The sequence below is a fragment of the Megalops cyprinoides genome, chromosome 10, assembly GCF_013368585.1.
Source record: "Megalops cyprinoides isolate fMegCyp1 chromosome 10, fMegCyp1.pri, whole genome shotgun sequence".
Taxonomy (NCBI): Eukaryota; Metazoa; Chordata; class Actinopteri; order Elopiformes; family Megalopidae; genus Megalops; species Megalops cyprinoides.
Window position 1 is genome coordinate 10,811,712 of NC_050592.1, and position 287,264 is coordinate 11,098,975.

Sequence of the window (287,264 nt, forward strand, 5' to 3'; positions counted from 1 at the left end):
CGAAAAACACACACTGTTGACTGTAACATACAGTTTTCAAAGCTCCTTCAACGACACATCTCTGTGGCGCGTGTTTCCATGTCTGAAAGACAGGACTGACAGGAGTGAGGAGGAGAATGAGCCGGAGACAAAGCCAGAAGGAAATAGGGAGTGAGGGATATCGTGTTAGAGGTGAAAGAGACAGAGAGAAAAAGAAGACAAGTGGAAAAGAGACCAAACAGAAGGGAAGAGCAAGAGAGCCGTCAAAGAGAATGGATGCTGAGAGTGAGTGAGAGAATTAGGGATGGTGAAGGGAGGTCAGAGGGAACCAGAACGAGTTGGTGAAAACAGGAATAAATGGAAAGATTTAGAGCAAGGGAGTGTAAGAAAGAGAGAAATAAAAAAAGGCAAGTAAACAGATGGCGAAATGGAAAGAACAGGAGACGCATAAACAGATGTAAACAGAGCAAGAGAGAGAGAGAGAGATAGGTGGGGCAACGGCTGTGTACCCCCAAGCAATTCCTACATGACAGAGCGAGATGTGCTATCTTCTCCCATCTCTCCCCCTTTTGTCTCTCTCCTCGTCTGCACAACCCCCCCTACAGCCTCCTGTCTCCAGCTCTTTCTTCATTCGCCATCCTTGTCTTTCTCTCCCTATCCCTCCCTCACATCAATATTTAGGGCAAACACATTCCAAAACAGGTCTTGTTTGAACGCTGACACGAAAAATAGTACAACGAGAGAACAGCAGTTGAAGTAAAGTTAAGACAGAAAACTTTCATATCTGCTTTCTGACTATAAAGAAAAGCTTAGTAAAAAAAATCAAATCAGTAATGGAATGGCACTCAGTCTTCATGGAATGTGGTTTCAGCACAGGACAACAATTACACAATAGGGATTCACAATGATTATTAGTACTTATTATTTATAGTTAATATGTCAATTATCGGTATGTCAAATAGCATTCTGACAAATCCAATAATTACTATAGTGGTCATACCAAGTATGTTTTGTGTTTGACTTGCAGTGCATTTCATGTAAGCAAAGAACTGTAAAACTCAAAATGTCGCCTGAAAGCTGACGGGGATTAGGTCTATAGGCATCTGTAGTGCAAATAACAATGTGGCATGACATTTCTTTTTAATGTCAGTGAGAATTGGAAATGTTATTCTGACCAGAGTCAATAAGAACTGTCAACAAACACAACAAAACAGACATTCCTATATAAGTATATGTGTGGTCCACTCCCTGCCAAAGATGTGCAAAAAGCCATGATATGAAATGAGGTAATTCAATTTAACTTTATAACACCCCCATCTCCTTCTTGCCTACCCTAAAAAGAACAAAGGGTGAAAAATCCATTTAATAGCCCATGTCCCTCCCTCTCTTATGGCGACACACTCTGACAAGCTGCTCCCTCTCAATGGGAGCACAAATGGGTCCCCATTCATTAACATGTAGGCGGACCTCCACTGTCAAACTGTACGGCACACTTCTGCACAATAGTGACCATGTTTCCAGTGTACAGGCAGGGGGGTGGGCTAAAATGCGGGGTAAATTAACTGATTGCCCCTTTGGGACATTCACCAATCTCTTGATTTTTTGCTCAGTCCAGTCCAGTAGAAAAAAATGCTCTCACCCAAATTTTCTCATTTACCTCTGACCTCTCTTTCTTCCTCTGTAATATATCCCTGTACCTTTTCATCCACTCCTCTGCCTCTCTTCTTTACTTCCTTTCTTTTATTCTTCCATCAAATTCACATGACCCTCATTCCTTTCTATTTCTCAATTCTATTCAATTTACTGCCATGGCAAACATACATTGATTTGCCTCAGCATGTATATGGTCAACAACTGGGAAAGTGTTAATACAATAGCAAACAAATATAAGAACTACTGCTCCCAGTTATGAGGCATCAGGCATAAAGTAATCATAATAAAGCAGAAAATGAAATAGATTGGATGAATCTCTATGGGGACTGAGGCTCACTGGATTGCTTTTGTGCCCCTCTCCTTCTCTCTCCTTCTCTTCAGGTTATCTCTCCCTGTCCCTCTCTCCCCCTCTTTTCAGGTTATCTCTCCAGCTCCCTTCCCCTCTCTCCCTCACCCTCTACCTCTCTCCCCCTCTCTTCACGCTATCTCTCGTCCTGCCTTCTCTGTGGCCCAGATGCCTAGAGCAGATAGCACAACACCCTGAAAGAAAAAATAATTTATCCCTCTCCCCCTCCCTACGTCCCTCTCTCCTTGTGTCTGTCGCCCCAGCACTCTATTCATTAACATCTTAATGAGCCCAGATGGGCTGACATTTACTTTACAGAGGCAAAGTGTGTCATGCCAGAGTGCATGTGTGTGGGTGTGTGCGTGTATGTGGATAGTGTGCGCGCGGATGAGTGCTTACGCGTAAGATTCAGTGTGTATGTATATATTCATCCGTGGATGATTGTATCAGCATTTGTGTGTGTGTGTGTGTGTGTGTGTGTGTATGTGTGTGTGTGTGTGAGTGTGTCCCTCTTCTACCACCACACGCCTATATGGGAAACCATGTGATACAACCACTCTTTAAAAAAGCAAAATGGTACATTGTTTCAAAAACCGAATCTGCCAAATGTGCTTACGCTTTGAAGACTCGTCTCACCCCGCATGCACTGTCATTCAGCTGGAGCCAGGAGCATGGAATTAAAGTGTCATGGGAGGGAAGTTCCCGCAAAGGAGGTCGGACGAATATGTTGAGTGTGTAAGCTTTTCCAACCCCAAAACCCCAATGCACAGGCCCCGACACACTCGCTCCCTTTAGCCACAAGACTGATGCCTCATCGTCTCATTGAGGGCAGAGTAGAGGTGGAGATATCTGTGGAACAGGTGGTGTGGGAGAGGGGCGACCGAGGTGGCCTGTGGGGTCATCCTCCGTGATGAAATGTGCCTATTGTGTAGAAGCGGAGACACGCGGTGACTCACTCACACACAGACGCAGACGCAAATTCACTGAGGATGTGATGGCTCTGTTTGTTGTCTCTCTGGGAAGGTGTGCATGTGGAAAAAGATGACCCTGGAACTGACTTACTCTTAGAACAATGACGGCCAGCTTTGCCTGTTGGCAAGCCCTTTCATTATTAAAGAGGCGTGCAGCTGGGCCAGTCTGTGGAGCAGTGGCGTGGACATACATCTCACAGCCAGGGGGTTGTGGGTTTGAGCCCTGGGTGGGGCCCTGCTGTTGCACGCTTGGGCAAAGCCGAAACTCGGCATTACAGCTGAGTACATATATGGAAGCAGGGCATGGCAGGCAAAAACAACATATCATTTTACACATATATTCTTTCTTTAGTTTAAAATTTAATAACTCCAGCCACACACAGCAACACACATGACCAACTCTGAACACACAGCCCAACAGCTACAAACAAATGCAAACACACACTACATTACATTATTGTCACACACACACACACACACACACACACACACACACACACACACACACACAGCACATGCATGCAAACTTTGGCCAAGTAAGTTCTCATCATCAGCATGTGCAGATAAGTATATGTGTGTGATTGTGAGAGTGCCCTCATTGCCTCCACCACAGAGTGGAGTTGGTAGAGGGAGAGCAGCCAATGTGTGTCAGTGTGGTCAGGTCAGGGGCTACCTCTTTCTCTTTCTCTCATTCCCATTCACACAATCATTCTCTCCTCCCCCTCTCTGTCTGCCTCTCCGTCTGGCTAGTCTCCTGTCTTTCGATCCTTCTAACCTCAATCTGTTTCTTCCACTCTGAGCGACAAATTTAAGCAGTCTACTTGTCTAACAGCAATGTTTTATCATTATTATTTTTCAGTAGCAGAAAATTATATGTTTGACAACATTATGAGTTTGTCAATTATTCAAATTAGTGACAAATGCTGAATGAGGATCAAATAAATATGATAGTTGCTTAATGTTAAAGAAATAATTAGACTGAGTCTGGAAGCTGGATTTTCAAGTCTGTCGCCATTCTTTTTTACCCCGGTTTATAAAGGTACAGGCATGGCCATGTCAGCATCTCTGTCTGCCCCCATATTCTCACCACATGTCTATGCAAGTCATCTCTCACACACGCACACACAAGCTCATACTCACATATACACATGCACTGACACACGTACGCACACGCACACACATTTACACGCACGCACGTGCACGGACATGCACACACACACACACACACACAGCGCACACACACAAAGACACACCACACACCCACAACCACACGCAGCTGCAGTCAGCTCTGCTCACCGCCCAGCACTAGACAAATGGACTTCATAATACATTTGGCTTGACAAATATTGTGCACAGAGCTGTTCTTTTATTGCACCTCTGGGAGCCAGCGGCGCGCTGATTTAAGCAGTAGAAAAAAAAAGAAGTGACAAAATTCCAGCTGTCCATTGTTCAGTGAAGGGGGAGTGTGTACACTTACAGACATACCCTAGATATACCCTACTAAATTCTAGTCCCACTAAATCTTACCTTATCAACGTTGCCCTTTAATCAGACTTGATGACGCAGATCAGTGGTTGTGAAACATTGGTTGTAAAACACTTTAAACAATACATATAATTAACAATTAGTCATCAACACCTTAGCATAGAATGTGTCACTTTATACTCTATCAAAAGTAGTAAATGCCCAATTAAAAGGTGTCGGGTCAGACCAGGCCAAAAACTCAGTCACAAGATGGCTGGGATCACAAAGAATACAGATCATTTGAGACGGATGCAGGCATTCAGGAACAAAGGGTACACATAAGTGAAGTTTCCGCAGAAATAAATAGGACTGCCGTCCAAGAACTTACACTATACTTATCTGTCGCTGGTGTCTCTGCAGAACCCTTGTTTTCAGCCAAGAGCAACTCGCAGAGATCCCAGTGGCGTAAACATGGCCAGAACAGACACTGCAGCAGAGGTCTAGAGACCTTGGCCCGCCGCTCACGTTCACATTGGTGGGAATTACATGGAAAGTCAAGGAAGATTAACTCAGTTCAGGCTAATGACAATCAGAGCGGTTGTCTCTGTCATTGAATTCTACAGCTACACATGACATGTAGTAAAATGCTGTTCAAAACTGTATCACTGTACGTGAAATATAAGTAATATAGCATATTATATGTATACAACAAATATTACAGGCTGGGAATCCCTATGCTGAATATTTGCAACCCCACAGTTTTTCCTTAATTTATACAAGAATCAGCTATTCACCCGTAATACTGTGACACATGGCCAGTGCCACTATGGGAAATGCTAATTGATCCAATTAAGTAATTACAGAGCCAGGGGACTTCACACATGAAGAAAGCCATGTTGCTGTAGGACAAATAGAGCAACATACCTTATATTTTTCACAGTAAAGAATCTCAGATGTTCCAGTTTTTTGATGGAAGCCATTAGATCAGTTTACATAATCTTTTTTTTAATTGTGCTCAACAGACAATATCTTTCAGGTTTTTGTGGGGGAAGAAACAAAAAAACAGATATATAACCACACATATATATATATATATATAATCTGACAATGTGCATAATAAATTAAATTCACATATATGCACATGGTCAAGATATATATATACAAAGACATAAATACGTCATTGAACAATCTCTTCTTGTAGGTAGTTTTGTACATGTTTATACAGTGTGTGGATGTATCTTGAGAGTTATATGGTACATATGGTTGTGTCCTGTGTGTAAGTGAACTTATTTGTCTGCCTCATGTCTTTGCGCATGTATGTTTCAATGGTATACACAAGTGTGCAATTTGCATTTAGCTCGAGTACATCTGTATGTTTTTTGTGTGTGTCCCAGCATGTGTTGTTGTTGTGCGTGTTGCGTGCTGTTAACAATGTTATGGGATTTTTCATCCTTTCCCCTCGTTTTCTGGCTATTCTGGGAGAATCTTAATTACAGTCTTTCTGTGTGTGGTTGGGCCGTGTGGTTCAGGGTTGTACTTAACCTACCTCACTCTCTGCGCCTCTCCTTCTCGTTCTCCTGCATGCCCTCCCCTGGCTGTTTTTATTTCTGTCTTTCCCTGTCTCTCTCTGCCTCCACATCTCTTTCACTCAGAAAACACATCCTTTCTGTCTGCGCCAATTCATTTCTCATTTGTTCCTTTCCTCCTCCCACTACCTCCGTTGGTCTACCTGCCTCTGTGCCTTAGCCTGTGTGGCCCATTCAGAACTCTCTCTCTCTCTCTACACTCTCTCTCACCCATCTGTTCAGCTCTGCTCAGTGACACAGTGCTCGTTTCTAAGTGCACAAAAATAAATTTGGTTTTATTAGAGCTTGGGGATCAAATTACGTCTTCCCTTTCTCTCTTTTTTTCCCCCTCCCTCCCTCTTTCTCTCTCTCTCTTCCTTTCCTTTGCTCAACCTCTCCGCACCATAAAACGAAATACATAATTAAGGTAATTTAATCGTAATTGGCCCACTCCATGTGACATCCATCATCGGGCCATTTGAACTTCCCGATTTTACATGTGATGTTAATTTCGGCGCTGACGGCGACAGTGTAAATGAAAATCCACAGGCTCCGGCAAAAGAATGGAGCATTCTCACAGTCGCAAACAGCTCCCTTCTGATGGAGACCCTGGGTGGCTTAACACACTGCCCGGGGACTGGGCTGAATGAACTCTGATTATAATTATACCGTTGGGTTCTGACCTATCAGCCTGGCTCTGACTAGGCGCTTCACCTTGCTGTCCTTATGCTCCTTTCACAATAAAATCTGAAAGGTGAAAGAAACGACATCTGCTTCGCAGGTGAATGAAGAGAGTGACAGATGCCAGTGACCATATCATCAGGTACAGGCATCAGTATCAGTACCAGGCCCGCCTCTATAGGGGTGCATTGCACCTCCTAATGGACCTCGGTGCACCCCCAATTGTCTCCTTGTATACTGATGTCTACACTGTATTTATGATTTTTTTGTGCACCCCCTGTGGATTGCAATTGCACACCTCTGTATTTTCTCCTGGTGCCAAGCCTGATCAGTACCAGTACAGTATCTAGCACAACACAGTGTCCATTCTAAAGTGTTGTGGTCAAGATCTGATTCCTTCCTGTGTTGCCTCTGTGCTCCACAGCCCAGCCCAGCCCTGGTGCTGTCTCTCCAGGTCATCGCTGATGATATGGGATCGGGAGGGTTGGATGGGGGCCTCTCCCGCAAGGCGAGGCCTGGCCGACATGTGCACTTCCCGGCCACTGGGTCAGGCTGACTGCAGATCCTCAGTGCAGACCAGCATATGTGCAGAAGCTTAATCAACGCTAAGTGAGTGAAGCGAGGCCATTCGACGCAAACTGACCCAGTTCAAATGTCCGGAGATCCAGACACGCTAAGCCCTGCTTAGGGGGCCTGGTCAGACAGCTCAGAAGATGATGGTGACTTACAAACGACTCCCCAAGTGCATGCTCTTGGGCAGCAGCGATTATAAAAAAAAATCAATAACACGATGACAAGGTCTGGGAATGGCTGACTAGGAGAGGACAGGGGTTAATTAGAGCAGGGGTTCTGAGTGATAATTAAGTTCAGCTCCTATCAAAGGGTCCTATCAATCTAGATTGCAGTGAAAACTAAAGGGACAGCTGGGTTACATAACCGGACGCACTGGATTTTTTGATACATATAAAAACTAAAAAAACATATTTGTGTGTGTGTGTGTGTGTGTGTGTATGCGTGTGTGCGTGTGTGTGTGTGCATGCGTGCGTGCGTGCGCGTGTGTGTGTGCGTGCGTGCGTGTGTGTGTGTGTGTATGTGTGCGTGTGTGTGTGTATGTGTGCGTGTGTGTGTGTGTGTTTATGTGTGCGTGTGTGTGTGTGTATGTGTGTGTGTGTGTGTGTATGTGTGTGTGTGTGTGTGTGTGTGTGTGTGTGTGTATGCGTGTGTGTGTGTGTGTATGTGTGTGTGTGTGTGTGTGTGTGTGTGTGTGTGTGTGTATGCATGTGTGTGTGTGTATGTGTGTGTGTGTGTGTTTGTGTGTGTGTGTGTGTATGGTGCTTGGGTTTTATGACATGCAGCAAGTGTACTGTGTTGGTGTCTGCTCACGTGCGTGAGTGTGTACGTGTGTGTGTTTGCCTACATGTGTGAGTGTGTACGTGTGTCTGTTTGCCTGCGTGCGTGAGTGTGTACGCGTGTCTGTTTGCCTGTGTGTGTGAGTGCGTACGTGTGTGTGTTTGCCTACGTGTGTGAGTGTGTACGTGCTTCGTTGTTGTGCGGTCGTGAAGGAGTGCATGTACAGTGCAGTTGTAAAGATAAGATTTGCAGTGTGAAAAATATATTTTCCTCATTGTTATCAAGCTCTGTATCTTGAGTGTGTTGGCCGAAGTTCACTTCAGTGCAAACAGGATGGACTTCGAAACGCAAAGAGCTGATGTTTATCGTATTTAATATTGAATAGATGATATCCTGAATGAGGCAGATTTGCAGCCCTGTGCTGGCCATTTTCTCTACATCCCTTTTTTCCCTCTGTTACTCATTACTTGCCACGTTTATGTCAATGGTTGGCAAGACATTACGATCATAAACATTTATGGCTTTTTAATGCATTGGAAAAAAAAGACTGTGAGCCAGACCGGGGAAGAATGGAATGGAATGGAAGAATGGGGAAGAAGAAAACTTGGACTTTTTAAGTGTATCCCTTTGGAAATATCAATTTTGGAAATAAAAGGGGGTCATTTGAATTGATTTTGTTGGTAAAAAGAGAACCAAAGAAAAACACAATTCCGGCTTGAGTCAAGTTTATTTTTGCTATGTCCATAAGAATGAAAAAAGTCATTTGCTGACAGAATGAAAACACATTGATTGCGAATGACAGGAATTACCACAACAATGACAGTAGTGTTATTCTAAGGGACTGATCTTTTATAAGATTCAGCCTCTGTAATAATGATCTGTTAGTTAGTATTTGTACATTTGTGCCTATGTGCCACAAAAAGGCACAAAACAGTGACCACACACACACACACACACACACACACACACACACACACACACAGTCACCCCTTCACTCTCTCTCTCTCAATCATTCTTGCTCCATCCCCCTCTTCTCCGTCTCTCCATCTCTCTCTCTCTCTCTCTCTCTCTCGCTCTCCCTGTTTCCCACACTCCCCTGTCTCTTCCTCTTCTCTTTCTCTTCTCCTCTTCTCCCAGTCTCAAAGGACGCTTTATTGGCATGGCCAGATTACACAATTCTTATGAAAGCGTGAACAATAAGCACATCAGAACAGTGCGGTGCACACGAATTGAGTACAATGGGACGTTACCCCCGGTGTGGCTCGCTTCGCGCTGCAGGGTTATCCAAGCTCCATTGTTCCTCTCATCTGCTCACTGCCCCTATTGTAAGAGAGGCATTGCGTGTCAGTGTCTGTGCGAGAGACTCTGTGAGGCACCCGCTGTGTGTACATTTTGTATGAGCGTATGCCCAAGATCGCGCGCATGTTTTTGACAGGTATTTGTCTCTGTACACATGTGGGCACTCCGTGTGTGTGTGTTCCTGTGCGTGAATGACTGGCACTATGTAAGTAAGTGCGTGTCTGTTTCTTCACGCTCAGAATGTGTTTGTGTGTCTCTGTCCTCAACAAGTGTGTGTGTGTGTGTGTGTGTGTGTGCATTCTTTGTATGTATCAATCTGTGTGTGCATGTATGTGTATGCATGAGTGTGCTCAGGTATGTGTATGTGTGAATAGTAAGTTTGTGTGCATTAACTACATCCCTCTTTTCCCCTCCCAGCCCCTCCCACCGAAACCATATAATCTCAAACAATAGGATTTAGACATAAAGTCTTTTTAAAAAAATCAATACAAACACCAACAAATACCAATGGGTGCCATTAAAAACCACCTCAGCAAACAAAGTGACAGACAGAGACAGAGACAGAGAGGGAGGGAGGGAGGGGCTGAGCGGGGACTGTCAGTGGCACAGCAAACAGACAGACACGCTGCAGTGACAGAGAGAAGGGGGGGGCCACTGGTGTCACTGCTTTTAATTATCAGAGAGGGGAAGAGAAACAGAGACGTGTCAGGCGGCCAATGGCGCCATATGGAAGTGAAGTGTGAGGCCCACTTAGTCTAACTAGATGACACGGCGCGGCAGACACACCCGACGGAGACCCAGCGTGCCGAGCGCCGCGCGGCAAATCAGCGGCACGGAGGGGAGCTGTCAGGAAGCGAGAGAGAGAGAGAGGGAGAGAGAGAGATCGGAGGGGAGCGGGTTAGCACCGCGCACGCAGAGAGGAACTGACAGGCCATAAGAGACGAGTGAGAGAGAGTGAGAGAGAGAGAGAGAGAGCGTTCCTTGGGTCCCTCACCTGTGCAGACAGACAGTGCTGTGTCCCATCTGCACCCGCTGACAAGCTGCGCAGGGGCTGCACACAGGCTGGGGTGCGGGGAGGGGGGCGGGGGCCTCGGGGAAATCAGTCACTCCTCGCTCGACTGGCGCGTCTGGACTGGCGGCCCGGATCCTCCGGGGCCCTGAGCCGCGGCGCTCCGACGAGCCGGGGCAGGAACCAGGGACTCCTGGCGCCGCACAGACCTCACACTTCAGGAAGGTACTCCAACCTGCAGAGTCAAAGGCCACAGGCCTCCTGCAATACGTCTTTCTCCCTCACTGGTGATGTCATCCATACTGGGCTCTTTTCTGCTTAAGCCCTGCTGTGCCTGTTACTCACATGATCACTGCATACATTTCCTTCTCTGGTTCCCTTGTCTTTGCATTATGCATTTACTTCAAATTGTAGCCATGAACACAGCCAGGCATGGTACAAGGTTTCTGTATGCTGCAGTGGTGCCGATTACAGAGTCCAAGCCAAAACCGCCAGTCTCAAGTCAAATATACATCACTGCTCCACGCTACTGTCTCCTTCAAATCACTGCTCCACATTTGGCTTTTGAACCCCCCCCCCCCCCCCCCCCCCCCGCCACCACCACCACCACCACCACCACGGTTAACAGGTCATGTAGTGAAGCTCTGGGTGTACACGAGTTTGTTACAGACAGTGACGACACCACTAGAGTCATGATACAAGCTTTTTTATTCCCATGCCAGAAACTTGGGTCTTCAGCGGAGTGAGCTAACTGTCTCGCTAATTGGAGGGTTGTGCTTCATGTTTTGCAAAGTTTGCAGGTTCAGTATGCACTCAGACCACACTTGTGATAGTCACACAGCTGAACTTGTTCTACCACTCAACGGCTAGTTTTTGCCTTCCATCTATCGTACTGTTAAAGACACATGTCTTCTATTCTCAAAGAACATTTTTCTACAGTTTTTGACAGTACAAGGCTAACTTGTTTTGAGTAACATGCAAATACTTTGCCAGAATTTTTTCCCCTATATGTTCCCCTACAGCCAAGAAAGAGGCGTGAGAAATAATGGGCTGTTTTATAAAGTGCAAGCAAATGAAACAGTCCCATATTCCCATATTCTGTCTTTATCAAATTTATCAAACCAGCTGTCTTATTTCATTCTTTTATTCAAAACCTAATAATAAGATATATTATTCTCTCAAAAGTGTATTTGCTGCTGTTGTACCGTTATGCATGGAGCTCTGCCGTAATTTTTCCAGTAAAAGTCCATCTGAAGAGAAGGAGAAAAGAGAAGCCCTGGTGGGGCACCATAGACAGAGGCACCTGCGAAGTAAATTAGTAATGACAGTAATAACAACTAAAACCGTTACAATGATAAGAGAGGAAAATGAGATGAAAGACAAGGTCTTGAGAAAAAAAAATCTATTTTTTCCAAAGAGACAAGGTTTTTCTACTGTAAAGACATGTCTGGAAGATATCTGGGGGGGGGGGGGGGGGGGGCGGGGATGTCAAATGTCTAATGCACTCCTTGGCAGAAAAAAAGTCTAGAAATCCATGTTTGTAGTTTACTGCCGGTTTTGGATGTGAAGTTGATTGGCTCTGTCTGTCTGCTGTCTTCTTGCTGTTCTCGCATCTGTTCTATTAACCAATGGAATTGGAATGGAATGGATTGCCATACTGTACCATGTGGAGGGTTTATGATTTAACCAATAAAGCTGCACTAAAAAAATGCCTCTCGGAGAGGCCAGGTTGGTTGTGCACTGGTGCATAATGTCAGTCTGTATACAGGCTGATCCAGATGTTGTCAGATTACAGTCCCTCCTCCCCCTCCCCCCGCACCCCCTCCTCTCTGTGCCCCAGTGACTGACTGCTTTTAATATAAATCCCAAATCCCAGGCTGACTTTTTTTATCTGTTTCTGTCTCTTTTCAGATGTAATCTCTTCTTTAGAAAAGATGGTATTTTTGGCCCAAATAGATATAGTATGTGTGTATTTATAAACAAAACTAAATTTGAACATATTTAGTAACATGTGTGTTAATATGTGGATCAGTCAGATAACGTTATAAAGAATGAGACAGAATTTATGCCCTTAAAACAGAGTTAATTCCGTTATTAAAAAAAAGCCAGGTTAGGACATCTCTTTTCGCCAATGGAATCTCTTCTTGGTATTTCAGACTAAATTTGTACGCAATGTGTGTTTGAGTGTGTGTGTGCGTGTGGCAATACTTACAGACACACAGCTTATATCGAACACAGGGGTAAGATGAAGAACATTCCCTCATAAAATCTGACTTTCCTAACAAAAATCCCAAGAAGGCACAGATGTTTCAGTGTGTATATATGATGAAAGCTCCTCTTTGTAGAGTCAGGATTGCTTTCCAAAGTTCATACGAGTGAATAACCACCCACTCACCAGCATTTAAGAATGATTGTGTGCATGCACATGCTTATTTGACCTTACACAAAGTCATAAAGGGCTCAAACCCTGTGGTAAGATGGTTAAATTGTACAGTACACTGACTCCTGCATTATGACTGTTTTGCAAGGGTGGACAGGAATTTTATGAATTCAGGACAATCTTTCTGTCCATCCCAATGGAGGAGGTTGCCATATATGCAATATATGTTGTATATGTGGTCTAGTGTATGATTAACTGACATTTATATTACTTGGCTTTTGGGCCAGAATTTGTGTCTTAAAGAAAGGAAAGCCTTCACAAAGTTGAACTTGCCCTCATAGGACTATTCTTCAGACACACCGGCAAAGTAAGGACAGATATGTAAGTCTTCCTTTGTGAATAAACCTTTCTTCATAGACTCAGTATTACTGATCAGGTGTGTACTTACCATGCACCATTGTGAAAGCAGGCAGTAACATTTGAACCTGTCACAGGACTGGTTGCTCCATACTAAAATGCCATGTAGGGACACTGGCATTTCGAAGACTTTAATTTAACTGGACTTGGAAGCTTAGGGCATTTCCAATATAAAAGGGCTTGATAGGAGGATTTGGAATGAATTTTATGTTTTTTTGTTTTTTATCTGTGTAAACCATTTGTTTGCTGGAGTTTTATCCATCCCTGCGGCACTACCCAGAGGGCCAGAGGCACAGCCAGTATCCACGGAGCGAGGATCAATCCTCGGCAAGTCACAGTGAGGCCACCAGATGCAACGCGTGTCCAGAAAAGGGCACCCTCACCCTGATCCAACTCTGTAATGCTGAAAGCCAGGTAGAGAAGCAGGAGGTACAACCTGCAGGTTTTCAGCGAAGCTCTCTGCAGGATGATAAAACCCACGATCACTGTTAAGGTAGACACTCAAAACAGACAACAGCGTAGAAAGTCATGACAAGGTCACTGGAATGGCTTCACAGCTGGATGGAGGGGTCTCTTTATATCTGCAGCCGCTAGAGGAGGGAGGAAGAAGAGGAGTCAGGAAGTGTTTTATCTCGCCACTCAGAGAATAACTTCATGCAGCTGTGCTCTTCAGGGTTCGGGAACTAAAGTGAAACTTCAGGGTGCAGCACTGGTGGCATTGGTGCACTGTGTCAGCTGCATCAGTGTTTGTGACTCTGCATGTGTTCCAGCATGCTTTGATTCACTGTGAGTCTTGAGCATGGCTCTGTGTCGATTACTCGTTTGTTCGGGCAAGTGGATATGTCTGTTCAATGCAGACATGTCAAACGGAGCAAGAGTGTAGTCTGGGTTTTGTTGCAGCCAATCCCCAGTGACTTAACGGGCCTAATTATTCAATTAGCCGAATACCTTTAAGACCCATCTTGACCCCAATATGCACAGAGTGGATACATTCCTTAAGTTAAGGTCCTGTCTGAAATTCCTTCTGAAAGGTTACTAGAGTACTGCTCTGGGGAATCAGAGCCCAGACAATTGGTCAGATGTACTAAGCATTTATAGATCTGTCGGTCACACGCCAAGTATTGGTGCTGTCAGCCAGCTCTGTTTAAAGCAATATTTCAAGTATATTAATATGTTAGGCAGAAGGATCAGGAACATCAGTTAGTGACAGCAACCAGGACTGGGAGAATATCATCTGACATGCAAGATCTTTATTCTGAGGAATTTAAAAAAATAAAATAAAAAAATTATTTTTATGTGTGGGTTATTATCTGCATAAACTAGGCTTTCAAGGTCAGTCAGTGGGTCTAACCATGTGTTTCTCAATTCCTGACACAGAGTACAGACTTTACAGTATATACTATATCTGTGTGCATTTTGTGCATGTGTGTGTGTGTGACATTTTATTTTACCAGTGTATTTGTTTTAGTATTTTTTATTTGTGTCTGTTTGCATTTCATAGTGTTAGAGTGTGTTATCAGCGTGTCTCCGCCCCTATGTGTATGCGTGTGCGTGTTTAAATATAACCTCCATCTGTTGGGTGCTGTACAGATGCAGCCACAGAAATAGAGGATTAGGGCTAAACAGGCTGGGTGGGGGTAGGGAGAGCAGGCCAGATCAAGACTGCAGAGCCAGGGTCCAATTCACCGAAAAACACACAAATGAGGGGGGGGGGGGGGGTGGATTGGATGGAGCGGAAAGGAGAGAAAATGTGAAAATGCCTGGAGAAACAGTGAGACAAAATCATGGAAAGTGATGGACCGCTAGGGCAAGGAAAGCTGAACAGAGAAGGGGGGGCAAAGACAGAAGCAGGGACCGTGGGGCCTATAAAGAGAATGAGTGTGATGTACAGAAATAGTCAGACGGGAAAAGAGGAGTGGAGGGAGTGATGTTAGCACCCAGAAATAAAATAAACAGAGCTGCAAATTAATCGGATTCATTCATCGCTTTTTCATTTCATTAGAGGTGGATTACACCGTGGGGGGTGTCAAAATGGGGTTGTTTTGCAGGCACACTCTTGGCAGCGGCGGCCTGCAGAATTTCCAATCTGGGCTGTTTACTATGCCACGCTTTTTTAAACTTAAAAAGAAAAAATGTTTCTTTTGATAGGTCCAACGGGAATATGAAAGATTGAGACAGATGGAGATATATCTTCACAATAGGTGTTTGTGTGATGCAATGCTTAAGCAGTTAGAAAGTCCCTATTAACAATATGCTTCCTATTCTTTTCTGACAGAATAAATTACTGCCATATTTTACTTTAAGTTCCATAACAAAACATCTTTAACACATCCAAAAGCTCATTTCAGGCTTTTAAACGCCACATAATCTCACTCGCTAATGGTATTTTAATGCCTTTCTGAAATTTGTTGTGTTCACAAAAAAAAAAAAAATACTGGTGATATATGCTGTCGGTGAATACTTCATGAATAGGTCCCGTGGGTCTATGGGAGTGCGTTCACATACCAAATCCTCTCCTTCAATTTTCTGTAGCTTAAGAAAAATGCTTCTCCTTTTAAATCCCTGATTTCATGCAGTAATTCAGCATCATCCCACTTTTCTCAAATATGTATAGCAATAAATATTCAACAATGCATCATTATTTACAGTAAACCTTACCCTGTCGGTTCAACTCAATTGCAAACATTGAAAACGCTAATTAACTTGAATAAATGCTGGTTTATGCCAGCAAAAATTAGCCCACACAAGTAGCGTGGCAACACAATAGAGAAATTCTGACTTTCTCATACGGATAATATCATGATTTAACGCAAACCACTATTATCTAACATGTAACCCTTAAATCATATACAGCTTCATTTTTTGAACGTACTGTATCTGTTTGGTTGGACTGCGTTTTAGGCTAGGAATGGTTATAACCATTGTGCCAATGCATCTGACTCAGTGACTGAACAGCGACACAGAATGGGTGGGATTGGAAGTGCGGATATTTACATTGAGTTCAATTTTACAGTAGACAACCTGGCTCTCTCGTTTTTAATGAGGCACATTAACACCAGTGTTGTGTTTCCAGTGTTGCGAGTTCGTAGTAATTGCAGCCTTCCCAGTGGATTTCGGGTTAGATAACACCGTGATGAAAAGTGCAACTTTGCAGGCCTTGGAAAGGTAATTAAATCACCTCTTTCGCCTTCTTTTGAAATTATGTTGTAGGATTCATTGCAAGTGAATCATTGCATCATCCCTATGCTTGTTACATGACTTCACAAGATTCGCTAATTTGAGAGGAGCTCATGATCTCAGGTAAATCGAGTAGCCTATGCATTTAGGAAATAGCCTCTATAAAGTCAGACTCCTGTCGTAAAATGCATGCCACACGGCGACCGAGTATTGAATTTCAATAAAACAATTAAATCTCGATTTGTTGGACGGCGGGGCAGGCCCAGTAGTTTCTCTGTCCCCCTCTCGCGCTGGAAAATATTAGTCATTAACGATATTGTTTAATTTAACGAGCTGTCTGATTCTAAGCGGGTGAAGTCAGCGTCTGCCACAGTGCCTACACCAGACGGCTGAGGGTGTCTGGGGATATCTATCGCAGCGATTGTTCGTGTCTGATCACAGACAGCTTACTCACAGCTAATGACACAGAAAATGATAAATGGGCCGCAAGAGTAATTAACAGTGAATTATGTCATCTTCTTTCACTGCATGTACATCTTTCTCTGCCGCAACTCTTATTTTAGACATGAGTGATGAAGTTATGCTAGTCATATGCAACAATGCAACCTTTTAAGATTGCGAATCAGTGATTGACACAGGCGTACCGGTCTGTAATATGGTTTTTGACTAGCCTGTGGTCTTCCACTATACAACTTTATGTAATAACTTAATCTTAAAATGTATTTAGTTGGGGTAATATTTTTGAATCCTGCCCTATTTTCACAGTATCTCAGTTCTTGCAGATGTGAAGATGTGGATAGGATTGGGCTATTACTGCACTGAAATTATAAAATAATATCACTACATAAAAACCACTCAATGGTTATGCCGTTTCAAACAGTAAAGCGGTCCAGTGGGTGAAATGTGAGAAATTGTTACATTTTTTCAAAGCCAACCTTGGCAAGACAGTGTTACTGAGTTTGACCTTTTTTCCCTATCAAGAGAGATTTCATGAAAAATCCAGTGCTGCCATTCATCTGATATGAACTTGTCTACATTCGATATGAGAATCTCTCATCTCCATTCTCTTCCTTTGTGTTGTGTGTGTTAGCCAGAGAGATTAGCAAAAGACCGATAAAGCAGCTGAAAGAGACTCAGACGCATAGACTGACAAGGTGAGAGAGCAAGAGACGTGAGGAGACATGAATCGCTTGCAGGTGTTTGTGAGACAGAGAGAGAGAGGGAGGACGCCTGCCATTTTCTTAACTTTGTCATTACGTTTTATGACTACACTATTTTGCTTTAATGGTGCTTCTTAAATACTGTACCGACATGAGTTTTCATGCAGTAAAGGTTGTTTTCAGTCCCAACTTTTTCTGTGTGTGTGTGAGCACATATATGTACAGTGCAGTGTTGTAAGCAGTGAAAAAATAGCAGAAATCAGATATGTGTGAAGGAGAAATAAAAGCATTGAAGTCTTGAGATGAGTCAAAAATCCCAGACACAACTGTCTGTTAGTGAGAAGGCAGAGAAAGGGCCAACTCTTTTACCTGTATTTTGTGCCATTATTGTTGCTGATCCAAGAATTTTGCTTTTGCAGTGATGAGTACCAGTATTTTCTCAACAAAACGGGACGCAAAAAATACACACACCACTTTGGTTAAAAGTATGATTCTTAAGCTTATTATTATTTAGTTGTCATTATTATTATAACCTTTGTCATTGTTGGTTCATTTTACAGTTTATATTCAAGTTCTTTTTATTCATTCCAGTCGAAGGTAAACATGATTGTAATTGTTGTTTCCAACACTAATAAATGCTTTAGTTTTTTCCATTCAGTACATTCACTCTCTCTTTGACAAATACGCACACATGCACAAACACAAGCACTCACACACACCCTCCACACCCACACCCAAACACCCTGGCAACACCCATGCAAACACACGCACACACACGTAAGCATACACACACGTACTGACAGAGACAGGCTAATACATACTGCCAAACATTCACACATGCATTCGAAATGTGAACAAAGGTCAGTGCATGCACTTGCATGCATGCACACGACACAAACAAACAATGTCTCTCACACACACACACACACACACATACACACACACTCACACTCACACACACACACTCACACTCACATTCAGGGCTTTGAGAAATGCATATAAACATACACATCAACTCTAAAACATACGCACACTCTCTCTTACTCTCGTGTCTAAGTTTTTAAGTGCAACATTTGAAGAGTGATTCTTTTTTTTCCTGATCAACTCTTCATCGGTTCCCCTCCCAGGCAGGGCCCAGTTCCTTGGTTCCCAGCCCATCACCTCACCCCAATACAGAGCCAGAAAATAATACAAAAAACAACAACTAAATTCATATTCAAGTTTGTAAAAATGCTTAGATCAGGTTTCATTTCAGAGCATTCAAGTCTTAAGAACTCCTTTCTTTGTTCTCAATGTAAAAGTTCTACAACAGCCATGACATACTGCAATATATAGCTACTGTGGTTCTGTATAGAAGGGTCAGTTCTAGTATGGAGAAATATATACCAGTTTTACTCATACCACTACCATCATACACTATATGCTATAAGAAAGCACTGTTAATGCGCAGGTTTATCAATATTGTATACCATTACAATTTGCGGGAAGGTGGTATTACCGTGGTCAATAAGGTGCTAATTGCTATGTAACAGTAATTGAAGAACCATGGTAAGATGTTAGTACTTTTACACCTTTTCCAATCCCCACCTGAAAACATTTCTTAGTTCTCCAAACCATAAGCACTTTGCATTTACTACTTATAACAATGCTTTATTTCACTATTGTATATGTGTATATATTTACATATACATTTTGCAATCATGTAAAAGTATGAAATATTTTATTATTTTTTAGCCATATTCAAATATGCCTCATCTCTTGTTTGCATTGTGAATTTGAACTGATGGCACACATACACATATGTCACATGTTCTAACTGTTCATGAGAAAGTAAACCAGCGAAGAAATAGAAAAAAAAAGTTTGGCATAGGAGCCCTGGTAAACTAGTCTCATGTGTCCTTTGTCCCAATCCCAGTTTTGTTCAAGAGAAAAAAAAAACCTTGCAGCACAATCCAAAATGTATATAAATATATATACATAGTTATATTTATACTTAAATACATCTCCTCACAGTCTTGGAGTTTCCCTCTGAAGGATCCCAGAGACTCCACTATGTGAACCAGATGGGCCTGGTTACTGATGTACGGAGAGGGACTGGGATTGGATGTGATGTTCCTATTTACAGTTGTGATCGAAAATATTCCTTTGCAAAATGAAGGCGAGATTCACCCATTGATATCTGTATTGCTAAACTACATGTGATCACTTTTATCTTAGAGATCGCGAAGCACTGGTTTTGGTAGAGCGAAAGTAAGGATGAGGATCCAGGACAGCGCTCAAACAGGTGGCCGAGAGAATGTTTGTTTGGCTACCCTGTATGTAAAAGCTAGGCAACACTCACTAGTTCCCCCTGGTGGCATCTAAATGTAATTATTCTGGGGCAAGGAAATAAATCCTGAATGTACTGAGTAAAGCACCTGTTTAAACATGTAGTCTATAGACAATACTATGGTGCATTACTGGTATTGAATGCAGTCCTGTAATATACAATAGAGAACTGCTGTTAACTTGTACATATACTAAACCTTACAGATCACTGTTGAAAACTGTGCTAAAGAATGTTGGACCGTGGTCACTCTTGTATCAGTACTGACTGTAAGAGTTGAATGGAGTCTTCTCCATGGTACAAAAAAGTACAGTACGGTAAGCCATGTTAAACTCAGGGAAACTTTAGCCAAGCACGCTTTGTCCTGTCAAACTTCATAATACTCTTCCCCCTCTCATCTGTGTCACACTCCACACACACACCAAGTTTCAAGGGCTCCACCTCAGTGATAACATTTTCATTATTTAGTCATTTTCATACATTTTGCTTCCTCTTATTTCACATCAAGGTCCTGTAAAATGACAAAACATTCCGGTCAGAACTGGTATAACCCGGTACAGCCCAGCTCAGACAGGAACAATACCGTATTCATTTTCACATTCACAGCCAGCTCTGATTTGATCCAGCTGAGAGAAACAGAAGGCAAGGATCCAGTCCCTTAGGCAGAACTGGGAAATGATCCCACAGAAGGAGTCAGCCAATCAGTTTCCAGAAGGAGCCTTGTGTGTCCAATCATATCCAAGCAGGCACCTCAAATGTTGATTGCGCGTTTCCAACAGGTTCTGACAGCAATCCGGTATGTTCATTTTTCAGCATTATGTCCACCTTCCCCAACATACATGTCGTGGGCTGTATACATGTTTCAACTCTCATAGTACGTTGATACATGTATACAACTTGTATGTACATCTACACATGCATGTCATAAGTTGCACATGCATCTCAACATGCGTGTCGAATACAAATCTCAGCACTCGCGTAAGCAATAACACGCATGTACCGATGTGCGCTGCATGTAGCGTGTTACTCATGCGACCTGTTCGATCACGCATGATTCGTTTTCTGCCTCTCTCGCGTCCTCTCAATCTGTCTGCTTCCCCTCATCCCGTCGTCCATTATTGAACACCAAATGCTGCTTTACATGTCAGTGATAAATCAACAACAACGCTTGGCTGTTTCACATTACGCAGCCGCCTCTTCCTTCTGTTTCGTTCGGTCGTTTTTGATTCTCTCTTCTGATTTGTCCCGCATGTGTGCTGCCCCACACCCCCCCCCCCCCCCCCCCCCTCCCCCCCACGTCTCCTTTCTCCGTGTCCATGTGTATGTCTCTGCTCCGCCCACGGGCCACCCCGAGCGCGCGGTGCCAGGGCTTGCTGGTGCGACGCGGCTGAGGAGACAGGGGTGCTAGGAGATGGACAGGGCGGCGAGGAAGAGCGTCGCCACGGTGAGCAGCAGGCGGTCGCGGGATGGACTGCTGCCGCTGATGCTCTTCTCCAGCTTGGGGATTTCAGGGTTAAATTCATCTAAGGAGCGGGGAGGGGGGGGGGGAGAGAAAGGAGACAGTGGTTCATTCTCACTGCCATGCTCACACTCACTGGTCTGGGAGTGTTGTGAGCCTGGTCTGACACTGTTGCTCATTTTAAACTGAATGGATACACTTATGTTCTGCTGTGATGGAAGTCGCTCTGAATAAGGGTGTCTGCTAAAGGCATGTAATGTAATGTAAAGTGAGAAGGAAGGAAGCTAAAAAAATAATGTCCAGTCAACACAGTGGCTGGTGTACTTGCTTTGAGCAGTGCCAGGCTGGATGCATGGACACGGTAATACACTGACGCTGCACTAAGAGAGAGAGAGAGAGAGAGGAGGGAAGGTCACTGAAACACAGGATGGCTGCCTGGTCATTATGGAGCATTAGCACTGAGACAGAAGGGAAGTGCAGCTCAGCACCATGGAGACATGTATCGACAGACACTGTGCTGTGGCACATTTAAACAGCACTCAGAGCGAGTGAGGGAGAGTGAGGGAGAGAGAAGGGGAGAGGGACAAATTACACCAGCTCATGTCTCCAGGATGGCAGCACTGGAGTCCAAAGCATTCTGAGACACACACAGGTATCTGACAGGAGAACAGGGTCTGGTCGAGCCATCTGAGGAATTTTGTTTTGTCTAGCTGTCAGAGAGAAAATCCAACGTAACCGGTCTGGCAGGGGCGACCGTTCCCCAACCTCAAGGCTGGGGCCACACAAACACATTCTTCTGACTTGCTGAGTGCTGAGTATATGTGTGTGTGTGTGTGTGTGTGTGTGTGTGTGTGTGATGCAGACACTCCCATTTACACACACTTGTCCCCCTGATGGCAGGGTGTGTGCCTTCAGCCTCATGATATCCCTCAGCAGAAGTGGGTTCAGCCCCTGGCGTCCCAATGTGACAGTGTCCCAATGTCCCCCAATGTGACATTGCCAGTAACTGAGGGGGAAGAGTGGAGTGCCCATTGTTAGCTGTTCTGTTAATATGTACCAGGATCTCCCCTGAGATCTGTAGGACTTGGCATATGGCCTTGGTGTGATTGGCAGGAACCCTGGGAAACATGCAAGTCATGTGACTTCCTAGAACACAGAGAGCAACAGGATGTACATGCTTAGATGTCACACAGTTGTCTGCGGGTTTTTTTGTGTGGTAAATTCTCATGTCACCTAGAGTTCATATTAAGTCATTGAGACTGTTCTACTTCACAGATTATGTTATGTTGCTTGGCAGGAGTGTACTCCACTCCAGGTGTTTTATGTATTTGAACACAAAGTTCCATTGTGTACAATACCAGGGATGTCATTTCTTGTGTATTTCAGTAGTTTTTGATCTACAACTATTTTGTGTAATAGAAGTAAGACATTTTCCCCCAGACAAAGTTACAGTACAAATGCAGTGGTTCACAAGCAATGTGGACAGGTAATAGTGCCTGTCATTTCTATTACTGCATAGTACCACATTTGTGTGGCAAGCTGTGTTTGACCCATTACTGGCCCAGACCAGCTTGGTTCTGCTACTGAAGCACAAACTTCAACAGCTGAAATCTCTCCCATGCAGTCCCAAAGGACAGATGTTTCAAAACTACAGCATCACCACTGATGGAAACACCAGAATCAATTTGTTGGATAAAAACAATAAAAATTGTATACAACTGACTGTGGATTTAGAACAAAACATTTAGTACCAAGGATTTTCACTGAGCCCAGCCTGAAAAGTCTTAATGATCCTGACGTGTATCCGGGGTTTGGACAGAGATTAATTGGGTGCTGCAGCCATTTAATGGAACTGTTGTGGAGCAGAGTGTCTCAGTTTAACAAAGCAGTCAGCTGCTGCTCTCAGTGCAATATCAGCTAAAGGGCACAGGAGTGAAAGCGGGGGATGTTCTCTTTTGAACTACCATCAAAATTGTGTCACACGTTCATCCTGAGCCGTCTCAAAACGGCTCGTGTGACCAAAACTACACCGCCATGGCCTGAAATCAAAATGAATCAATGAGTCTTGCTCACTTCTTCCTCCATCAATTTCCTGGCTCTTGAAACAGAATGGTGGCGACGGCATGCGCCTCTGTGGAAAGCAGGGGGCAGCAGACCACAGAGGGCTGTGTCACTCTTCATTAGCCAGCTGGGATGCTCATCCACCAACGGTGTATGAGTTGCTCTTTCCATTAGATGGGGACTTTGCTTTTAGTCCCATCATTGTGAACCACAAAACTGTTTACAAGAGCCATAAGCCTTCCAAGAAAGTATGGGATCAATGTGGCCTCTGTGTGTGTGTGTGTGTGTGTATGCGTGTGTGTATGTGTGTTAGTGGTGGTGGTGGTGATGGTGGTGGGGGGGGGGGGGGGGGGGGTTTCTATGATGATTAATTTGTGACTCGTCGCTAATATGCACTGTGCTCTCTCTCTAATGGGTTCCTCCGCTCCGCTGAGAAAGCTCTGTCAACATCGTTGCCCTCCTGTCATGCCATTAAAGCTGGGTGGAAATTGAATTTGAATTTGAGAGAGCAAGAAAGAAGGGGGGGGTGCATGATTCGATACAGACACTGATTCGACACAGCAGTGCCTTGACATTGCACTGTGAGACAGAGAGAGAGAGAGAGAGAGAGAGAGGGACGGTGAAAAAGAGACACAGCCTTGTACAGTGTTATGCCTTGCTGAACCTCATGTCATGCTAATCAAACAGACCTGAATTGAGCTGAGAGAGGGATAGAGGGCTCCACTGGCCTGTGTTAAAAAATCATTATGATAATGTTCCTTATTACCAATGTGCTGTGTAATGGAAAAAATGCCCCGGCTTGTGCTGAACGGTTAATGGGCTCCGTCACTCACGCCAGAGGAGCTCCTCAGGAGAGGAGAGGAGACAGAGGGGCACAGAGGGCGGCACAGACAGGTGAGCAGGCCCCACACAGCCTGCTGTACAGCGCTGGGTGACCGCTGGTTGTCCAACGGATAAAAAGGGAGGCATAATGCCAGACTGATTTCCCTGGTAACTTCTGTGAGGAGTTCAGAGATGACATGCTCCTCAGTTTATGACAAGGCGGCTGTGATGAGGACATGCTATCTCAGGATGGGCTTTGTTGCGGTGGCCATCCGACGCCTTAACCTTCACCGTGCAAGTCTGGCCACTGAAAATAACCCTGTAGTCCTGTACCTTTAATTTAATTCAGACTTTTGTTCCTCTCAGCTGAAGGCCTGTACTGTTCATTGTTTGTGTGCCTATACTTCCACGCAAGTAATGGCTATTGATCTTTCTCTTAGAAGGACAATAAAGCGAAATCTGAATCTGAAAAACACCATAGAGCTTTATGAGCTGGCTAAAGATCAGTATTTTGTGTTGTGCTAAAGGGATGGGGGGGATGGGGAGGATAAACACTACACAACTGGAACATTTTGTAACATGCAGTACATTTAACACTACTGCTTTGGCAGTTGTTTGCCATGGCAACGGGTTAGCATTGTCATGTCAGTGAAATTTTTTCCTGACTTTGAGGGAGGGGCTCAAAAGAAAAGAAAGAAAATAAGACAGAGGGACTCAGGAGGGGGCAAAAAAATAGGGAGAAGAAGGAGAAAAAGACAAGGGGTTGATGTGTGTTAGACACTCACCAATGTCATGGATTTTGATGTTGGGTCTGAGAGTGTAGTCTGGCTGGGTCGGTTGGGACTCCTCATCTGTGTCAGAGGCTGAGAATAAAGAAACAGGTTATAACACACACAGAATACCATACATTAATGCTACTGAGACAGACAAGTAATACAAAGTACAGGACATACGGTACAAGTAACACTACTGAGAGAAGTACTGCTTCACAACTCTGCAGGAGGTTAAATCTGTTTATAAAAACCTGTCAGTGAAACCGAGACATACAGCAAGTAGAGCAAGGGTTAAAATAATACAATACTGCACTCGCTAGCAAGCTGACTGGACAATACAGTATATCCGCTCTGACAGACAGAGAAAAGGGGGTTAAAAAAACACTAGCACTATGAGACTGAGTGGACACTAAAGTAGATTAAAACTGACATGGAGAGAGGGGTTAACACAATATATACCCACAGCAACGGAGCAACTGGACTCTGGGATAGATTAACAGTGACAGAGGGAGAGGGAGACGTGGGGATGTGAGCTTTCATCTCCAGGCCTGGTAAAAGTGCTCTGGTGGGGGAGTGGGGGGGGGGGGGGGGTGTAGGGGACGCTTCTGTGGTAAAAATAGCTCAGCATGTTAGCAGGACCACTGGTCCAGGGTTGTGCTAACCTCTACAGATCTCTACGGATGACCTAGCGCTCCACCACCCCCTCCGCCCGCACTGGCAGAGAGCTCCACACTGATGCCAGTCAGGAGAGGGAGGAGCCAAGAGACTAGAGAGGACAAGGGGTGTATCAGGGGAGGCGAGCAGAGGCTCGGTGTGCCCGACGCCGACGGTGGACAGGGAGACTCACTGGTGGAGCAGCAGACGTACACCTTCAGCCTCAGGCAGCTGCGGCCGTGGTGGTGGGTCGGCGTGGCTGCAACGACATGCAGACAAGTCAGCTGCGCGTGGATGCTAAATATACACCGAACGCGCAACACCTACGGGCCAGTACAATGAAATAAACAAGGAGCAGTGACACTGCACTAGGGCAAAGGGCAAACCATTGTGATCTGAACTGACTCACTCATACATAATAATTGTGACTCAAACACCCCTGGTGAAAGCAAGGTGAATTCAAAGGTGTGGTAGTGCTGTGCTAACATGAGGTGACAGGAACATTATAACTGATGTGATATAATGAAGAAAAAAAACAAAGTGTTCTATTAGATACAGACATAACATCTGTACCTAACAGGTAAACATGTGGCTTAATACAGTATAATGTAAAAACATGTTGCAATGTTTAACTGACATTTTCAATTGCTGGAACGCCAGGTATAGAATTGTACCACAGTAAAGGAAGTGAATATTATATATGTCATTGTGTAAAAGGATAAAAACACTGCAAATACTAATGCATGTGTAGAAACACATAACAACCAAATTAAACATGCTGTAACTACAAAGAAATCAGACATACCACTGCGCCAGAGGAAAGACAAAACATTGTACCATGTTATAATATAAACATGTTAGTAAGTAAAACCCAGGAAAATCGATATGTTAGTATACGAACTAGTGAAAGCCTAGTCAAACTCACAGATGTAGCTGTGCACATGAGTGAAAACACGGCGCTACTCACAGATGTAGTAGTACTCGTGGCCCACGTGGAACTCGTAGCCCAGGGAGAAGGCGCTATACCGCTGAAACTTCTCTGAGAACTTGATGGGCGCGTGGGGGGCGTGCGGGCGGTTGCACTCCCAGCGCTTGAAGCCCAGCTGCGGGTCGCATGTTCGGTAGCCCCGGTAGTTGACCATGTAGAGGATGTACTGCTCGCCGACCCCACGCTGGCTGTCGTTGTAGTGCGGGCAGTAGATGTCCAGGTAGTCGTTCACGTTCACCTGCACCGTGTAGCCCTCTCTGCGCAGACTGCAGGAGACAAAGAGTGGAGTTCTGTCAGCCTCAGCACGCTGCCGAACAGAACGCTACGGCGGAAAGCCATGTCAGAAAAACAGCACTATGAGCGGAATTATATTACATGAATGAGCCGAAGACCAACAGACAAAGGAATCTCACTTCACAGGAAAATAAAGAAATCATGAATAAATACCACAGAGATCCTAGATAAGAGTCTCAGAGGTGGAGAGCGAGGAGCAAGTCTTGTTTTCCTGTTCCTCTGACAGAAAAAAAAAAAAACACCAGAAATCCACACGCTCAGCGAGAGTATGGGGGGGGGGGGGGGGGGGGTTAAAGTCAGTCCCCATTCTGGCATCAATTAGCTGCCTATCCTACTGGGAGAGGAGAAACAGACAGCAGCCTCAGCTACTGAGACAGTGAGCAGATTCTGAACAGAAGCGCATCCCCCCTGCCCAGGGACAGCAAATCTGGCAAATGTAGCCTAATTTGTGAGTCCTGTTGAAAATATGAAGGACTGGATATGAGCGGTAACAATGGGAGTTGGATGCCTGAATCTGGGCATTGCATTGTGCCACAATGGAAAAGGTGGAAAGCTGCAGAGGAGAGGAAGGTCAAGGCCTCATCCTTGCTATCTAATCCTCCTGGCTGGCACGTATTTCAACCAACACGGTAAGGTCATAATATGATGCCATTTTAAAGTAAAGGCAATTAGTTAGTAGAAAGCGATAACATTGATATTGGCTGCTCGGGGATGGTTAACTGTGCCAGGCTGAACACGACGGGATGAAGGAAGGTATGAAAGTTTCTATCCTGTCACGTCACAGTCCTGACTGTACCGCATCGTATCCCGCTGCTGGTTTGTTTTAATAAGCCCCAGCAGTCACAAACCACTCCTGTCACACACACATTGCAACACGCAACGGGTACAGATGAGAGAATGCAGAGCGCTCTGATTCAGATTGATTTAGAGGCGGCGCGTCTCAGATAACTTAAAATGTTCAGCAGCTTGAGCACAGCCTGGAGACTGTCAGTGGAGAAATAGAGGCGCGCGCCCTGGAGCTTTACACTTAGACTGAGTGCGTCAAAACAAATCACACACCATTGTCCCCTCTCCCCACCGCTCGTACATCACTGTCGTTCCAAAAAAGCTGCTTCTGACAGAGAGAGATGGAGTTTTCCCGGCATCAATAACTTTTATTTTCTTTATGCTCAAAAACGGGATCGCATCTCTTAAGAAACAGTGCAGCCAAATTCAGAGCAGCATATGAAGCACCTCAGTGGCTGCAATGACACACAGGAGGCAGAGGGTGTCAGTAGTGTGATATTCCACAGAGCTGTACTCTCGCTCTCTCTCTCTCTCTCCCTCTCTCTCTCTCTCTCAGTTCTAGGTCACTTCTCCAGGGAGATTATTATTCAATTATTAAATGAAAATCGAAAATGCTGCTACATCTTTCTCCTTACCTGCCTCTATTTCCCCTCATTCTCTCTTTCTCAACACCTTGCTCTCTCCCATTTTCTCCTTCTTGTACGCCTGCCTCTCCCTTTAAATCTTCCCCCCTTTTTTCTCTCTTATCCACACATGGAGGATGTGATGGATGTGCACAGTATTTCTCTCCCAACGCTTGTCGCCGCATCCATCACCCCACCCTCTTCCTCATGACCCCGCCCATCAGAAATCAGATGAAGGATTTTTTTTTTTTTTTTTTTTTGCAGCTTTGCGAGGAAAAAAAAAATGAGACGCTTCAAGGGAACTATATTTTTATGTATATATATAAAGAGAGAGTAAGGCAGATGGGGAGAGGGAGGAAAAGGGGGAGGGATAGTAAGAGAGAGAGAGAGAGAGAGAGGGAGAGAGAGATGCCGGGAGAGTAACAGATGCAAATGGCGAGAATATGCAGAGGGAGAAAAGGGTTAGGGGGCCTCAGAGAGAAAAAGGAGAATGCAGAGCCGGGGGTAGTACAGGATGAGGGGGGAAGGAATGGTGGGCAAAAATGCCACGGTAGTAACCTGAGAAAGGATACCTTTTCCTACCATACCATATATTCCCATTCTATTAATTCCGTAAATAAAAATACATGTTTGCATATTTTACGGATTTTTTAAAAGCTCTGGCATCACTGGGGCACTCCTGTTAAAGATACAAGGCTTTTTTTTAATTAAAATCGAGGAGGACGGGAAAAAACTATATATGTTTTTATTTTTTTCTGAGACATGGAAAAGGGGTGTAAATGTTGAGAGGAAAGGGGGGGCAGTGTGACTTTAGAGGGAGGGAGTGGGATTTTAAAATCAAAAAGAGCGAAAGGGGACATGGGGATAGGGGATGAGAGGAAAACATATGTATACAGAGGAAAAAACAGAGGAGATAGAAAAAAATGACAGAACAAGAGAGTGAGCATGACTATTTTTAAACCCAACAAGGGAGAGAGCAAGAGAGAGAGAGAGAGAGAGAGAGAGAGAGAAAGAGGGAGAGAGAAGGAGAGAGCAAGAGAGAGAGCAAGGCAGAAAGAAGGAAAGAGGGAGAGAGAGAGAAAGAAAGAGCAAGGGAGAAAGGGAGAGGGGGGGAGAGAAAGAGAGAGAGAGAGAGAGAGTATAGCAGTCTTCCCGGGGGATGTACTGAAGTGGAAAATAAATGAAGTGATGTGTTGCACTCTCTCTCTCTCCTTCTCTCTCTCTCCCTCTCTCTCTCTTTTGTTGTCTCATCACCAATTTCCTTTTTAGTGAAGGATGCTGAGCTAGTTAGTAAAGACAGCAGGATCTGATGAAAGAGGGGAGAGGAGGCAGAGAGAAAGCAGAAGAGGGAAAAGGGTGCTGCAGTACAAACTTCCATCAACAGAGGCTGCTAAAAATACTATACATCACAATACTGTACAAAAACTAACATCAAACGCAGGAACATCAGAGGCACTATGTGCTAAATGAGAGACTACTGAGATTTCCATTAGTAAAAGCAGCCAATGCTCCTCGCTCCTTTTTCAAAGACTGCTCTCTCCTTTCTCTCTTTCCTCCCTTCCTCCACATCTTTTCTTCTTTTTTCCTCCCCACCCCCCTCTCTCTCTCCCCCTCTCCCAAAAACATTGTGTTTTTTCTCTAAATTTCCCTCCCCTCAACCTTCTCGTCTGTAAATAATACTGGATTATCATCCATCTAAGCACGTTTGTATTGTCATTATAAGGTGGCAGTCAGGACTGTAAACAGGGAAGGACACCAGGAGCTCAGTGAAAGAGATGCTGAATCAGGCTGAGAATAAGGGGGTAATGGCAGCTAAGGCAGGATCAAAGAGGGGGTTTGGGATCATTGTGTCACTGTGTTACAACAGTCCCCTCAATTAAAGAGACACCAAATCGGGGGAGACTGCACAATCAACGCACAAAGGGAAACTGAAACCTCTGTTAATGAACACCTTCCTCAGGTTTAATGAAGGCATCTGCCCAAAAGAGAAGAGCGCATAGCCATGTAAAAAAAGCCCCTGAAAACCAAACGCTCCAAATCAGCATAAATATCTTATCTGACAGGACTCTCACAATGAAAGTGAGCTTTTAAAATGACTTAGATAACATTCAACTGCAATTCAAAGCAGCTGCACATGAAAAAAACAGTTTTTTTGCTTGTGCCTTTCCCCCTCTCTCTCTCTCTCTTTAACACAAATAGGCTTTATTGGCATGAAAAAGACACTGCATTGCCAAAGCGTTTAGAAAGCATAAATGCTAATGTCTGACAACTAAGCCTCATATATAAAATAGCACTATTTTTCCCAGCCATTCTGTCCTTTCATTTATTCTAACCTGAAACAAAGCCACATTCTCTGATGAATAGAAATGATGTCCTTTATCCTTCTGATGATACAGGACTGCCCCAGCTTCCCTCTGGAACTCCGAACACCATTTAACGCCCTCAGTGTGGGCACGCCCTTTAAACTCCCCTATTCCCCACCTCACTCTCCTGCTCACACACCCACTCCCACTCACCCTGCTTCCCCCCTCCCTCCCTCCATCTCTCAGCAGAGACAGTGGTGAATTATTGAAAGGTTATTAAATTCAGAAACATCACTCGGCCGCAGGCTTTTACACTGACTCAACATGTACTCACACACACACACGTATACACACACGCGTACATATACACACACACACACAAACACACGCATGTACGTACACACACACACACACACACACACACAGACCATGGCACACTGAGTGTCACACAAAGCTGAGGAAACACTAAGGCCTCCTTAATATTTTGCATAGAGGACCACACAGTACATGTGCATACTCAAGTACACACACGCACACATGAACACCCCTTTTGAGTGAGACAGTGACTCTAACACACCTTATTCCTTCAGCTAATCCTTCAGCATGGAAAGCTGTATTCATTTTCAGTGTTTAGTCTATGGAGGTTTCAACCACCTGGTATCACGTGCAAAAAACACTAGAATGAGATCCAGTACATCACTTAGGCTCAAACCATGAGTGTTTTCCATGGAAGCTGAATGGCAAACATTATCAGAAACACACACCATAAACTTCAAATAAAATATAGCTCGAATATGAATAAATGAATATTTAATCAAACCTTAAAACACACTTCCTCCCGAAAATCTCTCAACTTAAGCAGTAAAAGGACTGCACTATCATGAAAGCAGTGTAATGACATAATTTGCATTTTGCAGTGGCATGCAAACAGTATATGGCGTCATGTATGCTATAATTGGACAGATATATTGGCACCAGATGAAAATAACTTGTTCAAGGGCAAGTCAATAAGACAAAGAAATGCTATGTTTTTCTTTAAATAAATGACTGATTTTACCACATTGTGCTTGATTGCAGGCTAAGGACATTTTCCTAAGTTTTAAACAATAACTTGTCAGCCATTAAAAAAGAACACGGTTCAACATTCTTAAATGAATACAGCATGATGAGAGTGAGAACCGAAACACAAACATTATTTTCTCTTTCCTGTAAATGGTAACCAGTTCAACGGCCCTGCTGATTCCACAGTTTGCGATTGCACTCTGGGACGCTCTCGACACGCAGTAAGTAGACTGTCTCTGAGCGATGACAGTACTTTTTCCCCCCGCTGAAAGCTGTAGTTTTCGAAGTGCACCACTTGTCTCTTTTTTTCTGAGGTTCCTCACTGGTGAGAGTGCAGAAAAGCGCACGCCACGACGAGGTGGCGGTCAACTCGAGCTGCCCTGACAAGGGTCATGCGCGTGGGCGGGGCATCGGACCTGTGGTGGGCGGAGCTCCAGGCAGGGCGGACGAAGTCAGAGGTGCGTGGGTGTAGAAAAGCATGACAGCGTGCGGGGAGGTTAACACAAGTGACCACGCATCCACTGCAGTGTTTTGAAATGCGCCCCGTGGATTGGACTGAACCTGCTCCCATGCACACTCCGCCGGGCACACGCAGTGCACCGCTGCTTTAGACCACCACGATTCTCTGTGTCCTGGGATGATTTAACCTTGAGGGCAGCAGGTATTTACAATAGGAGGGAGCAGCAAGTAATCTGTTCCCTGTTATTGTGAACACGGTGCATCTATTAGCCTTGGCCTGGAGGTGCCTGAATGCTGCCTCAGCCCAGAGACCTCACTGTTGAGATTTCAGGTGGTGGAGATTGGATTTATCACAGCGCAAACTGTAAATAAAATGGATTTATGTGCAGTTTTAAAGTCTGTTCATCCCATCTTTAGAGTATGATAATAAAAAACACACGCACCAGCATACGGTCACACACATACGCTATACAATCAGCACTAGAGATGCAACGCAGACTCTCACACTGACACAATGAAAAAGGGGTAGAAGGAGAGATGGAGTGAAAGACAACATAATACAGAGACAGACACAGTGAGGGTAAAAATGGCATGAAAAGATGTGGGGCATACACACACACACACACATGCACATGTGCCCACACTTTTCAGAGACATCATTTCAGAACCCTCACAATCTATTGTGGGCTGCTCCATCACCTCACATCTTTGCCTGGCTCACAGGGAAAGCATGTTTCACTGAGAAGCTTTGAAGAAGACTGAACAAAGCCCACCTCTTCTTTGTGGCAACATCTATGACGTTGCCAGACTCCCGCTTTTTAACATTGAGTTGTCCAAAACACGCATGGTGCTGCGTGAAACCACTGCTAACTCCTCAAAACTTCACCGGCACGAGAACGCCCGCAATCCTTCAGAATTCCAAGATTCCAATGTTCACCTCAACGGAAGCAACCGGTAGAACGCTCTCACGAATCTCCGCACCGCAAAAGCCGCACAACGAGGCAGGAAGAAAGTATGACCACCCCGCGAATAATTCATTTGCACGTTCTATTCATGCTGTAAAGGTCTGTGCCACACAAAGCAACACAGCAAACGGAGTCCACACAGCGCTGTCTCATACGCAATTATCGAGGGCAGCAGCTGATGTACAAAACACTGATACACATCAACATAAAACTGCTGCATAGACCGCTTTTGAAGAAGTGCTCACACTAGCAGAACACAACACAGGCACACTATTGCGCCGTCATCACTTGCTAAGGAGAGGGCAGTGACAGTGTTGCTCCTCGGAGCTGGAGGGGGGTGACACCATTTCCACCGGCCTGTGACCCAAACCGGATCATCGAAACGCTAAAAATAATATAGGCAATATTGGAGGACAGACATCGATTCGCACGGGACTTCATTGTTTTGTTTGCCCTCTTTAACCATGGAGAGCCTTGTGCACTCACAAGAGTAAATACCTGCCCTAAGGATCCAGACTATGACAAATAAGATGCTTAATTCAAATGTCAGTGCATGGCATATAATGGAAGGCCCGATATGCCGCTTGAGCATTGCGCACCATTGTCGGGGTTCAGTATAGAAATGTAGCGCTGTGTTTACACCTGCCCAAGTGCTAATGTAAACCCAGTATCAGGCATTTTTATTGTGGTGTTCTGAAAAGAGGAATCGGGATGTTCACATGCTGTGCTACACGTTCCCATAAATAAAGAGCTCAGGAAAGAAAGGCCTTTGTTTTGAAATATTTACAGACTACGAGAAACAAAGCAAAAAAGGGGAAAGGTATAGAATATTAATTTGATAAAAGCTGCTTTTATTACGTCAGGTTTTTTGCACTGTGCTGGATGAGGCTTCCCCAACCCCCCCTGAGAACGCACAGAGCTCCTTAATAACCCGCCGCACCCGCATGGGTGGAGGTGCCAGCTAGGGTGATCCTCCGCGGGCGTCGTTGAGTGTGGCGCCACTGAACTCCCAGCAAGGTCAGCAAGGTACATTCTCACACGGTCGGCGGGGGAAACCTCATTTATTGAAGTATTGATGTAGCTAATTACCTAACACCAAACCCTTAATTTCCTGAAATGCGCAGGTTTAAACACATTCAAAAATTATATATATATATATATATATATATATATATATATATATATATATAATTGTTGAACTACACCTGAGTTCTTATTGCTGTGCTTTCAATTTCATTACTGCCAAAACCCAGCTAGAATTCTGGTATGGTCAGAGTAATCAGTGGAGACGAAGCACCAGTCAAAATGATGTAGAGGAGCAGCGTAATCACTTCATCACTAGTCCCAATCAGTTTCCATGTTTCCTACACTTTCGAGCTAAGCTTCCACTCACACTGTAAATAGCATGCCCTGACAAAAAAAAATGTCTGAAATTTGCAACTACTTTGACACGTTGTATTACAAGCTGGCACATAGGGGTAGATTACCTCTGACACCGCTGGCATGTATCAGAGATCAGATACACCTGCAAAAATTCAATAAAGACCCAAACAACTACTTTCATCAGCTCCAAGACAGTGTTCTGGGCGAGGGACACTTAAAAGTGCCCAGAGAGACCACAGAATAAGTAAAGTAACTGTGATGAAGAACTCAATGCAGTTAACAATGAGAGAGAGAGAGAGATGGAAAGAGAGAAATATGAGAGACAGAGAGAGAGAGAGAGCGAGACAGAGAGAGGGAGTCAGACTGAGGGAAAGACATACAGAGAGGGGGTGGAGAGACAGAAGGAGGGAGAGGAACAACAGGAACAGCCAACAGAAAATTGTGTGACCCCTAAATCTAAATCATCACACCCCCACAGCTGCGTGGCCCCGCTCACCATTCCCCACACACACCAAAAGAGAAAAATCTCGTTAAGGGAGCCATTTTAATTAGTGTTAATTACTGCAGACACTCGCTTCGCTGTCAGATTGTGTCCTGACTGTCGCTCTCTTTTAACTGATATCAGAAGCAAGGAGAGAAGGAGAGAGAGAGAGAGAGAAGAGGGAGGCTCAAAACGCTTGTAAAAATGCAATTACATGTAAAAAAAGTATAAATAGAGATCCATATCCAATGACTTCCAGTTTGATGTTTTTTATCTTGTTTTTACACATGGGCCTATTATTTTTTATTTTGTAGCCCATATGGCTAGGTGTTGGCAGGAGTTTGGGGCATGCCATACCAAGACAGCCTATTTAGAATTTCAATTGGGATAGGAAAGGTGGGAGGGAGAGAGAGATAGAATGAGGAAACCAGAAGGAGGGACCAGATGAGAAGGAGAGAGATAGAGGAAGAGGGAGAAAGAGAAGGAAGGAGGGAGAGATGAAGGCAGCGATCCAAAGAGATAAGGAGGGAAGGAAATGAGAAATTCTTTGCAAAAAAAAAACAGATTAAGATATTTTGCATAGAGTTAGATGACAGGGAGGAAGAGATGGGGGGAGGGAGAGGAGAGGAAAGTAGGAGATAATTGCAGAGATCAGGAAGAAAGAAATGACATGTACACATTAACAGCGAGAGAGAGGACTCGTGCGTCCAAGGAGAGAGGGAGTAGACTGGCAGCGTGAAAAAGAGAATGAAGAAAGAGGGAGAGGGAGTGAGAAGGGGGGTGAGAAAGAGAGAGAGAGAGAGAGAGAGAGTGACAGGGTGGGGGGCTGGATGAGCTAGAGGCCTTCACACCAGCTTGTGATCCTTCCAGTCGCTGTTGTTTCTGCCATTTGAGAGCTTTGCTAACACAATGTCCTTGTCACACCTATAAAGTCAGTCTGAATAAGAATCGGTTAGACGCCTTTCTTCCTCCAGAATCCATTCCCTCTTCTTACTCTCCCCTCCTTCTTCTCACTCCCTCTCTTTCTTTCGCTCTGATCCATTTTTGGGTCTTTTACCTCCATCACTTTTGACATCTCTCCCTCATTCTTCTTCCCTCCCTCGGCCTCCCTCATTCTTTCCACTCCGCTTTCATCTGTTCCCACTCCCATTTCTCATTCGTTTCCCCTGCAATCTGTTCTCCTCCCCTCCACTTCTGCTCATTCCTCCTCTTCCTCTCTCCATTTCCATCACGTTCATTACTCCATCTCTCTCGCCCGTCCCTCTTCCTCCATCCTTTCCTCCTCTTTAACCCTCCCTGCCACCCCCAAACCTATCCAACACACACACACATACACACACACACGCTGATATTAAATTTTCATTCCCTGCAGCTCAGGGAGAAAAAGGCTGACAGCTGACAGGGGGGAGGTAAGGAAAATAAACAGAGAGAGAGAGAGAGAGAGAGAGAGAGACAGAGGAAGCGGGTGTGTGTTTGTGTGTATGTGCAGAGTGCATGAATGAAGTGTTCCAGGGAGTGTAAGATGGACAGGGAAGCAGGCACATGCGTGCCGTGATGCGTGTGCATCGATACAACAGGCACTGTAAGTCTTTGAGTCTTTGCAGTGTTTGTGTGCGGGGGGGGGCTGTCGGGGGTGTACACTGTGATCCTGCTGTAGAGCTGTGCGTGTAGTGCAGGTGAAGTTACAGCCACACGCTGCACTGTGCGGCACGAGTGTGAGGATTACAAGCACAGACAGCAGTCAAAATGAAAGTGATGTAATAGGCAGTGTGAATATAACACCACGGATAGAGATATGGACAGGAAATATGCTGTTGTTAATGAAGTGTGCATTGCATATAACGCCTGTTGTGAGTATAGCCTCTGCTGTGATGGTTCATGAAACATTTTCCTTCTGCTGACGCGGCACGATTATTAGTGTAGACACTGTTATTTACGCACACGTTGCCAAAGGAGCACCCGACACCTCCACATTCACCATACAAGCTTTACACACACACACACACACACACACACACAATACATGGCAGCACTTTCTTCCGCCTAACACCCCAACACACACAGGCACACTGTGACAGTGACTGAGTGATTGACAGCTGTCGCCATCATCTGGGGAGGCATATTGACTTGGCATGGCAACCGCAATCATGAGCGGGAGAGATGGAGAGAGAGCGAGAGTGACAGAGGGTGGAAGACAGGGAGAAAGATGTGTCACGGGAGAAAGTGAACTTGAAATGAAAAACTGAAACAGAGACAGATGGAAGGACACAGATAAGGAAAGAGAGACAGATGAGGAAACTAAGGGTGGAGAGAGAGGGAGAGAGAGGGGGAGGGAGGGAGTGAAAGTGGAGAAGAGAGTGTTCCACTGACTGGCTGTCTGCTCTGACAAAGTCTCCTCATGTTTGTTGGGTGAGAGAGCCGACCACAAGATAAAATATTAACGTGGAGCTCCCCTCTCTCTTTGTATGAGCCTGTGTAACATAAGACATCTGGGAACACACACAGGACACAGGGTTAATGGACACACATACATATACGCTAACTTAGACACAGACACAGTGTAAATCTGTGTGCAAGTTTCCGATTGACACCCGCCACATTGCCACCCTGTGTTGCCGCTTTCAAATGTGCCATTAAGAAAGGTATACCTCACAAAGGCATGCCGAGGCGCATCGTATTAACACACACACATACACTGACCTGAGTACTAGAGTGTGTGACCTCCATACCACGATCTTAAGCATATTAAAGTAAAGTATCGCAAGAAGACGAGCTAACTCACAGATGGGATGCATACCCATAAACCTTCTGACACAGGGCTCACAGGCACTCTATAATGCCCACCATCACCCATAGACCGACACCAACTCCATACACTAAACCCAAAACTTGATCAAACTTTGAATCTGAAATCTTGTCCAACGGTTACCTTAAAATAAATGCTGGCTCAAATACGACATAATCATCTGGCTTCAAATGCAAAAGAAAAACCTGCTACTAAATGAACCACCTGTGATGGCATGAAAAGCAGAGACCCCTTAATGCCTGTGTGATTCCAGTGAGGCAGCCAGTCAGATTGGATTTGGGAGGAATCTTTTGACTGATGAGGGGGCCACAGGGTCACATCTAACTGGTGGTGGACTCAGGTAGTCTTAGGTAAGGACCGTGGGGCTGGCCGTTTCCATCGCAGGCTGGTAAAAACGTGGGACAGAAGGATTCAGGTAGACGCAACAGGAACTCGAGGGATACATCTATCTATCTATATCTCTCTCTGTATATTTATAGACTATGCAGGTTTGCAGCTGTAAGGATAAGACAGAAAGCGACAGAGAAAAAGAGGGAGAGAGAGACAGAGCCATTCAACGATGAAGAAGCATTAACCCCCACCAAGACACACAGCTATCCCCCCTCGGGAGCCAAGCACAAACGAGTAAAATGGAGGGATGACAGACAGGAAGAGGCAGGGGCATTTTCCCCAGAGAGAGCTGGCGCAATCATTCGCACTGATCCTAAAACAACAACATCCTTTCCGTCTCTCTCTTTCTCTCACTCTCTCTCTCCTGAGCTCTCTCCCATCCTCCACCCCTCCTTCCTCCTCTTTCTTCTGCCTTTCTAAGTCACTCTCTCTCTCTCTCTCTCTCTCCCTCTCTCTCTCTCTCTCTTTCCCTCTCTCTCTAGGGTGATGTGTACTATGACAGGATTCATTTTTGCTGTGCCACAGTCCAAAGAAGAGGAGAGAAAGCGATGCTCACTGATCAATTTCATATTCGGCCAATCAAAACTGGCAATCTTACAATCGCACACGGAGGGCCAACAGTGTTACACTGGTGCCAGTCCAACATTAAGTGCAGCCAGAGCACACCTGGAACTGGCTTTTTATAAGCGGACAAACAACATTAAAAAGGCTTATAAAAAATGATTAGTGAAAGGTGTTATTTGTGATATTGGCTGAAGGGGTGTTTTTACTGATATGATGGAATTTAAAAAAGGCTATGTATATTAAAATGTCTTGAAATGATTGGTTAAAGGTTTAACTTCATTTTTCACATTTCGCATTGGGTTGTCGTCACATTGCGTACTTGTAAATAATGATATGTAAACAAGCCTGCTTGTTATATACAGTTTAAATAAAATGGCTTTTCAACTCTCTGTCTCCTTCTCTATAACTTCCTCTCTCTCTCTCTCTCTTTCTCTCTCCATATCTGAGGATTCTGTGTCTTTTTGTGTTCAGTTTCCCTCTCCTCAGGTGTTGTTAGGTCTGACCTACAGCTTTCATATTGCAATTTCTTTCATTTTTGACAATCCATCCCTCCTTTCTTCCTGACTGAGACTCAAGAACAAATGGGTGAATAAGATAAATATTCAATTTTCTCTTACGTGTTTCATTTTTGGTATGAAGCACAAGAAAGAGAAAATAATATCCGTGTATGTTAATGCTAATATCATTTTTGGAGTAACAATACATAAATCAAACAAGGCTTACCAAGACGGACATGTAGTCATGAATACTGTTTCTGTTCTGTAGACAATGATAATTTCCAGACTGAAATTGGGACATTTTATAAAATGACTTGAAAGAATCCAAATTTGAATGGGCCATAACTTATGTACTTATTAATACCATATTGATGAGGAAAAAACTCATCAAACATACTATTTTCAGAAATGCTGCCGGAATTAATGAAATATAATGATTAAGATTGTCATGATGTGTTTGTGTTTTTTGAAAATGAGTATTTATTTGTTTTTTCAGATTTTTTAAATGGCTCTTTTTAATTATGTTAAAGAGCCTTTTAAAAGTCAGTCCATTCTTCTTTCTCTCTCTCTATCCATCCACCCATCTCTCTTTCATCTTCTGTCTCTGGACTCCATTCTTTTCACATCTCTCTCTCTCTCCCCACACGCCCCCCCCCCCTTCCCAACCCAAATTTAATTCATGACACGAGTGCTCCAGGGTTGCCAAAAGCTTTTAAAGCTGCACACCTTTGAAATGGAACACAGCATATTCTCCCTTGCCTCCCTCTTTCCAATTCAAATTCAAATTGAAAGCGGTCTTTACCGGCGTGACAGGAGTGCATGTTGCTGCCGGATTTCAACAGACTTAGAACAACCGTCCATTAAGGCGACAAATCTCCATCTCCGCGCACCCATAAAACCCATCTCGGTTTAACAAATGAGGGAGAGAATAAGAGGAACACCGGTGCTGACGTCAGTACCATTATTGGGAAATCTCACTTTCAACTATTTCTCACTGTATACCTCCCTCCTTGCCTCTCTCTCTCTCTCTCTCTCTCTCTCTCTCTCTCCCTCCTCCATCCCCCCTTCCTTACTCTTTCTCTCTGTTTCCGTTCCAGACACACATTAACCCCCCCCCATTCACAGCCCAGCAGGGAGTCATGTTCTTTAGAGTCACTTCACTGAACATTACTGACACACTGAGAGAGAGGGAAAAGGGGGGGGGGGGGGGTGAGGAGAACCAAGACAAACCAAAACAGTACATTATAAACAAAGGCAATTATTTTCCCTGTGTATTTTCCTTAACCGCACCGCTCCTGCTGCATTCTCATCTGAGTATTGTCTCATTCAGACAGCCTTCCGCGCACTTTAATTCTGTACCTCTGTCACACCCATGCAGAGAGAGATGGAGGAGAGGTGAGAGAGGAATGGGAATTCAGACAGACGGGGGGAAAAAGGGGGGGACGAGGCCACGAGACAGGGAGTCAGGAAGAAACGAGAAGGGGAACGAGGGATGAGATTAAGGGAGGGTGAGAAAAATAAGCTGGGGTTCCGGGACGCTGGTTTCTGCACAGCACTGTGCGTCCCCACATATTCAGCTGGCTGGCATTCAGACAGCGGTACAAGAATTAGAAATACCATACGGCCGAAGTGTCTCACAACCAAACACAATAAAAAGACACATAAGCGTTCTGCAAATGCAACACCGACATGTACAGTAACACACACAAAAACACACTCAAAAACCACCCACCCGGCCTCCCACAAAGGCAGGATGAAGCCAGAGAGTACGCGAGAGTGTTTCTCTGCATCAAAGCATCAGCGCATGTTTATTAGTCAGATTAGAGCAGTTCAAAAGGCTAATGCACACTAATAGATCCATGCTGTTTTAACACTGCCTGACACTACAGTCAATAGACAGCCGAGGAGCGGGAGAGGAGGCAGAGGAGCTGTGGAGACGGGAGGGGTGGAGAGCGAGGTGGGTGTGGATGGAGGTGACAAGAAACGGATAAAGAGCAAGTAAAAGAGCGAGAGGAAGGTGAGGGCAATTAGATGCTGCGCGTTTACCGAAGCAGACAGGAAGGGGAAGTGTGCCACACGCATGCTCTTCGACAAGAGGAAACAACGCCAAACGGCCTGCTACCGCCACCGCTGGAGATGTTGTTAAAGTTAACGCCATGATCAATTAACAATCATGTCTGCCCAGACTGTGTTGAGCACAGCCCCGGCCTTGGGGAAACTGTAACGATTCCAGCTGGTTGGACAGAGCCAGGACAGATATCGATTGCTCTGAAAATTTAAAGTCTGCAGGCCCCCGAGCTCAATCAGCCGCTATCTTGACAGTTTTCTCTAGGCCCAAATCAGCGTTTCACAAAGTCTGGGCGGATAACATCGAGAAGTAAGTGCGGGCCGCTATCAAGGCGACCTGTAACGGGCCTGTGAAAGAGCGAATGGCATTTCTTACTATGAAGCGCGAGTACTGAGATCAGCTGCTCTGCATGGGCTGGAATTATGCCTCTTTGGCGCAACAGCCCCCCCCATCGCTCCCCTTTTTCTCCTCCTCTCTCTGGCTCTCTGAGCATCGCATTCCATTGCATTGTCTAGGAGGCCCCAAATCCCCCTCTCATTGTGTCTGTTGGAGTCCTGAGAACACAGGAGGCAGAGGCTGGGGGGGGGGGGGCTGCAGGGAAGCAAGAGAAGAATGGCAGAGAGAAGGGTATGAAAGCCACAAAAGACGAGTCAGGGAGACAGAGGAAGGAGGACCGAGAGGGAGCACAGAGTGGGGGGTGGGGGGGTGGGTCCAGAGTGATTGAGAGATGGCAAGTGGAGGCCAAAGAGATAGAAGATGAGGAATAAGAGATGGAAGGGAGGGAGAGTGGGGGAGAGAGTCAGCAAAGGAGGGAGAAGTAACATTAGTCATTGTGATTGTGTTATTAGAGCCTGTTTGTCTCTGACCATTTTGACAAAGTGAGATAGTTTGTGCATTCCTCTCCTTCCCCTCCCTCTCTCTGTCTCGGGCGCAGAAATTCCACTCCCTCCCGCTCCCTCACTGTGCTATATCAAATTCAAATTTCAAATGGCCTTTATTGGCATGACAGGAGTGCCCTCGGGTTCCAAGAGCTTTTTGAAAACCATAGCTGTGATAATTCAATTCATTTCTAATCACTCCCACCGTTAAAAGAGAAAAGACTGAGGCATATAATCAGGGCTAGGACATAAAATACATCACGATCTCGTAACGCCCCCCCCCACACACACACACCCACCTTTTTCTACCCCCACATCTACCACCTCAGTCCTCCCTATCAGTATCACTCGTATTCCATCAGGCTGTAGTACCATTTATCACTCACTCATCACATGCTCTTACCCGCGGCCTGTGTGTGAGCAGTTTAACATTTTACACTGTAAACTCCATGCACCGCCGGATTTGTACCAGAGCAATTAAGGCTAATTACCTTGCTCCAGGGCTCAAATGTAGAGGGGTAACACCCACCTGGGATCTGACACCGTGATCCTCAGGTGCCAAGTCCCTCGACCGCCAGACCAACCTCTGCGGCAAATGAGGCCTGCTGGAGTTACAACCTTAACCCTTTCACTCTCTCGGCACGTCTCACCCCTCCTTTACACCTCTCCCGTGACTCCACCTCCGCCTCTCCCTCCCCTCCCGCTCTCCTTCTTTCCAGCGACTCCTTCCCTCTGTCTTCCACACATCATTTAGCGTCACTCTTTCACTCCAGGGGTTCCCTCAGTCACAGAACGCCACTGTGGCGCGGGCCGTCACAAAAGGATTTGCCGCCGTTGCGGGGGAGGAAAAAAAAAAAAAACGCTATACGATTAACTGGATGAAGAAGATTATCACAAAATAAGGTTTCGATTTTGCATCTCAAAAGTTTGATTTTATGTCCATAAGCTCAGAAAATTGGATTTGATTTGAAACCCCAACCCTCCCCGCCACCTGCTTCAAATCCTAACCACTGTCAGCTAACAAACAAAGAAAAATGGAGACTAACACAAAATCTCTCCCACTCCTCCTTCCCACTCATGGTGCAGAAGGATGACCATGGCCATTACTGCACTGTCACATGTAATTGATATTACTGATTACACTGCTGTATTGCTTGTTAATGTCATGCTTAATATTTCACAATTTGATGAGTGTGCAATCCACTGGAGGATTGCCTTGATGGACGACAGTGACAATTACAATATTGGTGTTCATATCGCTGTGCTGATTACCTTTTAATGTAATTGGCTCGGAATTTGCTCAGCAGTGCCTTGCTAGGAGATGGCGAGGCAAGGAACCCCGGCCAAACTTAATCATCTGAAATTGTGTTTTCTTTCATTTTGATACTTTTATATTGCGGAGCTAAGATCATTTAAAAAGCAATCTTTCCTTATGTATTCAATTTATTTGTTTTATTTCTTCATTACTCCATGTTGCGTTCACATAACTGGACAGACAATTTTGAAATAGCTATGAAGTTATAATGGTGCTCCAATAGCACAACAGATTGAATACCAAATGCACATTCATGGTTTCAGATGAAATTTCAGGTAGAAAAGATATTGGAATTGTAACACATTAATCATTCCTGTTGTTCATGCAACAATTGAAAATCATCTAAAATGTACCATGGATTAGTCATAAATATATTTAAGTTATAATTCATGTTTAAACATACATCATTTACAGTTTTGCAACTGACAAAGGCAATCGTAGTCAAGTTCTGTCTCGGGATTCATTTCAATATTTCAAGCTGTTGTTGAGAATGGAGAGAGGACAGAGGATGAAGCAGGTGGAGAGCATGCAAGGCATGGCTTGTTCCTGACCTATTCTACTGTCCCGTCCTGGGAATACAGAAAGATTTTCTATGAATTTATTCATCTTCATATAATACAGCACATTCTGTACTACACAGCTCAGAGACTTCAGGCTGCTGTTCATCACCAGTGTATCAGAAAACATCTGATGCTGTAAATCACCAGTAATTCTTTCAAAGCTTTACAAACGTAAATACTTGTCTGTGTGAGAGAGAGTGTGTGTATGTGTGTGTGTGTGTGTGTGTGTGTGTGTGTGTGTGTGTGTGTGTGTGTGTGTGTCTGTGTGTGTGTGTGTGTGTGTGTGTGTGTGTGTGTGTGTGTGTGTGTGTGTGTGTGTGCACGCACGTGTGTGTTTCTCTTGTACACGAGTGCACAATTCGTACATATACTGAATCAAATGGGAAAAGGTATGGCTGAAGTTAATTTGCATTGCACAGATGAATTCACATGCAAACATCCAGTCTGCCCCTCCGTTAATTTCATGATAATTAATCTTGGCTGTCAGAAAAGCCACAGTATTTTCTGGCTTAACTTCCACTATCAGAGAAAAGCCACTGCAATTAGTTGGTCATCTGAAACTGTACCTCCACAGAGATCCACACTCTCTCCAAGCCCCAACATTGTTACCCCTTTGCATTCTGGCTGTGGTCACACCTTCAGCAAGTCTGAACTTGTCTTTTGACCTTCCCCTCAGCCAGTTTGTCATTGCAGCACTGCTCTCACCCTCCGACAATGGGTCGTTGTCGAACACATTACTTTATTTTCTCGGGGCAGCATTTATTCGAAGAAAACCACGAAAAAAAAACGTGCTCTCTCTTAATGCTCTGTGACAGACAGTTGCATGAGAAAGTTTTACCTCCCGTTACACTGATCAGTTTTCTCACCGCGCCACATAAATCAAGATTTACAAAGTTACCACTTCTGTATTTCGGAGAATATGTGAGCAATTACTTCTTGTTTGCTCACATTTCATGCAATATATGCATTTAATGAAAATGGACATGAGGTATTGTCTGTTGGCAAACAGAACAGGGCAGTCTCTTCAAGAGTTATATAGAAAAATGTATGCTCCATACCCGACTTTGTTAAATGTTAAAATTGAATAGCCCGTAGAAAGGAAAACGAACGCATTTTAACTCAAGAGTGATCCCTTTTGTTGATCTGACAGAAAATGGCAGACCTTGGCATGAAAATAGCTTCCACACCCCATTACATTGACCGCTTAACCCATAATGCGGAGGAGCGTGAAGATTTACACGCTCCTGTCACATCTGGCTCTGAGAATCTCTACACTCCCTGAACTTTTTTTTTTATTTCATGCGATAATTGTGTAGGGTTCAGACAAACAAGCTGCCTCCCACCACCCAAGAAGCAGGGCCCAGATGAAATCTACACTCTGGCCCGATCACAGATGGCACATCGCATCCCCTAAATGGACTGGTCCCCTCTGCAATAGCAGCACCAGCACCCCCCCCCCCGCCAAGTGCAAAGGCCCACATCAGTGCCCAGTTTGTAATTTGCGATTAGCGGGAGGGTAAAAGTTTCAATTTAATCCCGGCCTGGGGAACAAACACATTTACATGCAAATGAATACAATTTCCCATTGTTCCAGATGCAAATGCCAATGAGAAGCATTCATGCTACAATTAAATACAAATGCACATATCCCACTAAGCTCTTCAAATACAGCCACATAAATGCTCTAAAGTTGGGGAAAAAAAGCATTTTCACTTTTCCAGGCCAGCAAAAAAAATAAATAAATAAACAGCACCACTACACTGCGTGCATGGATTCCGCCAGCATTACAAATTTCAGTATCAGAGCTGTTGAATATGTTAGCATTTGAAATTCCAATACCGACCTACAAGTTCCAGCCACTGTGCAACCAACAGCCATTTGCCTTAATCAGGCATGACCATGTTCCCCTCAGAACATCAAAGGTGACACGCCACCTCAAGTACTGACAGATGCAAGCACAAAAAAATGCATTTCCCGTAACAGAAAAGCTGTTACAGAAAAACGTGATCACCCTCCTGCTCTGGACTGAAATATATGATAATCATAGACTCCATGACAACCTGGTGTGCTTTTCCCAGGGGTTATACATCTCTTAGACGCAATCCACCTGTTTTCTGCCATTAAACCAAGGGTAAAGTTCTTTTTTTATCATCACGCCATCTAATATGAATAAAAAATAGATGTTTGCAATAACTCATTTCCATAAATCCCAATATTTTCGCATCTAAAAAAGCCTACCCCACTATCTTTCAGAGAAATTCTTAAATATTTATTCATTTAGTTAAGTGTCTGTCAAGTGGCAATGCATTTTCCACAGATAATTCAAAAGAGATGTGTGCACCATTGGGGATTTAACCAAAATCCCCTACAATCTAAAAAGACGACTCCTCTTAACACCTGCTTTTAAAACACTTGATAAGCTATTTTGATTTCGACTTAATTTCATCTCGCGCCTGGTATATTCTTGACACAATGCATAATTAGAAAGCCAAATCAGATCAAGAATTTGACCCACTGGCCTCCATCCAGGAGGCCTCTGACAGATGGACAATACCGCCGTCACCACTGGGCCCATTTGCGGCGACCACGTGGGATGAAATTCAGAATTTATTTCATATTCAGTCTTTGGGCCAGGCTAAATTAAAATGTAAATGAATCAAACCAGAGCCTTGACAGGGGCGTTCCCTCTAGCGCTGACCTGACAGCCTTTTGACAAGCGAACCAAAAATGCCACAGGAAATAAAAGCTGGAAATAAACCTGAACCATGCCCTGCGTCGCGAATGACCAACCTGGCACCAAAGTTTTAACTTGTCAGGGCACGGCTTATTCAATCCCCGCGGCGTGCGCCGACAGCAGCGGGGTTTTTCATCTTTGGAGAGCGAGGTTAATGTTTTCATTTAATTGTGTCAAAATGCCAATGTCAAGAAACAGTTACTCTACCGGGTGCCGTCCATTCATCATACCGCAACGACTCTTCACTTCTCAACACCTTCACTCAGCGAACGCAGTCAAGAGAGGCTCGGCACCCGATAAACACCAAACGAATGTCAGGAATTCCTCTCTGCCGGTCGCCTTTATTAAAAGTGGCCATTATTATGACATCTGGAGCCGTGAATGTCAGAAAGCGGAGTAATTAGTACAGCCTAGGTGCTATCAGGATATATAACCTTGAGGTTGACTAAAATAATCCTTGTAAATTATTGAGCAGAAACAGCTCTGAATGAAAATATAATATTAATGCAGATGAAAATGCTTCTGTATACCAAACTGGGCATTTAAATGCAAATGTATTTAAATCTGATCCCAAACCTCCACTGCGCTCAACAAAAATGATCTTCATTACCTAAAAGTACCTAATCTCTCTAGCATTTCACATTCACTAGTTTTTTATATCCTAAGACAGCCAACCATTACCCTAGGCTGTCCAATCACCGCACTGAAAAATTCTCTCCACATCATGGAGCGCACATGCTTCATTCAGAACCAAATGTAACAGTCCATTTCAATTACAACTGACAAACATTTAAATTGCAACTGATTGGCGGAATGTCCTGCCTACCTCTGGCTCCCTCCCTCCCTCCATTTCTCCACTGCCCTCACATTCATTCCTATTCGTATTCAAATAGACCTTATTGGCATGACAGGAGAGTCTCAGTTTCACCACAGCTTAAAAAAAAAAAAATACAACAATGGCCCTCTTTACCATATCCAAACATCTGGACCAAAAGCAAGGTACAATAGTTTCCCTCCATTCATGAACACAACTGCTACAACACATCTGCAGTGCCGCTAGTTGCATCATACCAGTAGTGGATGGGAAGCACTCTATCAAAGGTACTGATCTCATATGTTCAGCATAAATATATATTACCTATTTTCAATTTTGCAATATGTTGTAGTTGATTTTTCCAGGCAGGCATTACTAAATTATTATTGTGTTTGTACTCCACCTTGTATCTGTAAGTACTGCAGCTATCAAAAAAAGCAGCTGAACAGCTTAATTCTGTTCTGCATGCCTTCCTGTAATCCCGAATGATTAGCAGTGGATTTCTGTTTATCGGACGCAGTGAAACATTTCTTTTTCGCCTGACTTGAATACTGTGGCAGTAAATAGAAAGCTGGAAAGAGCATTTGATTCCTTTTGCATATTTACAGGCCCCACTGCCATCCCAACCTCCTAATTTCTGTGCAATTGAAATAAAACATTTTCTACATTTGTAACTGTGAAGGAGAGCCTTCACCTCCCCACATTAACACTTCAAAAATAATGTAACAACAAACTGCATGTGTGCCAGCAGATGAATTATGATCGTTTTTACCTGCCTGTTACATGAATTACCCAGTTTAATCCAAATGCAATGATAGTACAGGGTCTAGTTCATCGTTCATCTAGTCATAATTCATCTCAATCGTGTGGGCATGTTCGGGAGATTGTGTGTCTTCCCCCAAAACTGCATAGCTCCCAGCACTCATTTGGAGAACCGAGTATTGAAACGGTTGGGAAACCAGGAAGAAGCTTCATATGAAAGATTAGCATTAACTATGAATCTTACCCAATTTTTTGTGCATGAATCAGCAAACATTCAATGCAAGGCAGCAGTGTGTAACAAAAGACTGGTGAAAAGGTTTGCTCTGAATGATTAATGTTTTGTCTGTTGACATATTACAGTACAAATAGCGTACCACTGTGAAAGAGCCCGCACCCCAAGTCACTCCACAATGTGTTTTTTGTTTTTGCTCTCTGCTCTGAGTAAAGTCATCTTAGAAATCATGTACTTTTTTATGTTTTTCTCTTTACATAACCCTTTTTGATTTGCCAATTATACATTAGGCTCATCTGAGCCAAAACAACCACTGCATGCAGTCATGCAGGAGCACTGAAGCCAGCTGAATGTAAACCTTCAATGCACTTGCACGCAAGCCAATGGCTATTTTTCGCACTACAAGTCCCATAGTGCACCAGGTGGGCCCCGATTGGAGGATAGTAGCGACGCTACTGACATCATGCAAGCGACTCACACGCACGTTACAACTTGCACAGTGCCTGAGAGCGGAGAGATGAGCAGACTCTGACTGACCTGTACACCCCAATCCCCTGACACCCTGGCACAAAAGCGCTTTTCCATCGGAACCATTTAGGAACCTCTTTCGAGTCATAGTTCAAGTGATGTAATAAAGACGGCTAGTACACATAGTGTACAGATGATATTAAGAAGGGAGCTCAATGCTGTAGGGAAAACAAACAAAAAGGCATAATACATCTAATTTTGAGTTAGGGCAGCCGAGACTGAGTCATGCTAGCTAAACCTGTACTGCCATTTACTGAAAATAACGACGCAGAGGAATCATTATTATTCCTTGTGTTATTGTATTATAGCAGCCTTGAACTCAACCAACCCCCTCTACTCCACAGTACTGTAATACATTATGCAGAACACTAACCATAAACATTTCACAGAACTTCCATTCTACCCATTAAGGGCTGCTGGGCAGAATATACGAGGTATACCGGCCCTTCATCCCTTCCCTCTCCCTCTCTTTTACAGTGACAGCAGCGTGGAGTGTTGTCACTCGGCTGTCGTCGCTAGGCCCAGATAAGACCCAATCTGGTAACAACACTCCAGTCAACAGCATGGCATTCCTCTCTCCCTCTCCCCCTCTCTCTCTCCCTCCCTCTCCCTCTCTAATGAACACAATCTCAACCTCTCTCCTGCGTCTCCCCCCCTCTTTCTCTCAATTATATTTAATTCATGACAGGTGCTGGCAATATTTCCAAAAGCAGTGACATGGCGATACATCTTCCTGCGTGCGCGCCGTGATATCGTTGTGTCTGAGTGGGCTGTTCTGTAAAGCGTGTGGGCGTCTTAATGCGTCTGTGTACAGTGTCAATGTGTAAGTGCAGGCTTGTGCCACTGGCTTTTGTGTAAGTGGACAGTTATAGAAATAAATATGGAAAAATGGCCACATGTAATCCCTCAAAGATAAAATTCTACAATCCACTACTTAGCATGAAAGGGGTGAGTTAGTGCAGTTACTGTTTACCTTTGTAAACCATTTAGTGTATGTGTGTGTGTGTGTGTGTGTGTGTGTGTGTGTGTGTGCGCGGAGGGGGGAAGAGGTACTGTCATGTGAGGAAAACCAAGTCTCCTCCATAACTTGACATTAATATTCCTCTCCCTCACTCCCTCCCCCTCTCTCCCTCTATATCCTCTTTTCCATCTCTAGCTTTATTAATATCCCCCTCCGTCTTTCTCAGTCTCTCTTTCTTTTTGCTTGCCTTCCCTCTTTCTCTCTCCCCCCTTTCTCTCTCGGGAAGTGACACAGAATTCTTTAAACTGCTGTAAAAATACATTTATTATCATAACCCCGCAACTCATACAGTCTCACATTTCCAGACTGCGCGTGCACACACACACTTACACACATACCAACACACACACATGCATACACATAGTGCACTCCCCCCTTCCCATTACACACACACACACACACACACACACACACACACACACACAAACACACACTCACTGCAGAGGCACCCACTTTAAAAACGATGTGCACTCACGCACACTAACAAAAATGCTCTCGGTGTGGCAGAACTAGTAACAGCAGAGCAGAAAACGGAGGCAGTAGCACAGCAGCATACACACTCCCACACACAGCAAAGCAACCCAGCACGTCACTGGCTGTCTTTGTAGGGACTTCCCATTGACTCCGCACAGGGTGGAAATAGACGAGGAACAGAGGGGAAAAAATACATCAAACACAGCGGCATTTACACAGGGAAAGTTCCTTTCAAAGTCGGAACACCCCTACACCTCCTCAGACTCTACATACAGAGCAAAAGACAGGCATTAGCAGGTAGAAGAGAGGGAGCAGAGGACATTGATATTCTGCACACCCACACACACATATCCTACACACACACAAACACACACAGAGTTACGCTGGAGAAGCAGGAGAGCATTGATATTCAGCACACCCACACACAGACTGGTGAGGTTCTGGAGCCGAGCGTTGCTCTCCATATGTTTCTCCAGTAACACGTTACACTGCACCACTGTGCCATACCATCCACAAACCCATGTACATTACATACAAACAGCACACACTCGCACACACATACGCAATCAGACAAACACTCTCACACACACCTGTACATACACACATGCACACACACGGGTACACACGAACACACACACACACACACAAACACACACACATACACAAACACACATGCACGCACACATACACACATGCACGCGTATACACGCACACACAGTAGGAAACTCAAGATAAGATTGTCAACATAAGACCAGATAAGCATGTACGCGCATAGGCCTTCACGCCATGAAAGGTATGCTATGTGCGTTGTTATTGTGTACCACACTGGTAGACCGTGACTGGATGTAGCCTATGTGCTGGTGCCTTTCTTAAACAGCACTGATAGGTGATCCACACTGACACCCGAGGAGATTAAAAAGACGAGGAGCAGAAATCCAGGTTTTCGTCAGTTTGAGATATAAAATGATTCTGAATCATGGATGGAGAGAACGGCAGATAGGGTGAGAATGAGGGTGAGGAATCAATACTCTGCAGACATAAATAGATAGACAGGGACAGAGAGAGATAAAAGACGACACAGCAGATGGGTAGCTGAGCCAGACACACTGATTGACAGTCAGACGCATTGACAGAAACTCACCATTCCCTCAGCATACACTGGTCAGCTCAGACCAATCAAAGGGGATTATGGCCAGATGGGGAGATTTATACATTAATTATATATATGCAACATACACGGCTGACAGACACACACAACACAGAAAGGGGAAATGGGATTATTCAATTAAATAATATAATTCAGAGAGGAGTGGTGGAGAAACAAAGAATTTAGTGCTTATTACCATGATCACTGGCATACAAAGAAGCACATTTGAGTTCAAGTCTGCTGTTAGCTGATAAAAATGCTGTAAAAACAAGGTCAGTACTGATTCTGTTGTTTTATGTTCATTACTGTAAAGCACCGTAGAGAATCCAAATTTCCCTTTTAATTTTCTAATTGCAGAGATGATTGCAGCTAAAAGGTTTCAGATTTGATTTTCTAATGCAAGCTTTCAGTAAATTCCCAATTAAAAGTGAATAATTTTACACTGCACAAATGTTTCCAAATGGAATTACCAGAGACAAGTAAACACATAACTGTTGTGTAGTATTGTATAGAGTTCATATCTGTACCTTGTTAGGGCACTTTCAGACGAAGACTTTGTTGTAAGCGCTAATCTCAGTTCAGTTTGTTATTAGCTCTGATGGAAAAAAAAAAGTAACTCAACTTTTTGTATTCTCACTGCAGGATATTCATTCTTGTGTGATGTCTCAGACCTTATGGTAAAGGTACTTCAGTAATACTATAATCTCAATTCATTTTGCACTGGTTTTGAATGAAGGGGCTCAAGTCCACGGGAAAAAATTTCATCCAACATTTTTTTTGAATATTCACTTTTATCAGAGCGGACATTAATCAAAGCAAAAAAAATGCAACCATTATAAAATGGTTTACTGGCTTGAAAAAGAACAGACAGGGCTCATAAATCTATCTTGGTTTCGACTGAGTTCTATTACTCAATACACCTTTTGCCATAGCATGTAATCTGTGTTATTAGATCCTGTTCAATGCAAGTCGAAGCCAGATAAATGTGCACAATATTTCTATGTCTGATTAAGCAAAAGTGCTCTTTAATACATGCACCGTTTATTATATCTAATGCAAGCAGCAGTAGGTTTGCACGGTGCTTTGACTCTGTCTGTGTTCTGTAAAACCACTGGTGTCACTCCTGGCAAGAGTACCCAGACAAGTGGAAGCACAGTTTGTACCAATTTTCCTTTCAGACGTTGATCAATATGAAATGCATACAAATATTTACCAAATTTTACAGATGGTGATGATGTAAAATAACATGTAATCACATAAAAACAGAGCAACGACCTGTGTGCTCCTCAATCAGTAAAACCCACCAAAAACATTTATTTATTTTAATTTATATGATTTTCATCAGGTTGGACCATCAGAGGAATTGCTTTCACAGCATGCTAACCAACACTATACTAATCTGGGAACAGTTTTGGAAGATTAATTCCATTCAATTCAGCCAGACTCTGAAGGTGAGTTCTTTCGAGTATTCACTTCACACAAAAAATGAAAAGAACTGTGCTCAGTTCTGGGGGGGAAATTCAACTAACAATAACCAAGTGTGAAACTTGTGGCCATTACTATGAAACACCCCTGAAGAGTATGACAGCCAGGTGAAAGTACAACAGAGCAGAAGACTTTGGCTAAGTATTATGCAAATCGGCTATTATCGAAGTCACTCGCCCTCATGGGGAAAAAACACATTGAGAAAGCGGGTATTAATGTGACTCAGTGTGAATGAACTCTAACACTTCTATTCCTTTGGGTTACAACTTGAATCTGTATGCCTAGAATAAAGATCTATTATGTCTCCAAGGTTGGACTCTTAAATAAAAAAGAAAACCCACCTCGGTGACTTACTCACTTTGTGGAAATTTGGTTTTACATCGGTCGCATTGTTTCCCCAGGCCAAAATGATTTGTGATACTTATCCATATTTCTGTGTACACATGAGGAGAAAGCTTTCGACAGAACTGTCTTTCATCGGTGTATTTGCATTCCAATCATGGTGTCTGAAATTGGTTTCACCTGTCTGCTGAAAGCCTGGAGAAAAAGGGAGGCTCGGGAATATCTGCTCAGGGTTTAAGTTAAGTGCAGATGCAATACCATGCAATAGGTGGAATAAGAACAGCTTTGATGAAACAGTCCAAAGCCTTTATTTCCTTGTTTATTCATTAAGATGAAGTAGATTTCGCAATGAAGAGCTCAGAAACAATCATTTGCTGCAGTCCTGAAAGTTAAGGACCCAATTCCTGTAAGAATTACAACCGCTGCTCTTGTTGAGGGGAGAAAATATTTTTTTTTAATCAATCAAAACGTTACAACCTAATTTTCCAGGTTTCTTTGTTTCTAAACAAGTACAATGTGGCAAAAAGTGAGTCACATCATTTATGCAGGGAGTTTTTTTGCAACAAATAAAAAAGTTAAAAAACTGGGGTACTGTAGCCCTATAAAGAAAGTTGCACAATTGTGAAATGTCCTGAGCAGTTGATTGATGTGACCAGCTTTATGTGTCAGAGCAACTTTACAACTAAAATCGCTCAAACTAACAGAGGCATAATATAAGAATTGCACGTTTTGGCTTTGAATAATGTACACAAAGTCAGAAAAGGAAAGCATTCTCCCTTAGTAGTTATTTATGGCGGGGTAATGCATACATGCTACTGTTAGGGGTGTATTCAAGCCAAGACAGGAAGCAGACACTCTCTACTTTGTCTAACTCTCATGAGTTATCACCCCTAGAAATCATAGAGACCAACCCCGAGAGACCATTTTCATTTCTATTTTTCTGAGAAATTTGAATAATTTCAGTACGGTTCAGAAGTACAATGGAGGCCATTTTCAGAAGACTAATGATCCAAAGAACAAATAAAATCCCTTTCCTTGCATGTGCATAACGCTTAGCCACTTATACAACTATTCTATGTTCCTCTTTTCCCATTTTCATTACACGGGGTATCTCACTGTGGAGGGCGTGAAGTTCCAGGCAAATCAAATGATCCAAGCTCAGATTTATTCTCCTATTTTATTTTAAATCTGTCTTTATCAAAACATTAATTTCACTTGTAATTAATGGACATTAAATTAATGTCAGCCGAATAACACGCTCGCACAAAGGCACTGAAGAATGAAATGCATTTAGAAATATATGACAATAGTTAAGACTGCCTTGAATCAAGGTAAGCTGTTACGTACTGTCTCCGCTCATAATGGTACAGAGCGTGACATACAGAGGCTCAGTGTGTTTACTGTAAGCTCCCGTAGTGCATGTAAAATCCATAAAAATGTCAGTTGATTGTTGAAGCCTTATTGTTATGCCTCTTTGAAAATTCTCCAGTAATGTCTCTGTCTTAAATATAAGGGCCCAGAGCAGCTCCTGCAATGTATCATTTTTACACTAAAATTCCGAAAGCTGTAGTCTCCACCATGCTCTGTCGCCACTGACCCTACAAAAAAAATGAGAAGACACGGCAGACTACCACCCACCCCCGCATTGCCCGCCCAACCCTTTTTATTTCTAGAGGAGTTGCAACTGACCCTCAGAGCATTTCATTAAAATATGTCCACATTATCCATTACAGTATTATGACAATAATCATATATTAAAATACACAAATCTAATTGTGTTGATAAGTGATCTCATTTCGCATAAATAAGTCATTTATCAGCGGAAGCCATGTGTTTCCACTCAGTGTTATTAATTCCATGATTTCCAAGCCAACACATTATTTACCACTCTAAAAAATAGAAAATTATTCAAACTAGAATTTGCTATTTGATATTGTCTATTGCAGAGCAGTTTTCTGATAACAGCCGATTTTAAAAAAAATCAGTGGGAGATTGGTTTTAGGGTCCTCATAAACGCGATTTGAATTTGCATAAACGGTGCTCAAACAGAAGTGGGTGATAGACTTGAATGTAATCAGCCGCTAAAGCTGTTTGTCTTTTATGCATCAGCGTGTCTGTGTCTTTGCACCAGTCCATACATATAATCCCCTGCCTGATTCGCCATTGGTCACTACACTTGAATATTAGCCTTCCAGGAACAACAGCTGCCAGCTCCCTGAAATCCTTCCAAAAAATGCAAAGCTTTAATTTCCATGTGCCACCCCCCCACCACCCACTCTTCCCTTAATTTCTGATTTACAGAAAGCATCAAATCCTGTGCCATAATGCGATAGGGAGGTTCTTTACATCTAAACTACACTTTTTTTCCTTGGTCCACAATGCACGCAGCCTGTTTACAACTAATGAGCTGGTTGAATAAAACATGGTTCTCCTCTGCGTTGATCAGGGTAGCCGTGCTTGTCATTTTCAGGAGAAACTTTGTGCAAAAGTGATCATTTGTTTTGTAACAGCTGTGCCGGGGTGATGCGGCATCGGACCCCTGCGTGTATCTATTCGGTCAGGCTTCTTAATTATGCATCTGACAGGCCCCGAATTTCTGGTTTTAAAAATCAATGGATCAGGAAAGCTAGCGCCGCTTCATTCACAGCAGCTGACTGCATGGATGTTGCTACGCAGCGATGCCGCAGAGCAATTCTGAAAAATCTCTTGACGTGGCTGTAAACTTTCCTTAAGGCGTGAAGGCCTGCAGATGTTAAAATGGCTCTCTTAATTGCCAGGTGGCCTCCGATAAGGAGCGATTTAATGGACCGATGGCTTTGTTTTGTTTCAGTCAGCCATCAGCGAGCAGCGGCCTCTGAAATAAACAGACTGTAGTTACGGCTCTGAGCAGGGAGCTAAGAGCAAAGCTTTTCCAAGAGGTTGTGTAGATTTTCGGCATTACCACTGCATGCATCAACACAATACATTTTTTCCTACAACTGTCAAATGGTCTAAAAGAAATGATTTCACAAGATGATTGCTCTGTGTTTATTTTAGCCGGTCACCCACAGGGGTTTTTAGCTGAAATGCAACATAAAGTGCAGGCGCTTGCTGTGAAAACTACACAACGCTTGTTAAGGTATAAGCTCCAATTACAACACTTGAGCTATTTTTGGTCCTCTAAGTGTCAAGTGGCTGCTGAAATTCTTTCCAAATTTAGCACGGAGTGTGCTTTAACATCCACGGTCGCAAAACAATTAACAATGCGAAAGTGTACTGGGAGCACCCTGCTAGAAAATTAAGGTCATTGCCATGACTCTATTATCCAAACAAAAGCTCCACGAAAGCAAACTTTCTGAAGTTCCCAACACATGGCAGGCAGGAAACCGGAGCAAGGACAGGAGTTTAAAGAAACTCTCTGTTGCCAATGCCGGTCCCTACATACAAGACCAACTGTCATAAAACTTCTGACCAGCAATGTAGAAACCAACCAATACACAAGCACTTTTCTCCAGGCATACTTCTCAAAGTAGGCCAACGGTCTGAGGTACCAGGATGTCTTCGAAGTGCTCTAAAACTGTAAGTGAGGAACAGGCAAATGAAGTCCAGAGAGAGACGTGCTGTTTTAATTAAAGACACCGTTTGAACAAAGGGAGGCTGGCTGTAATTCCTCAGTTTTGCCAGGCTGTCGCTCATTTCTGAAAACGACAATTTCGTATGGCATACACATAAAACACGGATTACCTCAGAATTTGTGGAATTTATGAGAGACGGGTCAGAATTTTGACAGCAGCGACTTTAATGAGATGCCTCCAATATATTTTTGCATCTTAAAGCCAGCTGCTGGAAATCCTTTTTGATCAGCACTTCATGTTACAGTATCTGAATTTTGCACTTACTTATCAATTGTACTTTCAACTTCAGACAATCAGTGCTGCAGCAGTATGCACAGTACCATGACCACATTTAAACCAAATGTCACTTTTTGTCTAAAAACATATGTATATATAAATATATATATATATATATATACAAATATTAGGGAATGCGAAAGAGATTTGAATTTGAGTGCAATTTGACTGCTTTTATTTATTTATTTTTGTCCTTGTAAAAATAATTCCAATTCACCAGTTATTTCAGTTCATAGATCATGCAGTTTTTTGCTTGTTTGTAAATATATACCTGCTTGTGTTTCACCATCTGAAATTCAAACAAATGGTTAGAGGGAAGTGTGTCACAGAAACATCCCGTAGCAAGGCTGTGTAGGTAGTCATTGGCAGATCAGCTGGGTAAAGTGTTTTTTAGCCAAAAATTAGATACAAATTCTGCATCGATTTAGATAAAATGAAAAACAACTATATGTGTTGGTGTGTGCATTTCATATTAAAAAGCTTGATGGGCTTACTCAAACAATACTAATGGAGCAATGTAAAAATGGTGATACTTGACTGACTGTAAATTTCTACAGCCCAACTGTGGTTTGCACTCTGTCTCAAATACAGAGATTCATCTGATTTATAATGGTGTGTTTACAATTTGCTTTTGATTACAATTTGCGGGCCACTCGGAATTGAGTAATAAAGTATGTTCTCAAGTGCATTGCTGTTGTTTAATACAATGCGTGGCTTTGAACCTGCACCATGATTAAATTGTGTGTGTAGGGTATAGTGCTTGTGTTGTTTGGTGAAGCAGGACAGCAGTGAGCACTCCCCCAGTGAGTGCTGTAGAACAATGCACTGAGCTCAAATACTTGGGTGTGGTGTGGTGTGCTCCACTGTATTGTCATTCAAACTGAAGCCCATCAGTATTCCAGTCATCGCCCATGAATTGAGTGTGGGTTAGTCTGCTACCTGCAAACTAGGTCGATCTCTGCATTATTTCATAGATTTCAGATTTTATCAGCAAGAAGGAGAGGAGGAGTGATACGCGCAAACACATACAGGGACAAACAAAGACGCAGGGCTGTTGCATCCATTTAGTGTTTGACAGACAAGCCTACAAGCCTAGGCTAAAATCATAACCAGCAGCCATGTATCTATGAGTGTGTGTATAGGGGGCACTATACAGACAGCATATCTGTATGAATGTGTGTTTTAGTCCATACAGCATGGCTGTGTGTGGTTATTTAAGGTGCTCACTGACTGCATCCATGCATGTTAACATGACGGAATATAAATGTGACGCTAATGAAGGTTCTTGGTCTGAAGTGAATTGAGGCACAGGACAAAGATGAACAGATTGGGGTCAGGGACAAAGAGAGATGAGACGTGGAGAAGGGAGAGAGAGAGGGATGGGAGACAAGGGGAACCAGAGATAAATGGGCGCAGAGGGCAAAAGAGAATGGAGAAGGATAGAAAGGAAGGATATGAGAAAAAAGGAAAGTAACTTAGAGTGAGAGACACGGGGTCGAAGTTGTGAGACAAACGGTATAGAGGGATGAGGTCAGTTCAGAGGATGAAAATAGAGTGAGGGAAAGGGGCAGGGAGAGGGGGAAGGAGAAAAAAGGACAGGAGGGAGATTGAACGGTGACATGTGACAAACACAACGGGGCCACAGAGCAAACCTGGTCTTACTTCTATCAAACAGAATCAGGCAGACAGGCAATGACGGCAGAGGGAGGATGAGATGGAGACAAGGGTGTGCAACGCTGGGACCCGAGACCAGGTACTAGTGGGACAGAAGGACAGAGTGTCAAGCATGGGGACAAAGATGGGAGAAGAGAAATTGAGGGGTGGAGAGGGGTCAAGATAGGAGCAGAGGGAGGAGGAGAAAAGAACGAAAAGAAGATTTTTTTTTCTGCCGTTCTAAATGTTTGTCTAAGTCATGCTCTAACACACAAAAAATAACTTACACAGCTCCAAAAGTTTACCATTACCTGCTACTGTGCATAGCGAGCCAAAGCACTGAGTCTTGTTTGACATTATACACCTAATCATAGCATGCGCACTACAGCACGACAAAATGAGATAAAATGCACTAGATTGTAGTGTTTAAAATGTATTTGGTTTCAAGACCCAAATGTAACTATTAATTGAACCAAACGTAGAATTAAGTAAACAACAACGATTTAAATTTAAATATGCCCATGAAGTAGCTAATAATGGCCAACAAGTGTAAATACGAATGCACTTTCTTAAATCTGCTATTTTTACGCGTCCGCTTAAAAGCACTTGCGGCCTCAGAGAAAGTAGTATACTAAAAAAGACACAGACGCGGAAATAGAGCGTTGACATTGCTAGTGGGCTGCATTCTGCAATTATTTGATGTTAAACGCATTGTAAAATTGAAATGAGGACAAAAAATTGTTCAGCGTTTAAACACATTCGCATTTTACGTGTTGTCATAGAAAATAATGTAATCTAAAACGAGACCAGCCGCAGACTCTGCAATAAAATGAAATGTGCAATTAGCCCTTGTGCAATTATATGGAGTAGACAGTGGTCATGTAGCTACAGGACAGTATCCGACGAAAAGGATGACACAGCAGGGCTAAAAAAAAAAGGAGAGCTGCAACATTAGCTGTCGTATTTAGAAGAGCAAATGCTCACATCAGTATGTGTAGTCTTTAATGGAAGTTCCCCACACAACTGTCGCTTCCAATTTTGATTCAAAAATTAATTGCGGAGAAATGTATTTTCTGGATACCGAGCCCTGACACTGCAATCCACACACGTGCGCGCGCGCGCACACACAAAGCTCATAAAATTCCAGCACTGTATTTCCTTTAAGGTGTGATACACTAAATGATTTAGATGGATGTGTGAAGGTGTATAACAGATTTTCGTATTTTACAGCATAATAGCTTGGACCTTACATATATAATGTTCCTTGGCTACCTGTTAAAAGTTCAGCCGAGTTAGCATTGCACGTAAAAGTACTTTGATCTTTGCAGAACAAACCGCGGAGTGTGAAGGTTTTCTGTTGTTGATGTGTAAATAATGCCTCACTGGCTAACATTGATTCACTCGGTGCTGTAAAGTCGAAGAAACATCACAATTCAACACAACCTTGAACAATCCTGAGAAAGAGAACACGCAATGTAACACTGTTCATACTTACTGAATATTCGAGCTGTTCCAATGCACTGCATGTCGGTTGGCATTCACCAGGTAGAAGTTCGTACAGGTGAGCGTTATGAGACAGAGAGATAACGCTGCGAGAGCCATAATCCTTCGATATCTCTCTTTCCCTTTCCCTTGCTCTCTCCCTTCCTCAGCCTCAGTCCCTCTATCCCACGCAGCTGTGCGTTGAAAACATTCCAGTAAGAAAAAATAATAAAAACATATAGTCGCGTACTGTTGTTTAGAATGTGTTCTATTAAAGGTAAGCTATTTAGCTAGCTATGTGTAGTAAAACTCCGATTCCATTGCGACACCCCCCTCCCCCCAGCCCCGCCACCTCTCACCCCCAAAATCCTATTGGTGCGCTGCAGAAGCCCCACTACCACCTATCTGTCCCCCTAAAATAATATTACTTTATTCCTCTGACGCCGCAAAGGTTAAGTATAAAACAGTAAAAAAAAAAAAATGAACAGGGGAATGGTGTGGGGGTAACAGCCCCCCAAATGTTAAAAAAAACTAGCTTGCTAGATTTTAGTACGTTAAGGTAAGTCGAGAATCCTTGCAGCGCTAGATAAAACGCGTGTAACAATGGAGGGACAGGGGGCAAGCTTCTTCCACTTCCTCTGATGTATTCTTCAAATTATCATCATTATGTTCCTGGTTTAAAAAAATAAATAAATAAGACGCTTAAATTATCCTCGCGTGGTAATTTCCTTGCCACGCTTGGGAAATCCGTTACTACGGAATGTTTGACCATCTAAAAACTGTTACAAACATTCCATTCGCGAGTTTTGTGGTCTTTTTCTTCCTCTTTTTCCTTTCCATCCAGCACCCCTCGCATCCACGCACGCACTCACCCCCTTTCGCTTTGGCGTTTTTCTCCCCCTTTCTCTCTCTCTCTCTCCTATTTGGTAGGCTGAGCGTGTTCAATCGGTGACTCCACCCCCCGCTTCTGACAAAAGCGCGCCTCCTGTATACTCACATTCTTTCTGGCGAGCTCAAGTCACCCCCATTGCCACTTGTCTATGGGAGACGCGCGAGTGGGGTGTACTTAACCATTTATTTTCCGAGGAGTTGAGACTTAGGAGAAACACAAATGCCGGCATGTTTATATACTGCAAACCTGTCTTAACCCATATCTCTCTGCTTTTTTCTCATCATCTCCTTTCAGCATCCCGAGGAGGTTGGTTCCTGATCATCCCCTCTGCTTGATCAAACGGCATTCTGCCTTTCTCACCTATATTATTTGTCCCCCTCCACCTCCCTTTCCAGCGACCAGACACTGTAAGCCAGTCTTGACTAATACTATATTACCATCTTAAATCCTCTCAGCCAGACAAATTGATTTGCTCCTTACTTTCAGCCCTTTCGGTTGTATTCTATTCTGTTCCGTTTTATTTTATTCTATTCTTCTCTACTCTCTCTCTCTCTCTCTCTCTATGTGTGTAAGTTAATGTACCACTGTATCAGTGTTCCTTAAGATCCTAAAGTCTATAAAGTACTTTAGCTTCTCTATCCCATCTCTAGTGCATGTTAAGTGATCATTTACCACAGTATCCAGTCAATAAAGATTCATGTACGATCTTAATATCATATTATGCACCCCCCCCCCCCCCTTTTTTTTTCTTTTTCTCCGTGATGGCGTCTCACTTGCGTCCCCTCCAGGCGTGTTACCGTGGTGATTGAGAAGACACGAGTGAGAGGGAAATGGAGAGAGGAAGAGAGATTGTTAAGGTTTTCTTCTCGTCTGCTGGGAGTGGGTTGGTTAAGGGGAAGTCAAAAATGATTTATTGGGGGAAAGAGAGAGAGAGAGAGAGAGAGAGAGAAAAAGAGAAGTATCATTGGGGCATCCCTCTCTATCTCTGTTTCCAGTTCTACAAACTCTCTTTAGGCATCTGTTTCTTTCTCTCCCTGGCTCTCCATCTTCATCCATCTCTTTCCTCCCCCCTTAAACCTTTACTAATATTCTCCCTCCTTGTCCCTGTTTTTGCCTGCTCGCATTATGTCAAACTTCGCTCTTGTTTTCTAGGGCTGTTTCTGTCATCCCTTTGTTAGCTCTGTCTCCCATGACATATCTGTCATCTCATTCTGTTTCCGTGCCTCACTCTCTCTGTTTTTCAACTCTAAATGTGAATTATAACCACACCACAGGTGAAAAACTTACTTAATTCACCTGTATATGCATCTGAGTTGGGCAAAGTTTGAGATGTGGGTGTAATAAATGTGAGTTATGTTATGTATTCAGTTGCTCCAGCTCTTGCAGCAATTACATTTACTTTGATTGAAAAAACCAAAAACATAATTCCTCTTGTAACACAATATTAACCCAAAAGTCACCAAAGTCCTCTGTAGCTCTGGAATCAGCCGGCCTTCTGATTTCACTCATATCATTCATTTAAAAATAAAATTAAATCGAAGAAAATATTTAGATTTACAAATTATATATACAGGAATACTATACAATACTGTACCATTCTACACTATATATATGAGAAGCTAGTGGTAGGCAACATGACTCGTGAAACATTTCCAGTTAAACACAACAAATCTCAAGCCTGTCGGACAAGCAATATTAATATGTTATGGTTAAAAAAGAAATAAGAAAACCTAAGTGTGAGAATGACATATATTTAAACAATGCTCACACTTTATTTCAAGAGGCTCATACTAGAAATTAGAATGAATTCATTGTAAATAGGAAATAAATTTTCTTCATGCAACTCTCAGTATTCCCTGCACAATACTGTACATTTTAATGTTGCACTCACTGCAGAATAAATTCAAAACAAGAAATCTGAATGTAAGAGACATACAACTTTAAAACAATCCACAAATACTGTCAAGCTGGTAATTTGACAATTCATTAGTTATTTATTACCTGCTCACCATCTGTTTAAACAACACTTTCTGAAAGCGGCCATGCTTAAGACATTTATTATTAGCCATTTTCTAACCATACAGGCAGACCTTTAAAAGTGTGAACTGTACAACACATTATTTTTTCTGATATAAATAATTATCAAAGCTCATTAGAAATAAGTTTTATTACGTATGCATAACATTTCATTTGGAAAGGCCAGAGGATATTTTTTGTATTGGTCTGACTGTAAATATCTAAACTTCTATTTATGTTTTCAGTAAAAGAATAACTAATAGTACATTATAAAATCTTTACACTTGAGGAACTTATAAGATAAAGTATCTTTGAATGCAATTAAAAATATATTGTGTCTCTCTCTCCCTCTCCTTCTCTCTCTCTCTCTCTCTAGATGTTCAGTGTTGTGTTAGTAAACTGTACTGACACTACCCCCTCCCTGTCTCTCCCTCCCTGTCTCTCTTTCTCTCCCTCTCTCCCTCTTCCTCTCTCACCCCCCTGACTGACATGAATTTTCAATTTCTCTGTTTACCTTCCACCGCTGTGCCTAAAACAACACAGGCAAAGATAGAGAGCAAGAAAGAAAAAGGGAGAGCAAGAGGCAGGGTGGAATGTAAGCGAGGAGGAGAGGTGGGGGCACAGGGAAATGGACAGTTAAGGAAGGACTGACTGCAGCTATGAATGCGGGAGAGAGAAAGAGAGAACGAATAAGGAAAGCGCAGGAAGCGAAAGATAAAACAGACCTCTTATTGGGGGATTGAAATACTGGGTTTGATAAAAGCAAAAAAAATAAAAAAAATAAGATGGAGGAAAAAAAAATGGAGTAAAAAAGGAACAGAGAGGAAGTTACAGGCGGCAGAATAAGACAAACCAGCTGACTGGACATCCCTGCACTGAGCAGTGAAAAGATGTAGAAAAGGAGAGCAAATGGAAATAAAAAAAGTAGGGAGAGGAAGAGAAAGTGTGATGGGGTACACAACATTATGAGTGCAATGGGAGAGAGCAAAAGAAAGGGCGAGATTTATAGAGATGAAGGGAGAGGATGAGGCAGAAAGAGTGATGCAGAAGGAAAATGATTTTTTTTTTGAAGACAGGGAGGGGTATGGGGGGGGGGGGGGGGGGGGTGGAGAGCAAGCCTAGAATAGCTACGCTCTCAACAGCATGAAATATTGAACGGGGGAGCTTGAAAACAAGGGAGGGGAGAGGAAAATGGAAAGACTGATAAAGATAAATACAATCGTTATTTGTGTGTGCACTGTTAGGAGGGGTGAGATGAGAGGGGGAGAGAATGAGGGAGAAAGAAAGATGAGGGGAAGGGGCCAGTGTTAGAGAGCAGGATGTGCGCTGTGACTGAGGGAGAGAGAGTAGGGGACGGCGCACAGAAAAACTCTTTGCATGGGGTGGATTCAATATTATCTGTGGTCAAATCGATGAACACTCAGTGGTATTAACTACAACTTTATTGAAAACATGCTATCCACCCTACCTCTCCCGTCTTCCCCAAGTTTTCCTTGTTCTGTGTAGTCTTTATATCAGAGTCTTTCACTTGATTTTCTAATACAGAAGACAGTGTGTTTTCTGTAATGTATGTAATGTATGTTACTCTGCTGACAGGATGCAAAACTATTTTGCCATGGTGTGTTGGACTAGTGGTAATTCACAATGATATGCTTAACCAAATCATATTTACAACTGTGGCTATTCACAGCCTGGCTTCCACAATCCAACAGAGCTGGTTTGGAAAACAAACCAGTTTCAATAATTCACCTAAATCACCAATATCTACAGACCTGGAGGAGAAGGATGTTCATAATCAATCAAGGAAGCAAGTTTCTGGTTCAATGAATGGACAGACTCGTATTTTTATTTTTCCACACCATGACTGTCTAATGTCAGATGCCGTCAACGGGTCCAAATGAGATTCTCGTTGTTTTCTCCGGCCTTTATTGTGGAAATGATGAAACAATGCACAGGAGAATTTAGTTTGCCCCATCAGGATTTCTGCTAAGAATGTGCACAACACCAGCTGAGTTATTCATCTCCCTGACAAAGCAGTGATCAGTGATCAATTGAAGATGCCTGGACTGCATTGACCGAAGGCCCATTCACTTATATTGCCTTTTTTGCCAACAGTCTGACATAAATCAGTGACACAGAGAGCCAGGCTAGATTGGAGGGACTCTTGGAATATCCTTACTATGGTAGTTTTAAAAAGGATGGAAGATAATAACAGTGAATGGTTGCACTTCATCAAACGGACCTCGTCGTGCTCAACCAATGGGACTATGGTACTCAGAATTTGAACAAATCAGGATCAAGCATTTTGCTCGTGTCAGGTCCTCATCAGCCAACAGTGCAAAGCTGGGAGAGCCAAGGTCCCGTCTCTCCTCCATCCATATTATAGATCTTTTTAAATGTCTTCTGTAAGCTTTAGGTCAAAAGTTCACAGAGATACAGTAGTACATGCGAAGTACGTGCAGAGGAGCCATTGTGCTCCAGCATAGTCGCCGAATTTTGGAGACGGGGAGAATCTAAGAGCCTTGGGGAAGAGCGTAAATGTCACAACTGGCTTCAGAGTGATGCTTCACACGGGGCATTAACCTGTTCATCTGCTGCTTAAAGAGGAACAACACCATTAAGTTGTCTCACATTGAAAAAAACCTACAGCAGGAGTGTGAATTCCATGTCCTGAGGGCACACAGCACCACAGGGTTTTATAGGTCTCTCCAGATCCAGTTTCTATTTCAAACAACTGATTACTCAAATTAAATAGTTTAGCTGGGATGAAAAACAGGCATCTCCAGGACCAGAAGCTGTGTACCTCTGTAAACGCGTAATAGCATAAATGTTCTGCAGACTGTGAGATTAGCTGACACTTATACTGCAGGATTTACAAGACTTAAAAGCAATGAACGTCGGCTCTTGTCAAAATAACATTTTGACTTAGTAGATGGTAAAAAACTTTACAGTTTATTGTCCTAGAGTATTGGGAAAATTTGCACTTGAAATAGGGGTTTTTAAGTATTTTGTGAAATTGTGTTCACATGCTGATTAAGTAAACAACTGTAGGACACCGCTTTGAGGAAATGCATATCTCTGACAAGCACAAGCATCCTGTCTGATCAGACATTAGTGCAGAGGCCATGAATGTGTCTACAGCTCAGTTAGCATTGCACATTGATGCCCTTATGACTACACCGTAAATCCAAGGAACAAATACAGTTGTGTCTTTGTGCAATGAAAACTGAAAATACTGTGATTGGTTGATGTTTGAATGAATTAATAGTGCTAATAATGAGTAATGGTGCTATCAGTTCAGTCTTAGAAAATCTGTCTTAGAAGAACTGGTAAATGATTATTGTATTGCTCACCCCAATGATGAGGCTATTGACTAATGGAGTGAGGACAGTTCGAACAGTGAAAAGATCAGTAATGATTCAGCTGCACTACTGCATAAAGACACAGTTCTGAGCTTGGAACAGTGTGGACATTTCACAAAATACTTAAAGTTAAAAAAAAGCTCATTTTCACAATGTAAAGAGCAACCAATTCACATTTGACCGTGATAGCAGCTGAATGGGTTTTTGACCAGTCTCAGGCTTCTAAAACCTTTTATGTGATGGGAGAGCCAGTCAGCCACAAAGGAAATGTCTTATTTTAACACTTTTGCTCTATCTTCTGCTCATCACCACCCAGCTGGTTATTCAGTTAAATTGGTGATGTCTGGCTGTACGGCTGATTGACTGACCAATGCCACCAATGGTGACTGCTGTTATCTCATAGTTTAATCAATCAATCTAAACAAGCGCCCCAGGAGACACTGATTTTGTGCTGAGGTGCCCTGCGTTTTATGATAGCTATGGTCACCTGTTGGTCACCAACCTCTTTGTAATATTACATGGTTTTTGGAGCACTGTGTTGCTGCATTAGGCTGTTAGTCATTTCCAAAGTCTTTCATTATAAACAGAACCCTATTCCAAATATTTGTGAAAAGCATAACAGCCTAACATCTGCTGTGGTCTGCTCAGGCTCTTATATAATGTTAAAATGGTCTTTATGTACTCCTGTACACAAGGAGCTGTTAGGCATTTGGTTGCAGGTCTGAATGAATATGAAAGTCTGAAGGATATTACTTTCACCAGATTCCTGATTGAGGTTGCAGTCAATGACTGCTAAAGGCTTTGCAGATTTTCTTGATAGGAATACTTCACTTCATAGCTATTTGGGTATAGGTATTAGGTATAAGTGAGCCGTGCGCTTTTGCCAAAGATGTAACTGTGCATGACAACATGTCAAGTTACTTCTGGAGGTCGTTGGACAGTGTATACTTTGAGACTTTCAAATTATTTACTAAGAAATACTTGTTTTGGAAATGGAAATGCTGTAAGTTGTGAATTTTGCCAAAACCGGTTCCACAGTGTGCAGTGCATGTGCAGCGGGGCTCCAAACCCATGCACACGCAAAGATACACCGAGCGGTGCACTTCACCTGAATTGCTCCATCGGAAACACAGCTGAGCAAATTGCCCACAGAATACTTTGAGATGTGGCTTGAAGACACTGAAAATTGCAGCACTGTGCCCAAGTGGACAAGGGCTACAGGAGGGCCTGAGACGACAGCACTCCCTCACGCCTCCAAACCATCATCTCCCCCACCTATCTCTGCCCACATCCTTGACTCCTACTACTGTACGTGTAGCTCTATATTTCAGGGCCTTATGACAAGGGCTCATTCACATCCGGGCTCTAAGTGGTCTAAAACAGCACTTTCATGTAAACTGGTCAGTGAATGGCCTGGACTATTTTATTTAGCTTTCAGATAGTGCAGGTAGTGCTTCACTGGTAGTGTTCACAGGTAGTTATTCACTGTGTGAAAGGTACAGCATGTCATGTATACATGTAAATGAACATGTTATTTTTTTATCTCTAATGTTTTTATGCATGGTATTTTTATCTTTTTATATTTACCGAAGCTCTGTATATGCTCCTGGATGTGGATAGCTGTAAAAAAAAAAAACAAAGAATGAATGAAAAAACCATTAATTATTCATTATTATAATTATTTTTATTATGTTCTAAACATACCAGTACCTGGGTGTCTGTTCAGCCACAACTACTACCATGTGCTGTACAGGGACCATGGTCAGTTCCCTCCGGGATTAGAAGCCCATCCTTACGGACTGTGTTTCTCAGGAAACCATCACAGCTGACATTTCAATAAGGTGATGAAGTCAGAGTGCCACAAATGGGAAAGGTCACCAGCAGACATTTATGGATGGAGCTTTATTCATCAAAGCCTGCATGACACGCACACAGGCCCATTCACAACCTGAATGATTACTCTGGCCGTGACGTTAAGAGGTCCATTCTGCCCCCATCGCAGTCACAGAGTGCCATCGCTGCACCTGGGTCTGTGCGCATATCTGACTGTTGTGGACTCAAGCAAATGCGGTCGGAATTGTTCTGTCATGGCTGGAAGGATGCGTGAAAGATTAAACGCAATTTTCCAGCGGTGTGGGATTTAGGTTCAGATTGCAAGGCCTCTTCGGTGGGCATTTCCAATAGACCAGGGCTGTGCTGAAATGGATGAGTTAGCTAAGCTTGGTGATCTGCAGGGTTCCTCAGAGACTGTTTAGGGACAGCAGGACTTCCTTTCATACAGCGGCTTTAACTGGGGACTGAGGGAAATAGGGAGGCCCTCATATCTCAAAGAACCACTGAGTCACACTTATTAAGCAGCTTGCTAATACTTCTATTAAAGACTTTATAAGCATGTTGTCTATGTCTGTAATAATGAGGTAACAGAGTATTTATGAGACAGTATGACTATCAAATAGGTCTACCGGTGCGTGTTTTCACCCTGATACAAAATAGAACTTAAACCATTCTTTGTGTACATATATTTACGCTTAGAAGAGCACTTTGTTATTATGTAAAAAAAAATGGGTGTGGTCTCTCTAGGATTTGGAGAACACCAAAAGAGACATTCACAGATCTGAAGACTAACACACACACCCACTCAGAGAGAAAGAAAGGGAGGGAGGGCGAGAGTGAAAGGGGGTATATATATAAAAGCAGGTCTAGTCCAGGTGGGGCTCAGTCAGTCAGTGTGTTATTTTAGGAGGGCAGAGGGAGAGGGAGGGATGGAGGGAGGGGAAGATGAATGGAGTTAATTAAGACGAGCAGGCGGCGGAGACAGTGTGGAATTACACAAACACTAATTAGAGTCTTCGTTAGGGGGCACAAAACCAGAGCATGGCATCCATCATCTGAGCTCAAGCCTCATCTTTTCCTTTCTCTCTCTCTCTGTCTGTAGCTTCTTTCTTTTTCTCAGCAACTATGTTTGTGCCTGCACCCCCCTTCTGTCATCTTTCTTGTTTCCGTCTCTCACACTTAACCGTTTCGCTTGCCCCCTTTTCACCATCAATCCGAGATTCAGCTTCTTAACGGCAACAATGTGCATTTGAAATGGTACTGTCCATTCGAGCACCTCACCGTCACTCTCATCCCCTCACTCTATTTTGGCTTTTTTGCCATAATAGCATGTCTATGACTTCCCCTTCCTTATCAGTTCTGGGAGGTGATTTCATTTCCTTTCTCTCTCCCTCTATTAAGACTCAGTGTAAGTGCTCACACAGTGTCAGCATTATTTTTATTGTCTCAACATAACTGTCTCACTCCCCCATTTTCTCATGCTGTATTATTCCCCCCTACCAGTTTTTCCCAACATGCCTCTGACACCACTCTTTATTTTCGAATGCAAACAAAGAAACTGTTTGCACTCACAGCCGTTGCTTTTTTTTTCTCGATTTTACTCTTAAATATGTAGCAAAATTAAGGGAACCATTCAAATTCTAAGTCTGTGAATGGATTTGGGGGATTGGTCTATTTTCTACTAGAGTTGTAAACAGATGTTTTGCCAAAGGGTATGCACAGAAATCCCATAAAACCTGGAATGATGCCATTAGCATTCATATAATTCCAGAAGAAACAAGGATCCTTCTTCGTTGCTACTCACAGAAAGGAAATGTTGACAAATTCAGAGCACAATGGTGATATGGTCACGTTGCATTTATCTTCAATCTATCATTTCCTCATACACTCTCTCTTGTCCCCAGAGATCAGCATCTGCCAGTAGACACATTCATCTCTTCGTTCCTCCTTTTGTTAAATACCATGCTTTCTTCTTCTCTATTGTCTACCTCCCAAGTGGTTAAGCGAACTGCCTGCCAACATGAGAACTGTGCTGTGTCTTATTACCTTATTTGCGTCCCATTGATACACCTCTTTAACCAATGCCTTCACATTTCCCCAACTTCTCCCACTGTTTTTTTCCAATACAGGGCTCACTTAATGCCATACATTTACTTTGCTTTTGTGTACTTTCAATAACCCATAATTTTTTAAACTCTAATGTGTTGCTCGCCATCATGTTTTTAATCATAGCTATATTAAATTGTGGGCAGCAGTGTAGCGTAGTGGTAAGGAGCAGGGCTTGTACCTGCAAGGTTGCTGGGTTGATTCCCTGCTGGAGCACTGCTACTGTGCCCTTGGACAAGGTACTTAACCCAGAGCAACCTCAGTAAATATCCAGCTCTTTAAAGGGATAACATGTAAAAAATTGTAACCCATCTATGTTCCTCTGGATACGAGTGTCTGCTAAATGACAGTAATATAAGGAAATGCATATATCAGTCTCACTGCCTTGCAATAACAGTTTAGATAAGCTAAACAGGGTTCAAATGTTGGATGAGCAGTATACTACTAGAGGTCATGTGATGACAGTAGCGTATGTAGCTGCCAGTTGCAGATAAAGATGTTTACTGTTTCGGACACCAACAAATATTGAATATACTGTCTTTCAAACATATTCATATTTCCGTTTTAACCCATCTGATGTGTTTTAGGTGGATTTAGATATATTATGTTTGTAATTATAACTTTATTAGACATTATATTTATTGTCACTGTCATATGCATTATAAGTTGCACACACGCGCACACACACACACACACACATACTTATTTGAATTGCATGCAAGGGACCGCTATTATATTTTGATTTATTACCTGACCTAATTCACTGCAAATAATATTCTGTAGAAATTGCTGTAAATCAACAGTAAATACATGGCTCTGGCTGCGGTGGAGCAAATAACAAGGTAGTGCAATGCTAGAGATCACCAGTCGATACCATCTGGAAATGACAAATATTTGTGTCCGTGCTGGGAATTAAGTGCAAATTTGTTACATGCTTCCTGTATGGTGCCGGTTCCAGCGTGCATGATGTTCGCGTTGTCTCGGATGCACATCAAAAGTGATGACAAATTGCCGAAAATGTCTGTGCATTCACGCATGCTGGTTTATCAGAAAGAGTTCCATCTAAAGCATAGTTTACGACGAAAATTCTGCACTTTTTCTGAGCACACCTGCTGGGAAACCATTTTTAAAGATTGCTGTGATCCAAAGCGGCTCAGGAACCGGAGTGGTAATCCGTGCAGAGGTGTAACCCAGCAAAATGCCCACATTAACAAGGCAGAGCCTTCCATTTGAAAGGGTCTTACGGCGTGCAGAGCCGTGTGTTTCAAAGAAACAGACGAACATGTTGCAATCAGTACAAACATTCATTATTGTAGTGCTCACCTACAGCTTTCATGTTTTCGTCACTGAAGTGGGTGTCAATGATTTATGAATTAAGAAAGCCCTTGAAACGAGTCCCCCTTGATAATGGCAGCACACAACGCATGCAATCGGTTGCCCTGCCCAGCACTGTTGATGGTATGGCTACTTGATAACATTACACTGACAGTGCCTGATTGTCTGGTGCATGATTGTCTACGGTCTTAGCTGTCAAAATTGGCATGCAGGGTCCCCTTAACATATAACACATAATCTGGCAAACACTGAAATATTTTGTAGCTTTCACCTAAATTTATGAGATTTAATTTGTTACTTTTTGTTACAGGCGAGTCAAAAGATTGGTGGCTGAGCTGCTTTCCCATCACCTTCTCATCAGGAGTTACTGTCCTCTGGGATTGTTCCCTGACTCTTTTCCCTCAGCCTAATGTAAGAATGGTGAAATCCACATAGGACAGATGGAGACTCAGACACTGAAGGTTCGATGGGGAGGGAGAGGGAGAGACTGTTAGCCTTTATCACTCCATCTCTCTTTCACGCTCTCTGATTCTCCCCATTTTCCCACAATGACTCCTCATCTCCTACCAGGACTGTGAGAGGGGACAAGGGGATGGAGAGAAAACAAAATACTATATTGCACATTAATAAAACCCTTGCTCACAGATTTTCTACATATCATACACAGAAGTCGATACATACACATACACATACACACACACACACACGCTCCCACACACACACACACACACACACGCTTTTTGTACTGTACCAACCATACAGAGGTCTGTGCGACATTCCAGCCTTCACTAATTACAGAAAACGATACAATGCTGTGTGCTTCTCTGCCTGCTGTCTGTGTACACCGTTTTTTCTATGTGTTTCTATGTGTGTGGTGTGTGTATGCATGTGGGTGTGTGTGTCTTGATTGATGTCTTTCTCTCTGTCTCTGGCAGTAAAAGACAAATGAGAGAGAGAGGCTGGGAGAGAAGGAAGTCGAAGAGCGAGATTAACAGAGACAGCCATTTAGGTGAGGACTAAACCGTTTAACCATTTAACCTAACCGTTTTCTCTCTGTCTTCCCTGTCTGCCATTTATGTGTCCATTTGTGAGTGTTTCTTTCCATTTCATATTATCTCTCATTCTCACTTTTTCTTCTCCAAATCTGTCTACTTGTGTCTGTCTCATGCAGTCTACTGCGAAGGTGCGTCTCATTATGTGTGAGCGTGCGTTTGTAAGAATAGCATTCATTTGACACAACACTGAATGCTCTAGCAAATTATAGAACAGTACCAGTCTACCTCTCCTTCTCTACTGTCCCACCCCACGGACCTCAGAGGATCTCCCAGCACTTGGAGCCCTGAGTACGTCTAAACCTCCTGCCTCAGCACAGCATGGACCATTGCATCTTCCCATTGTGAGCGTGATCTATAGAACACACAACGCTAAGGGAATGAGGTCTCCGCGTGTTACATCCTTTTGAGAGAGAACACAGAGGTTTACGGCTTCCAGTTTGTCAATCTACTTGGTGAGAACTCAAAATCGCACCACATTGTGCACTAACAAGACACTCGCTCCGCCGCTGAGGCAGACAGCAGCATGAGGGATGGACAGGGAGGGTCGGATGAGAGTAGGTGAAGAGGGGGGCGTAAGGGGGCGTGTTCGTATCACGGAGGAGTCCGCTTGCCCCTATTTATCTTCCTCTTTTGTGTTCCTCACTACTCCCTTTCCTTTTTCCCTCTTCCCCACACCTTCTGTTCTCTGTATCTGCCTCCCTCTCCTTTCCCCCTTTCCCCCTCTCTCTCTCTCTCTCTCACTGAAAACATAGCGTGATTTATTGCTTCATGTTGGAAAGGTTGGCGTTTTAATAACTCAAGTTCTGCTCTCCAGAACAAGAACGAAAGAGCGAAAGAGCATAAAAAAATGTCCGTAAGCACAAAATAAACACGTGTAGAGAGGTGGGAGATTTCTCCCCGCGCTCTCATCTGTGGTTTTTCTCTTCTTTTAAAGTCTTTTGAATTTTTTTTTTCTCTTTCTTTCTCTCATAATCCTGGTTGTAAATCTGTTGAAAGCACCAGCACCATTAAAGAAATGTGTGTGATGGGGGGGAGGTCGTGATGGGAAAGGGAGACTTGAAAAGGTAAGAGATGGACAGAAAACAGAGATGAGGAAAGAGGGGTGTCTGCAATGGAGTGGCTAAATGTACAGTAAGAAGGGGAGGAGAGAGAGATAGACACAGAGAGGGGAAAAACACTGATACAGAGAGAGATTTTCCTACACTAAATGAAACCTTTATTTAGACTACAATTATTCACGCCGGTCATTAGAGAAAGATATCACTTTTCCTCATTTACTGAAAAGAGAGCGAGAGGGTGGGGGAGGAGAAGAAAGGGTAATCATTAGAAAGATATCACTTTTCCCTATGTCGTTAATGAGACCCAAAGAGAGATGTTGAGAGGGAGAACAGACAGAGATATGGACATTATGACAATCACACACCGATAAATAACAAGACGAATATTATTACAGTGTATCACAGCATGCTATGTGTGTCATTGGTTAATGTTCACAAATATGGTTGTGCAGCACCAAAACAATTGTTTTGGATAAAAGTATATGCGTTAACAAGGACTTACTAGTACACCAAGTCTGCTTACATTTCAGAGTGTGTCTGCTGGAATGTATTATGTTTAGCAGTCTACTACAGTTTCAACATAATGTCGGCTTTATTTACATATTTGCAACCAATTAATAAAGTAAGCGGAGACAGGCTTAATTAAAGAACATAAACAAGGATTAACGGAAAACATGGCACATTTTCATTTTAATTAAACTTATTTATTATTTAATTTCACAGAAATAGTCTGGGGAGCATGCGGGTAAAAAAACACCACATTGCTATCTAATGCCGTGGTAATAACTCATTAAAAAATCATTGGCCGAAAGAAATCATTGACAGAAAAAAATCTGCATTTTCATCACTATCCCATAATCCTTACAGTGGTCCATCAGCATTTGATGCCCCTCCAGGGAACAATTACCTAACTTTTAGTTCCTAGCTACCTAACCCTCAGTCCCCCAATCCAATGCACACACACACACACAGACACACATACACACACACAAATGCACACATTCCTATTCTCTCTCCATCAGTTGTCACTTCTGTACCGGAATCTGCTTCCTTCCCCTAAATCAATAGACGTGGATATATTTCCTTTTTCAGGAGAAAAGAATTATATTGAAAGAGAGGGTAGAAAATGGCCAGAGCGAGAGGTCAATAAGGTGAAATAGTTGAAAAGCTGTTAGCAGGGTTTTGTCTGGAAAAGAAGAAGGCACAAATACACTAAGAATGGCAGAAGGACAGAAGTGGAGTGGTACAGCATGCATTATGTCATCGCTGTCATGGTGCTATATTGCATTGTCTGTCTATTGTACTGTTTGAACAGCCCTGGCAACAGTGGAGCCTTCCTGTCATGTCAATAAAGCCCATTTGAATTTGAATTTGAGAGGGAGAGACACATGGAGACACAGAAAGGCAACAGAAGGAGATATGAATATTTACAGCAGCCCTCATGTTGACTCTGTTGTTCCGAGCAGCAGAACAATCAGCGAACACTAATCGTCAAAGTGTGTTGAGAGAGAGAGAGAGAGAGGGAGAGAGGGAGAGAGGGAGACGGGAGGAGGGAACAAGGCTAAGAAGGACAGCAGAATGGGAAAACTTGGGAGGAGACGGGGTGAACGGTGAAGGCAGCAGACAATGTAAGCAAACAAAAGAAGAGGAGGAGAGGCGTAAAGGAAAAGCCTGATCTTACTCCGACTGTTTCAAAGGTAGACATTAGCATTCAATATACTGATGACATGTCCAGTATGCATTGTAAATTAAGTTACAATCCTTTATAAAAAGTAGCCTACATTACCACTTCCAATTTCAATGTTGGAAACTGCATAAACCTGGTTATACAATCACACTATTTACAAGAGTCTGTGATGCACAAGTAAACCAAAGGACCATCTTTAAAAAAAAACAAAAAAACATTTGAAACATATCATTTAGGAGAACAAGAATTTTTTCCAAATGAGTTGCACTCAAAATGCAGGATAAGATATGGTTTTGGACTCCAGAGAGATGGAAAGATGTAGCAGCACAATGACCGGGAAGAACTAGGAAAAGAGCAGGCAGCAGACAGAAGGAGAGAGAGCATGTCAGACAGGCCAGATCGAGGCTCAAAACTGAGGGAAAAGAATGAGGGAGAGAGAGGGGGCAGTGGGAGAGGTATAACAAAAGGCAAATGCATTTTATAAACATGTCTCTATAGTAACCAATGGGTAATTTGCTTGGTGGGAGAGGGAGAAAAATTGGGAGCAAAACAGAGAAGCGTTTACAATCGCTGCTTGAGTCCAGCACTGTAATTATGGAACAGAGAGGGAGGGAGGGAGGCATAGAGGGAGGTACTTCTATATGAAAATATACTGAAAACTGGGAGAAAAAAATGGCAGGAGGGGTCCTGTTTCTGTCTGTGTGGGTGTTAACATAGAGTAAAGATAGGTAAAATGGTCTTGCAAAAGCTTGTTCATTTTTAATTTTAGATGCGTATATTAATGCACACTTGTCCATTTTGCCTGTCCCATTGGCATGGGCTCCAACTGAACAGGAGGTTCCACCAATCTGCACTGCTGTCGAGCTTGTGACACACATTCGAATTCCAATCTGAATTTGACCCATTTCATCGTGCGCGTGAAATGCAGCAAGGGGTGCAACACAGAGAGATGGACAGACAGAATGGGTACGCCAAAAACCAAAAAAGTCTGAGTTGCCGAGCGACACCGGGACGAAAAGGGCAAGCAGAGGAAATCGGCAACAAACAAAAATGGAGGGAGGGAGAGCGATGAGGGGAGCGAGGGATGCGGTGTGGGGGAAAAGTGAATGGCAGACAAAGGAAGAGAGAGGTGGAAGGCGGAGGTGGAGGTGGAGAGGAGTGAAGGCGTGGGCTGGAGGGAGGGTTGGGATGGAGGGAGATGGAAAAAGGAAGGAGAGCAAAAGCGAGAGAGCACAGGAGAGCAAGCGCGAGCGTATGTACACAGGGTAGTTGATTATAGTGCAGTGAGTGGCTTGGTGTCGGCCTGTGTCTGTGGAGATAACAGGATTAGCGTTCCCCTGACATACACTGTACAACAGGGACAGAAGGAGAGGGAGAGCGAGGGAGAAATGGGGAGAGAGCGGGACATAAGTGACACTGATAGGGTTGAGGGATTTGTGAAGAGAGAGATGGGAGAGGGAGGGGGGCATAATAAGTTAGGTTTTGATTCACTTAAACCATGTTGTAGTTTACAAGAGGTCTTTGTCTGTCTGTCTGTCTGGCTGGCTGGCTGAACGAACCCGTCTGTCAGGTCTTCCCACTGATCCTCAGCTATACCGCTATTTACTGACAACTCTGGGAGAATGGATAAGCTTTTAAAAACGTCAAACGGAAAAACTAATAGTATTCTGGGCAAATGACAGACTGACATCGGATGGATTTACCCTGCAACAGTCCCTGAAGGTACAGAAAGGTGCCTAATTCCCATTGAGCTTGAGCTCTTAATTATCAGTGCTCATTGCTCTCATTTGTATTTGATTGGGCGAGTGCCACCCATTTCTTACACATGTCTCTTAAGAAGCTAAAGGTGCACAAAGACCTGCGAACCCTGTCTCCCTGAGGTTTTTGGAGAATGTGGTTTTCTGTAACGTCATGCCATAAACCTGAAGTAACCCACAGAATGGCTCTTGGTTACTGTGCTGTTGTCATTGTATTAACCCACAGAGTGGTTGTAGGTTACTGTACAGTTGTCTTTGAAGAAACCCACAGAATAGCTTTAGTTACTGGACTGTAGTTCAGCAATACAGTTCTGTTTCATTTTTAATAATGAGAACCACAAGAGGACTGGCTTTTTGACTTTTAATGTGATTATATCCCCTGCCATTGAAGACACATCCTTAGAGGACGGTTTGATTGAATTGCTGAAACTCCGGTGAGGAAAATTAAAGGAAAGTCCGCAATGAATGGAAGAATTTATTAAAATACGGCAAAGTAGAGAACAGGAATAATAAAGTGTGATGTCAGAGAGAGGAACAGAATCCTCCAGGAGGGGAATGAATGCAACACATCGCCGTGGCTAATAATGCTAACGGTGTAATACTGTTAAAATGAGTGATTGTGTCCCTGCATTAGGAGAGTTACCTCCCACTTTCTTCACATCACCCTCTTCTAATCTAACGCACACGCAGATAATAACACGGGACCCCCTACTGCTCTCGCCCATGGTGGTAACAGTGATTACTGCCACTACCAAGTCCCACGAGGCCCTCTGTCTACAACGAGGTAAATTAATTCACGCGCACAAACGTGTGCACTCAGGGCACACACGCATGCGCTCATTACATAGGATGCGCGTAATTGATTTTAATGTTCTTGCAATAAGGATAAGCGGGGCAAAAGAAACTGAATCGGACAACGGGCGACAAAACAGGGGAATATCATTACATGAAGATAAAGAAACAGAAATGAAACAGTGAAAAAAAAATCAGAAGCCTAAAACACTAGTGAGAATCAATATTCAAAATATTACATTACGGTATATTATGACATTTTTGTACTGTACATAATTCTTGTTGGAAAAAAAACTGGGTCGCATATTAGTCAAACCATTGAGAGCTCATCATTCCATGCACACAAATATTTAATGTTGATTTTTATAGACAGCAATATGAACCTGTTTCCTGGTTGTTTGAGATGACTGACAGTCAAGACAGTGCTGCGAAGTCAGCACATCGCAAAACGAGTAAAACATTCTCCTAACCGTGATTGAATGCGTTGATGAAAAAGCGTAACAAATAGGAATTTAATTTCCATTGTTTGCTTTAGCTCTGACAGTACGCAGTTTATTGCGTGTTACTTGGCAAAAAGAAAGTCTGGGCCTGATAATGATTCGGATATAAGCCTTACAAGTGTACGCTACATAAATAATTTTATCCATGAACGAAACAAACTTATTAAGACGTAGTACTCTCATATTCCCCTGGACATAACAACTCTTGAATTAGACCCTTTATCTAATTATATGGCCATACAGACAGCAAAGTAGAAAAATATCTACATAAAAACAAATTATTTTGAGTCCACTGTATCAATCCGAGCAGTGAACAGTGCAAGACTCTGTTCCAGTTCAAATGAGAACTAAATTATTACAATTTATTCTGTGGACGTAGCAGTAGTGCGATCTTTAACATACAACACGTCCATTTGCGCTCACAAAAACAACAATCTCTCCAACAGACGCCCAGCACACCTAGCAAACTATGGAATGTTAACACCGCCCATCTTTGTTGCTGATTCGTTTAAAGTTTTCGTGGCCCCTCCCCTTTCTCCTTACTACTCTCTCGACTTGTACTCCAGCCTACAAATTTAGTAGCTTCACTTCTACTTGCGTTGTTCGTTGTATTGCGTATTAAACCAAAGTGGTGTAAAAAGGTATTTACAGGCCAACATTCAACGGGTGCTTCAGATGAACTGATTTTTAAGCAGCTACCGAAAAACGCGTGTACGGTATTGTTTCTTCACCTAAAGAGAAAACGTGGAATTGTTTTAGTTTTCCTAAGTTCTTAGCTGCACGGAAATGCGATGGAATACCTCTAACAAACGTGGGGAGAGAAGTGGATTTGAAGGAATCAAGCCGGCATACATAAATCAATCAAACATACTTTGATGTGCTTTATTTTGACTATTTTACGTATTGTAAGTAAAACATGATGCGGGCAAGGGCAGCACATACAAGATAGTATATATTGAACTCACTGAAGAAAAAAATTACCTTCGTAAATAACGTAATTAACTTTGGTAGTGATTGCACGGAGTAGCCTACTCATCCTCTTCAAATTCGTTCAACAGTTTACCTTACCTGTCTTAAAATTCACCCAACCCCCCCACTAAGCTCCCACCAAAGCACCTCCTTATAATCGACACGGAGACAAGCATCGTCCGGCGGTCGTTATGGGTTGGCGTTGGTCACTTGGAGTTTCCACGGTTTGGAGGACGACTGTTTTCATGCTCCATGTAGTCTCGACTGCACTGGCGAAGAGGCACGTTGTCTTCTGGAACAGTACAAACGCAAGGTAAGCCCGGGCCCGAGCTGTTAAAAGTATGTGAGAGTAAAGAACTTTATAATTTAAGGCAGCGGATAGGGGTGCACCTCACATTAGACAAGAGGTTTTTTTAACTCATGTTTTTGGTTCCCATTGATGGCCTGTTGCAGTTCTTACACTTTAACATAAACTCGAGTGCTTTGCTCAGGTACAAGAGGCAGTGCAGCGGTGTTCTCCTTAAAGGTGCTGGATACGCGTGAGTCAGTGCAAGAGGAGAAAGCGCCGTTTGTACTGCACGAACTCTGATTATATTTTCCCCTCATGCACAGCACATTACCACAGCGCTACACGTTTTATGTTTGTCATTCATGTCAAGGCCTGACAGGCTAACCTAACATTTCTTCCAAGGCGGCTGACAGAGGAGCCTGTCAGAACCGTTGGGGTTCACATTATTTGACAGTTTTTAGAGCCCCGAGTAGTAAAGCGGGTCATATTCCTGAGCGTTTTGACGTGGGTGTGGGCTTTCCTTAACAAACACTGAGTCTTGAGTAGCACTGCACTTAAGGGTTTGGCACCATTAGCGTTCCACTTGGGCTTGCAGCCTGCGGAGACTTCTGCAACGTCCCTGCAGCACCGGTCGCAAATGCAGCATTTGGTGTCCTTCAGTTTAGGTCATGTTGGACTAAAAGGTTTCTGGCTCGTTGTTGTACTTTTTTGTCATCATTACTTAGTTAAATCAACTGGGTGCCTGATTGGGTATAAGTCCTGACATTTTCCTTTCTCTTGAACTGCCTGCTGGCAGGAGAGCTATAAAACCTGCTGGTTTGCAGCCCAGCTGGGTGCAGCATTGAGGAACACTTTTTCCACCACCAGGAAATGGGCAATTCTGGCACTTGAAGGCAGGCATTGCTGTTTTTCATCGACCTTTACATCAGCAACTAAAGAATGCAGAGAATCGTATGTGATTTGACTTACAATTCAGACGAGGACTGCAATCAATAATAATTATGATCAGAGATTGTACAGAAAGCAGAATCGTTGCAGTCCTCGTGGATCGGAATTGCCCGCCACGCAGCACAGCGCTGTGCGTTTCGCTGTGGTGAGGTTTAGCACAGCAACGCGTTGCAGGTGGGTGTGTTTGTTCCCCTTAATTGTGGCAATCTTTCTCCCAGCCAGAACCTGCCTCATGTCTCTGTCCTCCTGCTGTAGCCCTTTTCTTTCTCTCTCTCCCCATTGCTTTGCACCCTTCTCCCCTGTCTTACATCTCCACAGTCAAAACCAGGGTGAGCTGAGCCTGTTGCTACACTTCTGTCACAAGCTAGATGCTAATGGCATGACAAAGAGCTTTGTCTCCAAAGCTCTTAAGCATAAGTAGCATTTGGATAAATCAATGCCGGCAACATAAAATTAAATTCTCACTCAAACTGCGAAAGCAGTTAGATTTTTTTCCTCTCTCGTTATTTATTTTTTTTCCTTTCAAAATATGAAATGTTCTTTTCTAAACAATACAGTGAAGATGGCTTTTAAGTCCCTTTCTTTCTCTCCCTCTCTTGCTCTCTACTTGTAGTGTGCATGTGACCAACTCAACAAGTTGGGGCACATTTCTCATGGGCAGCAAATGTCATTTGTTGAAATAATATGCGGCTCTTCCACTCGCTTGCTTAAGTCTGTGTTACCTTTTTCGTAGTCACTGTCTCAGTAGCCTTCACCTTCACCCCTGCTCTCCTTCCTTCTCAAAAACACACACCTGTCAGTAGTGCTTCATTAGGGTGGGGTTTTTTTTTTGCCTGTGATGATTTCAGTGCCATTTCTACTTCCATGCACATATTTTTATCAGTGTGAATAAAAGAAGAATGGAACGCTTGAGGAGCTATAAGACAGTTGTGTTCGGAAAGGAAGGATTTCGCCATTTTGTTTGCCTTTGTTATATTTCTGGGTACTGTCAGGATTATTATGGCCTCACACGAAATCAGTCACACACACACACACACACACACACACAAACACACGAACAAACACACCCATTCTACCCGTTCGACAAGTCAGCCGTGCAGACACAGATTTACCCAGGCACATGGATATTCAAATTGACAGCTAAAACCCTCTAATTTTGCTCCATCAGAGAAGCTGTGATTGCACCTCTAAATGCATCTCACATTTTGGGTGGACTTTCATAATTTGTTCAAAGTCTTCCTTAATCTTGTCCTTCCTTCTGCAAATAATTAACTTAGGAAACCTGTGAACTGTAATCAAGATATCCAGAGTGAGATAATTACGTTGTTTTTTTTTTTTTGGTTTTATTTTGTTGCCTTCCTGGTAACAAATAGAAATCTCAAACAATCACTCCTTTGTTCTCCCTCTGCTTCACTGTCTTTCTCTCTTTCGCATCTTATTGTCTGTTCTGCGGAGTGTTAAACCTTCATATTTCTAACAGTATCATTTCCATTACAGCATTGTGCTGTGCTGTGTGAATTATGTAGCATTCTCCTTCGGTCTGTATACAGCTTTATTTCCCCTTCCTTGGAAAACAATGTGTTTCAGTGACTGGATAGGAATCAATGTTTCTCACTGCTGAATGGCACTGTATCCGTTTCTGTGAAACAATGATGCAGTCAGGAGAATGCGGTGAATACTGCAGTTCATTGAGCTGGCTCAAAACAGACGTGCATTAGCGTGCGCGCATCCTTTTCCATTTTTGACATGAAAGTTTTTGTTTTTTTATCCCATCTGATCAATCAGGTGTAATTTCCTCAGTTTATTAGAATATATGAGAATTATAAATACAAAAAGGCCATTCTGTACAAGATGAATGGCAATGGAGTGCCTCTTAACAAAAAAATCCATGAAGATTTATCTGTAATTGCAGTGGTTACTGTGCAAATTATGCACCAAAATGTCCACCCATGCAAGTGAACAACGTTTACCCTCAAACCAACACAAGATGGTAATCTGGGAGTAAATAATCCTGTAACTGCATTGAAACATTAGACACAAACTGCATTTAAAAAGTATATGTGCTTTATCCTTGACTTCTGTATCCAGATGGCCCTCTTAGGATCTCTCAAACTGACGTAAGAACATATCTGTCCCTGACTGGAACAGGTTTTAAAGTTACTAATCTGGGTTTTGAAGTATCGGAGAATTGCATGAAAAAAATGTTTTAACTTTGACGTCATTGTAATCGAAATGTAAAACAGTTGATTTTTATTCATAAGTTTTCCATACGTTGCAACCAGTTGTGTTGTGTGCATCCTCTGGAAATTCTCTGGTAATGATGTCTGGCATCATTTTAGGCAGACATGCATGCTAAGTGTTCAGTGAGCCCTGCAAGTAAAATGTTTCCACCATATTCTGTAGAGGAATAATCACACTTGCTTGATCTTGCCACTATGTGGCTTAGATTAAGAAATTTTCAAATCAAAGATTTTTAATTATCATTAATTCATGGTCACAGAACTTGAAATAAATTATGTACAAATCTGAAAAATATCATATTTGCTCAAATTTGACATTCAAAGTTGAATCAGAAGACAATATCTATTGAATAGAAAGACCCTTTTTTTACTCTATTAAGTATATCTTTTGCTAAATGTTTGATAAATTTATATTCATCAGGTCGCTGTGATCCCAGATGAGTGCATTCTTATTTAGATTGAACCTGAGGATGAATAGAGGTGGAAGAGTTTTGTGCATATTGGTGATATTGGCTTTAGTTCATATGCTGTTGATGCATTACACTTAGTTAAATTATTTTTATACCTGGAGCGTATTATTTTTGGGTTTTTCGATTGCGGATATGAACTGGTGTGAAAGTGCAGTGTCTGATGTACATGCTGAAAGGTCTGTCACATCACTGAGATCTTGTATTTTCCCAACCGCTGTTGAGTGCCTCCGCCGGACCAGTAGCCCCCTAAGGAGCATTAGATGAGATTTGCACATGAGGCTTGTGCATATTTCAGTCACCTGGCAGCATTTTGCCAGCGACTGCCCTCTGAAATGGATATTGTTCATCAGAGTGAATGAGCCGGTGGAAAGACCTCACCCAGTGAAGGGTTGTGCTTTTCAGGAGCTGCTGGCTGGCGCTCTGGGGACCCTGTGCAGCTCTCCGGCATGCTCCTGCTGTCTCTATGATGCTGTCTCTGCAAGCACGCTCTCGCCTGTCCTTCACTGTCTGGCACTGAGCTCTTAGGCTCTAACCCCACTTCAGCCGGCTGTTTGAGTTGGGCTTTCCTCTCTCTTCACTTATTGGAATTCTTGTGTGCTCATGTTAGGAGCCCCTGGGCTTTGCAGGACAACAATGACAAATAAAGAGCAGCAGATTCCACACTGACAGGGCAGCACTGTACATGATGCTGGACTAAAGCAGAACATCTGCCAGATGAATGGGTAGTACCGTGCAGACTTATTTTCAGGGTATAGAGACGCACGGTACAGCTCAATGCAGTACAGTGTGCAGTGGAGTTAAGGTAGCATGGAACTCTTCTTTTAGTGTTGTTCAGTGGGGCACATTACTCTACACAGCACTACTTAGCTGTGTGTGTGTGTGTGTGTGTGTGTGTGTGTGTGTGTGTGTGTGTGTGTGTGTGTGCGTGCGTGCGTGCTTTCAGAGAGGGGCATAGTGTGCAAGTTTGTTTGCTTCTGTGTGTGTGTTTGAGGTGGATGTCTGAGAGCGTGTTGATTTGTGTGAGTGCACGTCAGTCTGAAGTTCAGCTTCTTATCTCTGTGTCAATATGGCACCGTGATTTAGAAGGAGGGTGATGTGGAGGTAAAAAGGATACAGACACAGAAAGGGGAGAGAAGGAGGCCAGGACAATGAGGTTGGCAAGCCTGAGTGTGAATCACGGTCTGCTGTCTCTCCCCTTTAATTTAAAAGGGCTTCATCCATTAATTTAATTTCTCTCCATTACCTACCAGTGCTCCAAATTAATTGCACATGCATTTTTTTTCTGGGAAAGCCTGCCATTGCCATTCTGTGATAGGAGGGAGGGGGGGTGTTCTGCCCACTGTTCCATTCCCTTTAACGCAAAAGCCATTACTCCGGCGGTGGATAAAGAGAGGGATGGAAAACGCATTATGAAGGGATGATAGGGAGGGAGTCAAAAGATTTCAACTCCCAAAACAGCAAGCAAACCCCAGAGGGAAGGGAGAGAAGGTGAGAGAGGGAGAGGGTGAGGGAGAGAGAGAAAAAAAGGTGTCAGAAGGTATTACTATCAATGTCAGGACACATTTTGAGAAAATGCCCTCTCCCAATGCTTGTAAGTCGCAGGAGAAAGACATGGAGGGAATGCTCCCTATCTGAAAATGTCACGTTTTACTGTTGACCGTGTAAGTTGTCTAATTTGCACAGTCAAAGGATGAGGGGGGAGGGGGGGGGGTGTTCTGACCCCAAAAGTTCATGGAATGTTGAATAAGATAAATTTGGAGGTCTCCAATGAGGTTCTTTCACAACCATGTGTGTCTCATGTGTGAAGTTCTATTCGCATGAGTGTGGGTCTACATGTGCCATTGAACACACAGTTGAGCCGGGGTGCGTTCTTTCAGTTGCTTTGGCAGTAACTTGAAACGCATGAATTTCAGGTTGGTTGTGAATCTGATGTGCTCCTTCTCTGTTTAGATTCCCTCCAATCTGTCATGCACCATCAGTCAAAGTGGCCCATTGAAATGTGGTTAAGTTTGTGCTAGCTCATTTTATTCCTCTTCTTTCGGGGTCTCTTCTCCGTGAATCAGAAACATCTCATGGTGGTATTTTTAAGTGATAGCTTTTGTAACTGAAGAAAATCCCCTTTAAATTAAAAAAAAAAAAAAAAATGGAATGTGGAAAAGAAGGCACAAACCATTTAATTTTGATTGTAGAATTAGGCTAAGTCCTTAGAACTGATGTCATATTTATTACTGATTAAATGGATTGGAAGTGATTTTCTTGCATATTCAATTCAGTGATATATCTAACGTGTACATTCCACAAAATCGTCTTTTATGAAGGCTAAAAACCAAAGGCTCTATTGCACCGTGAAACAGACCTACTCTCTGCATATTCGGATTCTTTCCATCAGAAATTGTTCCATGTCCTTTTCTATTTATATAAATTGAATGTAAATAGAAACCATTGCTGGGCTCTCCATATATAAATAATTATTAAGTGATTAATTCAATCCAGGGTATGAAATCATTTGACATTGTTTTTACAGTTCTCCAGAAAAACCTGAAACACACTTACATACATACATACATACATACATACATACATACATACAACTGAATACAAATTTTACAAATTATTTTACAAATGTCAGCTCAGGTACAACTACAGATTCTGTCATTCTTACAAATGTCAACCAGATTAATCTTGAAATCATTACAGGCCACACCCCTGAGAAGTAAGTGTATTGCTTGATGAAAGTGGATTAGTGAGTTTGATAATCTTAGTTAGTTTGCTGTTACCCCTGGCTGAGAGTCCACTCTGCCTCCCCCACAGCGTCTTTCTTCTGCCCTGCCTGCTATGGGCAGACTGCTCATTAAATATTGTGTTTAATTTTTTTTTTTATTAACATTAGAAAAAATTCTGCTCCTGGTGGATTTCTTTCTCAGGGCTATGGACCTTCAGCCTTACACAGATAGGACAGATAACAATGAAGTTTTTTTTTAAAAAAGGGGTGACAACACAAAATGGAAACAGTAATGGCCAATTACCAAAGATTCAGTACTGCACAATTCATCAGGAATCCAGTACAAATTAACAGAAGTAATTAAGTAAGAAATACAGCTTTAAAATTGCTAGCAAGAATATATAAGTTATGATCATTTGTCAAAGCAATGTAACTGCATCTGTCCGTTGGGTAAAATAAAAGAAAAAGTGTGTTCATTTGCAGCAACTGCACATTGGCATTCGTTAATTTGTTTTTTGTGCTAGTGTTTCCAGATCGGTAACAATTGATGATAAAATTAAAATCGTTGAATCAGTTTCAGTGAGTAATTAGGTGCGCAGCCTGTGTTTCCAAACACTCAGTGAGTGACTCGTGACATCATTAAGGTGAAAAATTATATTGAAGCTTGCAGTTTCTTTTCCTTTCAGGACAAAGGATTAAAACAGAAGAAATGTGTTCACGGGTTGGCGAGGCATATTCAGTATTTCCTTAAGCCATCCCATCAATACATCTCTCCATTTTCCCTCCTTTTCTCAGCAAACTTGTCGATTGACTCCCTTGCCAAGTGACTGCTGCGTAAATACAGTTGGTTCATTGGCCTTTCAATGTTTAAGCTAATAACACAATAGTAATAGTGTTTTTCATTGCTGTAACTACGTACCATGTTTTTGGAAGTGTCATTATGTTAAGGGGATATAGTTATTTTGTAATATCATGAGGAAAGAATTAAATGTGATTCTGTGCACTGTGGTGCACAGTGTTGACACTGGCTTCATATTAAATAAATGACTTCCAGTTCACGTATGTCATGCTTTCCTATTTCACAACCATAATGCTCAAATCCAAGTAGAATTCATTTGTGGATTTCAGTTTTATGCGGAAAATGTGATTTATTTGGCCTAGAAGGCTCAAGAGTGCTAGTACCATAGCCGCTTTAAAGGGATGCCATAAACCCTCAATTGGTTAAAAAAAAAAGTGCATCTCTGAGTTCTACAGGACTGGAAGAGTGAGACAAAAGAAGAGAGAATGTGTTAAAGCAGGTGATAAAGAACGTGATAGATGAACAGGTACATGTAGGTATGTAAGACATGCAGTTAACAGTGATGGTGATGATGAGGTGATGATTGTTGTTATATTTTTTGATATGTTTAAAATAATCGTCATTTTTGCATTAGTGTGCAAGCATTGGGCACCTCTGTACCCTGCTGATATCAAAGCCTTCTGCTGTAGAGGGGTGGCTCTTTTGTGCCATAGCAATGAAGCACGTTTGAATTTGAATTTGAAAATTTATGATGGAGAAAGTTGGAGAGAGGGAGGCAGGGACATAGAGGATAACAGAGAGAGAGAGGAAGAGAGAAAAAGGGCAGTTTTGTCCCATGAGATTACAATGCAGTGACCGTGAAAGTGCTTAAATAAACACTGAGAGAGTAGAGGAGGGAGGGAGGGGTGGGGGGGGGGGCAAGAGAGACGGAGCGGAATGTGACAGGGAGAGGAAGAGAAACAGGGAGAGGAGGGATGTGGAGAAAGAGAAGGCAAAGGAGGGGGGCAGCCTTCCAAATCGGGCGGAGAGACAGCGGCGGCCGGCCTCCTCCTCGAGGAGGCCCCTCTTAAATTATTCAGCCCCTTCCTGTGCGCTGAATCCTGTTTTCCTGACATCTCTAAACGAGGGCTCGCAACCCCAATGCACAGGGCTGCAGGCCGCTCAGACACTAACAACCCCAGAGGCGTCAGTGGCGGCACACACCTGGGGAAGGCGCGGGCCGGCGGTGCGGCTGGCGTGCGGAAACTGACCTCACGGCGAGAGAGAAAGAGAGTTCCAACAACATCAAAACCGTGACCCACTTTCTCATGATGAATTCCGAACTCAGGACTGATTTATTATTATTACCTATTTGCTTAGCAGGCGCCCTTTTCCAGCCAGGCGCACACGTTTTACTGTCTTCCTCACATTCTCCCTAACCCATTTATACAGCTGGCTTTTCATCGGAGGGAGCCGGGTCGAGAACAATGAGGGCGCGTCGCGAGACAACAGAGGCTGTTCCACCTGAGGTTTGGAACCCGCAAGCCTCAAATTTGGAGTCCAGGCAGCCTAACTACTGTTCTGCTCTGCCGTGCCAAATGAGACAGTTTGGACTGTCAAAAATTCTGCCAAAATACAAATCGGTTAACCCCCCCGATACACACACACACACACACACACACACACACACACACACACACACACATACATACACACACACAAACACACACACATACACACCTACATATCCACACACACATAGATACACTCATGCTATCTCTCTGCCACCTTGAAGCAGATGACAAGCTCTGGGCTTGTCCCCATATGACAGGTTGAGACTTAAAGCCGCCAATTTAGGTTTGGAAGTTGTGATCAATGGGTGGCGTAAGGGCTTGGATTTAATCCCAGTTAGGGGTTGGCTGTCTCCCAGACCACTGCACCTCTGACCCTGTTTACTCCCTGCACACCCTTGTTAAATGAGCATGCTCAATGCACAAATAAGGGACCATTTCTGGCGTGTTCGATAGGTCTCGGAAGAGCCCTTTGCTTCGTTTAGCCTCCAGTTCTTTCGCTTTGACTTCCTCCGAGCGTTTGCTAGGGGGCGAAGTGTTTGGGTTCTGAAGTCGGTTGAAGCAACGCGAAGAGTGTGAAAGCTGGCACGGTTCGGTCTTGGAACACGGCGAGGCAGGGCCCGCAGTCTCAACATCAGTGTCACTGGATTAGGCTGCTGAGACCGCGGGCCCTGGCCACGTTCCACGCACCACAAAGAAAAAACCGAAAACTCCCGCTCCCTGCAGATGGCCTGGTCGCACCGACTCCCACGGAACAGGGGCAGGATTAACCAGCCGAAACGCGAGCCAGAGGTACCTCCGTCCCAGGCAGCCCCACGTCAGAGCGCAGCGCCAGTCACGGCTGTCTAGCTGTAGGACGTACGCGTTTGAAGCAAAGGCTCGCAAATTTGTCTTGCGCCAGAAAAAAATGGACACCAAAGGGCCCGGCTAATTTCTTTGTGGAATACTTAAAAACGCTCCTGCAGGTTCTCAGGAGTGCAGCCAGCAACTCCAGCAGAGATGAACCAGGCCGTCTCGCTTAAATCTCCACAGAGACAGGAGCGCTTAACCAGGCCCGCTAACAGCAGGCTGACCCACAGTGCCACACACAGACACACGCGTGCGCACACACACATTCAAACACATCCACACACTAATAAATTTGCCTGCACATGCACATACACTAAGACACCGATGCACAAACACCCATGCTGCTTTACACACTCACACTGTTTAGCTCACGTGTAACACGCGTATAAACGTGTGCACACGCCCACGCTTTCTCTCACAGATACACACTTATGCATTTGCCTGCACATGCGCAAACATGCGCACACACACACACACTCACGCAGCTAGACACACTCACACTCCTTCACGTGTAACACACATACATACACAAACTTTCAAACTCTGACCAGCGTATGCCGAGGCAGGGCTGCATTCACACAGCCCCCATAATAGAATCCCTGCAAAAACGCCGTTTGAGCTAAGTTTACTGAGCCAAACACCAGAGAGCTGAGCAGTGAGTCCAAAAAAAAAAAAAAGCGCCAGCAGCTAAATAAAACGGATCAATTCAGACACACAAAACCTCTATGAATCCCACTGGAACAATAAAGTAAAATAGCAGAGTACGCGATAATGCTGTTGGGCCCTTGAAAACCTCTTCCTGACAGGATGTGTACCAAGGGTCAGGCGCAAACAGGCCAGAAAAAGTCCGACCTGGCCTGGCCGTGTACAGATTCAGCGACCACAGCCTGGCCGCTGAAACTGGCTCACAAAAAGGTTATTGGAGGTAAAAAAGAAAAAAAAAAATCTTTGCTCTAATCTGGGAAGGGTTGAGACCAAGATTCCATCCCTATCGTCCAACAGATATGCAAAAAAAAAAGCACTTTTTTCCTGTGAAACATTTCCCTTCGTTTGGGAGAGGGAGAACAGATGGCCAGCCTTGCTGCTGAATACGTGTTCATCTGCGACTGCCTGATAGGTCACTTAGACACAACAGAGCATTCGTTTCTCGCAGCTTTTTCCCCCCTGCATCTCCACTCTATTTCGACAGCAAGAGGGGGAAGTAAATGCTATATGGATTGCGGTGTTCTAATGTACGCGCTGTCCTTGTTTTTCTGTTCATTGGAGGGGTTGATACGGTGTTGAGTACATGGAGTGAATGTTAATTGTGGAAGTGTCGCTGTACCTGCATTATGCAGGCTCCACCATGTCACATCCATGTACTGTACAGCAGTGCTTTGACAACACCCACAGCGTTCCTTTTGAGGGGGACGGAGCCAAGGTTGACGGCGGACAGAAAGGTGACCGAGGCGCAGGCATGAAAGGACTCATGCAAATCGCGAGGAGATGGACAGATCGGGACAGCGAAAGTGAAGGAGAGGAGGATGGAGCTCCCTCCATCAGCTCCTATTGATCTGCGGCGGTCCCTTTCCCTCCCCTCTCTCCGTCGGCCCGGGCCGCTGCGGTGCTGCTGTCTGTTCCCCTCTTTCGTTCCGTGATGGAGGGATGGCCTATGGAGCGAAAGGGCACTGAAGCGATGGGACCCTTTGGGAAAGAATGTTCTTTCTGTTTTGTTTTTTTTTCCACCCTCCCTCTCCCACTCAGTGCTCTTCCATGCCCCCCGTTGATTCTGACCCCTCTTTCTCTTTCTGCTCTTTTGCCTCTATATCTCTCCTCCTCTCCATGCGCCATATACCTGGATACTGTTCACAGGCTTTAGTGAGTGCTTCTGTAATCATTTCTGGGAAGTCAGTTTCCACTTGTCCATTTCTTTCCTGGATTGGCCAAAATAACCATTGGACACGTAGTAGAATTGACCAATTAAGGCCAGTGATTTGGTTCATTCGGCAATTAAGACTTGAGATGGCCATTGTCCAGAGAGCACTGTGGCAGAAGAACTGCTCTGTTCTATATTCTTAGGAAACTATCCTGGAATTTGCCATCCAATTCATTACCCGCTCACGCAAGGTCACTGTGTCATAATTCCTCTCGATTTGTTTGCGTGTGTGTGTGTGTGTGTGTGTGTGTGTGTGTGTGTGTGTGTGTGTGTGTGTGTGTGCGTGTACATGTACACGCACACACACATAATAGAGCTGAGAAACGCCATTTCATAGTGTGCACTGCCTGCGATTCTGAAAGACGGGGAGAGCCTCATGGAAAATGGAGAACACAGAAGCAGAACTGCAAGGCACCTGTGAGTGAGGTGGCAATTGTCACACCAAGTCTGGGGTCAAATGGTGACTACAGCAGTATTGAAGCAATAAAGTGGCAATTATCAGGCACTCAAATAATTAATGCAAGCCAAATCATTTTATGTTTGAAAGAATTTTGTTAAGGATATTGACTTCATCGTGGAATTGTAGTCTATACAGCGTCAGCAATCCACACAAATTAACGTGTCATATGATTTTTTTTTTTTTTTTAATGAGTGAATAAAAAGTCTTCATTCAGTTATATTCTTTTGCATGCTTCATTAACTTTACATTTCACAATTAAATAATAGAAAAACCTTGCCTAACCGTATGTCCATTTCATCCATTCATTTGTAATTCCAATTTAGCACTCAACTACCTAAAAAAAATTCAAATGGTCCTGTGAATAGGTGTCCACTACATACATAACATTTATTGTGGAGCATTTTTGGAGCGCATATTTTTATTGATGCACAACACATATTAACTAAAACATCTTCACCCTACTCTATCCTACCACAGTTCAGTGAACCAAAAAACCCTGGATGTTGTACAAATGCAAGTGGGTGTGTTTATATACTGTAATATCAGCATTATTATAGATGTATGCCATGGGGCATAATGTGAATTTATCTGCATCTCAAAAACTGCTCACATGAAAAAGTACACTGTATTTATCGTGCACTATCCTATAAATTTCATTCCGGAGAATTACACACAACCTTAAATATACCTCCTGTAACTTCACATGCTGTGCTGTATTAAATCATTTCTCTTTTATGGTATGGTATTTTATGCTCATAATGGTCAGATCTGGTGTGAAATGTGTTGTGCGCTGTAGCATCTTAACCTCTGGAGCATGTAGGGTCTCTGTTTGATCTTTTCTGAGGTTCTGTTTGGCAAAACTAGAGGCTTTTAGGAATAATTAGGGTGTACCTGTCTCAGTGAGGAAAGGAGAGTGGCAGAGCGACAGGACACTGACGGTGGACATCTTTCTCAGAAAGGCTCACATCCTTTCTGTAATTACCCGTGAATGTTTAGTCAAGGGGGACATGGAAAAAGAGAGACAGAGGCTCTATGAAAAGAAAATGGTGGAAAATACAGGCAACATGGTGTCAAAGAAAGACAAGGGGGACACAGAGAAATGCTTTATCACTCTAATGAAAGATTTTAAAGACTTGGCTGATATAGCATATGCTTGGTGTAAATTGAGGTGGGCGTGGTCCACGGTTATCCACATCTCTCCCTTTTTTTCCAACCTCTTCACTTAGTGTCTGTTTTCTTTTGGTCAGATTTCTGGTTCGGGAAAATGGTCATCAACTTATATATTTACTTAGATATTTCTGAGTGGGAGTAGTTTTTGCATTTGCCGGTGTATGTGCTTCAGGTCAGTACATGTAGAGAGCTCAGAATCAAAGGTCTCTAAGCAATAAATTTCAACTCAGAAATCAGTGTGAATGTTCTGTCTGTATATTAGCAAATTCTTTTTTTCTGTGCACATACCATTTAGAATTTAAAATGGATTTAGAATGAGAACATCCTGTCTACATCTTTACCCTCAGAATACAACACTCACGTGAAAGATCCTTGAGAAATGCTCATGTTTAATTTCATGTAACGTTGTACATTCGCAGGTGAACAATTGACTAATGTATTAGAACATAGTGCCAAGGTGTAGCTTATGAAAATTTAAGAACTCAAAACTATAATTTTCTAGTATTACTGTCAATAACAAAAAAGATAAAATTGCAAATTGACCTCCTTTTCAAAAGAAATCCTAACAGATACTAAAATGAAACTGAAGGGTTTATTTTTTATTCAACAATATTTTCAGGCTGTGGTGCCAGAGGTTGCCTCCGTGCTCAACTCACATTAAAATTTTGAAGTTAAAAGGTTGTGCCCACGACTGACCCCTCCCCCTCCTAAAAACTTCCATGTGAGCGGGTGTTATGTCCTTGAAATTATGCATTCATTGTAACTTCTACATGAACTCACAGGACAATAATGGGTAATTATGTTACAAAACAATGCAGTACATTTCAAATGTCTAGGCTTTTAGATAAACATCTCTAATTGTGAGGTCTGGATTCGTATTCATGTTACAGCGGCTGCGTTCCAAGGTATCATTAATTGAGATATGCTGTTATTCTGGGGTGTTGCACACAGACACTGTATTGATCCCATTGGCTTGTTTAAGTCACATTTGAGTGATCTGGATCAATTCTGTCCCGTCAGGCTGATTGATCACCAATATTCTGCGACTAGTATTGATTATGTTGCTGGTTAATGTAATGCTGTTGTGGTCATGAAGTGGGATCCAAGGGAGCTCAGAACTGAACTGTTTTGTTTTTTCCTTTTTCGTTCCTTCTCCCTGCATCAGCCATTTTGGGTTTAAAGGGTTTTTTTAAGCTTCCTCATTTTGGTTGTGTTACTCCAATGTTTAACTTTTTTCAGTTCTTTTTTTACATCCAATTATGTCTTATATTTTCTTTCCCTCTCTCTCAGGTGCTTTTTTTTCTCCTGACTCTTTCACTATGAACATCCATCCAGAGTCTCCAACTTTGGCACCTTAACTCTGTCACTGCTTTCCTGCTCTTTTCCCCTTCGCTGACTCCCACGCTCCTCTCCCTCTTCCTCCCTCGCTCTGTCGCTCTCCTATAAAGACCCCCGGTGACAGACCTGAACTTGCAGCCCCGGCCTCACATCCTGTCTTCTCTTCCGCTCTCTTTACCCCCCCCCCCAATCCCTCTCTCCTGTTCTCTGTGTGGAGCAAGACCAATTAAAATACATCTTGTCTTCTCGCTGTCTCTTACAAGGCGCTCTCTAGGGCCACTAATTATAACAGAACCCCCTCTTCTCTTTCTCTTCCTCTGCCTGCCCCTCCCTTCCACCATCTTCACCTCTCTCCCTTCCTCGCCCCCTCCCTCTCTCTGTATCTGTCAGGGTTAGGAGCGGGGGGCGATCCTCCTGGTGAAATGGTGCACATGGTCCACAGGCTTCAGTAGTCGCTGTGGAAATGAGTGTCAAAATGAGGCTGGTTATAAATTCACCAAGGCCTTCCTAATGATATTGTCTAGTCATGCGTTTTTTGCTCAAAATCAGAGACTCTTTGCTTAGGGCTTTGGTGGGTGCGTGCATATGCTCGGCGGCTGTAATTCTTTCCTTAATTTTTGTCGTTTCTCTCCAGCGTTCTTGCTGCTCGTTTATGCTTATTTGCAAATTCGGTGCTTGAAAGTGTGATCAACAATGGGAAGCGTTTGACCTTGTTACACGCGTGCTGTGCTCTTGCATTGTAACCCAATCAATCAAATCGATTCTCATGATGTGTATTTGTACTTGACAGATGAGTGGCGCGGGTATGCGTGTCTAGTGAACTGCCATGTTGCTGGCTTAGGAAATTAAAAAAAAAAAAAAAACAATGCATCAATTCTCAGACTGAGGTCCATGGGCCATTGTAGAGATAATTAAAAAATGAAACCTCATAGGGGAACTCCGGTTAAAATCCATAATGTGAAATGCAGTATAATATGCTGTGTAATATGTATTGAACACTACATTGATGGCTGGGAGTGATGTTTTCATAATGCCGTCGGCCAGACCGCTCTCCCAACTTCCGATGACGTGGCTGGAGCAGAGACAGCTCAGAGCTGTTGCTGTTTGTCAGTGGGAGGAAGCTGGACGTTACCGGCGGAAACAAATATTTTGTAACAACAAAATATGCGCCATGCGCAAAGCGCACATCTGCACGCTCTGACGAAGTCTATCTACAGTCTGTTTGGTGGCTTTAAGCATTCAGAGACCTACGCACAGAGAAAACAGATTTCTGGCAATAACTTCCTGCTTCCTCCCACGGACATACAGCAACAGCTCTGAGCTGCCTTGGTTCCAGTTATGTCATCTGGGGGGATCGGGGAGAGGGTTGGCTCTGGGCTAACTACACTATGCAAGCATTGTTCTCAGCCATCAAGGTAATATTTCATGCTGTGCGTATTATACAATAGCTGATATATTTTAACATGAGTGCTGCTGTAACTCCTCAGCCATTAGTGAACGGTTAGTGTAAACACATCTTGACGTGGTCTAAAAGTATAAAAGCCTTTCATTTTAGTCTGTTCAGTTGTAATGCATTATTTATTTGTTCATCAGCTTCCCATAATTTACACGTTTACTGCCAAGCGCAAGTTTGATGACCGCTGCATTACTGAACGTAGTAATGTTCTGCCTATTTATCCTTTCCATCATTCCCTGTACTCCCTCTCTTAGGCTGGCTCAAGGAGGTCTGTCCATCCAGGTCAACCTTAGCGACTACCTGGACATCTACTGCCCCCACTACCCTGCCGGGATGCCCACCTCCACTCCCCCCGAAACCCTGGCGCTCTACCTGGTGGCGGAGGGGCAGTTCCGGGGCTGCGTGGAGACGAGGGGGGCGATTAAGCGCTGGGAGTGCAACAGCCCCCACGCCCCCTTCGGACCCGTGCGCTTCTCGGAGAAGATCCAGAGGTTCACGCCCTTCTCCCTGGGCTTTGAGTTCCTGCCAGGGCACCACTACTATTACAGCTGTGAGTCATGCCAGGAGTTCTGTGTGCTTCTGTGTCTTTGTGCGTGCGTGTGTGCGTGTGTGTACTTTTCCTGAGTGGTGTATTTACTACATCTCCGTGTCCTTTGCCCTCGCCCTCGTTTCCTCTTCCCCTGTTATTTCAAAGCGCTTCCAAGTTGCAAAGATGGATCGCTGGTGTGAAAATGGACAGCGTTTCCGGTCTTTCGGTGCCCTCGGTTTCACTGCTAATCTCTCGTTTCTCTCTGTCAGGATTGAAAGAGAAGATGACTAACAGAGAAAGGGGTGGGGGGGGGGGACAAAGAAACTGAACGTGGTTAGAGAAGGAGAAAACCACTTGTTCAGAAAGAGGGAGACAAATACAGGGAGAGTGACTCGTAGGAAGAAAGGAGAGAAAACAAATGGGGCAAGAGAAGCGTGGAATGACAGAAAGGACAAAGGACAGGAGATGGGCAGGGGCTGATGGACTGCGGGGTGGCCAGAGAAAGGGGAGAGCAAGAGAATGGAAGAGGGACAAAGAGGGGAGAGAACTGGGGAGACGGACGGAGAATCTTTGCATAAATTACTACTCGGGTCCTCTGGACAATGGTGTATTGTCGGGCCATGAGACAGTTTACACACAACGGTGCAAACCCTATTGTGTCGCCCCCAGCTCTTGTGAACTTAACAATGGCCTCCCCTAGATAGTCTGAGCACAATATGGGCTCAGACATTTCTGTGCGCATTGTTAACATAAAAAGACGGTCCACAATGTTCCTGTATACATTTTTGTCATTGTGTAATATGCCAGGCTTGGGGCAAAGAAGTCGGGACAGTAAGCACGTATTGTAGTTCAGTGTTAATGCCGGTCAGGGAGCAAATGAGCAATAATGGCAAACAAGATCTTAATTTCCCTGAGGCATTGTTGGTGTTTTTTTTTTTTTTGCTTTGCAATTTCATCATTCTTATGGATTCTACTGTACTGGACGTTTAAGACCCAAGTGTTCTACCGGAATTCTCTAACTGCTTCTTGGTCAGTTTACAGTAGCCAAATGAAATGTAACACAGGACAGAACAGCTTTATGTTGCATAGTGCGCACTTAGATTGGATATTGAAGCCTTTTATTCCTAATGGTAGGGTCAAATTACTGATTCGATGCTCTACCCAAGAGTGAATGGATTTGTGTCCTTGTTGATGTTATTTACTTTTCTGTGTGAAAATGCGGAAAAAAGCCTCCAAGACCTATAGATTTATTAGGGAGGGGCAGGCCTGTCAATGTTTAATTAAAGCTGCCGTTTAATTTAATGAGAGGATTTTTGTTCTTCTTTGGGAAGACAAGGCCTCTTCCCTCTCCGTGTTGACTCAGTGAATGTCAGCGGCCTTGCACAGTTTGCATTTCTCTCTCTTTCATCCTCTGTTACCCCCTCTCCCCTCCACGTTGGCACGGTGTTGTTGCCCTGTGTGTGTGTGTGTGTGTGTGTGAGAGGGAGAGAGAGAGGGAGAACTCCCTCCCTTTCTTACAGACAAGGGCATTACTGCGAAGGTCTAGATTATGATTTGAAAGCCGGGATGGGCATAGACTAATAGACCAAGTGGAATGTAAGACAGGCTGGGGTATATTAAAAACACACTACCTGATGTAATTGAAATTCAAAAATTAAATATGTAGCCTTTTGCCGGAGTCTGTTTGCAATAGGGTGATATATATAATATATTATATATTATTTATATATATATATATAAGTTCACCAGGCCATTGCCTTTTCATTATTTTCAGAGTGCTTGGTTCTGCTCTTGATGCTAGCGTCAGGCGTTTGTGCTGGCATTTTGCTGTCTTGCTTTAGTGATTATTGAATGGCTCTCTGTCTCACTTCCCCAGCTCTGCCCACAGAGGAGGGACCCCCTCTGACCTGTCTGAAACTCAGAGTCACAGTGTGCTGTGAATCCAGTGAGTACACTCCTCTTTTCATCCCTTTATCCTTCCCGCTCTCCCCCGCCACCCCCTCGCCCTTCTCCGTCCCCTCTCTCCGCTCCCGGGTCAGTCTGCTGTGAGGGAGCAGTGAGTTTGCGTGCCCCTTTCCTCCTCCCCCCTCCCTTTCTCCCTCCACCCTCTCGCACTGTGCTGTGAATCCAGGAGGCACACCTGTCTTTTCATCCCAATCCATCCATTCATCCCTCCGTTCCTGTCACAGACCTCCCCCTCCCTCCCTGGGCCCCGTGAACAGTAAACACTCTGAGCACAGTCTTTCTTCACCACTCCTTTCTTTCTTCACCTTTATCCTACTCTCACTTTCTCTTCGTCCTCTCTGTTTCCACACGGTCGCATTGGGGGTTGTGGAAATATGGAAAGTGCTCCTTTTCTTTCGCTTCCCACTTCCCTTCTTTCTCTCTCTCTCTCCTTCTTTCTCTGTGCGCTGACTGCTGTGTTTGCGATGTGTATGTTCCCCTTTCCCTCCCTCCTTCCTTCTACACTAGCAGCTCAAATTCAAGCCTCCGTCGCAGCTGAAATCGGCATGAGCGGCATGATAGCTCGCACATTGGTGGCCAGAGTCATTACAGCACCACCACAAGTGCGACCCTCAGTAAAGGCGTGCAGCTCTATTGTAGAGATTCCCCACCTTTTATTTGAGACGATGGTGCACATTGGGCTTTTAGTTCGACACAAATTGCTCACTAAGCTGTGTTTGCGAATCAATGCCATCTCCTCAGAGTTGATTTAGCACTGAGAAAGCCTGCAGAAATGTTGACCTTCCGGCTGAATGAGCTGACATCAGATGGGAATGCTGGTCAGTTAGTGTAGGAGTAGCTGTCAAGAGCGTTCCATACAACCCTTGTCTGAACTCCGCTCAATCCATTCAGTCTCGGATAGTTCTCAGACTCCTCTGTGCTTGACTAGTCGAGAAATTAATGAAATGTGTTTCGCAGTATTTACCAAGTGAATGAATGAATGAACAAATTATTCCAAATGACGTGATGAAAGAATTTGCTCTGTAATTTGTATTATGTGCAATTATGTGTTGGCATCCCAGCTTTAATAGGTCATTTGTACTAATCCTTGTGTATTTTAATTAAAAAATACCATAGATTGTTTCTGAAAGAAAAAGCTGTCTTTTGTGCTTTTGCAAAAAAAACTGCACCTCGAGGAATAGAATAGATTTAAAACATTTGAATAATGTGTAAAAATATTCAACAATCTAAAGTAATTGGTAAAAACATGCATTAATCATCAGTATATTTAGGAGAAAGCTGAAGTATGTTGCGATACAGTTCCAGAACTGACCGTTGCACAATTCTCCATCTGCAGTTCTCATCAGATTGATGTATTTCACTATTCGCCGTCTCTAAGGAAGGGCAAGGTGTGAAAAATGCACATGGAAAGCTGCAAGGCCTCTTTGCATCTCCCTGGTGTCTATGTAAATTTTTCTCTCCCCGTTTTGCGCGCACTCTGCCCTTTTAAACAGCGATCACCCATCTCCTCTGGCCTCTCCTCTCCCTCTGTCCTCCTATCCCCTGTTCCTTGAGCGAAACTAATCCTGACTAAACTCTAGGATTCCCCTCCTCTCCGTCTGGGCCCCCCCCCCCGCCCCATCTCTTTCTAGTGTTCTGTCGTTCTTCAAGTGGCACTAATCTTCCCCTCTCTCTGTTTCTTCTCCTCTTTCCTCCCTCCCTTGTTTTTATGATCTGTCGTCAGCGGAGCAAAACTAATCTCCTCTCTATCCACTGCAGTTCTCTGCTTCCCGCTCGCCTTCCATCTCTCTCTCCCTCTCTCTCTCCCCCTCTCCCCCTCTCACATCTTTCTTGTCCTCTCTCTCTCTCTCCCTTTCCACCTCATGCCATCTCTTTCTCCCCCCTCAGCATCTTTCTCCTCTCCTGCCTTCATCTTCTGTCACTCTCCTTCATCTCTCTCTCTCTTTCTAAATGTATACAGTCCTGCGATAATGTTCTAATAACCCGGCTGAAGTGAGTGTTTAAGGTGTGAGCAGCTGCACACTGTCCAGTAGGGACGTTTAGCGCTGCTGCACCTCTGTTCGTGCCCGGTTATGATGGCTTTAAAGATTCCCTTTCATCTGACAGGCAACATAAGGCGGGTGTTTCTGTAAACCACTGAGTGTCAGCTCTGGTCCTGTGGTACCACAGAGTCTGCTGTTATCCTTTTCAGCTACTTTATTAAAGCGTCACCTGAGCTGTCCTCTGTTTTTCAGTAGCTAACGGCAGATTAAAAGAGTCCAATTAAGTAATTATAGTGAAAGTAATTTTCCTGTAATGTCACTGGGGTGCAGTGGGTAAAAACAGTAGGCAGTACTAAAAATTAGACATCATGTAACTGCAAGGCCATGGCCGCAACTACTATACTGTGGAGCGTGTGTACTTGTGTGTGTGTGTGTGTGTGTGTGTGTGTGTATTGGGGCCAGATTTTTTTTTGTTTGTTTTTTATTTTGCTTTCTGCCTCCCTCCATCTCCTCTCCCTGGGTCCCTCTTTCCCCCTTATTTTGTCCAGTTGAAAACTCTCCCATTTTGTAACAGTAATCCCTCCAGCTTTGCTATCTGTCACTCATGTGTCCAGTCTCCCACAGGTGTTAGGCAGGTTTTTAGCATAAATTAACAAACTCGCTCTAGCGCCAGCGGTTAAGCCCCTGAATCATAAAGACTCGCCTCAGACACAAAGACCTGGGGAGTGTCTCTGTGGGGAGTACACTGTGGGGAGGACTGAGGGAATTGGGGGGGGGGGTGGGGGGGTGGGGGTGCTGTGCTGTGTGTGAATTACAGTACTGTGCAATTCTGTGTTAATTATAGCACCGTTAGGCTACCATTGTAGTTTTTGATATGTGTGTTTGCCAATATTTGCCTTCTTAAAAGTATTAATGTCACCAGCAATAATTTGCGCTTGATAAGAGCCAAACGACCTAATAATATATTGACACAACACTGGCTTGCCAGGGCACTTTTAAGTCCCTCCCTGCACAACCTTGCTACACGGTGACAGCGATGTCCCGCAGAAGAAATGTCTCTCTTGCAATTTCTTCATCAGTGCCCTCTCGCTCCTCTCCCCTTCTCTCACTGTTTTCCGAAGGCATCTTGTCGAAACATTAATTCTGCTGTTGTTTTTCCTGCTCTCTTTCACTCCCCCTCTCCCCTGCTGTGAAAAGCCATTACAGCCATTTCTACTTTCTTTCTAATTGATCCCCCCTTTTCTCTCCTTCTCTTCTTTCTCCGTCTCTCTCTCTCACTCCTGCTGTGAGTACACTATCATGGTCATTTTTGGTTGCAGTCCCTCTCCCCCTCTCCTTTTTTGTTTTTTTTTTCCCCCCTTCAGAAATCTCTCCATCTGTACTTCATACCCCTCCCGCTACCTTTCCCTTCTCCCTCTCCTTCCTGGTCTTACTTTGCCTCCTTCGTTTATCGTTGGTGTAATGTAAAGTCTATTTTTTTTTTTTTTACGAATTAGTGTGGATTTTTTTTTTTTATTTCCGCGTTCGTTAATGCCATTTGTGGTACGAAATGAACAGAGGACCGCGGTCGCTCAGTTTAATATTGTGGCGGGTCTGTCTAAAATGGCGGCGTGGAAAAGTAGACGTTGTGCAGTGAGGCAGCGTTGTCGTTTTTTTCCGAGCGACACAGCAACGCGGTCTCCATGACGGATAGGACCCCCATGACATGACTGCGGGACGTTGAGTAGTGTAGTTAACCCTGGAATAACATGATTGTCTGTCATAGAGAAATGTTGTTTCACCTGGCATGGGATTTGATTGATGCAGAATTATACAGCACAACTTGATACATGATATGACTGCAATTTTAGAGCGAAGTTTAAGCCGCTGTGTGACCTCATGCGATTAGTACTGCTGTGCAGTGTACCCTGTGGTGTGATGGAAAGCTGTGCAGTTGGCAGGGGTGTAATTTATCCAGGTGAGTGTTGTGATGCAGTTGTGCTGTATAGTTTTGATCGTTAATGGTATAGCATATGGTATAGCAGCGCACTTTAACCTTGGTGTTCGATGTGTTTTAATGGTGGCGTGTGGTACAGGCTTGTCCTTCGCGGTATGGTGTATAGTACAGGGGTGTAGTTTAGCCTTGATGTATGACATGAAACATTATATACAATTATTCTATAAGCAGTTCTGTGAAGGTATATTACATAGGACAGGGAAGTACTGTGGCCTTGTGATGTGTTGCAGTATTGGTGTATACTGTGAAGTGGTCTGTGATGGTATATAGTATGGTCTGTGTATCTGTTATGGTACTAGGCTGCAACTGTGACTATTTACTTCTGAAAATTAGTTTGAAGTTGTACATTTTATTGATGTTTTATAGTACTTCAGGCTGTTTTCCTTTCAAGGTGATTGTTTCTGGTTTTTTCATTTGTTGTTTATTTACATGAACAAAGTACCTGATAAAGCCTAAAGCCATTCTTTGTTTTGAATTATAATCAATGAAAAAAATACTGAAGTTATGTATTTAAGTATGACCCATTTGCATCTTGATTGCTCAGAGGTTTATGGGTTATATGGTTTTCTGTGAGTAACCATCTTGTGGCCATGGCCTTTTTGTGTGCCAAACCTTTGTTAAACCTCTCTCTTCACAAATCTCTCAGTAAGGCCATTGCCTCTGATTTTAACCGTAATATTTATTTCTGAAAAAAATTAGCAATTTTCACATTACCATATAAGTCGGCCTTTTAAAATTTGGGCGAAAATACCACAAGTAATGGTATATGCATATTTCATATCCAGTGCCGAGAGCTCTGAGGAAATGAAATAGGTCTGTGACATGGTCACTGAATTTAATCTAAACTGAAACACAAACCAAAATTTGTCATGATGCTGTTTGAGTATTTTAAGTATATGCAAGCATGTTAAGTTGAAAAATACTGGAGCTCTCACACATTACATTGCCAGATAATACAGCGGTTATTGTTATTAATGTTATTGCCTTGCTGCAGATACAGTTTGTGAGTTGTCTTTATCCAATTAGGCTCATTCAATACTGATATACTGTTGAGATTTTTTCAGGGATTTAGTCAAAGTCATCAAGTCGAATGTACATGAAATTGAATTAAATTGAAGCAGAATTTTAAAAATTAATTTTCTGTGAAGGATCCATTCCCATTTTAATTGCAGTTTTCTGTCTCTCGTATTTAATTCAAATTCAAAATCCAATTTCAATGTATTAATATGTTTTTTTATTCTATTCAGGATTGACCCTACCTCTGATATGTGCAACTGAAAACTCATCCCATTCAAAATTGTATTGTGTCCTGTACTTTATGTGGTTTGCATTTGTGTTTGTGTGTGCATGTTTGGCATGTGTGTGTGTGTTAATACATGAACATATGCTTATGTTTAGTATTAGACAGTGTTCTGGTTATTTATTTAACTTGAAACATATTGTTCATCAAACTACACCTATTGATTTCTGATATCACTCCGGGGCACGTTGGAGACTGATCTAGCCAAGGTAGGCTGTCAGTCAATCCAGCTGACCTGGAGACTTAACACAGAATTTCAAAAGAAATCAATGTAGCAGTCCATAGGTCCTGTTTGGCCATGGCTCAAACTGTGAAATCTCCAGTCCTCTTCAGACTGGATCAATACTGTGACACTCTGACAAAGCACCATTCATCAATAAGTGTAGTCTAGTATTCATAAACAGAAACCTCGCTTAAAATAAAAAGCAAAAAAACACTTTGAACCGCTGAGGAGAAATATTAGATGAAACAAGGATGCAACATTTTGCAGTTTTGCCATCTCTCTCGTCCTCTCTCACTCTTTCACCCCTCCCTCATTCTCTCTCTCCCTCCATTATTTCCTTTTAGTCGACCCCCTGCTGAGCAAATGACACCCAGACACAAACACCCTCCCTTCCCCATTTCTCTCTCCCTCTCCATCTGACCTTCTTTCAGGTTCTCCTCTTGCTGCCTTTCTCTCTCTGTTTTTCTCACACTTCTTTTCCTCTCCTTCTCCCTCTCACTTTCTTTCTTCTGTCCCTTCCTCTGTTTCGCTCTGTCACTCTGTCTTCGTCTCTTTGTGCCGCCCCTCCTTCTCTCCCTCTCTTACTTTCTCCCCTTTTCTTTTTTTAAAACCTGCCCTCTTTCCTTTCTCTCCTTTTGGAACCCTCTTTTCTCTTCTCTCCGTTGCTCAATATTATATTCCCCTTACCTCTCATTCTGTTCTCTTTTGCATTTGACCTTTAAAAAAATCTGCATTTGTGATGTATTTTTGGGTTGTGCAGCCGTTAGTCGTTTTTCATGGTATTTGCGCTTCTGTAATAGTAAATACATCAGTCTTTTCATTTGTGATATATTTACTTCAGTGTACAGTTAGGTTTGCAGTAATCATGTTCAGAAACCAAATGTTATAACTCTCCCTCCCCTTGTATCTCTTCGCCCCCCCGTCCCTCTCTCTCCCTCTCTCTCTTCCTCTCTCTCAGCAACAACAGAATCTAATCTGGAGCAGGGTAAGTTCTTTATCAGTTTGCCATTTGTGTCTATAGTGTCTGTATGCCTCTTTGTTCCTTTGTTAATTGTCTGCTTGTAAACATTTCCTTGCTGTCAGACTGTATTCATTCAAAGATTTTTTTTTTTTTTTTTTTGTCCCATCAGATGTCTAACTCTCTCCCCTACTTGCTCCCTCTCTCTTTCTCTCAGGTACCCCAGCTCCTCGCAGTGCGGCCAGTTCAGTGATGTCCACCGCTCTCCCTCTCATCTTCATCATCCCCCTCTTCCTCCTCTCGTCCATCTGACCTACATCTCTGATACCCCACGCTGGGGCAAGTGTGCACCGACTCTGTTGTACGTACCCCATGTACAGTAGAGCGGGGATGGAGCAGTTCTGAGACCCCGCCCCAGAGAGATTTGAGGTAGCCCCTTTATGTCCCAGCGCCATTTCCCCAGGATACGGAGGAACAATGACCCTAGTACGGCACTGTCATTCTCAGTGAAGCAGGCATCCTTCCGCCCACCGCCAACCTCGCATAACAGCTATGCACTAAACACTCTAGATCTGACTCACACACGGAGCCATACACTGAAAACTCATTCCAGCCAACTTATTCACACAGCTGTACACTGAACACTGTCTCTGATTTTAAAACGCACAGCAATTTTATTCATTTTTGAAATGGAAGAAATGGCCAGTTCCCCATTATATGGGCTGTGTTTTCAGTTTCTGTGGCTACACTGAAAACAAAGTCTCTCTCTCTCTCTCTCACTCATTCACTCTCTCTGTGTCTCACTCTCTCCTTCACACACACACACACACACACACACACACACACACACACACACATACAGTTTTACATTTATTTGATGTCTGGCTCACACAAAAGGAAATGCTCAAACACACTCCCTTGCACAGTTTTTCTCTCCTGTGTCATTTTTGGAGTGGCACTAATCTCTCTGCTCTTTTCTCCGGACCCCTCCCCTTCTCACTCTGTATCAAATCCTCTTTTAGGCTCTTGGCCTCCCTCCACTCTTCCCCCTTCCCTCCAATGCTTTTCTGATAAAAGTTCACCCTGAAACAGACCAACACTAATCTCAGATCAAAGCCTGTCCGTTCATTTCACACCTCTCTCCTTTTTTTCTTTCTTTTCTCTGTCCATCCTTTAGTATCTGCCTTTCTCTGTATGTCACTATACACAGGCCCATCAGCTGAGTCAAAGTAGATTAATGAACTTTATGCTGAATTGTACCTTAGTGGGCCAGTACAAGCCAGACTCAGCTAGGTTGAAATGAGCCAAATATTGACCATCTTGTTCTGAATTGTACCAAAACCCTGACTTCATAAGATCACAACTTATTGATTTTCTGTAAAACTGGGTGCATTTCCCCTTGGATGGGCGTGGACCATACAAAATATTTACCACAGCTGATAAACTGTCGAAGGACTGGACTAAATGAAGACAGTAAATGAAACCATATCTCAGATGGAAAAAAAGGACCCAGTCTGTTCGAAATGGGCTGAACTGCTCAACCAAACTTATAATGGGGGAAAACTCAGCAAAACTGGTTGTAAAAAGTGCTGTACTAAATTCGCCGTGCAGCACACAATGCCAAACTGGAATTATGTGAACTTGTGTTGAAGTGGGCCATATTGTGCCAGTGTGGAAGAACTGGATCATGATGGACTACATAAACGTTTCTCCTCCTGACCATTGCCTCTCACAGTCAAAACATTTACAGACCGATGATAAGCACTAGTCAATGTTTGATTGCCCTCTGCTCTCTAACAACGGGCTGTTTTGACCATTAACTGAGCACTTGGTTTGGTGTGGGATTCAACAAATGTGGAGGATCGCTATGATTTCGGTATATTTTTGTTTAACCTGTTATGACTAGTGCATTGTTTTAGTTTTCTCTGTTTTCATACTGATGTCTGTAGACTTTCCAGCATGTATATTTGCACCCCTTTATGGTAACAGATATTTGAAGTAATTTTATTCCAAAATTAAAAAAAAAATTCTTCTGTGAAATTTCAGTTAACTCCTTCTAGAAGAATCTAATGCTCTAAAAAGTCAGTTCCCAGACCATAATTTGATATTTTCCTTAAATACTAGGTGAAATATCTTAATGAAGGCATACATCAAGAACTACCTAGGGAGCTATACGTTAGGGGAAAGCACACAGCATTTGATTAATTTTTTGCTTATATCTGATATGAAATATTAATATTTTCTAGGTGTAATATAATTTATAGATGCATTGAAACAAATGCTATGTGTTGTCATGAACATTATCACTATTTCATTTTTTTTCTCACAATAAATTGTCATAGATTTCAAATGGTACTGAAGCCAATGTAGCCATTTTTGGTCAAATATGAAAGTATGTCACGTTCCAGACATGACACACGATTACATTAAGTTCATTTTAATTTCTCTAAAAGTATACTTGATGGAAATATAAAAAGCATTTTTCCAAATCCCATAAAGTGGGAGTAGGGAGAACTGTGCCTAAGTTTTATCATTTTAAAATTTGCCTCAAGTATTTTTTTTTTTTTTTTTAAAGTGTAACACATTTCAAATTCTGTATCAAGATATTTCATTTCATATCTGGCAAAACTGGCAGCAGTACCTTATTGATTACTCCTCTCTAGTGATAATCACTGAATAGACATATACTTAATTTTTTTTAGGAGAAAGGTTTCACTAGACATGTAATTGAACATCTCCACTACAAATAACAGGGGTGCCAGTATGCTCGTCTGGAGTAAGTTGTCTTTAATTTTGGTTTGACTGTAGATTCAAACCATTTCACAATCACAAACTAGGATGAAGTATTATTTTTGTACATGTGTTTTTCACATTTTAGTGAAGAATTTGGCATCTTCTGTGAAGAGCTGCAATCAGGGTCCTTTTTCTAAGGCAAGATTTAATCAATAAATTTGATTGCTATAAGATTGCTATGTTGCTTAAGTGTTTTTGTCCAGTACTGTCTGTTCACTTTGGTGCGCTAGAGAGTTTGTTGTGTTGAGAGTGTTATGGTCTCTCTTGTGTTTGTGTCATGCTTTAGTCACAGTTTTTATTTTAATACATTCTCTCCTTAAACTAAATTTTATTTGAATTATAAACACGCTTATCCAGGACATTTTATATTTCAGGTATTGTTAAAAATATTGCCCCGTAACAGGCCTGCTGATACTTATTATTGACAAACTAGCTCCATTTTGATGAACAAACAGAATATTTCCCATTTTAGTACTTGCCGTTCATAGGGAAATGAAGCACATCTCAGACAGGCAAAAACATTCCCATAATGCTCAACTATGTCTGAAAGTTTTTGTCATTCGGGCATTCTCTCTGGAAATGCGTATTTCTCAAGATGCCGTAAGTATGCATGCTGTGAAACATACTTTGACAGGCCCTCAATAGCACTTTTGGGATATTGTGTTGGAGGACATCATTTTATTGGTTGGAGGGTGAGTAGCTTCAGCTTCGTTGTAATAGGATCATCCTATTAACGGATATATTCTGGTTCAGCACCACCAGGCTACTAGTGTTTTTCAACAGTTTATTGAGGTTCATGCAGTTACAACCGTCGTACCCTTAGATGGTGTAGAATTGCAGGATGCACATGTGTTATAATCAAAAATGGATCCGCAGTACAGAGGAATACCACCTTTAGTACTTGACAGAATGATTAACAGCTCTGAATGAAAATGAAACAGGCTCCCTGTCTTTCTGCCAACCAATTAATTCAGATCTAGAGCTCAAGTGTGAGCAATTTGGAGAGATGAACCCACAGGGGTGTAATACTGTTCCTTGGTTACAAATGTGTAGCGGTTCTGTGCCAGCCAATCAGGAGGTAGGGCTTCCAGGAAGGCAGATCGGTGCTGAGGTTTCTGACAGGCTGAGTCTGTCTGAGGCAAGGGGATCTCGGCCTGCTGCAGCTGGTCCTCCCAGAGTCGCATCACTGAGGCAGGGTAACAGAGTGGGGGGGGATACAGTGCTGTAGAGTAGCCCTATGGAAATGCCACCGCACTGCTGTCCCCGTACGGTGTTAATGCACTTAGGAATACCGATGATCAAAACAGGGAACAGGCACAATTTTCTTTCAGTGAAAACAGCAAAAGACAAATGGCTGGTGAACAAAATTCAAGGACATGAAAGACAAAAAAAAAACAGGTTTACATGTACTGCAGTTAGTGTAGAGTGTACTATGAGAAATTGTTGTGAAGCTAAATACGTTCCACGATGGGTGTCTGCAAAACTGCAAAACATGGGTAACTGTGCCTTATTTCTACTATGTTGCTTGCTAATTTTGGCTAGTGATATCTACTTGAGCATTGATAGTAGTCATGTGATAAGCATTACAAATAAGACACCACAGCAATACTCCCCAAAATCTCAAATGATGACACACAATGAATAATGAGAATGAATAAAGCAAAGAGATGTTAGCATCTACGGTATGCACAAGTGGCTATCCTATAATTTCTCATTGAAATGTTTATAATTTAATTTTTCTTAAAATTTTAAAAACAATTTTTATATTTGCATTTTAACATTCTAACCCTATTTAATTTGTTTTTGTTGAAAATGAATGTTCTTTTTACTTTTTTTTTTCCATTTTACAATTCTGTGTTTTAGCGTGCATTCAAATTACACATAGTAGGATACAAACTTACTAGACTGTGTTCCCCTCGGGCCTCATGCAGCCTTCAGAGATTCATACATCTCCTGAAGTGCATGTACAGGGGAAACAACACTAAGGTACTCTTAAGCAAGGAGTATTCAAGTGAATATTATCTCACCAACCTCTCACCATAAGCATCGAATCTGTGGAGGTGCAAAGTATGATTGGCAACATGGCTAAAATAGTGCATAGTAGCCATTGCTTAAGAGATCTGTATATCATAGGAATCAATTCCATCATCTCCACCGCATGTGAAGTGTAAATTTAAACCAACTTTACAGAACTGAAGATGACTTGTATAATATTTGACAGTTGGCAGCATTATGAGGAAATGCTAGTTCAGTTTCGCCACCCTTAGACCATATCTGTAGTTCAGCTAATTGCGTAGAGTCTGTTTTTTTTTTTATTTTTTTATTGATATTCGTTTTCTGTGCTTTTCCTCCTTCTATGCAACCTCCTGTTTTGGAATTGCTCACTGTTTGCCAATAGTAAGCTCATCTCCACTGCACCTGCTGTTATTTTTCACACTGCAAGTCACCCTGCACCCTACAGTGGAGTGGACACTCATTGGAGGATAAGCGCTTTTCTGCTGATGTCATCTAAGTCACAGGCACCTGACAAATTGCAGGGGGCCTGGAAGCAGTGAGACAAGGAAACCCCTGCTGACCTACAAACCCCTCTCCCCATTTGAACAAAGCCATTTTTATGCCATAGTTGGTTCCTGGACGTCCGTGGCTAATACAAGGTTGGAATTGAACCCCGGCCATGTTGAATATTTTAACCACTAGGCTACTTGGAAGCGCCATGTTAATGAATTTAATGCAGAAAAATTACTGACATATTTACAATTTTTTGGTACTATTTTATACGGAATGATACAAGTATACAATCAAATTTATCCTTGTTATGATCACCTTTAAACTTATGTGCTGTTATTTGGTTAATGTGGTGACATCTTTTATAAGCCCTTCAGGGAGGATTTACAATCCCTCCAACACCTCTATTTTTATCCTCCGTTTACATTTTCTTTACTCTTCTTCTATATGCAAAATAAATTAATAATTATAAAGTGGTTAAATCTATAACTTCTGTCTAATATTACCAAAAGTGATGCTAAGCCCTGATTTTTTTTTAAACCTTGAGAGCAATTTTTGTAGACGGAAGCATTCATGAGAATGAGAATAAATCAGGAGGCTCTGTCTCTGATGGAGAATTTCTGGAGGGAAATCTGTTTGTTTTGTTTTGTTTTGTTTCTGTATCTTTTCAGCCAGTTTCTTCAGACACAGTGTGAGGATCACTGGAGTCAGAGGGCATCCCTGGCGCAGGTGTTTAAAGAGCAGTGAGCGTCTCTTAAACCATGGAAGGAGCTCCCTCAAGATGCTGAAGTCACAGGGGACAGGAGGCTTGAGAGGTTCCAGTGAAAGTGCATTCTCCAAGAAGCGCCATCTGACTAGCTTCATTCCTTCACGAAATGTGACAATGTAAGAACACCGAGAACTGGATTTTCTGCTTCTCATCTTGAAAGAGGGGGCCAGGTGTGCTTCCAAACGCCTAGCAAGTATTGTGGCAAAGATCAAGTAGTCAGCATTGAAGCAGTGTCTGTTATTCGTAATTGAGGAATCTCTGAAGCATTCTGATATCTTTTCATTTCTGAGGATGGTGTTGTAGGAAATTTTGAGGATTTCTGTCATTGGTGAACAGTATCTTTTGTAGTACTGGAGTTTTAAGCCATCTGGTGTTGGATGTCCTGTGTCAGTCAGGGACTTTATGGCCATCAGAATTTCTCCTCCACTTATATTTCCTTGTCTCCTAGCTGGCATTAACTCTTTGCATTCCCAGTCCTTAACCCATGAGGCCACATCAGGAGTTTCAGTTTGTAGAGGTGAATTCTGGTAGGAGGGACTGACACAATCTGGTAGAAGTGTCAGAGACAGGGGCTGATGATCTGAAATCCTTTTTGCTTCAAAGATGTCACAGCTGTGCACATGAATCATTGTGTCCTCTGGCATGAAGAACATGTCTAACCTGGAGGAGCTTGGTTTTTGAGAACGAGTGAAGCACTTATCCTTTGGGTGTGTTCTTCCCCAGACATCCACAAGATGCAGAGAGGTTATGAATTCCTGAAGAAAGGGCCACAAATATGAATGCCGTAGATGTCCTGATAAGGAGTTTCTGTCTATGTCAGGATTGAGGACGGTGTTGAAATCCCCTCCAATCACTAACACACCAGAGGCTGTCTCCTGAAGATACTGTGTAAGTCTCTCTAATACTTGTTGGTCTTGTTTATGATTGTACACATTCACAAGGGTGTACATTTGATTATGTAGTCTACAGAACAGCACAATGTAACTGCCAGTGTGGTCTTCATCATGAGATATATACTCATAAGGTACACATTCATTTATCAGAATAGCCACGCCTTTGCTGCGTGCGTTGTACACTGTGTACAGTGTTTCCCAACCTTTAAAGTCTTCCAAGAGCGCAGTATCTTTGGGTCCAATGTGAGTTTCCTGTAGAAAAGCAACACTGGCATTTTGTTTATTTAGCTCATTTTGCAAATCCTTCAGTTTAGATGGGTTTGTATCTGACCATTTAAGTCCACAAATGTTCCAAGTGACAAAACAAAGACTTTGTTCATCTCCAATAGCCATGATTTCTGGTGATGTTCTGCTGAGACACACTGGTCCAATACTCCAATAGCCAGGACTGACCTTCTGTATCATCTATATCATTGACTCAGAATGAATGATGCAATCATCTGGATTACAGTTTTCATTGATGTGACTGGCATGTGTAGATATGAGGGGTTCACCACCTAAAAATAATTTTGAGAAATTAATGTAGGTTTTTTATATTAACAAAAGAACATTTATTGAAATATGATCAGACCATAATAGAATTTAAACTACAGGAATAATTTTATGAATTTAGTAAAACATTGCAATATGCCAGCATGTTATGATTCCCCTGGCTCCACTCTGTGCTTGTAAATATATACAGTAATAGAAGTTGTTATCTGAGGTTAACATAAATAAATTATCTTATTAATGTTATTCCCACATTAATATTTTCACCTGCTCTCATACTTTTTGGTCATTTGTTAACCACTCACAACCTGACAAAATGAGATATCTCACAGTCTCACAGAGAAAAAAATCTCAATTTGAGTGAATCTGGAGATAAATATAAATTGTTTAATGATCTTCAGTAAGTCTTCCGCTTAATCAGACTCATTGATCAATTTTATATTTTAAAGCTAAAGTAGACTTACTATGCCATCTTTGTCCAAGTTTTTTTAAACTGGTTTGAAATGCCCATGTGTAATCTCAGATATTGGCATTAATGTCAGAATAAATTTGAAATGTCAGTAGCACCCAAACAGAAACTAAGCATTATGAGCCTGTAGATGACATCAGTTCTTGTATCTAAAAGTTACTGTACCATCAAAAGTATATCTGAGCCTTCCGAATTCAGCTCCACACAACTGAAAACAGTCTCAAACATCCTGGACTACTCTAGGGCTATGTGACAGATGCCTATGAACCAGTCCAAGTCCAGTCACACAGAGTATCTGCACCTTTACTCTACTCTCATTCCAATACCCTCCACATGTGCGGGAAAAAAAATACAACACACTCACCTTGGCAGCAGCCAGCTGATACATCTGAGTAGATATGTATCTCTTGGTGTATCACTGACTTAAATAGATATGCTTAACCACACACACACCCAACATTACGTCATTGCACGCACACACAGATGAGTGCGTACATGTCTGAATTTGCCATGGTCAATGCAAACAAAACACAGGTAAAACAGGCTACAGATGGTGATCAAAGGGAGGTGTGTACCAAAACCAGCTAAAAATAATAGCTTGTTTACTATAGTACAATTTGTGATTTGATATTGGGTGAAAAAGTCTGACAAAAAATGGAAAATATTTGGTGCGAGAGGAGTGAATGGATGATAAGTCTGACAAGTTCGTAGTTACTGGTCAGTTCCCCAGTGCATGTGTACCATTCCATTGTGAATGTGTATGAGCTTCCACTTCTCCTCTCCAAGGGGATCTTTTTGATGAAACAGAGTGATACTAATCTACTCTAGACAAAGTTACTGTGCTCCATTGTCATGGAATGCATGGTCAAAGGATGTCACCTGATGAATCCGCAATTTTTTTCAGTCCTGATGACTGAAACAGGTTCTTTTACTTAGTTTTATACTGCTACCTTTCTAATCAATTTGTACAGTTAATACACTAATTTATGTGTTAGTATGTGTATAGAGTGTATTGTGTTTTACTTAGTTATTAGATTCCATATGGTGTAAAAACCAAACCCAAATCTATGGTGCCTTTCCTATGTAAGTCTCTGTTGTAAAAGGAATTTTAACTCTGTCAGAATTCCTGGTAAAATAAAAGCCCACTGTCTACTTATTTACTTGTTTAATCTAAGAGCCTTGCTTTTCTCATTCATTTGTTTCTAGATAAAAAAAACTTGTATGTTTGTGGAAAACAGTCTGTATTTATACATTTGACCATCATCTGTTGTGCATATGACTATGATAAGCCATTATAAAACAGGGCCTTTTGTCCACAGTAAACAGAATTTATGTGCTACTGGCTTCATTGTCTGTTACAATCTTTAGCTGTGCCACAAGTATTCAGTGTGTATGAAAATGTATATATTTTATACCAGTTCCAGAAGCAATTGATGCATAGAGCAGCTCTTAGCAGTTAGAAAGTTGTGCATGGAAGTGTTGATTGGCAGTTATGTTGCAGAAGCACAGACAGCAGTGGTCGTGAGTCAGGGTTAACATTCGCTGTTCCTGAAAGTCCAAACTTTCTGATGATATTGATATTCAGCATGAACTGAGAGGATCAGATGTTCGCTTAACAAGTCTCAAAACAGAATACATGTGTTCATGTTTCAGTCATCTAAAGCATTTGCTTTCATGATATGAACAGAACATACCCCTTGGGTTTATATTATGATATGTCACAATTTAGGACCAATTTTAATGAACTAAATTATAACATTTAAATTAAGTTGATACCCAAAATTCAATTTAGTTACCTCAGCTCTACATGCTATTCAGAGTTGGAGTTAATCATCAGCTCGAGAAAGACTGTCACTGTTTTCTGGAAAATGTCAACCCTCTAAACACAGTTTGCGTGGCCAGCTATCAATAAAGCTTAATGTTTTGGAGTTGAATTTTGCCACCAAGTGTCAGAATATCGTTGTACACAGAGTAGCTATATGCACTGCTGGCTGTCTGTGCATATTTGTTAATGATTTGCAAGGACTTACAGTGAAAATGTTCCTGTTCAGCTCTCTTGCATCAATTTGAAAAATTCCTCCACACCATTCAGAATCCAGCTGTAAGCATTTGGATGAAACAAACCCGCAAATAAGCAATTTTCCAAGAAATACCATCTGAAGCCACACAGCTCACAGCTGCTGAATAAGGTGAAGACACAGCCAAGGTTCTGCAGTCAGTCCTGCTCGTAATTACAGTGACAGCCCGCTGGTGTCCGTTTGCTGTGTTTTGTTGCTAGAGTCAAACACTTGACATGTCACCAATTGTACCAATTGTGTGTGGTCATCAGCAGTGCCTTTGAGACTGTTCAGAATGATTCTGCTTTCATCTGTGAACAATTTGTGAACAACAAAAATGAGAAGTACCTATAGGCATTCTTCAGCATCCTAGTCCACTAAGTTTCTTCCTTCCTGCCTGCCACATTGTCCTCTGCTGAAACTCCTGTTGGATTTAAATATTTGTTTAAAATATTTGTCAGAAAGCCACGCTACACTGCTGGCGAGAGCAAGAGGAATTGTATTATTTTCATGCTTCCCCTTTCATTTTTGTGTTTCACCTTTATGCAACCCTGTTTTAGAATGGTTAATTGAACATTAAGTTTGTCTCACTACGACAACATCAGCACCTGTGCAGGGGCGCTGAAGTGAGACAAATGCAATCCTGTGATACCCTTACGCACAGCCAACGGCTGTTTTTTACATTACAACTCACATAGTGTATGGTAGCGATGCGAGCGCTCATTAGACGATACACGCTACTCCACCAACATCATCCCAGCAACGTGCAGGTGCCTTACAAATCACAGGGTACCTAGGAGCTGCGAGACAAAGAAACCACCCCTATCCCTAGAAGAATGAAAGCAATCTGTCCCGCCTCAATGGGTTCCCAGTCAATATTGAATGATGACCCTGCTGGTTTCAAACCCATCTGTAGGGCTCAGCTTGTATTTAAGATGAGTGCCTTGCTGACTGAACTAGTCAAAAGCAGGAATACTATGGTTTTTGACTATGTGGCTGTTGTCACCACAAATGTACGAGGTGAATAGCACTGCCTGAATGTGTGAAGAACCAGGTTTCTGCCCGAAAAGCAGCTAAACGGTATTCATTCTTGTCATCCAGGTTTCCATGTAATCTTTTAGACAGGAGGACCAATTAGGCACAAAGTAGGCTGTGCTGATGATTTAATTCTTGTAATGAATCAAAGACTGATCCAAATGGACCAATGCAATGAAGACAGCACCAAAACTCACATTGCCAGAAACAACAGTCATGTTGCAATATAATGATACCTGTGATGATTAAAGTTTAAATGAAACTCTTAATCATCACACAAATAATTTGAAAGCAGAGTCACCGTCACAAGAACATGCTGATTAATTCGAGGGATCACACCTCTCATTCTCAACCAGCTCGTCCAATATCAAATCAAGTTCCAAGTTGATTAATCACAAATTCCTCAGCCAAAACCCCACAGAAACTGGTCGTGTTGGATAGAACCTGTTTCTCTAAGAAAGTGAAGGCCAGAAGCCTCAGGTGGGTTGGTTAAATATTTGAGCTGAATCCAGACAGTGTGTCATACTGCTAATTATTCTTCTTCTGGTGAATGCAAACAAAACACAGGTAAAACAAGCTACAGATGGTGATCAAATGAAGGTGTGTACCAAAACCAGCTAAATATAGTAACTTGTTTACTATAGTACAATTTGTGACTTGATATTGGGTGAAAAAGTCTGACAAAAAATGGAAAATATTTGGTGTGAGAGGAGTGAATGGATGACAAGTCTGACAAGTTCATAGTTACTGGTCAGTTCCCCAGTGCATGTGTACCATGCCATTGTGAATGTGTATGAGCTTCCACTTCTCCTCTCCAATGGGATCTTTTTGATGAAACAGAGTGATACTAATCTACTCTAGACAAAGCTACTGTGCTCCATTGAAGTTATTTATTATTCATTTTATTAATTATTATTAATGAAGATATTTATTATCCTTTATTTAGCAGACACCCTTTTCCAGTGCAAATGGCAGAGCAAGATCATATCAAGTGGTTATATTATCCAACCAGGCTTCAAATGAAAAAAAGACTAAATGAAATTGGTAATGGCTTGGTGGGTAAGAATGCAAGAACAAATAGCTAAGCCTAAGGGAAGTGCTAAACATTAAAGATCTACTGCAAGTAAAAGCCTCAACAAAATGGAGCAAAAGTATAAAGCATCAGTGTGAATTAAGACCAATGAGAATTCTGTAGTTTTCCACATATATCAATACCATTTAAACTTTTCAATATAAAGCCTGCAGCGATACAGCTAGCAGACAATTTTGTTATGTAAGAAGCTGTGTGGTCTGCTGTCAGGAATGGACTTGTTTTGGGGAGCACAAATACTCCCTAAACAAGAGACTCTTAAATAACCAGTGGAAGGAACCCATGTCTTCAGAGCCACTGTTGAGACAGAGCAGGCCATTGCAGAGAGGTCTCACAGATTGGGGTTAAGGAGAATACTCTGTGGACAGCAGAGGTTCCAATGAGCTGAAGTAGCCTGATTGTGTTGCCCTGCAGACAAGGAAAGAGATAGTTAGAATGGTTCAGGTGGGAAAGCACCAGGACCTTGATTAGCAGCTCTGTGGAGTAGGCTGTCAAGTACAGACAGAATCTTATAAAGTTAGGAAGAATATCTGCAGATGCTGGGCAGTATGGTAATGTTCTGTAAGAACTTCACAGAGTTGTCAAGGGTCATTCTAAGCATGGTGGCTGTTAAAGGGGGGGAGGGGGCAGTGTAGTGGTGTGAAGGGAGATCTTGAAGTTCTGAAACAGACAGGTTCACAGGTGGAGTGAGGTGAGGTGAAGTAGGTCAGACTTAGACATAATTAGCCATAATTTCAGAGGATATACCCTCATCAAAGAGATGTTAAGAACAGTATCCAAAAACTGTGATGTGATCTGTGTGTCAGAGAAGGGTAAGGAGGGAAAAAGGTTTGATATCCTCAACATAACCATGATGTTAAAATACATGAGAGTTGATGAAGGGGTCTAATATGTGAGTATAATGAGAGAATAGCTGAGGACCCAGACCAGAGCCCTGGAGTACCACTGTACAGTAGGATGAGGGCAGACAGTAAACCTCTCCAGGCGGGTGCAGCCTGCCAGGTTGGCCCCCAATGGCAGAGCCAGATTTCCCTTTCTGACTGGGGTTTTCCAGGGGCATCTGATATTCCATGTTCCACGGTTCCATGTGTCAGACATCACAAAAAAGGAACAACAGGATCACATTCCATCTTTTATGCTTTTACCCCTTTGCATCTCTTTTTATAGCCACCAATCACATATTTAGCTTGTCTCATTGTGGAAGTCTCTGCTCTCATCCAGTAGCAAATACAGTCCTCTGATACACTTCTACATCTACAGCAACTACAAGACCCACAATGCCTCACAGTGAAGCAAATGGGAATTGGAAGATAAGCTAGTCTCCACTGATGTCATCTGAGCAGGTCTTAGGCGCCTGAGAACAGTGAGATGCAGACAATCGCACATTGTCATTGGTGGCTGAACACATGGTTGGGCTTGAACCGAAATTAAAGGGCTCTCTCTGAACTAGGAAGAAGCACGTTAGCTGTTTGAGTCACTCGGGAGGCCCAAGGAGAGCTAACTTGGTGGTGTGGTAAGGTCTGGGAGTTGAAGAGCCATAAGTAGTCAAACAGTTGTTTTTAATTGCACATTCTACCATTTTTGAAATAAAGAGAGGGGACAGGTCTGCAATAGGAGAGAGCCAGGTTTTCAAGAGTGGGCTTCTTTGGGAGTGGTGTAACACACTCTTGCTCATAGGCAGAGGGGGTAGCAGTCTGTAGTGAAGTAAAAGTTGAGAAGAGAAATGAAATAAAGAAGTTGATGAAGAGATGATGTCCAGAGGAGGTGGGAGGGAATAGGGTCTTGCAGAGAGGAGATATGCTTAGAGGTAAGGAGGGGAGTAGAGAAGTCAGAGTTTGGAACAGGAGAGAGGACAGCCGGAGAGGGTGAGAGGAGGTAATGGTACTAAAGATGTTACTTTTGTCTCTAATTTTTGAGGACGATATGATTCGAAACCATCAACACGTGGAAGATGAGAACTGTGGACAGGAAGAGTTAAAGAGGGATGGATAGAAAGCAGGAGAACAACCTATGCGAACTAGGAATAGTTTGAATAAGGATAAGGACAAGGATGTTTTATTGTCATTCCAGGACATGTTGTACATGACAGGGAACGAAATGAGGTACTCAGGTCCCGGTTCAGTAATAGCATTAATGATAGTGAAATCAGGAAGAAGCAATAATAAAATCAAAGAAGAAGCACACAATAACACACCATTAAAGATAAGAGTAAGTAAATAAATATATAAATATGGGTATAAAGTGAGCAGAGTGTGAGGAAAGGAATAAGAATTCTAAAAAAAATCTAAAAGATAAACAGACAGTAGTAGTCATAGCAGCAAATTGTTCAGTGAAATTTCAGTCTTAAAGTACAAAAATTTATCAGTCTCAAATAGATTGTTGGTGGCACTAAAAGACAAAATGTAGACGGTGACAGGGGTGTGGTGCGTGTGATAGGGAGGTAAAGGTCCTGACAGTATGGAACAGTATTAACGCTTGAAGGGCAACAAAGATTGTCTCCCTTGGCATTTTTGTCTATAGTCTTCATAGAGAGGGCTTTTATTGGTGCAGTTGCTAATTGCTTAAAGTTATATAAACCCTTTATGTGTGTTGATGTTGACATAACACCTACTCAGAATGGTGGACTGACAGCTATGGCTCACATCCAGGAGGAGTTAGCTCAGACTGTTTTAACCTCACAGAAAATGTCAAATCTGAAAAACCAACTATGAACTAGCAACAAGATACTCACACAGAGGGTATTGAGTCACAATAGCCAGCCACTCAAAACAGTAATAGCAGAAATGTCCACAGATAAATACACAGATTGTTCTGTGTCAGAAGATCCTTCTCACTGGCCTTGATAACTAACCTTGCATGTTCCCTGCTTACAAGCACATTGTCTACCTGACAACTATCTTTACCCCACCACAGCATTTGAAAATCATTTTTACTGAGCTTCTGCACATATTGTATGTTAAAAGCTATATATTCTGCATCCTCTAACAGGTTGCTGTAAAGATTAGGTTTTTACAGCTTACATAAAACTTGCTATATCAATAGCCCAAGTTGTTGAAGGATTAAAAGAATAAATCTATACTTAGCTCCCTCCTCTGTTTAGATAAGAGACTGTGGGGATCTGGATATAGTGATAGTCACACTAATGATGTTTACTTAGTAATCAAAAAATTCTGGAGCTTAGTTTGGTTAGACCAAGGGAGCATAATAAGACGAATGTTGATCATATTGAAATACAATTCAGCTTTAAGCCAAGCATGGTCAAGAAGTTAAGGAGAATTCAGAATTACAACATTGTGTTAAAGACAACCACAGTCAAGTGAAATTTTCAGTCTAATCAAAAGCTTATTGTGTTTCGAGCAGTGTCTCCGTATTTTGGTTCAAGGCTGTTATTACACTCAAGGAAGAATGCCATTGGCTGTCTGGAAGTTAGTGTTGTGGCTCTGGAAACAGGACTCCAGATGGCAGTGAGAGGGAGGCTGATGACTGGGCTCACCTGAACCCGTGGGGTCACCTTGCAGCAGTGGTCAGGTCTGTGTTGATGAAATCCGCCAAAAAAAAAAAATACCACACAACCATTCTCAGCTTGCATGCATTTTTCAGGTGGTGGCAATGAACCTATATGAGTGTCTGTCTTTTTTTTAATGTGGCAATCTAATCTTTTTTCCCTGCCTGTCCGCTAGTGCCTGCCCCCTTTAGCCTTTTCTCCTTTTACTCCTTCATCTCCATTTTCACTGTTCCTCCACCCTCTCATCCCTCTCTTCTTCCATTGCCCCCAGCTCTCTCTCTCATCTTTCCGCGGCCTGCCTCCCTCTCTCGCTGTTCCCTCCAACTATGCGATGCATTGCTCTGTTAGACTCACTGTGATCGTTCGGTTTTATCCAGGACCAGCGCGAGAGAACAGCAGAGCATGAGAGAACAAGCGTGAGGGATTGAGAGTTAATTTGTACAGCAGAGCCTGCTCCCTGTAAAGACGCTGACCCTGATTTCTGAGCAAACAAGACACCTGCTACACTTCACCGCTCATACTGTTGACTGCAGGAACAAATGCTCACTTGCACACAGGCACACACATGCACGTGCACTTTCAGATGTGCACACAGGCACACACATATAAAATCATATGCACACAAAGACATACAGTGTATGCACATATTCATATAAACATCTCATATGTACATCTTATGCATTCTTTCCTCAATTATTGGAGAGATACCCTATTGTACAGAAGGCAAAAAATTTAAATAATCTAATTTAATTTAATCTAAAATAATTCAGTCTATGTACTTGACCATCTTATTTTTTATTGTTATTTTAGAATTCGCGTTGCTAGAGATATTTTGCTGCTGTTACTATTTTGTTACAATTAACTCATTATAGTTGCATAAGACAATGCTCATTATATTATGCTTTTAATTTAAGTGTGCTTTTAGCAGGAGTAAATCAATTTGTAGATTTCTGTCTTCGTGTGGTAGAGAATACATTTTGTACTTAAAAGTAAATAATAATAATAAAAGTAAATTCTTCAAAACTATCCAAAATAAAGTAAATGGTCATAAAAAATAAACGCACACACAAGCATATGTGTTGTATCTGTGTGTATTGTTGTTGCGTATCACTTGTTGCCTTCGGTTGTTATTACTCATTTGTCTACGGGTAAACAGCCTAGTGAACTCAGGAGAAGTGGGAGTGAAATGTAGGGAGGGGAGGGGGTGGTAATTGGAGGTGTAACCGTCTGCTCGTCCCGGGGCGTCGTCGTAAGCGAGTCGCTTTATTAGATTGCCCTGCATCGATCCTCGTTGCCAGAGCGTTGACTAATTTCCAGGCGGAGAGAAGCGGTCGATACACCAGGATTCAATCTACCCTGAAAACAAAAAAAGTAATTTATTGTAATCATGATGCTGAATTTAAAACGGGAATACATCGCACCCGTGAGGTCAGAAATCGGAACTGCAAAGAGAAGGCTATCGGAAACAATTTGGCTGTGCTCAGTCACACAACAGCCAAGTAAGACCCGTTTCTACGATAGTTATATTTTTTACTGAACGTTGTATTTCTGCGAGTGCCATTAAAGAGGTGACAAAAATTCGACAGCTGGATCTCTTTGCCATGTTATCACCAACTGAAGAAAGTGTGAACAATACGTTTTTATTTTAAAATTTCATACATAAATTCTTGACCTTCGTCAATAGCTGTGACCCATGATGTGACTTGAATACACGTACAAAAAAGACTAAGCGGGGAGTCACATCGTTTTCGGATTCATTATTAAAGTAATTTTTTTAATAAGTATATTAATTCTTCACAGCACGCTACTTTGCAAGTGTTCATCAGGACTGGCGGGTTCAGTCAAAGCGTTTGCTGTTGAGAATTCAAATACTGATACTGTCCCCTTCAGATATATAGGCCCTATATATATATATAGTATATGTAAGATGCATTGTGATAATATAACAGTGTAATAACAATGTCAAATGTGTTCATAGATCGCATAGAACTTAGGTGTCCAGCCCTATTATAATACTTGCTGCACTCTTAAAAAGATCAAGTTCACAGATTGAATGTGTTCAGTCGTATTCAGTTAATTTTTGTTTTCAGAGATCAATTTTTTTTTATTTCAAATCTGGTCATTAAAATAATTCATCTGTTTATAAAACTATTCTTTGGTTACATCATTTAGCTTGTTTTGTTGTACTTTATTTGGCAACACTCTCAGGTATTTTGTAAAGCTCACTTTGTTTAGTCATGATATAACTATGCATATTTTGCCATAAATAGCATTCCAATTGGCAAAAACATGTTATGTCTGCTAAAATACAAGCCTGTAATATATTTCATAATTTTAAATACTATCCAGAAACCTATATTGTGAATTGAGCATTCATAGTTCTTCAGTTTTAAGGTTGTGATGCTGATTAACACATACAAAACCGGCTCGCTGGGATAGATACGCAGCTGGCTAGCCACACAGTATCAAAGATTTTATTTTGTACATGACGGTCACTGCTTCAGTCAGACAGTGATTGACAGGACAGCCGGTAAGACTCCCAGAACACAGGTTTGATCCACTTCAGGTTTTATTGGGTGCAGAACAGCACTGAGGCGGCGAAATAGAATAAATGTAGGCCATGTTATCTAAGTCCCATGTCTGCAGCCTCATTAAAAATGTGTGCGAGTGAGTCATGCCATGCTCTCATGCGAGTGAGTTTTGTACAAACAGGCCTTCTGGGAACAAAACCTGGAATGACTCAAACCATTTACCAATGACAGACTCGCTCCCGTCCTCCCAGTTTGCACACACAAACAATTTACGAACACGACACTGGCCTAGGGTTAATATTTTATTACAAAAATGATGGATTCTCATCTCTCTAAATTTGAGACAGATGTGCGCTTCATCTCACCGGTGCTATCCGTCCTGCCTTTTGAAATTTCAGGTTTGCATCCTCCCCCAGTTTTTAATGGGTACATTTTGTCACAGTTACGCCTTCACTTCCTCTCTGAGAAATCCCCTCTGTTGGGACTCCTCCACTGCTGCGACCGCTGTACGTATACGCCAGGTGGAATGGGTTATGTAACAGGGTAGCGACGGGGACGTCACTCCCTGGAGTTGCGCTCCTCTTCGGCATTCTCCAGCTGGTAGGCCGGCTTGTAGCGGGTCACGCCCCGCCCGTCAACAACTTGAAGGGCGAGGTTCCTGGTGGTGTTGTCCATGCTGCCCAGAGAGGTGTAACTGCAAGGAAGAAGGGGTGGTCTGACTCAACCCAACGCTGACAGACAGGTGGGGAGACGGTTTAGGAAAAGCTAACAGATAGGCCGCAGAATGGGAAAAGACAGAGCGAAAAAAGACACTTGAGATAAACGGTGAAGGAGAGTGAATGAGACAAATGCATGCCAGGACACAGAGATGGAAACACATTTACAGACAGAAACTGATGCAGACAGAGGGGTCTCTCTCTTACCCTTTGTCATACAGAATACAGTACGGCACATATAAGGTCCTCAGAAATGACCAGATGTCATGATATGTCCAGTCCTTAAAGAGAAAGACAGGAGGACACAGTGAAGAGATATGTGGTACAAAATAACAGTGATATTCCAAACTGAATGGCAAAAACAACACATATTTCGTCAACCCAGCTAAATGTGACAGTCTGCATATCTTGATCACTGATTGCGCCTATTATCCACTCAAAGGCTGTTCTGAATGATAATAATAAAATTAATGTCGTTGATTATGCATTGGTGCTTTAAATTTTGATGTAAATGCAATCACTTTGCTCCTGTAGAGGAGCACTGTAATTTGAATTCAGGTTCAGGGGGTGCAGCAATTAGCTATATTTAATTTCTTTTAATCTTATATTAGTTATATCAAACTGGAGGATGACACCTGGCCAATTATCTAGTAAATAAATTAGACACTGGCATTTTGTGAATGTGGGCATAAAGAAAATGGACTGTTCTATTTTTTTAAACCCCCCTATCAAACATGGGGTTCTATTTATGCAGCACAGGTCTTACAAAGGCACAATCTTATGGCACTAATATTAGAGGCAAGTTGATATTTTAACGGCATTTAAGTACTTGACACAAGCTGCAGGTGAGCTGGGAATAACTCTTAAATGAGCTGTAAGTACGCAAATGCAATGTTCAACTTGCCAAGACGCAAAATACTGCTTTTTTAAAATCCACAGATTGAATAAAAAAATCACATTACTGCCTTAACTGCATTGTCTCACCCAACCCCCCCCCCCCCCCCCCCCCCCCCCCCTCCCCGCCCCGTGCCAGCTTTGATAAATTCCATGCTGACAACTGTTGGCCCCTTTTTGGTTAATTACTTGACAAATTTCAACTGATTGAAGTAGCTGAAAGTAAATAAATGGGCCAAACACGTCTTGGCAGTTTGAAATGAAAATGACCGCAAAGAGAGTGGGGCTGTAGAAGTGTGTGCTGCGTAGTACAAAGGCTAAAATTTATGAGAAAACTATTATCTTTCTTTTCACAAAAGTTCCCTGGAGCCACTTTGGGAAATGGGCAAAACCACTTTCTGAGGTGGCATCTGTGTCAACTCTACCATGCCTCTCTTATCATGCTCTCCTGGCATAATGACAATACTCGAAGCTAAATGACTTCAAATTGTTGTTTTCGCCCTAGTTTAGCCTGAAGTATAACGTGCCGTAGAAAGGCGGGCGTTCCTCAGTGTGATCCCATGTGTCAGCTCTTTTACATTGCAGTGCCTATCTTCATTGTGTCCTGCAGGAATTTTAGTATTTTTCATTTGCACCTGTTGTAGTCCATATACATCTGGCTCACAGCTGGTAAGCAAGCTATGGTTTGCCCTTCTGTGAGTAAAGCTACCCTTTTCTCTACCAAATGCAACTGCTTTTGTTCTTCTAAATATGTGTATTCTAACAGCGTCATGTTTGTGCGGAGTGAGTAAAACGTCTATTCAGTCACGCATTAACCATTCACATTAGCTGAAGTGGAAATGATAGGCTACGTTGGATACATCTAACACAACTGTTCATTGAGGATCACACTAAATCAATTACAAAAGCTGCCGCAAACGAAAAAGGGTAACCATTAGCCTGACTGGCCAGGGCTGCTAAATGTTTCTCCCCCTGGTGAATGGATTAGGAGATCATCCGCGAGCACGCACCATTATCTCTCAAACCACTCGTCAAGGGAGGTAGTCTGTTCCTACATTCAATCTCTGTCAGGTCCTGACAGACCAGACATTCAATTACCAACCTCTCCATGATGTCAGTGTGCTCTGTTTGATGCAGTGGTTGCTAAAAAATGTATTTATCCATACTTACAAATAAAACATTAAATAAAAAAAAAAAACAGCGGTGGCTGAACATGTAACTGTGATCTTTTATTCTGCTTCAAAGGATTTATATATAATAGTGTTACTACCTTTACTGTTACTTGCTACTGTGGTCTGCGTCAGCACCAATCCACAACCCAAAACAAACAGATGCACCCATCACACCTCTTCAGCACAAGGTAGTGATAAGCACAGAGGAGAATAGCAATCTCAGCCTGAGTGTTACTTCTTTGCAGTCTGTACCATCCCTAATTATTATTTAGCATGAATAATTTATTTTATTATAGTACACAAGCCTGTGTTTGATCCTTGCACTGCCTTTGCCTGTGTGAGCTTTACACAGGGCCTCTCTGGTCCCTGGCTGCCTTCCTGTGAGAGGTTAAAGTAGGGAGGTGTGAGCTCACCAGCAGGGGGTTCACTCTCATGTAGTCGGGCCATCCCGGGTCGGTGAGACACAGCGGCGTGAGGGTGTGGGAGTACGGGTCGCTGCGCCGGGTCCCCATCAGGACCGCCCTCAGCTCCGGCCTCCTGTCCTGCACCTCGCTCAGGGCCTGCCGGATGCTGCCCTCCACAGAAAACAGCTCCAGGTCGTACCTGCGGGGCAGACGAGGGGAAAGGGAGCCGTGACCGAGCCGGGTGGGTCTAGGGATCCTGTATCCCGACTGGTGTGATGAGAAGCAAACTGTGTACAAGTAGGCTCACCACGGACAAAGCGCCTGGCTTTAATACTGGGCGCCAGGCACGGGCGGTTTTAGTCTTCGCAAGGAGTCGACAGGGGATCAAGCCCCCAATCACACAGGGGTCAGGGCGGACACTCTCACGACAAGACCAACCAGCACACAGCGCTCAATCACACCCACACAGAGGGAGAAAGCAGCGATGCCGGCTTAAGTGCTGCCTCCGAGTGCTGCTGAATACTGCCCTCCACTGCATGCTGCACTAAATCACATCTTTTGGCAGCGTCTGGCACGGCTAAGATGGAGGAGATGGCCTGCCAAATACTGTCCTCAGAAAGACTGAAGGAGAGAGACTGCTGCAGAATGCCGCTCCTCGCTCAGAACAGCTCTGAATAATACCTGTAAACAGCGCTGCAACATCATGGCCACAGCAGAGTGAGAGGATGATTAATCTCCCAAAGACTTCCTCCTCTGCACCCAGCTGTTAATCACATCTGGAACGCGGGGACGGGGATGCTGAGTCGAGGAAAGAGACCGAGTAATCCTTATACCTGCGGTTGCGCAGCCTCTGATTAGAGGAAGAGTAATCCCTTAAGCCCTTGTTACACGAATCGATTTACACGCAATAAAAAAAAAAACTCATACACAGATCGTCTGCGATGTGACTGCGTGCACTTTTGTTGTAATGAGATAACTAGTTCTGATGCGATTTGAATCACAAAGAACTGAACTAAAATCCAAGTGCATATGAGGCACAATGTTGTTTCAGCCTGCTTGCAATATGGCACATGTAGTGTTTGAACTTGCTACAAGTTAATTCCATTCATAAAAATATCTAGTCCTAGCTACCTATGAGATTGCTGGCTCAAAACCTGTCTGCTTCATACAAAAGGCAGGCATTAAGTGCTGTTTTTTTGTTCTGCCTCAGAGAAACAAGAGAGAAAGACTTGTGACTTGTGACTTGGACTTATCTGATTAGATATTGCACAGATTCAGTCCCATAGGACTGATGTCTAGTCATTGAGTTTTCAGAATTTCAGGGACATTTATAGTTTTGGACTCTTCTTTTTTACTTTTGTCTGCACTGACATCAGCAACTACAATGTAGCATATAGTAGATGTACCAGTATTGCGTGGATAGAAGAAGAAATTGGTAACAAATAGGAAAAAAAGAAAAGATCATTAATTTGTCCGCAGTGTGTACAGTACAGCATGTCCGCATAACTAGAAGAGCTTGGCTGGTTTCCTGAGATCTGTGCATTGCGCAGAACTGATGCAATCTGGCCCTCTGTACTGCAAAAATCCAAAGTGTTACACCCAATGCTGGTCACACTGCAGAATACTGACACTGATGATTCTGTATTGGCTCAGCCTAATCTTTTGTATGCACTTTTATAAGTTGCTCTGGATAAAGAGCATGTGCTAAATGACTACATGTAAATGTGAACTGCAGTATCTTGTCTGTGTATTAAACCGCTTAGCCCTTTTTTTTTCAACTGTCTTTTTGGATATATGTTTGAACTCTGGACTCCAGGAGGTGGCATACAGGAGGGACAATTTTTGGGGTACTTTTGGGCTATTGATGCACATTAACGAGGACAGGATTAGTGTTACTAGGTCATGTGACATTTTGCGTGCATCAGGATTTGACGCTGTGTGAGGCAGACAGTAACATAAGGACAGGGGGCATGGATGGTAAAGAATTCAAAGACAGACGGATTACTCACCTCTTTATGGTGTCCTGCAGAAACCTCTCCATCTCAGGAAACGGAGAGACGATACGAATGTACAGCGCCTTAACGCGGTCCTTACCCTCCGGGTACCTCCTGAGAGGGTGAGAGCGCATTCTGAGCTGAACTTGTGCTCCCCCACAAGCTGAATTAATCAAGAGGCTATTTTTACGGTGTCCTCAGAATTCCAATCAACACTGTCGTCACGTGGACGAAATATGAGCTCTCCATCCGCCACTGACCAGAGAACATCAATAACGAGCCAGATCTCCTTAAAACTTTCCAGACATCTGATCAGCTTGTTGTGCGCAAGGGTGAGAGAGAGAGAGAGAGAGAAAGAGAGAGAAGGCGGGCGAGAGAGTGCAATGTCACTGCTGTTTATTGTCAACTTCACTACGACACAAAGTAAGACAAACTTCCTACAAGCACAGATAAGAAGGACGAATCTTATCTCCTTCGCTCCGCGCGTCTCCGTATACCTCTTCAGCGCCGCGTAGTACAAGTGCAGCAGGGCAGTGCAGTCCTTTCCCCCGTTGAAGCCCACACAGATCTCGCCTGCCGCATACCGATCCAGCGCAGTCTCGATGGTCTTCAGCGCTGATGCCACTTTCTGTCCTAGTGGCGTGCCTGTGGGAAACAGAGAGGCCAATGCATGATGTTCTCCTCCTTCTTTCTCCATATTTCTCTCTGATCTTTTGCTGTATTGTCTTTCTCTGCCCTTTTTAATTTCTCTGTCCCATGCTGTCATCCCTCAAATGCCTAAATAACATACCTCCTCACCTCTTCCTGTGTCTGCCTTTGCCTCATATATGTCTTCTTCCCTGGAACCTCTACACCTCTCCCGCCTTCACATGACTCAATGTTAATCTTCCTCTTTTCCAAAATCATACTTGTCCCCTCCTGTTTTATTTCTCTACCTTCTTCCTCCACATTATCCATCTCTCTTTCTCTGTTCATCTCTCCATCTCCCAAGCAACCCAACCACCTCTCTCACCGCTGTTCGCTAGTGCGTACACCTCTGCAGTGGCTAGGGAAACCGGGTCAGTCACCAGCGGCACCACGCTTCCCTCCGGGAGCTCAGCCACCACCTGGCTCCGCGCCCGCTCCACCTCCTCCCAGCTATCCGAGTCCAGCACCAGGCGGACCCGGTGGTAGTTGCTCAGCCAGTCCGGGTATGAGCCCAGAGCCACCCTCTTCCCCCACACGGACTGCAGCCGGGTTAGGACGGGCGCGATCTCCGCCTCGTCAGCGTCCACAAACACTTCCTGGGTGTGAAAGGTGGTTCCGGAGCCGGCGAACAAGTGCTTAAGTCCGTTGAAAGCCCGCTCCAGGAGGGAGGGGATCCCGGGGAAGATGTAAACGTTGCGCACGCTGACCAGAGGGTAGCGCAGGGGCTGCCCCGTCTGGGGGTCCGTCCCGTAGTTCAGCTTGGACGACTCGGGCACCAGCGCTAGCTTCATGGCGGCGCTGTCCGGGTCCACCGCCCCGAAGAACTCCTCCACCAGCTGGGCCAGCTCCGGGTGCGGGTACAGCTTCTCTCCGAAGGCCATTGCCACGCTCTCGAAGGTGACGTCGTCGTGGGTGGGGCCGATGCCCCCCGAGGTGATCAGGTGGGTGAAGAGGGGGGAGAGGGTGGCCACCTCTTTGGCGATGACTTCCTGCTGGTCAGGCACTACGGTGATGCGCTGCACGCACACGCCCAGTTTGCGGAGCGCTCGGCACAGGAAGGCACTGTTAGTGTCCTGGGTGTGTCCCTGATGGAGGGAGAGGGGAGGGAGCCACAATAAGGGGAAATCAAAATTTCAGCATGTTACAGTTACTAAGTGACGGTAACCATGGAGGAGTGGTTGACTTGTGATGGGTTAAAACAGCAGCAAAATAGATTGTGCTGTGAAGAAAAACAAGTTTTTCATTTTACCATTTTCTTAGGAGGCACCCTGAGGAGGCTTAATCCAAGGAATTACTTAATGCATTTAAATGAATAAAGTAACGTGAACGCAATAAAGTAAGTGTACCTTGTTTCAAATCATGGTAGCCTGATCAATTGGTATTTTTATTACATTTTCGCAGGAAATCAACTGAAGCCTTGACATTCAGCATTGCATTTCCATGGTTTTATTAGTTTTGTTACAAATTAGTCAGCAATGTGTTGATCTACAGTAGTTCAACTGATTTTCCTTGAAAAGCTTAACCCACAGAAGCAGTAGTTAAAGCACAAGTCCACAATACTGCCCTGTATATATATTTTTTTCCACAGCGGTATATGGTTAGATAGATGTATAGATTTATAAATAAACAGAAACATCCACACCTTTGCTGCCTTAACAATGAGAGCAATGAAGCATTCAAACAGATATGGTTCAGAATGGAAATGTTTTGTAACAGGTTAATACAAGGTTAATGCAGTACCAGCAAGGACACTTGGGTAGAATAAACAGATATAGATTTTGGTTAATACAACACTGCATGGGAGGAAATCTTAGAAGGGAGATGAACGTGGAGTGTGTTTGTGTCAGAGTAGAAAGACAAACACTAATCCATTACTGCAAGCATTTCAGTTGTAAATTAAAGCTCTAGATTTTCTTGAGAAGGGACAGAGGCACTTCCACCTGTCTCCTCACCTTGAGTATCTCATCACCAATGATGATGACTGCAGCAGTGACACTGCCCCCTTCTTGGTGGGAGGAGGTACTGTTGCTCCGAGGGCTGTGGGACATGGCAGTGACCTGCACCCCCAATCTCCTGAGACGCTCCGCTGCCCTGCACAGTCTGGGCAAGGCCTGCAGCATTCAGGCCGGATGAATGGAGGGAGAGTCTTCGGCGGCAGAACAAGATATGGCGGGCAGACCGACAGCTGTGACTGCAGAGAACCGTGAACAGTGGATGAAGCAATTAAATGAAACAGTTGCAGTGACCACCAGAGGCTGGACACAAGGACAGCAAGGTAATCGCAGGCAGAGTTTGAGCAGCTGAACATTACCCCATTTCCTAGGGAGACAGACATTTTGAAATTGCACCTGTCCATACAGTTTCTCACACTTTTGCAGTTGTTGTCTTTACCCTGGCCACACACTTTCATACAAAATCAAAGAATTATCAATCAGGATTTGAGAAAAGGCAGGCAAGCAGACATAATTCATAATAGTGGCCATCCTGCCAAGATGGAAATCCAGCCAACTTAAGAATGCCGAACCTCTGTTAGCCAGCTAATCAATACCAGGGTAAAGCTTGTCTACTATTTAAGTAACCTCAATCACCGGCATTTTAAATCATTTTTATTTTATTTATTACGTTAGCTGGCAAATGAGATTGTAAATGCAATACGTTGTAAAGTAAAATAAAAATATATCATTCATGTCACCTGGTTCTCCAACGGACACGAATAAAGGTAAATCACACGTAGCTGCTTAGCTAACACATAACTGACACCTCACGGCGTAAATATGCGTTATGTACTAACGCGAGGACCGCTTGTGTAATTTCACCAGGGTCACTGAGGTAGCCAGCCAGCAATGCTTTCGTAGTATGGAAACGTAGCTACAAGGGTCGTGTCAACAAACTCTCAGGACGATCTAAATAAACACCTTTTCGCGATTAGAATTTTCCATTCATATTACTGCTTTAACAGTTCTATTAAATCCGGTAATTTGAAATTCCGGACAATAGTGCAATTTACTAATACCATTTACCTTTTTTTAATCGCGTGCCTTCTTGTCTCGTAACAGCAGTCCAGACTGTCGCTCATGGAACCGGTGACGGAAGGCGACCAATCACAGTTACAGTATTTTTGCTTTCGGACCAACGCTACCAATGAACTTGCGAGAAGGCGGAGTAAAATACCGTTCACGGAAGAGTGTTCGACAGTGTCGCACTAAAATCACACCCGCATTGCTGTATGCCATGTACTTCGTTCCAAAGGAGAACAGAAGCCCCCCGTTTAGGCATGTATTTTTAAATATCATAAAAATAATACAAAACTGCCACAATATAAGCTAAAAGAAATTAATCATTGATACTGAGTTAACACTTTGTCACTGAAACTTTTAAATAAGGTAAATAACTTTTATTCCAGCATAGTTAATTATTTACTGTGTTTCACTTGTTCTAATTATCTTAATGGAAAATATAAACGTAAATTAAAAAGAGAACAATATATTAAAAGAACGTGTTATCAAAAGTCCGTATATTAGATTGTAGCCCAGTGCATTTCTGCAGTTATATTGACCGTGTATAAATAATAGTTTATTTATAAACAATAGTTTAAGTGTGTTCTTCTTTAAGCCTTTTTTTAGAGAGGCTGACTCACATTTCGCAAGGTTGTACTGTATGAATTATATTTGCCAATAGTTGGTCTTTGTTGTAGGAATACCACGATAAGGTGTGCGTCACTCCAGTACGTACCAGCAGGGGGCTCTTTTGATTAAACATTTACCAGCGGTCATTATTAATGTGTAACATCAGCTCACATTGACTTAATAAGTGGCAAGGCAGTGTGCTGCGCAGTGTAATGCCTACTACCAATTGTGTGGTAATATGTGTACAAAATAGTAACCATTTTACTCCCCAGGTAAGGAGGTAGGGCAGTCAAAGACAGGAAGGTGTCTTGAGCCTGTTCTCGTATGAACATCTGAAGTGTGCACAACCGTGTGCTCTTCCTATCCCTATTTCCGTGTGTGCCAGTCTGCTCCACACTGTGTCCACATCTCCTCTGGTCCATCATACCCTTCATCTCACTTTGTGGTTATCTCTGAGGCATGGGGGGGTCAAGAGTGTCCAAACCACAGGATGTGGGGGCCTGCTGAGGATGATGGGGGGTGGGGGTGTGTGAAAAGAGATGCCAAGGGAAACAAAACAATGGACTGTTTCATGATGAATGTCTCAGTCCTCACTTCCCTGCCCTAAAAAGATGGGAATGGGGGAAAATTTTGCATGTGTGCATAAATACACCCATTGTTACAAACAGCAGAAATTATGCATGTCCCAAATCTAATGCTAAGCCCCCAAAAGTCCATTTTCTCTGCAATGGCAGTTTGTCATGTCAAGTTAATCGGGTAGAGTGGTGCTGAAAATCTTGCGTTTGGATTTGGTGTGAAAGTTTCTCCTGGGTCAGACAAGTTCTCGAGTGAGTAAAGTTCAATGCACTTTGAATGCACTTCAGGTGTACAATGAGCTCAAGCCTATTATGAAGTATCCATCCATAGACTAACAGTGTATCTTTTGGGATTGTGCTGAAAGGGTGTTTTGTCTTTCTTATCCCGTTATAGCTTTTCCCTGCCTTCTCATCTGTTCTTTACATATTCAAACACTTTCAGTTGCAGTGCCTCCGATGGCCACCTGAGGACAAACTTCACCACATTCACTTTTCAGTTCTGAAGAGTTCATGCATAGAAGTACATACTGATGTTTATAACATTGTGTGTTTAGAGCCTAACATTGTACTCACTCACATCAGATAACCATATGGCTTTCTGTTAAATTATTCAAAGGTTGCGTACTTGTGTTGTACGTTGTATAACTCTTGTAAATATATATTTAATTCTGAACAACACCACTACCCAGACGAAGCTTGATGGAATTCAATGGTGCTGTTTTTTGAATAAAGTGAGGTCAAGGTCTTTGATTCCTCTAGCAATTGGAGAGTTTGTGCTCCTCTTGGAGCTGATATAACCAAGTTACTTGTCTGCAAACGTCCTTGATTTAACTGCATGCCCTCTCAGATTATTCAGGACTTTCTCAGATGAATGCTGTCATGTTAGCAGATTTCCCGGTCCCTGAATTCCCTCCTAAAGTTTCTATCCTCCAGGTCCTGCTAGTCTGTTGATTTAGAACTGAGGAGCTACCTAGACCCTCCCTTCCTTTCTAAAGCCAGGTGCACTGAACCCCAGTACCACAAGGCTTTAGATGCAGACAAGCAAATGGAAGAATATGCAAAACTTTCTTTGCAAACCACACGTCACACCAAGTTGCACTACACTGTGGCCCAGTGAGACTGCAGCTTTCTCTGTTCCCCACTGCAGGCATATATAAATAGGTGTGAGCTTTTTTTTGGCAGACACCATTATCCAAGGCAATGTACACAGCATTAGAAACTACAATGTAAAATATAAATAGCAAATCAGTAAGTGCAATATATCCTGTAGCAAAGATACTGTAGACAAAGCAACGCAGAGGCAAAGTGACAAGTTAACACAAATCCTTACAAAGCTCTGATATAAATCCTGACCATAACTAGATGCCTGCTGCTGGCATAACTAAAAAAATGGCAGCCAGATAAGGTGCAACCTTAATTTGACTAGCAGATGAGTTGATATGAGTCCTAGGAACATAGATGCTGGTGAATGACTCTGCTGTCCTGATGGAGGTTGCTAGGTAGCTCATTCCACCACTGGAGGGCCTGGCTGAGCAGACGTCTTGTTGTGGAGAGATGAACAACCACACAGATGAAAAACCCAAGAGGACTGTAGGACACTGGATAGCCTGTGGGAAGATGTGAAAATAGGGGTGGTATCAGTGAGACTCTGACATGCTGGCACTGAGGTTTTTAAGCTGGCTGCAACTGGCATCCAGCTGTGGGGGACCAGGACAGCAGTGGCCACAGAGTAGTGGGAAAGAGAGGGAAAGTCATGCATTCAATGCAAAAGAAAGATACTGCACTTTTTTTCCTTGTGTAATTTCATTACAAACATATTTACACCAACATGAACTCACGATCGTAGGTGATAACCTAATCAATCTCTATCCAAATATCCATCTTTCGCCTTCAGGCCTGACTTGTTATAGGTATCAGAGCGACCCAATTAAATCGTGAGACTTAATTGATGAAATCAACCTCCTTGTTGAAATGCATCAAGGTAGCCTTAATAAGACATTGACAAACACACAATCGCATCATGACAACCAGTGAGCCTGCATATGATTCAACATACAGTGTTGTTTTCGGCCTTTACTCATGACTCTGAGTAGTTTCGAATGTTTATGGGAAATTTATTTCTTGCGCAATACGAGTGGAAGGCGCTGTCAAGGCCACGCACATACAAGCCAGGTGCGGACGCCAAGCCATATGACGTCGCTATTTGTTCACGGAAGTGGCTTTTTTTGGCCGATGCCCATGGTAGGGGGTGGGGGGGGGAACTGGAGAGGAAGAAAAGGAAAGGAAAGGAAAGAAGAAAAAGTTTTTAGTTCTCGCCCCCTCCATTAAGTCAGTTGTCACAGCGTTGTAGCAGCCCCAACTTTACAAAACACTTTCGCAGAGGCCCTTCGTTTAATTTAAGGGGGTGACGAGAGTTCGGGACAAAGGAAATATACGGTATAAAGACGAGAGAAAGAGTGAGAGAGAGGGAGAGAGCTGGTAAGTTCTTAAGTTAATCACAGTCTGCCAGCTAGCCTGCTAGCTGCCGTAGACTTTCTTATTTGGATGCTAATTTTCAGTACTGAGAGTTTGTGAACGCGGAGAAAAAAAGTTGTTGGGATACGCTTGGCTGGGTAGCTAGGCACAATTTCATGTAGAGAAAGTTACCTAAAAGGTTAAATAGATAGCTAGCTATTCTGCCAGTTAGCTAGCCAGCTAACCCCATAAGCACGTTTCAGTGTATGAAATGTGTTGTAAATATGGAGGCAAGCACATTTTGCTAGCTTACCCTAATTGTAGCATTGGGCAATTCATTTTATGGCTGTCTGGCATGCTTGCCATTTTCAGTTATTTACCTTGCTAATTTACACGGGAATGTTTTGTTTTGTATTATTTCATAGAGAGAACTACATCGCCAGCTAGCAAGCCATTCAGATGAAGTGTAAACCTGTAGGTTAAGCAGCAGCTATCAAGTAATTAGTTACTGCTAATAGTTATTGAGATAATTAGCTGTTGAGCTAATAGCTAATTAGTAACTGAATAGCTAAGCATGGTAACTAGGTAGACAAGTAACCTTAGTTAACAAAATCTATTTGTCTAGTTTGGCAGCTAGCTAGCGAGCTACTGCAAGACGTTGATTAGCTAGATGTGACGTTGAACAGCTGCTCTTTTCGCCTCTGGTTAGATAACTAAATAAAATAAACTCAATATTATTATTTCCATTGGTATAAGAAACTTGAAAGTCATTTAATCATCTTCTTGTTTTGTGTATCTTTGTTGCAATGTGTTAATTAAATTATCAGCCAATACTCGTCTTTTCTTGCTTAATGAATTCAGTGACTGTGTAGTGTAGGCTGTGTAGACTGTACAGTGAGGCTGTCACTGTTTTTGGGCACCTTTTTTGGCAACTTTTTATGAACGACCGAAAATCGGCCAGCAATGCATAGCTCTCTAGCTTCAAAGCTATCAGTTAGATTATGCAAATATGCGATCGTTTATCACGTAGAATTGAACTCATTGAACTGCTTTTCAAAAAAAAAATGGATCATATGTTCAAGAATTTGGAACGAGGTGGTAAACAAGAAATTGAACAGAGTATCCTAGTACCATGGTGCCATTTCAAGGCTCATAAATCGTTTCACTCACAAGAGTGTATACACAAATCTTAAGATCCTTATTTGCATAAGATTATTTCTGATATCACCAAGTCGCAGTCTGTTATGACGTTATAGTCATAGTAACAGTAGTCGCAACTGTGTTTGCAGATGTCTTTGCAGAAGTGTTGTTGAAAACAGTATTTAGTAACTTCGACAATGTGCAGCAAAGTGGGCTGCCTTAATGGCAACAAAACAATGTTGACCTCCACAGACCTAGTAGTGTGCAAGACAAGCTCATAATATACTAGTACTTTCAGGCAAAATTCTGCTTTGACTCAGTCAAAAGCACCCATGATTGACAAGCCTAGTGCAGATGGAAGCCTCATTCACATCAGAGAGCTCCAGCTTCCTTCCCAGAGGGGACCAGTCATCTACTCGCAGTCTGTAGTTAACTGTGAGCTGATGACTCAAAGTTTAGAGAAAATGCCCGATTGCTTGTGAACTTGAATGAGAAAGCTGCTGTCTGTGACATTTCCCACAGTAATTGACTGCCTGTGCAGGAATTGAATTAGAATTAAATCAAAGCCTGACCCACAAACCACAAATGGCAAACATGGCAGAAGCTGATGCTTTTTCACCTTTCAGAGGCCAGCAGAATGTGTATCAGTCTTTGGTGTTATTTGAACAAGGTTTGACATTTTTAATTCAGAGGACGAGGGCGGGCAGCATGATTTGATCCAGACCCCTCTGTCTTCTGCTGTTTCCCAACATGAAGTGGCACAATGATCAGTGCAGTTGATGTACCTGATAGGATGCAGTGCAACCAGTGCACAAGCAGTGAGTGTCCTCTCTGTGTACCTCCCAAGGCAGAGTATGGGAGTAGTAATAGTAAGGTTTCGGAAATACCACTGCATGTGGGTGTGTATGTGGCTCTGTGAGTGTTAGGGCCTGGGTGGGTTATTTCTATTTTTTGTGACTTAAGCTTTAGGACTAGAGCCACAGTTGAGTGTTCCCTTATGGGAGATGGCAGAAGTCCCCTTTTTTCTGTCAGAACCGAAACCATGCAAAATGGTTAAGCTCTCGTTCCGGCTGCTTTTCTGTTGGGCCAAATGAAAACCATACTGCAATAAAGCTGTGTCAGATAGATGTCAATTATGTATCCACGGTGCTTTGCTTGCACTGTATATTACCTGAAACAAATAATTGCTTAGCTGGAGTTCAGTTTGACCAGAACAATTTGGCCAAGCAGCCACAGTTTAAATACTGGCAATGGGAGCTTGGCAGATGGCAGTCTGTCTTTTACTGACATTTGCTGCAGGAAGCAATTGCCATGGCAAATGGATATTTTATGATTTTACTGTCACAAGCTAGGAGCTTGCATTTTAGCTGTTTAATTACGCCGGATAAACCAATCAGTGATCCAAAAGCAGACGTGTCTCCCAACAATAACTGTTTACCTTTCTGATGTTTCCATGAGTAGATTGCCATCTTGTTGAAGCAATCTGATACGTTTTCATCTCCCCGATTGGCTGGGCGTATGAGCGTAAATGGTTGCGTGAAAGGAAATGCCGTGGAAAAACCCAAACTGCAGCCCTGTTGGCCTTTTGGCTCAGGGTTCTGGCTGCACCTGGCTCTGGTTCCAGTTCTGATGAGGAAGGCGCTAAGGCGCATCTCAGAGGACCCCAAGTAGGGGGGCGAGGACAGTGTGGCTGCAGTCATTATCTTGCATTGTAGCGACGCGTTTCTGTGTCACTTGGGTCGTGGAGCTCTTATCTGCGCCTCTCAAACCGCCAGCAGTTGACAGGGGCGACTTCCTGCTCTGACCTTGACTTGCATTCTATACAGTATCGCCATGACATACAACAACACATGTTCCTCACACACAGACAAAAAACTGCACTTCCAGCAGACACCACACTGTGCTCTAAACTAAACACTGCCTACTGACTGCTCTGTAGAACACAGCTTGCTGTCTGCAACACACTGTGCATTCTCTGCATTGCTGCCTGTCCGGTAATATGACAAAGCTCTGATTATTTGAGGCGGAAATCCTGCTACCGGGCTCAACCACACAGAACTCATAACACCTGCAGCGAGCAATTTGAAGACAGACATAAAAACAGAGACTTGTTTGATACAATGCGATTATGGTTGTTGTGGTCTGATGCGTCTTTTTTTTGAAACTCTGTTTGATACCAACATTACAACTGATATTTATTTGAATTACTATGCAACGACACCAGAGAAGGACTCTTAGCACTGGTTCGTAAGTGGCCGGTGGCCTGGCTCAGGTTGTCACGCAGTTTGGACCCTGGCCACCTTTCATGTCCCACTTGTAGAGCCAGTGGCCCCTCTGAACGACCCCCAAGTTTTCTGAGGACAGCTGGAGTGTGGGGCATAACTGCAGGGGTGTGTTTTCAAGCCGCTGTTGGAAGTGTTTGCAATTAGGGTGGCTGGTAATTAGGTAACCAGTGCTGGCTGTCTGCATTGCAGAAGCGATTGAGCTAAACGAGTATTTTCAAAGATGATCATTCAAGACTCTGAGAGTTTGTTTTGGGGCTAGACATGCGGTCCCCATTTTGAAGCTGTGTCATAGCATTACCTACCGGGCTTTCACTGTGAAGTGTTAATATTTATCTATGTTGCCGTGCCTGGGTAGTTATCGAGTAAGGAGACTGAAAGGGCGGTGGAGAGGCTGGTGAATATTACCATTGTTCCTTCGAGCCTGTCAATCATTCTCCACAGGTTGAATCTGATAAAGGAGCGCGTTTCCTTGCTTCACCATTCGATGTTCTCGGTTGCCCGAGCCGTCTTTCGCACCGTCGACTCGTCAGAGCTGGTCTCATCCTGTCAGTCTAATAAAGCCTTTTTGACTGTAAAAACTGGAATCTTCGGAACAGGGTTGCGTAGAGCTGAGTGTGAAAGTGTCTGTGTGCCTGAGAGACTGAGAAACAGAGACAGACAGAGAGAGAGAGAGAGAGATGAGATGGTGAGAAAAGAAGAGTGAGCGTGTGAGCCTGCGAGCGTGCATGGCTGACAGACACTGAGTGGGAGAACGAGGCTCAGAACAGAACAAGTGAGAGACGGCGAGGGGCGGGAGGAGACAGACAGAACGGGAGAGAAGCCCGAAATAGAAAACTCACATGTTTGCACTCTGCCAGTTCAGCATTATACGTTTAATTCAACTATGATGATCAGGATGGGGGGGGGGTAATTAGGAGGTGCATTAGGGCTCCCTGCGTGTGCCATGTTGGCCCGTAGGCTAAGTGAGCCAGGCGTAAATCTGAAATGAACTCTGTCCGCTTGTGTCGCACCCATTGTTAAGATCAACTCGCACACCACGAGGATGGGTGTGTTGCCAAACACTTGACTCCAATAAATCTAACACGTCACTTTGAGTTTGTTTGGCCATTTTTTCTTTCAGGCAAGTTTTGCCTGTAATCTAATTAAGGTGACCAAGGAAGCTCTGTGTGTGTGTGTGTGTGTGTGTGTGTGTGTGTGTGTGTGAGAGAGAGAGAGTATGAGAAAGTGTGAGTGTGAGAAACGGAGAGATAACATGAGCTGTACTTACTCAGACCACCTTGAGGTGATTCTCAACATTATATCAGGACAGTGACACACCCCCAGCCAAGAATAATCCCTGTTTTAAGGATTAAGCAAGGTCTGGTTTGCATTATGCCAGTGTTTAATGGCCATTCTGCTTCCACTGTTTGAAGGTCAGTATCTTATTATTGTGGGTGGACATTGCAGCTTTATAACAGTTTGAGTAGGAGTAGTATGAAGTCCTGTGGCCTGTTTCTCAAATCAAGACTCACAAAGCAGCTATCCGCGATAGGCTTAATGGCTTTGTTTCAGAAGAGTGTAGGAGGCAACTGTGTTACATTCACCATGTCTGATGGTTCACATTACATACCAATAGCATGTAAAACCACAGTTAACTACAGCTATCAGATTAAGAGCCACAAGGACTCGGGGACTATTGTCCGGTGCCCATAAAGTTAGTTATCCTTTACCATTTACCTACTGGTGGCCTACTTCAGGATAACAAAGAGCCGCTTGGTCCTCTGCAGTTCACATATAGGGCTGGGCAGGGACCTTAGGATGCTTAGGACTTTCCCAGTGGGTCAGATCTATGCACGCTTTGTATTAAATTTGTTGAGTACAATTCACTCTATATTTAGTAGAGAACAGTAGCATCATAATATGCAGAAACTTTGTGTCATGGGTGTTGTAGCTTCATCTTCCATTGGGAAGTTTTCTCACTGTTTGTACCAAACATGTCAAGGCCAACTGTTGCATGAGGACCCTAATTACAAAAACAGGTCCACCACAAAGCAAGATAGTGTAATCGCATACCGAAGTGATATCAATAGATTTGTTAACTGGTGGATAACATTTTATTCTTCTTTATGTAAAGAAAATGTGAAAAAGATTTTAGAATTAAGAGGACGCTGAACCCATCTTGATAGACTTTGGTACACAAGGTACTGGTATCTTGGCATTGTTCTTTACTCTAGAATAAATTGGAACTCAAACGCTTAAGATTTCTTTACAGAAAGGCAAGAGACTTTGTATTTTATGTGGAACATCAAGCTGTCCTGTATTGATGGAACTATTACGTCATTACACTATAAAGAATTTGTTAAGGGTATGGTAACTCCTTGCTTAAAGGTGTGGAATGAGGCTCTGTCTGTAACTAGCCTAAACCAGATCAATAAAGTGATTCACCAAATACTGCAGGTATAGTCAGTGGGAGGCTCTCTAATGTACAAGAGCTCTGTAACAGCTAGCTGGTTAAGAAGGGGATGGCAAACCCAGACTGACGCCTTTCTCTGTGACTGCTCTCACGCCATCTGGGCGTTGGATGAGCGTACCAGCTTTTAAAAGCGAACAGAGGGTGGAAGTCGTCGTTTCAGCCAAGAGTCGTCTTTCTGAATGGCTCAGCTGAGCTTCGTGAGCGTCGGCGGTTGTGGGACTGTGCTGAACGTGGGCTCACGCGAAAGCATTTCAGAACATTTATTTTAGTGTTGAAAAATGCGACTGCAAGTATCTGATGTTTATGAATGGTATCTATTTCCGTCCCAAAAAGGGAAGATGAATGCAGATCCCTGCTGTAATTGATCTATGCTGAAGAACTGCATGGGGGGGAAGGGGGGGGGGGGGGGGGGGTTGATTACAGCTTTTTCCCAGCTGTCAGGTTTTCATTGAATGTCAGGTCTCAGTAGTCAACATTTGTGGATGTGGAAAGCCCATGAAATTAGAGGGCAGAACTGGGTGTTGGAAGAATGAAAAAATGCACCGACCGGGTGGCTCCGCCAGCGCTCACAGCGGCAGTCTCTGCTGCAGCGAGGCGGTGTGATCCGCACTCAGTGCACTGTGGGGTCTGGCCCCGGGGGCGGCGGAGGGCAAGCCGAGACACACACTCTCCTCCCCCTGAGCCATTCCTCTCATTCCTCGCTGTGTCTCGGCACGGCCGCCTCCGACGCGCTCCCGGGAAGAACCGATCCCGTGGACGTCCTCGGACGACCTGGCGGTCACCTCGACACCTGGAGCGAGTGACACTCCGTGACCGTTTCCTTCACGGCGTCTCCAAAGCGCGCCGGGCACTGTGGGAGCTAGGCACGTTGTGAACACAGACGGACCTGTGATGTGTGTTGGTGCTGATGCAGTTTGTGGTGTTTCTAGGGCCGCAGACAAACACAGCAAGTTTTGACCAATGGAGTATGTGGTAAGCCTTTGAGATTTCCACAAAGGCGCTGAGGGATAGAGGTTGCACCACTGATCACTACCTCACAGCCTGGAATGTGTCGACACCCCCTAAATTAGCCACTGCGCGTCATCCTAAATCATTCAATCCCAGCAATATCCATTGCCTGTTAGGGTCAGTATAGAGGAATTGGGTGAAGTGAGTATTAGTGACCTGCGGGGCAGAATCTATGTGTAACATGACACTGAGTATAATCACTGGTCTTCATGAAACTACAGTGCAGCCAGTGACAAAGCTTTTGTCTGCACATTCAAGTGTGAGGTATTCTTAGCAACCCCTATGCCAAAGTGTTGACATTTCACTGGTGAAGGGACGGGTGTGGGCATCACGCTTCCTGCCTGGTGCACATAGCTTTTGATCACGGTCTCCTCCTCATGCTATGGTATGTGCCTTCACTGCGTTCTCCCTCTGGTTCCACTCGGCTCTGTTGGGTTCTCTAGGGGGTGGCACACGCTGGATTTGATCCTTTTGCTCTGATTTGTTGTTTTACTTAAGGGTTCTTCATGTAGGGTTCAATTGTATTCCTCCTACTGTGTTTTTTTTTTTATGTGTGCATGCGTGTGTGTGCATGCGTGTGTGTGTGTGTGTGCGTGCGGGCGCTGTGCTGCAGCCTCCTCTTCGTTGACTGATTTCTTGTGATCTGGCCTGGGGTCACTGACAGCGTAATTTCTGTGTTAAATTAATTCCAGTACAGTTGTTACACGGTAGGCATTTCACGAACCGGGCACAGAGGAGAGTCATCTCAACCAAAACTGACACTGCCTACTGTGGGTTTTCATTACCGTCGTGGGCCCTGATGACTCGCGTGTTACTGTAGTGCATTAGAGCTGACTCCTCCAGCGCATTAGCGCTGTTGAAACATCACCGAAACCCTGTCTTGCTCACTGCTGTTCTGTGCTTATCAGCACGACTGATCCGCCAGTGACTCCAGGTCCGGCCGTGTTGTGAAACTGTGTTCTTTCATTCCATTTTTTTTTTTGTGTTTGTGTGTGTGTCATGGCTGCGTGAATGTGGTTTTGATAAAACCCTCAAATTCGACCATTTTTTTCCCCCATAACCTGAAACCCACAAAGTAGGACAGTGAGAGTTGTGTGATATTTATAACATAAACGAAAAACAAAATGGCATATGAATGCACTGACATACATATTAGACCTCCATACATTACACTGTGCTATTGATAAATAGTGCAGAAAATGTGTTATGCACCTATGTCATGCCAGACACTCTGGAACGAGACGGGTGGGAGAGAGAATAAGAGGCAGGAAGGAAAGAGTCTCCCCCCCCTCCCACTCTTCCTCTGTCCCCCCTTCACCCCGCTCTCAGGTTACCAGGGACTAAAGAGGGAGGAGCTACAGTGAAGCACTCATCTGCATTATTCCCCCTCCCTCCTCAGAGTGTGTACGTACTGGGGGAAAGTGAGAGTGAGAAGCAGTGTGTCTGTATATGTGTGTGCGTGTGTGTGTGTGTGCGCGTGCGCACGCATAAATAACTGACGCTGTTAGGGGAGGGAGGGAGATGGAAGCAGCAGCATCATTGTGAATGCTCCACTGAGCAAAGAGAGAGAGAGAGAGGGGGAGAGAGAGAGAGAGAGAGAGAGAGAGAGAGAGAGAGAGAGAGAGAGAGAGAGAGGGAGGGAGGGAGGGAAGAAAAGAGACAGACAGAGCATCCCTGGACCAGACTGGGAGGAGAGAGGAGAGGAGAGGACCGTTTTCATCACGCCTGGAAACCCAAACCGAGACGAGAGGGGGATGAGAGAGGGAAGGAGGAAGAGAAGACAAAGGCAGGGTCCCAGCTTTCTCTGACGGCCCGCTGTTTCACCGCCTGCTGAGAGAGGGAGAGACGCAAGCACCAAACAGAGAAGCAGCAAAGAACTAGCAATGACTTGGTGATTTTTTGCAGAAGACAAGCAAAAGCGAGACAGGATCAAAGAGAACACGTTGTTCAGGGAGGGGACGGAGCGAGGGAAAGGGAGGGCAGCCACTGTCTGGCTCTGTCTCTTAAACAGTTCACATGTATTTTGCAAAATTTAGACATTTTCAGCCAGTGTAGAATATACAAAGTCTATAATGTGATCTTTTTTTAGGGGTGAGAAAGGAACAGAGGATTTTTCTCTTTTTTCCCCTCACAGAGGAGGAAAAAAAAAAGACCGGCTGAAAGATCAAACAGTTTCTCTCACAATTGGGAACAACAGTTTTGATGTTCACATGACTGCAAAACATCGTCTCTCTCTCAAAATCAGCAATTTGTGTGATATTTGACAGATTTTATATTTTTTGTCTTTGAAAATACCTTTCAGTCAGTGGTGTTACAATCTTTGTCTTTGTTGCTGTCTTTTAATACTTGTTTTTTTACAGGAATATTCAGGGTGTTGATATGCAAAATTTGCTTTAAAGTCATTTTATTTGGGAGGTCATACACATTGAATTTAAGTGTATAGCTGTTGTGTATGGTTTCCTTGAGCAATATTCAATGTCTAGTCTAGACTCCCTTTTGGAGTCTGCATCCCAATGAACTGTCTGAGTGAACGTTGCTATTGATTATTTTTTACAGTTTTCACAAAGTTGGCAAAAAGTGATTTGAATGAGTGTTGGAATTGTGTGCTGTTTCTTGTGAATTGTTGAATTTATTAACTGGTAAGTTCTATATAAATAGTTTTAGTGTATTTGATAGATTGTGATTTACTTAAAATAGTGTTAGTGCTAGTTGTAGTGATTTGGTTATTGTAGTGGTGATCGGTGGGGTTGATTTTGTCTAAAACATTCACGTCGACTCTAATGTCACGCTATTGTCATGTACTGTCAATAGTAGTATACACCCTTTCATACTTATTTGGGTAACTGGTGCTATCAGTTTCTGATCTCAGTGAACCAGTTTGTATAGTTATAGTTATGTATATATTATGTGACAGAGACTGTATACAACATCAGAAGCCGTGCCTTTCAACCACATCTGGTTAGAGGTGCTCTTCCACAATCACAGCCATACCATTCAAACCACATTCACGGAACGTTCGACCACTGAAACACTAGCCCGTCGGACGTCGTGTCAAAAACAGGTCAGATATTCGGGACAGCCGGGTCACTCGTAACACGAGTGGCCGCAGCAAAGTCTCGTCATTTCTAACGTTAGTAATCGACCAGTACTGCCGTCCTGTGGTTAGTCGTCGGAGGATAATCCAGTCATTCTTACGCAAGTAGTGATAGAGTTGTTTTTTAGTATAGCACGCTGTATGCAGGAACTATCACGGCACGTGCTGTACCGTTTTGTAGTTTTTATACGGAGGTGCAGTCGACTCAGGCTTTGTTCTTTTTGAAGGAGACCCTTCTGCTCCGTCTGACCCACACTGTGCCGTTCTTTCTGCACTAATTAACACCACTTTCGTTAGCAGGGCGTACGTTAACTCTCTCTTTACACCACTCGGTGCTGCACTGAGTTTTATTGATCAGTACTGATCGAGAACCGCAGCAAACGGCACTTTTTTTCTACCACCTCGCCACATGACACTAGATTATATAAATACCCACAGTCATACTCTGACCTTGGATGCACCTGAGAACATACGCTAGTCTTTTGTATCAAATTGATGTTGGCTTTTATACTCTTTGGTACCGTGAGTGCAACTCCCGACGTATTCACAGTACGACAGTGCTACATTTGTGCCATATCGTGACGCGTTTTAGTGATGTTGGTACTCACGGTTTTAAGTAACAGCACTTAGTAATGCACGGTGCAGCGCCGCACGTCCGAACTGACAGACTGTTGTTCCTCTGCGCTGCAATTATCCAGGTTGCACTGGACTTTATGGCGGCTGCACTGCGTTGACTATCACGGCGCTGCACTAACTAGGTAATATGCCATAGTAACGGCCCTTTATCACACTGCATTGACTATCACTGATCGGCGCTAAAGGTGCTACTTGGCAGTGCGCCGACGGACGGAGTAGTTGTCATGGGCTTAATTGACTGTCAGTCTGTGGTGCTGCCCTGACTCACGCGACTCTCTTATGCACTGATACACACTGTGGTACTATGCTTTCGACTGCACTGAGGTAGGCATCCTCCTATACGCTTCAACGGCGGCCGTGTAGTAGATAACGCTATTTATGAGTACTCTCGAGCTGAAGAGTACATAATAGCAGTGCATAGAATAAAACCTAGGAGACAATGCTTTGTAAAACTGAAGTCAGATGTTATACCGACTATAATTGCTGGATATTATTGGTTGCGTGCTAAAATTGTACAGACTGTTCATTGTTGCATTGACTGTAAACGCTGTTAGGTGTTCCATTTACTAGAACTAGTTGAATATCATTGACTAATAACTGTTCGATATTACATTCACCAACTGTGAACTGAACTCTGCACTATGCTTTGTAGTACAGTGGACAGTATAGTTCCAGCTTCACACTTGCTTTCAGTACTGTCAGAACACAAGCTACCAATGCTGTAGTGTGGCGCGCACTACTCCAAGGCCACAGCTCTGGAAGTAGCCGGTTCTGTGGCGTCTCATCTTGCTGCAAACTCAACCTGACATATTAACAGGCAGAGATCTGGTCACTCAGGAACGAATGAGTTCAGTCGCAGTTGGTAGGTGAACCTGGAGTGTTTGTGTATCACCTTCCAGTTGAGGGGGGGTGTGCTTTAATGAGCATGTGATTGATTTAACGATTAGTTTTAATGAGCCTAATGTTCAGGGATCCCTAGGAGGGACTTCAAACTGGGTCATTAGGACTCAGACACAGCTTCATAATCATGATGCTAATGATTATGATCATCTGTTAATCCACACTCTGATCACCGTTGTGCTGCAGTATTAATCTCTACACTCTTGTTACATGTGTGACTTATATTTGCCATTCATTTGTAATCAACTGGTGCTGTTGTACACCGCACAGCTTTAACACACAATCGAGCCATACTGTACTCTACAGACAACGTCAGGGCTGGGGTTATAGACATAGATCTACAGTCCCATATTCACGCCTGTCTGTCTTTATATCTGTTGGATTGCTGCAAACCGTCTACTTTTGATAGCACATTAGAGAGTCTGCGGGTGCGAGTGCGTGTGTGAGTGAGTGTGGGGGCGAGGGGAGGGAGAAAGGAAGACTGAAAGAGGGGGACTGAAAAGTGGACAGCCTGGAGAACGGCAGAGGTGACGAGGGTGGGGGAGAGGGGGAGGCGGAGGTGATCTGGAAGAGGAGGGAAGGGGTGGTGGTGAGGGAGAAGGAGACGCAGGAGCAGCAGGCAGAGGAGGCGGAGTACACGGTCTGGAGGAGGAGAGAGGGTTTCCGGGAGAAGGCGGCGAGAGAGGAGAGCTTCAGGAGCGACAGGGAGGCCGAGCGGGAGGCCGAGGTGGTGTGGAAGAAGAGGGAGAGGGACGAGGACAGAGAGAGGAACAGGCTCCGCCCCGCAGAGCGAGAGCACGAAACCATCTGGAGAAAGAGAGAGCGGGAGTGAGGGAGGGAGAAGAGGGCAGAGAGAGAGAGAGAGAGAGCGGGGCAGACCAGGAGCCCGGCTCAGTCAGACACAGGGAGATAGAGAGAGAAGGGGGCTAACTTTGAGTGTTTGAGTGTGAATGAGACACGTGGCTGCATTTAAACTTTTCTGGAAAAACTCGGCGGTGTTGTGCAGCACTCTGCATGTCACTGTGCTGCACAGCCCTGTACTACCAGACTTTGTGCTGGCCTCCTCCTCCATATCGATCCGTCCGCTATGTGTGTGTGTCCGTTCATTAAGGGGAGCTGCAGGTCCTCGCAGAAACTCTTCATTGGGGCTAATAGGCTTTTTATTGTGGCGTCAGCCTGGAGCGCCTGGCAGTCCCCTGCACTGAGCCACACACAGACGGTCACATGGGTAAGGATGCAGGCACAGAGAGACAGGTATAAAGAACAGACAGGGAAAGATGTTTACTCAGAGACACTAAGACACGCAGGGAGACGGGCATAAATGCCAGAGTGGGCACACATTGAAGAGAACACCCACACACTGAAAAACACACATAGATGCATGCTCACACACACACACACACACACACAAAAAAAAATCACTGATCTATTAAGATAGACTTTCAGTATCCGTTTTTTTGTGGTGCTTACTTGGAGTGATATAAACTCTGTTTCCAAAGCTGTTGATATTAGTTAAGTGCAGATTCAGGGCTAATATGAAGTAGACTGTTGAGAATTACGGGGGTTTTTGTTGCAACCCAGTGCTGATCATGTTGACTGTGATGAAGATGATGATGGTGTTGAAAGTGTCTTATTGAGACTGTACGGTGCAGTGTGTTCTACAGTCTGCAATGATGCTGGAAAAACAGGAACTCGTGAAGACCAAGAGAAACTGGGCAGGAATCGAGAAGGAAGGACAAGGCTGTTTTTTGGACAGTAACGGAGAGTATCTGAACAGTGTAGAAAGAAAATAACCACTAACCAGCAAAACAAGCAAGCGTTATGGATTAATATACAAGAAAGAATAAAGAATTCCAAATTGAAGAATAACAATGGAGTTGGTCCCAAAAGCAAAGTACACCCATTTTCGAAGCGAATCTCTCAGCTCCACAGATGATACCAACTCAAATCCTTCCTTGCCACCCTCAGCTCCTGCTACCCCCGGTACTCCTCCAGGTTTGCCCTCCTCTCTCTCCTCCACCTCTCTGACCCCGATCCTCCCCCCCTCATCTCCCCGCCCAGTCGCCAGCAGCCCCACGACGCTCTGCTCCTTTTTCCCCCGAATGGGTGCCCTACGGCTGGGCGTCTCAGCTACTCTCCTCCCTGGTCTGAAGGCGGGAAGTAGGCCGCAGCAGCCTCCGGCACCCGAAGAGCCACCAGGGGAAGCCCCTACCGACAGCGCACCCCCACTAACTGCCCCCTCTCCCCCTCCCCGTCCCCCGCAGGATATGAACCGGCTCGGGGGGGCCTCGCGGCGGGCGCGGGTGGAAGGGGGGCAGCTGGGCGGGGACGAGTGGACGCGCCACGGGTCCTTCGTCAACAAGCCCACCCGCGGCTGGCTGCACTCGGACAACGTGGTCAGCACCACCGGGGTCTCCTACACTGTCCGGGTAAGCCTTTTTTCCCACTCATTCATTATAATGAACATAACGCATGATCTCTCTTCATAATGTAATAATTACCAGTTACTATCACAACCACAGTTCAGAGTAGCACACCACATCCTATTTTTCCCTGCTTTTGATGTTGTAAGGGTAGTTGCTTTCATTGGTTAAATAGTCATTTTTACTTTGCTTCATTTGTTGTAGTGATTCAAGCTTCATGTTGAAATGGCTTTTAAAAGTACCCCATCTTGTTTAAAAGATTCACTGAATGTGGTTTTAACAGAACCGTCATCTGTTAATATCTTGCAATATTGTCTTCCTTCTTTTTAGTATATGGGGTGCGTCGAAGTGCTGCAGTCAATGAGAGCTCTGGACTTTAACACAAGAACTCAGGTCACACGGTATGTTTGCTTGTGTGTATTCCACACGGAGTCTGTCTGTGGGAGGGGGTGTACTTAAGCATGCTTAACTGTCTGTGTAACTAAAGGTGAATGTGAGGTTGTGATGTTAAAATAGGTGTGGATATTGAGAGGAACATATTTCCATTTCCAGTCTTCACTTCATATGTATGCGACAATGTCTGGTCATCATAGCAGTATCAACAGAACCATCTGTCCAAGAGTCTTTCTGTTATTACCTCAACCATCAGTTGGTTGAATGGAAGTTATGTGATCTCTTTGTGCTGTCTGTCTGTTAGTCTGTGTGTAGCATGACTGGAAAGTTTATGAATGAATTTGGTTAAAATTTGGTGAAATCCTTTCCTTTTGGACAAGGAATAACTGCTGCTAACAGCTGTACTGATTGGCAATGGGATCGTTACTCTGTGTTATGCTACACTATGTCATAGGGTTGACCCTGTCTATTTGGCTGTCCTCTAAAAAGGCAACAAGTCTGGGTTTAGACTGAAAGTGTTGGGGATTTTTGGTTTGGACCAAAGAAAAAGTACTTACATTTTAGGGATGCTATGAATTGCACATGAGCTATTTATATGGAGGCAGTTGTGTTTGATGCCTCAAAGTGGAGCATTCAGCTTTCATTCAGCGTTTAACCAGGCAATTAGGGGTAGTGGAAGTATGCACTTTTTTAAGCATCATTGAAGTATATTTTTTGTTTTTCAGTTATCCTTCCTCTCTCTCTTGCTCTCTCTCTCTATCTCTCTCTGTGGTTAAGAGGCCCTCTCAACATTAAATATTTATTTCTCTCTCTCTCTCGCTCAGCCCCCTTCATTTGTGGTCAGTGTAGGTTGAGGGGAGTGGCAGGGAGCGATTTCTGTGCAAACAGCACAGCTGTGACCACATATACATATGCGAGACCCCCCCGTCCCCACTACTCTTTCGCCTTCCATCTGTCTCGCTCTGTCTCTCCCACCCCTCATTTCCTGTTTTTTTTTTTTTTTTTGTGTGTGTTCGTGTAGCTGATTGTCTGGTTGTGTAATTGTGTAGGTTGGGTTTTTACACCGTTTTGCATTTATCTCTTTTTTTTTTGGAGACCGGCTTCCCATGTGAAGTAAAAATGGCACAGAAATGCCATCCTGTTTCAGTGCGGAGGAATCCGAGCTGTTTCCCCCTGTTTCCTCTCGGTTGTTTGTTTCGGTCATGAGGAAAAGTACCAGCTGGTGCTGAAAGCTTTGTGAATATTCCCATTGTGTGTTCTGCATGGACATAAAATAAAAGACTTTGTCTTGCGGGAGTGTTTTTAGCCGTGTCAGGCGTGTGAGAAGTATCAAAGTGAATTTTTATAATAACATACGAGAGAATGAGATACAGGTGTAGCGTTGTGTGTGGAGAGCACCATGCATCCATAAACAGTGTTGTGTGTAAGTGCAGCTGGTATTCAGTAACAGTGGTGATTGTTGTGCGGTTTGTGTTCGGTAACAGTGTCATGTGTTGTGTTGCAGGGAGGCAATCTCCGTGGTGTGTGAAGCAGTACCTGGTGCCAAAGGGGCTCTGCGCAGGAGAAAGGTAGGGACCGTCTTACCTCCTGCTTTGCAGGGGCAATTCAACACTCCAGCAAACAATGCATGAAACCCAGAAAAGCAACCTCTCTTAAGTGAGAAAATATGTCACCACCTCCCACCTTTCCATCTCTCTGAATAGAGCACAAACACTTCTCTGCGCTCACACACACCCCCATTCAGTGCATTATTTATGTGCTTAGCATACGCCCATATCCAGGGTAACCTAACACTGCTCGCTGCTTATGTATAACATGTTGTTTGGCCCCTGGTCAGTGCAGAAAAAGGGTTTCCCTCTCCAGTGTCTCACCCAGGACACGAGCCCATCACTTGTAAGATCCGGGGTTGCCCATTGCTGCGTCTCTTGTTTCTAAGGCCTGGACAGCTGGCGGTCAGAATTCACTCCTTCCATCCAGTCGTGGGCAGGTTTTCAGGATGAGATGAGTTTCTGAATATAGCCACCTGGTCTTGAATTTTATTGCTGTGTTTTCGCCATAATCCGTGTATTCCATGCCAGACAACACTAAGAATGTGTTTCAGCCAATCCTAGAATCCAATCCTAGAGCCAATCCTAGACATTGCACATGTAGGATTTTTATAGGCTGGCTGGTTTCAGTGGTTACATTGTGGTCACCAAGTCTTGGTAAGGATTTCTCTCGGTTCGACCCCTGGCAGGAAATGGTATTCTAACAGACCAGATGTTGTTCAGTTTTCAGCTGTTTTCTGGACCCTTTCAAAGTCTCGTGCTGCCTCTTTGTCTGGGTCTGTCCCAGTGCATCTTTTTTTTTTCATAATGTCTATTAGTGCAGTTGTGGAAGGAAGAATTGTCTGAATATATGCACTGTATAGTTAATTCAGTTTCTCTCCATCTTCCCCTTTTCCTCCGCACTCATTCTCACTTCCCATCCCTCTCTCCATCTGCCCGCTTCCCTGACCCCCCCAGCCCTCCTCTCGCTGCCTGTCCTCCATCTTGGGGAAGAGCAACCTCCAGTTTGCTGGAATGACAATCAGCCTCACTGTGTCCACCAGCAGCCTCAATCTGCTGGCAGCTGACTGCAAACAGGTGAGGGAGGGGGCGGCGGGGGGGGGGGACTTCTCTGAAATGAAAAGATCAGCACTGATCTTAAACAGCAAAGCCTGTTTGAACTGACAAACAGAGGAAGCGGTTTTTAAGATTCAGTCACACTGCGGTTTGCAACATGGTGAGAAGGTCATCTTTTTTTTGTTTGTTTAAGAAAGGTGTCACCCATAAAGGCAAGCCTTGTTGCACTGTAAATGGTTTTTGCTGTTGTTCTGCTGTAAGTTGCATATTCAAAAACTCCCATGTTTACTTCTCTCCATTTGTTCCCCTCCCTCCGTACTCCTCTCTGTTTCACATCTCTCTTCATCGTCTGCCACACCCTCCTCCCTAAATCTTTCGAATTCTTATTCTCTCCATCCCCTGTTCCTTTTCCGCTACAGATTATCGCCAACCATCACATGCAGTCCATCTCTTTCGCTTCTGGAGGAGACCCAGTGAGTGTGCGCTCTTCCCTCTTGTCCCTCTCTGTTTGAGCCTCTCTCTCTTTCTCTCTCTCTCTCTCTCTCTCTCTCTCTCTCGCGCGCCAACTTTCACCGGTTGTCCATATCAGTGTCACCTTCATTCTATTTCCGTCCTTCACTCGCTTTCCTTCCTCTCTTCCTGTCTGACAGTAAACGTGTGCACAAAACATGATTATATTCCTCCGTACTCTCCAACGCGACCAAAGGCACACACACCTCTTGAGGGAGTTTGAAAGAATATGCCGTTTGAAATACAGCAGAATCCCTGCTAAGAACATTCTAAATGTGGAGTATCGAACCATCTAACTCCTATTAACACATTCATTGAATATTTAATCATGTGAACATATGTTGTACTCACATATTTGGAATATGAAAGATGGATATATTTTGAAGGCAAGGCACAGTTGCTGAACCCTCTCAGAGAAGGAAACATCATGCAGTCTCTTCATGGTCAGAGCACTGCAGTTTTGATGCTCATGAAAGATGAAGAGTGTTAGCTGTTTGCAGACTAGAGTTGATTTTTTTACTCAGATATAAGAGTTAAGGAGTAGCTGCTGTATCAATCTCCATCATGCTGTAGATAAGACATTCAGAATTTTAGGTTTAAGTTATGTAGCAAGTGTCGTATTAAAATTATTGTTGATAGTGTTCTCTATGATTTAATTAAACGACACTCCTCATTTAATACCAGCAGGAATATTCCGGCAAGTATTTAGAATGGTATGAATATATAAACAGTTCTCGCATCTCAAAGTCTGTCTTCTTCCAGTAATCTGTTGTCTGTTCCTGTCTCGTCTCTTTCCTCCCAGCTCGTCATTCTGTGAAGTGTTGCTTTAATTACAGATCTTCCTCTCTGCCTGTCCCCGTCTGCACCTACTCATGACTCTCTCTCCTCCCGTTTCCCTTGTTCCCGTCGTCCCTCTCCCATTCACTTACTCTCCTCCCCGCACATCTGTTCCCCTTCCCCTTTTTTCCCCATCCCCTCTCTCCCAGGACACAGCAGAATATGTAGCTTATGTAGCCAAAGACCCTGTCAACCAGAGAGGTGAGACACATCGTTTTATCTCCCGTTGAAGTAAACTGACTAAACGGTATTAATATATACTGCAGTTTATTGACTGCTCGCCGTTGAAATTGAATGTATTCAGTGCATCGAGTTACACTAATGTGTTGACTGAGTGTTGTTATGATGTGGTGTGCTGCATATAAATGATTGTGTTCCTGTACAGCTGTGTGGGAGTGTGGCATGAGTCAAATGCAGTATTGTGACATTTCTGTCCTTCCCCATCCTTTATCCGTGGCAGCCTGTCACATCCTGGAGTGCTCAGAGGGTTTGGCTCAGGAAGTCATCAGCACCATCGGTCAGGCTTTCGAACTGCGTTTCAAACAGTATCTGAAGAACCCCCCCAAACTGGTCACCCCCCATGACAGGTCAGTGCAGACGCAGGCTGTCCCCACTGTCCTTATGTTACAGAAGTGTGTCTCTGTTTGTCTTACCTTTCCCCTCTCTCTCTCTCTGAGCAGAATGGCTCCGTTCGACGGGTCAGCATGGGAGGAAGAGGAGGATGAAGGCGCCCCTCCTCCAGAGGTGCCCTACTATAATAACTTCCCCGGCAAGCAGCCCCCGCCGGGCGGGCTGGTGGACATGCGGGGTCGCCCCGGCCACACCACAGGGGCCACACTGGTGAGAGAGCGAGGGGGCTGCCCTGAGCTTCCCAGACCCCACAGCCTGCTGCTTTCATTCTAATATTCACACTCAGCCCGACCTGTGCTGTCTGACCCCAGAACCTGCTGGTCTCATTCATTCAGTATCCGTACTCGATCTGACCTGCGTTACTGGAACCACACCACCTGCTCCATCACTGTAATAGTTGCATTGTTTCAATCCATCACCCATCCAGGGCTGGAGCTGCAGGAAACCGCAGATCCCTCTTCCTTCCTCCTCTATGTTCTGTTCCATTCACTCCTGTTCAAATCATTTCTGATGACGGTGTCAACTGCAGCCGCAGATTATTGTTGTATAAATGTTCATTTAATTATAGTATGCATTGATTGTATTTGCAGCCCTACGGACAGCTAGGACAGAACGACATACACAAGCAGCCCCTGCCACCTCTACCAGGTTTGTCCTGTCTCACTGTCAGATTGTACATTGCCGTTGTCTGTCATTTTGTCACACATTCTGTTATTCCTTAGCATATATAGTATTGACTTTTTATTTTTGCTCAGCTCAATCTTCTTTGTCCATCATCTGTAAGAAAAAATAAAAGACTGCAGTTCATTAGCATCATCTTGTCGCGCTTTAGCTCTCCGTCTTTCTCTCTCTCTCATCGTCTCTGTCAGTTGGGGTGAAGGAAGGTGGTCGGGACCTGTTTGATGACCCTTCCTATGTCAATGTGGATAAACCCCGCCTACCCACTGCTGCAGCCAATGGCAATGCTCATAGAGATGCATTCGACATGAGTATGTATTTATTCTCTTCCCCAGTGGTCTAATCAACAGCTGTCCACATGTGTACAGTTTCTAATAAGCCTGTAGCCCTGTTTCTATTCTGTAACATCGTCTGTCTCACTACCACTCTCCAGAGCCCTTTGATGATGCACTGTCTGGCGCGGCAGCGCCTCCTATGGCCGAACAGCTGCAGTGCGAGCCCTGGTTCCACGGCAGCCTGAGCCGACGGCAGGCAGAGAGACTCCTGGTGAGAGACGGAGACTTCCTGGTGCGCGAGTCGGGCACCACCCCCGGGCAGTACGTCCTCACGGGGCAACAGGGCGGTCAGCCCAAACACCTGCTGCTAGTGGACCCAGAGGGCGTGGTGAGTGTGGGAGCGCGTGTGTCTTTTCAGTAGGGGAGGGGGGAAAAAAAAAAAAAAAAAAAAAGAAGTGAAACTCTGACCTGAAAGTTCTGCCTGTTTCCCCTCGGCCTCCCTCCTTCTAATCTGTTTATGTGCCCCCCCCTCGCCCCCGTGCAGGTTCGCACCAAAGACCACCGGTTTGAGAGTGTGAGTCACCTGATCAGCTACCACATGGACAACCGGCTGCCCATCGTGTCGGCCGGGAGCGAGGTGTGTTTGCAGCAGCCGGTGGAACGCAGGGCTTGAGGAAAACGCCTCCGCCGGACTCGCGCGCCAAACGCGTCTCCCTCGTCTGAAATCCGACGCAGCCGCCTTCGGTTTGCGCCGACATCGCATCCCGGATTCACCAGTCTCGCCATGGGATCATCTTTTTTGTTTTAGAAGGTGAACACACGTGATGTCATCACAGAAATGTTTACTTGAAGTGAAGCCAGAGAGTCACATTGCAACCATATCCTTAGAAGCAAGAAGATGCATGGAAAAGCGTTTATGCCCTCTGAACGATGTAAAGTCATGTAAAAAAAAATATTGTCCTTGAAGAATATGTCAAACATGACAGGAGATCTGCATCTCCTTATCCTGGAGGTTCAGCTTGGTGATGTGCTGAGATCAGTGCCACATGGACTGGTGTGTAGTGAGCAAGAAGGCACTATAATAATATCAAGGAAAACACTGTCACGGTCAATACGTGAATTTCACTCCAAAGAAGAGTATAGTAAAAACCATGAAATAGTGTTTGAAAGGAATCCACCTTCATTATATATTTTCTAATCATTACACAACAAAACAGAGGCACTCCAAAGACAAAACATAAGTCATATCGGAAGGTGCATTTTAAACATAAATCATATTCTCAAGAACACCTGCAGTTCGGTGTGACATGCTGCCTAAACGAGTTTGACTTTGGGGGGAGGGGGGGTAACTGTTCTGCTGTGTATGCAGAACTTGTATTGACTGGAATTATGGGCTTGTAGTTCCCTTCTCCTGCTGAATACCATTTGGCCTCCAGATTCCCCTTGCTGAAGATGATCAGCTGGTGCTGTGATGAGCATCATTGTATATGATGTGAAAAAAATAAGTCACCAGTACCCTTTCACCATTGTCCACCAACTTTAAATTCACATGGGAATGAAACCAAAAAGGAATTTGTGGGAAATTAATGAAAAAGGGACCTCAAAAGTCAGTGCTATCTCTGTAGGACTGTATCCAGCAACCACAAATAAGTCTTTTAACCTGCCTATTAATTGTAACTTTGGTGAATTTTGCTTGTATTTTAGAAAAGGAACACTACTGTAATTTGAAGCCCAGATTGGTTACAGGACTGGAGGGATGGGGTGGGAGGTGGGTGTGTTGGGCGGTGTCTTTATACAGGACGATTTGCCTGTGTGTGGACCCACCTGGTCAAGTTTTATTCGTGTGTTTGCAGATGAGCCGCTGAGGTTCCTCACAAAGTAACCTTGGGCTCAGAGACCCCAGTGTCAGTGCAATCTCCAGAACACCTGATGCAGCTGTCTGCCCCGCGTCACACGAGCTCACTGTAGACCACTTTGACTCAGCCAAAGAAGAGGTGTTTAGTTCGTACTCATGGATTTGCTTGAGTGAAAAATGGGAGGAAAAAGGGAGTTTTACATTCAGTGGAATGGTGGGGAGAGGAAGGGGTGGTACAAAGCAATTTTGGTTACTAAAAAAGCCAGCTCACGAAGAAGGATGCAAAACCTGTAAAGTCTAATTCTGCTATTTGATATTTCATATGTTACCGGTATGTGTCAAACGCTTACCTCTGCAGTTAAGAGGTGACTCCGGTGCACAGTAAACAACTGAACCAAATCTCAGTCAAAATATGGACATCTGAGCATTATGTCACCTGGGCATCTTGCTACTTTAAGAGTCTGTTTATGGATACCAGAAGTTGACTCGGATCAACTGTTTGGGTTTGATTGACCATAAACCCGAAACCTTTTAGATATGCAGTCTGCTTGTTGTCTGTCTACATGGACGGTGTGTTGTTTATCTGCCCCCTAGGCTGTAAGTGCCACACCGTAAGTGGTTGAAATTTTGGGTGAAATTTGGGCCCACAACTCACCTGCTCGCTTGCTCCAGTGTCACATTCTCATTGTACATATGAGTATGATACGTAGTCTTTTATCAACATCCTGTCCATCCACCATGGGAGATGTAGTACAGTCAATCTTTTTTTTTTTTCCCTTTGGAAAAGTCATCTGTTTGCATTGACAATCTTAACAGTATATTAGTACGTTTTGTATGTTTTTCTCTGGGTTGTTTGTGTGTAAGTGCTGGGAATGCAGAAAAGGTGGATCGTTTTTATATGCGCAGCGGACACACAAAAGCGTGTCTGATTTGCAAGCTATGCGGCTCAGCTATGCAGCGCAACTGCTCTCTGTTGGCATTTATTCACCCTAATTTAACCATTTGCTCACAGTCTGCCTACCTCAGTGTGCTGCTGTAGGTTAAACACACATACCAGGCTTACACCCACAGCCATTATAGCATTCAAAACAATGCTTCTATTTTAAGAGTCATTCTTTTGTTCTCATGAAAAGCATTAATTATAAGCGATATGCTCTGTGAGTCTACAGGGAACACTGAAGGGAAAACTCTATTTGAAGCGTTTGTTTTAAACGAAACCAGAGAATAATTATTAGAAATTAATGGCTCTCTAATGGGTAATTCTTCATAATTTAATAAAGAACATGCATTTTCAAAAGAAAAAAAAAATTAAAAACATACCAAGATTCCTTTTTAGGGATCATTTCTCTAGGAAAAAAAAAATGGACAGGCTGGGGAATAAGGTAGTAGATTTTCGGGTGTTTTAGCCAAAATTCTCATTAACAGCAACAGAACACTACTGTCTCCAGCTGGCATAAAGCGTTCTAAGCTAAATTGTTTAAATTCAGTGCAGTGTGCCAATCTGTAGGTCCATCCCTCTCTCCTGCCAGAGATTGTATTTAGTTATTATACAACCAGTGACATTTTCTGATCTGACTTCAGGTAAGTCAGAGAAGAAGAGCCAAGCTGGAGTCTACATGTTCAAAGACAGTGATAGTTGTGATACTAAGGTTGGCCTCTGCCTCAAACATAGTTTATATGATGGCAGAGAAAGAAAAGAATGAGCAGAAAGAAAGGGGGTGGCCTGTACTTTTCCCTCCTCATTTTTGTTTTCTCAAATTGTGCCTTGTTCAGCCAGCACTCCACATTAATGAAATGCAGTCACTTTAATGCATTACCAATTGTTAAAATGTATGGTCAAGACTGTGTCCAAAATCGTTGCATTAAGAGAAATGGGATACGTTAATCAGATGAATCAAATACTGGTTTTGATGATAATCTAAACTGACCCCAGTCTTCCTTTAGGACATTGAAAAATGTGATTCCTCATTTGATGCTCGTTAATTATCTATTCATGCTTTTGAGGGTTTACAACACTGGCACAGCTCATAGAAAACTGGTAAGATCAGACCTGACTGATTCATGAACAATTCTAAATTTGACATTGGATAATAGTTTTCTCTGTTTCGTGACTACAAGGACCTGGAGCAGGCCTGAGAGTAAGAACATGAGTATTTTCTGTACTTGTACACACCCTGTATAATGCATCCATGCAGACCTAGAGCCCATTCACGCTGGTGCAAATGCTCATAGACATATCATTAGTTGAATCATGGAAGCTTTGATTATTGAATTAAAACCAAGCAGTTTATCACTAAGTGTGCTATCCTGTATGCAACTGTTAGTTCTGGCTGCCTGTTATTTGCCAACATCGGTTCTACAGTTATATTTGGCAGTGAGTTACCATGGCTTTCCTTTTCTAATTGATACAATTGCAGTATGATGGTGTTATGTACATTTTGCGTGCCTATTTGTATATCACTTTTATTTTGATATTTTTGACTGCTCTGGACACAGATACATGCTTATTGCACAGGGAGTGTTATGTGTTTTTTATGTTTTTACTATTGATCAGGCACCAAGTGGGGAAACCCATTGGGTCCAATTGACAGTGTTTTGGATAGCCTCACTGGAGAGCAAAAAAAAAAAAAAAAAGCAATGATCTCTCTACAAAGACCAGTGCTTTGTATAGAGTTCAGTGCCAGTGTATGTGTTTAAAAAAAGGACCTATCTTCCCTCCGTATTATTCATAAATATTTTGGTTTTTCCTCACGCTCGTTTTTGCATGTAAATCCTTCTGAGTTTCTATATTGTTGTTATTTGTATTTTGCAAGCCAAAGTTTGGTTTATTTAGCCTGCACATATTGTTTTTTTATTGTTTTACTTGTTTTGTTTAATACTCTTATTTTGTTTCCGGGGAGAAAATATATGTTTACACTTGTATCTTGAAATATAAATTACCTGTATATGTATATCATTAATCTTTCTTGGTGAGTTTGAATTTAAATATAATTTCTTGTATCCTACACACTGAATTTTGTAGTTCAATGTGTGTTGTGTTCAATGTGTGTCTGAAGCATATATGTCTGCTTGTGTGGTGCTAGGGAATACTGAAAAGGTAAATTATAACTTGGCATTTCTCATATTCCACAAAAAAAATCATACAAGCTCTGAAGTACCTATCAGGCAGAGAAATGTCGAGAGGAATGGAGACACTATCATTTTTTAGGACAAAAGGTGGGGGGGGGGGCTTGTGTCTGTTCAGTTTAGTTATTTGGCTTTTTGCAAAAACAAAACAGAGATTTCCAGAAACACACATGATAGAAAGACTGTCACAGACAAAGAGGGGGAAAATAGTTGAATCATGTGGGACTGGCTGGGGGGGATATTGTACAATAGTACTGAGCGATGGGGATTGAAAGAAAAAGAACCTGTTGGAATGGGGGGGAATTTGGCGGGGAATAGGGGGTTTCAATAGCTTTGACTGAGAGTTATGTAAAGTAGTGAGAGAGGAAGTGGGTGGTAAGCTGGTACTTTCCAGACCTGTATAAAATGAAAGGGGGAGAGCGAGAGATGAGGGGGGAAAACAGCTGTAGAGACCAGAACCAGGATCACCAGGTTTGTTGGGTAAAGGGAGAGAAACTGGTTCGGTAAAAGGACTTTTCACAAGCACCAGGCTAGCGCTGAAGAAGAGGAGGTGCAAGGGGGATTTAAGCTTGAAGTCGCGGAAGAACGGAGAGAAAAGAACGGAGCGCTTGGAAGGCACTGAATACACAAGAGTTGCCAAACCATTTAAACCGGGTCAACTGGGAGCTGTTTTTCTTTTCGTTTGTTTCCTCGGCTCATCGTATACTCATCCTTTCCGTTTCCCCCTCGCTCCACGGTGCCTCAACCCACAATGCACCCCCAGCGCCCCCTTCCCCAGGCCTCGCCCTACTCCCTGGGCCGGAACCTCCGCGACGTCGCCCTCGGACTCGGACGAGGCAAAAACCTCCTGGGAAGCAACATTGCTTATGGCGTCATACAGTCCCTCAAAGAGTGCCTCTACTTCCTGCTGTGCTGCTGGTGCATCAAGGAGATCCTGGACTGAAAGAGGAAATGAACACAGATCCAGGACCCCCCCCCCCACCCCCCTTCCCCAACTCATTTTATCTCAAATTTTACAACTGGGCAGTTACACTTTTATAGTAATGCAGAGGTAAGTATGGCTGGTACAGTTAGTTGGTATCATGGTATTGGGTAGTATTATAGTATCAATAGAGCTTCTGTGGTCTTACATTGTGTTATGGTGAAACTGGTTTGCATTCACAGCTTTGGTGAGCCACCTAGTCATGATGATGAATATCTGCAGTAAGACCTTATTTTAGAGTGGGTTGCAAAATATATACATTTTAACTATTGACATTTTTTCCTATTCAAACTGTTGTTTGAAGGAAAATAATTGGGCATAACTAAAGATTTTGAAATAAAATAATGTTAAGCTGAATGAAGCCTTCATAATCTCTTACTTTTTCTTACAGTGTGTGATACATTGAAGACTGGAAGTCATTTGTTTGATGGGGGTATCAGGAATGATGCTGTTTGTCCTGTTGCAGTTATTTAAGACCTAAACAGCACCCCGAGACTCATCCACCAAGTGAAAATAAGATGTACCAGACGCCTCCCGTAGGTGTAAACAAAGTTCAGCAGCCTGAATCTGGAGTCCTGGTGGGCAGGAGCAGCATGGCCCTGCTGTGTGATGACTGGGGACCAGAGTCTTGGGGACTCTTTAGAAAGAAGCTCCACTTCTTGAAGGAGATTCTAGAATCAACAGCCCACTGACACCCTACAACACACTAAGTCTGAATGTTAATGTTTTGAATTAAAGGGGAAATTACGGGGGAAACGTGTAATGGTATTTGAAAAATGAATAATCAGAGGAAAAGGCTTAAAGCAGAAAAAAATCTTATTTTTAAACAGGTATGGTAAGACCAAAATCAAACATGCAACAGTGCAAAATAAGTGTTTTACTAGAAGTCAACAGCAGCGTTGCCGTTATGAGGACTTAATTGGACACCCTATGGGCAGCTGGGGTATTGCAATTTCTGCTTGGCCACGAGGTTTGGAGTGAAGCTTCTTTCTCATGCCTTTATTGGTTTATCTTTGAGAGTCCTTTCTGTGTATAGTAAGAAGCTTTACAGCAATATCACAATTTTTACAGTAAATTAACATTGTTTAACTATCACTTTGAATGTAATGACATTTTACAATCACAAAATATACTTTTCATACAAACAAATAAACAATAAATCTTTCTCAAAGTATTGTTTGACTTGGTCTTTTACTTACCCTAAATATAACACTGTCCTCAGAAGGGCATATTCACAGCCAGGAAGGATATGCTTTCATCAAGGATGTGACAAATGTATGAAAATAAATTCGCATCATCTTGCAATTAATATACTCCATCGGATTAGCGCTTTTGTGTGTATTTTAGACGAAACGTTTATCGCATTACTTAAAGAGGAAGTCGCTTGGCAATGTGCACTCCGTGCCAGCCCGTGGGAGAAAGAATACTGGATGGAATTAAACCATTAATAATAACGGGAAATAGTTATAGCTTAATTAATTATTGCTGTTTTGGATCGTTTCTATTTGTTTCGGCATATCTGAGGATATGGCACAACATCATAATAGTATGACAGCAAAGGTCAATGGAAATACCCCACCGGCAAACGCCTAAAAATATAGCAGTACAGGCCAGTCTGGGTGAACATACCCATACACATGTGTGAGTAATCAGTGTTCAGTTTCTTAAGTCAGTGTTGAGGCATATGCGTAGCCGTTCAACAACACCTGCGAATGTCAGTCAATTGATCTACATGACACTTCAGCCTGATTGGTCGTTGCTGCCTCAGGAAGGCGGGATCAGTGTGAATCCCGCTGTCCTGTTGGCCAACGGGCAAGCGCATCGGTCCGCATCCGAAGTTGGGAAGTTCGAGAAGAGAAGAGTGAAAGGGAAGAAGTATCAAAGAAATTACTAATTCGAAGGTCCAAAGTACGAGAACACGGTAAGCGAATGACATTCACATTTATATGACTCAGATGCATAAAAAAACTGGAACAGTAAATTGTTAACTTATTAAAAAAACGTTCTCCATTTCCGGTGAAAGAAACCTTGACAAGTCAAAGCCAGAACAAAAAGTACTTATATTAGGTTGACGGCCACTTCAGTTTTAACTATCCAGTCAATCTAGTGTATGTTTAACGTTAGTTACATATTTGCAGCTGTTTTCATCGTGAGCTGCCTTGTGAATGATGACCGATCGTAAAATCTACGAGAGCTGTCTGCGGCTGACGCGTGCCGTTTATCGTGAAGATGCAGCGTTTGCGTGCTAGCTAGCTAGCCTTGGCAGTTGGAAGTACACTCCCCTTTTGTAAATACTGTCACAAACATGCAAATATTAGCTCCCTGTGCGCCCGCATAGCATCAGCCGAGGCGTGAGCCGCGAAGTGACAACAAGCTGATGAACGGAGATACAGCAACTTGCCGAAGAGCAGGACGGAGCACGTTGTTACTCCGGCTAATGCGCTCGCCGTCTTGTCTGACCATTTTTGGTCATTTTTGCACGGAGACAGAGACGGTAGAAGATAAGACTGGCATAAACAAAGGAAGCTTGTGACATTAGCGCAGAAGAGGGAGTAGACTTCTAAAAAGATCGAGTATAAATACAGAAAACAGGTTGTGAATTTTGAGTCTTTTTCAGCCTCTCTCTGTTCAATTAAGTTCATTTGAACCTGCTTTAACGGTAGTATAAATACTCAATTTGTATTGTGAAAGCATATTTAGCAGCTTAACAAACTATAATTGCTATATAAACAATGCTGACCCTCAGGAATCTACAGAATCTACATTTCGATGGCTGTTTTTATTGGAATAAGGAGGATTACAGTAAAATAAATCAGACAAATCAAACTGAGAATAAACTTTGTCAAACACCAAATATTTCCTGCCAGTATAACCCCAGTCTTTTCTGAGGATGGGAATTTTTTATGTAGGGCTGTAGAAAAAAAAATGTGTCAAACCATTTATGAAAGTTTTTTCTTTCTGATTTTGAACTACGTTTGTGAAAGTAGTAGTGATATTTCCGTGAGTTGCTTAGTGTCGCCATGTCATCAATCCTACCAGTTCTACAACACTGGTCCCAACAGACCCTTAGCGACAGTCACATCCTTAGTAACTGCATTTTGTGCCAAAGTATTTACTGCGCAGTCAAAAGCCAGAATGAACAGAACACAGACTAACTACTAATGAAGCGGCAAAGTGCAGCTCACTGAAAAACATGTCCCTAGACCACCTTGCTTTAGAATCATGGTCATTTCACCCATCCTCTCATCTGCATATCTTTTTTTCCCTGCAATTATCTTGTCACCTGTATTTTAAGGGCTTTTTAACACTGTGGCCAAACATTTTATGGCTGCATGAACTCGCATTTAGTTGGTGGAAAGAACTGTGTGTCTAGAAAATTATGAACCAATTTGTAGTACGCACACGATGTACAACATGCACGTTTTCATTGATGTGAGGATCTGTGTCCTGCAGGTACTGGGCCAAACCTCAAGGGGGCAATGTCTGAAAACAGCAACAGCAGTGGTTCCGGCAACAGCTGGACCGTCCTCACCCCTGAGGTATTTGTGTGTGTGTGTGTGTGTGCGCGTGTGTGTGTGTGTGTGCGCGTGTGTGTGTGTTGGGATTTGGCAGTGCTATCACTGTGCGAGCAGCAATGAGAGTGTAATATTTGTGTTTGTCTGCAAATTGACAAATCTTGAAAAGTTCATCAAGGTTTCAAGAGCAATTGCTACAATGATTTGTTAAAATAGGGTAATGTCCTCTCCATTCTAGGAACCTGCTGTCGAAAGTGTTGGCTCAGGAGTCGAAGGCACTGAAATCGTGACAAACGCACCTGTCCTGGCAGAGGAAGTGACAGGTAGGCCACACTTGTGTGTGTTTTCAGTCAGTTTCACTGTTTTAATGGGCATATCATCACCAGGGAATATGCTGACATAGATGGTTAGCAAATGGCTGACACGCTAAGGCATCTTCTGCATACTGTTTGAAGTAGTTCCCACTTTACTTGCTAGCTAGCCAGATAAAATTATCTTTGGAATGTAGATAGTCACTCAGTCAATCGTGTGCCTACTAAAATGGCTGACTAGCCTTTGCATGTCCAAATGTGGATGGGATCTGTCAGGTTCTCGATGATCTTTTCTTTTTTCAACGCAAGTATAATAGAAAAGAGTTGTCAGTGCATACTGGTTCCCCTCTGGCAGAAAACTTCCCCTGTCACATTACAGAGCAACAAATATCTACAGAGAAAGCATTGAACTAGTGTTTTGAATGGTGAGAACAATTTACTTTAATGTAAGAAGAACATTTTAAATTAGCATTTTTAATTAATTCATTATTATATCTTGAATAAGAGTTTGTGAGCGTCGTTTTGTCAGATAGCACTTTCGGGTCAAACTGGGGACAGCGCCAGTCATGTTGACCAGTCATGTCTCAGGAAGTCGGAGGACACGTGGTGTGGGAGTTTATGTCGTGTTGTCTTGTATTGCATTATCTCTGCTGTGTGTTGTAACAGGGAGCGTCACTGTGTCAGAGACAGGTGACAGCATGGTGGAGACTGGGGGAGTTCACTTTGAGGAGCGTCTTCAGGTGAGATAAATAATCTGTCCTTTTCTCTCTCAGGACTGTAAATAACCTTACACTGGAGTTTCTCGTTTAGTCCCAGCATCCTTGTCTTAATGCTTTTTTCAAGCATATACTTTCATACACATACTCAACATGTAGACTTTAAGTGGTGTAGTTGTAATTTTGTTGTTGTTCAGAAAATTTAATTTGGAATACCCAATACTTTTTTCCTCATTTTATCCCAATTTGGAATACAAAGTTGTGTGCCACCTCATGGTGCATCCCCCACTGACAGTCAGGCAGGGTGCAGGCAAACACATGCTCTCCTGTGAAACACATGATGACACATGCTAAGCACCCCTTCATAACTTACTGCAGTCCCCATGCCAAGCTTCCACAGACGTGAGTCAGACGAAGACTTCATGAGCAACTTTATACAGGCAGGCCACAAATGGGAAGGACAAGTCCCTGGCTGACCCACCCACCCTTATATCGCTGGCAGAACAAAGCCACTTTGCACTCCTGCTGTCGGCTCCCAGTCATTTTCAGCTGATGATATGGCCAGTGTAAAACCCAGGCTGCAGGGCCCAGCCTGCGTTTGAAACAGTAAGCGCTTTTACCCATTGAGTCATTTGGGAGCAGAAATTAGGCATTTTGAAAGATATAACCCATGGGACAACATGTGTTAGTCCCTCATTTGCATCCAGTTTCCAGGCATGCCTCCACTCCTTCCAGTGCCACCATTTTAAGCCCTTCCCTGTTCCAGCAATATGCCCTTAATCCCTGGCCTTGTACATTATGCCCCCTTGAGCTGTGTCCTTGATTTTTGACACCCTTCCTTGCCCCAAGATTTGGCTGTCCTTGTTGTGTATGAGGACACAAATTGGTGAGATTAGTACAGATAAAAACTGGAAAATATACCTCCAGTTTCAGGAACCTGCTGTTGAAAATGTTGGCCCGGGAACTGAAGGCGCTGCCATTCTCACAGACACACCTCTCCTGGCTGCGGGAGTGACAGGTGGGCCATGCTTTTGCGTGTTCAGTCATTTTTACCATTTTAATGTGCATTTCATCTTCAGGCCATGTGCTGAGGTCTTGCCTTTGCTATGTATAGTTTTCAGGTTGCTGCTGTACATGTTTGTGTCATGTTGTTGTGCACGTAATTTAATGAACATTCTTTTGCCAATAAGTCAGAGTGTGGGGTCTGTGGTGATGCATGTCATCTCAATCAGTATTGTGTGCTGTTGCTCTCGATTAATGGTTTAGGTTGGTTTAGTACTGTCTCACTATCAGCATAGTGGAGACTTTTGGTGTGGAGGTGTGTGTTCTCCGCTGTTATTTGTGTTGTATTATCTCTGTTGTGTGAAGTGAAGGTTTGTGTTGTATTGTGTTAACTTATCTCTGCTGCGTTGTAACAGGGAGCGTCACTGAACCAGAGACGGGTGACCGCATGGTGCAGACCGGGGGACTTCGCTCTGAGGAGGGACTTCAGGTCAGCTCAGTAATCTGTCCCCTTCTCTCAGGACTTCAATGAAAACCTGTCAGTTAAGAAACTGGGTACCCTTTTTTAATTGACTTGAAGGGTAGCCATCATAACACATGCTATAATGACCCTTCTTTTGCATTTGATTCCCAGGTTTGCCAGGAAACTCTGTCGGATAGTCCCCGTGGCTCCCCCCCTCCCAGCCCCACTCTTTTGAGCCCCACCCCTTCTACTCATATGTCCTTAAGCAGCAGTTCCTTCAGCCCTGACCCTGATACATTTTCTGATACATATACCCATATAAGCTCCTTCCCTGAGAGCCACATATCCACAAGCTCTTACCCAGAGTCCATTGTCTCAGTTCCCACCACTACATCCCTGGAAGGGGAGGGGATACAGCAGGAGGAGGAAAAGTCTGAACTGGCAAAGAAAGTGACAGAAGTTGGGAAGCAAGCAGGTATGGAAAGTGTGACGGAATGGAGGGTTTAAAGTTTCTTTAATGTTTCACTGAGTCAAAACCATCAACAGTGTGATTTAATCTGGAGAGCAGAAAGGTTTCAGTGACTCAAATGGGGAGGAAGGAAGGGCAAAATGGGTGGAATACTTGATATAATGTGCATTAGAGGAATGGTAGAAGATCTTGAATACCTCACCTTGGATAATATTTATCCTGTTTTGATTAAAGATGTAACCTGGACCCAGGTGTAATATAACTCATCTAGTCCCTCCCCTTGGGTGACATTGGCCGGTAGGGTAAAGTTGAACGTGTTTGTGTTTAAGTGCAATTGGTGGATCAGCTGGTCACGGACATGTTCCTAATCTGGGGGAGGAAGCTCACGGGACAAAGAATCTCTGGTAGGATAAGTCCACAGAGGAAGGATGCATGTGGATTGGTAGTTAGAAGTGGACAGCATGTTTCCTGTGCCATTTTTTTTTATTTTTGCAGAAAAATGGAAGGATCGTTTTTCGTTTAGTTTATGTTGCATTTTTGTTGTTCGTAATGGAGATTTTTCTGAAGGTTATTTTTATTGTGCTGTTCTGTTCTTCTAGAAATGCATTTTTGTTCATCTGAATCCATTATGCTTCTGTAGCCAGTCTCAGTGCTGTAGCTTCTGTGTTTTATTGTTTGTCTTCTTGTCTTTGCTGCACTGCACTCTCAGGTACTGAGTGAGCCCTTCATTAAAAAACATGTAATTTTTCCAAACACTGTAGATAAGGCATCACATGCCTTTCATTGTTAATTATTTTTTTTTACTGTCTTTTGCTTTTCTGTTTGGCAACTATATTTTAAAGTATGAACTGCTCGATTTGGCAAAATTCATAGTCACGATTATTTTTGGTCAATATTGAGATCAAGACTATTTAACATGATTACTCGTTGACTTTCGAAACATCATGTATTTATTGAACTTTTAAAAAAAACTTGTCTTTTTAGCACTTTTGCGCGTACGGTCACACTGGTGTGATTTGCCGTTTAGCACGTATTCTAAAACCGGTCTGATTTTGGAGCTGCATACAGCTTTATTTTTAGCATACTAAATCTCTGGTGGTATCCCTAGAGGAACTTGCTTGCAGACAGCTGTGCAAGCTTGAAGTAAATCTGCTCATAAACACTTGTACAGAAAAGTCTCTTAGAAGAATAATCAGTGTGGAATATGTGAACTTCTGTTTCCCGTAAGCCCTGAGAAACAGTGCAAGAATTTGGACTTCCAGTCCGCAAACTTGTGGTGCAGGGAGCAGACTTGGGGTGCACAGTGCAGTTGTTACCTGTTACCCTGCAGCATAGCCGGTGTAGACAGCTCGTGCAGAAAGCTTGTGAATGGGAGAGGCTTGGTGCGCTGTGCAGGCCTGTCCATATCGCCCTTCTGTTCTGAAGCTCATTAATGCTCACCGGTCCCAGAGACCGGTCCCTTCAACAGCCCCACCGCAGCTGTACACACAGACAGAGTCACAGAGCTAGCTTCCAGTACTAATCAGCTTTCATATTAAAAGCCTGGATGTCTGAACCATCCTGTAGCCATTTCATCCGCACCCCTTGTCTCTTTCTTGGGTAGAGCCTTCCGGTGACTCTGAGCTTGGGGAGGAACGAGGCACCGAGGGAGACGGGCTGAGGAAGAGGAAGGTGTTCCCCATCGGGCCATTGGACCAGCAGGGCGATGAGGATCAAGAACTGCTTAGACCCAGAGACGGGGAGGAAGATGGAGGTGGCTTCCCTCTGAACAAGTGCATTTTGGGAGCCCTCATTTTGCTGGGTCTGGGCACCATTTTATTTTCAGGTGAGTCACATGATCATAGGTATAATTAACTAAATTCCTATTAATAGTGACTATTTAGAGCCCTGGTCCGTATTGTTGGTATTATTATGATATTAGTCATAGGGCTGTTATAATTAGTTATATAACTGTCATATAATGGAGTTATAAGTATAGGTATTGTGTGAATGTTGCTACCAAGATGTCACATTACATTTCCCACAGTTTCCACAGCAGGATTTTTATGCTAACATTCTGCTTCTACAACAAAATGTTGGGATGAACCCAACAGAAAAAACTGGGAAAGCTTTCCATTTTTCCTCAGTGCTCATGTGGAAAATGTACAAGAATGCCCTGAGAAACTTCTGCAGACTCACATCACCGCTAGAGTTAATGCTAGTCATCATTTTAAAACTCGATGGCTGTCATTGCCACAGAGTTTTGTTTCTGGAAATATTAGTAGTTGTATTACTTATTTATTTTCGGGCTGGCGCTCTTATTCAGAGTGACTTACGAGGCTAATATGGTGACATGGTACATTAAAATCATACCACGGGAGGAATATGAATAACAACAATAGGTACAGAACAGCCATAATGACTGTAAATAAGCTGGAGTTTACTGTTTAAATAAAACATACACCGGTAAGAAAAGTACCTAAGGTGTATTGTGCCCACAGGTGTCTTCACTGACCTGGACTATGGTATGTAAAGAGAGACTAACTCCTACTTACATGAACAGCTACGGTCCTGAGGGCATGCTGCATAATGCAAGCACACGCAGTATTTTAATCCATATCAAAAGCCTAGGCTGCGTAGTGCACTAACTGTAGACTAGTTTAAAGCTGAGACACTCATATTCCCACCTTGAGCTAGTCTTTACAGTTCTCTCAAGGCTTGACTCTGTGCAAGGAAAGGAGCGTAACAGGAAATTGTCCTAAACAATTAACTAAACTAATAAATATTTTGGGGCCTTTCATTATCATTTACGTATCTTCCTGAAGCTTCACTTTTGCTTGGCTTGGCTCCTTGGCACCAGTTGTAATAGTCAGCATTTTAAAAATCACTTTCTATTCATGGAATATTTTGTGTTCAGAGATAATTTTCCAGTCCAAAAGGTCCGTGGCTTACCTGAATGAGGAGTTTCATTGGTTTGCCGAATACATTCTTAATTTATGGTTTGAATTGAAAGGTGTGTATGCTCATATTACAGTGTTAGTGCAGTTAATAAACCAGTCCAATGCCAATATTGGTAATAGATCCTAAGCCTTTCTGCTGAGAGAACAGAATACCATTATTAATATTTGATATTAGGTTGTAATATCACAAACGTGCATTTCTCCCGTTACATTGCATGCTGGTGTGACATGCGGGAGGAGATGTGTTGTGTGACAGTGTTTGTTTTGATATAAAGCTGTTAGCGCTGTTTTAAACTGTGTAGCATGGTATTAAGGATTTCGGCCTGTTGATATGGTATGATAAGTGTTATGTCTGTGTGCCAAACCGTTTTGAGTATGTGATGTCATCTTGTTGAAATGGTGAATGCTGTGTAAGAATCCTGTCCACTGACAGCGTGTTATTAGGTGAGTGTGTATTATAAGATGCAGACTGTGTTGTAATGAGTGCTTTTCTCTAGTGGACGATGTTGACGTGAGAGAGCTGAGTGATGCTGAGCTGCATGGAAGTCAGGTCAGCCATCTTTGTCCTCCCCCCCCCTTTTTCTCACTTTTTGGCACACTCTCTGGAGTTGTGAAGTTGGTCAGACATTTTATGCCACACTATGTGATATTTCTGTCTTTGTGTGTGTGTGTGTGTGTGTGTGTGTGTGTGTGTGTGTGTGTGTGTGCGTCTGTGCGTACGCACACAATAGGAGTGGCTGAACTCAGAGGCTAACCCCCAGGGGGCTCAGGAGAACGCAGAGCTGTTGGATAAGCTTGCTAAAGAGAATGAGCAGATCATCGCACTACAGGCACAGCTCCAGGTCAGCCTGCCCCTGGCTCTCTTTACCTCTTCCCCTCTTTTCCTCCTCAGTATATCCTGCTCATACTCTCCATCTCCCTAACTTTCTTCTCTCCCTTGGCTCAGTCTCTTCCTCATCCTCTGTCTGACATTCCCATCCCCGTCCCATCAGGGCGGGCACGTTTCCCTCTGAATCCCTCGTGACACGTACTGAATTTAGTTACTTAGTTTGCTATTCACCAGATGCTCCAGAGTACGTATTACATAATTATGTGTTTTTTTGCCTGGTGGTAGAGTTGACCTCTTTTGGGGGTATGTATTCTAAAAACCTGAAATGCACCCCTAAAATTTCACTCAGGCTGCAGCCAAACCTGCTATGTGACTCCCTCCGTATGCCCCCCTCCCATCACTTCCCATGCTCTGCTTCTTAGGTTCTTCTTACGCTCATCTTGCATTCTGTTTTACCCTTGTCCTCTGGTCTTCTCCGTTCGCCTCTGCCAGGCTCAGAAAGAGGAGCTCAACACGGCACTGCAGCAGGCAGAGGAGAGAGCGAGAGAGAGCGCCTGGAAGGGAGAGCTGGAGAAAGAGAACGAGAGGATGAAGCAGGAGCTGTCGTCTCTGCCCAGCCTCCAGAGTGAGCTGGAGACCCTGAGGGCCAGGGTGATGGAGCTTACCCTTCTCACAGGTACGGAGAGCCAGAGAGGTAGCAGAGGCCAGCTATCTCTTCGTTACCGTTTTCTCTTATTTTCACGGTGCTTATTATTTATTGTCTTATGTAGTTCTTATTGATATTATTTGTGATTTCGTCACAACGATCAGTCTGACTGCATTTCTGGAGTGTTATTTTAATTACTGTTGTCAGCTGTGTTTATCACTCTCACTGATTTTTTCTCACTGATTATTATTGTTTTCCCAGCGAAAGAGGAGTCTCAACAGGCCCCTGTCTCCCCGTCAGCACCACCCCCGTCTGATCAGACTGAAAGCGGCAACCAGAGTGGTGTCGTCGAGGAAACTACAGGAGGGACTGGGGAGACGAGAGATGGAGGGAGTCTGACGGAGGAGCTGGAGCGACAGAAAGTTTTGTTGGAGGAGAGCAGGAAGAGACTGGAAGGGATGAAGGTGGAGGGGGGAAGAAAGACGGGCGTAAGGGAGGGCCTGGCGGAGATGGAAAGGAGACTAACAGAGGAGGTGGAGAAGCTCGGGAGAAGGGGCGGTGAACGTAGGAGGAAGGAGTGGAAGGTAGAGAAGGAATGGAAACAAGGGAGAGACAGCGAGAAATATGAGAACAAGGAATGGAAGGAGAGAGAGCTGAAAAATGAGTGGAGGGGAGGCAAAGAGTGGAAACAGGGAAGAGAAAGAGGCAGGGAAGATGGCAAAGACTGGAGGGATAGGGATGAGAGGAAAGAATGGAAGGCAGAGAAAGAGTGGAAAAAAGGGAAAGATGGGGGCAGGGATGAGGGAAAAGAATGGAAAAATAAGGAGGAGAGAAAGGAGTGGAAAGCAGAGAAAATCTGGAAACTGGGCAGAGATGCAGAGAAAGACAAGGGCAAAGAGTGGAAGGAGAGAGACGAGAGAAAGTGGTTGTCGAGAGATGGCTGGAAGGAAGGGAGGAAAGATGGAGACTGGAAGAAACATAAAGATCATCACAAACACGAGAGAGAGAGCAGAAACGGTAATAAGGATGAGGGCACGTGGGAGCAGAAGGAGAGGAGCAAGAAGGAGAGGCATTGGCAGGCCACAGCAGATAAGACCCCATTGGATCCATCACACAGACACCATGAACACAATGAGTATTGGAAAAAAAAGCGAGAGAAACTCCAGCACTTCTATCGTCCTCTAGTGGACTGTAACGGTATTGCAGAATGTGCCAAAAGGGAAGGCCTGTCTCCTGTAAATCTTGCTGACTTTGAGGCTCTTTTAGGAGGTTACCTGAGCAAGCTGGAGGCGACTGAGGTCAGGGGCAAGGAGGAAATCAGTAAGTTGATCAAGGAATTTTTTGTAGACGGAGTGTTCACCCATGACAAGATCTCCTTCAGGGACTTTGTGGAAGATGTAGCTGACATTTTGGAAGACATGGTTGAGGGGGAGGGGGAGGAAGATGAGGAAAGGGAGGAGGAGATGGAGGAGTTTGAGAAGGAGGCCTTGAAGAAGTTTTCAGTGACTGGTGGAGAGGGGGAGGATGATATTGGAGGTGACTGGAAGAGAGGGAATGGCAGAGTGAGGGGGTGAAGGAGTAGAAGTGAGGATTTAGGAGATGGGTCAGGAAAGATGGATGAAGGTGTGAGGAGGGGGGAGAATTATAGGGGAAGCAGGCATTGCCAGTCCTGGTCCTGAAGGAATACAAATGTGCAGAGAATCCATTACATAGTACCACCCTGTGCACTCCCCCCAGTGACAAAAGGAAAACACACCTGCATTTGAACCTGCTAGCCATATTGAGGGTGTCATCTGACCACACGTACCCAGTCCTATTGCCAGCTGATTGGCATACAGACAGAGCTATTATTCTACTGTTCTGAAGACATTGTTCTGGAACCCATCCACAGTAGTCTGGTCGTCTCTGTCCAATTGGGCATGCATCCATTCAAAAGAAATATAACTGTGTTCACAATGGAGACGTGCACACAATCTTTCATTCAGGTGCAGGACAGAAGTACAGCAGAAAGATGTAAATATCCACCGGTGAGGATCCACCTTCAAAATGTGGATCAAAACATTGTCCCATGTGTACCTTTAAAATAAGTTGCTTTCAGGAGTAGACAATGTGCAAACATTGTGTTCTTTCTGTTTCACTCTTACGTTTTGCCAAGCTTTGCTACTGCAAAAGGGCACAGTGTCTGCATCTGTTCTTTCTAGACCTGTACTGTAGTTTTTTATGCCTGGGAATGTATCTCAGCGATTTACTGTCTGTGTGGAACAAGTTTCAGTTATCTTCCTCTCTCTGAGAGTTGGGACATTTGGGGCCGCAGCTGCCGAGAGACCAGGACTGGAAATCCTTCCTGTAGCACAGAGGTTGGAAGGGTTTTTGAACAGGAGAAGATTTGGGATGTAGCCTTAGGATAGAGAGTGGTGGAAGAATATCACAAGGTGGCCTGGGGTAGGTGATGTGTCACTCTCCATGACTTAAACTGAGGACTTGTAATTTTCCACTGCCTACATTAGGGCCGTGTCTCTGCACTCTGACTATGTTCATATAGTCATCCCGGCTACTCTGCTCTGGTCACTTTGAAAGAAAAAAAAAATTACAGTTTGTTAGTTATTTAAGAACATTTGATTTGACTGTAGACTCTTACCAAGCTGTACTTTTCAGGAAAGTCTAAATTTAAATTAAACGTCTAATTGTGTGCGGCAATCTAATTTGCAAGTAAAAGAAATTAGAGAAGTGCTGTGCCCTGTGTGTTTGAGGTGCAGTAGTGTTTACTTTACTTGCTTTGATAGACTTAAGTTTGGTAGGGATTCGGTAATGTAACAGTTTTGTTATTTATTCAGCATTTCGGATACTTTCTGTTGAAAACTACTTTTTGTTATTGCTTTATTGATTACTTATTGATTGGTATTGCTAGGATTGTGAATGTAATGTAAAGATTATGAGGTTGGTCTTAGTTTTAATGTAAATGTTATGCAATACGTTCTGTATTACACTGAGTTTAAAAAACGGTAGGAGCACTGAATTTGAAATGCTGTCCATAATTTAAGGGAGATATATTGGTAATGTATATCAATTTTACATTGTATTTTGATATGTTTTTGTAAATTAGTGAGCACTCATTTTGGATGGTACAGACTGTGTATCATTTATTTTAACAACTATTGGTTGTCTGTTTATGTCTACAGTTCAATAATTGTATCTGCATGAGGCTCAGTGATTTCGGTAGAATTTTTTTTATGGTACTCCTCTATTAAACAATGTGATTCCTTGCACCAATGGTTCGGTAAATCACTTTATCTCTCATTAAGTTATTACTGTATTGCCGCAACGTGATACAGAGCTATATTACTTGGTGGTTGTTTACTTGTGGTTGCTCTACAATGCTAAGGTGAGTATCTGCACCAGCAAACTGAAATGTGTCAGTAATTTATTTTTTAATTATCATGTCAGGCAGCAGGGTCGATTCAGCTCTGATGAACTCAGTGTCATGGAATAATAAGATCTGCTGTCTGCTAACTCAAGATATGTTGTTGAATCAGTCATGTAGCTCATGATTCTCAGCTGTGCAATGCTCAGGACGACACTTGGTACCGTAAATAGGGGAACCGTCAGTCAGATTTGAAGCCAGGTGCTATACTGCCAGTTGAGAGACACTGAAGACTGGGAGTCCTACTAGCTGATTGCCATGTTATTGGAAGTTTGGGTTTGCACTAATCAAACACTAAGCATGCATAAAACCATAACTGTGGACTACATTCTACTACATGTGAATAGGACCCTTGTACTTAACTAATTCTAGTTCTGTGAATAATATTGTATCACAAGTAGTCAAAATATGTGTGTCTCCACCACTAGTGCAGTATAATATAGCAATACTATAGCAATAGTAGTGCATCCCTGTTTTGAAGTTGAAATTACCATGCTCAACCATTCTATTTAGCTGAGAAGTGTTAGATATTTTAACATTTTAAACCCAGTTTGTCTTAGAAGGAAATGTCATTTTCTTTGCCCAGAAGCACCTTTACTGTCGGGATTTACTTTGTAAAATATTGAGGGAAATAAAAAGTAACAACATTCATAAAGCCGAAGTTTTACTGTTTGTGTGTATGTGTGTGTGTGTTCATCTACACTCTAGTATCCCAAATTCCCCTCACTTTAACAGCCAATCTCCTCTTCCACCAACCTTAATAAAATCAGCTTGAATGGAATAAGCTGAAAACATTTCCAAATCCTCAATCTGGTGGTTTCTCAGAGGTGCTGTTTACTTTTTGAACACTGTGAGAATATGTGCATTTTCTAACCTCTTTGTAGGCTGTACTTCATGAACGCATTTCTGCTGCCACAGCCACATCAGTCCACAGCTATTTTAATCCCAATGCAGCAGCCAGCAAGAACGAGTAATTTTAGAGAAAGATAAGCACACTTTTCAGTTCCCTTTTCAAGAACCAAGGTTGTTTGTTCTCTACCTCAGATCACTCCTTTGCTGATCTTGGAGGGCAGTGCCTACAGGCTTGATCTGTAACCACTAAATCATGTCACAACAAGACATTATAGCTGTTTTTTTTTTTTTTACAAAATATATTTATTGTAATCTATGCGCCCTGGATAGCTCTTCTCAAAATAGGCCTTTCCTTCTGTCCTTGGTGCTATATATTGTATCATCCTGTATGTTACACTAAGTGCTGCACCTCTGTTTCTAGGTGTCTAAAAGCATTTTGCATAATGTAATGCATACATACACTCGCACTGTGATATTGACAGTATTTCAGTGTTTCTTTCATGTGCAAGTGACGAAGACAAACAGCCACCCACATATTGTCTTTATGAGTTGTATTTAAAGACTCCAGAATGTCCAAGTCGCTATACATGTATTTTTCCTGTCACATGCCATTGTCTTTCAATTGACCTAGTATGACTACCAAATTACCTGACTGAGCAGGAAGTAATCTCTCATAGATCAATGATTGTTTCAGAGTTCAAATGGCTAAACCCTCTGATGTCTGAATGCTAGTGTGCTTTACAAAAACAGTTCTTTTCATTCACTTTTTCTACCACCATCACTAAAATCTGTAGCAAGAGATTACAAAAAATGAGCTGAGTAAAATCGTCAAAAATCATTTGGGGGTGAATAAAGAAGAATCAAGTATTGGATTGGATTAGAAAGAGCAGGACTGAGACGTATGGCTGTTATTTATAACCTTTGCATTTGCTTGCCATGTTCACACTTGACTTACGGAATTAGCTGTTCACGCGGAACTGAGAAAGCAGAAGCTTCCTAAAGCTAATTGTACGAGAGTGAGAGAGGAGAGGACAATTGAAAAGAGACGGGGGAAGAAAAGATTTAAAGGCAAAAGAAAGTAATGTAAAGAAAACCCTGGGATTCGAACAAGAACCTACTCAACAGAGATTCAGAAGGAGCGCAAAGGTATTTTGCAGTTGTCTGAGAAGTTTCAAACCATGACAGAAAGCCTGGTCAGGATGCGGCGAGGTCTCTTTTTTATTTTGCTGCTCCGCTTTGGCATTTGGGATGGGAGTAAGAGTGGAGTTTGGGGTCTGATCATGCGCCACTGTGTGACTTTTGAGGAGGACCTCTTTCGGGACATTGCAGGAACTGTGCCTTGTCATCACATGCAAGGTCTGGGTCTCTATGCTGAATGCAACAATGTCACTGACTTCAGGTCAGACCTCCAAGAAGTCTCTCCTGCAGTTCGTTCCTTATGTCTTTACCACAGAGCAACTACCCTCCCTGCTCATTCTTTCTCGCAGTTTGGGGTTCTGGAGGTGTTGAGTGTGGATGGGAAAATAGAAAAGGCACAATCTGGTGCTTTTTTAGGATTGGACAGTTTGACACACTTGCACCTGCTCTTTTCTGACAGCCTCTGTAGAGAAGTGAGTTTGGAATCAGGAGTGTTCCAAGGCTTGCACAACTTGAAGGAGCTGCGAATGAATGGCTTACGCTTTGCTAACGTACCCAACACTGTTTTTTCCCCTCTGGTGGGGGTATCCAAACTGCAGTTATATGGGGACTGCATTGAAGACATCGGGGAGGTTTTTTGTCGGCTGCCGCCGTGGATGTTGCATTTGGAGACTTTGATATTGAGCTACAACCACATAGCCACAATTCAGAATCAAGGATGCGAAGCAGGATCAAGGAGCTGGCCCGTTCCAGTGCTATCCGGGATTAAGACCTTGGATCTGAGTGACAACCCAATCAAGAAAATTGTACCAGAGTCCTTGAAGGTCTTTCAGAACTTGTCTAGTCTTGAATTTGGTTTAAAAGGTCAGTGGGTGGGTGGCATTTGGGAATCTGGAATAGGAAGCACTGGGGAGATATTACTAAGGGGTGACCCTAGTGATAGACTCCCTCTTGGCTTTGGTGATTTGTGCAGTCTTGTCTCTCGACTGGGAGTGAAATCCTTACTACTCGCCTATTCCGTAATAGAGGAGCTGTCTGTAGAAGTGCTAAAAAAATGCAACAATGGATTGAAACGATTGCTTCTAGGCTTTAGTGAAATAAAAGCTCTGGATTTGGGGTTCTGGGTGGGTGTAGACAGGATAGAATTCCTGGAAATGAATAGAATTAAACTAAACAATGCCTCATTCTGTACTCATGGAAAAGGCAAAGTTTGGAATATCACAACTTTAAACTTGCCTCAAAATTTGCTAAAAGCCATAGAGACGAATCAGTTTGCTTGCATGCCACTTTTGGAACAACTTGATTTGGAGCAGAACTTAATTGAAAGTCTTGCAAGTGGTGCCTTCCATGGCTTGCAGCGGCTGAGGACCCTAAGCCTGGTAGGCAACCATATCAAAGTGCTGGTGCGATCAGATTTTGAAGGTCTTGTAGCTTTAGAGGTGTTGCTATTGCATGACAACCACATAGGAAATATTGAGGAGGGAGTATTCAGGAAGCAAATGGCACTGCAAGAGCTGACAATTGGGAAACTGGAGTATATCTATCAATTGTACCTCAGCGTGCTCTTTTATGGATTCCCACCAAAGTTACGTCACCTGAGGATAGATGCTGGATATGGAACTTATATCTCAATAGGGAGCGCATCAGCCCCTGATGCCCCCTTTGATCTGGAACTGAATGGGGATTTACTGGAATTTTCTGAATGTGACAGTCCAGTCTTCCGGAAGGTGCGCGAATTAAAAGTTGGCAATGGTCAGTTCACTTGCCAAAGTGTGTTTATGGCGCGATATTTCTCCAATGTGGAATCGCTTGAGTACCATGCACACCCAGAGAAGATCCTCACCGACTACACAGGGATCAACAAGCTCACCAAACTGAGGCGCCTTAAATTGACTGACCTCAACTTCCTCAACCACACGGATCCGGGTTTGACCTTCCGAAACCTCACCAACCTGAAAACCCTGCTTCTGCTCAACTGCCGCCTCAACTTCCTGACCAAAAGCATCTTCAGTGACCTGAAATCTCTTCGCCTTCTGAGGCTCTACAGTGACAACCCGATGACTATCTTGGAAGGGGCTCTGTACCCTCTGCAGTCACTTTCAGTCCTGGTTTTCGATCGGTTGGACTTCTACTGTGACTGTACCAACAGCTGGCTCCTGGACTGGCTCGAGGGTTCACGCCGCGTGCTGGCGGTCTACCTCCAGAGACAGCTCTGCGTCCTGCACTACCAGCGGCTCAACTTCCTGTCCACTATGGAGAGGCTCTGCCAGACGGACGTGCACATCCTGTGCTGCATGTCCACCGCTGTGTGCGTCTCCCTGTTCCTCTCCGCTGCCCTGGGGTACCGCTTCGCCCGCTGGCCCTTCCTGGTCCTGTTCTTCCGAGTGCGAGGCTGGGTGGAGAGGAGGCTGGGGAATAAGAGGAGGAAGAGGAGGGAGGGAGAGGAAGAGGAGGAGGAGGAATGGAAGTTTGACGCATTTGTGTCGTACAGCAGTCGAGATGAGGCGTGGGTAATGGATGAGCTGGCGCCCAGGCTGGAGCAGGAAGGTGAACCCACGCTGAGACTCTGCCTACACAACCGGGACTTTGAGGTGAGTTTTGTTCAACTGTTTTGGAAAAAATGCTGTAATTGTGTTGGGCATTTCCTCTGTATTTTCACATCCATGACATTAAGCTGGAAAACTGTTGCTGCGTTCTTTGTGTATATTAATCGTTGTAATTTGCATTCTATGACGGATCAGGATGCTTGATGAGAAAGCAAAAAGTTTGCAGTTTGCTTATTCTCTTGTTGCGTTGATTTGCACCCAGTTAATACGGGGTGTGTATCTGTGCATTGTGTTGACACTGTTTGACCTTGCCACGTTTACACGCATTTACTGTTAGTTTACTGGATCGTATAATAACGTTTCACGCAGGATTGGCGTTGCAATTGAAAAAGCTTTCAGCAGCTTTTTCTCAAAGAAAAATACGATGTCCTGTCAGCGGGTAATTGCCGAGCCGTTGCTCCCACAGGTAGGGAAGGGCATCGTTGACAACATCGCGGAGAGCGTGTATAGCAGCAGGCGAACCGTGTGCGTGCTGAGCCGCCGCTACCTGCGCAGCGACTGGTGTGCCCTGGAGATGCGGGTAGCCACGCATCGCCTGCTGTCCGAGCAAAAGCACCGGCTCATCCTCATCTTCCTGGAGCGCATCTCGCCCTTCGAGCTGTCTGCATACCACCGGTAATCACTTAAAACATTTTCATCCATCTACCTATCTATCTATCTGTCTGTCAATCTACACTACCAATCAAACGTTTGCACACACTTTGTTTACTTAACTTTTACCATTTTAAATAGTAAAGACATCAGAACTATGAAATAACACAAATGGAATAGTGCAGTGACCAGAAAAGTGTTATAAACAAATCAAAACCATCTCATATTTTAGATTCTTCAAAATAGCCAAAAATATTATTTAAAATAAAAAAATGGAAATAAATTTATACAAAAGCATCAACTTTACTATTTATATTTGTCTAAGGAACAAATCTGAAGCATTTAAGCATACGTCTTTAGATCAAAATGTCTTTGATTGCATGTCTCCCAGTTTCCCATTATCTTAATTAGGTGTGTCCAAACTTTTGAATGGTTTGGAGCTTGTGGTCTTATTGCAATGCAGGCAGGCAGGATCATTCTGGATCAGGAGTGAGGAACTTTGATTCTGGCTTGTCATTCCAAATTTGAAGAATTGCCCCCTGGTTAAATGAACTCGTATGTTTAGAATGTTATCATGGATCTATTACAGAACTGAATTTTTTCAAGGGTAAAAAATACAATAAAAAACAGACAATAAGGTTAATATTATTTTGACTCACCTAAAATATAATAATCTAAAATATAATATAGAATAATATTGCATAATAAGTAATAAGTAAGTAAAAAAAAAAGATAATGAAAAAATTTCATTTAAAACATGCAGTCTGTAATGTGACTGGGTAGATAATTGGGTGCTATTTGCAGATCTTTTGGCCTCTCGTGGGCAATGGTATGGTGTTTTTGTTTATCACAAGCAGCATTAATTTGGGGACCATGGTCACTGTTTTTTTCATTGCAGCACAAGTGTTAGATTTTCATTACGTTAACTCACAGCTACAAATTTCAGGATCAACCAGCTCGGATTCAAAACTGATGTTTCAGCGAGGTTAACCCAGTCATTCTTCTTTTCATGCGATTACTGTGTCAGTTATAATATCTTGGGTTGCATTGCTCATTTTTGTGGCTTGTGTCATTGTGTCATTTAGTTTAGCTAAACTGGCCCAGACACGTACCTACCTGGACTGGCCGGAGCAAGAAGCGGAAAGGTTGGAATTCTGGGAAAGGCTGCGCAGAAATATTGCTGACAGAGATGGAAAGGAGGAGAGGAGCAGAGAGGGAGGGTCTGTGCTCTGAAGTACAAGTTTTTATATTGGTGTTGTTAAGGCATTTGTTTTGAATGTCACTATATGTAAGCTGTAGTGTATGTTTCAGTTCATGTTTTGTAGCTGTATTTTATTTTTGTAGCTGCATATCATTGGTTTGGTTCCACAGTGACCGGGAGGTGTGACAGTTATATACTTATTGCTCAAAGGGTCATCTGCAGCCTGTTGCAAAATGTGTTTAGTGTTGTGTTTGTTTCAGTTTCTCTGTTTTGATTTTTCTGTCAAACCCCCAGACTGGACCTTGTATTACCATCTCTGGCTGTGGATATTTGTTTGACATAGAAATTAAGGAAGCAGAACCATTTACCTTGAAGCATTTTTTGTGATCCTTAGAGAGGTATGACCTCAGCATAAAAAGCACATGATATATAACCTTGTACTAGCACTCAGCTGTATGAGCACAAGAATAATGAACAAAACACTGCCCCTGACTGTTATGATAAATAGAGGATATGCATTTCCAGATTGGGATCAACAAAATGTTCACACAGAGCCATTCACTGTGACCATAAAGAAGATGTATGTGCAGAAGTGTACACCAACATTCCACCTCTTTGGTTACCACTCCATAACACGCCATTCATCAAGAATGTGAATAATCCCAACAAGGTCAATTATATCTAATGTGATATATACAGTACAGTACCAGTCAAAAGTTTGGACACACCTACTCATAGAAGGGTTTATCTTTATTTTTTAAAATCATTTTCCACATTTTAAAATAATAGTAAAGACATCAAAACTATGAAATGAGACCAATGGAATTATGCAGTGACCAAAAAAGTGTTAAACAAATCAAAACTATCTTACATTTTAGATTCTTCAAAGTAGCCAAAAACACTTTTTTTAATTTTAATTTTTTTTAAATTGTTTTGGAAATAATTTCATACATAGGCATCAACTTAGCTCTTTATATTTGTCTAAGAGACAGATTTCAGGCATTTAAGCAAAAGTCTTTACATCAAAATGTCTTTGAATGCATGTTTCTCATCATCTTAATCAGATGTGTCCAGGCTTTTGACTGGTACTGTATATGTATGTAGCAATAGTGGTGGCAACTCTCATGCCTAAGGAAAACATTTGGAGAGCAGTCACAAGAAAAACATAAGAGGATCTCTATTCAAATAAATACATTAAATGGTCATGGCAAATGTCTGAAACAGCAATGCCATATCCATGTATTTGTTGATGACTCTGCTTCTAATACAAGACTTATATCGATGATGCTCACTCTCTGTGCTGCTACTGCAGCATTTTATGGTAATTCAAGGTGAGAATGCAAAATCTGGTTTGTAGGAAGGATATTCAGTTTTGCTTCTTGAGTGCAAGCCCTTAAAGTGTGAGAATGCATAGTTGGCTTTAAGGCGTCTTTGTGCATACTGCATGTAGCTTTATTAGTGGATCCAAATGTTATTAAAAACGAAACAAGTAAAGTATGCTGTATGTATCTATGCCTGCTTAGTTATGCACTTGGCTCAATAGAGTTTTTATTTGACTTATAATGATCATGTGTTTTTCTTTAATGAAAGAAGTTATAGTTTATAATAGCCATATTCAAAACAACATGAGTGAGGACACTTTCAAAGCATGATTGCACTTGCAGTTTACTGCGAGTTTACATGGGATTCACTATTGTATGTTTGTCCTTATTGTCATCAGTTCTTGCAATCAAATTATTACATGAATGTGGCTGTGCATTCAAAGAAAATAAAAAAAAAAAAAAATTCTTAGTATCTTTGCCATGTCACATGACAGCTATCTTACATAGGGTTTAGGCATTATAAACTAACCACACTAGGAAAAATACAAAGTGCAACACCAATGTCCCTCCCACGTGTCTGTCATTGTATGTCTGCAGGTGTGTATTTCAGTGGTGGCATATTAGTGTATGCACTGCACTTAAAATTCACCTCTGTCCCAGAGCCACTGATGATGCAACTGAGAGGGAGAATTGTCCCCCTGTCTGGATAAATACAGGGCAGAGCATGCAATAGGTACACAAGCAGTGTCAGCAACTAATCATTACCAGGGAGTGGTACACAGAACATTTATTAAGAAGGTACACTTTACACTGTAGTACTAACATTTCTCATCCATAAATGTTCCGTTCTGCCGTTTATTCTGATATGGCATGACACTTTCAGTATTTATGGAAGTCATTGCCCTTTCAGGATTGATAAAATAACCATTCACCCTCATAAACATGTGGTAAGACAGCAGTGTGTAAAGTGTGAGGTGTTTTACAGACATTGGTTAGTGGAGAGGGCTAATTTGGAAAAACAGGTTAAGAGAGAGCCCACAGGGAATCATTTTTGCTAGAGTTTGCTTTTTTTGGATGTTTTATGATGGAGGATTCTGAGTAATAACATAGAGGTAGAAGTGGAGTGTAACCCAAACTGTGATATAAAAAAAATCTAACATTAAAAAGATGATAGACTCTAACAGGGAAATCCTTCTGTCCCATGAGTTTTTGTAACAGTTTATTCAGATGTGTATGCAAACATTACATTGTCATGTGATGTCTGTATATACATTATTATAAGCAAACATTATGTGATAATGTTGCATGTAATTCCATGCACAAAGCCCTTGCAATAACTATACCTTCAGTGCAAACTAAACAGACAGCATAATAGTATATTTTGGAGGAGAACTGGGGTCACTTGGTAGTCTCGATATATCTCTGCTGATTCTGCTTTTATAGGCAGAAGCATAACCTGAATCCAATGTCCTGACTAAGTAGCTATATTTATATTTCTCATCCCAAAGCTGCAATTAAGGCAACTGGAACTAGGTTTGTCCAGTCATCTCTATTCCCAGGCATTTATCTTGTACTCACTGATTGAGGAGATTAGGGAGATTGACATATCAAAAAAACATGTTTATGGGGGAGGGGAAAAAGTCAGGAAAGCTAGCATGAGTAATTTTCTTGTGTGTGTGTCTATAATAACAGTATACTGTGTATATTGTGTGTGTGTGTGTGTGTGCGTGTGCGTGTGCGTGTGTGTGTGTGTGTGAGAGAGAGAGAGAGAATCTTTCACTATCATCTCCCTTGTCAGCTCCATCTGTTGGTGGTTAATATTTTCTTGTTGATGATACAGTTTTAGAGGGTTTAATGTACTTGGTGAGAAAATGCATTTCATTCTACAAAGGTCTGTATGTGTGTGTGTGTGTGTGTGTGTGTGTGTGTGTGTGTGTGTTTTGTGTATGTGCAAGACAGACAGACAAATATGGCAATTGGTAACAACCCACACCCGTAAGATTACATCTTTGTTGCTTTGAGAATCATTAAAAGACCTTTGATTTGAACACAGATTTTGTTATGATGTGTTATTTTTCTGAGTCATCTCACCATATATATGGTTTAATGTGGAACTAGTTAATGTGTGTGTGTGTGTGAGTGGGGTTCTCATGTTGTTCGGTGTGTTGATTAGGTGTACTCGGTGTGCTTGTTTTAATTTCAATTACAGTTTGACTAGGGTGTGAGATGCAATGGAAGATTTGATTGAAGGGTTGTTAACCATTGACTCACAAGCTCTCAGTGACTAAGAGACACACTTAGACTCTTACAGACTCAAGTTTCAGCAAGCACACAACTACAACTAGCTGACGGCCTGGATGAAAAACTGTAATACTTAACAAAATAAAAACAAAGAATCAATCCACAACTAATATTAAAATACACATGCAATGTGTGGTGTTTTTGTGGTCCAGTTTTATACCATTATTATAATGTGTCTATGCATATAGGGAGGGGCTTGTTGCATACACAGTGTGTGTGTGTTTACATCTGGATATCAACTCATTTATGTATGCATTTTCCATTATGGAAAATTCAGACGTGTGCTTGCGCATGTTTGAGACACAAAATTCATTTCAGCACTTCCTGAAATGGAAATTACAAAACTGAACAGATCAGAAAGGAGTTAAAAGGTTAAAGAAGGAGCGAAATGGGGTGAATGATCAATTTTCCGCTGACATCAGTCATTCCAGTGGAGAGGTGGAGAGTATAAGAGGAGAGAGAGAGATTAACCTGCGTCAATCCACCTCTGTCTCAGCACAGGTAGTGTACCCAGGTGAGGTGGCTACCTCTCCCTCTGTCTATCTGTCTCCTCTTTCTCATTCTCCTGCCTTTCACTTTCTCTGTGTCTTCTGTCCCTCATACTTCTTTCAGCGTTATCAATGCAAGGTTTGAGCTATCCTCGGTATGACATTCCTTCATTCGTTCTCATCCTGTTTCTCTCTATTCCCACACATTAGCACAATCTACATCCTACAGTACATGTCTTTAAACCGAAAATTACTGGCTTCCTTTGTTTAATTTGATACCCAAGATCTCTAAATCTTCAAATTTGAAATTCTTCGTTGGTGTGACATCTTCTTCTAGCAAAATCTTTTTTCACATTATGCTAATAGATGGCTGTGCAGAAAACCACAGTACCCACTGGAACTAAACAGCGGCTTGCTTCCTCTTTCTCAGACTACATCAATCCCAGTCTGTTCTGCACGTCTTTCTCCGTCTCCTCCACCCTCTACACAATGGAATCTGCCATCAGCACGCTGGTTTCCGAGTTCAAGACCTTTGCTGGGAAGGATGGATCCTCGGACACTCTGAGCAAAGAAGAATTCCGCTGCCTGGTGGCATCCCAGCTGCCTAACTTTGTGCAGGTAAACCAGCCTGCTTCTTAACTGCATTATCAAGCACAGTAGGATGGCTACCTGTTCATCAAAACTAGAAACAAGAAGGGGTGCAGTGTCATTAGTAGGGTTTTTTTTTTTTTTGAGGATGGGAATCTGGGACTGTATGCAGCTTCAATTTAGATTAAAACAGAGCAAATTGCCACCATAAATGATATTTTAAGAAAATTAAACATATATTTTAATATCATTCTTGATTATTCAAAAAATGCTGGTATGTTATTATTGTTAATCTTGGAATGGGTATAGTATTTAATATGAAGAGGATTACAACACAGGTATAGGCATTGCTAACAGACAAAGTTAAGTAAAACCAAACATCCAGAAGTGAAGGAGTTAACCGAGTTAAGCCATTGGAAATCAGTGCTGTCTGACTGACGTCAGTGCAATTTAGCCTCATGGAGACAGGAGAATTGCGTAAATACAGCTAACTAATTCATATAATTACTTTTAGTCTGAACAATGTGATATAATAAAGGTGTAGTATCACCTTTTACCACTAGGTGGTACCATCACAAAAGAGTCTTAGCGTGCCTTGGTTGTGAACTGCAGGAGTAATTCATTCATTTTTATTACTGACTTTGGGTAGAATTCCAGTGACCCAGCAGTGATCGACCAACTCATGGGCTCATTGGATGAGAATAACGACGGTGAACTGACCTTCCTGGAGTTCTGGCAGCTGATTGGCAGACTGGCTAACAAGCATGGAGGCTTCAGCCAATAGGATAGCCTACTATAAACCCTCTGTTACGGAATGATTTTTTTTTTTTTTTACTGTTAGCCCAAAGTGTCAACAATAATTAAAAATGTTTTGCTTTTTTGTTCCGGATATGAGTAAAGTTATTTATTAACCCGTTATGTCCTGTCCTGTAAATTATCTTAAAATATTTATCCCGTGTCTGACAAATCTTTTCTCTCCTTCTCTTTTTCATTTTTCATTGACTGGTCTCTGCATCCTTCCAGCACTCTCTTTGTCTTTCTCAATTACTGCAGGAATTTTCTTACCAAATTTGTTAGCGTGATCATGTCACAACGCTGCGCTGTTGCAATAGCACACCAATACATAGACAATACATAGACATACACAAACAACATTGCTGTTCATTGCATTCGGCGGAAAGAGAGACTGGCTCTAGTGTTGGGCCAGTTGACAGTGAGTCCCTTGTGTTTGTGGATTGGGAAAGTACATGCCTGTAATGCTGCTGTACTGCTAGAAACCAGATATGATGCTAGATACACATATTCGTGTTTGCCAAAGTATTTCAAAATAAGTAATCAAAGTAGACTGAACCTTAAATAAACCAGAACAACTTCTGCTGATAGAAACTCTATGTTTTGTGTTTTAGTACAGTATATTATCAAGCTCAATATGCCCTTCCAAATGTGCGGATGTGTTACGATTGTTATTTTTATATTCAGAGCACTTAATTCACTTTTGTCACTTCTTCTTGGAACTGTATGGAATCTGTAATGAACCAGGCTTCGGTCTTGCTTAAATTATGGAGGTTTAAATATGTAGAGGGCAATAAACCTCCTTGATTAAACACAACTTGTTGACAATGGAGGTGTGGTTGAAATAGGACTGTAACCGTAGGGTGACACACAGTTACACGTACAAACGTACCAACAATCGTACCAAAACAAGTACCTGTCTTCATTACTACATAGTAGCGCGTGCGATGACATTGTAACAACGAGACGAACACAACGCAACGTGTTACATTGATTAAAAGGAAAGCCCCTGGAGGGACCACGGTGTACGTTTCGCACGGGGTGGAAGGGTTAATCGTCGGTCCTACCCATTGCGGTCTGTCCTGACACGCGCTCTCATTCACTTCCTCCTCCTCCTCCTCCTCCCCACTCCGTTACGTCCTATGGTCCGATCAATCTTAATTCAATTCAAACTATCTAAATTGGCATGAAACTGTTTTCAAAGTGCTTCACATGACATGAGTAAATACCATACCGAATGAAGTTCAACAAACAAACAACTGCTTTATCGTTGTCGCACAGGTCACTATTCTACCCGGTGAGGAAAAGTAATCTTTGCCTCTCATTCCATCTTCTTTCTCGTTTTTTCCTTTCCTCTCTTTCTCACTCTCCCAGGTACACGCCCTTTGACTAGTCAAAAAAAGGAGTGAGCAAAAAAGTAAATCACGGAAGAGATTCGTCATGCGTGTCTAGTTTGGCAAGTTCGTTAACTCTGAAAGAGCAAAGTAAAGAGGTGAGAGGAGAAAGGTAGCATACGAACTAGTAAAGAGAGAAATAGGCTATATTAATTCTTGCCTGATCAGCATTTTCTGGTAAGTTCTTTCTTTATAATTTTATGATGACAGAATGAGACGTTCCAGTTTGAATGGAGAATTCTGTATCAACTGTATCGCCAGGTTTTTTTTACACACCCTAAAATGACAGCTGCATTCCGAAAGCCGTCCTGTATAGCACGCATGAAACGAGATGAAAGGGTGTTTGACTCAAAAAAAAAAAAAAAAAAAACTAAATTCATCTAAATATATGTACTTAGCTTTTGGTCTAAATATATTTACGCTCGTGACAAAAGATTTTTCACGTCATTCGATTTACTTAGATCAATGTTGATACACTTTGATTAGAATGTGTAGTTGCAAAAATAGTAAATATTTAGCAAATGGGGCAAAAAAAAAAAAACTATCGGCAGTCTAACGGTGAACCGTAGCACATAGCAATACAACAGAAAGCATAAAATGAACTTTATAAGTGATATACAGTGGTAAGCCATCTAACCATCTTAGGCTAGAAATGCATTATGGAAATGCAACATTTTACCTACGGTTTTACAATCGTCTCTTTGAACTTTTAGGTACTAACGTAAGGCTATCATTTACAATATGTTAACCTACTTTCAGCATTAGGCTGTGTTCTTTTAAATCTACATTGTGCTTTGTCTTAACAACTTCCCCTGTCCTTATTAAAGCTGAAACAGATGAAAAATGTGTGTCAGTTGTAGTTAATTTCTTCCGTTCCGCCGTTAATATTTCATGGCTCACCATGGGCTGTAGCTTCTGTCATTACTTAGCTGGTACACGTATCACGTTCTCGTTGTCGGTAACCTAACTCTGAATCTCTTTTACACTTCAGGATGAAACCAGAAACCTTGCGTTTACTTATTTAACTATTTCTGGGTTGTTGTTGCTTTTTACTACAAATCATGGAGATTAGCTGTTGTCCGCTAAACGAGGGGCGTAGACCTAAAACGGAGGCCCTGGCTGACCTCGTTCCCTCTTTAACGAGAATTAGGAAGCGAGCCGGCGGGCCACATGCTTTCAGATGGCCGTCTATCAATAGCAACATGACGGAACAGCAGCCAGGTTACAGCCGCAGTTTTAATTATGTATATGTTGATAAGACTCGAATGGCAAGATCCAGGTGTACTTAAAGGTAGAAGATAGAAATGGTTTGTTCCAGGGCCCAAAGCGATGACAGGTAGCCTACATGCAAGGCAGCAGAGGAAGTGATTCACACCTAGCGTTGAATGCAGCTGGACGCAAACTCGCTCATTCGTATGTATGAGTAAAGATTGCTCATTGAGCTATATACATACTTGATCTAGACCAGCCTCGGGTGCGCTGTTTGAACATGCCAACCCAGTGATCCCACACATGGCGTAACGTTTCCGGATGTCTGAGCTCAGACTTAATGGTGAATATGCAGATAGCCCTTCTACTGTAATCATTTTAAGAAAAAAACTGTGTGGTGCACAGAATCACACAATTTGAGTGAATGAATTTTGGTCACTCCTTAGATAAAATGAATGTAAGGTCCTGTGGTGGAGGAAGTGGTGTGAATAATTTCAGCCAGGCCACTGAAAGCATTTTGTTGCAGTCAGCTCTGAGTAGATTCTCAATGTACAGTATATCAAAAAAAAAATACCAACTCATATTTATATATATAACAAGTATGATAGCTTTCATGTACATATTGCTAGATCAGCATTCATCAGAGCACAGAATATGAGATTGTCAGTCATTTAAGGTCAGCCTCCTATAGGGTTTCAAAGTACTTCTAGACCAGCATTTTAAGACCAGAAATGACTGTCTGACTCTACAAATAAAGAATTTAATAAAGGTCTTAAAGTGTAAGGTTTCCCACCCCATGGACTGGACTTTGCCATACCTCATAGTTGTAATAACATTACATTTAGTTACTTAGTTGATGTTCTTATGCAGAGCATCTTACGTATGTTACAATTTTTTGATGTTATCCTCTTATACATCTGGATATTTATTGAAGCAAATCCAGGGTAAGTTACCTTGCCCAAGGGTTTGACAACAGTATCTTAGCTACATAAGAAACCAGCAACCTTTGGGTTATAGGCCCTGCTCTTCACAACTATACCACACTGTTGCCCCAGTGTGATTAGCACAGCATTAGATTATCATAAACTTTGTTCTTAAAACACAGTGTACAGAAGATAGGAACAAGGGAAAAGAAAAAGCAGCCAGGGTTTTAACTTACACTTACCATTTAACATGAATATCACTTTGGTGCTTTAAATTTATTTTATGCTTTCTTGAAAAACCAAAAAAAAAAAAGAAAAAAAAATTAATTGACTTCAGTGGGAAGTGAGTATGAAGTACAAACCATCTCAAAGGCCCCCATAAGGCAGATTTGTGACAGGGAAATGTTTGTTTCTCATGGAATCACTTTTAGGTAACTTTTAATAGCCTATAGGTTTCACTCAGGAATTACAAACTGAATGTATAATCCATTGTACTTTTAATTTTGAGCTGTGACAATGCAAAGCTGTAGTACTTAAGGTTGCACAACTTAAGTTTAAGGTTGTACAGTAATTGTTTAAGGTTGTGCATCCTTTGACAGCACTTAATCTCATTGTGGCAAATATTTACCACAACGGTGCTGCATGTCAAGGATGGCACTAATGTTTTGGCATCTGTGCAGCTAATTGCTTCAACCCTGTTGAATGCATTTTTGTAAGGCTCTCTGGATAAGAGTGTCTACTAAATGACTAAATATAAATGTAATTTGTTATTTTTGCTCACTCACAAGTTATGGGCGCGGTCCTTAAAACAGGGATCAAACTTTGAAATTATGCAGAAAGCATAATGTTCAGACTGAACTTAGAATAGCTGTGCCCTCTTTTTGAAAGCAACATTCAAAGCATTTAATCAGGATTTTGAACAAAAGGTGACTTTTTTTCCGTGGTACCTTTTTCAATGTAATTACAGAGCCGTTTGAGTTTTCTCCTGATCAAGACTCAAGCTCATTGATGAACAGACATTGATCACACTGACAGGATGTCATAGTGTTCAACAGACTGAAGAACAGTACCTCTGTGTCTCCTAATTTGTTTACAGTGTGGCCCAGTGTAATGACATGGAAAACGAAACCAAATATTTTAATATGGTATCATACAGTACGCCAGAGTCCACGCTCTCGCTCTCGAGTAATTAGGTTAATAGCTGCGATGCCTAATTGGCTGCTGCCTGGAGTCATATTGTATGTGCGGGAGGGAGCAGGGTATAGCGTGTTTGCCCAGGTGTGACACATTTGCGTCAGATGGGAAATCTTGGGTTACCCCTCGTTAGACGAGGGCTACCTCCCTCTCCCTCTTTGGCCATCTCTCTCCATTCCTAATCATTTTTGCTGATCCCCCCCTCAACCCACCCCCACATGCACCCCCACACTCTCCCTTTATCCTACTTCTGTGTTTTTCTGGATTCCTTTCCACTATCTGTATTCACTGTTTTCCCTTTTTTCATTTTTGTTCATCTTTACACCCTGAGGATTCAATGGTTTAGGCTCAGTCAGAGAAGATCTGAAAGAACTAGCCAGTTTCTTCAGATATAGCAATACAGATGGGTATAGATGTGTCCATGTGCACATGTGTATGCATGCGTACATGTGTGTGTTTGGGTGACCCTGCATTTTTGTGTGTGTGTCTCTATGTATGCAAGTACACACTGTCTGTAGATCTGTGCTTGGTATATCTGTGTGAGTAATCTCATGTTGTTTGTGAGCAACATTGGTTATTGGATTCATTTTCTTTACATATCTCAGTTGAATGTATATAGTTATATTTATGTTATTTTTATGTATCTATGTTCATGTGTGTTTGTGTGTGTGCGCACATCTGTGTGTGACATATATAGCAAGAGGGTAACAGACAGGTAGCAGGCAATCCCTCAAGTAATCTGAACCTTTGGCCTTCTGGTGTGTTCAGCAGATCAAATGACCGTCAAAGATCAGAGGTTCCATTGTGTTTACCAGGTTGTCGCTGTTGTTCTTTCTCTCTCCCCCTCTCCTCCTCTCACTCCTCCTCTCACTTGTGAAGTTTTCTGATATCACCTGTCTGTTCATATCCAAAATGTTCACCATCTCAATGACTACCTCTTTTACTAATAAATATCAATGTGGTTATGTTTTCTTTTATTTGTATATATGAAAGTACCACTTTTTGTCAAACAAAGGCAGTCTCTCAAAAATATCTCCTCATATCTCTCCCTTCCTCAGTTCCCTCTTGGGGTGACTGAACAGTGTGACTGACAGATATGGAGTCGGCCATTCAGACAGTGGTGGGAGTGTTCCTGAAGTCCGCTAAGGGCAAGGAGAACCTGGGAGAGAAGGACTTCCAGAACCTGGTCAAGAGCCAGCTGCACAACATCATGACGGTTAGAGACTTGACTCGGCACATTGCATATATTCTACTTTACCCAGTCCCAATATTTTATACTGCTAAGAGACTCCGTGTCTCCTTCATTCCTAGTGCTATTGATATGCTTAATGGAAGATAGCACTCTGGTTTGCATTCCTTGCACTACCTTGTACACCGGCACACTCGCATATTTGCACACTAGCACATTGTACTTTCCTTTTCCCAGTACATTGCACATTTGTACATTTGCACACTGGCACATTTTTCTCTTGGTATGAACTTCCATTCCCTGCACTAGCTCTGTGGTTTATTGTGCTGATGTTGTAGTTGTAGTTGACGTTGTCCTTTCGTATTCTGTTGGATGTGAACCCTGGCTGCCAAACATTTTTTCCCCTAGTGGGATAATAAAGATAACCTTGAATCTTGAACCTTGAACCTTGTACTTCAGTACTGATGTTATTTCCCAGTATTCTAATGTACTGATGTTACAGTCTATTCCCAATATTCTACTGTAGTGAGGTCATTGCCCCAGTCCCTGTATTCTACTGTACTGAAGTTACAGCTTAGCCCCAATATTCTGTTGTACTGACGTAACACCCTACTCCCAATATTCAGCTGTACACATGTAACACCCTGCTCCAATAGTCTGCTTTATTAATGTTGCAGTCATGACACAGCATTCTGCTGTAGTGATGAGTCATGAGTCATTATGTCCCGGCTTACCGTTACGTGTGCCTCTGCATGTCATCCAGGACACGGACAGCAAAGAGGCGGTGAAGGAGATGCGCAAGGGACTGGACGAGAACCACGATGGCAAGGTCAGCTTCGAGGAGTACATGACCCTGGTGGGCTACCTGGCCAACTCGCTGAGCCAGCAGCGCTGCGTTTCCGAGGAGACGCCGGCCGAGGCGGAGACAGAGGAGGCCACATAGACTGTCCCCGTATGCTGCCTTCACACATTCCACACAAAACCCTTATAACCTATACAAAAAAACGTCTGACTGGACTGCTAACAATCCCGTTCGGTCTTAGAGTCTCAAATTTGTCCTGTAGTAGAAATAGTAGAAAATTAGTGGAAAGGGCCCAATGGTACATCACTCTGCGTACCCCACAGTACGCACAGATGCACTGATTCCATGCCATTCTTCACAGATCAACACCCGGTAACAGCAACCAGATTCACTAAACTGTAGAAAACGCTAGTATGTTTACAACATTTTAGTACGTGTTACTGTCAAAACCTAAAGTGCTACAACACTGACACACAAACACACTGATACACTTTGTTGGGAGACTCCACGCTGCACTACATACAAAACACTTGCTACTCTGTATACCTTACTACGTTTAACATATTGAAACACTACACCAGTGTAACATGCTGCCAGTGTATATCCCTTTCTATTCTGCACCTTGGCAGAACAACACCACACTCTTCAACTGGATCTTATACTGATACAGTTACATACTCACTACACATCAAAACATACTGAACTCTGCCTGGGGGCAGGTTTATGGAGACCTTTCAATTAGTAAAGGATTAAGACCTAGAATATCAGGTGTATGACGCACCCACCCAAACAATGGCAGGAAGTCAATAATTAAGACCTGTCATGGAATGAACACCACCAACCCCTGCAGCTATGAGGCCCCACAAAGGCCAAGCCCAATCATAATATTGACCTCAAGCTCCGCAACTAAAATGTTTTTTACTAAATTACTTTTTCACTGTATATTCTGAAACATTCCTCTACTGCAGTGGTGAAAGGCAAAATTATAAACACAAACCAAATTATGTCCATTTGTATTCTTCAAGTAGCACTACTATGAAATACTGCAATTGTGTATGTCAGCCTTTGTGGATGCACCATTTCACCTGATATCACAAAATGGTTTTGACCTTCTGTAGACCTGTGAACACACTACAGCTTTGTATGTATGTGCCAAATTGTGGCCCCTATTTGGCTATACCTTAAGTACTGTATACTAACCACTAGCCAGGCATGTGCCTTATTATGTCCCACAATGTCCACTATTGCATTATGATATTGCATCTATGTCACAATGGGTAGACCACTGTGTGTTGGAGATCTTGCTGTCACAGACAGACTGATGCACTAACCCTCACACCAATGAAAGTACTCCAGCACTGACCCCATAGTCACTGCTTGTCAAGCCACCATGTGTTATCAGGCATGCAGTTACTGTGATGTTCCTTTGACCATTCTGCAGTATGTATCCCTACCTGTGTTCATACCTGCATGTCTTATGCCGAATAATAAAAGATGAGACACATGCCTGAGGCCTTTCTCATTGTGTTTGGTGTAACAGGTATACCACCTGCGTTGTGCGAGGATGGCATTAGAAGATTGTGTAAACAGAGGGAGAGGGGGACGGGGGTTGGGCGGGAAGGGGAGGGGAAGAACAACAGGTGGAAGGAGGACTGGAGAAGAAGGAGGGGAAAGGTGGGAGGTGGGTGGAGGGAGCGGGGTATTTAAGCCCTGGTGTGACTCTCTCTTCTCACCAGTCTTTCTCTCTCATCCCGAAACACAAGGGCACCACTCCTTCATCATTCAGGTAAGTGAGCAGCCAAGACAGAGGGAGAGGGGATGGCAGGTTCTCCCTGTGGTAATTGGAGGTAGTGCATTTGCATTGGGGAGATGCACTGTGTAGCTGACAGATGCTGCAGTGTGTATTACCGCTCTTACTCTCTCTGGGGTCTCTGCATGGGTCTATGCATGTCTGTGCATATTCAGGGCAAAATCCTTTGCAAAAGCTGGCATGCACAAAGAGGCCAGTAATAACGACGCCTTTGGTAGCAGCAGAAATAGGAAAGATGACTATTTACAAGATGCTGAGTTAAAGGAATGTGGGTTCAATGAGTATCAGTGCTGTATACCATGGCTGTTCTGTTTGGTTTCCAAGGTTTCGTAGTTTTCCTGCTGTGGTACTTCTTTCTAGAGAGTGGCTATGAAGCTCTGGCTCCAACTGCCCCTCTTTTCCCTCTGAACATCTGGACACTCATTCCCAGCTGTCCCCTCACCTTGTCTTGTCATGCTTTGTACCATCCTCTCCATCATTTCTATTTTCCCTGTCATTACTACTGGAAATCTGCTCCACACATGTATTTCCTGTTAATAATTGCCTGGGTAAGAAAAACGGGGAAGGACAGTGCTTGTATCAGTATTGTTCTATAGTGTTCCTGAATCTGCCATCCTGAACAGGGGCAAGCCAGGATCACGGCATCACAAATCCTAGCATGGATGTTTTGGAAAGAGCTCTTATTTTATTTCAGTGAAGGTTTTGCTGGTGTTTCATGGTTTACGCAGCTGTAGATGAACACTGAGGCCCCTGTATGTGTGCATCTCTGCCGTATTTCTGGCTGCTTTGGACCATTCTTATCACTCGCCATTCAGCCGGTTCATCTGCATTTTTACTGATTCACTGCTATCAGTCCAGCCAGATTCCCTTCCCTCCCTCCCTCCCTCTCTCTCTCTCTCTCTCTCTCTCTCTCTCTCTCTCTCTCTCTCTCTCCCCCTCTCTCTCTCCCCCCCCCAACAGGTAAATTTAGCTTTGGAACTGACTTACTGATAGTGCAAGATGTGTTTTTGAATCATAATACTATGACTTGCGCAGGATCCAAACTGTGGAACAGTGTAATGAGGGCTTCCCCGCTGCGGCTCTCTTTCTGAATCCGGGTGTGTCTGGCGTTCCCTCTCTTCCTCAGAATGTCTGGCACCGGCACCGCCACTGGCACTCCCCTCGGCAATGACTCCAACCTGGAGAACGCCATGCAGCTGATGATCCAAACCTTCCACAAGTACTCCGGGAACGAGGGGGACAAGTACACCCTGAGCCGGGGAGAGCTCAAGGAGATGCTGACCCAGGAGCTGGGCAACTACCTGGGGGTGAGGAGAGACCATTCACATAGACACGCAAACACACACTGAACACATGGAAGCACAACAGGGCATACACACACTCTGATTCTAATGCACACACTTATTTAGCACATTCAACACATTTACATGAATGCATAAAACAGACTCCCAAACACAGTGATAAAAGCATGTCCACACACACACACACACACACACACCACACATACACAGGATAGATAGACAGACAAAAAATGTACCTCATGTTATACATATTAATCAGTCAATTCTTTGCACATTCAATCAGTTCCACCAAAGGAGAAGTTTAAATTTGGCTGCATTCACTCACTCACGTGCCTTTCACAATGTGCCACCCCACACAAGAGGTGCCACTTCTGTTTAAAAAGGGTGAAGCTCAAGCAGTTTTCAGTCCCACTTGATTCAGCTGTGTCACACTGAAACAGCCAGGCTACCCCTGCCTCTCCTCCTCACTCTGACCTCCTGCTCCCCTCTTGTGTCCCCCAGAATCCCCAGGACAAGGACGCCGTAGACAAGGTGATGGGGGACCTGGACGCCAACAATGACGGCGAGGTGGACTTCACCGAGTTTATCATCCTGGTGGGAGCCTTGACCGTCGCCTGCAATGACTTCTTCCTGGAGTACCACAAGGACGACAAGAAGGAAAAGTAGTGGGCCACAGCCACGAACACAGCTGCAAAGACGACGGAGGGGGAGGAGGAAGAGAAGACAGGGAACCATCTCCACACTGACTTACCTACACACAATTCATCCACAGTGAGAGAAGGGAGGTTTGTTCACTAAATCTCCACGACAAACGCACCTACAACCACCCTCGTAACATGTAGAGAAGGCACTCTTACAGAGAGTGAGTTGAATTGAAGTCGTGCACAAATTTAAAACCTGGAAAATCTGGCATATAATATCAACATTAATTACATGCGTTGTTGAATATGTGAATATGTCTGTCTGTTTCTTTTAATTTATTTTGTAACCTTTCTTTTATCACATATGATTTCCTCCTCGTAAGAATAAACTTGACATTTAACCAATTCTTCATCTCGGTGCTTTCTTTTGATCGATTCTTGTGTTTTTTTATTCTTCGGTTAATTTGTCTATATCATAGTTAGAGTTACAGCGCTGGCCGGTTGTTTCGAGCCCCGCATTCCGGGACATTTTCTTGAAGGCGAAATACAAGCATCTTGTCCACTAGATGGCAACATCCGTTTAACTTACTGTACTTAAATAACCGCTCGAGTACCAAGTGAATATTTTCATCATTGCATTTTGTTTGAATCATTGTGTCTGAGGGGACGCAGCGAGGGTATGTTGCTTCGTATGGCGGTGGTCTGCACGATACGCTGCGAAACAGACGCTTCTATTGTAAAATGTATTTCATAAATATTTTTGGTAAATATAATAATTATTATAATCATACTGTGAGAATCCATTGATCCATTGGCTCCGAGTACACTTTAACCTAAGGTCAGATTGCCCACCCTAAATCCAAAACACATCAATTTATTGTACCATTTTGATTCTGGTCTAGGGATGCTCTTGGGTTGACCCAGCCTGCACCTACTCACTGACAAAAGACGTCACCCCGTGCACTGCTGTGTACATAGCACAAAGGTATCCATGCCAAATATAGTACATTAGCGCCCGAAAAAATCGATTAATTGCAGCAGTTTGTTTATTTACTAGAGGCAGAGTCAAATGAAAAAAAAAAAAAAATTAAACCGGTTAGTTAAAAAAAATCACGACACTGTAGATGACACACGACACAAATGCACATGTCGCACAAGTTAGCCAAAGGGATTTCTTCACTGATGGTCCCATTCCCATTTGCTAAAAATCTGCGGTCGCGGTATTACAAAGATCTGCGGTATGGTTGCTTTAAAGCAGATTTTTTCCCCCTTTAGATTTACAGGCCAGTGACAACCAACATCATCCAGCTAGCTGGGCGTCAAGATTGTTCCCAAAGCTTCCGCTGTCAGGTCAACACAAATAAATCTGACAGGTCGTAAATATTTGACAGTGCCTGTGGCGAAGTTCCCAGGGTAAGAATTTTAGTTAGTTGCGACTTATGCGTTAAATTAGTTAGATATGTTTAAATGTTTACATGTTTCTTTATTGTTTTCTTTGGAATCTAAACTGTTAAATTTCTCTTTTTTGTTTAAAATTTTGATAGCACAGCATGTGGAAGTCACCAGTCATTCAGCAGACACATTTGTATGAAGACAGGGGCTTCACTTTAATAGTTTTTGTCAGCCAGCCATAAACGGCCTTCTCTTTAAGAAGTCTTCATCATACAACAATATAGGCTCAGTGAAGAATTTGTGTATTTGTGTGTGTGTGTGTCTCCATGTGTGCACATGTGTAGGCCTATGTGTGTTTGCATTTGGGCCTATGTTAGTATGTGTATGCGTGTTTGCATTTGGGTCTATGTTAGTACTACATGCCCAATAGGAAGCACAGACTTTGAAGTCAGGGGAGTTAAATGGAACCTACAAAATTTATTTGACTGATGCGGTGAATAGAGGAGAAGTGCTCCTGGCCCACAGTCTACACAGAGAGCTGGGGTGAGAGCAGCTGGGAGAAAAGCTGGGGGGTCTGGTCTGCAGTGCATGATGGACCAAGACTGGCAATGCAAAGGAGTGAGAGGAATGCAGGAGACAGAGAAAGCAAGGAGAGGGTTGGAGCGAGTGAGTGGTCCACACATGTAGAAAGCTGAGAGATTATAGGGAAGCTGCATGGTCAGCCAGTTTTGTATTCAAAATAAGCATTTATATAATATACTTTGAAAGAGAGAGGGAGACGGAGCAGGACAGAGGGGAGGAGAGGGATAAAAGGAACGACGGAGAGGAGGAATATTTTTGCACGCAGAATTCTTCCCTGTCATCTCTCACCAGAACATCATCAGGCATTCTGATGGAATTCATTAAAAAAATGAAACAACATATGACCATCTAAGACTGTGTTCAATTATCTATTCCTGATGTACAACAGTAACGCACACCGAAACAGTTCTGTCGATCAGATGCACAGTGCTAATGGCACAAGGTGACAGACACAACATGAGAAGAGAAACAGAGAGAGACACAGTCCTGGATTTGAACATTACTGCAAAGACAGAAATCAAAATTGTGCGGTTACAGATTCAACTAACAACCACAAAATATCCCTTTATCTCTAAAAATTAGTTTTATTCCAACTCATAGGCATCTTGGCACAATGTGTCTCATTTTCTCAGCAATTCACTGATCCCAAAATCTCTTTATGGTCTTTGAGGTTCTTTTAGAAACATCCCCAGGGACTCAGACTGGCTCAGGCTGTTAAACACACACACACAGACACACACACACACACACACACACACACACACACACACATACACACACTCACACACACAAGCACACAATCACACACACACATGCACACACACAAAAACATCTGTACACACACATACACACACACTCTGAATGTACAGGCAATTTTTGCTAAACTATGCTCATATTTTTGCAATATTTATTTCTATCCCTTTATTGCTGTCACAAATTGTAAACCTCATTCTTCAAAAATCTTCACTATGTCTCTCTCTTTATGTACACAACAAATGTGTATGTGTAGTTGTACACTTAATATCACATTCCTGTTTCATTTATGTAACTGTACAATTAATGTTTCAATACCCCCCCTACTGTACCAACACATCCCTTACATACTAACACAGAAAAATGTCCTAATGCTACAATATACTCAGTATTATATCATGTTATTCTATGCTATGATAAAGAATATTAGTTGTTTTGGAGAAGTGGTTTAAGAAATAAAGAGAAATGCAGTATGCTTTTCCCCCTCTCTCTTTTGGATTTGTATGTGCAGCTGTCAAAAATCTCCTGGAGTTGCCTGCAGCATGTGGGCGGGGCATGTGTTGGTGTCATCCTATCATTTTCTGCTTTGAGAAGATGAGCATAATTGGACTGCCAGAGCGCTCAATGAAGTAAACAAGGGTGTCTCCTCTCCCTGATTGGCTTTGTGCTGTTGTCGCTCCAAAGGAAGAGGGAGGGAATGGGCTTTCTTTCTTTTCTTTTCTTTTTTTTCCCCCCAAGTTTATATAAACCGAGCTGGGTGTTGCGGTCAATAAGTCCGAGTTCAGTGATGAGTAAGAATCCCTTTAGGCAGGTCCCTCCCACGTCCCTTTGTCCCCCCGGTCCGCTCCACACTGGCCGAGGGGCGGTCTGCGTCTGTGCGGCGGGGAGCACTTGGGTCAGCCTGGCATGTAGGTCTTGGCGGTGTAGTTCTGGAAGAGGGGCTGCAGGAACATGCCCACCGTGCCGAACACGCAGACGAAGACGAAAATCCAGAGGAAAAGGCGGTCGATCACCATGGCAACGTACTTCCAGTCCTCGCTTACCTGGGGAGAGGGGGGGTGAGACAGGAGGTTAATATGCGCGGAGACTGATTTTGCAGCAGAGCTGATGGAGGCTGATGCGGAGAGCGACACTGTGACCCCTATGATGACTCCAGCGGAAGGGGTTTAATGTTGTTGGCATGGCGACTGACTGTAACTATGGAGACCATGGTCATGTCAATGGACAGTTTAACCAAAAACAGTTCATTTCCTGCGATGAGACTCAAGACTCCTCTAAGGCCCAACAAAGAAGTATGTGCCAAGACCACTTCCTATCACCAGACTAATGAATATTCAACAGTGGCTCCGCCTGGGAGATATTTTGATCCTGAATGACAGTTACAATGCCTCCACACATGCTGATAGTGATTAGAATGAGAACCAAAGTAGTGACAGACTCTTTGGCTAATAAATATTCATAAGCATCTGCCTTCAACGAAACACTTTGGGTTCAGCAGTACAGAGACTGACATTTCAATGCTAAGCACCCAGTCTACTATTTCACCGCTTAACAGTCTTCCATGTAACCATGAGAACAGTTTTGAGAAGCACTTGGCAGTCTGTGGCATACCACACATACAGAGAATATAAATTGGCTATTGTAGTGGTGCTTGATACAGCAAGTTAACATCCACCTATTGCTATGAATTAGTTATATGTCATACTTACTAGTGTATTAATAACCTTATGAATATTTCACAGGTAACTGTGTTTATGGTGAGTAGATATATTAATGAATAATACTAATGTTGAGGCAGGTTATCCTGACCTTGGATTGCCAGCATCCCTTGCCATTTCCACTTCATCTAAACCTTACAAATGGTTACATATTTGAAAATAAGGAACATTTGGTTAATTACATTTCACATTTGTCATTCAAATTCTAGCCCATCACCTTTAAATTATCAGTTATATGCAAAATAAAGTGTGGGAACTATGGTTTCTGGCTTGCAAATATATCACTAGAGCCACATAATTCCACCAACCAATTCACTCACTGATTGCAGATGGATTGTTTCCTTGAAAAGGGGACTGCCACTACCCCAGAAATTGATGAGTCACAATCAAATCTTACTTTGTGCTTTCTCTGCTCCATGTGTCTGGGGTAGCAAGATAATTCAATGTCACCTCACACCTCGCTGGGAACTACAGGCTGGTCCAGTAAAGTGCAATTATAATCTCCCTGCACTGAATATAATCAAAATATTCCACAGTATATTACCTATTTTTTCATTTATATTTGAGAGCAGTGTCACATTGGTATTGTGGGAATGAATAAATTTGAATTGAAGCAGAGCTGTGGAGATGTGGTACCCCTTTTTTATTGGATGATGTGACCGTGATGATGTGACCAATCACCTACTGTTACGAATGTCTACTGCGGTCCTTCCTTTCCAAAATGCTTTTGCTACAGAATCAGTTTTCATAACCACATTTTTAGATTCAAACAGGTTTCACATCTGCCTCAGCATCCACATCTATGCGCTACAGATGCTTGAATGCTGTTGGTGTACGTAAAAGAGCTCTGATCGATTAGTAAGAGAAACTTAGAGCGTGTGCAGGATTGTAACTGAGGGACCATGGTTACTTCCTCCTGATATAAGGGGCTGCAATGAGGTCTAGTGGTAATGAGTTGGGCTCGTAACTGAAAGGTTGCTGGTTCAATTCCCCATTGGGACACGGCTGTCGTACACTTGGGCAAGGTACTTAATCCAAAACTGCCTCAGTAAATACCCAGCTGTATACATTGGTAACATGCAAAACTGTAAGCAATGTAAGTTGTCATGGATAAATGACAATTATGTAATAAAGTAACAGTGAAAGACTCACACTCTGGTCATCGTCCTCGCTCTTCATGTGGTTGGCAATGAACCGCACCCCTTCCACCGCCTCCTCGAACCCGGGCACAGCCTGCCCCAGCAGGGCCTGCGTGATGGCTGTGGGCTGCTGCTTCCCCCGGGGTAGGTTCGAGGACTGGAGGGGTGCGGGCCCGCCGTCCCTCCCCTCTCTGAGCCCGTTCAGTCCATCTGTGGAGGCGCTCCCGCCTCCCGCCAGATCGCCCCCAAACTGCTTCACCGAGGCCCGGTTCACATAGCAGGTGCAGGGGTCAGCGTTCTCTTTGGGGAAGGCGATCCCGGCCAGGCCCAGCCCCGCCATCATGGCCGCCCCCGGCCGCCCCCCTTCCCGCTGCTCCTTGGCCCTGCGCCTCTGCCGCAGTCTCTGCCGCTCGCAGTTGTTCCTGGGCTGCCTCATGAAGAGCAGGGCGGGCAGCTTGTCCAGGAAGACCAGCTTCACCCAGGGCGGCATGGTGTGGGTGGTGGGCGAGCGGTGGTGCACGTTGAGCACGCACACGCTGGTCACGATAGAGAAGGTCACCAGCACCATGGTGAACATCAGGTACTTGCCCACCAGCGGGACGTCCAGCGAGGTCGGGGGCACGATCTTGGAGATCAGGAGGAGGAAGACGGTGAGGGCCAGGAGCACAGAGATGCAGAGGGTCATCTTCTCGCCACAGTCGGAGGGCAGGTAGAAGACCAGGATGGCCAGCGAGGTGATGAGGACGCAGGGGATGATGAGGTTGATGGTGTAGAAGAGCGGCTTGCGGCGGATGATGAAGTCGTAGGTGATGTCCACGTAGGTGGAGTCCGCCGGATTCTCGTTGCGGCGGCCCGGGAGGGCGATGATGTCCCACTCGCCGCTGGGCGTGAAGTCGTCCATGCTGGCCACGTCGGTCTTCAGGACCAGGTCGATCTCGGTGCGGTCGTAGGTCCAGGAGCGGAAGCGGAGCGTGCAGTTCTGCTGGTCGAAGGGGAAGTGCTTGACCTCGATCTTGCAGGCGCTCTTGTAGATGGCTGGGGGGAGCCAGAAGACGCTGCCATCGTAGGAGACAACAGCATTGGAGTAGAAGGACACTTCATACATCCCATCAGCACTACAGGGGAGAGAGAGGGAGACAAATATGGATATTCCACATCTTGGAATGTTGTCTTTTTTGGTTTCAATAACATTTCATGAGCATATAGTTAATTGGTGGACAAAATTAATTTTGAGTTCTCTGTTAAAAAAATTAAACTTCACTTCACAAACTTATACCAATGTTTAGTATTTGGTTGCACTTAACACTAAGTCAGTCAAACAGGGTGATGAAAGGGCTATGGTTTGAGCAGTTTTCAGGTCTTGCAGTCTAGGTGACAGGCACCAGTCCAGTCCAGATATATCATGTACAGACCCCAGTGAAGATGGTGCAATACTTTGTACTTCTTTGAGAAGTGTAATCCCTGAGCTTTCAGAAAACCGTACAGCACCATCGCCTACAATAACAGCAGCAGTCAGGGATATTTAGCTGAGAGATGAGGTGGAATCAAAAGCAGAGCACTGTGACTCATTCGCAGTTGCTATTGCTCTGGGGTAGTGATGGACTTCTACAGTCCTGCGGGTAAAGGAGATGCCCTTCAACTAGAAGGAGCAGATTCAAGGTAATGCAGGTTTCCATCCATACAGTGCAGACCAGAAACATGTGGACCTCCAGACGCCACCACTGTTCCGCAGGCATGCAGCTGTCCAGATGAAGTAATCAGGTGACCCACACATATCAGAAGCAACAAGATGCGTCATACAGGTTTTATAATACACAAATGTTTCAGCAAATTCACCATTTGAGACTCACCATCCTATGGATCTTGCGTGTGTTCTCATAAATAAGTAAGAGGCACTACCCGTCAAGGACAAGGATTTATACAGCTAGAGGTGTACTGTAGGTAGCTCATGTAAAGCGCATGTAACATGGATACAGAGGAACGCGAGGCTGCGTGAGGTAATTACCCCGGTGAGGGGTTGAGCGAGCCAGCAGGCCAGCTTAATTAGTACATTTACAGCAGAGCCTGCAGGACAGCTGTAAGACGCAGTGAGACAGAGGAGTCAGATAAGGACAGGAAAGGCACTACAGTTACTGCCGGAGATGTATGGTAACACAGGACTGTCACACAGCCGCTCTAATTAGGACCGATCAGGTGACCGCTCCATGTCATTACTGTCAGACCTGTACTGTAGCAAAGATAGATAATACAGACAATACTGTCAATAGATACACTCTTCGGTTTACAGCCAGATGGACATCCCGGTTGGCGGGCAGAGACGCACAGGTAGAGCAGCCAGGGTTGATGAAACGAGACAGTATTCAGCTTCAGTCCTTTTGATTCTCTGAATACTCTCAATTCAGATTTGACTATAACCAATCCCACATCTGTCAGGAAAGCAATGGAATCCATTTAGAATTGACCCTGACTCGGGTGCAGTGAAACAGAGTGACAACAGAAGGGCAAACTGCCACATTCATGTACTTCCTGCAGCTACATTCAGGACGGCAGGTGTTCTGATAGAATTAGGCTAAGTAGGCTGGAAAGATCACCAAGCAGATTAGGTAGCATAGGTAGGTCAGAGAGTTATAATAGGTACACCTGAACAGGTATGGGAATGATGTAATCGTTGGCAGTGTTGCACAAGTAACTGAGCTTGTAGCCAAAGGGTTGCATATTTGATTTCCAGGTGACCCACTGCCATTCTACCCTTGAGATAATTTTTTGCTGCCTTTTTCTGGCTGACTTTCGAGTTGTCACTTATACACTCATTAATCTCGCCTCTTTGTAACACCCTCTGCACTCATGCAGGAGCACTGAAGGACAACAAATGCAACCCTCCGGTGCACTTGCTTACAGCCATCAGCTATTTTTCAAACTACAAACCCCACAGTGCACCACAGGAGGTCAAATGCAAAAGGAAAGGAGCCGCAATCCTAACTGACATCATTTGAGGAGCTCACAGGCACATGGTGAGTATTAAGAGCGTACTACTATTAGCATTATCTATTAGCGTTAGCTAATAGCATGACTGTTATTAGTTATTACTGTTGTTAGCGTTGTGACTATAGGCACCCAGGCCAATGTAATCCACCCAATCAATCCATGCAACAGAACAAACTATACTCCTATGCTGTGGACACCCCCTATTCATTGTTGGCTAATGACACAGCCTAGGTTCAAACTTCTTATTTCGGCCTGTAGGCCTCAGCCTGCCCTTGAAATTAGCACCTTCTCAGCCACTTTGGAACCGCTTTGGAACTCTCTTGAACCACTCTGGAACCGCTTAGGAACCCTTCAGCAAGTTACTCATCCTGAGTGTCAAACATCAAGCTGCAAAACTGGGTAATGCACACATTCACTTATAATGTCTTCTCAAATGAGAGGATAAGTACTCTGTTAAAATGGCTGTGCTCCAACAGGTAGAGTAAGCACAGAGTGGCATGTACAGAACGTGCGGTAAATGACAAGCTGGGGGACTCACTTGTTGTACAGCACCACGTCAGGCAGCCAAATGTGTTTGGAGGGCAGTCTGACCTTCACCATCCCATCAAACTCCTCTGGGACCCATGTCAGCCGGTAGTCCTGCCATTCCTGGGGACCAGTCAGAGAGGGAGCCATCAGAATACAGATCACAGTCAGCAGTGTCATAACACAGGTGGTTGAGTGCTTCACCCTGCTCATAGCACTGTCAATATCATAGACATGGCAATGGGATCGGAACCAGCTGTTTTTCAAAAATTAAAAAACCCCAAAGTACCATAATTGCGGTAACAAATTCAGAAGTAATAGCCCTAATTGAAACGCCGTTCCTGGCCGAGGGAGTCGCAAGCCATAATTCAGGCCACAGTGTTATCACAGTGAAGTACGCTCATTTGCCCTGCTCCGTATGGTGGATGGGGCTGCACTCTCGTCCAGTTCACTCCTGTAGGACATTTTTACAGCTGTAATTGCAGTTTGCGATCTGATCTGGCTTGCGGTCCGTGTGTCCTTGGCGCCTCCCTGCGTCCACTCGCAGAGCTCGTAAAACATTGATGCTCTCTCTCTCTTCTCAATTATTCCCCATCAATCTGCCCCTGAGCCGTGCCATAGGTGAGAGCGTGACAGCGCTCAGCTCCACCATGGATTTATAATGCACTGCTCCATGTCATGTATTCATACGTGTGTGTGTGTGTGTGTGTGAGAGAGAGAGAGAGAGAGAGAGAGAGAGATTGGTGATGGTGTTTTTGGGCTGACATTGTCCAGGATGTACCTGCTCTGCCCTTAAGATATGTGTATATGCAGTGGGAAGGGGTAGCAGCATTGTGTATGTCTGTGCAGTGCTGTCCCATGGGCGTTGTGCTACACAGCGTTTCTGGACTGTCTGGGGCAGTGCGATGTGCCCAGCATTATGATGAACATGCTCCTTATGTCTCCCGGCCACAGTCTGAATGAGAGCAGACCACAGCGCCGCAGCCTGTTGCCTTTCTCTGCCTCTCTTCTCCCTGCCAGTCGCTGCTGTTTCACTACCTGGCAACAAACCTACAGAGGCGCCCTGACTCATTCATTCATGCACCAGTCACAGGTCAGTTGACGCTTCGCTACAAAGCTCCCTCCCTGCACACAGGTGAGAGACCACAGACAAAGCTTTGGGAGGCAACATGGGAGCCCGGTCCAGCTAACTGATCACCATGGCTGCAGCAGCGGGGCCCATTCATGTGTAACAGGGTCAGAACACAGTCAGCCCACTGGTCTGGAACAGCGTTGCGCTCGGTTGCGTGTCAGAGAGCACGGGGCTCGGGTGGGACCTCTGTGAACAGGCCACACTCAGGCCAAATGGAAGTGAGGTCCAGGGAGGAAGAAAGGGAGAGACTCACCTGTGTTAACCAGACATTTGTAGTCATGATCTGTTCTCTCTCGTGCTGTAATAGAGACAGAAAAAAGTCATTGTTTGGTGATAGTGACGGGTAAGATTACTGGCAAGAGTACTGTTCATGGACAGGTCAGTTGGAGACAGGGACAGCTGCAGTTTTGTGTAACAGGTCATTAAAGCATGGTGCACAGCATAGCATTGATGTTTACCACGGGCTAACACATGGCAGAAAGCATGAAAGTATATCACGCCGGACAGCCAATACCTGCACTGTCAGAGACAAGCCCAGCTCTACAGAATCTCTGTACAGGAGACCGTTACACAGTGTCACAGAGGCAGACTGCAGCATGACGCTATGGACAATGTGATCAATCACTCACTCACCACACTTATCAGCTGTGCCAGGGACACCATCAGCTGCACTGTCACCAGCTCTGAGCCATTGGTCGCCGGGCGGATCAATTTGTTGTAATGGGCAGGGTTGAGGAGGTGCTCCACCAATCGTTCCTCTGTATCTGCTGCGACGCTACCTGAAAACGGACACAACTGCTCAAACGTTCCTCTCTCTCTTAACACTGACACGCACAAGCAAACACAAACTCATCAGACATGAATTTGTGTGTCCTTTCTGAAGATATCCCATCAACCATTGCCAAAGCCAGTTATCATTCTTCAGAGAGCAGCTTCACTACCACTGCATAAACCCCAAATAGACATGTAGCATACGAACAAGTCACTTCCAAAATCAGTTTCCTCTTGCTCAAATTCATGCGGCCTCTATTGCTGTGACAGGACTGCCCCAGTTTTGTCAGAGATGTCAAAACAATAAATCCACAAATGTGATATAATATTAGATGTGAAATGTAGTACAAGGAGAACAAAAGCCTCTGCCTCTCCTCTCTCAATTTTCCCTTATCCCTATCTCACGCACCCCCTCACCCAGTCTATGTTCAGTGAGCAGGAATGATAGCTTCAGAGACTGGATCAATGAAGACTATAATCATGCCCCATAAAATCTCTCCCTGGCTTTCTCCCGCTCTCCCTTCCTCCCTCTCTCTCCATCTCCATCTCCCTCTTTGACATCAACGGCACAGTTATTCCTGCTTCCCCTATTACTGCTGTTGTCATCAATTCGGCGGATTGAGCGTGTGGGTGTGTGTGTTTTCGTGTGGTGCGCGTGCAGGGGGGGGGGGGCCGTACACGATCGCTCAAAAGAGGCCCGTCACAAACGGGCAGCGCGCTGCGTTGCCGCAGATTGCCACAAGCTTGAGAGCACGGTGAAGAGTTCCCCAGTTTTGACGACACTACCGTACGGAGTCGGCTGTATTCAGAAAGCTTTTTAATAAATCAACATGCTCTTTCACTACTGCAAAGGCTACATAAAGAGGAGTCCCTACGTCATCGCTGGGTTGTGACTCAAAAGTGACTGTAATGTTCCTTCTGAATGTCACGTCTGAAGCTCACTTCCAACCACAGACGTTGGTCACTTTAAGTGACCCCACTTGGCTTCAGAGTATCTGTCATTATGAACATGTGACAGCTGAGCACATGGGTGCATAATTCTGAAAAACGTATAGAGATGTATGAGTCTAAGAAATCAACAGCTACACCAAGACAAACTGGCTTAGAGAGACTGCAACGTATAAAGTCTGAGAGAATATGTAGAACAAGCGTGTCAGTGAAGAGGCTGATTCAAAGACAGATAGGGGGTGCGAATACGGTGACAATGAAATCTCCTGTCCTTTAGTGCGGCGGAGACAGCATTTGGCTGCAGTGGAAGCGTTTTATGCCAAAATATTTTAAAATCAATAAGGCACCAACAGGGAGCCGCCGGAAAAAATAGACGCTCTGCTTTAGACTGATGCCTGAGGCATGAATTATTGAATGCGGCGTATAAATCGAGGGCATAATTGTGAGTTGTAGGGGGACTACAAAAACAGCCATTCCATCACTGCGTTATGTGGAGATATTGTGTTATGATGCTGTGATGCTTCTAAATATTATGGCATTGGTGTGTTAACCTTATTTTCTAAAATGTATCTGGTGTGCTCATTTTGGATTGTCCTTGAATCTCTAATGTGCTTCATTGCATTGCTCAACAACATGCCTGATTGGTTCAGTAGGAGTTATAGAATCTGCATTATTTGTTCATTAAGTAGTGTGCTGTGTTTATTATGTATTGCTATAGAATCTGCATGATATGTTTATGTGACATAATGGATTAACTCAGTATCAGGGCAGCATGGCTGTTCTTGGGTATCAGAATATGTCATTGTTAACTTAGAAGTTAACTTAGAATCATCTTCACACACTCAGCTTCAAATGGATTTCAAAGCCTCACTAAGAAGTCACTGAAAATTCCCTCCATCTTCGGTTGGATGCACCTATCATGTGCCCTATTAATATGTTCAGTTTTGGCATACTTGATATATGCTTGGTATATCCAGTCAACAAGGAATAATGGTTTTCATTTTACTTAAACACATACAGCATTTAGGAAACACATAATCCAAAGGTCTTCATCTGAATGTCCTCCTCCCACTGGATAGCTAGATTGAAAAACATAGTGCATATACTGCTTAACAATATTTGTATGCATAATGGAGCTACACTAAAAGAATATTCAGCTAATATTACTGCATGTCTGGAGGTCAGTGGTCTGACCACTCTATTACACCACCATGCTGACAGTTTACATAATATTTGTGACACTGTTCTGAAAGGTGTTCAGGCGTCCTTGAATGAGTTTGCAGAGTCAGTGACTGCACAGTGTATGTGTTGGGGTCTGCAAAATACCTGCTATATATAGAACAGAAGACTATCACCCCTGCATACTTTCATTTGACTTGTACTTCATAGGTGAAACAGAGCTTTGCATGTGAATGTGATTGTGTATGGGGTAAGTGAGAGTGCATTATGCTGTATCTTGTATATAACCTATAACACATAATACATATATACATACAGTGCTTGAGCTTTAATAGCTCAGTGCTGTAGTGTTCCAGCCGCAATGTCAATCTTGCTCGCTCCAAACCCTCCTCGTTTGCATATCTCGCGGTAGGCTTTGCACATCTGCCAATGCTCTCCAGCGGAGTTAATTAGCAGAATTAGCCTGACGGGATCTGACACTGCTCGCTGAGGGCCTCAACTGATTTCGAGGAACCCTCGGTGGCTCGGTGATTTCGTGCTTGTAATTATTGCGTACCTCAATACGCGCGTGTGTGCGTGCGTGTGACAATCGGTCACTTTTCAGTTCTTATTGAAGTTTGGAGTGCATGGTCAAGATTAGGCCACATACAATCGGGGTATGATTGCTGCTACTACTATCTGTGTAGAAGTTCTAAGATGGCAGAGTGCAGTCCAGACAGCTTGCATTACAGTTATTGCTAACATTTCGGGTTTTATGGTCAGTTCCATTGTCATCATCAAAATAATGATACCCTTTTAATACTTACATCTTGAAACATAATAGTCTAGTACCTTTCAGATTCAGCACGTTGTTCTACAGAGTATGGCTTTTAGAAGACCCAGCGAAAAAGATCGAGTCTAAAACACACTGAGATTATAATATATTAATGCTCTATTCCATTTACAGTAAAAGTACTGTCATACGCCTAGAGAAGGAAGAGACACAAGCATTTAAAGTTACATATAACTGGCTGCATCTAAACATATGGGCCATACATATATTAACAAAACAATACACTGCCGTTACTAAAATAAAATCAATACTCATGCATTATCAACAGGCAACAAAAAGTAGTCAAACATATGATCCACAATGACAAAGCACTGCATATGTCGCTTTATCTTCCTCTCTCCTCTTTTTAAGATCTACAAATCTGCCTATCTTTGCAGATTTGACAGTTTATTGGATACATTTCTGTCACTATTTATCTGAAATCCATTGGGCTATCTCTGCCTTACAGCAACAAGCCGTAAGAAAGAGCATCCTTATCGCTCCATCCATCCATTAAATAACATCGATAAACAAGTTACTCACTTTTCACAATGGCGAGGAGGTACAGCAGCATCCAAGGACCCATCGCTGAGAGGAGGACAGCACATTCGACGCGGGTGAAATATTTCATGCCTGCGCGTGTATCTATAGATGTACAAATGCGAACGCCTTTGGACACACGCACTGTGCTGTTTTCTGTGATTTATTTGGCTCCTGCCACTGCTTCCTCAGTTATTCTCCTTCGACACATTTCCTGTATCGAGAATACAATCACGCACCAGAATTCAGGTACACCGAGAGCACTCGTGTTGTGCTAAGCGATGCGACGAACTAGAAAAGCGAGAGAGGGGGGAGGGAGGGAGAATGGGCGAAGAGGAATACCTCAGAATCTCCCATCCCTCGGTTGGCTGAACCGTTCTGCTCGTTTCTTTCATTCAAAAATTATAAACAATCTGTTTTAGATTTTCATCTAATGAAATAATGGTACTCACCTACTTTGCGCGTAGTAACGCCCTTTAGTTTCCTAATAAATTAAATATATCAAAAATAGTAATTCAATTTGAAATCACTAAAAGAAACTATTTTTTCGTCTATTTCGTTGGCCAAGATAAGGCCCATTCCGATTGTTTGAATATCCTTTATGTCCTCAGTGGTATTTTTCTATGCATGTTTTCATTTGGTTCAGTTATATGTGTACCTTATGCGTGAGTTGCTGCTGCTGTGGATGCAATTGAGTGAGCTGTGGGACTTCAAGGCGCGTCATTCACGATAGAAAGAGAGGGGAGACAAAGTCTGATGTAGGATTTAGTCACAGTTGATCTCTATCTTTTCTTGTCTGTCTGTCTCTATATCCCAGTCTGACCATGAGTTTTGCGAAAATGTATGTCTGAGAATTACATTTCGTAATCTTAGATACATATTCGCAAATTCCTTCAATCATATTACATGGAATACAGGACAATACTGTAATGTTTCATTTCTCATTGTCTTCTCTGAAAAACTGTAATGTCTATTTTTATCTTTTTGGCCTCCTGGGGGTTTTCCTACAAGTGACCTCCACTCTACCTTCCCATCGTCAGAAGGGGAGAGGGAGACACAAGGAGTTACAGAGATGGAGTGCAGGGGGAACATGAACAGAACAGAGGTAAGTATATATATATATATATATATATATATATATATATATATATATATACGAACAGAGAGAGGGTCAGAGAGAGGTGTCAAAGGAAAGATAAGGACAAAGAGAAGGGCAAAAACAGACTGCATGACAGCAGTGGAAAGTAGGCGGGGGTAGACAAAACAGATGGATGAAACATAAAAAAGGAAATGAAAACAATAAAACAGAGAAGGAATGCTGAAAATTGCTGAGGCATTGAGAGCAATTAGCGTGGGAGGAAGTGATGAAAGAGGGAGGCAAAAAAAATTAAATATGAGATAGAGAGGAAAAAATGAGAAGATCAGATTTGAAAATAACAAGCAGTATGATTTACCCTGCCCCTCTATCATTCTCTCTCTCTCTCTCTCTCTCTCTCTCTCTCTCTCTCACTCTCTCTCTCTCACTCTCTCTCTGTCTCTCCTTGGTGAATGAGTTGACCTGACAGTGTGCCTCCTCTGTATGGAATGCTCTGAGTCTTTCTATGAATAATTAAGAAGCTGGGACCCCCCCAAGTGCTTCTCCCCCCCCCCCCCCGCACACACCCCTCCTCGGATCTGCTCTTTCTCTCGCTCCCTCCCCCTCGCTCTGATTCCCTCTCATTTTCTCGCTCTCTCCGTTGCTGACTCTGCTGCTATACTCTGACTGCCTGACACGTCAACTGGCTGCTACAGATGCTGCTTAACACTGAGTGATCAATCGTTTGATTAACTGATGCTAGCCTGTCTGGATACACTGCTTGGCTGACACAGTGAGTGAAGAGCTGACCTTGTTCACACGAACTCATGCCCACATCACTGTTAAACAGACTTGACATATGGAAAGACATACAGATAGAGAGAAAGACAAATGGAAAATCTTGAGGTCTAACGGACCAACAGACAAACTGACTTACTGAGAGGCAGACTGACAGATGTGCTGCCTCACGGACTGAGGGCCTGACTGATGCTCACATATAGCCCTGTGCTATTCTCCCCTCTAGCTCATCTTGACCTAGTTAGTGTTATGAATAAACCTTGGAGAAAAGGAGAGACACCGGAACAGAGAACAAATGAGAATGAAATAGCAGTGCTGGAAACAGGCTTTTACATAAATTAAACTGCTTTTCATGCCTGTTTTTGTTTACAGTGTTGCAGTGGGCCTGCCAGTGTATTTTATGCACTGCAGCCGTGAGCTGGGAAGCATTTAAGCGGTTTTCATCCACAGCGTTCATCAGCTGTGAAGTGTGTGCTTGTGTCTGTGTTTTCTGCATTATGCGGATGTGCATTCCTCGTTGACCTTTTCACGTGCCACACTCTCTCTTTGTCTCTCCTCCTCTCTTGATCTCACTCTTTCTCAGTTCGCTGCAGAAAGTACCCTACTTCACTCCTGCTAATCACCATGGCAACCTGGTAATCCCTTATCTAGCAAAAAAATCCTCGCACACACATAGTGACATACACATATAAGGAGACATGCGCAGACACACACATCTTATTATGCTGATACCACAGGCTCATGACATAAACACTCATACATACATGTTTATATGTGCACACAAGCAGTCTTCCCACAAACCCTCATGTATGGTATTCCTTGTGTAGATACACAGCATATGCATACAGTTTGCCATGTACATCTGAGCACATATGCAGTTATGTGCAAGGGTTAATGTGGTGTGTGTTTTTCTTATGTGCATAGGCGTGCTAAACTCTAATTGATTTCACAGCCAGGTCAGTGCCTTTGCAACCAAAAACTGAGAGCAAAAATGATAGATACATAGTAGATTGCAAGTACACATGTGCCTGTGTGCATACAAGTGTATGTGCGTTTATACTGAAAAACATTTGTGCTGCATTTCCTTCTGAAATCACCTATAGCCCTACATAATATCAGAATGTAAATGGGTCATGTAAATATTATGATAACACTGACTATCATACATTGGACATGGGGTGATCCATTGAGACAAAAGTCTCTACATTCTTTGTCTAACATCCAAACTCTAAAACACAGAAAACTGCATTATAGAAATTTAATTATTCACATTTTCCATGACTGAAGTCAATGACTGATTAACATTTTTATTGATATCAATAACAACAAATAATTCATGGTTAATCATGAACACCAGGTATATATGTACAAAAAGTGGAAAAAAATTAAGGCACATTTCTTAAAAACATAAGCATTGGCACTCTTAATCTGAACCAATGTTATTCATTGATTCATTATGTTTGATGACAGTTGTTTTGCAATCAATTCAGTGAAAACAAGTAAGGACTGAGCACAAGTAAAGATTACATGAGTAAATATATAGGGAACCAGTGCTGTGTAGATATCCATGAAGGGGAAGGCAAAGGCATTCACACTGTTTCATATGAACTCATTCCAGTTAATGGGAATTTTTAGCAGCGCCCTCAGGGCATAATTAACGTTCATTAAACCAACATTGATTAAACTGATAAACTAGCATACTTTCATGTATATTATTGATTTTAGTAAATGACCTAACATTGGTTCCTTCTGTCAATACAGAAGGTAGCACATTCTGTTGGGACAAATCACTTCATGATTCACAATACAAAGGGACAAGTGCATTCATTCACAATGCATGAGAGACAGACATGGAGAGAAATGGAGACTGGTTTCATCTGTACCAAAATACTCTTAATGCAGTGTGTCTGTAATTTCTTACGCTTATAGGACAAGGGATTACTGCATGTGTTTGGCTCTGAGCATTACTTACAGTTGCATCTTCCTACTGTTGTTAAAATCAGTTGGTGTAGTTTACAAGCTTGTCCAGTAGAGGGAATGTGAGACAGACCTTGTCTACTCAAAGCTAATTAATGGGGCAGACTTGTCAGTGTGGATGACGGGATGTTGTTTCTTTGTAAGATACAGAATGATAAACAGAGAGAGTAAATGGGGAAAGCAAAAGAGGGCTACAGAAATGGGCTATAATAATCAGACAGCAATTGTTAACATATTACTCTCACGATTTATTTGACTGAATTTCCCAACATGGAAATTTGTATGATCAATTTGGTTTTGGCTGAAAGATAAATATGGAGTTACATAAAGAGAAAATGTGAGGTATGGGAGTGAGGGTGACACTGAGAGCGTGCTAGAGAGAAAACGCCAGGGTTGGACCGTGAAATTAAGTTGGAGAGATAGAACCAGGACCTGAGACCTGCCCAGAGGTGCACTGTCAGAGAGAGAGAGGAAAGGAAAGAGAGACATTAAATGAGTGAGAGAGAGAGAGAGAGAAAGAGGAAGGCAGCGTTAGGATAATAGGTCGCAGAGAGTGTTGGGGGCGGAGTCAGTGAGGTCGGGGCACGGGGTGCTGCAGGGTCATGTGCTCGGCCCCATTGAAAGGCAAACGCTGGGTGCAATAATGGTGCACCACCTCAGGGATGCTGGGAAACACACAGCTGCTCTGGTCCAGAGTGTATCCATTCTCTTTGGTCTGGGCCACAATGATGTGCACACATCCTTGACTGGTCCTACGAGGTAGGGAGGACACACGGATATACATATATATATATATATATATATATATATATATATATATATATATATATATATATACATATATATATATAACACACAAATATATCATGTATTCATAACATCAGACAATGGGGCTCCAGTCAGGTCAGTGTTCCTCACCAGATCAACAAACCACTCCATAACTCTTTCAGTCTCTCTCTGTCTCACACACACAATGCACAAACCCAATCCACAATACTCACTTGAGAGCGATGGAGTACTTGCTAGTGCCCGACTCGCTGTTCCTCACCAGGAAGCTGGCCTCTTTGCAGGAGTGCAGTTGTGACTCTGCTTCCTGGCGCGTCACACAGCCGTGATACCAGCTGAGGAAGGAGGGTGGGAACGTGGATTTGGCTACATTATCCTGCTTAGATTACGCTGGCATACAAATCTACTTACTGAATGATTTTACAGCACACAATACACTAATATCCATTTTGGCAACATGATTCGTATGGACATGTGTACACACGTATAAAACGTGGGCTAAAACATGCCCAATATACATTCACACACACGCACGCACACACACACGCACACACACACCTACCTCTGTTTCTCCAGGGGTACAGTAGGATCGACTTTAGCAGTGTCAGCCTCAGATGTGGGGCCAGGAGAGGAGGGAGGGGGAGGGGAGGATTTGAGGATTTTTTGGCTCAAGCTCTTTTGCCGCAGGTGCTGCTGCCGCGTGGGATGGGGGGGCTCCTCTTTGGCGGGGGGTGAACGCTCGACTCCCTCAAACTGGGCTAAAGGAAGTAACGGGGGATAAATGAGGTAGGAACAGAGGAAGAGTGCTCCGTAATATGAATGCAGATTTAACTGAAACTGTATGACTGTAAGCATTGAAATGTATATTTGGGGTGTGCAGGAAGTGTGATGTGCAATCCATGAGGTTGTTCTGTTACTAACCTGCGTAGCACAGCAACTTAAACGCTGCACTGTGCATTGCTGTGCGTGGATGTGATTTTGCATTGCTGACGTACCTGACAGGGCCCTCACAATCTGCTCCTTCTTCCACTCCCAGGGCAGTTCGTACTCAGCAGGTGGACGGGGGTCCAGTTCCGGCCGGGTGACGGGAATCCGGACTCCTCCGGCCTCCCCTTCGACACCCGCCTCATAGGGGGTGTCATATATAAGGGGTGGGCTGGGTCGCCCCTCCTCAACTGCTCCCTCTCCTCCCTCCAGGAGAGCACACATCTTTAGCAGGTCCTTTGATCCCCTCCGTCGTATCTCTGTATGAAGAGGAACTCTGTTACTACAAGGACTACTGCTGAGGTAGGTGGCAAGCTGAACCACTGGACAGGCTAAAGAAAATAGGAATCTTAATTATACGGGGCTATGTGTATGTCTATGCCCTGCACATCCATCTATCTGTCATGTTGTTGGATGTAGTTAATGCCCTTATCCCAACCCCCTCAGAGGTCACATAATTCACTTTCTCTCCCATCTGCTTGGCTAGAGAGCAAATACTGTGTCAGCTGCAACTGAAAAATAAAATGTGCTTGAAATGTAAATATAGTCCCATTTATATAGGCTGTCATTATCATTACTATAGCTCTTAATGGTATTGGATCATTACTTACTATATAACCTTAAATGAAAGACCCCCTAAATTACACCGTCCATGGCTCCAGTCCGCACTCCCCCTCCCTCCATGCCACCCCTTCATTGATTATCTGCCGTTCCTGTTGTAGTTTATGAAAATTGATGGGTCCATGAGGCAGACATGGCAGACAGACAGATGGTGCATTGAAGGGAAGCTATATGCATTTTTGACACAGTTACACTAATTACCCACCATTACGCTAAGCTACAAGATAAAGCTAGTTCATACATTTTAAACTATGAGACTACAAATGAAATTGCACGTAGCTGATATAACCACTCCCTCCACTCTAGACCAGAGGAAGAGTAAAGAAAGAAAGTAAACAAATGGTGTAAAAATGAGGGTGGTGAACTGGTCTGTGGTACACTGAGCTACAGTACTGGACATTGTGAGCCATTATGCTGTGAAAAGGATGCTGTTCTAATTCTATTCAATATGAATTCCATTTCTATAATAACACAATGCCACTTTTCTGACCTACAATAACTACACTGTTCTGAACATTATGACTGATATTTTGCTGTTCAGGGAAACCATTCATCAATTATGCTTGCTGTAATGAAATGTGCATCATTCATAACTTAAACTTGATCAATGATTGAGTTGTCATGGCACATCCACTTCAATATTATACACGACTGATGTTTTTCTGTAACGTAGTACTTGACCATTTGGATTACGGCATCACCATTTGGTACGTGTTGTACAGTACTATGGGTTAATTTCTTTAGAAACGACAATCAATTTTAATAGATTTCCAAATCTTTGTAACCTTATAATGTTACTGTTCACTCACTATGTGGCAGGGCTATTGTGTGAGTGTTCTGAGTAAAACAATGGAGTAACGGGATGAAAGGTCAAGAGAGCACGTGATTGGCTAGCTGACTGGGCCTCTTCCTGGATTCTGAGAAATGATTGGGAGAAGGCCGGGGGTGGGCTTTCTCACAAAGGGGGGCATATAGCAGAGGGGGTTCAGTGGGGGGCAACTTCCTATTCAGAGAATGGGACCAGGAAACAGAGACAGGAAACAGGAAGTAGAGACAGGAAACTGCACCCATTGTCCTAGCACAACATCATCACCATGGCAACTGCCAGGGAAACCAAACTAGGGAGCATTTGCTGTTTCTTTTTTTCTCTGTCTGTTCCTGTGTTCTCTATGTCCCTCTCATTCCTCTGTCTCAATCCCACACACAACCAAACAAAAATACACACACACACACAGCCTGTGAAAGGGACAAAAGCACACACAGTCAAGAGAAGGTCACCTGTGATCATTTGCTGGGCATCATAGGGCTCCATGTACCCATCGTTCTCTCCCTCCCTCTCTGCCTCTCTCTGCTCCCTTGTCTTCTGTGCATCGAAGGGATCTGCGTAGTCCTCCAGAATGATCACCTACAGCGAGACAGCAACAGTTTACCACCCAGATACAATGTGGGCCAAAGGTTAGGGGACTGAAATCATGGGCAACCACATGTCAGGTTGTCCCCATCGGCAAGGTATTTGTCCTTAAATACTCAATCCAATAAATGCCAGCTATATAAAGGCTACATATAAAAAATGCTGTCCATAAAGCAAGTAATAATAGTGATCAAACTAAAAGCACACTTGGGTTCAACAAGTCCATGACAACAAGACCTTGCAATGGATTGCTGTCCTCTAAATTGGATGTTCTTTGACCACTCAGCACCACAGAAAATTGAGTGAGTTACGATTGTATGATCTACCGTGTAGTATTGTGATGTATTTTGGATTCTGTGTTCTAGTGACAGATGTATGGTAGTATGCTTGGCTCCCTTTGCCAAGTCAGATTGCACAAGTTAACTTGTGGTAGAGCTTGAATAGTGTCATGCTCACACTCACTGGTCTGGGAGTGTTGTTAGCCTGGTCTGACGTGGTTGCGCGTTAAACTTGAATGGATAGAATTATGGTCTATTGTGCTGGAAGTCACTCTGGATAAGACCTGCTAAATGATTGTAATGTAATGTAATGTAGTGTACCAAGACCCCAGAGTGATTCTGTCAGATTTCTACCTTTTATAAACAGAGCAAACCAGTGCTGTCATTTACATACTAGCTGCCTGTGCATTACTTGTAGTACTGAAAGACTGAGACAAACTCATTCACAGTACATTGCTGAGAAATGATAGTTTGTGACATTGTTTATGTCATTGTGTGCAAACAGCACAGCCTGAGGAAAATGGATATGAAAAGGCCATACTGATGTTGCTGAAGCATCTGAGAGTACGTGATTTTAGGGTGATATCCGAACCAATGATTAAGAACAATAAGAACAACAGAAAACAATGAACCTAAATGGGAGAGGGGTTACACAGCTGGAAATATGAATCTTGGTCACATATTGGTCCCTGTCCCCTCCTTTTACCCTTTTTCATTGTCTCACACCACCTTGTGATGCCTTTTTTTACTAAAAAAAAAAAGTATAGCTAGAGGGATAATCACTATGGAACAGGTTAGCACCTCAGTGTCAAGTGACAGAATTCTTTAAACAGCCTGATAGTCTTCAGTGGGGGTTGAAAGAGAGGAGAGAGAGAGAGAGAAGAGAGTGTGTTTGTGTGGTGTGGGGGTTGGGGTTGGGGGGTCCGGGACAGGAAGGCAGAGAAAAAGAGAGGAGAAAAGATTAAAGTCTCAATGTGGTGTAACTTGTGTAAGTGCTGGAGCAACATGCCTAATGTGATCATAAAACTGAGTTTGCACTCAATGGGGGGGATGGGGGATGGAGGGAAAGGTGGAGAGGAAAGGAAAGAAAGACAGAGGGAGACAGGGAGGGTGGGGAAGACACAATGGAGCAGAGACAATGGGCAAGGGAGGGGAGAAATACTGAAACTATGATATCAACTTTCATAGCTTTAACTCTTTCTTCAGTTTCCAGGGACAACGTTGCTAATGACACAGTTGTCATTTCGTCTAACAAATGAAGGACGATTTACTGTTATGCATAATACTACTTAATTAAACATAACTGAATTAAAAAAAAAACATTGAAAGGCAAACTATCACGATCAAAATGATCCCATAGTGACATATTCCTGATAACTGTGGGATCACTTTGATTGTGATAGTTTGCCTCTCAATTATGTTTGACGAGTATGAAATAAGTTACAATATTATATCACTGCCAACCGCAGATGAGTCAATTTCAATGTGTATAAATTTACTCATACCGTCATGAAATGCTCTTTCAGTTTCTCAATGGCACGGTTTAAGATAAAAGATGTTTTTGAAATTTTTACTTGTAAAAGAAATATATGGATTGAGTTTCAAAATGTGTACATATAAGCCTAAAAACGTTACTGACATTGCCATATTGAAAATACAATTAATTGTGTGGCATAAAGTATAAAAAGCGTATTTGTTGAAAAAAAAACGCCATACAATAAGCATAAATACATAGCTGACAATAATGGCTCAATTTCCAAATATACCCCAATTTATACAGCTAGCTGGTGCCTGTATTTATAATTGGTAATTATTGAATTGTGATTTATAGTGTACATTCCATGTATTAAGCTTAATTGCACACAGGCGTTTGTGTAGCTAAGAGTAATATTCTATACAGTAATATTCTATCGCCATTAAGTTGCATTCATGAACAGTGAAATCAGAACCCCTTGTGACCCACTTACCGTTTCTGTCTTGCTAGCTGCCTTTCCTTTCTCCGTTTCTGGTACCACTTGACCACCAGTACCGCTATTGTAGTTTTGGTGCTTGTCCTGTTTGTCTACCTTGATCAGCCTGCTGATGTAGGTATTCGCCAAACTTGAAGTTTTAAGTGATCGGGGCTCTTCGAATGCTGTCTCGACCTTTGAGTTTTTCCGGCCCTTTCCTGGAATTAGACTATCCCATACCTTCCCGTCTTTAATCGAACCGCCGGTGCTGGTGCCATTCTTTCCCAAATCGATAGCCGAATTTTTCCGATTTCTTCCGGACAGAAGCGAACCCACCCCGCTACCGATACCCTCCACCCCCGAATTTTTGCGCTGGGTCCCTTTTGTGCCTCCCGTTTTGGTGCCAGTCCCGGCTTGCGATACAGGTTTGACGCGGGTTTGAGAACCAGATTCTGAGACTGAGCGGATCCTGTCGGTTCCGTTCTTTAGAGTGATGGGGAAATCTTTGAACCACTTCGCCATAATCGCATTTGTCGAGAGACCTAAAGTTATATCTCAGTGAGACCTCTTAACGCCATACACGCACTGAAGAACTCTCCTGACTAACTTTTAGTGTCAATATTTTAACGGCTATGGAGTTGTGATTATTTATAAGATGCGGTTTATTGCTACAAGTCTTGTTGCTTAACTTGGGTTGCTTTCACGACTAAATTGGTTAACTTGGGTTACTTTCACGACTAACTAATGCATTCACTTAGTGCGTTAACTACTTTATTGCCTAATTTAGCTGTGGGATGAATATAACGAAATGTAACTACTGCAAGCTGAAGCACATATTACACATATAGTACAAACTGCGTTTTTAAATAAATTTATCCCATCTATCTTTCCTTTCTTCCTGTATCTTTTCCTCCTACTACACCTTTCTTACCTTCCTTTTTTCTCACATTGGTGTAGGCTATAATTTACTTTCTGCCTCCCTTTCCTCCTCTCTCTCAGGAGCTATTCTCGTAGAATAAAGAGGAATCTTTGGAGAGGGTAAACTCGAAAAAATTGGAAGTTTTTCTTGATTCTCTCTGAAGATCCCATTCCCGGAGCGTCCAGTCGGAGCGACTGTCCAATACTGAGTGAGAACTCGAGGAACGGGGGTCCGACGTGGTGCGAAACAGTGGGGGTATGAACTGTCGCGGGGGGTGGATGGCAAGGGGAGGGAACAGCTGGAAGCCTAACAGCATCACTTCAAAGAAACAAGCAGATTAACCAGATAACAGGACAGGATGCTTAACTGTGTTTCTTACTGCAAGAAAACTAATTTGACCAAGGGTATGCTTTACAGATGCGAAACAATTGCAAGATAGCTAACGTTGTGTCCTCCCTTGTACAATGCCAATCAGAGAGGGAACGCCGATTTATTTTTTTTGTCCGAATGATGGGCTGCATTATCCAGAATCCAATGATAGCGAAGGGTTTACGAAAAGTACAAGTAAAAAGTAAAAAACAAAGAAAAAATTAAATGTGTTAATCACCAGCGTGACCGATAATTACGCGCCAATACAGTTTCCACCCCAGTTAAAATGTTGTCGATTCGTTTAATGTAATAGAAATTGAAATACATAAAAATAGTCTTGTATCTCGATGACCAAAAGATATATGTATATCAAAATATGTATCAGATAGCAAAATGTATGCACTAAGCATTTAAGAAAGTATTTAAGAGTTATTTATAACTTATGACAGTTATTTGGTCGTAGCGCAGTCGAAGTAACTGTCCACGGAAGGCAAACGTTTCGACTGTGGGGGTTGATTATAATCCATACAAGGTGGGGTTCGAGGCACACTTGCCCCACCTCTAGAGAGTTTTGCCATCTAGCTAGTATGTTTGTTTTCAACTTGGATCGAGTTTGTGTCCCCTAACTGCATGGCCACATAATGACCATAGCCTACAAGTCTAATCTGCGATCGATGTTGCTTGCAAGCCTTGCAGCATTTATTTCCGTTTGGCAAGCGTTCTCCAAGAGCGCGGAACAAAAAAAAACTAAGCAATATTTTTCGGACATTATAGTTATTTGATTATTGATCTAATTAAGGTTTGTCCCGCACGTTAATTTACTTTATTGTTTGCGTCAGTGCAATGACCGGCATCTCGCCAATATGAAGGACACTTGCGCTACATTACACTACTGCCATTCAGCAGACGTTTTTTCCAGAGCGAGTTACACAGTGCACAGAGCGGTCTTGCGCATACTGTATTTTCCTCTGACATATAGCGCACGAGCAGTAATCAGATAGTGTGCTGTTTAGCTACTGATGTAATTGCTTTAAGTGCTGTTTTACAGTCATTCTACACTCTAACGTTCCAACAAGCTTCTCTAGGGGATACTCAGCTGTCCTTGTTTACTTGAAACCAATTGTCTTCGTTTTTGAATGGATTTTTTAAACGTAATGTTTGTGCTTTAATAACATTATGTGGCTGAACTGGAACTGGAACTGACGTTGGACCCACATATGTAGCTCTTAAATGAATTTCAATGGAAAGATGGTTAGTTAGCTGACTAAATATTTAAGAGAATTCAGCTGGTGTACTGAAGCTGTCAAATGGACAGTGCATAGTTTTGTGCTGTGAATGCTCAGTTTTGGATTCCCTGGCTCATTCAGTCTTTCTCATTCTTTTCTATGTACTGTATTTATATGTAGTTTTACATAGTTTTATGGCTTACACCTGACAGTTAGTTAAAGGCTACTGAATCAGGGGCACCGACAGCAAGACAGCATCAATAAAAGTGATGAAACAGCAGGGTTCTATCCATCAGCCTATGATTGACATTCTCATTGAGGGCAGCGACACTGATGGACGGATTGGGGACAGACACAAACAGACTCATATCCAGACCTCTGCTGCCATCATTAGTTCGCCAAAGGCTGTCCGGCATGTGCTCTACCTGGTAGACCTCGCAACAGGATATTTGATCGGCAGTCTGCTGGCATGTCCATTACCATCTGACTGGCACTGCCGCCGTTGATCACTTTTGACTGACAAAATTGATGTTATTTCAGTCTAACAAATGGACCAACAGGCTAAGGCGGTTACTTTGAAGATGACAGACGCTGACTCACACACTGACTAATTTACTACTTCTGGCTCAAATGGATGACACAGAAAACTGCTGACAGGTCCACAGATTCATCATCTCCTTCCCTCTTTACCAATGATCCAACCCAGATGTTTACCCCAACCAAGGGCAGTATGGAAAACCTGTCCTCTGTGCTTCATTTCCTAAGGACCTCCTGTACTAATGAAAGGGAAAAGTTTGTGAAGTTTGAATAAGTAATTGTGGATATTCTCTAAGAATGGTCCATTTTAATAACCAATTGCTGAACTCAGGCGGAAGCACCTCTAGTTCATTGTTCACTCTCACTGTTTTTACCATCTATTTTTATAAATGTACTAAGCTCCAAAGATGGGTAATTCCATGCTGAATGAAGAGGGGAAGGGACAATGAATATGTACATATGAGAAAAAGGTAGAACAGCACTCTCTCTATGTAAATTTCGCTCAGAGTCTAACCTCTATAATCCTTCAAAGCATACTTTGTGTCTTGGTCTCCCTTACTCCCCTCCCCACACCATCCCCTTTGCCCTGTGCTGTGTGTTCCTGGGGGAGGCAGGTGTAGAAGGCGCTAAGACTCTGGCCTTGATGCTTTTTCCAATGTTGACAATGCTTGTAATGTACCAATGAAGATGCTCTAATTGCAGTTGGACTCAAAACATGGTGATACCCAGTCACACGGTTGCTATAGAACTGGACATAGTCAATCCAGATTATTGGTAGTTTATCTTGGTCTGACATGTCAATGGTTTACAAGAGAGAAGAAAATATAAGATGTGAAAGCACATAATGGAATTATTAACCCTTTTTACTGTGATTACAGTCCATCCTCAAGATATTTATTATTGTGTGATTTTTTACAGTTCCTGTATCTGTGTTGAGATAAATTTGCGCGATAATGTTCCGTTCAATGTGCGTTATACTGGGTCCCTCTAGTGGTGTCTAGAGGAAACAGTCCCGTGTAGGGATAAAGATACTGAATGATGAAGAAAAAAAGAATCATTGTCTCGTTTTGGAATGTGGGAAATTTATATACTTAACTTCTTAGCTGCAATGAATAATGTTACACATTAAACATAGAAATTATTCAATGAGAGTGGTGCATGTGAAGTGCACAGGTGCATAACGAAAGAGTGAGAGGCAAACCGTTATTCATTTACACAACTGTCCTCGGTACGCTAGACATGCAGATGACATTGGACACAAGACAAAATCGTTTATAATATGAGATGTCATTGTGCAATGATGTCATACATGGGAAAGGCACCGAGGGCGTACTACATATGATTAGACGATGAATGTATAGGATTTACACAAAAAACGGCAACACAGAACCTCAACCGTAACATCCAGAGATCACAGTGTAGATCACTGAAGAGTAATGTGGAGTCAATACGGACTACTTTTGTGCAAACTAGCGTTATTACACGTAGAGATCATAATATAGGGGGAAAATCAGTAATGACGAACAATCACAGTGTAACAACAGTGTATTCACACATCGTTCTTAATATTTTACTGTGTGATTCCTTTGCCAAACTATCATTTACTATGTTTATATATTCTTATTTTCTATATATGAGTATTGCCCATTCATTCATAATCGTAATAAGATTTTTAAAAATAAATAAATAATAAAAATAAATAATAAATCATAATTTTACATTGTGATCTCTGCAATAAAAGTACATTTACATAACGATGTACTCCTTGTGGTTGTGCAGTTCCATAACCTCACTTTTCACTTCTTGGGAGTAACACTCCTAAAGGGAGACAATAGTAAAGTACAGTATGTTTATATATCAATTATTAATCTTATGTTTATATATAAATCTAATAAAGATATATAATATATATAAATCAATGCAATATAGGCATATGAATAAAACATAATTTTGTAAGGGGCGGGACATGAAAGTAAATTAAATACAAAATAGAGTAACGATACTTGATTGATTGTCCAGAAAACAAACCAGAGGCCCACCCTTCGCGTCAGTCATTAACAGATTGACATAGCTGCCCCTCCAATATGCACAGTAGATATGTTATCTGGGGTACCACCTACAAATCTGTTCTCAGCCAATGGAATAACCCCTCGGGGCGGGGTTGGGCGGGATAGCTCCCTATCGGTCAAAAAGGTAACAGGTTGTACCAACGGAGCAATTTGTCTCCCTCAAATAAACGAAAAAACACTATTGGATGTATGCAGTTATCACATTCATGAGCAGCACTGGAGTTGATTAAAAGTAAAATTCACTAGACGGGACACCTCCAGAGGACCTAAAGCTGTTAAAGAAATTAGCTGAGGATTTGGACTTTGACAGCAGCAGGTACGGTGGCTAGAGGGCTAGCTAGCCAGCAGGCGAGAGCGCGCCTATAAGGTTTAGCTAGCTGGCTAATTGCTATCTTGAAGCTTGAAGTAATCTGTAGTCCCTGGCTAACTGGTCACTTAGATAGTTGTTTTATTTTTTCACCTGTTTGTAAATAACGATTCTCTCAATTTATTACACAAAAGTACACGTTTGTAGCTTTCAAATGATCACATCTGAGTTAATGCTTCTCGCAGCAAGTGTTTCTCGGAATGTACCTGCTATTCAGTGTGTAGCTCAGGTCCGCTAGACTACATCGCTAGCTTGCTAACAGCGATGCACAGAAACTAGTCCAGCTTGATCGCTTCCCTTAGGTAACGTTAGCATCCTCGGGTGAGTGGTAATGTAGCAGGTGCCGCACCTGTGATACTTGCTAGTTACTATAACCAGAGTTAGCTGGCTTGCCTTTCACCATTATAAAAGTACTTCGTTATGATAAAATGCATGCATATATACTTGTAGCAGTTTCATTGTGTTATAACTACTCAGCTGGATGGCTAACTGAGTTATAACTATACATTTTTGCTGACTGCAGACGAAGTGCTTGGTAACATAGTTAAGCTAGTCTGGCTGATGTTAACTGTACACCAGTTATTTTACGCAGTCCTAGGCAGAAGAAGACATGTGGAAACTAACCTACCTAGCAAGTAAATGCAGGACTAATTTTTCTCTATGAGCTATAGCTAGGTAGACTAGCTAGCTTGGTAACTTATACATAGATGAGCTCATTGCACTTGCTCAGTTGTAATACTGAAAAACGTAAATAAAGTCATACATCTATTGTCATTGTCAGCTTTAATTACAGGAGGATAACTTTCCCAAAACACAAACTGTCCGTATCAAGATAGCTAATGGAAGTTAAGACAACGTTACCAAGTTTCAGTTGAAGCTAGCTAAGTTGATACTGACCAGCTCAGTGTGACGCAACATTTCGATACCGAGAACAAGATATTACGCAGTGTAACGTTAGTGAGATAGGTGGCTATGGCTGGCACAGTTTTGTCAACAACGACTGCATATCCAGCACTCTGAGACCTCAGAGACTTTTGATTAACTGGCAGGAGTATCGTATTTGCATGTTAGCTTCGTCTTCATCTCGATCCAAAAATGTACCCTCGAAACAATACCATGTTGATCATATGGTCTGCTTTTTAATCACATTATACCGTGCCTCTGAGGCATGTGTTACTGTTGTTTAAGTTGATGTTATTGTTGTAGTCCTTGCAGTAAGATAAGAGTGAGTATGCGAGTTTAACCCCGGGACATATGTTTACCACAGTGAATGAGATTTTTGTTGTGGTGAGAAGGTTCGAGATTTCATCTAGAAACAATGCGTGCAGGTATGACAGTAATCTTCAGTGTGTGCTATATAGTCATAGAAAAGCACGGGTGTTTATAGTGAAATAAGGAATGTGTGGGACTGTAAGGATACTTTATACTTCTCTTCTATATAGTGTTGTTTTGAGCTATTTGGCAACACTGGAGTCCCTATTGTAATGCCAATGAGGCACATTTGAATTTGACTGAGAAAAGAAATGCTTGTTTGTTTGAGTGTGAAAGGAAGCAAAGCAGTGACTGATGGAGAGGGAGTAGGAATTACATATACAATGTAGTGGAGATACAGACCAGTGCACAACCATTGAAACATGTACCCCTCAGCTTCTTCAACAAACCTTTCAATGTTTTTCTGTTTAACACACACAACCACTCTGTGAGCCATCTGTATCATAATGTTTACATAATAATAATGAACAGGGATGGATAAATCTACTTCTTCTGATTCCATCTACTTAGCTCAATGATTTAGCCAGTGAAATATTTTTAAAGGAAATTTCAACAGACAAGACGTTCAAGGTGACAGTGTTGTCATCTAAATGTCAGCTTGAATGATTTGTTTCTGTAAGGCTAAGGGGAACACAATATGTTGTGCTTGGATCAATCATATGTTGACGTGAGAGTTGTATCCATGTTGACGTCTGTGCATAGATGTAGCAGAGGAATTAAAAAATTTGATGCCAGTGCATTAGTAGATCCATAGAAGCAATGGGTTGAGAGTAGGGGCGGTAAGGAAAAGAGATGAGGGAGAGGAAGGTAAAGGAGTGAGCAAGGGCTTCAGCTGGCCCTCTCTGATCAGCATTTCTCTCTCTCTCTCTCTCTCTCTCTCTCTCTCTCTCTGTGTGCCAGTGATTGGCTTGGAAAGGTTTAGAAACAGAGGGACAGCATGCTGGGAGAGATGAGATGTCTATACTGCTGCTATTTCCCGTTACCGTCTACTGTGGGGGAGCCCTTGATTAAATTTTACATTTGACTTCAGAGGATAAGTGGGGCTCGATTCAATTTGAGAATGCAAAATTCAGTTTTGTAACCGAGGGGAGACAGAATTGAGTGAGAGCTGCTGGGTCCAGGGACTCATTTTCCATGCCGTCCCGGTTCCTGAGGGCCTGGAGGCATGAGAGGGAGCAGGGTCTAACAGAACAGGCACTTGTGCCCGTTTGACCCAGATTAGAGTTGCATTTAAAAAATCTGACCAAGCGCACACCAGAAACGCCATGTGCTGACTGGTGGGATAACGTGAGCGCAGAAGAATGCGAGGGCAGGTTGCGCACTCGGCCCTCCTCTTATCTTAGTTCAGGGGAAAAAAAAAACGCAGCAGCGAAACCAAAGTTTCCTTTACGCCTTTCACAGGTTCTCAACTTTTCATTGTTCTCTTTCTGGATTAGAATGCCATTGCACTGCACAAAGCGTGGTCAGGTGCAGTTTGCATGCTGAGTGGTACAGCTGCCGTACCACACAGGGTGTACGTGGAAAGCTGGGCAGGGTGGTACCGGTTGGCAGAACCAGGTGGAGCAGGTTTTTTCTCGGTTGCTTGCTCACGGGCCCTTGAGTCCAGGGCTGCGGCTATGTTGCGGGAAGCGCAGCCAGAGCCCATGGACCTTATTTGCTGTGGGTGGCAGTTTCCGTGTCGATCACACGGACAGTTTAAGTTCTTATGAACTGTTTCTCTTTTGTGTCAAAAATGTTAACCCTGAGAAAAGATTACACTTGATCAGAATCTTAATCAGCTTTCTCCAGATGCTGTGTTTTGTTTTAGGAATATAGTAGACTTGAGTCAAAGTTTAGTCAGTTCTTATCCTCAGCAGCTTTTTCTTTGTGTGTTGAATTTGATTCATGCTTTAGTTGTGCTCACTTGCTCCTGACCAGCCACTCAAAGAGGAGAGGTTTTAGGGCTGGGTGCACAAAAATAAGCTGTAAATACATGACCAAACGGCTGTGAGGGCAGCAGTGTGCAGACATTTTAATTTTAGCATATTCCACAGAAAAAAAACACTGCTTTCCCCAAAGCATCAAGTTACTCATTTTTAGTTATTTTAGTTATGTAATTTTTTGCAAGCTGAGGGGGTCATGGCATCCTCAGTAGGGTCCTTCCTGTACGGTTTACTAAAATTTGTGCCCACAAGTTCACTTCACCATTCATTTATCTTCACCGTTCTGACATTACACAGTGCCTGGGTAAGCATTCATTCGGGTTTAACTCTAAATCTGGAACAAGAGAAGGTCAAAGCGGGTGGGCAGAAAGAACCACAGAAAAACTGGATATGAAGCAAGAGATAACCTCCAGGGAGCTCACGATGCAGAGCCCACATGTTTTCGAGCAGAAAAGAGAGATACGGACAAACGGACAGAACAAGCGCGTGGAGGAGGACGGGGTGACTCGCACTCCCAGCATTGCTGCCCTTGTTTTCTGCTCCACATCATTCGGACAATTGGATGGGGCTTACTTCCTCCCCCCCTTCTGGTGCTCAGACTCAGAGACACTGGACTGTACTGTTTTTTTTTCCTGCCTGATGCTCTGACTGACACACTGACACACAAAGGAAACGGCTCAGCTACTCTTCACCGAAGAGGGCTTTTGCTGCTCCCTCCTTTCAACCGCGCATACATTGCTGAGATTGGACTGAAGGGTACAGAAGTGGACTGTCCTCAACAGTATATAAACACTTGGCTACAGGTGCGCTCCTTAGTGAGTAGCCGTCCCTAGCCACGCAGCCTGTTTGAAATAACGGTGCGGGGCCAGAGTTCTCCCTTGACCTGTTTTGCGTGGGAGAATTTGCAGAGCTGCCGGTATGTCTGTCGGAACGTAACAAAGAGATACATTGTCTCGTCAGAGTCGTGCATATAAAGAGGGGAAGGGAAGTGAACGTCACTGTTGAACTGGCACCGTTACATGTCTGTAATTTCCACCGAAGGACATTCCAAGATGACAGGTTGGGAGCTGCGGTTGTGTGTGCATGGCACATCACAAACTGAGACATTCTCCCTCCCTTCAGCTTCTGCTGGTCAGTTTATCATATCACGCAGGCTCAGTGAATGACATGCCTGTCTGTTCGGAGACAAACCGGCACCCAGCCGCAAAGTAGGGGGGCTAGTAGATGGTGTTTATCAGATTGACCAGGCCTGTCATAATATCAGCCTTGCTAGTGGACCTGCACACTGTCTTCTCCGCAGCCCGTCAGTCACTGGTGTTGACAGGAGCTTACACTGTGACACGAGCGATCATCACTTTATTATGGAGCTTTGGGCCGGTACAGTGTTCTTTGGCCCTCAGCCTAGCGTGCGTTGCATGATCCTTGGCCTCACCTAGTGACGCACGCGTACATACCCCGCAGTGCTGTCGCGTCCGGCCCTGTGCGCTCCGTTACGGGCTGTTCTGTGGCATGGCATTCTGCAGTCCTTCCCACGTCTGTGCTGTTTGCTTCTCATACACCGTGCTCTTTATGTCACAGGGCTGGTATATGGATGTGGTCTGACACTGTTGCCCGTTCAGCTTGAGTGGATACACTTCTGTTCTTTTGTGCTGGAAGTCGCTCTGGATAAGAGCGTCTGCTAAATGAATGTAATGTAATGAACGTTGTGGAAAAGTCTTTCATGTAATCTCCTGTGGAAAAGTTTATAGCTGTAGAGAATGAAGGAGGAATGGTGAAAGGTGGGGCGCATTCTCTCTCTCTCTCTCTCTCTCTCTCTCTCTCTGCTGGGCTGAAAGTATGACTTTTATAACCAGTGCAAACTTTGATAAGAGGAGGGAGGGGGTGTGGTGAGTTGCTAACGGTGAGACTCAGAAAAGAAGGAGAGGTGAGATGGATGAAAAGAAAACATTTACACTAATGCAAGCTTCTAAAGTTCTCAACGTCTTTGTTACCCGTGTTTAATGTAGCGCGTTGTGCAATAGTTTTGGCAACAGTGCAGCTGTTGGTCGTGCTAATAAAGCATGTTGAACTGGACTTGGGTGGGGGAGAGGGAGAGCCATACAGAATAACATAAGGAAGAGAGGAAATGAAAAAATATTGTGGCACAGCGTCTGCCAATGGGAAATGTAAACTCGGTCAGGTGGCTTTGTGAAATGAAGAGACGCAGAGGGGAAAGAGAGTGTAACATTTGGCTCAGGAGGACAGATGAGAGAGAAAGTAGCTCAGAGCAAAGAAAGAGTGCCAACAAAGAGTAAAAAGCAAGAGGGACACGGATACGTTAAGACAGGCAGCTACAGTTATAGAGAGAAGAGAGAGTGGATGAAAGGTGTGTGTGTGTGTGCATGGGAGGGAGGGGGTTCCAGGTTAATGACTAATGAAGGGCACAAGTAAAGTCCACAGGACTGCAGAACAGCAGAGCTGCCCAGACTCAGAGGTAAATAGCAGCAGAGCCAAGAGCCATAATCCACTGGATCAGTTCCCAACTTCCTCATTCCTAACTCTGTGTGTGGGAGAGAGGGGCGTGTCTGTCTCGCTCAGAATGGCCAGTCTCAGGACAGATTGGGGGATTATGGCAGTGTACCCAAGAGGGCTGAAAGCAACGCACCACTCACATCCTACAGGAAGCTGAGTCATCCCATCTTATTCTTCTCGTGTACATCAACATTGAATTGAAGAATAATATAATTACAACAGCGGCATTTGTCACAGTGAGACTTGGTCTACATTACAATTAAGGAATGCATAGAAATGGGATGTCTCATATGTGAGTTCCTAGGAGGAAATACTAGTATAATCTCGCATCAAGTTTCACTGATCTTTTCATCATTGTTCATTTACTAATAAAAAGTGATTATACCATAAACTGTAAGTTTTAGTTTCCTCAAAACTGTAGCTGTTTGTGTTTTAATTCAAGTACATTTGGACAAGTAGCAGTATTTAGCTGGCCATTGAAAGCTATCGATCTACACTCTTTTTAAAAATGTTTTTCTCCCAAAAAGATCACAAGCACAATTCCCATTTGCTAGATTGCTATTGACTTCCTGTAGAGTGTTTAACATTTGCAGCCAATTTGTAATACTAATGAGGAATTTCAAAATTTCCTTTCAGGTAACAGATGTATTTTGTTAGGTAACAGTGTTTCACAGCACAAATAATGGATTTCATTCCAGAAAACCCAGCGATCACATTTATTCTCATCCCTGTAATTATGCTTTTTATGATTCATCCTCTGGCATGGATTACACTGACATGACACTTCCTGCAGTGTTTTATGAGGTTCTGGAACTGCTGAGTGTGATTTCTGACCACACCCAGTGGCATTATAGCTCTAGATTCTAAAAATCTTTTGGTTTTGTTTGTGAAACGTCTTCATGAGTTAGAAGCACAAATTGAGCTCTGGAGACTGAGACGAGTGGAGAACATTCATTCTGTGCTCGGTTATCCATTTCTTTGCAGATTTGGATGAATACTTTGGATAATTGTTATGCTGGAATGCCCATTTTCCGCCAAGTTTGAGCTTCTTGGCAGAGGGAACCAGGTTTTTTGGCCAGAACGCCCCAGTACGTGTCAGAGTTCATAACTCCCTCCTTTTATAAAAAGGGCTCCTTGACCCATAGAGGCAAAACAACTCTAAAACATAATAAAACCCCTACCATATTTCACAGCGGGCACGGGTTCTTTTCAGCATAAGGTTCACCTTTCTCAATCCAAACAAAGCTGATGGGCATATCCAAAAAGCTGAATTTTCAATCCATCACTTTGTGACATAAGGTTATGATGACAGATACCAGTATCTTTGTCTGTAGTGTATGTGAGTGTATGTTGGGATCTGGAGAGCTGCTGGGGGCTGAGCCACGGTAGCAGAATCACAGCAGTGCAGTGTGTTAATGGTGCGTTGGTGTATGAGGGATAGCTTGAGGATTGGAGAATGTGCTGACACAACTGTGTGGAACAGGGGGAGAGACCTGCAGTAAGAAAGACTGAGGGAGAGATGGAGGTGGGATTGGGTGTGTATAAGGGAGGGAAGAAGATTTGCCAAGTTAAAGAATGATAGAAATGAAGGGGAGTCCATTTGCTTCACTGTCTCTGTGCTAAATCGTAAAGATGTTTATTGGCACCTGTTACTCTGGTAACACGAGTACTGTGACAGTACACTGAAATACACAGACATCGTTCCTTGGCTGTTTTATACCACACACACACATTCCTTGTATTTCTAAGTAAGGAAGATCATTCATTCATATAAACTAAGAAGGCTGTCACAAATTACAGAGAATTTCAAACATTTACCCCATTTTCATTATTATCTATGTGATTCTTGTTTTTGGAAGAGCTGTACACTTTTCGATGTGTGAATTTGCCCCCTGTTCTGTTCTTGCCTGTAGAATGAGCACCCCGTCCTCAGAAAGACAGACCCCCCTGGACTACGGTGTCCAGATCCGCTTCATCAAGGACCTCCATGACACCGGAGGGGGAATTCCAGTGGGGGCTCGGGGCGCTGGCAAAGGCACCTCCAGCTCCCACTCGTCCAAGTACGGGGTGGCGGTCAGGGTGCAGGGCATAGCAGGACAGCCGTATGTGGTACTCAAGGAAGGGGAGAAGGGGGACTCGTACGGGGTGCAGCTGAAATCCGAACCCCGGAGCACCAGCTCCCCCCAGGCATACAACAGCCTGCCCAGGAGGAGAGAAGAAGGGAGGGGCCCTGACTCATACACAGCTACAGGAGAGCACAGCTCGCTGCGCCGGGCGCAATCCCAGGGTTCCCTGCTGGAGAGGGAAACGGGAGAGGACTATGGAGGCCATCTCAGGAGACCCCCCGGGGATGGGCGATCGGGGAGCTATGGGAATTTGGATGGAGGGATCGGGATAGGAGGAGAGAGGGAAAGAGGGAGCGTAGAGCCCCAGCCGTATCAGGCAGGGATGAATGGGTCGCTAGGCACAGGTGGAGGGCGAGAGGCGAGTCACTACACGTCCGTGGAGTCCTTCCCAGACCCTCCACCTCCGATGACGTCCGCGGAAGAGCCTGCTCAGGTCATTGACACCAACTCACTAGCCCCCATCAACAGACTCATCAGCAAGTTTGACGGCGGCAGTCCCAGCGGTCCAGCGAGGGGGCCCTCGGGAGCGCGGGTGCGGATGAATTCGGAGGAGCGCAAACGCTCCCGCAGCCTGGACGCTCGCGACAACGCCCCAGAGATGGCGGTGTCCCCCTCCCTTCCTTCTTCTTCCCCAAACCCCTACAGTTCCCCGCCATCATCCACCACTTCCTCCTACAGCAGCCTGGGGCGGAGCTCGGGCTCGGTGGCTAAAGTTGTAGCCCTCCCAGCTCCTACGCCGGCCTGCACCTGGGCAGCAGGGAGGTTTGTTACCAGGGAGCAGCTGCCAGTCACTCAGACAGAGACTCAGGTGAGCGAATAAAGGAAAATTCGCAGGTTGTTGTTTTCATCTGCGTAATTGCGGCGATTCATTTAGGGCTGAGACAGTTTACTGGAAGGTCGACAAGGATAGCTATTGCTTATGTAGAAGCTTTACCTTTCTCATACATCAGTTTTGGCTCTGAATAATTGTATGTTGTGCTTCAGTGTCTAATTCCCGCTTCAGAATCTGTGTGTAATTTCAGGAAATATTATGTGAACTTTTGGCGTAAAGCTCTACAATTTCTTTGAAGGTGCCTCCCGACCTGCTCATGGACCAAGGTCAAAGTTCAGAGTTCATGACTGAAGAGGAACGAACCAAACACATAATCTACAGCATCTTGAGGATGGGGTGAAGATTCTTCTTTAAGACTGTTTTCTTTAATCTCACCAAATAGTTCTGAGGCCAAGAGGCAGCTTCACCATAATTGCAGTGTGTGACTTCTCTTGCTCATAACCGCTCAGAAATGGTCGCTGTCTCTTGAGTGCATTTGTAATTAAAATGGAAAACCATCTTCTAAGACCTACCTTAATCTAATCCCCCTGGGCCCTATCCAATGACCAGTTAGGGTTACATTTTAAAGCAGAGCCTCAAAGTCAGATCAAGAACAGCAGTAATAGATCTGATGGTTGATAATCTGATGCATGAAGTCACTTTGAAGTGTTGAGTAAGAGAAGTGTTTGCTCTGGACTTTGTATCTTTTGTCTGTGCTTATTATCTCCCTTTTACTTTCTCTCCTTCAGGACCAATGAGAGTGAATCAGCCACCAAACACAAAGTCAGCCTAGTCTTTGAAAAGATTCAAGGTCTGAGGGTATGGAGGAGCTTAATGTTACCGTTTTGTGTGTGTGTGTGTGTGTGTGTGTGTGTGTGTGTGTGTGTGTGTGCGCACGCGCGCGCGTGTGTGTGTGTGCGTGTGTGTGTGTGTGCGTGTGTGTGTGTGTGCGTGTGCGCGCGTGTGTGTGTGTGTGTGTGTGTGTGCCCGTGTGCCCTCTGTGTCTCTCTCAATTTACAGAAACCAACTCTTGAGTCAACAGTGACTCACCACGGCTCAGAAGTTTCTCAAGCACCATGTTATCAATGCGCCTCTTTGCGGAGCTCTGGCTGATGTTTATGTGGTGTGACTGTCTCAGGCCAGCGAGGGCGCCAGTGAGGCATGGAGGACGGAGAAGAGGGATCTGGAGATGCGGCTGGCGGGGCTGCAGTCCGCTCTGGAGGAGGAGAGGCGGGTCAGTGTCCATTTTCCCTGAACGCTGCCCTGCAGCTCTGTGCTGCTGTGCTGTCATCTTCAGATTCTAAGAGTGCCGCCCTTCCCCTTTGCAGTCAGCAATGGCCAGCCCAACGAGCTGAAATACTTTACCAAAAATAATAAATGAACCCAAAGTCCCACAGTAGGGTAAATATGTCAGTGGTTCTGTGTCTGATGGTTTGTCTGCTGCTTGCTCGCACCCCTCCCCCCCCCTCTTTGTCCCGCCTCTGGTTCCCTTTTGCTCAACACTTCCATCTGTGTCACCCTACTGGGAAAAGATTCAAAGCTTGTGCACCTGGGCCGTTCTTTGTTTCCATAGACATCATCCAGGTGCACTCATCTCTCAGCAGCTGCCCAAAAACATCCTAGTGGTACAGGGATACCAGTAGCCAATGTCTTGCTGGCCCTGTGTGCTTAAAATACTGCTTTATTCACACTGCTCGTCCTCTTAAGCATTTATTAGGATCTTGAAGCTTCACTATAGTGCCATGTGTGTCCCTGTAGTGTTTTGTGTCTCTCTACTGCTGTGTAGCTGGAGTAGAGTCATGCGTCTCTGTGGTGCTCTCTATACAGCACTGCCTTCCACAGCTAAGCAGCTGCAGCCCCAAGGGACACTGAAGTGTGTTCACTCTACTCCAGCTTTAAGCTGCTCAGTCTGACTTTTTAATTGAACCCTTAATCTTGACCTTCATTAAAACTAATTCCAGTTCTTAATGAGAAAAAATGGCCATCAGAGAATGGCATTGCCTTCCACTGAGCATTGTTGTAATTAAGGAGAGCGGTTTGAAGGCATTCGGCCAGCCAAGCCCATGTACAATGAACATGGCAGACGGCAGAGCATAATTGCCAGGCATGTTCGCTGAGCGTTAATTAGTAAGACTGTGAATTCCGCTTATCTGACATGTTTATGAGAGACCCGAGGAGCACAGCTTGCGCTGTACCTGGGTAACAGTACACCTGTGGCGGAGAGCTAATGAAGGAAAACCTAATTAAGTGAGGAGATTATTTCAGAGCCTAGTGATTGTAAGGAACTAATTGAGTATTTGGAAAGAACACCTGTGGATACAGAGGTCCCCCCTGGGCAAGGACTGACAAGGACAGCAGTGATGCGGCCAGGAGGAGGAGGGCCAAGTTAGAGTGGCGTGTCTGTGTGTGACTCCGGTGTGTGGAAAACATGTTTATTCTCCCGCTGCTGAGGCAGCTGGTTAGACCCGGGGCGTGATCACAGTGTAGAGCTGCGTCTGGGGCATCAGAGCACAGCACCTGGAACATGGTAGTTTGCAACACCCCAGCTATAATAAAGGGATTACAATATGTGGTCCAGCATTGTTCAATATAACAAGCAATCTGTGTGTGTCACTGTTGAAATGCATCTCATCAACTTTTATGTAACACTGGATAAAATGTATTTTTAATTTGATTTGATTTGATGGTGATAAATATAACATAACATTGATTAATATTGTGCAAAGTAGTTATCGTACTGATATTAATGTAATGTAATGCAAGAGTACCTAGTTTTCAACACTGGTTTCTAGCACATAAGCTTGGCGGTTATTATGCCTGTTTCACGTGTAAGGGCAAACATGTTATTAATGGGGTTTATTCATGAATATTCTTGTGATTAGCTATGCATCAACCCTTAAAAATCTTACCATCTTACGGTCATCATAGGTCATGCTACAGAGCAGCCAAAGATATATCAGGTGATATAAAGGAGAGCTGTTAAACAGTTAGACTGCTAGAGTACTGTCACCTGCTGTCATTGTTTCAGTGGCAGGGTTTGCTGAAGGCATTGGCTGAGCGGATGTTTGAAAGTGTATTGGAATGTGTCTCAGAGCTCCCAGATGGCCAGCACCGACCAGACCCTGAAGGCAGAGCTGGAGGACTGTCTGGATGAGAACCTGCAGTTGCAGGAACAGCTGGACAGGAAGAAGACAGAGCTGCACCAGACACACAGCGAGTAAGAGAGCAGCGCGCGCGTGCGTGTGTGTGTGTGTGTGTGTGTATATATATATGTGTGTGTGTGTGTGAGTGTGTGTGTGAGTAGAGTGTCTGTTACCTCTCTACACATACAGACATGTGCACTGACCTGTGCTCTCGGCCTCTTTCCCAGGCTGACCCAGCTGCGGATGGACAGGGAATCCGCCGAGGCACGGGTTCGAGAGCTGGAGGACCGGCTGACGGGGCTGCAGGAGGAGCTGAGGAAGGAGTCAGACGGCCGAGCGCAGTCTGACTCGCTGCAGACGGTACCAGTCCCGCTCTCCCTCTCCGCCTCAACAACACGCCCCCCTCCTCCGGGCGTCCTCCTCTCACCCTCATGCTCCTCTCCCACCCCGTACCCACCCCCCGTCCCGCTCCAGGACCTCATGTCTGTGCGAGCCGAGCTGGCGGAGGCGGCCATGCTGCGGCAGCGGCAGGAGGAGACCCTGCGGCAGCGAGAGAGGGAGCTGACCGCCCTGAAGGGGGCGCTGAAGGACGAGGTGGCCACGCACGACCGGGAGATCGAGGCCCTGAGGGAGCAGTACAGCCAGGACATGGAGAGACTGAGGAGCAGTATGGAGCAGGTCTCACAGGTAATGCACGCGTGCACACACACATACACAAACACACTCACACACACATTCACACACTGAACAGAGAGGCCGGATACACAAACTACAGCACAACAGCACTCTGAACAGAGAGCCAAGAACACACACAAACACATACACACACACACATTCACTCATACAGAATAAGCATTATGTACCCTATTGACATCCAGCCACATAGACATACACGCACACAGTGAGCACAGTGTCTGACAGAGGTATTGTGATACTGGGGTATTGTGCTGTATACTGAGTGCAGGCATACTGCGATAAGGAAACGGAGACACACATTCTCTGGCTGGAGAATGACACGCAGTGACTCATCCAGATGATGAAAGGGCAGAATCCCAGCAAGGCAGTGAATCAGAGAGACAGCAGGAACAGGACCCCGGTGACCCGCCCTTTTCCCTCTCGCTGATTCCTCCCCTGTCCCCACGCAGCGGGGATCTGTTGTGACACTGGGTGAACGGCCTGTCTTCAAATAAAAATGCTTTATGGTGACAGCCAGAGACACTGAATTAGCGTCATCAGCTGCCCACTGCAAGTGGCCAGTAAATCACCCAGAACTCACACACAACGTTCAGACTTCAAAGGCAAAGTAACCCATTTTGACAGTAAGCTGTGTCACCCTCTCCACTCTCTACTGTTCCCCTCTTTGCTTCCAACACCCCTGTCTTCACCTCTGTATGATCTTTACCTTCTGTAACCCCCTTTTTTTCATCCTCTTCCCTCTAACTTGTCTCTTTTCCACCCCCTTCCCATAACCCTTCTTTTCTCCACCCCTCTTCCCATAACCACTCTCTTCTCCATCCCTCTTCCCATAACACCTCTCTTCCCCATCCCTCTTCCCATAACCCCTCTCTTTTCCATCCCCCTTCCCATCACCCCTCTCTTCTCCATACCCTTCCCATAACCCCTCTCTTCTCCATACCCTTCCCATAACCCCTCTCTTCCCCATCCCTCTTCCCATCACCCCTCTCTTCTCCATACCCTTCCCATAACCCCTCTCTTCTCCATCCCCCTTCCCATGACCCCTCTCTTCTCCATACCCTTCCCATAACCCCTCTCTTCCCCACCCCCCCGCCCTGCTCCTCTGCCTCCCTCAGTCGCAGCAGCAGATAGAGGCGGAGCGTCAGCGGGTGAACGCGAGCATGCGCTCCATGCAGCAGCAGCTGGAGGACTGCAGGGAGGAGGGTGGCCACTGGAGGGAGCAGTTCCAGTCTACCAGGGAGGAGCTGCGCACCACCAAGCAGGAGTGAGTTCCTCTCCTGTCAGAGGGTTCCACATCTGCTCACACTACACATGCTGTCAGTGCTGCTCAGTACAGTCTGTGGGATGTAGAACAACTCCCAAAGGAAGAGAGTAATCTGAGTGGAAGACTGATGGATAGTCATCATTTACTCAGTCATCTGATTTTGTTTTGGATGGATTGATTTTCTGCCTCTATGATGAATGCACATTATTTGTATGGATGTGATGCATTGATTATGTTTATGACTTTATCATTATTCTGTTTGCCACCATTGATGTATTTGTTCCTCTTTTATTTTTGACTTTCACTTGACCAGGACCCAGCTACACAGCACCCAGCCAGAGTGAGGGATACAAATGCATACTGCCAATTGTGTTGTGTAGTGGTAGTTGTGTAGTCGTGTAGAATTGATATATTCTGGTTTCGTTTTATTAATAACAATCATTCAACTGTCTTTATCAAGGACGTCGGCTAAGGAGATCATTTATTTAGTTATTATTGATTCACAGTATTTTCAATGAGAATAATGTGGACTAGCCTTTGATTAATTCATTACAATCTACTGCAATGATCACTGTGTGTTTCTGATGTCTATTGTATGATTTTGCCTCAATCCCGGAGATAATGAGGGGTTATGCCCCTCTAAAAAGTGAGGATGATCTCTGGAGTGAAACTGGTATCAAAAGACCATAAGCACAGAATGAAAATGTGGCTCCCTTGTGCATTCCTTGTGCATCCCTTTATATGGACTAATTATAGTGGTTGCGTAATTATTGTGGTGTGCCTTGTGATCAGTAAGTGTGCACTCCTTTAATCTGAACGCACAACATCATTATGGTGACACTACCTGAAAGGGAGCAAGAGAAGTGTTAAAATAATGTTGTTATGATGTTACAAACACAACAAAGAACAAATAAAAATGGAATGATTTTCTTCCATACTACCTCAATTTTTCATCTTGTGCTTACACTTTTAATACTGATATGACTCCAGAGGTAGCTCCTCTCTGATAACAACGTGCGTGTATGAACAGAACATATGAGTAGAATAGAGAGTGGTGTGTTGCGTGCTCATCTGACCTGAGACGGGAGAGCTGTGTTGCAGCTGTCGGTGTCTGTGTTGTGCAGGCTGCTGCAGGCCCGTCTGGAGAAGGAGGAGTTTGAGGAGGGGCTGAAGGAGCTGCAGGAGAGGCTGAACACCGTGAAGGAGCAGATCCCTGACCCCAGCCACACCAGTGCCCTCACAGAGGTATAAATGCACAGACACTCACACACAGACCTGTCAGAAGATTGGACACACCTACTCAAAGCAGGTTTTTTTTCTTTATTTTCCACATTTTAGAGAAATAATAAAGACATCAGACCTATGAAACAACACAAATGGAATTATGCAGTGAGAAAAAAGTGCTAAACAAATCAAAACTTAGATTTTAGATTCTTCAGAGTAGCCAAATTTTTTTTTTCTTCAATTTTTTTTGGAAAGAAATTCATACATAGGCGTCAACTTCACTATATATATTTGTCGAAGACATGCTTTGTCTAAGAAAGCATTTAAGCGTACGTTTCTAGATCAAAACGTCTTTGAATGCATTGTCTTAAACTCTTGATTGTTACTGTATATATGCACAGAAACACGCAACACACAGGTGTACACATACACCACATGGGTGAACATGCGCACGTACACACATGCAGACCATGTGGATGAAGTGTTTGAAATATGCTGTCATATTTCTGTAGTAAATCACCTTCCTTGGTTTGCAGTAAATATAATCATTGTAGCCCTCTCACAGACGACTGTAATTACAGGACCTGCAGAACTGCCGTGCAGACCTCAAGCTGGCCCAGTCGCAGCTGGATAAACTGAGGCTGGACTTCGATAAGAGGGGCATGGAGCTGATATCCGTGAAGAAATCAAATCAGGAGCGAGAGGAGGAGCTGAAGTACGAGATCGGCAGGCTGAAGGACCAGTCACGGAAAGATAAGGAGGAGCTCGCAAAGGCACTGGGGAAAGTAAAGCAGGTATACAGTGAATATCTGTTTAAATACCGTGACTGTTTAAATGTCTGTCGTACGTTTGTCTCCGTTATGCTGTCTGTGGTTTTGGTTTTCTTCTCCCCTGTCTTTTTCTCGTTATATCACATTACATTGCATTTACATTATTGGCATTTGGCAGACGCTCTTATCCAGAGCGACTTACATAGGTTACAATATTATCCATTTATATAGCTGGATATTTACTGAGGCAGTTCTGGGTTAAGTACCTTGCTCAAGGATGCAGCAGCAGTGCCCCAGCGGGGAATCGAACCACCAACCTTCCGGTTACAAGTCCTTCTCCTTCACCTTTCACTCCCTATTCTCCTCATTCATTTCACCACTCTCTTTTATTTATTTTGAAAGTGTATTTTATCTATGTTATTGATTTCACCCCCCTCTCTCTCCCCTCCTCCCTACACCCCCCCGCGTGTTTACCCCCTGTGTCTTCAGCTGCCGGACCCCTCCAAGGTACAGGAACTGCAGCAGGAGCTGCTGCAGGCCCGCGGGGAGGCGGAGCGTCTACGGGGCGGCCTGGCCGGCACGGAGCAGGAGCTGCAAACGTACAGGGAGCAGCTGGCCAGCGCGCAGTCCGAGCTGCAGGTGCACAGGGACTCGCAGAAGGACCTGGAGGAGGCCAACACGCGCATTAGAGAGAAGATAGCCCGTCTGGAGGTAACACGCAACCCCCTGTCTGAGGGTGTAATCTGTCTCCTTAGTTTAAAGTTTAATGCCTTCTTGGAGCAATGGAATACCAATGATTCCGTGAATGGCTCTGCCTGTCTTATGATACTCTGAATGGCTGGGCCTAAATGTCTATGGTACTGTGAGTTTCTGGGCCTAAATATCTATGGTACTGCGGGTAGCTGGGCCTCAATGGCTTATGATACTATTAATGGCTAGGCCTAAATGTCTATGGTACTGTGAGTGGCTGAGCCTAAATATCTATGGTACTATGAGTGGCTGGGCCTAAATGTCTATGGTACTGTGAGTGGCTGAGCCTAAATATCTATGGTACTGTGAGTGGCTGAGCCTAAATGTCTATGGTACTGTGAGTGGCTGAGCCTAAATGTTCCACTCAGTGATCGATGCTGGTGGTCCGCAGGCACACCTTCAGTCCAGCGCATCCCAGAGCATGGAGATGGAGCAGGCGCTGGAGGAGCAGAACCGGAGCCTGCGGGTCCAGCTGGAGGAGTCCCGGCGCGCTGCGACCCGACTGGGACAGGAGCGTGAGGAGCTGAGCCGCCGTCTGGAGGAGAGGGAGCGAGAGAGAGAGGCGCTGCGCAGGAGCATCACTGAGCTGGAGGACCAGAAGAGAGTGCTGGACCGCACCCTGGACAAAACCAACAAGGAGGTGTGTGTGTCTGTGTGCATGTGTGTGTGTTCACTTTAATCTCAGTTCTCATCTTGCCCCTCCTTTTCTCTCTCTCTCTCTCTGAGATGGAGCAGCTGAACATAGACCCTTCTTTAAACCTGCCCCCCCCCCTTTCTCTCAGGTAGAGCAGCTGAACACAGCCTTCTTCAACCTTGTCCCTCTCTCTTTCTCTCGCTCGTCTCTCTCAGATGGAGCAGATGAACACAGACTCTGCTCTAACCCTCTCTCTCCCTCTCTCTCTCTCTCTCTCTCTCTCTCTCTCTCTCTCTCTCAGATGGAGCAGCTGAGCGCGGAGTCCCGGCAGTCGGTGCAGGCCCTGCAGGCGCAGCTGGAGGATCATCGGGAGCGCAGTAAGAGGGAGCAGCAGGAGGCGCAGCGGCAGGGCAAGGAGAGGCTGGCTGAGCTGGAGCGCATGCAGGCCAGCTGGAGGAGTCTGCAGGAGGAGGTGAGCCAGGTTTCACCCCCCTGTTTCACCCCATTTTTATGCATGTGCGTGTGTACACAAGCACAAACAGAATTACTAAGAGCATTGGAACTTGAATCAAACACGCACACTCTTTCTCTCTTTCTCTCTACTGTTGACTATCTACAGTATCTACACTTTTGTAGATAGTGTGTTATACATTGGAGAACAGTATTTCTATTTTCTATAGTGTACTTTCCACAAGGGATCTCCCATGTTTCTGAACATGATTGCATATTATGGAAATGGAAATTACACTTATTGCTTTGTTATGGCATGATGTTATTATTCAAATAATAATAGTCAAATACTTCTCTTACCAGTATAGTAGTTTTCTGTGCAGAAGTACGCTTGGCAGTAAAGCATTGTCTTGAATGAACCCACTTAAAACATTTCCTACATTTTGGATTTTTGACTTTTAACCTCAAATTTAACCTTCAGTTAGTCCTTTTTTTCCCAAAGCGGAGATTTGCATGGTGAAGCAGAGTATTAACCTGACGCACGATGTCCCAGGTGTCCCGTCTGAAGAAGGAGCTGCTGGCGTGCTGTGAGGAGAGAGATAACGCCCAGCTGGACAAGGAGCTGCTGACCAACCGCCTCAAGCACGTGGAGGGCGAGCTGGAGGCTCAGAGAGGCTCCCACACGGACCGCAGCAGAGAGATCAGGAGCCTGGAGGTGCGGGCTGGGGGCCTGGAGTTAGGGACGGAGGAGGGAATCTCGCCTCAGTCTCTTCTCCTCTGACTCCATGTCTGTATGTCTGTGGCACAGGACAAAGTGAAGCACCTGGAGATGGAGCTGGATGAGGAGAGGAACAGCGTGGAGCTGCTGACTGACCGCATCACACGCAGCCGAGACCAGGTACTGACCCACTGGCCTGTTCTCTACCTCACCGTGTAGCTCCGCTTTGGCAGTCTGTGCCTCTCACTGCACTGGAGAAGTTTACTGCATACTCTTGGACCGGAGCTGCGTATACCCTCACTCTACTGGGTCAGTCTATGCCATCACTCTGCTGGGTCAGTCTGGACCCTCACTCTGCTGGGTCAGTCTGTATCCTCACTCTGTAGGATCTGTCTGTACCATAGCTCTGCTGGGTCAGTCTGGACCCTCACTCTGCTGGGTCAGTCTGGACCCTCACTGTGCTGGGTCAGTCTGTATCCTCACTGTGCTGTGTCAGTCTTTACCCTCGCTCCGCAGGGTTAGTCTGTTCCCTTTCCTGCGCTGAGCTTTCCCTCTGCGGCCTTGTTTGACAGTTTTTTCCCTCTTTAGATTGACCAGCTGCGCTCAGAGCTGATGCAGGAGAAGTCATCCAAGCAGGACCTGGAGCTGGACAAGAATGCCTTGGAGAGACAGGTACAGCCCGTCTCCTGGGTATCCCTCTCCCTGTGTTTGTACCTGTTTAGAGAGACAGGTACAGCCTGTCTCCTGGGTAACCCTCTCCCTGTGATTGGGGCTGTTTAGAAAGACAGGTGCAGTGTGTCCCCTGGGTAACCCTCTCCCTGTGACTGGGGCTGTTTAGAGAGACAGGTGCGGTGTGTCTCCTGGGTAACCCTCTCCCTGTGTTTGTGGGCGTCTGTTCGGGGCTGCCTCTGACCCTCCCTCTCTCCTCCAGATGAAGGAGCTGAAGGCGCGCATGGCGGAGATGGAGGGCCACTCGCGCTCCTCGGCGGGAGTGTCGCAGCTGGAGGGCAAAGTGCTGGAGCTGGAGGAGCGGCTGCACAGCGAGGAGAGGTAGAGAGAGAGAGCCGTGTGCGCACACAGCCAGCAGCAGCCGCCTCAGTGGGATTCCTCACTCTGGCTTCGCTCCAAATTATGGCCAAATGTCAGGGCTTTGCTTCCCTTTAGAAACACAGTGCGGCGTAGTAGCGGTCAGAATGAAGAAAGGTGCAGTGTTTTTGATCCAGCCATGTCCGTTTATGAAACATTCACAAACAAATGGGAAATGTTTTCTGTGATAGACAGTACATGTGAGAGACAGATGAACAATCCGAGGAGAGACAAACTGCTGAAGAGGCAGCTGACCTCAGTGATGATTTGTCTAATTACAGCTGAAAAGAGTCCCATTCATCAGGGCGTTCTTGCTGCGTTTTTGGCAGCCTGATAATAGCATTTTTGTTTATAATTTTTCCCTCAGCAATCATCACTGTAGCTGTTGATATACAGAAGTAATTGAATTAACTTACATTCTGTTCATGCACTGTTTCCTGTTGTATAAAAAAATTGTCTGATACCCGCTGTACGCTGCAGGGGGTGTCTCACACAGTGCTGGAATTTTCTGTTCGTCATTTTGGCTGAAGATACGATGTGTGTAAGTAGATTACAGTGCTGTGTGTGTGTGTATGTCTCAGGGAGAAGAACAGTGTGGTGGCAACTCAGCGTCGCTTGGAGAGGAAACTGAAGGAGCTCAACATTACACTGGATGAGGAAAGACAACAGCACTCTGAACAGAGAGACCAGGTACACACACCATAACACAAATACACTCTGAACAGAGAGACCAGGTATGCACACTATAACACAAATACACTCTGAACAGAGAGACCAGGTACACACACCATAACACAAATACACTCTGAACAGAGAGACCAGGTACACACACCATAACACAAATACATTCTGAACAGAGAGACCAGGTATGCACACTATAACACAAATACATTCTGAACAGAGAGACCAGGTATGCACACTATAACACAAATACACTCTGAACAGAGAGACCAGGTATGCACACTATAACACAAATACATTCTGAACAGAGAGACCAGGTATGCACACTATAACACAAATACATTCTGAACAGAGAGACCAGGTATGCACACTATAACACAAATACATTCTGAACAGAGAGACCAGGTATGCACAAGATAACACAAATCCACTCTGAACAGAGAGACTAAATAAACCCACACTCAAACCAAGAATAACACTTGTGAACGTAAGGAAAGATGTTATGATGGAGGAAACAAATGTAGCCCTGGATTAAACTCATTATGTAAGGTCACAGACAAAGCGCACTGCAGTTGGAGTGAATCTGAACCATGCACACATACAAATGCACACACCCACAGCACACACACACACACACACTCCCACACTGTCACTCCCTCGTCATTGAAACCAGGAGGCCAGATCCAACCATACTGTAATAATCAGCCTGTCAGCAGCCGCGGCGTGTCGGTGCTGAACTGTAAAACCCATCCCGTGCGACGGCGCCTGACCCTCATCACTGACGTGCTGTGTCCCTCTGCTGTCCCCAGCTGACCCTGCGCGTGAAGGCGCTGAAGCGGCAGGTGGACGAGGGCGAGGGCGAGGTGGAGCGTCTGGAGGGCCTGCGCAGGAAGGCTCTGAGGGACATGGAGGAGCAGCTGGAGCTGAAGGAGGCTCTGCAGGCCCGCGTCGCCGCCCTGGAGGCCGAGCTCAAGTCAGTAATGCGCCCGCCTTCCCTCCTGTGCATCTGTCTTATAGATGAACTGAAGTCAGTACTGCGCCTGCCTTCCCTCCTATATATCTGTCTTACATATGAACTGAAGTCAGTACTGCGCTGGCCTTCCCTCCTGTGTTTAAATGGATAATATGTAAAACTGTAAACTAGGTAAGTTGCTCTGGATGAGAGCGTCTGCTAAATGGCATTAATGTAATATATGAACTCAAGTCATTACAGAACCTGCCCTCCCTTCCAAATATGGATACACCTTTTGTATACAGTTGACGACTTGTCTGTGTACGGCATGTACAAGCTCTCTGTCTCCCTTGTCTTCTTTGTCCATCTGTTCTCAGTTTCTTACTTTCCCTGCTTTTCACTTCCTCACTCCCCCCTTCCCTCTGGTCTGTAGTTTATGCCCTTTGATAGTCTCTTTGCATGGATCTTCTCTCTGTTTCTCTTCCCGTCTTACTTAAGCTTGTGTTAATCAAGCTGATGCTAACAGTTGTATCTGCAGAGTCATTTTCAGAAGTGAGCATTTCACCAAATATTTGAACCAATCGCAGAAATAAACCATTCCATGTATTTCCTGATGACAGCAGATTGAATCTCTTATCTCCAGTTTAAGACATTGAAAGGCTCTCTTGGAATTTCAGGTTGGTCAGCCGTCAGTGCTTTCACAGACAGAGCAGTGTAATAGGCAGCATTCTCATACTGGCTCCCTCCCTCTGTGGTTCAGCTGAGTTCACAGGTGTTTATTTGGCACATCTGACACCTCCAATGTTGCCAAAGCAGTGGCACAGAACACTGAACAAATGATCACTCACCCAGGTTTAAAAATAGCACCCAGGTGTATAGGAACAAAACAGGCAAAATAAGCACAGTATACTGTAGCTGAGTAGGCTGCTCGAAATATTCTCAGCAAAACTACAATATTGATTTTCTGTGATGGAGGTATTTCTGTGTGAAGATAAATATCAAAAGCATGTAATATGAAAATAAAGCAGATGAAATAATGGCAGTATTAGGATGATAAATATAGGATGCATACTGAGGGAGAGCAGCATGTCTGTATTTCCTGCCAGGAAAGCAAAGTATTTATGGGCCACCACAACAAAATACATTTATTTTTCTTCATGTATGACTCAAGCCTGACCACTAGGTGACAGCAGTTATCACAGTCAGACTAATTTCCAAAAAAAAATGTCTAATGCAAAATGTTCAAATCCATCCAGAATCTTAACCTGCTTACTTGTGGCCTAGTTACATTTCATGTATATGACATTTCATGTCACTCAGGTTTTTCAGTCTCTCCCAAGGGATGCTCGCTCATTGTCCATGTTGTATGAAAGCCAGGTTTGAAAAAGTTATTTCTATATGAAAACTTTAAAGACAACAAAATGACTTGTTGAAGGGAAGTGGGTGTGATGAATACTACAGTTTGCAGTGGAGTGATAGTGTAGCTGTCCTGGGAGGACATTACTATTTAACTGTGATATGCATTCCAAGTTCAGAATTTCTATCACGTAAAGACAAAGATTGATTCCCAGAATCACCAGTAGGTGGCACTGTTTTGCTGAAAACATTAAATAGTTTTCAATCATTCTTTTCACAGTTGTATTTTCTGGTGAAAATCTCTTTCAGTAACGGCAGTGTGTGGCATGTGAAAATCTAAGTGCTGACTTTTAATGTTGCTCCGATGTCGTTTCACAGACGGAAGGTCCAGCAGACTCGGCATCCTGCCTTGGACTCCTCTGCTCTTAGCTCCGAGGATGAGGAGGATGAAGAGGGATACTATGACCCCTCCAGCATCACTTCCATCTTAACCGAAGGCAATCTTCAGACCAGCTCCTGTTGAAGAGAGAGAGTGGTGTGGAGCAGACTGCGCTGAGATGGGGAGAGTGGGAATAACAAATCTGTTAAACTGAGGGAGGGAGGGAACAATGGGTATAGTGTAGACTACACTGAAAGGGCAGGGGAAATAATAGGTGAAGAGTAGATTACACTGAGAGGATAAATATTAGGTACAGAGCAGACTACACAGCAGGAGGGAGTAACAGGTACAAAGTACACTACACTGTTGGGGGAGGTAACAGGTACAGAATACACTATAATGAGGGAGGGAGGAAGTAACAGGTACAGAATACTCTATAGTGAAGAAGGGCAGAAGTAACAGGTACACTATGGTACGGTATGGTACACTGAGGGTGGTGGGTTGATCATCAAGTGCACTGAAGTGAACACTGTACTGCCATGCTGTCGGCACATGGCGCTGGTGGAGGGACTGGCTGACTGGGTGGGCAGCAGAAAGCACAGTGGAAACTTAAGAAGTAACATGTTGCACGGAGAGAGCCGCAGTCTTCACACAACGCAGTCTGTGTGCCATACTGATGTGCACCATTAATTCAGTGATTACGTCAATACCGAGATGCAAAATACAAAGAAGAGGACCATTATGAGATGTAGCAAAGAGGCTCGGCTACTTGGACATCAGTACTGCACCGCAAGGGCTAAAACAGATTTTAGAAAACCTCGTCTGGCATCACACACCACAGCTTTTTTCATATCATCCCTGCGTATTGCATACTGTCTGGATTTCCTAAATCCTTTGCTAGGCTCAACCTGTTCGGGCACAGCTATAGTTCCTGGTGTAATGACATAGGCACACTGAACAAGCTTGAGCGAGCAGCAGTTCAGTATGATCATGTTTATCCATTTCTGCTGAACTTTTAAACCATGGCCACACACAGGAATAGTGATGTTGTTAATGAACTTGATGAATACTGAATACCTGTTCAGTAGCTACAGTCTGTGGACTGCACTATGTTGAAATGTTTGAACTAATTTGGTTTGTTTATAACTTGGGAGCGCTTCCAACTTACTGAGAGTAGCATTCATAACATGTCACCGTTTCCATTTGTGTTGACGTGGACGTCTTTCCTGAGAGCAACACATTCTGGCGATGTACGCAAATCGTGTACACTGCATATTTTATACGCAGTATTTCCGTTTCAGTGGCTTTTCACATAGTTTCTCTCTGCTGCCTCTCAATATTTCAAATTGTCTTACAAACTTCTATGCATTCCTTGTAATTCTCCTCAGTGGAATATTTACCTGTAAATATGTTTCACTCAAATGCCTTAAGATTATCATAGTAATTGTTCCAACATATTTTTCAATTATTTTGTAAACAATTGTATCATTATTTAATTAGTTTTTTGGATTTAAAATTGTGTTTGTTCTAAACTGACCAATCAATGGGTAGAAAGAAAGTGTTAATCAGTTGTTACAATCTTTGTTTTAAATTGAAAGGTTTATGTGCTGAATACAGTACCTAATCTTACATATGCAATTATGTTTTATGTATTACTTTTAAATGTTATTTTGTGTAAGTTTATGCTGGAGAGGGGTACAAAATCGTTAAATTAGATCATATGAACTGTGAATTTGTATTTTTGCAATCCATCAACTTTAATATAAAATTTGCTAAACAAAACAGTCTGTCCCTGTACCAACATCAGCAGTGTGGCCTCCCTCCCTTTCTCTCCTCATAAGCACCTTGCAATAGGACACAGAATTTTTGTCTTTTTGTGTTTGTATATCAGGATTGTGCACCTTGCATATCATGCATTCAGATACGGACTTACATGATGTTTCCGAGTGATAAAAGCAAATGTCCAGCAGCAGTGTCCAATGTCGGACCCAAGTCACATGCCAAACCAGCGCTCACTCACATCGGTTTTGGTTTTCCGTTTTGTACATTGTGACCACCGGCACTTACCAAACAGTGCTGCCCTGTGTGTGTGTGTTTTCTGTGCGTGTGTGCTGTTCACATTCTGTGAGCTCTGTGCATATCGCTCATATCATAGCCACGCTAGTCAAACGAGCTCTAATAATTGCCCTCCGATAGGGTACGGAACATGCAAATTCTGACCTGGCGAAAAAAAAAAACATGCAAATTGTGGTTCTGTGTTATTTCCATGCAAACCTGCCTGTCTTTCCATTAGCGTCAGAGAGGCTTGCCAACGACTGCTCTGGCAGCTTTACTTGGCGCGGTGCCGCCACTCCTGATGCCCTTAATGGCATTCTACGGAGCTGTCAATCATCACCACTTTCTGAACCTTCCAGTGTATATGCACGCCGTTTCTGCGGAAATGGTCACATCATACATGCATACTAATTCAACCTACTACACTGGAAATGTCAGTGCCACGCCAGGAGGACTTGCCTTACCATGGTAACATTGCCACGGTTCTGTTGTACTTCACACTGAAAGGTATTATTATGAAGGTATTAAAGGAACCACTCCTGCGTATTGCTCTTGTTCTGTCACATAGTGTGACCATTTTAGTTTCATTCCAGGGAAACCTTTGGGAGCAGTTTTCAGCATACCCACACGGTCAGCAGGACTGTTCAGTCGCCTGGGCTCATTACAGGTTCCTCAAGGCAGAGTCGGTATGCAAAATCAGGAAAATGGGCCTTCCTTGATGACTTTGTGCAAGCGATGGACCCTAAACGAACAAGTGCATCTCCAAGTGATAATTGTACGTGCTGTCTTCCACTGTCATAAGAACTGAAAGAGACAGGCTAATGTGCCTGGAGCAACCTTTTATAAGCCTTAGAATAATTGTGGAATAATAAATGTGCCAAGCTGTGAAATTGCATGGGGTTTCTCAAGAAGTGCAAGATGTACTTAATCTTTTTTGTGGTTTTAGTAATTATATATTAAGCCTTTGTAATGCCTCTCTCCTCTTGTTCCTTATTCTGAAGCTCATGGTAGTCTAATTTCCCTGGTCTGTCTCCTGTTGACAGGTTTTTTTTTAATTCTCTCCCTCCCTCTTTTCTGCATCCACACCCCCAGCGTGCCACCTGCAGAGTACAGAGGCAGACTCCAGAAGACTACTGCTTCTCGATCCTACAAACTGGTATTTATCTGTCTGTGCAGTCACCTCTCAGCCTAAAGCCCCAGCGACTCGCTATCAGACAGGGGGTTTCATGCTTCACTGTCCCAACAGCAGCACTGAGCGGGCAGTGCTCTGTTGATACACTTGTACGTTAGTTCTGGGTCTCTGTATGTGTGTGTGTGTGTGTGTGTGTGTGTTTGAAATAGAAATGAAATAGACTGTGCTGTGACCTGGAAAAAAAAACATTTTTGGGGACTGAGAGAGGTCCTATCAGACATGTTTTAAGCTTATAACAGATGGGAGAGAATTTGAGTAAAAGCACTGACAGTATTCCCTGTCTAAGTGATGTACAAGCCTTTATATTATATATTATATAATATATATTATATTATATATATATATAATGAACTGATGTTCACGACAACCCCCTTTGACACATGACAGCCCTGTACATTAATTTTGCTTGCCTTTACTCAGTTTGAAGTTTCATACAACTGGGGTTCATAAGAAATGAGGTGGACGTGTTCACGTAGGTGTACGCTGCTGTCTGTTACCTGTGTGTATTCAGCCAAACATACCCATGTGTCCCTACATGTGCAGAGAATACACTCCAGTTACCCAATTTAAATCATTTTATCACATGCCAGATTTGCTTCAAGCAGTGAGAACGTTCATGGTCACTGAATTCACAATAAGCCTGTTTTGGCAACATAAACGTGTACAACTTAATACGCCAGCTATGCAAGAATGAAATTCTTGTGGTTCTACCAAAAGTCGGTATTTATATTTAGTCATGAGGTTATGGTGTAGTCAGATGAGACAACATTTTGGTGTTAGACTGAGCACACAGGTGTACAATTCTTTAAAACAAAGTAACAGGCCTATGCAGGTTTTTTTTTTTTTAAAGGAAGTCTTTGAGAGCAAAGCTCCTTTATAATGAAGATGTAACATTTTTAGTAATTTTATTTTAAAAAATGTCAAGAAATCATGGGAAGCAATTTAAAGTGCAGTTTTACTTGTGTTTTAAAAACTAATGTTGGTGGTATTATTTTATTGAACACTAACAGATCTGTGTTGTGAGACACTTTTGAGTCTCACTTTTGAATAAACCGTCCCCCTCTATCATTTCTCAAGAATGGCAGCAATTAAGTAAATGTAGCTCCCAAACAGCTATCTAATGGTAATGGAAATAGCCCTCCTGGGAAATAGATGAAACATAAATTAATTTCACAAGATACTAAAATTTAGATTGTGTATAAAATCAGGAGCAATAAAAAGTGAAATGATGAGATGGTTTGGGTTAACATACCTGATATTAAAAAGCATATAAAATGAAGTAGAAGATGAAATATAGAGCTAGCTCCTACTGAAAAGTGAATGTTAAAGCATCTCAATTCAGGTACGTTCAATTCATTCAGCTCTAAATGTATATTTCCTGTTTAAAAGGCACATGGTAGCAATTCATTAGTAGAAGAAAATAATGAGCTAATTTCTCCTACAGTCTTATGTATGCCATGTTGTTGATAAAAACGTAATGAAACTTCCCAAAGTTTGCAGTATGTGCATTCCTTATGGATAGTATCAACTTCTCTTAATGTATTTGTTTTGCTTTACAGTGTTTTCATTCACTGGACTCCATCGCAGTCCTTCACAGGTGGATTGGGACCCCAGGTGTGAGGTTGTAACAAAATGCTGTTTGCGTCTGCTGTAAAATGGTATTGGGCCTGGCTTATGGACAAATGGAAAATAGTTTCCTGTTTTTTTTTTTTTGTTGTTGTTCTTTCCATGATGAATCCTAGTCTCCTCTCCTCTCTGTGTGGGTTGAAACGTCCAGAGTGCTGAAATCATTGTTCTGGTGTTGAAATGCTGGTTATTGCGGTACACAGACCAGAGTGTGATGACGTATAATTAACCATGGGTGTGTTATTATCTTTGCAAATATTGCATGCACGGGTGTCTTTATGAAAGCATGGGATTGCCGTTGTTGCAGTCTGAGTCACAACAACAGTTAAGGTAGAATTATTGAAAGAATTTCGTGTTAAACATTGCCTTGTTTCTGCATAACAGAGGCTAAGGTGTAAACATCATTACCTTGTAGCATTTGACTGAATTAGGAAATATCCATAAATATTGAGTGTTTTTACAGATACTAGTTGTTGCTAAAGAAGATCAAAAATAAATATTTTTATCTTTGTATGACTAACTGAAAATGGTTAACTGGTTCAGAATCTTCAGTTGAGCATTGGTGTTACAAGCTTGAGTGAGCAAGAGTTTTCAATTGCTGAATTTCACACACACATACCAATATGTACATTGTGAATGTGTTAGCATTGTGCCATACATCCCTCAGAATAAGGGTGTTCACCATAAATTTGATATTAAAAACAGGATTTTGCATATGCCACATACGTCTGTCCTCAGGTGTCAGTGTGGTAGCTGCTTGAGTATGTGTACCTGTTTCTGTCTTTCGGAAAAGTATGTAAAGGTGTATACATCAGGTGTGAAAGAACTGGAAATGTTTTGTTTTATATTGCGGAGGTGTGCCCCAACACGCCCATACATTCCAAACGGCTTTTCGTTCTAACTCTTGCAACAGCAGATACGCAAGCCATCTAGCCTCAGGTAAGTAATGTTACTTGAGAGAAGGTGATGCCATGTAGGTGTGACTTGCACATTTAATTATATATTTCATGCACTGTTTGTGTACTGAGCATGGGATTGACCTTTTTCTCCACTCTACAGAGACACATCAAACTTCATGTCTACAAGTCTTTTAAACTAACGGATCTTTGACTCCGTTTTTAACAAATGTGACACCAATGGACACACCAGTTGTTTTGAAGATTTTTGGTCAAAATGCAATCCACTTGAAGCCAAATCATGATTTGTGAACAATTGTTAATGAAATAAAATTTCATTGTACTAATATTGGAAAAAAAATTAAAACAATTATGCTGCATACTAGACTTACAGAGAAAGACTGGTGCCTTCAGAAATGTTGATCTTAATGATACATTACACTAGATTTTTAGGCTGTAGAAAACTAAAACTTAAGGAGCCTATAAGGCCAAACATTCAAGTTGAAGAAATTCGGTTGCATGAGAGTCATAATATACATACCCACATTAAAGGCTTACGAGTTCACACGCTATTTGCCAGTCAGTGTTTATACGTCCAGCTGTTCTTTGGTCTCAGAACTCCCATTAATTACCATTAATCCAATTTGGCTGTTGTTCCCTGAGCCCCAGATCAAGGCTGAGCTCCTTTGCAGACTGGTGCAGTATTCCTAACACTGAATAAATCAACCAGGGCTGGAGAGAAACGACTACTTGAGTGACTGTGAACACATTTTGTTACTGTGTCCATCAAGAGAAAGCAATCTGAGCTAATACCTAGAGAGGGCGACTTAAGTGCTCATTTTCACGATAAATTGTGGACATTTTTACAGTGTGTAATTACTAGAGACACTCTCAGAGACCACAAATGTTTTTATACCTACTTTTTATAAGATCCGAATCATAATAATACAAACCGTAATCATTATTATTGTATCGGCTCCAATACATTTCCTTTCTAGAAAATATTGCTAAAACAAAAGATTGGAACAAAAGAAAATTCATGCGCAGACGATGTCTATTGTAAAAGTCAACATTCATGGGTGATCTTGTTCTTATATTAAGACAAAGAGCATTTTTACATTGCCTTTGGTGTTAATCCAAACAAAAATCTTAACATTATTCATTCGTCATATTTTTTCCAATTTTTCCCTGACATATATTTGCTATATACAGTATATGCAATGCAATATAATAATATATGATTTTTTTTTTTCGCCCCGGCTCGTTGACAAATTATTACGGTGACTGCTATTATTCTTGTACAGGTGCAGACACGAGAGTAACTTCCTTTCGGAGCGTGCCGAGAAAGAGAGAGAGAGAGAGAGGGAGAGAGAGAGAGCGCTACTTCAGCGGTGAGGTCACAGTGATACTCTGGAACAAGTACATTGTGGCTGCTGACGTGAGGAGGGAGGGAAAGGTAGCCGAAAGGGGAGTGAATTTAGTTGGGAAAAAAAACCTTTACTGCCTTGTCTATAGGACGCTAGCCAGCTATTTTTAAACAGACTAAAGACTCCGCAAGAGCTGCTGCACACTCTGAAAGAGAGTGGCGGTTAAACCGAAATTACAAAAAGTGACAAAAAAATAATAACAAAGTCATAAAGGCAAAGGACAAAGAGAGGCATTGAAATAATTACCAGCAGGTTCCTGCAATTAAACCAATATATAATTAAATATATCTAATCTATAAATTTATCGATTATCATTTACCGAAGATGAACGGACTTACTGGAAGCCTCTGTACGTTTGAAGACATCAGATCGGACGGCAGATCCACGGTGAGTTTTACTAATCCCTGCAAAACTGCTAAACCACTTGTTGTTTATGTTAATTGACTCTATATGTTTTTGTTGCCAGAGTGACCAGGCCCCAATATATCACTGGAACTAAACCGATTATTTTTTTGTAAATTCAACCAGACCTTAACATTAAGGGAGGTTACTGCATGCATACTGAGAAGGACGATTAGGGGTAGACTACAAGAATAGGCAATGGAGGAAAGCTTCGGGGAAAGTTTCACCAGAATAGGCAGGGGTATATTCTTGGTTTCGTGTTGCACCGGCATCTGAATTATACTTTTCGCAGAAGACAGGAGAAAGTTCGCGATTTTTAAAACATTTTTTTTATCTTGGTTGATACAATGTCCCTGCTAAAACATCGTAAAGTGATAGTCTTGTTTTTAGTCAGTTTTTAAGTCAGTGAACCACAGGAACTTGATCATGGCTGTATTGATGGCTGGCTAATCCTACGTAATTAGTGTAATATGTCTGTATAACTATATACGTCGCGAAACACATGTCCATGGAGAAGTGGGAAAAGAAGTGGGAATGTGAAACCGTGCGCCGAAGTAGGCAGGCTGACATACGACGGACTTGTGGTGGATCTGATGTTTTGTTAAACGGTCACAGTCCGCGAACATTCTTACATCATATTTAAGTCGCGTCTTTATCTTCTTTGACAGCAAATATTTCTATTTTTGAAACTGGGAGATGACAGAAAACGACAGTCTCGCATTTGTAAGCATTATCATTGTTGTGCGGGCAGCGGCGCAGCGCCGCGGACGTGTGGTGGGGTAGGCTGTGACGAAAGACTACAGAAAGTCACCTGTTGCTTTGTAGTATTTATGGTATTATGATTATATCCTCTGTTATCACACTAATTGCATACTACAGAAATAGCTTGACTGACATGAGATGTTCAGAAAATAGCAAAGTGAATAAAAGCGATACAACAAACAATACCTCTGCTTGAATTGCGTTATTTAGTTGAGAGCAGACATTGGTAATTATTAAACACTTTAACCACCTGTGTTTGGAAAATACAAAAAAAAAAGCATCTTGAATTGACGGAAGAATCCGCACTCCTGAACAGTGTAGTAACATGTCACATTCACGAAATTTGCAGTGTCTAGTCCTGCCCCCCATGGCTTAACATTTAGGCGAATGCACGTTGACGCACGCGCTTCGTGCAATGCCAGGTAATGCTGCGCAGTTTATAACGTCTACATTTGGCAACCAAATACGCACAGAACATTGTTACAACAAATATTTGAACTGGCAGAGTAATACGTTCAGAGGTGCAGAATAGCATATTACGCGAGTTCTGTGACGCTTGATTTCATATTGTGGACACAAGATAGTATATACTATGATAGTATACAGTATGATGAAACTCATTTCACACAGCCCTGGCTGCAATACTATTATAATAACTCTTTGTCGAAATACAAAGAAATCTTCTGCCTTTGCTTCAGAATAATAAACAGCAGAGTACTATGTACATGGGGTCTGTAACTGCTGAAAAAGGGAACCTTCTGTTCTTTACTGTTTGAAGAATTTTGCAGCTAAACAATAGGATATGTGCTAAAATGTGGAGGTTTGAAATGACTACGATTATCTTACCTTGCCCTCTGAAACCACGGTATAGTGATTTGTTGTTTAAACTAGGATTCCTTTTTGACTCACTTAAGGGATTGCATATGTTAATTTAATCGGTAAAATCTGTACTGCTGTGACTCCTTTCACATGACCCACTTGCCAAAATGAAACTTCTCTGTCATCAGCGTGTGACACTTAATATGGTGCTTATAATGGCTTCCAGGCTGTTTTCAGAAAGTTAATCACTAATGATATGCTGCTAAAACCTCAGCTCAGTTGGAATTCTTGAACAAAATGTTGTCATCGTGGTAAATGATTTCTTTGTGAAGGTTTTAGTTAGGTAACTGCTATTTATTGTCCCATGAATATAGGCCATTGGAGTGACGTGTATTATGAATAACACTGTTTATTAGATAGGAAGCCTTGTTTTCCACAGCAGAACCTTTGGTTTGTCAAATATGTTAACTTGTGCAACAGGAGACTTGAGTTGCACCTTAACATACATACATTGTGGGCATGTTTGTTAGTTCATCAACAGCTGTTCCCATAGATCAGTGTTTGTGCGTGTTTTTTGTACAGCTGATTCAACAAAGTAAATACTATCGCTGATTCAGTCCCCACTAAGGAACATTTGTGTTTTTTGAGTAAATCGTTTTTATTTATATTTTTGTCCACAGAAATGCGCAGGTAGCAACTGCCGTGAATTATTGGAAATGTAGTACTTTATTTCCATATGTGTCAATCAGTATTTATCAAGTCATGTAATTGTTATTGAGGATGATATATAATTAGTCATATTTAAAGTATGCAATCGTATACGTTTTGGGAAATAGATAAAAATGCAGCTAATGAGTTGGGTTCACAGTTTTTCCTTATCTTTCCGGGTCATTTTTTATATATGAGATTGGTCCTGTAAGATCGGTGTGTTCTGTTCTGCATTTTCAAATGGGGCATTTTGTTTTTGACAGGGACATTATCTCAGTCAAGCATATCCAATAAGTGATTTATTGAGCGGTGTACGGGTGCTGCTGGCTTTTGTTACCATCCTTGGGGGAGAGTCTATGAAAAGGTTAACATTCCTCACAGGGGGTGGGAGCTTGGCTCCGGAATGGAACATTTTCGGCTGTCGCTCTGAAGCTGGCAGATTTTCAGGGGCTCATGGTCTATTCATGAGAGGGGCACAGACAGAGAGACACAGCTGTATGTTTCCTACTGAATACAGTTCTGAACAGAAGTGTTCCCCATGTCTGTGCACATGAGATTTGCAAGGTAGGAACAGTAGATTGTGTGAACTGACTAAGTCTTTATGATATGCCTTCTAGCTAGCAATCTGACTGCATAACAAAGGTCTCTCATCTCATGACAAATTTAGCATTTGACTGATGTCACTAATGATGACAACTGTGTATTGACCTTACTAGTTGTAGAGCATTGTTGTAATGTTATACATGTAGCAGATATTGCTAGCTGGCCAACTAGTGAAATATACTGTGCAGAGGTGGGCGTTTCAAGCTGGTAGCCAGTAATTACAGTGAACAGATGAGATCCAGAGATATCCTCCTTTTCTCAGCGGGGATTCTGTAAACTAATCTGCCGTTTGTTTTTCCCTGTTAGTTTACGCACCCATTTGCACAACAGTGAATCGTCTGTGTTCTGTTTTCTGTGTTCTTCCACAAAAATATGTAATTTCATTATCATCCTTTGGTTATCAAACAGCAGTAGAGAACTTTCTGGAGTTTCGTTTGTCATACTCTAATGCAGTGGTCAGGTTCAGATGGTGGTGCTATACACTGCGACACATGAAGCTGTATATGCTGTTCTCTCTCGTCATAAATTCACTTCAGTAAACTTTGTCGGAAAATATGCATCTGTATGCTTCAGTATGTTTCTGAAGGACCACCACTGCCGTGGATGAATGCTTTCCTGATGCCGGCACAAGCATCCCACATCAGAACTACATTTTCTTCCTTCTTAAGTACCTAGATCACACATAATCCACAACTGATCAACACAAAGAGAGTGCAATCAACATGGGCTCTGAATTCTGTAATTCATGTCATCACATTACTGCTCACTTCCTGGCAAACCTGTTTCTGGTAATGTTTCTGTTTCCTTTATGTGTTTGTTAGTCCTCTTTTTATGGATGTTTGGCTCTTTCCCGTTTCACCCTTTCGTTATGGAGGGCCAAATAATAGACCAATGAACAGTTGTTCATGATGCACATTTACAATACAAGTCAAGCAGTGTTATTTCATGATAACATCTACGTGTTGATGGTAAGATAACTCCTGTACATTTTTTTAAAATGAGCACTATATCTTATTAGTAATGTTTGCAGTGGATAGTTTTGGAGGCATGGATCATTACACCTTTTGTTCCCAGGGCTCGCTGATTCTAGCTCAGTTTAAAACCGGCATTCATGGATAGCAGTCATGTGTCAGGTGCAGGAATGCTCTGTTATTGTGCATGGATTAGGTGTGTCTTCATACGATACTACACAAAGATCCTGAGGCATCCATCTTATGGCAGATTAGAGAGCTGTGTCCAGCACACAATCCCTCTCCTGTTTCAGATAGAGACTACAGACAGAGATGAGTATTGGGTTTATCAAACACCTAGTAGAATTTCTAAAAAGTTTGCTGTAAAAATAGGAAATGCGTGTACACAAATATCCTTACATACATGCCAGATAGGTTGACATATAGATAAAATCACAAATCAAAAGTTCAGTTACACAATGTGATATACAGAGCCAACCAAAATTTCTGCTCATACACACTCACACACACAGCAATGTCCATACACACATCTGCAATTTTCAGTTTCACAGTCTCCCAGAGAGGTGAGCTAATGTAAGACATAACAAATACATGCAGGCACATACATGTACACTCTCTCAAGCACACAAAAACATTTTCCCTTGTGTGCATTGCTAGTAACCCTGAATAAGCCTGACATTAGATGATTCAAACAGGATCAGAAGACTCAAACATTCTGTCTGACACACAGAGACACAGAAGCACAGTGGCCCACACACACACATACATACACACACACCACACGCACATACATGTACATATATCTTAAATAAAACCGATCACTGTATCTGTTCCCTTATGTTTCCCAGACCCTGGTCCCTGCAGGTAACCCAGCAACCCTTTGCCCCTCCCTCTCTCTCGGCCAAGTTCTGTTTTCATGTTTGTACATCCCTATTCTGTGTGTTTACACTTCAGACTGAACAGGTTATTAATAAAGTTGGAAATACTTCACAGTGGACAGTGGTATCTTACGTAACACTGCCTCTTTGATCACGCTTACATAAGACCCACCATCTTGCTGCTTGCATTTTTGTGACAAAATGATTAATTTTATTTGCCGCCTTAGTATGGGAAAGTGTACGAGAGTGACTTGTGTTCTCAGACATTGTGGTAGTAATCACAGGGTAATGGGGGAGATGTTCTGTCCTTCTCGTGTTTCTGCCGATAGCAGGTCTCTTGTTGTTATTGGCTTATTTCCATTAAGGAGATTACCGCTGGTTCGTAAGGCTCAGTATTGTTCAAGGCTCTACCTGTAGTACAGTGTTCTTCTTAAACCTTGGAATTAAGCTCACAAGCACTCCATTGACAGGAACACAATGTGGGCACTACCTGCAATGCATTGAGTTGATTTTTCTCACAGTTTTTAACTGTTGACATTACAGTTCACTTTGCTGATTACTTTTCACATACACAGACACTCACAGGCATACATACATGGGCATGCACGCACATGAATGTGCAAACATACATAACCACACTAAAACATAGCATCCCATCATTCCCTCACAAAAAGGACACCTCATTCTTGGCCATGAAGATTATCAGTCACCATCACTCTGAACTCTTTTTTGCAAAGCCCGTCAAAGTGCGCATGGAGAACTTTGACCTTCCTCTTGACTGTTGACACGCCTCGCCAAAGAAGACTTTAAGCATTAGCCGTCAACATTTGCCCTAGGCGCAGTGCGAGAGACCGCTGATTGACAAGATAATGTCAAGCGGGAGTTAATTCATTTAAGTGACCTCATTTTGTGTGGATTACCCGCCCCCCCCCCCACACACACACACACACACACACACACACACATACACTTCCACTGTAGCTGCAGCCATGCTGCTCTGTCTCAGCTCCCTGTGAGAGAGGTGTGGAGGCAGCGTAGAGGCAGCTCCCTGAGAGGTGTGGAGGCAGCGCTTCTTTTGAAAGGCCCTGCTGTGGCTCTGGGTGGGGCCGTGATGCGTAGCGCTGCTTTGCCTTGTATGGAAAACACCAAGGGCAGTATCTCAGTGACTCAAACACCGGCTGCACTCCAGGGAAGACTCAGGCAGCCGTGCTGTGCCAGGTAAACTGGAATATGACCGCACACAAAGTACCTGGATTTGAATATTTAAGATATTTCGGTGATGAGGTGTGTTGGGTAATGTTTTGTTGTTAATGTCACCTGCGAAGGTGACGTAACACAAGTGTCAGTTACTGCAGTGCGGCCAAGCTCTCTATGGCAGCGTAGGTACGGCCTGTACCACTGTGGGCCAGTTTTAGAGTTAGTGAGTTGCTGATAAGATAACAGGGAATGAAGCCAACTGCGTTTAAATATTATCTGATCTGTACGACAGATGACATGCTAAGAACATAGGTCTGTCAATGATTGTCAGGTGTGAAGGTACTAAATAGTAAATTAGAAATGAGTAAGTCAGCTTCATTTTAAAGCAATCTGCTGTAGATTAATGTCAATCGAAACTACTACTTCATGAGCACAGTGATGTCGTTGATGTGTCCAGGGCAAAGCGTGCAGTTGTTGAAATATTGGCTTTTGAAGGTTAACCACAGTCATAACATGTTGATATACTGCATGAGCGGTACTTCAAAGAAGAATGAGAAACTTAATCGGAATGTGAGAAGGACAGATGATGAGTCAAGGAAACCTGATGTGTGGAAAAAGTTGAACAGTTGTTTCAGATTAAGGAGATTATGAAAAGACTAAAGTTTCAAAGAATATGGAATATTTGGTTATTATTTGCACACAACTTCCCTTAAAGCAATGAGGGATTTATATCATCTCAAAATGACAGAACAATGGTACAGGCAGTTTTCCCTTGTCTGTATGAGTTTGTGGAATGTGCTTAACAGCATGTGGTTACCTGTGTTTTGTCTGTGAGTGTGTACGAACTGGAAGTACACGATGTGCTTTTGTGTATGTCTGCATTTTGTCTTTGAGAGAGCGGTCGCATGGGTTTGGTGGGCTTTTGTGTCTCGGTTTTGTCTGTGTATGAGTACGGGATTTATGTGATCTAGTTCTGTGTCTGTTTTTGTCTGTGGAACATGCATACTCATACGCACTCAATGAAGAAGAGCAATTTCTATTAAATTGAATTGGAGGCTTATATATGTCACAAAAGAGGATACACGACCAGTGTGAGTAGTAGAGCACTAGCGGACAGAATTGTAGCTCTGGTGAAAGTACAGATGCAGCCACTGCTGTTAATAAATGGTAGTAATGGAAGCACTGGTGAAAGTGGATGTCATAGGGGGCTTATTGCATTGGAGAAAATACTGTGGATGCTGAGGTGTTCTTACATTAAACCTCCATTAAGAGGGCAGTAACACTCCATAATTACAGACTGTGGAAGAATACACCTTTCACGTGGAAAAAAGATAATATGTGAACCCGACAATTAACTTCAGATATTCTGATTAGTTAATGTAATTGGTATGATGCTGTTTCTTACAGTTTGGTAGGCATATTGAAAATGAAGGATCCAGTCTAACAGCAGGGTAATTTTCCTTTCCCTCCAAAAGAATGCCAGGCACTTATGTCAGCATGACATTCACTCTCTCTAATGGCTGTACAAAGAACAGACACTTGTTTCCAAACTTCCTGCAACAAGACAGTTTTTCCAAGCCTTCAAAGCATGTACAGGAGGTTGTCCTCAATCATGTACTGTTTATTGAAATATAAATATTCCTAAACCTTGAGACCTGGTTTACTTCCTCAGATGGTATTGCTGTGCGCTCTCAGTGTCTGGGTTATATTTTAGTGCTGCCGCATCAGACTGTTAGCATAAGGCTAACATGTTGATAAAACAGACATAAATTCAAATTGCACACAGTGAGTGTTTATGTGTCTAGGGGTCAAAAAAAAAATGGTGTAACAGCAGCGCAGTTTGCATAGAGAATAAGAAATGGGGCAATGAATGCATTGTATGCATTGTGCAAAATGTAGGTTAAACAGCATGAAGTACGTTAGGAAGCTATGAAGGAATGAGCTAGTGTTAGAAGTGGAGAGCTCTTCAATAGAGATACCTATTATCAATTTAAGGAGGAGCATGTATGGTGCTAGATATTTGATGAAGCTGCCCCTCTCGATCTGACTTCAGTGTCTTTCCTTGCTCACTCTGCCTGGAGTAAACCTAGTTAACTACACCTTATTTAACTGACAGTTATGTCTGCAACTGTGTAGATAGGCTCTGAGGATGTAAATTTTCATTTCTTAAATACCATGACCTTTAAATATGCAAAGCAAATAGAAACAGATCAGTCCTAAAAATATGCCAACCAAATATAAAGGCTGCATTTATTTGAGAATAATACATCTTATCTCTTCATTCTGTACTGTCCTGATTCAAACCTATCCCTGGCTACTGGGTCACAGGCATGGCCAGTGCCATTGTGATTTCCTCTTTATCCTCACCAATTTCGTGGTAAGTTTTTATATTGGGAAGTGTTCATGATCAGTGATCGCAAGAGAATCATAAAAGTGTGCATACTGTCTATCCAAAAGTGCAGGTCTCAGACTGGCCTGGTCTGTGTTTGGAAGTTACTGTCGAGTTGCTCAGTAACTGTGCTGCTATGACCTTCTCAGTCAGAACAGGCATCAAGAACAGCAGAGTTATGTCAGGAATGCCTCTTATCTGAACCCCTCTCATTCACTGTGTCTAACTGCAGGTTCTGAGTGTATTGTATGCACTGGGAGAAAGTGAACAGTTATTTTAGTCTCTTGTACAGGATAGATATACTTTACTGACATTGTTATTATCACTATTCCTTATGCACAGTTTGCTGTTCAACACATAATAGATCAAATTATAATCCAGCACACATGGTGACATACTAGTGAACTAATGTCACAGCTGTACAAAGACAGTAACTAGCATATGCACACATGTGTTCTGTGCTTCTGGTCTGTGCTTTACAGAACTACTATTCCCTCTTCTCTTCAGAAGGTCCATACTTGGTAGACATAAAGTTGTCAACCTCTGTTCTTAAACCATTCATTTAATTACAGAGCGGAGGTGCAAAACATGCACTTCTGCCAACAGCTGCTACTTACAGTCAGATTTATACAGTGGAAACACACCTGGAACAAAGAGGCCTGGAAAGAGGGCTGTGCGTAAATAAATGCATATATTCATCAGAACTATACTGACCATCAGAGTTCCACTTACAGTACAGACACTGCTAGATCATGTCTAGTCGTAGAAATGTTAGGATTATGATTAACCATAAAAAACCACTAATGGAGGATTGTGGGAAGGAGTCCACGGTCCTCATGAGTAATTCCTCTCATGATCACACCCCTTTGCTGTTAATTGCTGTTAGCAGGTTATTGTATAAGCAGTGTTCGTGAACATACATACATGAAGTGTTCATGATTGCATATATGTATACACTGATGGACAGTGTGTGTTTAGAGAGACTGGTGATGAACATTGAAAAGGGTTTCGTGTTATGTAATCCCTCGTCCACCCCCCCTCCCCCTCCTTCCCTCAGAGATTGTGCCACAGACCCACATCCACACAGCGGTGGTCTCTGTGGAGAACAGAGTGCAGACAGAATGACTTGTGGAAAGTGTGTGTGTGTGTGTGTGTGTGTGTGTGTGTGTGTGTGTGTGTGCGTGTGTGGGTGGTGTCTCGGTCTGGCGATGGAGTTCCACAGGGTGGAGTCCCCGGTCCAAAGTCAACACAGGGTGTATATTAATAGCCCATTTTCCCATGTCAACACGTGCAGTTCAAACCAACTGAAACCCACCACTGTTGCTTATGTGAACATGTGAGGGGTGTTCCTGATCTACATGTTTATGTTGCCATAGAGACAAATCTATAACATCTGACGGGTGACTCAGAACTAGAGGGATATTCCATCCTATTTTGGCTGGGGCAGTAGTGATCATATTCTTCCTTCCCTTTTCTCCAGTATTTAAATTTAGTTTCAGAGTGACCGTTGACGTGGTTGCGGACCTTTTTACGTTGCCAGATCTTTTAAAAGAATACAATTCAAATACCGAACACAGTCTCTGAGGTGTGATGAACACATTCATTTTTTCTCCCACCCTCTGGCTTCACTTTTATTGCACACTGGCTCCCGCATTTTTCCATCCCTTGTATGTTTTTCCCCTCTTCTCCTTCCTCCTTCACCCCCTCCCGCCACCCTCTGCCTTCAGTTTCTCCTCTCATCCGTTCAGCTCAGTCCTCTCTCTCTTTCTCTCTCACAGCAGTCTCTTTTGTGTTCTTTTTCATCTCGGTCTTACTTTGTTTTTTTTTTTCTTCATTCACTCTGTACAGGACGGCTGTAGGAGGCTCAGACTCACCCTGCACGACCAGAACCAGCCAGTTCGGACCACAGTGCAGCCACAAAGCAAGGTAGTGACTCTGCCCACGCACACAGACCTAACAAAACCAAAAGCACACTCCACTTTGGGGTACGTTTGTAGATGATTTTCTCAGTTCTGGACATCTGAAATTAAATTATGATGTTATGAATTACTTCTTACATTGTCATCTCACATTGCATGACAGTTAGAAAACAATGGTGAATGAAATCGGATTAAAAAACACTTTGACTTTTTAAGTCACTCTCTAATTAACATGTCAGTGAAAGCCAAAATTGGTCATTGCTTTGTCGTTGTTTTGTTGAAGTTTACTTAATGTTTGGACTTTCAGAGATGTTCAGAGCTTCCTTTTGATGGAAAAACTGCTTCTTCCAAAATTACATAACAGTGAGAGCTTTTTTTTTTCCTCTGGATACCATATGACAAATGCTCAAGATCCATGTGTAGTTCACATTTTTGGGTTGTGTTTGACTCTGTGGGGTCTGCAAATCAGTATTTTCTGTACATTCAGTGAATATGTATAAACCATGAGATGTTTACAGCAGCTTTTTTCCGCAGTACTATTTTTAACATGTATAAGTGATCATGCATTCGCTGCCCTATTTTTCCCAGCCAATTCATTGACTTGGTGTACTGTGGGGTCTGAACATGGATGTAATTTGAAACGAGGAAGTAGACAAGATCAAGGACACATTCCATGTCATAAATTTTTTAACCCTTTATGATGCGTGCAAGGGTGTATATACAGTAAGATGAGAGTAATATGATTTTAATGTTTTAATGTTTCCCTCTGTTCCAGCCAATTGGCCGAGCTTTTGCGTTGGTGCAGCCAGCCAATGAGAGGAAGCCGCTGAAGTTTGAACCAATCAAACCAACAGAAGAGAAGGTTGAAGTCATTAAGGTGGGTGTGGCTGAGTGCTAATCAATGGCGGTGCTCAGGCACTAGAGATTCAGGTGTCTGAGATTTTGGTGTAATAATGAGCTGCGTGTGTAACCCTGCATGTGTCTGTGTGGTGCAGGTGTACCTGGAAGCACGCAAAAAGGAGCAGACCAGAGACCAGCAGAGTCTGAAGATGCTGTCAGATGAAGTTTCCCAGATACAGGAGGTCAGTGGATCAGTATTCTTCTTTCTCCTTCCTCTGTTTTTCACTCTATAACTGCCCTTCCCCCCTGTCCAGCTGTTCTATCCTTTCTTTTCTTCCAAATTCCCTGCCTTACACTCCCCCGCCCCCAACCCACTGTCCCTCTCCCTCACTCCAGTGTAACACAGCCATATCTCTCTTCAGGTGAGGTACTGTTTGAAGACTCTGAGGGAGGTGATGGCAGCTAAAAACAACAACAAAGGGGAGCACAAGGTATTACCGTGTGTGTGTGTGTGTGTGTGTGCGCTTCCGTGAACACACTGACTGTATTCATTCATGAAGTACTATATGACTGTATTTTTCTCTGTGCTGTCTCTGTATGTCTTACCATCCCTGTCTCCATCCATTTCCCCTCGCTTCAGTTCCCTGCCAATGGCTACAAGGTTCATGTGCCAAGCAGCCAATCAGTCACGTCTAATCAAAAGGAGGGTGAAGCCGTTGCTGAAAGTCAGGTGAGTCTATCCTCGCGTTTCCCATTTCATTACATGTGCAGTCGTTGCTTTATCAAAACATAGACAGCGATAGCTTTCACTGCGCACAGAGAACTCACGCACACACCAACGAACCTGAAATAAATATATATCCCATTTCCACACTGGGGTCATTTAATTGCCACAGTGCAGCACATCGCAGTGAGATACATTAAGATGACACACAATCCCTTGGTTCCTTTAAGGTGTGTGGGAAGCAGAGGGGGGTTTCAGTAAAATGCGCTCTCACTTTATCGATAGGAATCATATTACAGTGCATTTCCAGTTTTAACAGAACATTAGTGCTAACATGGAACTGACTGGGAAAACCTGTGTCTGGGTGGAATAGCTGAGGGGTGATATTGAGAAAAACCACGCTGATGCACTCATTCCATGCCCCACCCTCTTCCTCTCCTCAGTTCAAATTAAAAGGCTCCCTGAGGGTACATTAGTTATTATCCAAATATTTGCATATTTGCGCCCTCTTCCTCCGCGTTTTTTCTGTGTCTCAACTCATCCTCCCACCCTCCTTTCCTTTCCATTCATTCTTTTTCCCCCATCACTGTTTTCTGCCTGTTTGTCTCCCTCCCTCCCTCTCTCCTCCACTCCCTCTTGCTCCCCTCCCTCTCTCACTTACGCTCCTCCACTCTTTTCCCTCCACACCCTCCCTCTCTCTCTGTCAGGACTGGGAGGATGAACAGGAGAGTGCACGACTGAGGGAAGTGAGTAAGCGTTTATACAGCCAGCTGCAGGAAGCGGAGAAGAGGCACCAGGAGGAGAGGGAGAGGCTGCAGGTCAGTGTTATCCCATTTGCTTTCCCTACATCCTTTGTTCTGGGTGTACCCCTGCTGTGGTGTGTGTCATATTGGTTTCATTCACCAGTTTGGCTTTGTGTTCTCCTCATATTATATTAATAATACTTTTCTTCCTGGGATTGTTTCATTTCAGGAAAAATTCACACTAAATAAAAGGGTGCCAGATTAACTTCAGCATCACCTGCACTGTGATGACAGAATATTTAAAGTGATTGTTAAAAAAAAAATTCTACAGTGGTATTTAATAATAAATCCTGTCAATGTAGATTTCCTCTCTCCGCTCCGGCTGCGTTGTATGTGCTGACTGCTCTGTCTGCGCAGGCGGAGAGCGGGCAGTACCGGCAGCGGCTGAGTGAGCAGGCGGATCGTCTGCTGCGGGCGGAGGAGGGGGTGGAGGTGCGGGACCAGCGCATCGAGGAGCTGCAGCGCCTGCTGGCCGGCATGGAGGTGGAGAGCGCCGCCCTGCGGGAGAAGATGAGGGACAGCGAGGGGGAGCTGATGCAGCTGCGGGCGCAGAGGGAGGAGGAGCAAAACGAGGACCGGAGGTGAGGGGCGATGTCACCCGAGGGTTACGTGATCTTTCACACAGCGCGGTCCTCCGGTACAGTGACAGCACTGTCATCACACTATCTCATGACTGTAATGCAACACTGATTCCATTTGTACTATGTCAGTGCTTTTAATAGCCGCTTAGGGAAGTTGTGTAAGAAAATAAGATCCAAACACATTCCACTGGTTTACTATGCATACATAAAGTGTCCTGGTTGGAGTCATTGATGCAGCGTGCCTGGTTACATCCAATGTCATGCTTGCCCTGTGGTGCACTGTGTAATACTTAAGGGGTAGAAATCTTCAGAATGTATATCAAGCTCCATTTATGCATGCAGAGTGAATTATAATTGTTAAACTATTGTTATGTTATATGTAGAGCCACTCATCTTGTACCTCGCTCAGACTAAGAGGGTCCGCTAAGCAACAAAATGTAAATGTATGGCTAGTTTTTTTTTTTTGGAGAACAACTACAAGTGCTCTTTAGGGAGTACAGTACTCCTCCTCAGTCAGGGTGAGTTCCCATAGAAGTGGCAGAGATTTAGATGAGAGAATGTGCTGTCTGGCAGGTCTGAGCAGCTGGAGAAAGAGCTGGCCGTGCTGAAGGAGAAGATCCATCACCTGGACGACATGCTGAAGAGTCAGCAGAGGAAGGTTCGACACATGATCGAACAGGTGAGACGGAGAGTGAGAGAGAGGCATTACGTCACGACGTCATTAAAGCTGAGTGAGGCAGTAAAGCAGGGAGCAGAGGTCAGGAGGAAATGAATGATGGGTTAGGAATAGAGCCCCCTCCAAAAAAAAAAAACAACCACTATTCATTATTCATAGTTATATGTCCATTTCCATCTAAATGATTACTGTGTGTCTTAAGATGTGTTTGAGAGTCATTGTGTAACCAGCGTCTTGGTGTGTTTGTGTTGACACAGCTGCAGAACTCGCGAACGGTGATCCAGGAGAGAGACAGAGTGATCCGCGAGCTGGAGGAGAAGGTGGCCTACCTGGAGGCAGAGGTACGTGGAGGTCTACTGCCACTGTCTGTCTGTTCTCTCTTGGCATTTCTCTCACTGTCTCTCACTCTCTCTCTCTGGATGGACTTTGACCCTCTTCTCCTGTGTCTGTTTCTGTATCTACAGAACAGAGAGTTACATGACCAGATGGACTACTTCCTTGGAGGTCAGAGGCCCAGCTCATACTTGTCATCAGAGCGCAACCCACAGATTGTCTACAGGTAACACACACGTGCGCGCACACACACACACACACACACACACACACACACACACACAGAGAGCCTATGCTTACATCTTCACTGTATTGTTTCTGAATGACGTCAGTCCCTCTGATACCCACCTCACAGACCTGGACTCCCACACGACCCACAGACACCACAAGTGGCCATATCATTTAACAGCAGGCCTAGTGTTTGTTTTAGCCCATGTGTGCCAGCTTTTGATGAGCTGCACTCATGTGACCCTCTTGTCTCCACAGTAAGCCGCTGAGGCCTTCCAATCACTCCAACAAGTCCCTGCCCTTCATTAAAGTCATCGAGATCAAGTCGTGAGCAACCCGGGAGGGGGGGGCGAGAGGCCAGCGTAAAGCTACACCACAGAAACACAACCGTACAGTATTGTCCACCACTGGTCCTGGAGCACATTAACCCTGCATGACTCACTCTCATCTCTGCATCAAGGATATGATAAGCATAGATACTGCTGTTAATGTAGATAGAGATATTAATGGAATGAACATAGTGATAGACATTGATGCACAGTCATTTACCTTTAAAAATATTTTTCACCTTCCCTCTAAGTAGGTTCAAAATGTGTTTACTTTGAGTGAGTAATTTTCAGTCTGATTCCGATTTCATTATAGAATCTGGTCAATATTAAATATCTCCTTTAACGGGTGATATTAACAGAATGGAGTCAGAAATTAGGCTGTCTTTGCTGTTAGTTGAGTCTGAGCCAGCGGATGTTTTGAAGACTTATCGATGCCTTCTCCTTTTTTGCCCTTAAAAAGAGACAACAAGGGAAATGGCTAGTGGCCCGAGTATCAATTCAGTTGAATATACCTTTAAGAAAAGGCAGGCGGTTGATTTAAAAGGCACATACAGAGAACGGGATTAATGGAATCCAGTTTGGGCCCTTCCAAAGATGGGGAGGGAGCAGGAGCTCTGCCAGTGGGGGTGGCCAAGGAGAGGGAGGATTTAATAAGAAAGGCAACACTGTAGAAGTAAGCCCTGGATGTTGCCTGGATTAGGACTGTAGCTATACACATGAGTACCACAGTGACAGAATGTACTGGGGACTAGAAACAAGTGATGAAGTATATGGAACCCAGGAAGATGTGTCAAATCCATCTAGTTATTCAGGTCATTTAAATTGTGATGGATGAGTAGCGCTGAGGGCAGGAACAAGACCAAGAAAATGGAGGTGTTTCTGGCAGTGATGCCTTTGTATAGTGATACTCTTCTCATCGCGTATACAGGTCACTTCTGTGGGACGTGAGTCTGGGCTGTTCATCTGTTGTATTGTCTTTGATGTTCCACACTCTCTAAAGCTGTGTGTCCTATTACTCAAAAAAAAAAACAATTATTTCCCCCTCAGGGCTAAACTTTAGACACAGTAACACAAACACTTCAGCTCTGTGGTCCAGTCATCACCACTCAACTGCTTAAAAAAAAGAGTACACGGCCTATTTGTAGTAGGTGTAGCACTTTCTCATAGGCTAAGCTAACGATGACCATTGGCTTTCTTTGTAAAGCATTCAGGTCTGGCTGTGACTTCTCCTGTGACTGCCAGATAGCTGTCCTTCCATTTCTACTAACTCAGACACATAAACCATTCTGTGAATGAAAGAAAGGTTTTTCCAGAGAGATTACACTTCAGCACTTATTGGGATAGGCAAAGTGACTTTATTTTCAGGAGGTTTCACGATAATGAAGAATGACAGTGGTAATGATGAAGGTGATGCGATATTTGTTCTAGCATACATCAATACAGTAGCAGCATTTTACAAGGAGTTATTGTGTGCATTTCAGTTCCCAGGTGTATCTTTTGTGTATCTTATATTATATTTATGCATTTGTATGTTTTTGTTTTTCAATGTCATGATTGTTCTACCTAACTGCAAAGCATTTCTTGTTTTTATTAACAGTCCTCCAACCGCCTTTGTGAAACTTGCATTATTACACAATTGTAGTAAATGTTAGGCCTATTACAGTACATAACCTGAAGAAGTCTGTGCTGTTTGCTGTGAAAATTGTGGTGGGGAGGAAGTATATATATATATTTTAATGCGCATGTAACAACTAGGTCTTCATTTCTCCTTTGGTTTTTGAATAAATGTATTTAACCTAATGTAAACCTCACTGCTTGGTTTGCAAGTACTTTGTGCTACAGCAACAACAATTAATTGGTTTCCATTTTAAATGGAGTCCAGACAAAAACAGTCTACTCATGAAGTTGCAGTGTTTACCTCCATAGCAAAGTGGAGAGTTTATGTGAACACCCCTGTGTGACTGTCTATGAAAAGAATCAATGAAAAACGTTATAGGTGGGTATGGATTGGAGTTAAGCTACCAATGGAAATAGGAAGAAATGACATCATTTTATGGCTCACAGAACTGTTGTGGAAGAGTGATATTGCAAAATGCACAAGAGTGACATTTGGTAAACAGGATCATGAGATCTTTGTTCACCAGATCTCGTTTCGGTCAGGTTCTTGAACTTTATCCCTCTGTTAGGTAATTACATTTCTAAAATGCTTTGCATTACTATTGTTTCAGTATATAATATGCGGTTGTTCCTTTAACCTTCAAAGCATTAGTTTCACTACTTTATTCATTTATTTCACATAAACTGAATGAGCTGTGAGGTTGAATGCTTATATGGGGCATCACATTTATTGTTACGTTTCCACCATTAAGCTGAACTGTTAAAGGTGAACTATGCCATCTTGTTGAGTACAAGTTTGATGTTGCCATCTGGTGGTCAGATTGCAGCGCTAACAATTGCTGCATCACCATTTAATTTCTTACTTTCCATGTTTACACCCCATAGCACCACAGGAGGCCCCTCAAAATAATCAGATTAATTGGCCCATGAATATGTTTCTTATAAAAATGCAGTGAACAGTTTTCCTTTCCTGGTCATTTTGCCATTTAGGCTTATTTCTGTATGGACTGGCTTAAGTCAGTTGACATGGACAAGTCTTAAAATGGAGATGAATCACTAAGTGGTGTTTCCATAAGCACCGAGTTATTCAAAGTGCATTCCCAGGAGTCCAAACAGCAAGCGGTAGCATAAGTAACTGATGCAGCTGTTGAGGAATGCAACAAGTACATAGTCTTAAACAACCTGCCTCCCCAGCTTTCAAGACCATACTGTATGTGTACATGCCGTGGTGCACTGCTGTCAGCAGGTCATTGTAATCTCAGCACTCCTGCTAATCAAAGGCGTGTTAGGAATGTAGTCTCTCAGCTAACGGATCGAGTGGTGCTAACGTCTCTCCTTTCGTTTCATTCCGCCTGATTGTGGTCTTTGTTCTCCAGTTTTGGTTTCTGTAATTTTAAGTTTCTGTGAGGTTCATACGAAGGACTAAAGATTTTAAAAGTCTTTTACAGGGTGGTATCCTCTCGTGATTTTTATAATTAATCATTTCCATTGGAATTAGTTTCCTGCTTTTCATTTAGCCCAACTATCTCGACTTGTGTGAAATGATTTCCTTTATTCTTTTTCCCCTACTTTGAAGTGCATTTTAAAATCTAATCACCTACTACTTTATTTCGAAACTAAAATTTTTAATACAATTTTAAGTATACCATGGTGCATCAAATGCTAAAACTGTATGAAATATTCTCTTGATTTCTTGATTCTCTTGTCTTCTAATATATTATATCCAGAAGGGAGAATGCATTGTAAGAATCTGTTCATACACTTAGGACATTGTTGCCTGAAGTGTTTATTTCACTGGCATAAAATTTTTTATACATTTCCAAATGTTACCAATTTCTATAATTCTATGAAATATCGTGCTGTTTAAGAGTCAAGGAAGAGACACATTTTAATTTACTCTCATTTCGCCACAGCACAATTTCAACAATAAGACACAGACGCACAGTATTTACATCACACCAAGGCGGTCAACCTACACACAGTTCAAACTACCATAATATTTAACACAAAATTAAAAATACATTCTTGCATCTATGTACAGGTGAATATTTCATATATAAAATATATTTGAGAAGGGCACTTATTGGACTGGATTTCGTTTTTCATTTGTTCAGATGTGGTTGGTGCTGTGTAGCACCACTGTACTATGCTGAAATGACCTGTGGTAAACGTCACAATGATGCTAGGGGGTGGACTATGCTGGGATACGTTAAGCCTGGTTCTGTTCAGCATGCTACATTTAACAACAGTTTGTTGCCTCTCCTCTGTACTGAGTAACAGCATTGTACAGTTCTGTACTGACTCATCCAGTGCATCTAGTATTATACTAATTCACTCCTCCCGGCTGCAGTGTTTTGCACAGTAGTTGTCCTCAGGGCGGAGTGGCGTGGTCATGTGAAGGTTCATTTAGTCTGGGATTCAATGTAGCACCCAGTTCTAAACAGAGTTGGGCTGCAGTGTATAGATCTTTTCTTAAGAGATCTCATGTCACCCACCTACGTAGCTTTCACACTTCACGGTGTTGTGGTTTCCAACACACTACATTTCCCGTAAGACACTGCCTCTGTTTCCCCTGCCAACCACAAAAGTCCCGGGTTTGCCGCCTCAAAGCGTACTCTCCAGCGTGTTGTAGTTGTCCTTGAAGTTCTTGAGCTCCAAGAAATGTTTGGGCCTCTTGCTGCGCTGGCCGGAGGAGGGCAGGTAGGTCACCTGGATGGTGGAGGGAGCGGATGGGGCTGGGGAGCTGGTCAGATCTTTGGCTGCTGACTGGTGCTGTTGGTTAAGACTGGTGGAGCTGGAGTGGACCTTCACACTGAGGAAGGAGAGACAGAGAGCAGAGCACAACAGAGGCTCTCATTACAGTCAAATGATAAACATCCTGGTAACTGCACAGGTGTGAGACAAATTAAAAGAAGATACACAGTGAGAAAGTAATGACAATGATAAGGTAAGAAACACTGGCATTTGGCATATAAGATGGATGCCAAGAGGGAAGACTTTAAAATGGAAAACTTTACCATGTCCTAAGATTTTCATAACTATGTTAAGCTTATTAACAGTGTTTGGACATAACCAAGAATGTGCCATTCATGGTTGTGTTTGAAAATGGGTTAAAGTTCCATGCTCAGCTGCAGGGTCTGAAGCATGTTTCATGGTCACCAGTTAACCCAACACCCCATCGGCTGTCTTAACATCCCAAACACAGGCTCCTCAACACAGTTTTACAGAGAGGGAACGAGAGAGTAACATGCACAAACGAAGTGACTGCAAACTGAGAATGAGGAGTCCTCAGCTTTCATACTCACACAGCTGCCAGCTGATTCAGGGAATCCTGATACTTCAGAAATTCTGCTTCTCCAAACACCTATAGGAGTGAAAGGGAAATAAAATACGCATCGCACACAAATGGACTCCAGTTTGCACAACAGTACTACAGAGCCCTGTCTCATCTTGCCCTTCTCCATGTCATTATATTACATTATTGGCATTTAGCAGACGCTCTTAGGGAGCAACTTACATCGGTTGCTGTTTTTTTTTTTTTTTTTTTTTTTTTAAATTATCCAGTTATAAAGCTGGATATTTACTGAGGCAGTTCTGGGTTAAGTACCTTGCCCAAGGGTACAGCGGCAGCGCCTCAGCAGGGAATCGAACCAGCAACCTTTCGATTACGAGCCTTGCTCCTTTACCATTACGCTACACTGCCGCCCGCTATGCTACACCTCCATGTCCCCGGAGCGGGATTTTCCTCCACTGACCCCAGTTCCGTGCCGGGCGCTCTCGTAGCCCTCCAGCAGCCCGTCGATCAGGCCGCTGCGGGTCTTCAGCAGGGAGTGGGAGTTCCGCAGCTCCAGCAGCCAGCTGCGAAAGCTGCGGCCCGTGATGGCGCTGGGGTTCCGGCCAATCTCCTGGAAAGGGATGTCTGAGGAGACAGAGCATAGCCACACAGGCAGACCATCATGTGAGTACCACGGTCATAAAGCCAGAGCTTCAGGACAGCAAGCGATTAAAACCACAAGAGAGACTGACATGGAGAGCAGCATTTGAGGTACAGAGAGGAGGGATATGAAGACAGGCACTATCTTACCTGAGTCCCTGATGGCATCCAGGGCCCTCATTCTGTACAGGTAATTGTAACAACCTGTAGGCATACAACACACAATTAAACATTTCTGAGAATGTATCTCACCATGTACATTGTGTTTGGGAAGGAATCATCACATTCAATACACAATGGCCTGTACACAGAGAAAATACTGATTTATAATGACTACTCATTCTCTTCACTTAACATTTTTCACCATAGGAATAGCATTTCTTACCAGAACAAAATAAAACAAAACCTGAATATTGCGTGCCCCTTTTGCAGATGGTGGGACCTTTCATAACTTCACCTTTATGAAAAGCTTCAATCATCACCGCTGATGTGTGTAACGTCTCGTGTGCAGGGGTGACCACACAATTATCTGGCTTTCATTCACCATCAGTTCTCCCCTGGTTCAGAGGCTTGCACCACAGCACCAGAGTCGTACAGAGCCGGTCTCTCTCACCATTCTGTCCCCTGTGCTTCAGACGATCATCATCCTCAGATAGAAGCCGTGGCTCGTAGCGGATCTCATGCACCTTTGACAGGCGTGCATCAATATCTTCTCGAAGGTCCTAGGGAACACAGTGTCATTTGTAATACACATACAAGCAAAGTAATTCTCTCTCTGTATATATCTCTGTTTGTCTTTCACACACACATGAAAACACAGGGCAGACACACAGACACCTCAAACAGTACACAGCCTTAGGGTGCAGGGAAACTGCATAACACACACACACAAAGTAAGATAGCAGACCACTCCCGAGACATATCAGGGGGTTATTTTAAGAGTGTCTGATCAAGTACAGACCATGAGACCAGCGTGGGAGCGGGAGTTGACAGAGAAGGACTGAGATACCTTGGGCGCGTTGTGTCCCAGCGGTACGTGCGGTCCTCTGCGAGACTTCATGGCGAAACGCATGATTTGTCTCTTCATGAAAATGAACAACAACACAAACACCTACACAAAAGTACATATAGTGAATAAGCACCCTTGTGTATCAATTCCAAGCACGATTACACAGGTTTTCATGGTATATAATGATTTTGAACGATGTCAAACTATCACTGAAAAGTAGCTGACACGCATTAGCTATTTCAATATTGTCGTTGTCAATAAGCATTTTCATAAGCATTTAAATAAATCAGACAGTGACGTTAGACATAACAAACAGCTAACTAGCCTAGCTAGCAACAGCTACGCTATGTACTTCGACAATAGAGTGTAAAATCATATGTACATCTGACAGATAGCTAGACAGCTATTCTTTTTCAAAACAAAATTCGCAAGCCACTTACAGTAAAGTGTAAATCGCTATCAGAAACTTTTGGACGTAGCTTGCTAATTAGCGAGCTAGCGATCTACACAGCTAATTAGCGATGTAAAGTCTAGCTTGCTCGCAAGGGATAACTAGGTGACGATGACTCGTCTTCTACAATGTTGCTAACAATGTTAACCAGCAAAAAGCTAACCAGATATTGTAATTGCAAGCGCTGTTAAAATCAACGCATCGGAGCAAATTAAGGTAAACGGCTACATAGTTGTTAAAGACCTACCAGACTTCCGTAGGCCATTACTAGCACTACGTTCACGCCTGACAGCGGCGATTCAGATCCCATGTTGGAACCCCGAAATAAAAACCGAGTCTTGTTTAGCTACTCCTTTGAACCAGTTTCCTTCATTTGTTTCGTATGTCGCAAAAGCTGCACAACACACATAAATGACCAAGATTACATCAACAACCAAACCCTAGAAGGTAGCTTGCCGTCTAGCTATTATTTACAACCGACAATGTCATGTGACCACTTGTTCTTCGTATCGGAAGTAGAAAACTAATCCGCCAAAAGTGCATTATCGCCACCTACTGTTGTGGAACTAGTGGGGGAAACAACTCGCAGATCTGCTTTCTTAGCGCCGTCAGTTTTGCATCGCCCACTGAGCGCAGCTGTGAAGCTTTGTGCTCATGTGGGACATTAATATATTCCCCGGTGTCTAATACTAGCCCACTCGGATGAAATCAAGATCCGTGGATCAGCGCAGTGCCTGCTCTTTCCTGATGCAAGTGAACAAACAGAGCAGGTCTTAGCGATCCAGTTTAAGTTTTGTGCGGCTGCACCACGTGGTGATAATCTGCATGGCTCATTGCATTCACTAAAACGGTAATATTAGCTGGTGCACATAATATAAAGGTCAATAAGTCAACAATAAACTTAACCTAGGTCTAGCCCTAATTCCCACAAGCAAGAGCTTGAATATTCAGCATATCTTCATCAAAAACACAGAAAGGTGACTGATTACACTTATACCTAATTGCTGTTTTCAAGAATAACACTGCTGAGTTGGTGAACCCCAAACTACTGTAGTATTTGTTCAGCAAATTTAAGGCAACTAACGTTTCTTAAATTATGTATCCATTCACACAGCTGGATATTTGTGGGAGCAATTGCAACCTTAACCAGACCATCTTCTTGATACTTGGCAACTTCGTTCTCTGAGCAGTACCATGTGGCATTAGCGAAAAGTACTATGCTGGGAATTTTTTTTGTCACTTTTCTCCGTACCTACAATGACACAATTGTGGCAGGTACCGTGACAGATATGCTGTTACATCATGCACCAATATGAGGATGCGATTGAACAAGGAATGTACAGGTTAGTTCTGTCATCCCACGAGAATCATGAAATTAAGAGTACAATACTTTGTGTCTGTAAAATAGGCATTCCTTCACTTCCCCCTCAAGCCATTTGTAAAATCAAAAATCACAAACATAAGACATCGGTATGTGTAGCACTGGAAATCGTGGTTCATATAGGATGTGCAGTATTGGAATCTGGTTATGAAATATGTCAACATATTGTGGCGGTTTGCAAATGACACTGGTAAAATCTGTTCATGTTGGGTCAGATTGATCGTGCCTGCCCAAATCGTGCCCCAACCGGCGTGGGCTGGGGTCACGTGACCAGAGTATTCCCCGCTGAAGCCACCTTGTGCTCTCTTAACCACGTGACGCCACTCTGTCGGGGTGTCACTGTGGAAGCGAGGCAGGTAAGTGTGAGCCTCACGCGTTATTGTCCGTCCAGTTTGGCGTTATTTTCAGTATCTGCTTTATAGATCCGGCTTTATTTAGTCGAACTACGAGATCGATACTGAGGTCACTTAGTCGGGTTAGTGGTTGAATTTAAGGGCCCCAGTCAGGTCTGTGGTCAGTCGTGTCGTGAAATATTCATACGGTTACTCGGGGCCTTGTGGCCTAGCAAGGGCCCCGGTTTCAAGTTTGCTAGTGCTCGCTCGTGGGTATGATTGTCGGGTGGGCAGCTGTTACTTAGCTCGATAGCATCCCACCATGGTGGCATAGCCTGGTATTAAACGACAGGGCGTGTTGTGATCATTTTGGTGATCAGTTTAAAATCGACTGATTTGATAGCCGTGGGTCGTCACTGTCGGCTAGGCGGCTTGGTAACCGCGTTAGTGTGTTCAATGGCTGCTGACTGCCGACCATGAGGTAGCTAGCAAACTAAGGAACTTGACTATATAACTAACTAACTAAGCTTCCTAGCTAGCTAGCTAGTTAGTAACTAAATTGGAAGGGGCGAGGAGCGGAAGCGGCTCAAATGTTAAGTTTTAGGTTTTACTTCAGTTACATAGATATCACTAACTACACTGTTTAGGGGTTTTGTAAAAAAGTAAAACGTGAAAGGAAAGCAGCTAACATGGACTGACTGTCCTAGGTTACCCAGCTTTTATGAACTCTGTAGGATGTATTGAGTTGGTCTAAATATTAGTCTGTGTAGTTTAACTAGTGTAACAAAGTACTGTTGTAGGCTTAATGTCGGGAACTACATTTTGCTAGTCTGCTGCTACTTAGCGGTACAATCAAATGGCTAATTAGGAAGTCGCAAACTAACCCACGAGCTAACAAGGCTAGAAGTGTGGTTAACGTTATGATTTATATAACTGATGCTACTTGTTGCGTTCGTCGTTTAGCGAACAAAACTGTCTGGTTAAAGGCATTTAAAAAGTTTAACTAGATATCCGGTTAGCCATCTGGCTAGCGTCATAGCCAACTTGTTATGGGGGTAATTAGCCATCGAGTCGGCAGTCTGATCGAAACCCGAAATCTTTTCCCGTTTCTGGCCAGTAGTTGCAGTTAGCCGATCTTAACAAAATAAAGCTTATTTTATTTGTACATTTAATTTAATCTGATAGCTAACAATCACCAGTTACACAGAGTTGCCACATGGGACGCCTCTAGCGTGCTTCAGACTGAAAGTCAACTCGCTGCCTACCGATTCCGTAACAGTACGTTAACTAGGTAGATAATTGTTTTGGAAATTATTTTGTGCTTATGCTGGCTGAGCTCTTGTCACACATCTGACTGTCAGCTGCTATACTAGCTGACCAGCCAAAGTACATTGAAACGTGGTTAGCCATTCAGCTAGGTAGCTAGCCTATCAGCTACTGCCCGGTCATTCATGCGATTCCTGGTTTATTGTTCTATTCTTCTCCCCGGCGAGCAACACTTAATTATTTTATGAAGTGAGTCAATCAGCAAAAGAAGTGATATGTCACTGGACCCATTTCAATACATCTCTGCCAAAGCACGTATACCTGATGATAAAGCAACATGTGTCTGTAAATAGCTGGCTAGATCTGTTTTTGTCGCCTATAACATTTGTTAACGCAGCAAATTGCAAAAGGGGAAGCAAGTGGAATGATTGGCGTTTGAGTTTGAGATGAAGTTAGAGTTTCTGTTATTGACGTTTTACCTTAAATTATTTAGTATTTATCCAGAATGATGTATTCTGCCCAAGGATTTTATATTTCTTTTTAACTGTTTGAAGGCATCAAGTGGTGCAATAATGGCCATTTAACGGTAGAGCTGAAGGTTTGTCCTGCAGTCTTTGTAAATACCACACTGATATCTGTCCAGTGGGTGGATAGAATACTCTTTACTGTGAATAATGTTACATAGGTATGGCTTATGCACTACCAACTTGCTGGGCTGTCATACCTACCATTACAGTCTGAGTGGAGACAGTATTTTATATGGTATTTTTCTCATGTAGGAGACATGAATCTTGTACATATTTGTACAGTAAGAACATGTAGCTTAAATTTGACAATCTTCAGTGCTCTGATTGCCTGTCATTGAGATGTGTATGACTGTTATCTAATGCGATTTATCTGTTTTCTTCCAGGTGTTTTCCTTTGTAAATACTGTTATTTGTATATACTGTAAATGATGACTTCAGTGGGCAGTAGCCGTGCCCGGGGCAGCTTGGAGCAGACACAGACACAGAACCAGACACAGCACAAGCAAAGGCCACAGGTAACTCCCTTCTCTGTGCTTTGAATCCACTTGGAGATCGATCTCTCTCCCTCTCTCGCTCTCACTCACACACACACACACACACACACACACACAGAGTTGCCTTCCACAAGTTTGAGCGTGACAGCAGGCTTGTTCATCCTAGTGTAATATGCACATTTGGTCTATGCATCCATATGTCGCTCTCAGGTTCTGCTGTTACTCCCACTGTCCCCACCTGGGACATGTTCAGCCCAGTAATATAGGTTTTATCAGTAGGCCATTTATTCTGTACATCCATAACCCCACCCCAGAGCTGCATTTGGGGTAGTGAAACCGTGGAGCAGGTAGTGCAAGGCTACAATAAATTTATTTTGCACGTGATTGAGATGATGCCAGTTTCAGATTTTGCATGGGTTAATGTTTGCACAGGTTCCATGCTGGTTGTGTTAGGTGCTAAGTTTTGGACGCTCAGTTGGTTCTCCCGTCTTTCAGGCAACGGCGGAGCAGATCAGACTTGCACAGATGATTTCAGACCACAATGACGCAGACTTCGAAGAGAAGGTCAAGCAGGTAAAACAAGCCTAATTTAATCTGAGGTTTTGGTTGGAGGTTGTTTTTCTGTGTCACTTAAATCATGGTGGCCTTGTCATTGTAGCATGGTCAGAGAATGTTTTAATTTGTCACTTAAGTCATGTTAGCCTGAAGTGCAGGGGGGTTTAGTATATCCCAATGCAGATGTTTGGAACAAAAACAATTCTTATAACGCTTCATTTCCTTTGATGCCTTGGGATTGCCTGCTGAAGAATAATGTGTCATGCTGTCCAAAGTCTCCCATTCTAGTATTTGCATGACTCCATACTTGTTACGTTGTGTGTGTGTGTAGGGTAGTGAAGTCATTTTAGCAAAGACCCTCTCTAAATGAGCTCTCTGCACACCAGTAGACCCTTTGTGTTATCCACTGTAAGGGGGGACAGCGTGTGCGACAGCCAAGCTAGAGCCGGTACCAGATGCTCTCTGTCAGGGCTGCTCCTAGCCGAGGGCAACACAGAGCTCTGACACTCCCATATTGCACTCTGTTATACAACCATAAACCTGGTATTGTCCTAATCTGACTGGGAGATTGAGACACATAGGGCTTTTCTGTATTGTCGTATACATTTTTGGCCTGTAATTTATTGACCACAAAGAATGTGCTACACATGTCCAGGTGCACTCAACTCTGTCCCTCTGTGTCCCTCCCGTGTCACCAGCTTATTGACATCACAGGCAAAGACCAGGATGAGTCCGTGATTGCGCTGCATGACTGCAACGGGGACATCAACAGAGCCATCAACGTGCTGTTAGAGGGCAACCCCGACACTGTGAGTCATGTGTGTGTGTGTGTGTGTGTGTGTGTGTGGTACTGGCCAGAGCAGGCAGCATCAGATCCTCAGAGCCACGGCTAAAAAACGCATCCAACAGTGAACCACATGGCAGTGAGATTGATGTCACTCAGCAGGGGATATGTACAATCGGCTGGGCTGGGTATTGAATTTATAAGAGTGAGGAGATAATTGGGGCGCTAGTTGGCAGAAAAGGCCAGAAAGATTTGCGTTGGCAGTCTGTCAGCAAGACGCATCCTTTTGCTGGTAGTCCATTATCAACAATGCAATCAATGAGTTTTACATAACTCCATTTCTCCCTCCCTCCCTCTCCTTCCTTCAGGACTCCTGGGAGATGGTTGGGAAAAAGAAGGGCGTGTCTGGTCAGAAGGAGGGCGGGCAGACAGATGTGGGAGAGGAAGGGAAGGAGAACAGAGAGAAAGGAGAGAGGGATGTGGCGCGGCGCCGAGGGGCAGCCCCGCGCAGGGCCCGGGGGGCCAGCAGGGGGCGAGAGTGTGAGTACAGCAATGTGCATTAAACTGCAGTTGCCTGTTTGATGTAAACCTTAACATCACAAAGATACGTCTGATAATCCCAAAGCTCACTGGTCCGTGGAGACAGACACCTTCCTACTAGCACTAACTGCTACACCTCAGCCAAACAAAAGCATCTATGGCTTTTCTTCGCTTACACACAACTGTAATATGTCATTGTCCTCCGTATTATACATGTCATTCGGTTGCATTGGCTCTGCTGGTTTTCAGTGTTTGGACAGTTATGGTGTTCCTTAAAGAGCGTTTCTTGCACACCAGTAGACCCTTCCAAGCTCCTGCTGTAGCCACGAAGGGGGGACGGTGTGTGCCACAGCCAAACTAGAGCCGGTACCAGATGCTCTCTCTCAGCCTCACTCTGAGCCGAGGGCAACACAGAGCTCTGACAGTCGCACTTAACCCTTTTTTCCCACGGCTGTATGGCTGAAATTTAGAAAGTCTCGGTTATCGTGTGCTCCATAGTGTTCCTGCTGAATTTCCCCCACAATTAAGATCCAGACGGCAACGCAAAACAGAAACCCCTGCAATCAACGCTTTTGTGGAAAATTTGTAACAGCTCAATTCATAGATCGTATGAAACTGTGGGTTCACTGCCTCCCTGCCTCCAGTAATGTTCTCTACACTTCTTAACTGGACTTGGCCAATCGTTTCTTGTAACAAGACCAAGTGGAGCACAGTTCTGTTTCCCTGTTCAGCTTCATTGGTAGTGAGCCATTGATGTGTAGAAGCAGGACTGGGTTTTTTTCCACAGAAGTGGTGTGTAGGGAAATGCTCCCAGAAGTCTCTGTCGTATGTAGCCAGTTATCTGGAGATGCCACACATGTCAAAATGGGGAGTTTTTGCAGATCCCCGCCACAGTGAAGTTGCCTACATACACCACTGTGCACTAGTAGAAAGGGGATATCTGTGTGTTTTATTGATTTTCTGTTTGCTGCACATATTCTTAATCATGACTTTTCCCCTTCTCCCCCCAAATCTATCCCTGTACCTCTACAAACCTATCCATCTCTCCCACCACCCAATCTTGTCATATTGCCTTTTTACATTTGTTTTCTGTCATTTTCAACCCCTTCTTTTACACACAAATTCCATGCCTCTGTATTTATCCCTTCCTCCTATGTTACCTGTCTCTTCCCCTCTTTTT

At 43.3% G+C, this 287,264-nt stretch overlaps 16 protein-coding genes across 26 annotated transcripts in view; 11 read left to right on the top strand and 5 right to left on the bottom strand.

Annotated features, from left to right (window-relative positions):
• Positions 1–21,108: 21,108 nt before the first annotated feature.
• On the bottom strand, positions 21,109–60,847 carry efna3b (ephrin-A3b). Its single transcript, XM_036539608.1, has 5 exons — positions 60,546–60,847; positions 26,514–26,800; positions 25,740–25,805; positions 24,905–24,982; positions 21,109–21,300 (listed from the first exon to the last, which is right to left on the bottom strand). Exons 1-5 carry the CDS (start codon positions 60,650–60,652, stop codon positions 21,182–21,184), a joined length of 657 nt encoding a protein of 218 aa, XP_036395501.1. The 5' UTR covers positions 60,653–60,847; the 3' UTR covers positions 21,109–21,181.
• A 19,178-nt stretch (positions 60,848–80,025) lies between these two features.
• Positions 80,026–105,829, top strand: si:dkey-246i14.3 (ephrin-A4). Its single transcript, XM_036539374.1, has 5 exons — positions 80,026–80,207; positions 96,355–96,650; positions 98,506–98,574; positions 105,054–105,080; positions 105,271–105,829. The coding sequence occupies exons 1-5, from the start codon at positions 80,086–80,088 to the stop codon at positions 105,363–105,365; spliced, it is 609 nt and encodes a 202-aa protein (XP_036395267.1). The 5' UTR covers positions 80,026–80,085; the 3' UTR covers positions 105,366–105,829.
• A 15,749-nt stretch (positions 105,830–121,578) lies between these two features.
• flad1 (flavin adenine dinucleotide synthetase 1) lies at positions 121,579–132,212 on the bottom strand. 2 transcript variants are annotated; one of them, XR_005005262.1, is made up of 9 exons: positions 132,137–132,212; positions 131,069–131,307; positions 129,442–130,201; positions 128,927–129,074; positions 128,445–128,543; positions 126,445–126,634; positions 124,173–124,246; positions 123,615–123,943; positions 121,579–122,074 (listed from the first exon to the last, which is right to left on the bottom strand). XR_005005262.1 is itself a non-coding variant. In XM_036539785.1 (8 exons), the coding sequence occupies exons 2-8, from the start codon at positions 131,234–131,236 to the stop codon at positions 123,808–123,810; spliced, it is 1,575 nt and encodes a 524-aa protein (XP_036395678.1). In that variant the 5' UTR covers positions 131,237–131,307; positions 132,137–132,212; the 3' UTR covers positions 123,158–123,807. The 2 variants fall into 2 exon arrangements, 1 of the variants encoding a protein (XP_036395678.1); XM_036539785.1 differs by lacking the exon at positions 121,579–122,074 and having other exon boundaries at positions 123,158–123,943.
• A 3,386-nt stretch (positions 132,213–135,598) lies between these two features.
• shc1 (SHC (Src homology 2 domain containing) transforming protein 1) lies at positions 135,599–160,124 on the top strand. 3 transcript variants are annotated; one of them, XM_036537900.1, is made up of 14 exons: positions 135,599–135,795; positions 142,578–142,620; positions 149,551–149,715; positions 150,040–150,110; positions 151,607–151,670; positions 152,607–152,726; positions 153,125–153,178; positions 154,202–154,253; positions 154,513–154,639; positions 154,733–154,892; positions 155,273–155,330; positions 155,552–155,671; positions 155,794–156,023; positions 156,180–160,124. In XM_036537900.1, exons 2-14 carry the CDS (start codon positions 142,609–142,611, stop codon positions 156,306–156,308), a joined length of 1,362 nt encoding a protein of 453 aa, XP_036393793.1. In that variant the 5' UTR covers positions 135,599–135,795; positions 142,578–142,608; the 3' UTR covers positions 156,309–160,124. The 3 variants fall into 3 exon arrangements, with proteins under 3 accessions (XP_036393793.1, XP_036393794.1, XP_036393792.1); XM_036537901.1 differs by lacking the exon at positions 142,578–142,620; XM_036537899.1 differs by lacking the exons at positions 135,599–135,795; positions 142,578–142,620 and having other exon boundaries at positions 148,131–149,715.
• A 1,159-nt stretch (positions 160,125–161,283) lies between these two features.
• LOC118784084 (lens epithelial protein) lies at positions 161,284–161,559 on the top strand. The gene has a single exon (XM_036538079.1). The coding sequence runs from the start codon at positions 161,368–161,370 to the stop codon at positions 161,557–161,559; it is 192 nt and encodes a 63-aa protein (XP_036393972.1). The 5' UTR covers positions 161,284–161,367.
• Positions 161,560–163,414: 1,855 nt separating this feature from the next.
• Positions 163,415–175,074, top strand: pbxip1b (pre-B-cell leukemia homeobox interacting protein 1b). Of its 2 annotated transcripts, XM_036539363.1 has the most exons (13): positions 163,415–163,519; positions 165,052–165,137; positions 165,352–165,436; positions 166,091–166,164; positions 167,068–167,158; positions 167,559–167,632; positions 167,777–168,080; positions 168,404–168,478; positions 169,678–169,899; positions 171,511–171,563; positions 171,745–171,855; positions 172,335–172,518; positions 172,750–175,074. In XM_036539363.1, exons 2-13 carry the CDS (start codon positions 165,078–165,080, stop codon positions 174,060–174,062), a joined length of 2,646 nt encoding a protein of 881 aa, XP_036395256.1. In that variant the 5' UTR covers positions 163,415–163,519; positions 165,052–165,077; the 3' UTR covers positions 174,063–175,074. The 2 variants fall into 2 exon arrangements, with proteins under 2 accessions (XP_036395256.1, XP_036395257.1); XM_036539364.1 differs by lacking the exon at positions 168,404–168,478.
• A 2,865-nt stretch (positions 175,075–177,939) lies between these two features.
• Positions 177,940–182,328, top strand: LOC118784439 (toll-like receptor 13). The gene is made up of 3 exons (XM_036538673.1): positions 177,940–180,489; positions 180,911–181,119; positions 182,181–182,328. Exons 1-3 carry the CDS (start codon positions 177,940–177,942, stop codon positions 182,326–182,328), a joined length of 2,907 nt encoding a protein of 968 aa, XP_036394566.1.
• A 4,072-nt stretch (positions 182,329–186,400) lies between these two features.
• Positions 186,401–187,914, top strand: LOC118785228 (protein S100-A11-like). Its single transcript, XM_036539826.1, has 3 exons — positions 186,401–186,433; positions 186,838–187,025; positions 187,645–187,914. The coding sequence occupies exons 2-3, from the start codon at positions 186,897–186,899 to the stop codon at positions 187,777–187,779; spliced, it is 264 nt and encodes an 87-aa protein (XP_036395719.1). The 5' UTR covers positions 186,401–186,433; positions 186,838–186,896; the 3' UTR covers positions 187,780–187,914.
• Positions 187,915–189,226: 1,312 nt separating this feature from the next.
• On the top strand, positions 189,227–195,998 carry si:ch211-105c13.3 (uncharacterized protein LOC325758 homolog). The gene is made up of 3 exons (XM_036539067.1): positions 189,227–189,358; positions 193,566–193,723; positions 194,460–195,998. Exons 2-3 carry the CDS (start codon positions 193,604–193,606, stop codon positions 194,637–194,639), a joined length of 300 nt encoding a protein of 99 aa, XP_036394960.1. The 5' UTR covers positions 189,227–189,358; positions 193,566–193,603; the 3' UTR covers positions 194,640–195,998.
• A 1,488-nt stretch (positions 195,999–197,486) lies between these two features.
• Positions 197,487–198,308, top strand: s100t (S100 calcium binding protein T). Its single transcript, XM_036539192.1, has 2 exons — positions 197,487–197,615; positions 198,111–198,308. The coding sequence occupies exons 1-2, from the start codon at positions 197,499–197,501 to the stop codon at positions 198,273–198,275; spliced, it is 282 nt and encodes a 93-aa protein (XP_036395085.1). The 5' UTR covers positions 197,487–197,498; the 3' UTR covers positions 198,276–198,308.
• A 2,752-nt stretch (positions 198,309–201,060) lies between these two features.
• chrnb2 (cholinergic receptor, nicotinic, beta 2) lies at positions 201,061–213,004 on the bottom strand. Its single transcript, XM_036538970.1, has 6 exons — positions 212,729–213,004; positions 209,110–209,255; positions 208,730–208,774; positions 207,358–207,467; positions 203,848–204,949; positions 201,061–202,020 (listed from the first exon to the last, which is right to left on the bottom strand). The coding sequence occupies exons 1-6, from the start codon at positions 212,814–212,816 to the stop codon at positions 201,874–201,876; spliced, it is 1,638 nt and encodes a 545-aa protein (XP_036394863.1). The 5' UTR covers positions 212,817–213,004; the 3' UTR covers positions 201,061–201,873.
• A 2,966-nt stretch (positions 213,005–215,970) lies between these two features.
• Positions 215,971–223,718, bottom strand: she (Src homology 2 domain containing E). Its single transcript, XM_036539893.1, has 6 exons — positions 222,623–223,718; positions 220,245–220,371; positions 218,357–218,605; positions 217,924–218,119; positions 217,577–217,696; positions 215,971–217,327 (listed from the first exon to the last, which is right to left on the bottom strand). Exons 1-6 carry the CDS (start codon positions 223,124–223,126, stop codon positions 217,144–217,146), a joined length of 1,380 nt encoding a protein of 459 aa, XP_036395786.1. The 5' UTR covers positions 223,127–223,718; the 3' UTR covers positions 215,971–217,143.
• A 4,138-nt stretch (positions 223,719–227,856) lies between these two features.
• Positions 227,857–251,268, top strand: LOC118784540 (cingulin). The gene is made up of 21 exons (XM_036538819.1): positions 227,857–228,040; positions 235,710–236,730; positions 236,993–237,090; positions 237,483–237,552; positions 237,872–237,967; positions 239,826–239,950; positions 240,104–240,236; positions 240,351–240,563; positions 241,688–241,836; positions 242,961–243,081; positions 243,642–243,854; positions 244,320–244,541; positions 244,972–245,220; positions 245,516–245,686; positions 246,218–246,379; positions 246,473–246,562; positions 246,971–247,054; positions 247,314–247,432; positions 248,050–248,158; positions 248,959–249,122; positions 250,836–251,268. The coding sequence occupies exons 2-21, from the start codon at positions 235,711–235,713 to the stop codon at positions 250,978–250,980; spliced, it is 3,753 nt and encodes a 1,250-aa protein (XP_036394712.1). The 5' UTR covers positions 227,857–228,040; position 235,710; the 3' UTR covers positions 250,981–251,268.
• Positions 251,269–258,044: 6,776 nt separating this feature from the next.
• On the top strand, positions 258,045–274,958 carry tuft1a (tuftelin 1a). Its single transcript, XM_036537871.1, has 12 exons — positions 258,045–258,419; positions 268,610–268,687; positions 269,456–269,557; positions 269,676–269,762; positions 269,943–270,011; positions 270,161–270,250; positions 270,952–271,062; positions 271,405–271,628; positions 272,202–272,307; positions 272,562–272,645; positions 272,769–272,863; positions 273,124–274,958. Exons 1-12 carry the CDS (start codon positions 258,357–258,359, stop codon positions 273,194–273,196), a joined length of 1,182 nt encoding a protein of 393 aa, XP_036393764.1. The 5' UTR covers positions 258,045–258,356; the 3' UTR covers positions 273,197–274,958.
• A 1,634-nt stretch (positions 274,959–276,592) lies between these two features.
• On the bottom strand, positions 276,593–280,674 carry c10h1orf43 (chromosome 10 C1orf43 homolog). The gene is made up of 7 exons (XM_036539179.1): positions 280,453–280,674; positions 279,755–279,856; positions 279,359–279,467; positions 278,896–278,949; positions 278,567–278,730; positions 278,117–278,175; positions 276,593–277,623 (listed from the first exon to the last, which is right to left on the bottom strand). Exons 1-7 carry the CDS (start codon positions 280,513–280,515, stop codon positions 277,416–277,418), a joined length of 759 nt encoding a protein of 252 aa, XP_036395072.1. The 5' UTR covers positions 280,516–280,674; the 3' UTR covers positions 276,593–277,415.
• Positions 280,675–281,904: 1,230 nt separating this feature from the next.
• LOC118784461 (ubiquitin-associated protein 2-like) overlaps positions 281,905–287,264 on the top strand; it is a 25,372-nt gene continuing 20,012 nt past the window's right edge. For all 7 annotated transcript variants that reach the window (XM_036538696.1, XM_036538701.1, XM_036538699.1 and 4 more), the window contains exons 1-5: positions 281,905–281,942; positions 284,096–284,226; positions 284,701–284,778; positions 285,459–285,569; positions 285,913–286,084. In XM_036538696.1, coding sequence (XP_036394589.1) covers positions 284,137–284,226; positions 284,701–284,778; positions 285,459–285,569; positions 285,913–286,084 — 451 coding nt within the window. In that variant the 5' untranslated portion in view covers positions 281,905–281,942; positions 284,096–284,136. The remainder of the gene's footprint in view (positions 281,943–284,095; positions 284,227–284,700; positions 284,779–285,458; positions 285,570–285,912; positions 286,085–287,264) is intronic.

Coding starts and splice junctions, on each gene's coding strand:
- shc1 (XM_036537899.1), top strand. CDS start 149,158: ATGGAGTTGGTCCCAAAAGCAAAGTACACCCATTTTCGAAGCGAATCT. Junction 152,727..153,124: donor TGGCAGCTGACTGCAAACAG/GTGAGGGAGGGG, acceptor TTTCCGCTACAG/ATTATCGCCAACCATCACAT. Junction 155,331..155,551: donor GCCCCTGCCACCTCTACCAG/GTTTGTCCTGTC, acceptor CGTCTCTGTCAG/TTGGGGTGAAGGAAGGTGGT.
- flad1 (XM_036539785.1), bottom strand. CDS start 131,236: ATGCTGCAGGCCTTGCCCAGACTGTGCAGGGCAGCGGAGCGTCTCAGG. Junction 130,202..131,068: donor TTGGTGATGAGATACTCAAG/GTGAGGAGACAG, acceptor TCCCTCCATCAG/GGACACACCCAGGACACTAA. Junction 124,247..126,444: donor TGAGAGTGAACCCCCTGCTG/GTGAGCTCACAC, acceptor TTTCTCTTTAAG/GACTGGACATATCATGACAT.
- si:ch211-105c13.3 (XM_036539067.1), top strand. CDS start 193,604: ATGGAGTCGGCCATTCAGACAGTGGTGGGAGTGTTCCTGAAGTCCGCT. Junction 193,724..194,459: donor AGCTGCACAACATCATGACG/GTTAGAGACTTG, acceptor CATGTCATCCAG/GACACGGACAGCAAAGAGGC.
- s100t (XM_036539192.1), top strand. CDS start 197,499: ATGCAGCTGATGATCCAAACCTTCCACAAGTACTCCGGGAACGAGGGG. Junction 197,616..198,110: donor AGCTGGGCAACTACCTGGGG/GTGAGGAGAGAC, acceptor TGTGTCCCCCAG/AATCCCCAGGACAAGGACGC.
- LOC118784439 (XM_036538673.1), top strand. CDS start 177,940: ATGACAGAAAGCCTGGTCAGGATGCGGCGAGGTCTCTTTTTTATTTTG. Junction 180,490..180,910: donor TACACAACCGGGACTTTGAG/GTGAGTTTTGTT, acceptor TTGCTCCCACAG/GTAGGGAAGGGCATCGTTGA. Junction 181,120..182,180: donor GAGCTGTCTGCATACCACCG/GTAATCACTTAA, acceptor TGTGTCATTTAG/TTTAGCTAAACTGGCCCAGA.
- LOC118784540 (XM_036538819.1), top strand. CDS start 235,711: ATGAGCACCCCGTCCTCAGAAAGACAGACCCCCCTGGACTACGGTGTC. Junction 237,968..239,825: donor CTCTGGAGGAGGAGAGGCGG/GTCAGTGTCCAT, acceptor AATGTGTCTCAG/AGCTCCCAGATGGCCAGCAC. Junction 243,082..243,641: donor ACACCAGTGCCCTCACAGAG/GTATAAATGCAC, acceptor CTGTAATTACAG/GACCTGCAGAACTGCCGTGC.
- pbxip1b (XM_036539363.1), top strand. CDS start 165,078: ATGTCTGAAAACAGCAACAGCAGTGGTTCCGGCAACAGCTGGACCGTC. Junction 165,437..166,090: donor CCTGGCAGAGGAAGTGACAG/GTAGGCCACACT, acceptor GTGTTGTAACAG/GGAGCGTCACTGTGTCAGAG. Junction 172,519..172,749: donor GGAGCTTACCCTTCTCACAG/GTACGGAGAGCC, acceptor TTGTTTTCCCAG/CGAAAGAGGAGTCTCAACAG.
- si:dkey-246i14.3 (XM_036539374.1), top strand. CDS start 80,086: ATGGGTTGGCGTTGGTCACTTGGAGTTTCCACGGTTTGGAGGACGACT. Junction 98,575..105,053: donor CACAGTGTGCTGTGAATCCA/GTGAGTACACTC, acceptor CCTCTCTCTCAG/CAACAACAGAATCTAATCTG. Junction 105,081..105,270: donor AGAATCTAATCTGGAGCAGG/GTAAGTTCTTTA, acceptor TCTTTCTCTCAG/GTACCCCAGCTCCTCGCAGT.
- chrnb2 (XM_036538970.1), bottom strand. CDS start 212,816: ATGAAATATTTCACCCGCGTCGAATGTGCTGTCCTCCTCTCAGCGATG. Junction 209,256..212,728: donor CCTCCTCGCCATTGTGAAAA/GTGAGTAACTTG, acceptor GTCCGTTTTCAG/GTAGCGTCGCAGCAGATACA. Junction 207,468..208,729: donor CAAATGTCTGGTTAACACAG/GTGAGTCTCTCC, acceptor ACTGGTCCCCAG/GAATGGCAGGACTACCGGCT.
- she (XM_036539893.1), bottom strand. CDS start 223,126: ATGGCGAAGTGGTTCAAAGATTTCCCCATCACTCTAAAGAACGGAACC. Junction 218,606..220,244: donor TGCCCAGCAAATGATCACAG/GTGACCTTCTCT, acceptor CTCTTCATACAG/AGATACGACGGAGGGGATCA. Junction 217,697..217,923: donor GTACCCCTGGAGAAACAGAG/GTAGGTGTGTGT, acceptor CTCCTTCCTCAG/CTGGTATCACGGCTGTGTGA.
- tuft1a (XM_036537871.1), top strand. CDS start 258,357: ATGAACGGACTTACTGGAAGCCTCTGTACGTTTGAAGACATCAGATCG. Junction 270,251..270,951: donor AAGCCGTTGCTGAAAGTCAG/GTGAGTCTATCC, acceptor TCTCTCTGTCAG/GACTGGGAGGATGAACAGGA. Junction 271,063..271,404: donor AGGAGAGGGAGAGGCTGCAG/GTCAGTGTTATC, acceptor CTGTCTGCGCAG/GCGGAGAGCGGGCAGTACCG.
- efna3b (XM_036539608.1), bottom strand. CDS start 60,652: ATGGCTCTCGCAGCGTTATCTCTCTGTCTCATAACGCTCACCTGTACG. Junction 25,806..26,513: donor CCACGAGTACTACTACATCT/GTGAGTAGCGCC, acceptor ATGTCGTTGCAG/CCACGCCGACCCACCACCAC. Junction 24,983..25,739: donor GTACGTCTGCTGCTCCACCA/GTGAGTCTCCCT, acceptor CTTTATTCTCAG/CCTCTGACACAGATGAGGAG.
- c10h1orf43 (XM_036539179.1), bottom strand. CDS start 280,515: ATGGGATCTGAATCGCCGCTGTCAGGCGTGAACGTAGTGCTAGTAATG. Junction 279,468..279,754: donor TGGGACACAACGCGCCCAAG/GTATCTCAGTCC, acceptor TGTGTTCCCTAG/GACCTTCGAGAAGATATTGA. Junction 277,624..278,116: donor CTGAATCAGCTGGCAGCTGT/GTGAGTATGAAA, acceptor CTCCTTCCTCAG/TGTGAAGGTCCACTCCAGCT.
- LOC118785228 (XM_036539826.1), top strand. CDS start 186,897: ATGGAATCTGCCATCAGCACGCTGGTTTCCGAGTTCAAGACCTTTGCT. Junction 187,026..187,644: donor AGCTGCCTAACTTTGTGCAG/GTAAACCAGCCT, acceptor GACTTTGGGTAG/AATTCCAGTGACCCAGCAGT.
- LOC118784084 (XM_036538079.1), top strand. CDS start 161,368: ATGCACCCCCAGCGCCCCCTTCCCCAGGCCTCGCCCTACTCCCTGGGC.